The sequence below is a fragment of the Tyto alba genome, unplaced genomic scaffold (genome assembly GCF_018691265.1).
Source record: "Tyto alba isolate M040663 unplaced genomic scaffold, T.alba_DEE_v4.0 Super-Scaffold_1000006, whole genome shotgun sequence".
Classification (NCBI taxonomy): domain Eukaryota; kingdom Metazoa; phylum Chordata; class Aves; order Strigiformes; family Tytonidae; genus Tyto; species Tyto alba.
The window spans coordinates 28,761,748-29,022,449 of NW_024881272.1; the positions used below are offsets into that span (position 1 = coordinate 28,761,748).

A 260,702-nucleotide genomic window follows, 5' to 3' on the forward strand; every position below is an offset into this window, starting at 1 on the left:
ATGACACCATATTCACTGCCATATGTAGGAAGTTAATGGAGAAGCCTAACCTGCTGAAAAGCGATAGCCTGCAAGTGCGAAGACCTGATAAGTGGGAATGGCAGCGCAACTGCATTAGCAGCCACCACATTCGCCTTTCCCTCCCTCCTAGAGGTGACATGACGCTCCGCCACGGCTGAGGAGGCCGGAGCGCCGTCCGAAGGTGAGGGGACGGCGGCTCTTCCCCCTCCTCTCTTCCCTCGGCGCGGGGGAAGCCGTTTCTGAGGGGGAGCCGAGGCGGCGGGGCTCCTGAGGCGATGAGCCCCTGAGGCGATGAGCGCCGGCGCGGGAAGGGTGAGGCCGCAGGCGCGCGGGGCGCTGCCCTCCGCCCGGCAGGGGGCGGCTGTGCGCGCTGGAGCGGTGCGGGCCGGCCGCCTCTCCCCGCCGCTCGCCCGCTCGCCCCCGGTGCCGCGCCGCAAGCCACAGGCGGGGAGTGTCTGGAGGCCACGCGGGGAAAGGTGTCCCGCTCCCGGCATGGGCGCCGCCGTGGCCGCCTCCTCTCAGAGAGAGAATGGGTGAGGCCCCGGGCGCGTAGTTATGGTGTGGCATAACCTGACAGTTTGCTATCGCAGCTCTGAGGCTGTTTCTGTGAGGAACCAGCATGTTTGTGTTGGTTTTTTTTTTTTTTTTTTTTTTTTTTTTTCTTTTGTTTCGGAATCCTGCTTTGCTGAAGAGTTAACATGTCTTAGAGCGGATGGCTCCGTGTCTGCGCACCCCTCAGGGGCGGCTGCGGGTGTCCCGCTGGCCAGGGTGTCCCCGATCCTGAGGGTACTCCCTGTGAAATGGCGAAATCCGAATGGCTCCCCTCCGCCAACTCCTTCTGCCCACCGCGCGTAGCCGCGGCTGCAGCCGGCGGCGGGGGTAGCCCTCCCGGCCGAGGGCGCATCAACGCGGTCGCGCAGCTCCTCCGGCCACCGATGGGTGCCTTCCCGCGGCGTGGGCAACCCCACCCCATCCCATCCCTCCCCGGTTTGCGGCTCCCCACGCGTGTGCGGGGGCCCACGGCCCGCAGGCTTGGCGGGACCCGGCGGGCGGTGGTGAGCGGGGCCGGCCCCCCTCCGCGGCGTCCTCCCCGCTCGCCACACACACCCGGCGGCCGGTTGAGACTCCTCCCGCTCCCCGCCCCGTGACGCCCGGGCCGGAGGTGGCGGCGCGGCCCGCCCGGCCCCCCGCGCCGCGGGGCGGGGGCGCGGCAGGCTCCGCACAGCCTCCCCGGCGGTGCCGCAGTGCCGTGCGCTGCCGCTGGGGCCGGCCAGGGGGCGCTGGCTGCCGGCAGCTGCGGCGGCCTCGGCCGCGGAGCCCAGCGAGCAGCGAGCCCGCCCGGCTGGCAGGCGCTGAGGGCGGGCACCGGCCTCTCCGGCGCTCGCGGGGTCTGCGGGGCCCGCCCGGCAGCGAGCGGCGGCGGCTGGAGCGCGGCCCCGGGGGATTCCCCCCCCCGCTTCGCCATGCAGACCCGGCGGCGCCTGCTGCCTCTCGAGGTGAGTGAGCGGCGCCCGGCCATCCGCCCCCCCACCTCCAAGGCCCGGGTATCCCGCTCCCCAGGCCCCCGCTGACCGCAGCGAGGCCCCGCGGGCGGGCGGGGAGGGCTCCGACGCTTCAGCGGAGCCGCCGTATCGCCGACACCGCCCCAGCCTGGGGGGCCCCGCGTGCCCCCCTCACCCCACCGCCCTTGTCCTCCCGCACGCCGCCAAGGGGAGAGGCGCCTCGCCGCCCTGGGGGGGGGGGGGGGGGGGGCGGGAAGGCAGCGATCGCCCCTCAGCCCTCACCGGCGGTCCTCCGAGCCCCCTCCCCGCCGTTCCCCTCCGTCCCCGGGTGCCTGGGACTGGGTGACCTACTCGCCCTGCGCGGCCGGGGCACCGTCCTCCCCGCGCCGGCGATCCTGGAGAAGGAGAAAGAGCTCTTGCCGTCCTCCATCGGGGCTCCCCCGCCGGGACCCGCCGGTGCCGGTGCGGGGCGAGGCGAGGCTGTTCCCGGGCCGCGCCGTGCGCGGGGGACCCGCGGGCAGCCTCGGCTCCTGGCCCGGGGAGGGGAGGATCCTTGTTTGCATTTCGTGCCCTTTTTATGGCCTGATCTCCGCTCTCTCCCCGGGCAGGGGAATGTTACTTGCTCATCGCGATGTGTAACAAGTCACTCCTGCAATGGTGGTAGTGGTGGAGGGGGATGGGGCGAGCGAGCGGGCGGGATGCGTTTTATAACATCTCTAATTACGTGAAACTGTGGTCATGTCTCACTCTAAGAATAACTGACACTCTTGGCGTGTCAGACTTTTTGCAGAGGTGGGTTAGTTACTTGCTCATAAATGTTACGATTAAATAGGTGCATATGATGGAGGGTGGCTGAAGAACTGTTTTTGTCTTGTTAACCAGACTCAGAAACAAGTAGCAGATGGGAATTGATTGACTTTATGTTTTTGTGTTATCTATCTTGTTTATTTATAGACAAGATATTCCTGACTATTTTGTGACACAGGGTTCAGAGGGTTTAATTTTTACACATATTTTCATTCAGTTAAAATATTAGAAGTTGACTGAGTTCCAGCAATCTTTTTTTTAAGTATGGTTGTATTAACTAGAATTTCTGAATAACACTGCCCTCAATATTTTGGTCCAGGCTGAATTCAAAACTTGAAGGGGCCCTGTATAAATAATAATGAAAAAAGATGCTTTACTTGAATAAAAGCTTTTATTTTCTTTGGTCAGCATTTTTACTGACTAGGCAATGTTTTAAAACATTTCAATTACCTTTTATTAGCAAATAATTTTTGATTGCATGAAAGAAATCCAGATTTTAGATACACCTTCAGTGGTTGAAACAACACTGAAATCCTTTGTTATTGCCTGAACCCAGTAGTGCACTTCTTTTTATAAAGTTACGGCATGTGATACAAAATGAGAACAGTCTCCTTGACCCAAGAGAGACAAAATTAAAAACCTCTTCAGAGGTCTGGGGAATCTGAAATGGAAGCTGAACAAGAGCCCAAAATTTCAAACAAGCTTCCTTCTAATTCAAGCCCTGGTCTACACCTAACAAGTTACCATGTTCTGACACATTGTGATTGATTCTCTAATTGTCCATTGCTTTATGGTGTCTTCTTTAGAGTGTGAAAAAGGAAGAAAAACACCCCTAAACTGCAGTGCTGAGTCCTGATATTGGGTGTTATTTTTGTGTGTTAGCTTTGAGTCAGTTATTAGGCTGGGGATTAAATACTTTCAAACACACATTTCAGGATCTGAGGCCTGAGGCTAAGACTGAGATGAAATACAGTTTTTTTACTTTGGCATAAAGTCTGACTGTGATTGTCTCAGGGAACAAAGGTAGAGACTGAACAAAGATGTAGTATTAAAACTTGTGGCCAAAGAATGAGAAGCTTTTAATGTCTGTTGTCGCCTGTCCACTAGCTATTCCAGCTTTAGCAGAAAATAGCTTGCTAGCGTTCCAGTTTACGGGCTGTCTATAAAAAAATTACCTGGAAATTATTTTGCAAAAGGATTGGAGCAAAGTTTTGCTTCTGAATAAAAGTTGGAAAAAAATAAAGAGATTCTGGGACTAAGTTGTGTAGTCATGTTTTATTGGTCAGAAACATATTTTGATTCACTAAGCTGAGAATTTTCCAAATGGAAGTGAGTTTCTTGACAGAAAATCAGATGAGGGATAATAGTTTCAGTGCGTGGTTAGTCTGTATGCGGATGGGTCGGGGATCTTTTCCAGAACATTGTTGGAAGACACCGGTATATTCATAGACTACTTTGAAAGTTTTATATAAAGACTACTTTTTTTTTTTTTTTTATAATGTGATTGAGATTAAAAGTCTCTAAAGAAATTGAAAGGCGGCCTGTTTTAGAGCTCTATTTGTGATTCTTTATGAGACTCAAACTTTGAAATGAACAGAAATGTGAACTAACATGCTCAGTTTTCCCTCCAGTTGTTTTTGTGAATCATTCAGATATGTGTCCATACAATGATACTAGAAGTTTACAAAGCTTTTTGTATTGATAAGAAATATATAGTCAAGAGTAAATGTCTGAAAGTAAGTTAAAGCATTGAGTTGTAGGTGATAGAGACAGCTTTTACTTCTGTGTTGGCTTTAAGTGTTGGCTACGTCTTGCAACACTGGGAAAATTACATCAATTAATGTAAATGGGTGGAAAGTTTTAAAAGATATATCAAGGATCCTTTGTTGACATAGTAGTTTCTACTTAAATTAGAATTCAGGGTACATATTTGTACAAATTTATTTGACTAGTGACTAGAACAAAACACACTATATAGTTATCAAAAGAATAGCATGCTTTGAAAAATCATTCTTAAAAGTGTGGCAAAAGTAAATGACCATTGTTGTAATACATAAAAATTATATACATAAATATTTTTTATTATTTATTTGATAGATATAAATGATTCTATGTCTGCAGACAAGTAAAGTACTTTCCTACTTACTCTTTGGTTGGCTGGGTTTCACTTAATTGAAACTAAAGCATAACACAATTTCTTTTTTCTAGTTTGGCTGGTAAGACTCTTTTTAGACATCGAACATCTGTAGATTTTAAGGTGCCCTGTTAAATCTTAATGAGTGTAATTCTCGGCTAGAATTTGTGGGAAGGAATGAGCACGAATGTCATACCTAGGGTATTAAACTGTGTCGTTCCTTCAAATGTTGTTTTCTAGAGAAAATTACAAGACATTGCAGATCCCAGGACCTTTTTGTTGGGATTAATGGAATGCTGCATTCAGTGCTTTGGTCTTTGACAGCGCTTTGTTTCCTGAATGTGCTTTATGATGTTTTCTCCCTTTTGTGTCAGACACATGCGGAGTTTGGGATATTTAGGAATGCTGCTACTCCGGCTGCCGTAGCAGACAGGTAGAATAGGAAAAATTCTTTTAAGGCAAGATTGTATGTGTTCTTTCACTGAATCTTTCCAGTATTGTTTATTACTGGAATATTACAACAGTAATTATATCACTGTTGTATTGCTAGAAGAGATAAGCAGAAATATGTAATATTCATACTTGTTTTTCAGAAGTAACAGCCCTCCAACTAGTACATCAGCATCAAATAGTCTAAAGGTGAATGATAGAGGAAATCTACAAAGGGTCATTTCAACTATTTTAAAGGTCATTACTAGAGAAATCTAATTCATTTAAAAACATAGGTTAAAGACAAACAGTGCATGGCCAGGAACTTATGGGTGACAACACTGGGTAGATTGTTCCTTCTGCATTCTTTCATCCAGATCTGCTGCAGTGGCAGTTGACTTAAAGAAACAAATCCAGTCAGCTGAATTTTACACAGGCATAGTTCTGTTACAGTAAAAAAAAAAAAAAATGGAGGTGGGGGGGTAAAGAAGAGTGAGAAACTATGTGAAAAACAGGTGTGGAGTCACAATCTGTATATTTTCTCTGTTCTAGAAAGCATGGAGCAAGAGTGCTCTCTGAATAGCTTGCGTGATATCTTCAGTCTAAGTATAAACTAAGGCAATAGTTGCCTTAGTTGTGAAGGCCACTGAGGAGGGAGCTTAAAGAAACTTTAACATTGTTTTGCTTCCATATAAAATTTGATAATTTGGAAATGTCAATATGTGGCAATCTGACCATATGTTATGTTTTGAAGTTTTGGTGTCCATATATTGAAGTTTTCACATATTCGATCCCCAGTGTCCAGTGTACGCTGGGCAAATGAAAACATGGACTTCAGTGTTGGATTTCCACTTATATTAGTTTTTAATTTGTCTTTATATTCTTGAGTAACAATTATTACCCTTCATATTGAATTGTTTGCAGATAATGCTAATGACTGTACCCTATATATTTTGTCTCTAGGTTGTATATAGAATATAGAAATATCTTTGTCTTGTTGCTGTATGTGTTAATAATACTCATATCTGATATTTTGATAGCAACAGAAGCTACAAATCTGCCTTATGAGTCAGTGGGGTCACCATAGTATCAGTTGTTTAAGGGAATACACTGAAGGTCCAGAAGCATTCTGGTGGGCTATGCTAGGATTGTCTAGATTTTTCTATCAAAAATTGTATTTCATGCAATTAGTATACATTTTGTTTCTGTTTTCTATGCTTTTCCCTTCTCCTTTAATATCAACAGATAGCTTGATGAATTTTTTTAAGAGATTGTGTAATGAAGTTGGGTAGGACTTTACAGTTGGAAATGATTTTGCCAGTTAATAATTTTTCTTAAAATTGTTTTGTTGGATTTCTGTTACTGGTTTGGTTCCAACATAGTAACAAAGGTAGAAAGCTTTCTAGTGGAGGCTTGAGGCATCAACTGATACTTTAGACAGTGATGCTGAACCCTGGTTTAGAGTATGGCTTTGTATATAAAATAATGCAGTAGCGTGTCTTTGCTAGTGTCTTCCTGTTCTTTTTGGCCTGGTTTGAGCTGAACTGATGTTCACAGTAAGAAAAAAAGCACTAAAGCCTAATGTAGACAAAGCTGGAATGTTTTTTTGGTTGGTTGGTTGGTTGGTTGATTTTTTTTTTGTTTGTTTGTTTTGTTTTGTTTTTCCTGCTATTATATATCTATGAAAATACTTGTGTTGTAGATTTTAGTTTGGTAACTATTTTAAGACTGTTCCCCCGCTATTCTTCATTAGTGACAGAGGAATTGGGCATGATCAGAGATGCTGCAAATGTTTTGATCTTTTGCTTGTGTTGAGAAAATTGCTTGTCCAGTTAAGAGTTAGAAAAGAAATGCTAGCTACCAAATTATGACCAGTCTTACTGGTAATGTTTCATTTTTAGTCTTACTTATTGGCTTCTTGTACTTCAGTTTTGCTAAAGAGCAGTTTTGGCTGCATAAAAAGGCAAAATGTTTAGTATATGACTGAAGTTCAGTGCCTTTTTTTTTTTTTTTTTTTTTTTTTGTCTGGTTAGTGAAGTGGTAGCTGAGAGGAACCTGTTCTTCCCTCATCCCAGTGTACAAAGAATCCAGGGGTCGTTTCCTATCAGGTGATAATTTGAAATTAAGCCAAACTTACGTCAGAGATTCATGTGTGCTCTATCAATTACAGAAGTGCTGTAGCTGCCCTGGTAATACTTATCAGCCGTACTTCTGGATTCTTACAATTTTTAAAATTGCCGTAATAGGAAAGTTTTTGTTTACTTCTGTGATATACTGAAACCTTTGTTTTTATAAACAACGGATCTCAATCTTTATACATGTGCTCTGAGTACAACATTCGTATTTCTCTTTAATTTAAGAATTTTATTTGGGGAAGTAATATGGGTGAAATACGTTAGAAAATTTGTAGATTATCATCAATGCAGGAACATACACTGGTGCATTTTTCTAAAAACTAGTATGATGAACTTGAAAGAAGCTGATAATTTTCAGTGTAAGAAGCAGATCAAAGAACTTTCTAAATCGTGTAATAGCTTCTTTATCTGTGAATGGCACTATTAGAGGAACTTTTCTGTTCCAGATTCAGTTTTGTAGTGTCAAAACTCTGCTTTGAACTCAGTGTACATGTTGACTTACCTGTTTGTACTCCAAGTGTGATCTAGAAGATTGATTTAGGATCACTAAAATAAAGGCCAAGCCATTGGAAACTGAATTTATAGTGCATACAGTTGTTACAAATTCAAGAATTGGCAATCATGTGACTATACATAAAATTTGTTGCTTGATTGGTTGGCTAGTCAGATTATTGGAAGTTTGGGAGATACTACAGGGCAAAAATTGCAGATATTTTCAGATCTCTTAGTTTTTTGTTTCTTAGTTACTATTTACTGTACTTATCTTACATGTCTTCTAACCCAGACAATGAAAATGTTCTCTCATATGTTTCCTTTTCTTCTTCAACAGCTTTTAATTTTTTTTTTCTTCTCTCGTTTTTTTGAATTGTTGGATTTTAAGAGGAAGGTTTAAGAATGGTGTCATTAGCAGTAAAATATGGGGCCCGGTTTCCGGTGATGTAGATTCTTCTGGTCTGTGTTGTGCTCCGACCTCATTCTGAGCCTGGGTGTGCCTCACATCCAGTATCTCTGAGGTGGACTTGGGTGATCGGTGGGGGAGTGACTTGGGTAATCCCTGTTCCAGTTGTCTGCTGAAGATGCCTGGCAGAATTAAATTTGTATTCCCTCTTCAAGTTTTACAGGTCTGAGCTTTGCATATCAATTTAAACAAAATCAAATTAATTTTGTTTCTACACCAGATTGTGAAGTGCAGCAACTGAAGAGGTAGCACCTTGGCTTTTTCTGCAGGTGGTATAGAGAAGGAAAGGCAAGTGTGCCTCAGTGAGCTATCACAGAAGAGAAGTGGATATCTGGTGCTGGTGGTTTCTTAAATAAGCATGGTAGGAAAGAGGAGAGTGGATATCTTGCATCTATATGTGTGTCACTTCCACTGTTGAACAAGGATAATGTTTGCCTGTCTTTTTAGGACATCACAGATCCAAGGAGCATGCCGATGTAATATTTTATTCCCTATCTGCACAGTAATGCAGATAAAAGAATATTTAATATGAGTTGAGATCACGTAAGAAGAAGGTTCCCTCCTTGACTATTTTTTTTTTCAATTTATATAGCAGTCTTTGAAATTTCATGTTCTTCTACGATACTGGAGAAATAAATGCTGTAGTTTGCTTCTGAGACTTGTGTTTTCTAGAGGAAGGTACAGGTATATGATTTACACCCCTGTGGGCATTTATACTTCAGTATATAGCTACTGTTTCTGTTTGCTGGCAGGTTTGATAGTAGAGCCTATTGGTTGCCATCATGTTACAAAGTAACATTGAAAGTGCTCTATTGGTTAACTCAATGGGAGTATTTTAATGATCTCTGGTGACCTTGAAAGTATGTGCAAAGCCCACTTCTTAGAGTATATTATTAACAGATTTCTTTAAATAATATATATATTGAAATAGCCTCTTAACCGAAACATCAAACTGTAGGAATTTCATACTGTGTTTTTTGTATAAATGATGAAGGCTGAATAGAACCCTAGTATACTTCATTTATTTCAAAGTCCTTTCTTGATTCTTTTTTAAAAAAATGTAACTTTAAGAAGTCATTACGTAAGTTTAAGCATCAGTCTACCTATATACTTTTGTGCTTTCAAGTAATTATATTAGTTTGCTGGCATTATAGCCTCTATATTATATTTACCTTAGTATTAGATAATAAGTCACCTGTAAAATTCATTTTAACATATCACTGGAATTTGCGCATGGATTTTTTTTTTTTTTGTATACTCCTGTAGAATGAACATGGGTTTTATTATGATGAGAATTAGAAATTGTTTTTCGAGGCTTATGGGCAACAGATATGTGTATGTGTCGTGGGCTTGTTTCCTTACTCTTTTCCTGTAATGCCCTTTGTGGTTATTTTTGCTCTCTTTTTTTTTTTTTTTGTTGTTGTAGTTGTTGGGTTTTTTGTTGTTGTTTTTTTTTTGCTATTAAACTTAATTTCTGTACAGATGGCTTGTAGATGCAGTTGTACCTTCTACTTTGAGGAAATGTATAAATAGTGGCTCCTATGTAGTTAATAAAACTTGTCTTAACTAAAGGTTTCAAATACATAGATGCTTGAGGGAAGCAGGTAGCAATGCTGATCCTGGATGTTGAATACCCAGTGTGTGTATGTGTCAAAAATTGTATTTTTATAGTCTAAAAGGATGAGGGTTTAAATGTAGTAATGAAGAAGCTATGATGACAGTAAACAATGGTGATGATAAATAGAAGGCAGGTTGACAGTTACGATGATTTGACTGTTATTTTGGCTACATGCATGTTGTTTTTTTTTTTTTTTCTTTTTTGATAAAGACTTCTTTTGTCTAAAGACTTTCATTTATGTTTGCAAGGTAGACGCATCACCATTGCTATCAGGTTTGTTCCCACCATTCCTAGAAGTGAGGAGTAATACCAAGTGATTAATAAGGTTGTTTACAACTGGTTTATACTAGTGGATCTGAACAGTGATGTTGAAACATACGGGGTTTCTCATTTTTTTTTTTTGTTTGAGAAGGAAGGAAGCATGGGTAGGAAGAAAGAAAACGGACAGAACGGAAAGAAGTGAGTGAGGAAGGCATGTGTTTGAGAGGGGAAAAGAAGACTAACATGAAGAAAACAGAACACAAGATTATACTGCAGTCAGAGAAGGAGAGGTAAAGAAAAGAGGTAGGGAATCATGGCTGAGCAGAATCAGCCACCATATTGATAGACAAAAGAAGTGGCAGAGGTTTCTCAGTTTTGGACTGTGAGAAATCTTGCATCTGAGTTTAGGAGGATTTGGTGTTCCTAGAGCTCTGTAAGATTTCTGAAAAGTATATTTTGACTCATTAACAAGGAATGCTTTTTTTTTTTTTTTTTGATCTATTAAGCCTTTATTTCCTGTGACTTCCAACAGTGATAGAGAATTACAGGCACTTAGTTTTATAACTAAAACTTTCCTGAGTCTTGCATAAATTTTAAGTAAATGTCCTGATTGGTCTGTTGCACCACTGGAGCAATGGAGAAGAAGCCTTTATGGTGAATCTGAATGTAAGTTACTCACCATTTCTGTTGGTTAGTACTTATTCCCTTCAGCACTGTTAAAAGCATGTTAATGTGCTGCAGCATAAATTAGAATCATACTCGGAAATAGCAGTTTCAGTACACACTGTTGCCATGGATGTATTGCGTTGTATTGAGTGAGTTACTAGTTACAGATGACTTGAGACATAATGCACCGTGAACATCAGCAGTGTAGTTAGATTGTGATCACAAATGTGGGAGTGAACTTTGCTACATTTGACAAGACAACAATGTTTTATAATGTGTTGGTATTGTGTATGTATATAAGTCTAATCTTGGCATGGTATGAATAGAAAGGCCAACACAACACAAAATGTGAATTAAAAGTTACTTGCTTTGAGATAATTTGAGGTTGAAGGGAGTATGAGATAAAATTTGTAGATCTCTGAATTGGTTTCAGGGATGCATGGTAATCCAGATCTACATAACATAGGATTTGAGAATTAGTAGCTGTTTGCTGTCTATAATGATGATATATCTTAAAAATGTGTGTGTGAGAGATTTTGGAACACTGTTATGTTACATAGGTATCAAATGAGCAAAAATGACCATAGCAGTGTTGGAAAGAGGGTGTATCCAAGGGTGTTGATAAGGATAGTGTTAGTAGCTGATTGACTGCTCTTCAGTAGAAAGTGACTGTAGACTTTCAGACTTTTTTTCTGTACAGATTGTCCTTTCTCTAAAGAGCAGCTGAGTGCATAAATTGTGTCGCTTCTAGCAGCTTCTCTCCCCGGTGGGTACAATTCAGAATTGATGGGCTAGTAAATGGTAGCAAAGCGGTTTCCCTCTTTGCCCGTTGTCCTTTTCATCTGTCCCATTCTGGTTGCATGGCAGTTCTGGCTTTTATTACCAGGTACAGATTTTGGTCACAGCACCTGCACGTATCAGCCCCTCGTGGGTTTTATAAAAAGGACAGTTCCTTGGCAGTTGAAGGCATTTAATTAGTGATTCTAGGGGACCTTAGTCAGTTTTTCCCTTATTGCCCAAATCTAAGAAACACTGAAACAGTGATCAGTGTATTTGGGATTCACTCTTGTTTCTACCCCACATTAGAAATAATAACAACTCATAAAGTATTAGAATACAGGATTAATACACCCTGAGATATATAGTGTGTGACTTTAAATAATTCTGTTCTTCAAATCTGTTAAACATTAACTCCTAATAGTCAAATCCTTTTTTCTCAAATATAGAAACATAAAAAGTCATCTCATAAACCTATTTATTCTATGTTTTACTTTAGTTTGTATTTGAGTAAAGTTAAATAACAGCTTCAATTCAGTATGTTAGATATATTTATTTTTTTAAAATGCACATTGTTACATTGGTGACATTACATGGAACTTATGCACAAATTAAGAAGCATGATTTAATATTAAATTTATGTTTAATACAAAGTGTTATTGTGTGTGTGTGTGATTTACAATATTTTTAACTTGGGAGTTGTATGAAACAAAGTGTTGTGAAACATTAGATTTATAAAACACTAAAATTTGAAGTGAGCTCTGTAAGCATAAGAGTAAGCTCAGGAAAGGATTTTCTCAGGAAAGGATTTTCTCTTTTTTTTTTTTTCCCAGCTGTATTCCTCTGGAAAAACTTGCGTTGAAGGCAGCACTGCGGTGTAAACCTCTCTATTTGTTCTTCCAAAGAGCCTGGGATGGATACTTTTCAGGGCAGTCAGAAGTGGTTATACAAGAGGGCCGTGTGGTTCCCGCCTCCAGGTGCTGAGGGTTCTGCCTCTGCGGTGTACTGAGGAAGTATGGGCTTTTTGGCAAGGCTGGTTTTTGTCTCAAGAAAATAAATCAATTTATTTCCTCTTGAAATAGTAAAAAGGGTAGGAAGTGGAATTTGTTTTCTACTGTTATAAAGCAGGTGTCCTTTTCAGTTGAGATGCTTATTCTTATTTGCTGGAGGACAAGGGTTGATAACAGTGCTATAATTTTTCTTGCCTCCCTGTTACTTTTGACTGTGATACTTTCTATAAAGCTTCTTTGAAGTTGCTGCTCTTTTGACTGCCTTACTACTGCTCTGGCATGTGTGAATGTCTCCTTATGGAAACTTGGCTGGAGACAAAAGTGAAAATAATAGCTTTAAAATGGCACGGGGAAAAGTCAAGGGAAAAGATGCAAATATTAGTGAAATAATTAGAGACTGTATTTTACTTTAGGCATTGTCCATCTCTATTTGTTCAGTTGATTGGAAAAAAAGACAAACCAATGCAACATTGAGATAGTTTATCTTTTGTCAGCATTCATGGGTAGCGAGCTGGTACGAAGTGTTGTATTACACAGAAATAGGCTGCCATGCCCCAGTCTACTCTTTGGTTAATTTACATTGAGTAGTAGGAACATCAGTGAATTACGGGAAATAAAACCGAAGGATACTTGATTGTCTTGAGCTTTTGGTGCAGGAAGAGGATTAGCGGTGACTGTATCTTGTTTATCTTTGTTACATTTAATCTCTTGCTGCTGCTTTTAATATTTCTTAAGTGGATTTATGGCGAGTTTTAGTGGGGTTTTTTAATACTGAACTGTTTCTTAGACAAGGTATTTTTGAAAAATTCTGTTGTTACTTGCTGAGTTTCCATTAATAAATTAGAATTTTAAAAACTTATTTTTGGGGAGGAGGGGTTGCATTTTATGGTTGATAGTTTAGTTTATTAATAGAAAAATTCATGATGAAATGTTTAATTTGGTGCCTAATCTGAAGTCCTTGCCATTGCAGGCATTTTCATGTGTGTGACAGATACTGCTACAGCTGTGTCACAATCATTTTATGATGCCTCCCCTTTCTTTTATTTGGCACACGCTAGGTAGAAAGAACCCTATACTTGGTCTTTGTACAGAATGAATAGCTGTTTGAGAGTCAGTGTAGTGTTTGGGAAAAGTAACAGCAATGGAGGATGAAGCTTGCTTTCGTTCAGTTAGTATGGACATACACTGTCCATATAGACTGTGGGTGCTGCTGTGACAGCGTATCCTGAGACAGGTCTGGATGACTGCCTTGGCAGGAGGAGCATTCCTGTGTACTATCTAGTCTTTCTACTTACAATAAATCTTAAAAAGATAATACAAAGACATGTTCATATGAAACTTGACTGAAAGTTGCTGCTTCATTTGAGAGAGGCCAAGAACAAACCATTCTGAAGTGACAGAATTTTTGGGCACATGGTAAATTATCATTATTCCAAGATTTAATCACTTGAGTGAAGAACCCCCACCTTTTCCATTTCTGAAGATTCAGCTTTCAGATGAACTGATCAGATAAAATAATTCATATTGTATAACTGATGTGTGTCCTGAAACTTTCTACCTGTTTCCCCTCTTGTTTAAGTACACTGTTTTCCTGTTAATGTAACCCCCTGCTATAGTATTTCTTCTTTTAGTTTTTAATCTTGCAAAGTTGGGACCTGAATACATCCCCTGTCTGTAGTGTCTTTGAATCTCCCATCTGATAGTTCCAGAGTGTAGACAAGCTAGGAAGCTAGGAATTTAAGATACCAGTGTTGAAATCTGGGTTTACATTTAAGATAATGTCTAGTTGAACTAATCTAGCAATAATAAAGTGCCTTAAAATGGCTGCAAATGTATTCCCGCCTACTCAAAGACATCTTCTCACTGGTAGCACATTATAGAGGATCTGTAGTGTAGTTAAGAGTTGGATCCTTGCCAGTAGATGGAAGCATTTTTTAGCATCTCTTCATGCTTTGAGCTTTTTCTGCATTTTTTTAACATAGTATCCAAATTGCTTCTTTTTCAGTCTCTTTCCATTTATTATAAGCTATTCCAATTTGTGCTAGTTCAGATTACTTCCATTTGATGTTGTAAACATTTTTTACATTCTTTTTTTGTGGAAGATATTCCTAATTTTATATTTTTAGAGCTCTTATATTCTTTATCCTCTCTTTATTCTGGGCACGTCTCTGCTTGTCAAATTTCTCTTCAATTTCTGTTTTGCTTTTGCAGTAATTGGCAGTCACCCTCTTGGAGCTCCTGAGGGAAATCATACATGTAGGGTATAACCAAAGCAACACCTGAGTAATACCACTGTAAGGCAGGAGACAGAAGAGTTCAGCCAACCATCCGCAGAAGAGATAAGAAGCTGTGAAATGCTCAAAGTAAGCAAACTGGAACAGCAGAGACACTGGGCCTCGTTCATTTGTAATGATCTTAGGTCTCAGTAGGCACATAATTTTTAGGTGGAAATGTATGTATGTATTTTTTTCAAATGTGATGAAACTCTTTTTTAGCAGTGTATATGATTTGTGAAAAACATAATAATCACTAGGTTATACATTGTTGTGAACATTCTTGACTCTCCTTTGTCTTTTTGTCCTTGATTTTTATTTGAATATAGTTCTCTTACATTAACTTCTTATTGGAAAAAGAATTTGACTCTGTTGTCAACTTGTTATTTTTTTCAGGAAATCCAAACCTTATAATTTAGTTTTTTAAAATTGCTTTTTGTTTAAATGTCTTACATTCATATCTGTAAGCATGCTTTGATTTTTGCATTGATCTTTGTGAAGGGAAATGGCTGCCAAGAATAAATGTTGAATTGTAAACAAAAAGCACTAGGACCTCCAGGTAATACCTCCTCAGAGCTTTCTTTGGAGACTGGTAGCGATTGATTGGATCTGTGTTCTCCTCTGTTGAATGGTTACAGACAAAAAAGTTATTACCTGGGAAGAATGGACCAAGGAAAGTGCATCAGAATGAAAACAATGAATAATAAAGTTGTACTGTTGCCCTGAATATTGCTTGCCTAGAAGGCTTGTTGGCTTACAGCACTGGTAACAGCACAGCCTGTTTCAGCTGTAGGTTGCTACATCTGATCCATTTCTGATTGGTAAAGATTGAACTTTGTGGTTAATGTATGACCGACTGGTTCACGTGAAATGTTTGATGTTCATGATGTAGTTGACAGGCGTTGTCATAAATCACAGAATTGTCATTAATGGATCCATCTTTTCAAAGGGGTCATGAAAATGGAATCATTTTTCTTCACCTACAGACCAGGAAGGGACGTAGTGGTGGTATACATAACCTTGCTCCGCTGCCACATGTACTTCGCATCTCTTTGAAAAAGCTTATCATTCTGAAGCCTTTCAGTGGAATTAAATTTCCCTCACCTCCATTTTTGCGTGCATATCAAGCCTATCTGAAGAACTTTGTAATGTAATAATTTCTACTGTTTCCCAAATATCCCAAATTCACCTTAGCTTATAAAGGTAGAAATACACATGGCATCAGAAATTTTACTTGCATACAGGAACAGTTCTGTTGGCATAGAAAGCTGTGGGGTATTATTCTGAGTTTGGAAACAGCACTACTACAAGTGCTGCTGTTCAGTTCATTAGTTTCCTGGAATTATTACTGTAGTTTATTTCTGAAGAGAATAATAAACAACCCTGGGAAAATTGTAGTATAACACTGAATATCGTTTTCATGCATGGAGAACTGATTTTTTTTTTTTTTTAGCTCTATTTATTTTGCTGGAGTTTTGAGATTTTTTTTCTAACATATGCTTCTGCTTCTTCAGAGCACTAATAAATATTTCAACTACGTAACAGGTCAAATACCAGCATCAGCAAATCTTAAAACATGAATGTAACTTATCTCACTCCATGTTCTTGTTGGACTGTTTGTCATAAGCTAGTCTCTTTTCTTTGCTCATGTCTGTTGGATTTTTGAGCTATGTTGATTGTTAGGATGCAGCCTGTAAAAATGAGCACCTGACCTACAGAAATGCTGTAGTTAGGAGAACAAGACAGTTTCTTCTGAAGACTTTTTTTTTTTTTTTTTTTTGCTTAGGTCCCTGCTATTGAAGGTTGATGCCATTGTGGTTTTTGAGAGAAGAAGCCTTTAGGAAATGAAGGGAGCCTAAGATTGTAGGGGGAATAATTAGAAGAAAAACAGTTGTTTAGCTGTAACAAAATCAGTGGGAAGCTGATGAATACAGTTTACAGGGCTGTGAATTTTTGTTTAGTATCAAAGCTACTAGCTCTTTATATTTGGAAGGCCTATTGTGTAATTAACTTCAGAGGCTAGTTTTATAAATTAAATGTTACAGTCAAGGTCATCAGGAATACAAGGACAATTGGAGTTGCTGTCTCACTCTGTGGGTTTACAGTTAAATGAAGAATAATAGTAGGTAGGTAGCAATGTGGTTTTTACTAGTATCTTTTTTCACCAGAATGTTGGAGTCCAATAGTGGCATAGTGCATAGGTGCCTGAATTTAAAGCTGCAAGTGTAATCCAAATCATTTGAAGGCTTGCAGTTTTGCCAAATTTGCAGTCATGTGTTGAAAAAACATGGTTTGTGGCAGAATTACCAATCATAAAATACATGTTTATATTTTCTTTCTAGGATCAAGTAGAACACACTGATTCAGCAGAACTGGCTGGTTGTGCTGCAGTCATCATGAGTAGGCACAGGGTCATTCGTTTCTTAACATATGTATAAGAGGAAAAGGTAAGAGGCGAGTTCTGCTTTAGAATATAATGATTCAGGGGTATGTACTTGAAATGCCTGTATTTCTATGTATGCTTATGAATATATATTTATATATGTGCACCTCTATATATGGATATATATCTTATAGGAGATGATGGAGTATGTTTAGCATTTTGTTGTTTTGTTTTTTATTGAGAGCAATTGCCTTGTTTCAGAGCAAAGATGTGACTTATTTTGTTTGGGGGAGGGGGGAACTGGGCAAAGTCGTTTTTCCTCAATCTATGCTCTAGGCAGATCTCATCAGTTAATACAGCTGTTGCTGAACTCTCTGAACAGCTGCTCATTACAGAAAAGGTGCTTGACTTCCTCCTAAAGGCAACTAATACAAAGGTCACTGAAGGGAGCTGGAGCAATATGTGGACTTGACCATTGTTTCTTGGGGTTGAAGGAAGTCCTCAGGATAATAATTTGTCCAGTTGATATGTAATTCCATGTTGTAATTCCATTCTGTGGGAAAATGGCATTTTCTGGATGTCTGATTTTTATCAGGATGAATGAATAATGTCTGGTTTCAGTTTGATCATGCCCCTTGTGACTTTCATTTTAGGACTCTCATACATATTTTTGGTGAAGACTATAAGAAACTACTTGAGTATTTTGTTTAATAAGAGTTTACTGAAACGTGTATGCTCAGAGTGTAATATTGAAAGAGTAGTCTACACAGGACAGCATGATAGAAAGTCCTAAGATTCTGCTTCTTTATGTACTTTATGATTTTTAGGCCTTTTCTATGAGATCAATAGTATGTTGGTATTGTTTTCTTTTGGTGCATTTTTTATTGTAGTGTTTTAATGTGATTGTGTGCTGGTCATCCGCTGTCAAGAAAATTTGAGAGACTTAAGGCTGTCAGTTCCAGTGGTGAAAAAAAATCTTGAGGGTAATTTGGAATGTGCAGTGTAGAAGTTCACAGGTTACATAATTCCTTATTGTAGAGAACAAAACAAATACCAGTCTTCCTGCTTTGCAGGTATAACACAAGGCCTATCTTTTTGTACAGTTCATTTCCCAGGAAGAAGCTGACATGTGAGATATCTGAGCTGTCTTGAGAGGCAGTCTCCAAGGTTAAGCCTGTTCAGAATATCATTTGATTTTAAGGAAGGTTTTTCTGTCCTTTACCTCTGTGTCCTTCCATCCCCACTAACGAATTAAAGTTTGTCTTATGTCTAAATGCTATGATGACTGGGATAGTAATTCTGGATACATGACACAGGCATTCTGGTACATGCACCTTTATATTTAGATATTAGAGGAGAGTAGAGCATGTAAGCTTGATAAAACATAAGTTTTTAAGTTTTAGAGATGAAGATAAGTCCATGCTATTGTATGAAGAAATTGCCAAGTAAAACACACAGTTTCTAAATTAAGCTGTGATCCAACAGGAGCTTGAAAATAAGCTGATTGACAGACTGTATGTTTTCATTGGATTTTTGCCATGAAATACAGGAGATGACTCTGCAATGGGTAACAAGTGATCTTGGGTTCTGGATTTACTGTACCAGTGGATGGTAGCCATTATACTCTATTTTTTTGGATGCAGAATTTAAAAAAAAATTATTTGCCTTTTATTTTTTTTTTTTTCATAAAATTAATCTTTTCTGCCAAATCTTTGCATAGAGGACTGTATTTTTTAAAAAAAATCTTATGCTTTTCACGAAATTGATGATTTATGTTTCCTTTTCCTTGCACTGGCACAATATCCTCCTCTTCATATTGTTCATCCCAATATATACTACATTAGGAAGTGTCTCCTTTTGGCAGCATACAGCTACAATTGCCATTGAAATTTCTTCCTGATTTGCTCATGTTTTTATTCTCACTTTTCCAGAGTTTAAGTCATATGTTTGCTGGTCAGCTTCTCTCAATGTCATGGCTTGAAATAGTTGAGCAATACTAAAGAGTTTCACAACTATCAAGGATACTTTAAAAATGTGCTTTCAACCTTTGTACTAGGAGGAAGTGTGGGGCTAGAATAATACTAAAACTGTTCCAAACTTTCATTGTGACACCTGTGAGTTACAGTTAAAGTTTCCAAAGACCTGTAAAGGAATGTTTCTATTTACGTTGGATCTTTAATAAAAATATTAAAAAAAGAAATTAAATTCTAAACCATGGGGAAAACATCTACCTGATTACAACATGCTGTGTTAGAGCATATTGTGTTTTCTGTTTTGATCTTGAGTTGCTGACTATGTAGAATTGAGGTATTAGACCTTGAACTGTCAAAAATACGAGTTGCTGACAATGTATTGGTCAAGAAGCATTGATGGTAACTGTTAGGAGCATAAGTACTTGTCCTTCTTTTCTGTCAGGAAGAGGGCAGTAAGGGCATTTGTGGGTTTGGCAGTGTGTTTTGTCCTTGGACAAAAACTTCTGGAAAAGCTTCATGGGATTGTTGTGTTCTTTTATATAATAATAATAATAATTATTTTAGTATTAGACCTGAAGATTTGCAGCTGACCTTTGTGAGCAATACCTACTTGCATAGACAATGAGATCTTATTTAGAGTGGCTGTCAGTTTACCGATTGTGAGTTTAAAAAGAAAAGATTCTCCATATATCCTGGTACATCAGTAAGTGAAATAACATTATGATATAAAAGGTCTTTTCTCTGTTCAATTTGGACTGTGAGCGTCCATCAGTCTGGATTTTTGCTGATTGCACAGTTGTGTACCAGTATTTGAGCTTCAGAATTCATATGATTACATATATTTGTTTATACATCGTTCTCTCTACTTCGAATTTTTAAAAATATAGAAAAAATTCTTCTGTCATATTGGACCAAGTTTAAACTCACAAATATTAGATATTTAGTATTAAGTAATACAGATGTTAATAAAATAATAATTTCACAGAGATGCTATGAAGTATTAACCACACTGGAATTGTAAGGGAGTGGGAGCAAAGTTCCAAGTTGTCTTCATATGCTCTTGTTATTGTTAAACATGTGGTCTCCTAAGTCTGAATATTTGTATTTTTCTAATGTTATAAAATCACTTATATAAACACTTAGTATAAAACTTACAAGCCAAGCCCTGACTAAAGTCAATGAAAATTATTATATTTTTTATGAACTTCAAACACTGCTGTTTTTGCTTAGGCATACCTTGTTCCTGATTTGTATGACATTGAAAAAACAGCTAATACAGGACTAAATTTAGGAAATGTTAGGGGCAGATGTGGCTTATGTTCTACTTACTCCAATGTGCATAAACTTGAGTTAAGAAGTAATTTTGTCAGGCTTTCAGTCCGGTGTTGAAGTTGTAGGAATGGTCAGGTCTGAATGCTTGTAAACATTTGAAAGTTACACAGAATCAAAATGAAGTTGTCCAAAGTTACTTGAAAACATGTTTTCAGCAACTATATAATCAGCATGGCATTCCTTCTCCATCAACTTGCTTGTCAGTAATCATAATCTTCTCTAAAATAAGCAAAACAAATAAAAAAAAATCAATGCTTGTAGTCTGTTTCTTTGGGGTCACTCATATTGCAGTTTGTGTTTATGTCCTAGCAAATACCTTGACTGGATGTCCTTTTTCGCTGTGGAAGTGCATGGACGTCTGAGTTCGGTGCCTTCAGGCAGTGTCACAGTTTAACTCTTGAACACAAAAATTTTGTATGACACTTTTCAGTCTTGCAGTGTTTCACTGACAAATACTCTTTGCATCGTTGATCTTAGTAGTAGGACTTTGCCTAGCAATAATTATTCACATCTTCATCAGTTGTTTGCTAGGCTGGAATGTTATCATTATGATGTAAATAAAATATATTATAAATGGATGTGAAATTATGTGGTATTTTGTACAAAATAGTCTTACAATAGGGAGTGTTAATGTTGGCTGATGCTCAGAACTCTGAATGGAAAAAAAAATTTCAAGCAGATTATTCATTGGGACAGATGCTAATTAAATTTTCAATATTTGATATTTACAGAGTTGGTAAAGATGCTTTCTGTTAAGGAATTGAAATGAGGTGGAGAGAAAGGTGCAAGAAAGTCTCCACACTCTCACAGTTTGAATGTAGTTTGAGTGAATTTATTATTTGTATGTCTAAGGAGAAAGCATCTGCTCTTTAAAATTATGTTGTTTTAATTGAAATGTGTGCAGTAAATGTAATTATTTCAGTTAGAATGGTATGAAAGTTTTTTAATACAGTGACCTGCTGGGGCAGATTGGATAACTCAGGAAGACCTCACAGTGGGTATCCAAGGGATCAGAGAGTACCCTCTGTCACAGTTAGAGATCAGAATTTAGCTTTTGGTAGAGAATGTAAGATGTTGAGCTTTTTTAGACTTCTGAAATGCAAGCTTTGATCAAGGTGGCCAGATTTTCCATTGCTTATGTTGTAATCTGTGCATCTCTGTACAGTAAATGATATGGCAAATCATCTATTTTCCTTGCAGGAGTTAATCTAAAATCCCAGAACAAAGGACAGGGAGTTTGTAAGGTGACAAGTCTAGTTTATCTCTGAATTTCTTTGCAAAATGGTTTTTTTTTTTGGGTGGTGCTCGGTGCAGTTTCTAAGTTGCTGTTATACTTATTGTCTTTTGTATAAATCTTTAAAACATAATTTAATCTGATTATATTAAACAGCAGTGTATTGATGTTGTAACATGATCATCTTTTAAAAACACCATATGTCAAATCTGAAGTCAATCTTAAAAACTTGAACTCTGCATTTTGTCATATTTTAATGCATGATCTTTTTGTACTAATAACCTAATCGTAGCTGTTGCCCACAATAAATACAAAACCCTCTATTTATTATTGTAATAATTGAAATAAAACTGGTTGATGTTTTCCTCAAATCCAGATACTATGGGGGCAATGTTAAAGTAAAGTATAATTTTAAATTGGAAACTTCCTTTGATGTGTTTGTATCTGTTGTATCTCTAGTGTAAAAGAGCAGGTTTTTAATTGAGCTGGAGACTAGTTGTCAGGTCTAACACTGTTTCTTATTGAAAAACAAGGTTCTCACCCTTTCCTCCTCCATTTCCTTAATTCACAACATTGAAAGACAACTCTAAAGAGAATAAGGCTGTTTTGGATGTTGTTCACAGAACAGATCAAATCAAGGTCTCTATGGTATATAGGTTATGGCACACATGTCTCAGTGAAAATGTCTTAGCTGGTAGTGAGATTTTTTAAAAAATGAAATAGGGTGTCTTGTTGCTACAAGTCTTTGGTAGCAAGAAAAGATATTCATACTGTTAGGGTAAAAAGGTTATGTATTATGCAAAGTTGTAGAAAGTTATTTAATGACTTAGGGTTGGGTCTTTTTTTCATTGCTCCCTTGTCATCTTCCTTTCTAGCCTGAGAGTATTATCTTTTGATGAGGCTATTTACTTCCATGCATTTTGCTAGGTTTCCAGTGCCTGCCTTTCAGGGAAACAAGGCTTATTAAAGCAGGCATTTTAAGAGCTAGCACAATTTAAGTAACACCCATTAAGTCCTTTAACAACTTTTACAAGTATGAGTCTTTGAAGCATTTCTGGGAAATGAGGAGTGACATAGAATACTGGTAGCCTAGTATACATTAAAAAATCAGAAGCATGGTGAGTTTAAACTACTTGTTCAAAGCCACATGAGCTAATTGGTGGTAGCATGGAACTGAAAGCCAGATCTTCAGATTGTTAGTTGGCCTTCTGATTCTCTAGACTGTTATTTTCTGACTGATGTTGGAGCAGTTTTGCTCTTACCATTATGCTGATGCTGATGGTTAAACATAGGAGACTGGAGGTAATAAAATCCAAAGCAAGTTTGAGGAGGTTCTTAATCTGAATTAAGAAAATTTAAGCACACAAATAATTTTTATTCCTGTAAAATACTTTTTATTTATGCATGTAATGTATGTACAATTTGATTTACAAAGGACTTCTTTCCCCTTAAATCACAGCAATATGTGGTGGAACACTGCTGACTGAAGGTTAAATATCTGTAATTTGTTCTCTGGCAGGTTCAGACAAGAATCTGGTGGTCTTTCTCTGACAAATGGAGAACTATTTCCAAGCAGAGGCATATAACCTCGATAAGGTTTTAGATGAATTTGAGCAAAACGAAGGTGAGTCATTTTGAACAAGATCATAGATACACCTTAGGTGTATTGTACAGAGAACACCACTGAAGAGGGAAGGATCTGTGATACCCTTTTTGCTTTTGAGTTGCAAATTAATCTCAGAACTTGCAAAAACCATCTGTCTCTCCAGTATTTTTTAGTAGTATTCTCTTCTGTTTCCATGCATCTTGTTTACTTTTCCAAAATTTCTCACTCTTTTAATAGCAAATTTTCCATATGGTTTTTAAAGTAAGGTTTTGTGAAGCTTAATCTCAGTGGCAATATTTTAATAATGTATTTTAGACAAATCAGGCAAAATTTATTTTAAGCTTCTTTTGCAGTTTTGAGACACTCGAACATAGAAATGTTTTATTAGGTCACATAAATCATATAATGGAAAGTTATATTTAAAGTATTAAATTTTTTGCTTAGTCTAATTGCTACTTCTGTGCTGTCAAGGAAGTTGAACATTTTATGGGAGTGGGAATCTTTCTAAGCATTTCTAGCTGTCTAAAGTGTATTAATCAGTACTTTAAGGTTGCTTGTGGAAATTCAACTTGATACTAATTGGTGTAGCTCTAAACTTCTTCAGTTCCAGAAACATGCAATTATACTACTAACGATTGATCAAGGATGTTAGTTATGGCAGATGTGTTGTACTGTTGTGCCCATATTTGAACATCTCTACATTTATATTCAGGTCATTCTAATGCAACAGAGTTAATAGAACCTGTAGCTTTAATAGGACAGTAAGTTCTTTTATTTAAACACTTTTTCAGATGCCGCTGTTTCACCTACACTATTGGGTGCAAAGTGGAATCAGATTCTAGATCCGCCTTCTCGTCGTCTGTCATTTAACCCGACTGTGGCCAATGTGAATGAAGCTACAACTCCTAATGAACGTCAACAGAGATTAAAGTCTTTTTCCTTGTCTCATTTAGTGACTACACCAACAGGAGGAGGGGATCACTGTGCTAATGGAAAGGATTTTAGCATAAGCCCAGAGACCCCAGTCATGTGGATTGATGATCAGGCAGCAGCAGACGATCAGTTGATTAAAAGAAACAGTAATCGGGATGATCAGTGTAACACTGTGGAAACAGGAGAAAAGAAATGTGGAAATACAGCTTGCTTGCCAGAGGAGAAAAATGTACTAGTGGTGGCAGTCATGCATAACTGTGACAGAAGAACACTACAAAGTGGCGATTTGCTGGATTGTAAAAATTACAACAGTCAGTCCCTAATGGACACTATTAGCTTTACACTGGATAATGAAAACCGACAGAGTGATCAGTTTAGTGTTACTGTAAACGGATCCACGGAAAAAGATATAGATACAGAAAAGCAAGTAAATAGGCTGTGCACTGAAGATGACTCTATAAGTCATTTGATTAATGCTTCATCTGAAAGCCTGACTGTTGCATGTCCCTCCTCTCGATTAAAGGATGATTTTAATATGAGTAAAGATTCACTGTTTTCAGAAGCTACAACTGCAGTGACTCGCTTACAGAGACCAGTTGATGGTACTGTTAAAATGCAAGAAAATTGTGTATCAGTTGAAAATTTTACTAGTAAAGCCATTTCTCAGAGAACAGATCTAGAAGCTAAAAACTCTTCTGGTTCAAGTAATGGAAGCTTAATTGTAGAACAGGAAACAACCCAACAGTTACAGTCTAGGCTATCTGGGCTCACTGAAACTTGTCAACCCAATGTGTCTGGAAGTGGCAATTACAAGGAACATGTTGCAGAACATTTTGCCCCTGAGGATGTTAGTGCCACTGAAAGCAAAGTCACTGAATATGATAAAAATCTTGGCACGACGGAATTGCTCAGCATGGCAGAGTGTTACCCTGAACCTCAGGAGATGACTAATTGGGAACTAACAAAGTTGAATGAGACGAATAATAAGCAAACTCTGGGAGAGAATGAAAGACTTTTGCAGACGAAACAGCCTGATGAGGCATGTAGTAATAGTAAAGAAGGTGGAGATGGCGTGATGGAGGCAGGCATAGACTTAAAAGGGACTGGTATAGATGAGCTTGAAGGGTCCAGTCTCTCTGATGTGGTGGCTACATCAGCAGCAAGCTCACTGTCTAATGGTTGTGATTCCTATGGAATGCAGAACCCAGTTGTTGCTCATGTTCCAAAGACTTTACCCTCCAAGGAAGACTCGGTAACAGAGGAAAAGGAGATAGAGGAGAGCAAGTCAGAATGTTATGCTAATGTTTATGAACAGAGAGGAAATGAGACCACAGAAGGAAGCAGTCTTATTTTAAACAGCACTGGTGACCACATAAAGAAAAATTATTTACATAATCTTTGTAGTCAGGTTTCATCCATGCAAGGGCAAACTTCACCAAAACCAGTGACTAATCTGCAATCTATCAGTGTTCCTTTTGGTGGTGCAAGACCTAAACAACCTACAAATCTTAAACTGCAAATTCCGCAGCCATTATCGGACCACTTACAAAATGATCTTGTTCCCCCAAATTGTGGAGGTAATAGTAAAAACAAAAATATCTTTGGTAAGACACAATTAGGGAATACGGGAGACACATTTCCTGGTGAAACATCTTCAAATGCCTCTGTTACTGATACTAATGGGGAACATTTGGAAGAGTATGAATCTGGAGTCTCCAGTAGTCCGTGCCTTGCAGTAGCCCCAGATAGTCCAGATAATGATCTCAGAGCTGGTCAGTTTGGAGCTCCAGCCAGAAAGCCTTTTACGACTTTGGGTGAGGTGGCTCCAGTTTGGGTTCCAGATTCTCAAGCACCAAACTGTATGAAATGCGAGGCCAGATTTACATTCACCAAAAGAAGGCATCATTGCAGAGCTTGTGGGAAGGTAAGTTTGTATTTTGTGAGTATGCTCAAAGCACACTTTTTTTTCTGGTACTGCACAAAATCAAAGCAGGTGACTTTCTAAGCCACTGGCTGTAGTTACGTGTGACATCTCTTCCTAAAAAGCCATGTCTGATTTGTGAAGGAAAAAAAAGGAGTTTCTAAGCTCTAACCTATTTAGGGTTCTAATAGAGAGTAACTAATTGTTATTTATAACTGAAAGAATTATAAGCCTTTATGAGCAGTGTATTTGTTGATTGCAACAAACAATGTCATTGGATTAATGTTGAACCGCTATAAAATGGCTTAGTGCAGGAAAGTAGATCGCAGAAATTACTTCATCAACAATCCCATTAAAGATATTGAAACACATTGATGTGAATTGGAAATCTGTTGAATTGCTGGCATTCCTGCTGGTTGAGATGGCTGATCAACTCTGTTCTTTTAAGTGTTCTTTACTAACTTTTCTCATATTGCATATATTATTTTAATATACATTTGCTTCTGGGAAAAAATGTAGTAAATTATCTGTAACCTGATGTATGTACATATGGTGAGAAATTTTGTAGTGAAGACAACTAAAACATAATTTCTGTATCATTTTGCATTGTGTAAGAAATATCTTATTGTTGACTTTTTTTTTTTTAGTTTTATATATGTGCCATCTAGGTCAACATAAATTCTTATGTGGCAAGTTTATGGTAAATGATTAGCTTGTAAAGCATTTCCAAGTATCTTGTTACTGAAATACAAGTCAGTGGCACATGGGAAGTAGGAATTTAGGAAAAAAAGATTATTATTCAAAAGCGGTAACTAACACTCTTGTCAAGTACATATTGAAGAATATTTTTAAGATTAAAAGAAATACTAAAACCCTCTAAAAATTAGACTAAAAGTAACTGGTTCATTTAGGCCCCATCCAAAGGTTTCTGAAGTTGATTGAATGACCTCTTGGCTGCTATGGATGCCATCTTTTGCTGCCAGGAGAGTGCAGGGGAGCAGAATGACCTGAACAAAGGACCTAATAGAAGCAAATATATCTGGAAAACTCAAACCTTTATGCTGTCTGTTTCTGGAAGCAGCCTAGCAGAAAACCCAGGCTTGCTTCTCTGTAATGGACTACATATGTGTCCCATTTGTCCTTTCAGTAACCAAAACGCATAGCATTCAGTCTCTTCACTGCAACACCAGATAAGTAGATTGTATTCAAATTTGATTTTGAGCCATGCTGAAAAATCTTTTTCAGGACACTTTTAAAAGCTAAGCAGGCAGTCATCGTGCACTGGTCCAGGACTTCCAGTTGTTTGCTTCTGCCCATCCTCTTGCAGGTTGGTTGCAGTGGAAGTCCTGATGTGGAGCTAGTAATCACAGGCGATCAGTAAGCATCAGATGAGGTACATGCCCACCTTTTGGTTAATATCAAAGGGCTCAATCTTTTTCTTATTGCAGTTAAGGAGAATCTGTAAGGCGTATAAGCTAAAGGAATGTCCATCATTTTAGCTTTGATATGTTAACTTATACTGTCAGTTATTTAGGTCATTCTTTTGGGTTTTATGAGTTTAACAAATATGACTACAATTTTCATTTACAATAATGTTTTCTATTGTGTTTTGAACAAATTCATTACTTGGATTTAATTACTTCCCTGTAACAACTGAAGCCTGGAATTGCACAAATGAGAAGCAGAAAATGAAAATATCTGTAAACAAAATGAATAAAACATGCACAGACAGAGCAAGGCCAAAAAACGTAGTGTGGGTTTTGTTTGTTTGTTTGTTTTTTGTGGATTTGGTTTTTTATTTGTTTGTTTTCATTTTTTTTTTTTTTTTAAACTACTAAAGACAAGCCATGAGAATAACAACCAGCATTGTTTTGGATGATTTGTGGGGAATGGCCAAAATAAAAGGTCCCATTGCTCTGTAGACAAACTTGTTTCTCACATGTGAAAAATGCATCATATATTAATATTTAATATTCTCAAGAGTGTTAGAATAATCCTCAGAATGGCTTGTTTCTAGAAGCTTTTGTTAGCTAATGTTGTCTGGGCCAAATTTGCACAAGTGCAGTCAAAAGATGTGGCAGAAAATGCTGGTATTTCATGGCTTCATATGTTATTTTCTCTAGAAGCAGCACTCTACTAATAAATGCTAAGAATTGATATAGGTCAAATAACACTTCATAGTTACTGCATATTGCTTTACAACACTTTAATTCCTGTGTGATTCGGGGAGGAAAGAGACCAAAAGCTCTGAGGGGCAAGCTCTGATAAATCTAGCTGTAGTGGCTTGGGACAGAGCTATCCTCAGCTCTGTGCTCTTGCTTTCTGGTTAAGATTACCATCCCAAAGCAAGTGACAATGACCATGTGCCTGGGGTATAGGTAACTACCGAATCAGTGATGCTTCCACTCTTTCTATTAAATGTATGAATCTCACTTAAAGAATTGGGGAGGTAGTGTCTTCGGATCTTGCAGTTCATTGTTTCTAGGGGAAGTCATGGGACTAAATATTTTTGAACACAAGCTTTAGCACAACAGTTTCTTTTTAAGATTTTTTAGCATCATGAGAAATCATTGTAGTAGGGGTGAATGTATCTGTTTCATTTGGGAATGAAAATTGCATTTAGAAATAGTTGAGTGGCACCTGGGAAGTCTGTCTCAGTTTTTAATTTCACGATAGTAATTGCAGAATTAATGGAAGATATGAACCTCAGGGGAATGGTAGAAAGTAATACACTTACAGTAAATTTGGAATTAAAATTAAGAATCTGAAGAATGTGTGTGAACACATTCATAAATTTTACCTTATGTATTTATGTATTTTCTATTGTCAGATGAAACAGTCATCCTTGATAGGAAAAATGGAAAATTTGTATGTCATCTTTTTACTGACAACCAAAACTATATTTTTTCCACTATAATATAAAAAAATCACCAAGCCCCCTAGCAACTAATGCCTTAACAACTCCTAGTGAACCTGAAAACCCTAATAACATAAAAAACTTGCTTTGACACTGCTACATTACTGTTTTCATAAGATGATATACTGAGATAGTGACTCGGTGATTGTTAATAATAAGACTGAATTGACAGTTGTGCTGGATTGTGTTCTTCCTCTGCGTTAGTACTGTTAGAAGGCTGATGCAGCCTAAGAGAAGAGGTGTAGAAGTTCTGTCATTGCTTCTATTTCCCTTTTTAATATTTAGATCATTGCACTTGGGAGCTTTGTTGAATGCACAATGTGTTGTTTGATAAAGGGTCCTAAATTAGATGTTAATTTGTGTTGAACTTTCAACTGGAAGCTTCTCCCAGAGAACTAAAAGGATGTCAAATGTCTCTAAAACATGCTGTGATGTTGTTATTAATATTCCCTAGAATGCTTGTAAGTTGGATTGAGGTGTAAAGCAGAAATCAGATTTTTAAAGTACATTTGCTTTTTTTTTTTTCCTAAAGGTTTTCACATATGCAAAAGAGTTTTTTATTTTTGCATGACAATGCCAGTGTATGCACACTTAAATTTTGTTTCTGAAATGTTTAAGTTAACATAATTAGGAAACATTAAAACTGGTTGAAATGAGACAAGGTGAGCTCTTTTTTTTTCACATTTGGTTTTCAACTCTCATGGTGAACTGAGAACTTATTTTATGTATGATTATTTTAAACATTTGCCACTAAAAGACTGCAAAGGTAACAGGCTGCAAAGTGGTTGTAATTTGGTGTGATCTTTAACTTGGTTGAAATGTAGTTACATTTATATATATTTATATGTGAAAATCTTATGTAGTTCCTTGTCTAGATTACAGAAATACTGTTACTGAAGTGATGATGCAGTAGGTTTTTGGATTAAGACAGCATTACAGAACATAATAACACATAGTGAATTTTAGATATAATAATCCACCTATAATTAAAATGTGAACGTCTCTCTTGATATCTGAACTCATTTGTTAGGTAGCCACTGCTGTTTCTAGATTTCCTGAGTGTGACATTACCTTTCTGCATGAAATGGATGTTCATCAGTATCTTCATACCACCTGAACAATAACCCTGAGGAAATACTGTGTTTTTTTTTTTTTTAATAAAGAAAATATTATTATTTAAAACAAATAAGAAATCATGAGGACACACTGATTTGTATGTTCTGCAGGATTTTGAGATTGCAATTGCTATTGTAGGATCATATCTGCATGCAGGTGTTTGTTTTGGTACACAAGCCATGCTCATGTTTTATGGTTTTGCTTGTCTGGAGGAAGCCCAAGACTGTTTCCTGCCCAGGACTGGGGAGTTGTTAGAGCTGGTTCAGGTGAGAAGCGCTAGCAGTGCGACTGCATCTCCGCAGCAGGTTGTCCTCCTGGTTCCCCTGTTAGCAGCCAGTGTGCATAAAATGCAGTTCCTGATTTCTCTCTAGTGTTGTGATGCTGTAGTGTTTGTAATCATGTAAATACGAGCTTGGAGTTTTTTAATGTACATATAAATGGAGCAAGATTTTCCTGCAGTACCAGTGTCATTCAGCTTTTTTAAGTGTCTTGTTTTAGATGTTGAACGCTTAATACATATTGATACATCACTTTTCACTTAAGTCTCAACTGAGGAATAGCTTGTTATATATGAACAGATTAAATAGCTAGAGTTGCTAATATAGATGAATTGTCCTTCTGCAAATAAAAATGACCAGTTTGAATTAATCTGTGCTATAGCAATCTCTTACGTAGAGGAAACTTGTGCATTTAAACATAGTTGATTCTAGAAAGTATTCATGCTTTTTCTAAGACTGACATTAATTCCCAAATTGTTAATTATGTGAGAGATTAGAAAGTGTTATGAATTTATTAACCCATTGTCATTTATGCCAAATACATATTTCAAAAACACCACAGTGCAGTGTCAGGACAACATGCATTTATGTGTTCCACGTTCATCAGCATTAGTAGGAAAGGCACCCTGGGCAGGTATTAGTCACTGGGGCTTTAATAGGAAAATACTAATAATTTACCTCCATATTTTGCATGTCTAGAGCTTTACAGATACTCTCTTGTCTGAATTAACCAGTTCATCACATATTTTTGAACAACACTTAAGTTATTTCCCCTTTGGTTCCAGGTTTTTTGCGCAGCATGCTGTAGCCTGAAGTGCAAGTTGCTGTATATGGATCGAAAGGAAGCTAGAGTGTGTGTAATCTGCCATTCAGTGCTAATGAATGGTAAGTGGAAAGAGAATCCGAGATGCAGCACTTCAATGGCTTTGTGTTGAGCTGCAGTGATGCTATTTTAAAAAAATAAAAATAAAAATACTTTAATTGTATGGGTAAGTATTCAAAAATGGCAAAGGCCTTCGAGAGATCAGCGTGGAATCCCTGTGGAGAGTGGGAATTCCTAAAATAATTACGATTAAAAAAAGGCAAAAACTGGTAAGGTTGTAATAAGTTTGAAAACTTTCATTTGTGAGTGCTATACCAGGATTGCAGAAACTGTGATTTTTTTGGTGGTGTTTTTTGTTTTTAATTCAGGAGCCTACTCCCTGTCCTTTGATGCTGGACTAGATAACCTGTTACACTTTAGTATGGGATGCCAAAGAGAAGAGTAATGCAGTTGTGCCTCTTCTTGATTATGCACTATAGGAAATCGGGAAATAGTGTTTATCCCCAAATTAATCCAACTCTTCTTCCTCCTTAACTCCTTGGTGCTAGAGTAGGAGGTCTTGTTTAAAAATCTGTCCAGAAATGTGGGAAGTTGAGTTTGAATTATCGCTTGGGGCACATTACTGGAGAGTCTGTCAAACCCAGGATGGTGCTGTGGCTAAAAGCCTGATGTGAACATGGGACATATGAGAGAAGTCACAAGTAGTTATGAAGTTAACAAGTAGAACAAACAAGAAGTATGTTACCTCTGCTTGGTGTAAGGAATGAGTGTGTGTGGTTTTGACCAAAGGGCCATGGAATCTATTCTGTATTTTGTCCTTTACAGTATTAAGTATTACCACTTCCGATACGTGGTAAAAATATGGGCAGACACGGAGTATCCTTCCCACTGTATCTTGAAGCCTCTGAAAATTTCAAGAACTTCCTACTCTGGCAGTTACAATTGGGTGATTATGCTGTCCAGTTGACTTATGTCCATGACACTGAGACAGCTGTTGCTGAAAAACTCAATGTTCATTTTTTATGTCTTGAATTGAGAAGGTAGAAAAAGTGGATTAGGTTGAGAGAGAATCCAAGTGAGTGCTTAAATCATGAGAAAACCTGTTTCATCATGAGCAGTTCCAGGTGCACTGTCTTTGGTTTATTAATGGAAAGGTGAATAGGTGACTTGATCTCGGGGTATAAATATAAATCTGGATAACTGAAACTTGATAACAGAAGTTACTTCAATTGTAGAGGAAGGTCTGACAGGTGCATTTTAACATGAGGTAGGTAGAAAGAGAAGTCAGACAAACTCGGGTTCTAAATGCAAACTTTTATCCAGTAGGATAACTAACTATCCTGATAATTACTGAACAGTTATTATGGAATCTCCATTGCTGCAAATGTTTAGTTAAACTTTGGAGACTTTTGATAGAAGGCTGCTGCTGTAATTTTAACCAAGAATTAGTTAGTCAAATTCTGTTTTATGTCAGCATTCAGACAAGGTGATTTTGATGGTATTTTTACATGTTGCTGTATAGTAGATTATTTGGGCTGCTGTTTTCAGAAGCAGCTGTTCATTTGTTGAGCATCTAACTTAATTTAGAAGTTCATAGCTTTATTTTTTCTCCAAAGAATTTCAGTATTATGTAGGTTTGGTTGAAAGTGACAGAGTGCTTAGTCTTGAGATAAGCATCCAAAATTAGTAGCCGGTTTCAGTTATTGAACAGGAATAATTTTTTTCTGTTTCAAAAAGATTAAAGATTAATCAGTGTGCAGTGGTAGGTTTTACTTATTAGTAATTCTTTACTGTAGGGCAAATGTGTAAGGTGACAGGAAATTTTAGGTTGTAACATCTAGGAATTAAAACCGAGTCCTGATGATGACATTAAAGGGGTGCTAAAATACTGCATTTTGAGATGGAGAAAATAGCACATCTCAAGGTGTACAAGAACAAGGAATTGCACATACAGCTGGCAAATGACAGTTGGCTCCTTTTGAGGGTGAGTAGGATTTGCTTTCATCAGGGGGAAGGGAAGAATCTGAAAATATTTCAGTTGAAACCAGAAGTGTTCTTGTAAAAAGGCATAATAAAATTGATTATATTATAATGATTTCCTTTTAAAAGCCTTTCTGTCCTGCTGCCAGGATGGATACACATTAATGGCTGTGAACAGTGACACCACTGCTTGGTTTATTATAGGGAGAGTGCTGCCTACAGACTTAGGTGTACTTGCCCTGGTCTACCTCTCTGTTTCTATCCCTGCTGCAGTGCTTTGTAATGATGCTGTTGGTTACTGGCTAGTTAGCCTGTAGCCTGATTGTATCTGATCCCTGCAGTTTCTTTGTTGTTTTTTTTTCCAATCACTGCAGCAAGTTAAGCATTAATATTTGCACAGTCTTGGAACTGGGGGTAGGAATCACACTTTAAAAGTAGTTATGTCATTTGATTGCTTGGTGTCTGGTTTGTGTTTCACTGGGGTGGGGGGGGAGAGCTGTATGTTTTCTGGCACTTTTCCATGGCCAGGCTATGTGTTTAATAAGTTTTCAATGCTTTTTTTACTGTATTTTCAATTGATAGATATGCTGAGTTGGCACTTTACTTGATTTAGGGAGGGCTTTAAAAATGTTCTTTTCCCATATCATGACTTTTCTAATAAAGGGGTCCTAGAGATGTGACTTTTCTTTGTGCATTTTTAACACTTCCTTCTTTCAGGACTTAGACTCTAAATGAATACAGAATTGCTATTAAAAAAATACTTCAATTTAGTTAATATTCTCAAACGGAAGTGTCAATACCTTTTCCATTGGCAGGCATTTCACTATATTGGTTTTGCAGGTTGATGGGGGGAGGGAGCAGGAGGAGTTTATGTTTTATTGTGTTCTGTTTGGGTTTTTTTTGTCTTGTTATTTTCACCTGTTTTTTTCTGACAATTCATAGCCAAAGGAACCCAAAGATGTATATGATTTATTGAGGCTTTATAGCAGCTCCGAGAGCTTAAGTGACGTGATACTTACACCTGACTAGAGGAGTGCATTTATTTGTAATATACCGAAGTAGTTGAAGGTACAAGCACACATACGAATTTTCTGGTACCTTGCATAGCTACAAGCCTTCCTTACAGGTGAAAAAGTAGTAGTACTGTGAAGATACAGTCTGTCTCACTAGCTAGAGGAGAGATTTCCCTGTGATGGATGTTTTTGACAAAGAAGTTTTATACGTTACTGTTTGGGAAATTGAATTAAGGCCCAAGTCATACCCTCAGAATTAATAGCATAAAGGGTGTTTTATAGTTAAGAATACAAGTTGTTGATCTGTACTGATCTGCCCTGGATATAAAGAAATGAAAGGTCCTTTTTCTCATACACAAAAGGTAAATCTGCTCCAGTGTCCTGTAGGTTATAAAACATTTGTAATAGGAATGTCCATCTGTCCATACAGTGTGATAAATACACATATATATAAGAATTGAGTATTTTCAGTTACATCTTTGAAGAGGAAACAAAACGAAGCATGAGGAACTAAGCATCTCTCAGGACAAAGTGTATTGTTGTAATTTTCAGAAAATATTTCTATGTGAAGTGGGTTTTTTATTGCACAGGACCAGTGCTGTTTCTCCTCCTGCTATGGATTTTCTTGTTTAATTACAGTCTCCTGGGCTTTTAAATAAAGGAAGAGAGATGGTCTTGGGCAGGTGGCAGGGTCCATACCTACTGCAGCTGAGAATTAACACAGTGTTTTGGACTGCTAGATACCTTCCTCTGTGTTCATGTTTCTTGTTCTCTGTTTGCTTTAGCTCAAGCCTGGGAGAACATGATGAGTGCCTCAAGCCAGAGTCCTAACCCTAACAATCCCGCTGAATACTGTTCTACTATCCCTCCTTTGCAGCAGGCTCAGGCCTCAGGCGCCCTGAGCTCTCCGCCTCCCACTGTCATGGTACCTGTGGGAGTTTTAAAGCATCCTGGAGCAGAAGGTAAGAGTACTTCTTTTTTCTTTCAATTTACCTGTAATAAGAATTCCGAAAGAATATCTGCACTTCATCCTTTTTAAATACTCTAGCTAATGCCCGTTGTGATATTCCTGCCCTTAGTAAGGACATCAGATTTTTAAGGACAAGCAAGCTGTTCTTAGCAGATGTGTTTAAACATGATGCTGCCATAGGGAATGCGCTAGATCATGTCTGAAGTCCCTTCCAGTCCATATTTCTCTATTTATTAATTTTTTCCATTTTGCTCTTCTGTACTCAAATTTTCCAGTTGTTGTTGCTGTGAGATCTTAAATCCTATTTTTTTACGTTCTCTCTAGTGGCTCAGCCTAGGGAACAAAGGCGTGTTTGGTTTGCTGATGGGATATTACCCAATGGAGAAGTTGCCGATGCAGCAAAACTGACAGTGGCTGGGACAACTTCCACAGGAACCTTAGCAGTGTCGCATGATCCATCAAAGCCCATGACCAACAACACTTTATCAGCGGAAGTAAGGAAGTGTTATGCTATTCACTGCTCAAAATACCATGCTTGTTTTGGTTGTGAATAGTGTATTAGCTTCCATGGTAAGACTGATCTAGGGAATCTGCTGAGGCTTGTCTTAGTGTGTTGTATAGCAAGTGTCCTCACTTATTTTAATGTTCGCAGAGTGTTGAAACAGCCATCTATTTTGAACTGAAATGAACTATTATGAGGCAGAGCACTAAGTAATGTTTAAAGTCGGTGTGCTAGGTGGCTTTCAAGTGTTTGGCTGTACAGCCTGTGTATGAAGGATATTTGTGTAATACATGTTTTAAAAAAGCTGAGTCATGGTCAGTGAGGACTTTGAAACAATAAGATTGTCGCAGCACAAAGCAGAAAACTGTTTTGTTTGGCACTTCTCATAAAATGATGTATGCAGCAAAGTGCAGATATAATTTAATAATGTTAAGTCCACCATACCCCATGTCAGTGGAATTGAGACTTTGCAAAAAGTTCAGATGGGGATAGGGTACATTTAAGTTTTGTAAAGAAATGGTATGTGTGGTGCTAGAGAAGGGAGGTGCAGTCTCTGTTTAAGCAGGCTTTTTAGTAATAGTTCACATACAGGAGTCATCACATGATCATCTGTTATTAAAGAGCCAAATCGCTTGGTGCTTCTGGTTCTCCAGCAGACACAGACTCCTCCACCTACATCTAGTAATCTAGTCAGCCTGCTCTTACATTTTTATTATTATTACTTTTGTAATGTTGTCCTTTCTTATTGTTTGTTTCTTGTAGACTGATAATGCTTCTGTATTCTCGGGAAATATAACTCAGGTTGGCAGTCCTGTTGGCAGTGCAATGAATCTAATTCCTGAAGATGGTCTTCCTCCAATTCTCATCTCCACTGGAGTAAAAGGAGGTGAGGGTATAATTTGGCAGCTAGCTTTTACACTTACCAGTTGCAATTGACCTAATAGTTGCTGTGTTTATTTTAAAAATAAAATGCTGGCAATATACTGAATATTTGACATCATTTACCATAAGTACTCATGGCTAGATGCTGTGACACTCATTTGCACCATTGATCCTTATTAGCATCCAGGAAGAACCCCATCTTGCAATGAAATTACTGTAAGAAGTAAAACACAAAGCAAAAAAGAAAATTAACTTCAGTCCAGAAATATGTGCTAATTTCTTCGCTAATCGGACTGTGGGGAATGTTTCACACAGAGATACATTTTAATTAGCCTTATGAATATTCATGCTTCCCTTCTGAAATTCTCTTGGAACATCCGCTCTGTCTGAGGCATCCCCGAGCACTGTATTCAATGACACTATTGCACATCTTGGCCCACAGTGAAGCTTTTAGTAATTGCGATGTCCCTTTCTAGAGTTCCCAATGGAGGAGGATTCAGAAAATTAAAAACTAATTTTTAAAACATGAAAAAAATGTATGTATTTGTTTATCTGACAGTTGCTTTCCACAGTCTGATTTGTGACATCCTTTAATACTTTCCTGAGATTTAATTTATTATTTCATCTTTGATTTTTTTTTTATTCCTATTAAATATTTTGCTGATACAGTACATTTCTAATGTTAAGCTGGAAGTAACCTTTTTATTGCAGGGTAGTGTAAAAACCAAAATGTGAGCAGCATTTAGTGTCAAAACAAATCTGTTCCATCCTGTTTTAGCTGTTCATATGGGTACCTGATTATTCAGTGTCTTCCATAAAAAAGGAATGAAATTACAGTATATTTATCAGTTTTTATATAGATAACCTTACATAAATTGTATTTTGTATGCTAAATTGATGTTGTTTTATATACTGTCCCATACAGGATTTTTTTTTTTGCAGCATTTTACTTCTAATATTCTAATTCTATTTAAAAAGATTCCAAAAACATTTTTCTCATCAGAAAGCAAAATTACCCTTCTTTCTAGATAATTTTAGCTGGAAAGGTAATACATTTATTTCAAAATATGTTTTCATCAGTGTAACTCTTTTTTGTTAAAGTTTAAATGCAGGCTAGATTATAATCACATGGATGAAAAATTTGCTAGTCATCTGGGTCTGATCAGAGAGGGACACTACAGATATCTTTGAAGTTTCATGTTGGGAACCATCTTACACTGGATTTAGACCTTTACAAAAAATATTTTATGTTGCATTCCCCTCTTTGTTACCTTCCTAGTAGCTAATGCACAGAAAGTCTGAGTTATATGACATAGGGATAGACCATGTGTTGGTGTTTTCGTAGCCGAGGACTGATGCTCTTGTGCTTTACTGTGATATAAATAACAATTATTAAATTATTTGTCATTTGGGATTTCAGTTGACACCATGACATATTTCTCAATTTGATTTCCATTTTCTTCTCCAGTTGATACTGAAAAAAAGTTGATTTATGAAACAAGCTGCACTTTTCTAAAGGATTTGCAGGGGTTGTGCACATAAATGCTATTAAAGTTTGAAAATACCAGCCTAGGAATTAATCAAACCAGCAATACTTAACTAAGGGTTGAGGGGTTTTTTAAAGGTTAAAAAATCAAAAAGCATCAGAATCAGGGTTATTTGATTATCATGTAGAGTACTGTAAGTTAAGAACTTCACTCTATGTTTACTTGTTTCTTCCATAGACTATGCTGTAGAAGAGAGACCTTCTCAGATCTCTGTCATGCAGCAGCTGGAGGATGGTGGCCCTGACCCTCTTGTGTTTGTTTTAAATGCTAATTTGCTGTCCATGGTAAAAATTGTAAATTGTAAGTTTTTATTATTAAATAAGTCTTGTGGTATAAGAGGGGAAATGTCATGTATGTTATTAATAGGAACAGCAGCATTTTTTATTTGGTAGGATAGTCTCTGAAAATGTGCATGGATTGAAAACTTTGTACTTATCCATATTAAGTTAAATTACAAAAGGCTCTTTTTTGGGGATTTAAACATTGATACACATAATTTTGTGTGGAAAATATAAAATAAACTGATAGAGCCTCCAGTCTCAGGTTTGGGGATCCGTGTCTCCTGTCCAGCTTAGTAGGACAAGGTATTTTATCACTCATTCTTCCTTTGGTTGCTTAACTCATTTCCCTGTCATTTCATTCTGGAAAGAGCAGATAGGATCCCATAGTAATACGCAGGTTCCGTTCCACTGTGCACCTCTTCTTTTCTATACAATGTGTGTGTGTACATGTGCCGAGGGAGGGAGGAATGAATGGGGAGGCACACAGATGGTTTCTCATGTCAGTGCCTCAGCTGATCTCTGCTGATTAGGAAAACATTATTTGAGGAATTGAGAAGGATAGTTTTGCAGTAAAATGTTTTGGTTCTGTGAAAAGTTCATACAATAAATTAGGATGATGTTTATAAATCTTTCAGCATCTAATTAGATAGCAGGACAATTTTTTACATAGATATAAAAATGTCATTAGTATGCACATGTATATTAGACATATTAGACAAAAGATTTTTTTCAATAACTTTGTATTTTCAGCAAATTAATTGTGAGGCTTAGAGTGTGTGTCATCACTGACATTCATGTGAAGCAGAACACCACAGTGATGTCTCACGAAAACACCTGACATCCAGCTGTCCATCTTGATAGAGATACCACTCCTAAACTGGTTTAGCTGTCAGGATCATGATATGCACAGCCACCACCCTGGCCTTTTTCCAGGTTCTTTCATATCCATTTAAATCCCATCCTTTGATTTGGATACAGAAACTGCTAAAAGTCTGCTCCATGGTGTTAATCCCAAGATCTGACTGGGAGCTGTAATGCTTTGGCTCTTCCTTAGCTGTAAACTGGGAATTATTGAGCTGCTTTTGTTGTGGATGTGCTTGCTTGCAAAGTAACAGATTTAGAACATAATTTGTCTGTGACATATATTGCAACAAAAGATGCTGTAAAACTGGTTCTTGAAAGAGCTATCTTCCTGTAGTGAAATTTAGGCATATTTTATGAAATTCTAATCTTCTGTTCTGATACATGTTTTCCTCTCTGCAGATGTGAACAGGAAGTGCTGGTGTTTCACTACAAAAGGCATGCATGCAGTGGGGCAGTCGGAGATCGTCATTCTCTTGCAGTGTTTGCCTGATGAGAAATGTTTGCCTAAGGATATCTTTAACCATTTTGTGCAACTTTACCGGGATGCCTTAGCAGGTAGGAATATGCTCTCTATTCAAAATGGTTTGAATAGATGATTGTACTGAGTCAGGTACATTTTTGTCATTTAGCAAATGGCTATTTTTGTATAAAAGAATATGAAAAGGTAATAAGGATCAAAGCTGATAGGAGGCTGAGTTGTTATTGGTTATTAGTATCCAGTGTTATATTCATCTCACGAAATAAAAGTATTAATAAGGTGCTGGTAACCTGGAGAACTGCTCCAAAGATCTTCCAGTCTTCCTCTGGGTGCCAGAAGAACAAAGTTTGGGCTATAAAGGTCATGTATAGGCTATTACAGCAGTGGAGCAGGAGGACTCTGCCTGTGACTTTGTGTTCAGCAGCCATTGCTGAATGTCTGCACTGGCTGCTTCTGCAGGTGTTGGGGTAAGAATTTGAATACAGCTGATGTATCTGAAATTAGTACTGTACTTTGTTTTGTATTAAGTGTAGTAGGATATTCAGCAAGGCTCATGAGTACACTAATGACATTACTTCTAATAGGGTAGCTTTTTTAAAGATACAGGAAGAAAATTTTGAGAATCCTTTTGTATAGTATGTTAATTATCCCCAAACCAGGTAGTGCAGAAATTTGGTTCCCATGGTGTATGTGTCTATTGCCACATTATGGAGATACTATTTATGTTACAAAGCAATACAAATATATATGTATATGTGTGCCTGGAATGTATTGTAGGGCATTGCATAAATTATCCCTGAATTTTGAATTTTAGTATCTCAATTGCAAGATTGTATTATGTAAATGGGCTTCTACTTTTAGCTACTGTTGGACTTTAGAATTCAAAAATTACTGCATAAGAAAAAATGCAAGTATCTGGTTCCACTGATTGGAAAATAAAGCTAGTTTTCCAGAGGTGAAATTGGATCACATTAAGGTTATATACTGAAAATACATTTACGAAGGGTTCTGCATATCATTTGCAATGCCTTTGGAGTGACTGAATCCAACACTTCAATAAAATAATGAAAAAGATCTTTGTTTCCTAAAATATCTTGATACAACAAAGGTCAGCTTGTCCAGAAAGGTTGCCAGGTTCAGAATGTACTATTATCAAATGTCATAATGGATCTCGTGTACACTGGAAACAAATACCTTTCCAAACCTCACTTCATTTGCAATGCTTTATCTTCTAATTATGATGTTATTCAGAGGGAGAGAGATATGAAAAATTGTGTGTGTGTGTGTGTGTATATATATATTGCAGATATAAATTTGGTTTGGTATGTATATTTCAATGAAGTTCTGTATAATTACACTACAGGAATACATAATTTATAACTCCTACATAATGTATTTGGAATTCTTTATTTAGTGCTCTAGTGGTAGTAATTTGATATCCTACAATTGCATTGGTACAAAGAGCTGCCTACTATTGTACGAGTCTTAATCAGAAACCAAATTTCACTGTTGAAGAATTCCACTGTGCAATGTTCCTTCATTAGGATTTGCTCTGTGTTGTATTTCAGACATGTAGTAAAAGTAGGTAGATGTGTTGAGTTGCTATATAATACCAAACCACACTGAAGTTTTTGTAGAACACGGCAGCTTGATAAATTCCCACAACATTTTGTAATGCACTCTCTCAATATCCAGCCTTTTTTCTTTCCAAGTCGTGTGTTTGAGAGGAAGAAATATATATTAATATATTTGCAACTCTGGCTGTTTTAAATGTTATTCAGCCAGAGAGACATGATATCGTGCTGTAGAGGTTTCAGTTTGGTGGTTGTGATACCTTGGAAGTGGTTAGCAGTTTGCATGCTGTTGTGGATGGAGCCATGCTTCCAGAGTTGTTCATTTCAGAGGTGCTACACCTCTCCTGGCAATTAGATGATACTCATTTAGAGTAAATGAGAATTCCCATTAGAAGTTAAAGACTATTTAAAACCCTGCCTCACAATTTAATTTTTCATTATATAATATATTGGTTTAAATTTATTTTTCCATCAAGAAACTGAAATAAATTCTGTGGATATTTTTTATTTATCTCCTTTAGTAAGTGTTTTCTTAAAAATAGTCATAAAAAAACCTACACATATAGTATTTTTTATTGGAGTGGAAACAAAAATTACTTTTAGTGATGTTAATTTTGTTTTGGAGTGATTTTGGGTTTCTTGGTTTTGTTTTCAGCTGAATAATACAGCACTCCCCTTTTATTTATTTAATTAAAGCCCATATCTATAGTGATATATTTTTTTCATGAGTCACATTTATTTACTAGCCCTCCTTGCTCAAGTTTGAATTCCGCGTTCAAGCCTAGAAGCACAAACTTGTATGTACTCCTGCCTTTTCCTAGATGTTTCTGCTTTCATCAGGGGATGACTTGTTTCCTGAGGCTGAGTCCTGTGCTGTGCTAGGTGCTGCTCTCAGCCATTTGCAGAGTATGGCTCTAGCATGGGCAAGGAGTGGCAGTGGAGCCCAGGCCTCAGACCGGCAGGCAGGAACACTTAGTCTGTACACTCAGTGCTTTGCAGTTTGTCCTTCAGATTCATCTCCTGTTTCAGCATGGATAAGATGTCAGTCTGGTGCAGCACCGCCCTGAGCCTTCATTAGTTTTGTTACAGGAAGTTCTCGACTTCAAGCTATGGTCTGGTGTTAGGACTTTATAATTGTGAAACAACGGAGAGATTTTGAAGGAAGAACGGAAGGTTATATGCCTGTGAGTTGTAATAAATTGTAAAGTTGTTCATTAAGGCAAGTATTAATTGCTGTTCACTTTCCATCACTTTATTTTTTCTCTGACCCCTCTGTCGTCAAGCTCCCTGCTGTGTTGCTTTTCTTGTTTTGAAATTGAAAGCTAATGATTTCTGTTGTGGTTGTAGTAGTTGTACTGTTGCAGTAGTAATCCCATGATTATCCTTGTCTGTTGGCTATAAGCCTGGCAGGAGGTCTAGTGAATGGAAAAATGAGAACTTCTGTCTGTCTGAATGGGTACTTTGAAGCAGTTGGATGTGTTAATATAGAGCTGCCAGATATGCCCTAGTGCATCAACTCTTTGGTAGAATACAATAAATGCTACTGTTACTTTTGTAGTGAAAATGCAGATCTTGTAACTGCTTGCAATGACTTTGTGATTGCCCTGGTTTTGGGGATATTCTGGGTGAGGGTGGATCTATCCCAGTCACAGTTTTGTGTATTTTTTACTCAGCCTGGTTTTAATTAAATAAGGTGGTAGCTAATGCGGAGTAGACCTATAAAAAAACCCATGTAGATGTTCTGAACAGAGAACAGGTTAGCTGAGTGAATAATACACCCCTGCAACTGTAATGTGGAAAGCTGGATACAAAATCAAACACCGTATAAGGTGTGAGAGTGTTTGGAAGACTGCCACAGACTAGTCTGAGAAAGTTTCAAATGCTGGTAACTGGTAGTCACAGTGATAATAAGTGAAGCATTATGTCCCTTGCCAATACGAAGAAGTTCTTTCCAAATTACTTGCTGATGTGTTTCAATAAAAAGATGCTGAGTATGGTCAGAACTTTGAATGTTGAGTTTCATATGTTTTTTTTCCCAGTGTTGGCATCTGCTACAGATGTGTTGTGCTATCAAGTTGCATTCACGGTCTTGTCTCTTCTGTGTCTCTTTGTGGCTCTTGATGTGGTAGTGACTGGGTTTGTATTGCTTTTCCAAAGAGTATGTGCTCATTTGCTTTTGAAGAAAATCCATCTGGCTGGATTGTTCCCAGGTGAATATCGCTTTGCATCTCTTGCTATAGAACTGGAATGCTTGGATTTTCAGGATGCTGGGATGGTGTTTGATACTTGGCAGTTCATGGTTCTTACTGATGACAGTGGACTGAAGCTGGACAGATGCAGCTAACTTCTCCAAACCACATATGTATCCCTCCCCTGAGACTGGATGCTGATATCAGGTTTTTGGTTTGGGATTAACCAAAAGATATGAGGTATACAGTAGAAATTTAACCTCACTGTTTTTGGTCAAAGCACCTAACTGGCTTCACCACATATTGAGGCCAGTAAACAAATGCAGGAGTTTTTTTTTTTTTCTTTACCTTTCCTGGTAAAAACTATTTTATTTGAGTCCAGAAGGGATTGGTAAACTGATAATGCAAAGTACATTGTTCATCAGAGGTAGAGGCCTAAGTGAAGGATTCAAACTAGCATGGATCATGACTGAAGAGGAGGTCACATCAGTGGATAAAAGCATGTTGTTTTAGAGGACTTCATAGAGCTGCCTAGGATTTAAAGTCAAGGGTAACCCAATATAATTGAGAAGAGAGTAAGTACTGACCTCCTGCAGAGCTGCTTTAGATGCATCATGTACACTCTGGCATGTCAATAATGTACACTCAGTAATGTCAGTTGTCTGATGTCAGGCGCTGGAACTTAATACAAGGAAAGGCACCTTTCCATTCACTCTGAGATTACCTCTTTAGAAAGGAAGTTATGATATTTTGCAAATTAAGTTACTTGCTTTTGAGAAAGATAGCTTTTTTGAAGGTTTTTCTGACAGCAACACTTTCTCTATTAGCTTCTGAAAAACAGTTCTATGTTTAAAATGTGTAATGGTGCAGTGGGTTGGATTTGTCCATGTCAGGTTGGTAATGGCAATTTATCAGTGGGGCCTTGACTTGGAGCCGCCTTCAAAGACATGGCAGGAAAGGCTGATAGTCCCTGGTCAGTGCAGAAATGTTTGTGAGACAAGCCCAAAGCAGCTTTCTGGTTTGTGTTTGCTGGTTAAAAGGGCACTAGAGAGGTGTCTAGGAAAAGGCTTGATTCTTCCCATGCTCTCCACAGAGCAGGCCTTTGCATACTCTTACAAATAATGAATTGAAGCAGAACTACCTAATCCCAATAGTTTGCCCTCTTATTAGTGGTGAGCTAGTGAAGCTTGCACTGTACGGGCTGCTTGTGTCAAAAGGAGTAATTTATAATGCTGTGGCTCATGGCAGCAAAGTGCTGAACAGCTGAGTTGCAGATTCCACTCTGAGGATTTTTTTTTCATGTTTCTGTTGGCTGAAAAAATTCCTGTTAAGGCATCCCAAGCGTGTGAGTCTTGAAGCTCCATCTCTTGAAACGGAAAAAATAAGTGGTCGTCCCCTTCTGCTGCAGCACTTGGCATCAGTCACAAGTGGATTGCTTTGTCATCCCAGTGGGCAGTACCACACGTCTCAGAACTGTATGGTATTGTACAGCTTCACTCTGCCTAGCCTCTTTCACACAGAAAATAATTCAGAAAAGGATGCAGAATTCAATTCAGTTTAGCAGTTCATACGCTTCATACATTTTCAGGTTAGAAAGGATAATTATGGTCACGTTATTGGAACCAAGAAGCTCACCGAGTAATTTTAATATCAGGCCTGTAGTTTCTATTTGGGTAAGAACAGATGGGAAGGGAAAAAGGAAGTATAAATGAAGAAGAGGAGATTAGTGAGGGTAGGTGGGAGCTGCAAAAGCAAATGAGTGGAGTTGAGATAGAAAGGTTCCAGCAGCTATTTTAGATAAGATAAAATCTTCTTGAACACCAATAGATACGCTGGTTTGCGATCGCTAGCAAGATGCCTGAGTTTGTGTGTTAGCAGTGTATTCACTGAGCAGGCGATAGTGTCACAGCACAGGCTGACAGAGAAATGCATTTGCAGATGGGCAGGATCGATGCTTTTGAGCAGCTGACAACATTTGATGTGGCTCTATTAATCATGTTAGTCCTTCGGTTTGAGGAGTAGCTACTTTTCATCAAGTATGCTCAGTTGAGCATTACAGAAATTGTAGCCACTATAAGAGTTCTGGAATTTGATCTGGGTTGATGGTGTCAGCTCTGGCTTGCGTGTGTCTGTAAAATTACAAATCAGCTTCACAGGATAGTGTCAAGCTATGAATGAGCCGCACACTGCCATGGGGTGCCTGAGCTGCTGAAGCCTGTCACCTTTTAACAGAGAACTTGAGAACTTAGTTTGTGCAGCATCTTGTGGGTCTAGAAAAAAATAAATTCCTCTAAGGTGCCCACAAATTTGAGCAGCAAGGAAACCCCTGAATTTATTTGTCAATTGGAGTATAAAAGGAGCCTTTTGTTTTCAGACCTGCCAGCAACTGTATTTAAAGCTGGAGGTCCCAAGGTCATATGAAAGAAGCAATTCTTGGTGGTGATTGTGCCAAGGTGGTCTGGAGGGATGCAAAGTAGCATGGCCACATCTCCGGAGTGAGGGCAGGATTATCTGTATTATTTTCACACCAGTGCTGGCTTCATGGAGAGTTACTATGACTTGGGACTTTCATAGGGGTTCAGTGTAGAAGTCAGACTTGAAAGGCCTCATTGGTTAACCTTTCCTTTGCTGGCCAAAACTGTACCTACTGTATTTATTTTTATTGCATTTGTAAATGCTTATGTATAGTTTTTAGGCTGTTTTGCAGAATGAAAATAGAGAGGACTTAATTTGGAAGTCATACTAGTATCACTGAAGATGTCAGTTGCACTTTCATGACTCACGTTTTTACTTACTTAAAACCTAGTGTTTGTGAGTCTTGTGTGTGTCTCTTTTGTGTAAAAGGGAGAAGCCTCCAGTTACTGTCCAGTTGATGTGCATGTCTCCAACATGCAGATCACTGCCTTGAGTTCAAATACAAACACGCCATTCTGAGGTGATGGAGAAGGAGCAGAAACTCCTGCTTAGCTGTCTCTCTGTTGGCCGGTGGGAAGGCCAGGTATTACTGCAGAAGCCCAGGAGGTCTGCATAAGTACCTCAAACCCATGTGATTTCTCATGAGTGGTGTGATCAGCCACACCACAGTCTCTGAAATTACTTGTGTTTTTCTTTGAGAGCAAATCAGCACTATTAATATTCGTATCTTCCTATGGAGAATTGTGATCAGCTGTTCTGTATGTTATTTGCATGCTGTTGTTGTCATTTGATAAAAGGAATCACACCATGGTTCTTTGCTTCAATGTTAAATGCTGCGTTGGATGCTGTAATAATCTAATCAACATTCAGATTCATTCAGCCATTCCAGTATAAACATTTTTGGAAATTAAGAGCACCAAAGACTAAAAATGTGAGTGAAAATTAGTGATGTTTCTCCCCTGTGTCTCTCTGTTGTGTTTTACCTTAAGTATACTAATTAAATAAACACTCTTGTGTAATTCTTAAAATGACCCAGATCTTCAATATGTCTCTGAGCAGGCACCCCAGTGCTTTGCCTAAATGAGAGGACAACCAGTGGGCATTAATTGTTTGACCAGGTGCACATCTCTCCTTTAATCGCAGCCAGATCTAAAAGTTTAGTTCAGTCAACAGCAGCTTCTGCAGTGGAAACCCCTTGAGTATCTGGAAGACACTGAAAATGGGCTTTCTTTGGGTGCTTCTGTAGTGCTAGGGGGAGGTTGCAGGTACCACTTCCTTAGCAGCAATACTGGCCTGAGCTCTCTGTCCTGCTCCCTGGCTGTGCCTGGGATGCATCATCCCTCCGTTACCCTGCCTCTGCTACTTGAAACAGGCAGATCTCCATGAAACAAGCAGATCAGAGAAATGATTGAGGCTAGCCTCCCTCCCTGCTGCCCCAGAAGAGGCGGGGTATGTCTGTGGTTGTACGTATTGTCCTGGCAACACTTGCAGGCATGGCTCAGTCAGGTGCAGAAATTAAGATACGTGTTCATGTTCCTACAAAATTGACTTTCTACCAGTGACAGTCACTGAGTACATGTGTCGCCAAAGCTGGATCAACCGGAGGTACCATGGGTTTGGTGGCTCTAGTCCACAGCAGTTACTCCATTACAGATCACAGGCTTTTGCACAGGAGGTAGCCTGAGTCCCCGTGTGCAGCAAATCATTGTTTCTTGTGTGATTAATAGACATTAGCGCTTCAGGAAGCAGAGTGAGTTTAATACGGATTTTTTGTTCCCTTCTGAAAAACTCTTTAAATTCTTCACTAAATTCTCAATCTAGTGAAGTAATGAGCATTTTTCTTCATAGGTAACGTCGTTGGCAACCTGGGACACTCCTTCTTCAGCCAGAGCTTCCTTGGAAGCAAAGAACATGGAGGGTTCTTGTACGTTGCAGCTACGTATCAGTCCCTGCAAGACCTGGTGCTCCCAACCCCACCGTACTTGTTTGGCATCCTCATTCAGAAATGGGAGACTCCCTGGGCTAAAGTGTTCCCCATTCGGCTGATGTTGAGACTGGGAGCTGAATACAGACGTAAGTAACGTTCATTCTTTTAGCTGCAATTATTTCTGCAGGAGAATATATTCCGGTTCAGAGCACACACACCCAGCCCTAAAGTTTACCTGTCAAAGTCACACAAGTTTAAGCAGGAAAGTAAAAATTATGTTTTGTACCCTCATTGCTTCCAACTAACAGCATGGCAATACTGAGGTTGTGCTATGACCTACAGCCTTTTTACAACTGTCCTAATTGATCAGGGAGATTTTTGTCGAGACAAATCTAGTTCTGAGCAGCTGTTTGTAGTTCACTTAGAGACCTGAAATAGTTACAGGCAGAACAAGCCTGATTTAGCTGGTGTAGTTAGGACATGGGAGAGCCTTTGAAATGTTAAGCTCTTTCCATGCTGAAGTGAAAGAGAATTTTCTTTTAGGTTTTAAAAACCACACTATTTTTCCAGAGGATAACAATATGTGTGCAGGGGCAACTGATGTGGCAATTTGTTGAAAAAATTCTCTGGCAACTAGTAACAAACAAGCTGGAGAGAGTGTTTCAGCTGAACAAAATCTTAGCAGTTAGCATGAAATTAGCATAAAGTTAGAATAAAATATTTTGAAAAAGATGCTTGCCATTGCTGGAGCAAAGAGATTATTGGAAGTCTGTCCATCATGATGGGCCAAAAACTTGCTGTCTTGCTCATCTGCTGTTCTAATTGGCAAATTGGTCTGTCGTTAATCTTTTTCAAAACTTTTTAACAAAATAAGCTTTAGAATATGCTTTATGGGGATTTGTAAATTTAACTTGCGGTGTTTAGGGGACACTGGGGATTTTTCATAAAATAACTACGTTACTGGAGAGGAAAAAGAAAATCTTCAAAATATGCTTTCTGAGGATGAGGATTGCAGGTTAAACGTGTCCAAAAAACATTAGTATTAAAGGTGTGTGAGTTTTTGTATGTATTAATGAGGTTTTATAGTAGTGTATTTGTTCCCATCAACATTTAGAAAAACAAAGATGCTCATATTTTGGATGTGACATCTGGTTTTGAGCACAGAAACAAATGTTTTGATACTCACAAACAGAAGTACCTACACGGAGTATGTTGGGAAGCTGGGGTTTGAATCACTTCTATGGCTGTGGTTTGGATTTAGGCATATTCACTTGTGCTGTGACAGTTGTGACTGCACATCACTTCCTCAGTTGCCTCTTGGAAGGGGCTGCATTTGTGTCCCAGGTTTCCTTGGATACATCCTCTTTTCTGGTGGAATTGGCAGATTTCAGCCATTTGTCCAGTACTGCTGGATGTGCAGCAGATCAGATGCAGGAGCCACTCTGGGTTGCTAGATATCCAGAAAACATCTGCTGAGCATCTGCAGATCAACTGTACAGCTCAAGCTCAGGGAATTCAGTGCATCTGGGACGTAGCTGAGCTGCTGTATGCAGCCAGGGCAGCAGACATGGGAAATTCAGTGCTTCTCGGTGCCTCAGGACACTGGGCACGAGTTGGTCAGCTATGTGGTACGTGTGTAGGAGCTGCGATGCTTTCCAGATATTGTATCAGTGTGATGCTTTCCAGATATTGTATCAGTGTGCAGAAGCTGGAGCTTATTTCTGTCAGGAAATCCTGATGATGTTATTCAAACCTGCTGAGCATTTTGCAGCCCCTCTTGACTACGTTGGGAACTTTGAAGCTGTGTGGCATTTGGGGAAATCAGGCTGTGTTTGCCTGAGGATAGCTTAGGAACCTTCCTTCAAACATGCATTTAGAAAACCTTGGCATTACATATTACTGCATGAGTCATGTTTCAAGCAGTTATGGCTTCTGCTGCAACATAATGTAATGCAGCCAGATCCATGCACTGCACTTTCAGTTGCATCATCGATATTTTACATACATGGCTAAGTCAGCCAAGGAACGCAGATATTTTTCATTGCTGACATACTGTAAATGTCCTTTTAATTGCTTTTGACATACTCCGGTAGAGAATTTGCCATGTTTTTATGAAATCATGAAAACAGAAAATTAAATAATCTAAATTATCACTTGAATGTCATGTATGTCAACAACAGAAGCTAAAGGCTTATGATGCTGTAGTGGCAAGAAGCAGGATGTTAATAGAGAAGAAGAAGCCATTTCCAAGAAGCAGCCTGAGAAAAGCATTTAGGAAGGTCATCTTTGCCATCAGAGTCCAGATTGCTAGGTTCAGTCTTGCAGTGTGGCACTTGTAAGCATTGCATATAATTCCTTTTATTGTTTCTAGCATGGTGGGCAAGGAGCCTTGACACATGTGAAGGTACATTATAATGTTAAACCCTTCTTCCCTTTTGCTTTTTAAACTCTGGTCTTCTTTCCAGTCTCTTCTTTTGCTGCTGTTTACCATATTCAACTGAGCAGATTGTATTTGAGTCTGGTTTTGCAGAATCTAAGTATGTAAATTTTAATCTGACCTTTTCTGTTTTGTTTTGTCCTAGTTTATCCATGCCCACTTTTTAGTGTCAGATTTCGTAAGCCTTTGTTTGGAGAGACTGGACACACGATTATGAACCTTCTTGCAGTAAGTGCTGAGGCTGAAGTTTGCACGTTCCATCGATCTGAATAGATCAGTGCGGGGAGAACGGCACTCCTGTTGCACATAGTAGCTGGCAGGATTAGGAGATGATAAGAGGAAACAGTGGGCATTTGGGTGAATTTACCTGTTGTTACTGATACTGGATGTTAGCTTTCAACAACACAGGGAATTGTAACAAGGTACCCAAATCAACATCCAAAACCTGGCCACCTGAGAATGTTTGGATCTTGAAACAAGTGCATTAGTTGCTCAGGTTCCTTCCTCAGAAGCGCTAGGTCATCACAGTGTGCAGTCACAGCTCTCTGATTAGACAGTGCTTCAACTGAAGTCAAGTTATTAGCTCTTCCTACTTTGCTAATGTTTTCAATAAAGAAAATTCTCATCGATGTGTGACTTAATCTCACTGCTAGAAAAACTAATAACTCTAATCCCATAATGTAACAGAACACAGAGAGCAGATTTTCTTACATACAGTGACGATGTTCAAGGCTGGAAAATATTAATGTTGATGTAAGAAAATCAGTGGAATGACTAAAAGTCATGATGATGTTTTTTCATTTGTGTACTTTAATTGTGTAGGTTACAAACTGTGATGTCTTCATCCCTCCCTGCCTTTCAGTCACTGATTACAATTATTTTAATGGGCTAACTAGCAGTCACTAGGATAGTCACGAAACCTACAGTATTAATGCTGATGATCGTGCCTAACTTTTAAAAACTTCTTTTAATTACCAGGACTTCAGAAATTACCAGTACACACTGCCTGTGGTCCAAGGTCTAGTGGTTGATATGGAAGTCAGAAAAACCAGCATCAAAATTCCTAGTAACAGATATAATGAGGTAATGCTTCTAAGAAATATATTTATGTACAGTTTCTTTGTGGTTGGAGAACCTGGGATGTAAAGTAGTTTTATTTTATTCACTACCACTAGGGAATACTCCCTCAAAAGCAAATGATAAATGTATAATGCACACATTTTCTAAAAGTGAGTGAGGGTGGCTCCACAAGACAAATGCAATTCAATTCAGTATTAGTTAAACTCTTAAACTCTTTTTCTTCTGGTTTTATAACTCTTTACATATAAAATGTAATACTGGTTTGTTTTGAGCAAATAAGTTGACAAACTTTACACCTGAGGTAAACTAGGAGGAAAAAGTGCATTAGCTCTTCTCTTCTATATTGTGTGTGCACACTCAAAGCATTTATTAGTATTTGTTGGATTGCTGTTTATTTTATGTAAAATTTCTCTTAACATCTGAATTTTATACTTGATTTCTGGTGTGAGAAAATCAGTCAGTGTCTTTAGGATTTAGTGCTGTTGAGAAAGCTGGGAGATAAGGTATTTGGACAATAATGAGAGCAAGGGAGAAGGTGATTGATTTCGTGTTCTTTCTGAAGAGGAGGGGGTAAGTTGGCATTCTGACACCAATCAGCAGTTGTGGTGAGAACAAAGCTCCTGGGGAAAATGGTATTTGTAAAAGTTCTTGTAATATCAGAGCAGAATACAGCTTTATCTCAAGAGAGAATTTCCTTGCAAGAAGCATTTGATTAAAATAACAGTGAGAATAAAGAAATAAATGGAAAAAAAGGAAAAAGTATTCCAGTGTGAAGTTTGAAAAAGATGAAACTGATGAAGCAAGAGGATAAAGGGTCTGTTAAAAGGTTTATTAATTTTTGATGCAGTTGTGAGAAAACGGAAAAGGTCAGTAAAGTTTGCATTAATTAAATACAGATTGGCACGTGAGGTGCAGTTTAGTGTTAGCTGTGCTTCGTGTCTGCAAGTGTGTTAGCTTCAGTTCTGTGTTGGACATGGTGCTAAGCTGGACTCAGAGTATTCCTGTGTTGTGCAGTTTAGCAAAATGTCTGCATCATGCTTGGGTTCTCTTTCCAGTGGGAAGCAAGGATTCAACTTTTTAAATGGAGGAAGTGTTATTCATTTAACATTATTGCTTGCAATCCAGTTGAAAGGTTGAATTACTAGAAATTTTTCATCTGAGTTTCGTTTGAATCAAAATTAATTAAACCACAAGACCTTTACTTTTTTTCCCCATGTAAAGCAGTATTTAATTAGAAAAGAGTGTCACTCAATCTAGAAAGTAGAAAACTCATTTTAAATCTCATGCACGGATGAAATGTGGAGAATTCAGGCAGTAATTAACAAATTAAACATTAATATATAGTTATTCTATTAAATACATATTTTTATCTTCAAAATTATTTAAATTTTCTACAACTTGCAGTGATACTTAGTTGCCTGTTTATTCCCTCAGCAAAGGTGACTGTCTTTTTTTTTAATCAGTTGCCTTGTTACAAAGCACAGTTGCCATGTCCAATTGTTTCTTGTTATGCTGAAGGCAACTACTGGGCTCCATAAAGATGGCTGCTGTTGAGCTAAAATCTCGTTTCTGGAGCATGACATGATAAACTAGATAATGAAATACACGGCTGTCTGATGCAAAATCTTAATTAAGTTTCCTCCCCAAACATTATACCTGTGCACATTTGTCATTAGTGAGCATCAGCTAATGTTCTTGACACTATAATTAAGGTTTTATGTTAGACTGAGAGAGACAAATGTGTTGTGTGTAGTGTTAATGCTTATCAGCTACAGGAAGCAGAGGATGGGAGTATGAGTGCTGTTAAGAGATGTCAAATAATTCAGCATTTTCCTTCTCATCAGGGTTTTCACTGAGGGGGGTGTGTGTAATTTAATTTGCCCTTTTTTCTTTTAAGCAAACATATAATTTTTGGTTTTGAAACAAATTCCAGAGATAGATGACTCCCTCATTTTTCTTTTGGATCAAAAATCTCATAATCTGAGCTTCCATGGAGAGAGGAGAAAAAGAAGGAAGCTATATAATTTACAATTTTGTCAAGGCATGTAACTAGGTATATGTTAGATGATAATTGGCAAACCTGAAGTGCAGATATATTACAAACTTTCTTGGATTCTTTCTGGAGGCTTCCTTTGCAGAGAATTAAAGTTATTTCTGGGTGTCTGTGACTCAGATCTTCTTTAAAAGTCTTCAGATTGGGAACACTGATCCAAATTTCACCAATTCATGCAGGTGAAGCACAGTGACACAAAAGCTTTGGTGTCTGGACATGGCAGGACCAGGATTAAAAGTTACTGAACTGTGGAGGCAACATTTACGATTTACGTCATAAGCAACTGTAGTTGTGTAAAGAAGCCAGATGTTTCCTACCAATGTTTTTCTAATGCGTTTTCCCTGTGAATTTATTTTTTAAAACCAGATAGAGATAATTGCTTTTACAACCTATATAGCTCAGCTATCCCTTACACCATTCAGCTTAATTACATAAAAGGTGGCACTTTGAAGCATCTGGATGGTATAAGACCTGAACCCTCTTTTCAAAAGCAGTTTATGGTTCTGAGTGCTAAAATCTGACATGAGAATATGAGCACTCTTGAGCAGCCTGCTTTGTCTGATTAAACTCTTACAAGAATCACCTATTTATGGTAGTGCTTGACGAACGGGGTAGAAACGATAAACCTTTTTGTTTGCAGATGATGAAAGCCATGAACAAATCCAACGAGCACGTTCTAGCGGGGGGAGCGTGCTTCAATGAGAAAGCAGACTCGCATCTGGTGTGTGTTCAGAATGACGACGGGAATTACCAGACACAGGCCATCAGCATCCATAATCAGCCGAGGAAGGGTGAGGAGGGGGGTCACGAGGAGGCCGTTCCCTCCCGGCGTGACTTCTTTGCCATTTGTGTTACCGTTCCACGTGTGGCTTTGTGAATCGGTCAGAACTGGGTTTGTCTGCATTTCACTGAGTTTCTGTTAGATGTTCAGAGCAAATTCTGACTGCTGGCTTTGCTGAATGGGCAGCTTTGTGAGTTAGACATGCAACACAAGGAATAGTAACACGTTGCTCTATCTGCCCTTCACCCCCTTGGTGTTTTATTCCCCTTGCAGAATCCACTATCTCGGATGTCAGGGAGCACACTGTGCTGTTTGCATCCTGTGTACAGTCCACATCACGCTTCTCTAGGTCAATGGTGCTGTTCAGAATTTGTCCCGAGGTGATCTGGCAACTTCGTAGGTGAAGCAGACATAAAATAAAGCACATAACAGCTTGCTCCCTCGTAAATATGGTAATACTGCTTGCCCAAAACAGCTCAGGACTGTGGTGCTCCAGAGGCTGCAGTGCTGTAGCTGGCTTAGACAACATCGCTTCGTTCATAACAAGAGCTGTATTTGGCTTTACTGGAGACTACAGGTGAGGTTGTGGGTGCCTGTGCTTGACCTATACTGTGTGGAAGGAGGAAGATCAGATATAGCGTGAGAGAAAAGTAAATAGGAATAACCAACAGCAGCACCATTTTAATAATGCATCTTCAAGAAATGCCTTGTGTTCACCTCAATTTGACCATCTAATTTCCAGGCTTTATTTTTATAAGAGTAGGCTGAAAGGCTGCAGCAGCAGTGTGCTGAGAATTTAAATGTTGTGGGTTTGGGGAAGATTTCTGGCAAAGACATTTATACTATTTCCGAATGAGAACAAGCAAGACAGAGGCCAGCTTTTGTTTCGCAAGTATCCCCAGTCACTCCAGTGAATATACTGGCATGGGATGTCACTCAGGACTGATGGTCTTACCTGACTTCTATTCATTTTATATATGGGATAAAAAGAGGGATTTCCATCAGGAATTTCATGATGCTTAGTGGTAGTTTAAGAGAATTTTACTTTAAATCAGGTGGCTTTGAGCTGTGGCCTTGCCTGTGGGTTGGTGTTACAGTGTGATCCATAAACAGCTCACTCACAATCTTTGCCAGCTGTGTGGGAGCATTTGGAAGTTAATTATGTACTTGGTTATCCTAAATTAGTAGTTCTGAAACTTAGAGGTGTGTATGGGGAGAGGGAGAGTGATGAAATATGAGCATTCATTAAGGTTGACAAAAACTGTTGTCCAGTTTAGAAAATAACTGGGTGATCTGCCCTTCCAGATCCAAGCCTGTGATGTGCATTAAAATCACCATAATTCTGAGCAGCATTTGTCCTGATTTAGATTAATCACCTCTCTGGATGACAGAGCTGTGATACCTGATTCTTGTAAAGGCATTGTTTTGCTGAAAGCCTTGCTAAATCATGCCTCTTGTTGTTGTTGCAGTGACTGGTGCCAGCTTCTTTGTGTTCAGTGGAGCTTTAAAATCCTCTTCAGGCTACCTTGCCAAATCCAGTATAGTAGAAGGTAAGAACTGAACTGATTGCTTAAAACACATTGCTCCCCTCTTAACACGGCCCAGCTCTGTAGTTACCAGGGCTCTGCTGTTATGCCTTGGGCATCTGAATTATGCTGCTGCTTCAGCTTTATCCTACTTTTAGCCAAAAAAACCCAGTTTGCTTTAATGAGGAGGAACTCGTCCAGATGCTGTAGAACAGGGACACAAGAAAATGAGGGTAAGAGATGAAATACCTGGCTTGTGAGCCTGTGATCAGTTTACTGGTTTGGGTTGAGTGAGGAAATTGTGAGCCTAAGAAATATGGAATGTGTAATCCACCGACCAGGAGAGGAAGCCCTGCTAAACTTGCTCTGTTCCCAAATAGCTCTGCATTATGCAAGATATTAATGTGCCTTGTTTATATGCTTGTATGTGGGCAGATGAGAACATGACAAGTTGAGATAGTTGAGCTGGTACCTCTTTGATTTGGTTTGTGCTTCGTTTACTGTGTACGCTGGATTGAAAGCCGTTATGGCTTGTTAGCTGAGCTACGGGATTTTGTAGTCTGAGCTCACCGCAGATGTGACAGTGCAGACAGCTGTGTTCTCAGTGTGCTTCTTACCGACGGTGAGCGAGGTTTGCAGGAAGCCTGTGTGTGCAGTTTGCACAGCTCCAGAGGAGCAGGAGCTCCTTCAGCTGCGCCAGCATGAGAGCTTGCAGCTGAGTGAGCGTGCAGTCCAGGGGTGAGCGGTCAGCCAGCGCTGACGAGCAGCCATCTCACTGTAGGTCAGTATGTGGAGGGCATTATTCCATTTTCTGTGTCTAAACTGATGGTTTAGTGCAAGACAGGGGTATGGGTGGGTTCAGGCAAGGAGTCTGTATGCTGGGGAAGGGGATCATTCCTAAATAATTTCTGCAGTAATTTAGACGGATCCAATCCAAATTCTGTCTTTTGCCACTGTCAGGCAAATTGACTTCTCAAAAACTCTGTCAGCACTGGAGTGCTGCTTCCAGTGCCAACAGAGGTGATGGCTGAATGGAGGGGGGTCACGCGGGGTCCCTGAGCGCTGCCTAGAGCAGGTGTCATGTTTTGAGGCAAACAAATAAGGCTGGTGCTGTAGCTGACTTGACCTGGCAGATGGACTTCACACTGTCCTTGTGTTTCCCCTCATCAGCGCTCATCAGTGCTCCGTTTTAGCAATCTGAGAGTTCAGGAGTGGTCTTAGGTAGTATTGCTGCCAGTGACTCTTAAACTAGATGTTTAACCATTCTGTTGTAAAAGAGGAAGGATGTTTCTTTTTTTCCATAGAGGCTCTGTTCAGTGTGGCTTAGCTTGGCTTATGAGGATTTCTTGGTTCCCTAGATGGAGTAATGGTCCAGATAACTGCTGAGAACATGGACTCTTTGAGGCAGGCCTTGAGAGAGATGAAAGACTTCACCATCACTTGTGGCAAAGTAGATGCTGAAGATCCTCAGGAACACGTTCATATTCAGTGGGTAGAAGATGATAAAAACTTTAGTAAGGGGTAAGTAGAGGAGCAATCGCTTGTCAATGAATGGTGACTGTTTGACTGATGTTGTTAAAAATTTTAATAGATCTTATAAGGTGCATGAGTCTTCAAATCAATAGGAATTACAAGTATGTGCCTCTGTTTTGACTGATAAGATGCAATTAAGTGTAATGAAAATGGAATTGAGATAGCAGAGCTTTGGGGCATCAATTTAGAAGGTTGTCAATGCTATGGATTTTTTGCCATTGCTAATATCCAGTTATTGGAAACCACTAATCTGTCTCCAACAGTCAGTGCTGAACCTTGCGTATTGTGGTCACTTTGCTCTCTTGGTGCTTAGTTTGCAATAAGTGGCGCTGCAAATAAAATTGCTGAACATCAACACTGTATCTGGACTCTTGATAGTTAAGCCAAAAGAAAGGTGTATATGGCAGCTTAAGTATTTATGGCAATAAAGTGCTGTTGTGATGGGTACAGTGTTTAAGGACTCAGCATCTAGAAAAGCTATTTCCGTAGTTTCAGGCTCTCTGGGTCAGTCTTAGGTTCTGTAATTAAATTCTGGGCTGTGTTTCAGGTATTGCTGGCCTACACTGAGGTTACAAATGAAAAACAATCAACTCTGTATGAAAGGCCTCATTGCTGTGTTAGCACCTTACGAGCTCTCGGCTCTGGTGCGAAGCTGTGCTGAAAACCTTCAGGAAGGTCCTTCCTGCACCTGGGCTGTGCGCGTTGACGGGGCGGGTGTGAGGGCTGGGAGCTGCAGGGGACAGCAGGGACCAGCTGCCTCTCCGCTCGTCCCTCCTGCTCAGCCCATTCCAGCCCGGCAGCTCCCTGTGACGCTCCAGGCCCAGCACCATCGTCTCAGGTAGCAGCTGCGTTCAAGATCACTGGGTCTGGCACCCTGAGAGAAGCCCTTGGGTTCCCTTCTGAGGCTAATTTTGGTCTATGCCCCAGTGAGCTGAGGTGGTAAGTTGCTGCGTAGGCGCAGGTCGAATTGCAGAATGCTCAATTATAAAGAAACCTGCAGCAAGGCAGTTGGAGGCTTCAGGTGTAGCAGAGGAGCTGCCCCGTGAGCCCACGCAGTTCTCTTTTGCCACAGTCTCAGTTCATGTCTTCTGCTAAGTCAGAACTTTCCTTTTTCCCTCCCTTTCAGTGTTGTAAGCCCTATTGATGGCAAATCAATGGAGTCTATAACAAGCGTGAAGATATTTCATGGCTCAGAGTACAAGGCAAACGGAAAGGTCATTCGGTGGACAGAGGTAAGGCAGTCAGATTGCGCTGCGGAGAACCCAACACTTGGCACTTGGGGATTTCAGCCACCGCCTGCTCTTCTTTCAAACCACTCTCCCTGCTTGCCAAAACTAAAGCAGCAAATTCTTCAGAACAAACCTGCGTTACTGTTCCCACCTGCCAGGAGGGATTCGGTGCGGCATCGTGCAGAATAAAATACCCAATCAGTGACGGGCGGCTCAGGCCGCTGTCGCAGCCGGCCTCTGCAGCCCCCTCTGCACTGGCCACCTCTTCTCACACATGGGGGAACCAGAAAAATACTTGCTTCCTGTTACCCAAGGTAACAGTTGGTTTCATCTGCATTTGTGGTAAAAACCTACCTTTTTAAGTGGAGACAAACCTTAATAATTATTTTTAAAAAATTTTGAGCCACCTTCTCTAAAATGTTGCAAGTTAAAAAGAAAGTGCTGTGACATCAGTCACTTGCAGAAACTTCTTGCATAGCTGATGGTACCTGGGGCTCTGCCAGCACGCAAATGCTGATGTTCAAAGATTTTTCCAAGTGTTTCATTTAACCTGCCCAGGAGGAACCGAGTTACTCACGCAGCAGCTTGTCACCTCCGTATTCTTTTTGCTTAGGTCAACCAGGCTCAACAGAGACAAGTTCAGTAACAGTAGTACAGATCTTCAGGCTGGGATGGCTTCTACTAAAAATGTGAATTTTCTGAAATTAGCATCTGTTCAAAAGCAGGTTTTTGTTAAAACCGAGGTGCAATACCTAGTGAATTTCCATAACGAGGCTTTTGACCAGAACTGAAAGGTGTTTGAGAACGGGACTATTTAAATCTTTCTTATGAAGGTTTTTTTATTTTCCCCGACTAAGGTGGCTTGTCTCCAGGGTCTTTTGCTGGACTTCCCTGAGCAGCTCTTCTTCAAGTCTTCATTTGTAAAATATTTAAATGGCATCTCAGTAATGTTATTTTCTAGAAAAGCCAAGTGCTATGATGTCTTGTGTTAACTCTTTCAGGTGTTTTTCCTGGAAAATGATGAGCAACATAATGGCCTGAGTGACCCAGCTGACCACAGCAGATTGACTGAAAACGTGGCAAAGGCTTTCTGTTTAGCGCTCTGTCCTCATCTTAAATTGTTGAAAGAAGATGGAATGACTAAGCTAGGTCTGCGTGTTACACTTGACTCAGATCAAGTAAGTCTTGAACAGTTTTGGTTTAATGGGGGGGTTGTTCCTTTGTTCATTCCCCAAGAAGGGAATACACCATTTACACCATTCTCTTGGTTAAAGAAGTACCAATCTCAGATGCTCAGCTGGTGCTGCTGGCCGTTGTTTGGTGTTTTGGGCCATCTGTTAAAATTGGAAAGCATGTGCCGAGCGTGAACGGGCACCAGGCTGGACCCCCCGTGCCCAGCAGCACCCGCCCTCCAGTCGGAGAGCGGGGAGCAGCCCTGTGTGGTGCAGCCCTGCCACGTGCTCGGGGAGACTCTAAATTGGCCCCAGATAAAGACAGGAGTGTATTAAATGTATTCTTGGGTGAGCATAAGACAGCGTCCTCGAGCATGGCGGTTTGTAAAAGATCACACTGCGTATGAGGCAGAGAAACTGACGGAAGGTGCCCCTGAGAGCGCTCTACAGCCAAAGCTACAGGCAGAGAGAAGGGGCTCCTGGTAAGACAGCTGGCCTTGCCGGGGAGTGGACGTGCTCTTAGTATCAACCAGCTCCTAAATACTGCCTGGCTTAATGTGATAATGCAGGGTGCGGTTCCTGCTGATATGAATGATCTACTTTGACAAATTAGTAGAAAAAAAGAGGCTACTTTTGTCTAGGCAGCCATTGGGAACACAGAGAAGAACAAAAACAAGCGTAAAAGCTGCCTGAGTGCCTGCTCGGTCCTGTTCGAGTGCCCGACCTCCCCGGGCAGAGGCCCCAGCCCCCCACACAGCTCGTCCTCCTGCGCAGCACCTCCCTTACTGCCCACTGAATCACAGCCCTGTGTCCTGTTCTCTGTAAAACCTGCTCTTACTTTGTATTTTTTAGGTTGGTTATCAAGCTGGGAGTAATGGACAGCCCCTGCCCTCTCAATACATGAATGACCTGGACAGTGCCTTAGTTCCAGTGATTCATGGAGGGGCCTGTCAGTTGAGTGAGGGGCCAGTCATAATGGAGCTCATCTTTTATATTCTGGAAAACATCTCATAAGAGGACTTCATTTTCTGTTCAGACCTGTTCCAGCAGCAGTTGTATCTGAATCATTTGCACTTTAAAACTGGAAAATTAAGCTTTTGTTAACACTATTGGGGGAGGGGGGGGGGGGAGGAGGGAGGGACAGTTGTTCCATAATTCTAAATCTTCTATGCATTGTCAACAAACAGAGGATCAGGGCAGCTTCTATACTACAACATGGCTATGCTATCCTTGCAGCTAATACACTTCTGTTACTGTTTAGAAAAATGCTCATGTTTAAAGACTTACAGTCATGTACTCTAAATGCTCAAACGGGTGCAAAGATCACTGGGGCGTAAATAAAAAGTGAAACTCCAACCTTGTACTGTTTGTAGATGGACACGTAAGAAACAACAATCAAGACCTCCATTCGGACCTCATCATAATGCCGTTCGTGGTTATTCTGTAGACATTATAAAGTAACGTTTACATTATTTTGACCAGATTATTGGTTGAAATACATTTGGAGTAGCCCGTGAGAGAGAGGGGAAGATTACCTAGCCATAACTACATTTGTATGTGCGTCCAAGTGAGCAGAAGGGCAGGCATCTCGCTGAAAGCGGTATTGTGTAGACTGCAGTTTTGTGTGTGTAATAGGCTAGTTTACCTTTTTCTTCTATCTACTCTAAAGACCCATCACCTTGGCAGATTTCTGTAATCTCCTAGAACAACTCTGCTATTCTGTACTTTGTTTACAAATCTGTATGAAGCAGAGGAAATATTAGCCCTAAAGTGCAGTTATATCTCATTCCTCTTCCCCAGTAGGTCCTGCTTTTTCAAGAAAAGTAACACCCAGGGCAGCTTTAAGTGTCCTCCTTGCTGTATGCTGTAGTGTAACGCCAGTGTCATGTAATACCAAACAGCTTGCACTTCATATTAGCAGCACCATGTAAAAGCTTACCTGTGATAAAAGTCTAGAGCGGCTGTTTCTGCATGTTCTGCTGAAAAAGGCTTTCTGGTCAGCTCTGAACACTCGCCCTTGGCCCAGCGCTCCTGGTCTCACCTGAGAAGGCTTTAGTGAGGAAAGCAGCTGCTCCCATCTGCCACGACGCTGTGGTGCTGGAATTGAGAATCAGCCCGAGGAAATGTGGTTCCACGTCGTTATTGTCTCCATGGAAAGCTGCTAACCAGCAGGAAGCAGGAGCAGGGGGTCGGTTTGTTTAGCCACAGCCACGCCAAGCAGCTGCTTTGAGTCCCTCCCAGCAAGGGGGGACAAAGGTTTCTCCTCCTGTCTATATAGAAAAGTAATTTGGGAAGAGAGGAGCTACTTTATGGTAAACACAGTATCTCAGACCTTGCATCATCCCTCCTCACAGTCAGTTCTGGTGGATGCAGTGGGAATTATTTTCGTTTTACTGTACGTGAGTAACAGGCGTCCTTTTAAATATAAAGGGAATTGCAAGGCTACTGTGAGACTGATGCCATATTTTTAAAACAAATATACAGCATTAGCTGGGCAAAGGAAAAGGTAACTGTACACGTAGCAATGTATTTTATGTAAAGACAGCACAGTATCTGTACAGAGCGCATTTGTGAATAAATGGCTACTGCTTTTTAAAAAAAGCAAAGTCTGACAAATCCAATATTGCAAGTTACAGCTGTCACCACCCAACCCCTGGAGAAGGCAGGCCAGAGAACTGGGGTCCAACTCCAGAAATAAAAGCTGGCCAGCAAGAGGTAGCACACTGCTACAGGTAACAGGGTACATGTTACATCCGAGTGAAACCTTACCTCTGGCAGTTGGGAAGAGGTGGCTGGCCCAATGCGGCTTACTTAATGTTTCATTAGGGACTAAACCTTAAGCTATACACAATCACTAGCCTTCTGAAGTATCTGTGCAGCAGAGCAGGACTAAGGTTACTTTCGGACTCCCCTCTGCACGCTGTTTTTGCACCCTTTGGGACACAGTGCAGCACTACACGGTGCAGGCAAGATGCAGTATCTGGAAGAGCGTTCCATAAACCAAGTAATAATCTTCCTTCTAGAGCCTGCACTCCAGCTTTGCCACAGCAGCGGCTTTCCAGTTACTTTAGTTGCATTGTTATGCTTAATAATGCAGTAAAAGAGGTGAAAAATCTTTTATCTTCTCTTCCTTTGCCCCAAAAGTCTTTTAGGTTTGGATTATGTTTGTGCAAAACACTATCAACTGGTGACTGACATGTTTGCTTCAACCATAGCCTTTTAAATGACCTTAATTACCATGTTGTTAAGAAATGAGTACTTGTTTTAGAAGAAAATTGTACTTTTAAAATTCAGTTAGTTAACACTGCAAAAAACTGCATATTATATTTTTATTTTCAACATGTAGTTTTGTATATTAAATTTATTGAAATTAAAAACTAAACACTGTATTGTCTTCATCTGCTCAGGAAGACAGAGGCAGCGCTGCCTGACTTGTCTGGACTCTTTTCTGCCTACAACCTTGCCCTACCTAAACAGCTGGTGCCAGAGCGCTCCGGCTCCCCCGTGCAGGCACGTCCTCTCCTCTGAGATCAGTTGTTTCTGTTAGCCCGCAGAGATTTAAAAACACAGATGTATTTGGTACCATTTTTCGTATGCTGCTCATCAAAAGCATTCCTGAAAATAGTCGTCATCCAGTTTTCTACGTGACAAAGAGTGGCTATTTTCCCCATCACCTGGAATAACTGTAAAAGCTTCTTTTTGTAAAAATACAAGGAAAGTTTGAGAAGCAGCAGTCTAGTGTACTTTTTTTTTTTCCTCCTTTTTTAAATTTAAGGAAAAAAAAACAACAACAACAACAAAAAAAAAAAAAAAAAAAACAAACAACAAACCAAAAAGGCTGAAGGCACAGTCCTGGGGCTGCACTGAACATGCAGTGCAGCAAGCATGGCAGACAGCTGGTAGCCAGAACAAAAATGCAGATCTGTGAACACCTGCTGCTAAGAAGTCTTGCATTCTTTTCTTCTGAAAGGCAACATCCCATTGAACTTTGTGTTGCGATGGCATGTGCAGAGGAGGGACACACTGCTGCTAGGTTGCTGCCAAGTTCTCTCTCCTCTATTTTAGGAAACAAAAAAAAAAACCCCACCCCAAACAGGCCTTGGTAAGAGAGAACAGAAAAAGCAGTCGCGGACTGTGCACTGTACCACGCTGGCAGCTCACACACTTGAAGAAATGAATTCTAGTAAAGGTCTTACCTGTGACTTGGCTGAAAAGTTTTTGCACTGCCTCAGGGAACTTTTAAGGGGCTAAACTTTTCACACACCGCTATGCATAGTTAATGTAACATTCATCCTGGTGCTACGTTAGTAGTCCCACATTAAGGCAATTCTGTCTATTTTGTGTAGACTAGTAACAATCCCCTGCAGCAGCAAACTTCCAGAGCCTTACATCTGCCGTGAAGTTATTAATAAGCACTATGGCTGTTATCAAAATAGACATTAGGTTCAGTAGTGCATTCATTTAACATCTTTGGTGCTTGCAGCTAGCAGCATCTTTCTACATATGTTCATCCCACTTCTTTCAACATTCCAATGGATCTGGGGAGACAAAAAAAAAAACAAAGCCCAACAAAATTACTCGATGCAGTACTTAACATATCTTCACAATTCAAGGTCACCTTATATATTAAATGCTGACATGAATTTTCTGGATGGTCAACTAGAAAAATCAATGGAACAAAATTATTAAGTTGTAGTGACTGAAAGTGCTCAGGTGTCCAGTCACAGCACAAGGCCAAGTTGTTACTTCAGCAATGGCCATCGAACGTGTCCCTCAAGCCTGACTGTGAAGCTCACAGGCAGCTTACTGACCTCCCGGGCTGTGAGGAAGAAACCACTAAACAAACAGTCCCTTTGGTGCTACAAATTCAGGCTTGTGTATTGAAACAAGACCTCCCAATAATCTGTAACATTAACACAATTTGGAAGCAAAGGTGTGGCAAACGGGTGATGTTGCCATGAAGCTGATGAGCATCAGCTTCACTGTTTCCCATGAGAAAAGGTGAGGTTTGTTCCGTGCCCGTGGAGCGGGGTCCTGGTCCCAGAGGAGGCTCTGCTGGCCATCACGGGGCAGCGAGGACCTGCTCAGGGGGGACCAACATGGTCACGGCCCCCCGGGCAGTGACGCCCTGGGACCACTGGGAATTTGCACATGCGCCGAGGGGCAAGTGACTGTCCCTAGTGAGTCCGTGTCCTCTCCGTGGCTTTATCAACAGCAGCTGTGGGAGAAGCGAGGACCTAAGTTTCAGGAGAGTGGTGATTGTGTTCAACTAACCTGAATTTCTTTCAAACATCAGACACATACATTAAAAAAAAGGCTGAGCTAGGGATTCTACGGGCAGATGGACTTCTGGTATTTATCTTGCAGTAACTTTATGTAGAAAAATCACTGTAGAAAAAGACACAGGATTTTTCTGGTATTTAATTGGTCTTGGATTTTTAAGAAGGAAGAATTTGTGATAGCTAAAAATCAGAGTATGAGAAAGGAAGACAAGCTCCAAACCCAAGCAGTTTCCACAGAAGCTGGTGAGAAGAGGAGGCCTACCTCTTTTTCATCCGTCTGATATACAGCCACTTTGGCAGCATGCAGCTCCTCTTCTGTACTTGGTGTAAGCAAAGTGGGCACCAGGCACAGTTCTTCAGGTAGCCTGTATTCAACTGTTCTGTTTCTCCCTGCCCAGAAGTCTCAAGTATCCAGAAGAGAGCCCATCTCTAATAGTTTCCCTTTCAGATGAAGTCAAGCAGACTTTCATGGGACAAGCGCATGCCCTCGCCTAGCCACTGGCAGGGGAAGAAGGGTCCCTGCGAACTCTGAAAGGGTTTTTTGCTAACAAGGATGCACAGAGAGCACCCTACCTCCTAGAAAGGACTCATCAATTTTATTTTCTAAATATTATTCTAAACGAAGGTTACGCTACAAGCTCTCCCTGTATTTCAAGTGAATTTGAAATAGCATCTTTGATATACAAACCAGTCAGAGCTTCTGTAACCCCAATTCTGAAATTATGTCAACTCACTGTTACAAATATAAAATGAATGGGATCAAAGCCAGAGCTGTCTAATTAGGTCAATGTCAACAAAAGACATTGTTCAAGCAGAGTTTATCTGTAGCCCTGTCAGGTTCTGCCCAGACCGTCTTTAGACGCAGTATTCATACCTCAGACAGAACTAATGTTCAAGGACCAGCCAATTTTCTGTAATTGTTTGAAGATCTTGACCACTGAGGGGCTCCCTGAGTCTCACTTTTACCTCCAGTTTCCCTCCAGTGGGCTTTCTGCCATCAAAAATCTGAAAGAACCACAAAAAGAAGAGCAGTTAGTGCACATACAAATGATAATGTCAAACTGTAGTTGCCTCAGGCAACCGGTGACTTTATTTCCGGATGACAGCGATCACTGCAGGTGCTGTGCCCACCAGCTCCGCCTGCCGCGCCCCAGGCCCACGCAGGACAAACGGACACCACAGGCAGCTGGGAGACGCGAAGGGAAGCTGAGTGTGTCTGTGACTCAGCCCCAGGGATTATTTTTTTTTTTAAGGTTCTTCTTGGTGATTTCCTACTGGATCTTATGGCAGCCCTCTACCCACTGAACCTTTTGATCTGTTAGCTACCAATACAAATATTTTTGGGAATCACTGGAATTTCTGGTCCTGACAAAGAAAACTATCTTGATACAGAAAATTTGCAGAAGAGAGTCCCCAGGAAGTTCCCAGTACCAGAACGGTCACAGCTGAGACAAGCTTCAAGAGATGGTAAAACAAAGAACAGCCCATTGTTTATCCAACTCACCCAGTAGAAAACTCACCAGTATACAAACACATTTATGCAATGTAAATATTCATTTTCCCTTTGTGTTCAAACACCACGTACTAGAAGAACACACCTCACCCAGAAAACGTACCTCGATGATCTCTCTAACTTCACATTCCGATTCCAGCTTTTCCAGTTTTAAGTGTGCTGTCCCCACCTGCTTGTCACTTCTGAAAAAGGACCTGTTTCAAAGAAATCTTCCTTAAGTGAATGGGTGAGGTTTTTCAAAACGTTCAAGAGAAAGCAAGCTAAGAGGTGATCGCTATTTGTGCCATCACCACATCCAGGAGGGCTGGTCAAGACATGCTACTAGAACCCTACAAACCAGGGCGCACAGGGCAAACCCTTAGTGAGCAGGACTACAAGGACAAGACAGGGAAGTACTAATTTTTTAATTATTCTCTAGCAACCAATTTAAAGATGAGGACAGTAGTGAAGAAAAACAATCAACTAGCACTTGGAACGGCAGCAGCTTTTGTCCCTACACAGGCGACAGGGAAGAATGGCCTAACAGCCAGCACAGCCAGCAATCTTCTGCAACCAGCTGCTTAATAGAACAGGCTGAAAAACTTCCCAAGGAAGTTGCATCTCTCATTAAAACAAACATTTCACAGGCACATGCTGGTTTTGGCAAACTATTTATTAGGAAAAAGTCACATGAAACATTGTTTCATTTTGATAAATCAAAACACTCCATCAAGAAAGAACATCTCATTCCAGCTATTGTGCTGATTCACCTTCATACTGGTAGTTTTAACAGTCAAGAACTATCATTTTAATTTAAGCGGACTAGAAATTCTAAACACATTCCTTGCATTTTTATCCTGCAAGGAAAACGGTCAACTTTTCTCTGCTACAGTCACTCCTGTTTAATAGCTTTATCAGCAAGAGATCCATCTTTACCTCAACAGAGACAGGTGGTACAATCCTTATCCTGACAAACTCCTCCAAAAGGCAACAACTAAGACTGAACCACACCAATGCCATGGAAGTGCTCAGCTCCAGGCACTGCATTTCTTTGCCTGCATCCAAGCATTTCCCTGAATCAGTCTCCAAAAGGTTTGATAACAAATCTACAGGGGCTGGAGGTAGGAAAGCCAACCAGCCACGTCTGTCATATTTTAGACAGGAAATCTGCCCAGAATTCAGAAGCTTCCTTTTTTATGCCATTCAAATTAGTTAAAAAACAAGCAAGCAAACCAACAAACATACAAAACCAAGCAAAACGCCAAACATCCACCCTTCTTCCTATTATCAGTAAGAGATATTAAGGTATTGTATCAAGCAAGACTTGACATACGTGATGAAAACTCTGAAGATTATTATATGGAGCCTCATGATGATGTCATCTGTGGCAACCGCAACCGGAATACTAATACACAGACCTGATGCTGCCGTCGGTACCTACAATTTCCATGTGAGTATCTGTGAACCCAATTGTCCAAAATCTCTTGACTGGAAAAGGAGTGAGGTTGTTTCTTCACATCCACCACCTCAACGACTGCTTCATCCATATATTCTCCAAATAGCTCATGCCAACCACAGCGTAAGGAACCTGTCACCCAGACTGTAACCTCACTTTCTGCCTTGTGTGTTCAGAAATAGTGTCAGGGATGCTATGGCTCATATAGCACCTAAGTCTCTATAGATGAGGAGGACAATGGTCTGGTACCATCAGCCCAGGCTGCAGCAAGCTCACAGGAGAAGCTCAGACACTTGCAGAAGGGATAAAGAGCACAAGACCACTACTACTCTGAATGCACTGGAACATGCAGCGAGTCCCTGCTAGGAAGTACATCTCTTCCAAGAACTGGTTGCTGAAGGACTAGAACACCTCCAGCTCAGTTGTTCAGATTGCTTCTTATTTGTCAGTTTGTCCATCTCAACACAAATTGCTGTAGTAAAGCAAAACAATGTCACAAGTACCTCAAGGGCTGATGGCGTTGCCCCCAAACACAATGCCTATGAATTTTGTTGACAGAGAGCCTTCCAAGGATGAGACTCCCATCTTTGTATTCTCCATTGATAAGACTACAGTAGACTCACAAAATCATTTAGAAAAGTTCAGAATTTATTAGCTTACATGCTAGAATACTTCACAAGCACCTTAAAATGAAGGATTACATAATTGTACTGCACTACATTGGACACTTTGTTCATAAACTTAAAATGAGAATCAGCAATTCTTCTAGCTGATTTTTTTTAAAGCATTTTTGCATTTTATAATTCAAGAAACAGTAAAGACTAGCTCATCCCTGCTCAGTTCTACAGGGTTTGCAGTGAAGAATGTGAACTTGCTCTAGGCCACGGCTTCAGAAACAGCTCTGGGGAAATCATTTATCTCAGAAGCTTTTAGGAGAGGTTTAAGGAGAGACTTTTCTTTTGGAAAAATACATTGCTGAGTTTTTACTTGGAAGTGTTTTTTAAACTGAAGTTTAATATATATGACCTGAAACAAGTCTCCTTTGCTCACTGAGAGAGAATAATTCTCGGGAGATGGTCAAAGAGCTATCAGAGACCTCAAAACTACATCATCTACAAGCATTTCTGAAAATATTATTAATTTACAGTCTTGAAGAAAGACCGGGAGCAGAGAATCTTTAGAAAAGAGCCTGTATCACTTAACCCTCTCCTTTCTCCCGAGAAGATGGCCAAGGAAAGGTGATCAGTGGGGGGATTTCTTCTTCTTCTCCTTCCCTGTTGCTATTTGCTCAGGGAAACTGCCACCCCTCCACCCTGGTCCAGATACCAGCATATTTTTAACTTGTTAGATTCCTCTTCTAAAAACACACAAAAAAAAAAAAAAATTCTCAGAACCAGAAGAGAGATCACCCACACAGATTTTTTTGCTAATCTTCAAAAAGTCTTTCAAAGGACAATCTGGAGCTGGCATACAACTCATGAATCATTGAAGAGTGCTCCCCAATGGGTGAACGAAAGCCTGAACTCAGACCTTAAAAACAAGCAGGTTCAGCTGGAAGAGAACAGGATATGACCCATATGCACAACGATATGCAAAAGATAGGCAAAAGATCTGGAATAAAAACAATGGGATTTTAGCTTATAAATTAGCATCTACAACTTGAAAACCACCTTGGAGAACCTATAGATCATTTCTGCATGTCCCGGTAACAGAAACAAAGAAGAGCGCAAAGAGCCACGGCAACAAAAACAGGTTATCCGACATCCCATCCAAGTCACGGGTCACAACCAACTCGGGGATTAGTGAATATAGGCCGTTCTGGTTTTGAATAAATCAGTACTGAGACTAGATGTAGGATGATTTCCCTGAACGTTACTAATTGTTAACATCCATCTCGTCATCTTGATCTCTGAGATGAGGGGAGTCTGTCTCTCATGGCAGTCTAACAGTTTGCTAGCAGCATTCGGTAAATATTTTAAGATCCTCATAATGAAGATAAGTACAAAAACATACCACCATTTCTGCCATCATCTGTCATCTGCTTTACTGCTGTTAATGTTTTGCTGCTACTTGTACCTCATTATTCTACGAAGTTATCCCATGTAACATTTAAATCTTCTAGTCCTGATGACTAAAACCAAATTGGATATGAATCAAAACAATCTGAAGCTGATTCACTACCTTCTCAGGCTCATCAATTTCTCTTAACTCACTAATCCTCAACTGATTTGCCAGTTATGAATCAATTTCAATCAACTTCTGCCTTTTTTTCACCCCACAGGGGAAGATACAAGCTCAGGCACATTCTGAAAGGAGTTCTCAGACATGAGAACTAGGCAATTCTTTACTTCTAGCTTAAAGATTGTGCTTCATACATTTCAGATACAACACTCTTTTCAACTGTTATTACAGAATCAACGAGAGGAGAGCAAACTGTGGACTTACCCTTTATGAAATACTTCAAATTTAATTCCTTTGGACCGAATTGCTCGTCGAAAACCTCTGTGATTTCGGTTGATGTTCAGTTTAAACAACTGGTTATATTCTGCAGTTAAGATACAGAAAAATTTTAGAAAGCTGTGAAAGTCAAACTATGTGCGATGCTCTATTGCATGCAAGTACTCAGACCTCTGTTTATCTCTGTTTGGCCCACTTGTGAAAGACACTTCACATCCGTATGAACCTCCTTCTCAGGAGGTTATTTCAGTCATTAACAAGTTAGTGTCCCTATGCAACAGTTCATCCATCATCCCCACTTTACAGGGACAGAAATCAAACTGCAGAAAAAACAAGTCATCATGAGGAGGTGGCAGCAAGTTACTAGAGAGCCAAAACTGGATATGTAGGTCTTTCAGCAATTAAACAGAGTGTCTGTGGCTAAGAAAAATGTACAGAATAATAAGGAAAAAGCATAGGAAGGTTGGAATGACTGGGAAGGGCTGTTCTGATAATGTAATTAATACTGTTTCAACACCAGTTTCATTAATGAGCATGACAAGAACTATGTCACAAGATACCTTTTTATCAGAAAGCTTCACAACATTGTACAACTAATGTTCAAAGACTTATCTGCTGTGTTACATGGGAACACTCATCTCTGCCTGTCAGCCTGGGAACCCAAAATACTAAAGCTAAGCGGCTGCTCAGCAAGTGCAGATCAAGTTCCTGGAAGACTTGGAACACAGCTCTCAGTGTCAGAGCTTCAGGACTTCTACTCTTAACAGAAAATATATATAAACTTAAAAAATATAGATGTGTATATATCTCGAGATAAATTCACAATCAGTAATTTGGACACTGAATTCAAAGTTGTTATGATACCAGATGGCTGCCTACTGCAAGAATTGAAAAAAGTAATACAGCAATAAGGCAAACTCAGCATGCATGATGAGTTTAATACCAGTATTTAATGGTTAGGTACAATGGGGTATTTTTCAGAAGGTACAAAGAAAATATTTTAGCTGGTTTCAAGACACACTGCCTTAACAAAAAAAATAATCTATTTCCGCAATGATGCTTTGTCAGGTTTAGAAATGTCAGCTGAGTAGCAAAAATTGTGACAGAATTGGCCATCTCACAGGACACAAAATCTGACTGAAAAAAGATCTGATCTATGGAGATATTAAAATTAATACTTTAACTTATTTAATAAAGAAAATTTATCTATCTGGACCATCTCCCAGCAGGGAGTTGGGATGAGCATGACAGCAACAGCTGGAGCACGACTGGTAACTCGATTTCACTACTTCATAACACAATAACTACTACTAATATTGGGATGAGGGTGAAGAAATTGCCAACACAGAAGGAACTCACCCTCCAACAAGCCCTTTCGTAACAAAGAAGGAAAAAGGTGGTGGGAGGCCCTCTGGCCTGATTCACAATGTGGGACTAGCCTGTGCTCTCCAGTGATTCCTAATGTACAACACCTTTCCCTCCACCCCAGAAAAAATACTAACCTGGAGAATTGTTGTTGTTAATTACAGGCGTTTTACTCTTTTGAGGTTGCTCCTATTAAGAGACACATATTACATAAAACCATCAGATATTGTTTCAAAATACAAAGTAGTAACCATTTTTATTACCAGCTCTTTTTTATACCTATACAAGAAACATGAGGTTTAGGGGGTTATCTGAATGATAAGAAGAGTCATGGTACATTCAAGACTAAAATATTTGGACTTAATTGTGGTAACAAGTATAATACTAGATAAAGAATAAGTCAAAACATTACATTAAATATAAGAGCCGCAGATAAGCTGCATAGTCACACTCAATTCAATCCAATCATCATAAAGTTACTGACTGTGGCTGTTAAACTACATGATAAACTGTGCACATTCCACAACACAGTAATTCTGTTCCTTCTGCATTAGTTGGAATAATAAGCTACACAAGGAATTCATCACAAATCATTCAGGGAATTGCCCTACTATTATTTTGCCTGACAATCAATCTGCCACCAAAATGAATTAACTTTTAACCTAAAGCGGAGTACAAACTAAATCTCTGGGGACTGAACAAGGACAACGTGACCTAATTATTGCAACTACTTTGCAAAACTGATTTCAGCTATGAAGGAGAAAGGTGATGTGTTTGACTGTTGGCTAAGCAGGCGAGATCTGGCTTTTTTTAAAACAAAGAAAAATAGATTAAAAGCAACTACGCTGATTCTTACTTACTCCCCAGAAAATTATTCATACAGACCAAATCTGTTTTCAGCCATCCTAATGGGGGAGGACAAGGGGTCTCCTCCATTGAGGCCTCATGTAGCTCAAACCTGAACACAAACCGGATTTGAGCATCACCAATTCCCCACAGATAATTTTATTTTAGTGGAATTGCTGCAGAATTTATTAGGAAGTAAAAATCTAGGCTCTGTGCTCTCACAGGGATAAGTATGAGTCCTGTAAGAGCAAAGATCGGTTCTGCCCTACAGAGAAAGCAGCAGAAGCCCCAGCACTTCTACTGACAGTAAGACTAAACAGCCCTCAGAAGCCCTCCTCGCTCAATGGTTTCAGTATTTTTCAGCCTAGAGACTGACTTTAAAGGTGAGGGAAACAGGATGACACTGGGGAGTTTCAAGGAAAGAAGCAATAGGTATATGTGTATATATATATTTTATATACATACACATATATGCACATACATACATGCACATACACATAAGTATTAATCAGTAAGATCAAGAAACTTGTATGGCCTAAGTCCTTTCTCCTGATATGCACATATGTATGTGCTAATTAAATCACCAAGAGTCACGTGCATTTATTTGATGACAAAATTAACTTTTCAATCCATCTCTATAATTAAAGAGATGCTCAAAGCCAATGCCTTTAAAAGCTTGTTTTCTGAAAGGAATGGGACTTAGAGGAAGTTCACATCTAAGGTGGTCCCGCTCCCCTGGTGACAACTTTCCATGCCCCTGTGTTTGGTTGAAGTTACCAATGCATTTGCACCCCTGAAAGAAATTAACTTCTACAAATTTTTCAAACACTGGAAATAGTCTGATTAGTGTCTTCAGAGGGGAAAGTGGGCACGGCTTAGCACTGTGAATGCTGTGCAGCAGTAAGCTGGTGGTCAGCCAGCCACAGAACATGTCGGTCTGAAGCACACGCCACACCGCTAACTGTGAGGTGTGGAGAGCACCAAGAGAAAGGTGCAGCAAAGCTCAAATCTGCAGGAAACAGATTCAGCAGTTCTGTTTCTCAGAAAAATGTTTCTGTTTTAAAAATAAATTCAGGCAGTATGCCTAGAAGTGTTTTCCTTTTCTAGAAGAAAATCTACACTTCCTCCTCAAAGCCCTCACAAGCTAATACAGTGGCAAGGGTCACAGACTGAGGAACAGAAGAGCCAGAACATGCACTCACCGCACTCGGGTACTGAAATTCAAACTTCACAAACGCATCCAAATCTCTTGGTGATACACCTGAACGAGACAACAACCAGCCAATCCAGATATTTTCATTGCACCTCTAATGTTGAGCAGGATTTTCAAGAGCACCTAACTAATTTTCAATAGGACTCATGACCTAACTCTTGACAACTGAAAAACCCATGCATCAAACCAAAATCCACAGAAAGCTGGAATCCAAAGGAAAACATCTACTTTTCTTAATGCTGCTGTTAGTCCTGAGACAGTCTGGCACAGATTACAAGCTCCCAGAAACAAGGGAAAACAAGCAGTAACACTGGCAGAAGCAACTCCTACCTACTGAAGGGTCAATAAACATTAAGGTGGAGCTGCTAAGGCAGGCACTCATAATGAAAATAGGAGATAAACATGAAACAAACTATGACCCAATTGTGAGTGAATCCAGGACAATTTAAAGCTCTTTCCTCTGTCCAGATGGAACCCAGACTCTGTTCTTCTGGGTGGGGGGTGTGTGTGTTTGGTTTTTTAAATACTGCTTAAAGGTTTTGGGGGGGGGTTGAGCCTGAAACCTGGTTATTTTGTTTTGAGTGCTGGCTACAAAGGTCTTGACTCCTGAAGAGGTCTTCAAGGTAGAAAAATCTTATTCCCACTACTTTCCTTGCCCACTCAGAGGAAAAAGCCCATACACCCTGTTGAGTACATACCTGGTGGAGCTGGTAGATTTATTCCTCTGACAATAAGAAGGTGCATTTCTGTGCTGTTGAGCTCAGAAAATATCCTGTGAAAAAATAAAGACAAAAAAGTGTATTTATCTCAGTAGCCAACCACCAGCTGATCCACTGCCAAACCAGGATGCCACTGCTATTTGTGAGACCTTTTTCAGCAGTGCACTCCTACATAGATCATCTTCACAAAGCATGAAAGAGCAAGGAAAGAGCGAAAACCAAGATGAAAACGTCTCTGAGGTATAGCGAAAAATGCCACGAAGGAAGCCCCAAGGCAACAGGATTGAGGGAGAAATACAGAGCATGGAAGAGTGGCTGAAGTAGCAAAATATAAGAGATAAGGCTGAAGATATTTTGGAAACAAAAGTGCACAGAAGAGAAGTTAGAGAACAACTTTTTTGTATTTAAGTTGTCACAAGTGTCCTTTCAGGAATGCTGAGCCTAACCCTAGGTGCCACCCGTGTTTGCTGAAGACCACAATTCCCTAAACAAGAGCTAGAAACAACAAAGCTCATTCCAGCCTGCCTGAGAAATCCCTTTGTTTTTCCACACCTTATCATTTTAAAGGTTCTTTCCTCAAAGTGATGGCTTGGAGGATCCATTCCTTGTGCTCGTGCAAGCTGTAGGATGTCCATGTCCTTTTTACAACCTTGTGCCAGTTTCTCAAACCTACAGAACAGGCAAAGCAACAATAGAAAAGCTACACAAACACTGGAACATCAAACAGAACATTCTGCCAGATACAAGCCACAGAGTAAGTCTCAGACCAGAGGACTGAGAGCAACTTGGAGATGCAGGCCTCATAGTTACTGACCCTTCCACATAATGAGTTTACCAACCTGAATCCCGATCATTTTTAGGGGGGTCAGGCAGACTCAAGCCTGAAATGACCACATTGTGGGATGATTAACAGCAGGCAGTGGGTCTTACCGAGTCGTTTCTGCTACATTTCCCAGATGCATGAATTGCTTGGAATACTGCAAGCACCTCTGTCAACAAAAACAAAGCCAAACAAATACAGATGCAGTCAGTGATCCTTACACACAAATTCATGACTTGCAGAGAGTTCTGAAGCTGATGACAATCTAACAACAGCCAAGTTTTCCCAAGTCACCCAAAAACATGCACCTCCCCAGTCCTTTAAACCCAAAGCTGAGCACAGCATTTGTTTGAGCTGTTCTGCCCTATTAGGTTTTAATCACTTAATTTCTAGATATGAGGTTCACACAAGGGCTAGTCTTAATCATTTGGGTACTGTTTTCAAACGTGAGTGCTCATATTTAATAGCAATAGTTTGACAGTCCCAAGCCTCTAAGCACACCCTCTGATTTCAACGAGTAGAGAATCCAACTCTGAACATTTTCCACTTTAGGACACAGAAAATCAAAAGTATTTTAAAAGAAAAACAAAAGAACCCACAGAAACAATTATGGGATTATAACAGTACTAAAACCCAGAGAAATGTAAAAAAATCCCCAACATATTTCTAAAAAAGATAAAATGGTCACCTCATGTTGGTCCTTCAGCAATTTTATGAGCTGTGCATACACTTCCTCTGCCTTCTGAGACAGTCTAACATCTTCATGGTGTATGAAGATAAAATCACCCTCATCGTCTGTAGGGGGTGACGGCAGCTGCAACACAAGAACACCACATTTCAGAGCCCTTATAGGAAAAAATGAAGTAGACAAAAAGCAGTCAGAATGCATGGAAAGGTCAGTAAAGGCAGATGGGTTGTTTTCCTTCTCAAGGCAATTCCAACCCAACCACTACTTACACCACTGCTTAAGTCATAAAACCCTGCAAAATGTCTTACAGGCCTAGTTCTCTGATTATTCAGGTCACAAGAGCTATTACAGTGAAGTTTGGTTTCCCTATCCACCCAAATACCAAGAGAGACCATGGCATCACTGTATCACATGCACCCAATCCTCACCCCAAAATGGAGTTAGGACACAGCTAAGAGATGTAGTCACACCCTAAGCCCAGGGAACACTTCCAAGCTGCGTGGTTTAGGTGTGCCTTTGGAAATCACGGAGCAAACGGTTCATGGAGACCAAATTTTCCTCAAACTCTGGCACACAGAAGGAGCAGCATAGGAAACAAAATGAATCAAAACCTAAAATATAGGGGAATTTCAGGGCTCAGTATCATCCAGATTGTCACTTGAGCAAACCAACTTGTGTCAAGAAATATGTATTAAATCATTCACTGTTTGAAGTAAGCATTTAGATGTCCAAGAATATGAAGCAAAGCAGAATAGTAACAGTCCTACTAACCTTGGAAATATCAACGGGTTTGCCACATTTTGCTTGCTCAATCTTTACGTCAAAGCTCTTAGCTGTTCTGAGATACATCTTAGCCTGTTCAAGGTTATTTTCCTTCTTTGCTTTGACGGCTGCCTTCATGTATTGCTTCTTTCTGTTCTCCAGAAACTCCAGCTGTTCCCTAGCTGAAAAACAAGTGCATAAAAACCCTCATTCATCTGACACTGCCATGCCCCTGGAACAGGTTTATCATGTTCAGTTTACAGCCAGTAAAAAGGTCAGGAAAAGTACAGATATCAAATAAGGACACTTCTTTACTGCATTTAATTATTACTTGGCTAGTTTCAGTTTAAAGTATCAGAAAAAATACCAGACTTCCTTCTCTTGTGGCATCCTTCATCAAAAAACCTCACAGCACTTCACAAGTGTCACAACAGTAATAACAGGCCCTTATATGCAAGCAGGAGACAGACTCCAATACAGCTGATCAGTCCAAAGCAGAAGCTGAATTCAAACGTTCAGCCTGACATATTAACTTCTAAAAGACAGCAAATATTATGAGCATCTTCTGTATTCATTTCTTCCTTCTCCCCTTATCTGTCAGGAAAAAACCCACATGAACCAATGTGCAAGCACATTCAGACATATCACCTCTGCTTATTTGTAATTCCCTGTAATTCATCTTAGTTCATTATTAATTCTTGGGTCTCCTCTTTCCTTCTGAAAACAGTAAGGACAGCTACATCAGCCAGAGGAGATTGCTTTATGTTGTACCAGGTCAGCACATCCTGCCTCTTCTTATACCTCGCCTAGGAAATGGTACAGAATGAGCTGATTACAGCCATTTCCAAAGATACTCGTACTGTATTCACCACTGCACTCTATTCATGATTACACAAGCTGAACATTTGCAAGAGGTGCCTGTCCCAGCAAATAAATATACCAATGACTCTCACACTAGGTTCACTGCTGTCAGATGATGATCGACTTATTCCCATCCTTGCAAAAGAGCCCACTGTCCAGCTCCTGTGAGCAATTTGCCCAATCAGCCAAAACCAAGCTAATTATACAAGGTAGCTACCCCACATTCCACTGAGACACAACCCACAGCGTGCTCTGTGAGGCTCACACACAGCACAGGTATTTTCAAAGAAAATCTGTGGAGAGTGGACTAAGGAAAGCCATTAATCAAACTGATGTCGGCTCCTTGACTTTCCCAGTATAGGCCTTAAGTGCAACTGGTCCACTTCACTCCCACACCTCCCTATGCCTTGCGCTCTCCAACAAGAAAAATACAGGTTTTTACAGTTGATTTATCAGCTACGGGCATGTAATCTGAACTTCCTAATTCTGGGGGGAAGGAGGTAACATTTCAATCATAGCAAAGAATGCACTTTGGCTAGTGAAATATAGCTTTACAGTAGTGAAGTACCGACATTTTGTTTTGAAAATCATGTCAGTATGAATCTGTCCAGGTTCTTTTTGTACCTATTGGTCTTATTTTAAAATAACTGAAATACCCAGGAGAGATTACTGTAACACTAGAGACCAGGCATTATCAATTCCTTCACAGCATAAGTCTAGTGCAATTCACTCAAGAGATTAACGTGTCAGCTAAAATTGCAAAAAAAAACACCTGAGGATTCATAGATTTTTCAAAGCCAAAATGGACAACTACTATGGTTTAGCGGTCTTTATAAAACAAGTCATGGAATTTTCTAGAGAGAAGTTATAAGCTAATCAGAGTAGCACCGTGAAATGCCTTTGCACTCTGCAAAAGAACTTGCATCAGCCAACTAGGCAGTTCTGCTTTGTCCTGTGGGAACTACCCAGGGCAGAATGGAAGAAGGAGGATGGGATTACAGTCAAGGCATAACAACGGAATCAGCCAGAGCATGAACACTGCTGGTACATGCCCAAATCATACTGTGAGGTGGTCACTGTCCCCTACAGTCTGTACAATTAATCTTGTACATAACTACTGTTTAGTGACCTTAGCAACTGGAGAACTAGATATTGAGGAACTACTGTCTATACACCAGTTTGAGATCCTTGGATGAAGCACTAGGCAGAAACCACTGTTTGATGTAGGGAGCTGCACTAGATCAATGAATAATTCACACTGGCAAGCCATTCACTTTAATGAGAGTATATGTAGAGTTCAACTGTGAGCAGAGTTAAACATCATGAATTGATACACTTGTTACATCAAAATTAATTAAAAACCCAATCACCCTTATAATTACACATGCTGCCTCTGTGAAATAGAGCTGCATGGTTGGTCTGGATCTGCCCTCCAGCAAACACATAAATTGAGGTTCCTGTCAGAGGAAATCTATGTCACACATTCACAGGCTCATATCTAAAATATAACGAAAAGAAGTCTTCACCAAGGTATTAAACCAAACTAGTGCAAATGACTTGAACATGGATCACTGGGAATGATGATCCCTTCACTTTACCAGCTGGAGGGAGATGATCCACTGACTCTGCCTTGTCCAGGGCGGAGGGTGATGTAGCTCGTTTCACATGCTCAAGAGAGCTCTCCTCCTCAGCTACAGCAGATGGCACTGTAATTGGCTTTACAACTTGAGTTGGCTTTCCAGGCAGCTGAGCAGGCTTCTTGGCTACTGGAGCCTGTGTCAGAGGTTCATTCTAGCATAACAAAAAGAATTTCACATTAAATGCATACAAAAAAAAAAAAAATTCATTCCAGAGTTGAGGACAGCCTCTCAAGCATCATCAACCATGGTTATCACTGTATCAGCCTTCTGGTATCACTTTTGAGGGGAGCATAACATTCCAGACAGAAAATTTTAACTTCTGGAGGTTTATGAGCCATGCCATGCCAGTAGGTAGTTGACCTATGCAAGCATGAAACCCCCACTACAGAAGGGACAAAAGGAATGTTCAACACGGCAGTGATTTCAAAAAATGCAGATGCATGCAGAAAAACCATCATCCAGGATTCTCTCCATTAAAAGCCACTCCAGTTGAAAGCACAAATATTCAGCAACCAAATCCAGAGAGATAAAGAAATCAAACCAAAGTCTAAAGGCTGGTGTTGCATTATGTGTTGAACATAAAACCACAAACAGCACTGTGTGTTGAACATCGTGGGAAAGCACAAACATAGGAGCTACTGAGATGCATGATGAAAGTACAGATTTAAGTACTTTAGAACAATGCAAAGGGGTGGCCAGGATCTGAAGTGTTTGCTTTGAAAATAAAACCCACATACAAGACAGTTACAAAAGAGCCAAACTCTGGACTCACAGACTCTGTAGGTGCTGACTGTAATAACACCTCATCTCTCTCCCCTACACTATAGTGCAAACTGAAATCACTACTGAGATTCTGGACTTTTCAGACTTCTGGGAAATGTACTTCGTCTCAGTAACCTTGTTTGACTGGAAATCCAAGGGCCTCACCTCTGCATACCACAAGAGATAGTATTTTAACCCTTATACATCCTACTAAGAAATACTAACCTCCTCCTCTTCATCATTCTCCTCCATGTTTGCCAGCTTGCTGGCACTTTCCAGAACAGCAGCGATTGTGCTGTCACCATCCGTTGCTGCAACACCAGGAAGAGGGGGAAATCCTGAGGAGGAAAGGAATATAGAAGTGAAGAGCTGCATAAAACCTATGTTCTGTCTTCCATATTTCTTCTTTTCTGTAAAGCTATTTCTATCCCAGTATCTATTATCTAATGAATCTCAGAATTCAGAATAACTAGACTGAGGCCAAGGCCGCAAAGCCTTGCTAGATAAAGTCTGACTGGTAGGCTTAAGATCAGATCTCTCACAGATATCCAGGCTTAAAGGGATAATCCTAAAATGATGCAATAACTGAGTATAGTTTTCTAAGCTGAGCAACTGGCAGGCAGCCAAGGAACCTCACAAACTCCAGACTTTGGTAACAGTGATGCTCCCAAAACCAGCAAAGAATTTAGTTTCTCTCCTTTACAAAAAAGGACAGCAAATTGTACAAAAAGTTGCTGCCTCACCTTAGTTGGTACACAGTCCAGCAAAAAAGCCATGCTACCCCATAGAGTAATAAACAATAGATCACTGACATCTGGATAACACAGCAAGTCTCTGCTGAAAATCTACTGCAATGCAGAAGTTGCAAATTAAGGCAGAATTGCAGTAGTTAAACATGAAGTATATGAATAATAGTATTTTTAATTATTTTATTATTCTTTTAAGGATTGGAGACAGGCTTGGTGATGGAAGGTAGACTCTCACTTCCACACTACCAGTTCAGTGTCAGCTTCAACCAACAGAGATCCAGAACCACTATATTATAAAAAGTCTGTTAGTAAGATTTATCTCATTAATATGTAGCAAGTATTCCTGTTGCCAGTCTCATTAGAAGTGCCAAGAAATAATGAGTAAACTGTTTCTAAACCTAGAGATGGCTGCTGCAGGGACAGAACAAGTTTAAGGTATGCAGGTAAGCAGAACACAGAATCCTATGCTGCTGCCCCCGCATGACATTTGATCCATTATTCAGCAGCATTTCTGTCTCCAAGGAGGTCAAGGCTGGTACTTATCATCCAGATGCAATGAAGCTCACTGCCAGTCCATTATAATCTCATTGCTGGTTTCAGTGACTTCAGATGATTGTCTTCAGTGTAAACCATATGGCCTCTAAATGATGGTTGAAAACCATGCAGCTAGCATGTAAGGAAATTAAGTAGTTATCTGTATTTTCTGAGGTGTAAATATGGAGTGCCTCACTCTTACAGAAACTGATATTTACCAAGAAATAGATCACATTCTAGAACAAGGGATGCTAATCTGACTGCTTTTCAGGGACAGTGTCAAAGCAAGGAACCTACAAAGCAGTACACGACCTGATAGAGCTGGCACTGACTACTTCTACTACTAACTACAGTGCTTGCTGTTGCCACATTTGAGAGTAACAAAAAAACCACAAGGTCCGTGTCCCTTTCTAATTTAAAAAATCTAATCTAGGCACCACTTTGCAATGCTAAGTGTATCTTTTCAGAAGAACATGTCAGGCACAAGATAAAGGGAATGATGCTTCCTAGAGGAGAAACAGTATCATGCAAACCAGAGGTGGAACATTCATAGATGACCTTGCCCAAACTTTTACAGACGCAGCACTATACATTCTGAAGAACCAAAAAGGACACAAGAGTTTCTCAAGAAGCAGGTACCATTTATGTCTCTGTCACTGTTCCAGTGTGACCATGGGCATGATTTGCTTTGTCTCTGTAGGCTACTTTTACTAGCCTACATGAGCACTGCAATACTGATCTGACTTGTCAGGTGTTACAAGAGGATGACTAAATAAATATAGAGTTCTGAGGCTCCTGCTGGGAATCAACAGAATGGGGGACATCAGGCTAATTTTTTCCATTTCAAAAATCTCCTTTCAGTAAACTAGGAAGCCAATATATCCCAAGTTTACCCTTTCCTAAAAGGGCTGGCACAAAGGACAGACAGGTAACATTTTCAGCACATGCCAATGGTTAAGTTGTTTAACTTTTCAAATAGCAACAGTTTTAAGTTTCTATGCTGTCAAACAGGCCGTCAATAGTCAGGAATATTCACCAACATGAAAGTCTGGGCATATTAACAGGCAGTTTCACAATATAGTCAAACAGCAAGGCCAGCCTACTCAGGAAGAAAAGAGGAGCTGTTCCACAGGATGAGGAAGCAGTATCTGGACACTTCCTTCAGAGTCCAGTAGATATACAAAAGTTGGTATTAGGAAATTTTATATTAACACTTACCAGGAGGAACAGGTAGCTCAGAAAAATTAACTTTTCTCCCTGCTTTATGGGCTCTTATGGCATCCTGGTATTGCTGTAATCAAAGGCACTCAGTAAGACATAAAATGGAGTTGACTATAAATCAGCAATCATCTGTATTTAACCAGCATAAAAGTTGCAGAATACACAGTATTTTGCTATAGTATGTGCATTGTCTTTATTTCCCAGTGCTTTAGAGCTTCCCTACTGGAGCTTTTTTCCAACAGATGAACAAAACACAAATTATTTCAGCCTTTAAATGCCAGTAGCAAGAGAACTAATTCAAATTGCTTTGCTGGATGCAAGCAGGTTGCTACCCTTTTGTTTTACCTTGGCTATCCTCTCATGCATCCTGCCTTTCCGGTCATCCCCACTCGCTTTAGCCTGTGCTGCTGCTGACTTGTATTTCTCAAGCCTTTGCTGCAACGCTTCCAGCACTGTTTTTGGATGCTGCAGGGGAGCTTGAAATAAGAGAGACAATGAAAATGCCATATGATTCATATTTCAAAACATATGAGCTGCCTTTTTGCTTCCTTACCTTCTATAGAGACAAAAACATCATTGCAAAGTCTTATTATGAAGATAGTTCTTCCAAAGGAAGTTATTAACTTTTACTTCCATTACTGATTCAGAACAAAAGTACAGATGGGATCAGCAGTAAAGAGTATTCAGTAACATTAGCTAGGTTTACTCAATCTTGCTGCAGTTCAGTGGGATAAGGCAGACCTTAAAGTGCCTTCCAGCAGTGCTATTTTTATGGCTTGGTAGAGAAATCCAAAAGTCCTACCTGAAGTTTCTTGAGTCTGAGGTTCAGGTGCTGTAAGATCCTGGGAACTTCCCACTGGAACTGGCACCTTCTGCTTGGATGCATCTTGTACATTTCCTAGGCTGTCAAGATCTGCAAAGCAAGGAAAGTAGAAATTTCACAGCAAATTCCATAAACAGCAAATCAACTCATGCTACTCAGAAGACCATCAATTTGATCACATCATATTCCTGAAAACTTCTGGCTTCAAAACAGTATCTGCATGGCTAGATAAGTCTAAGGTTCCTGTTATTCAGAGAAAATGCTTTATAATAGAAAATCTCAAATGATGATTTAATTTAGGTTAGTGCTGCTTGAGGGGGATAAAAAAAAAAAAGAAAAAAAACAAGTAAAACCAGTTCAAGTATTCTAAGAATTCTCTCCCCAAAATATAACTTGGTATCTTGGCAGATGGAAAGAGTGAACAAGCTTGCTAATTGACTAAAATATCCTAGTAACAAAAGATGTGCTGAAAAAGGGAAGCAAGTAATACCATCTATTCAGTCACCCAAGTTTCTGGCATTGTATAACAGTGGTTATTTCAGAGAACTACAAAAATATCTGCTGCAAAAATCTTGCACTTTTTAAGGCAATATTATATCATGGGTGAAGTTTCTCTCTAATGCCATTTGGTGATCAGCTTATAAATTAAGAAGTCATAAATCTCATGGTTTATTGAAATAAATGTAGTCATTTTGTTTCTAAGAATAAAATTATCTACTAAAGTAAATTGTTTAAAACACTGAGTTGCACAGACCATATATTAATTGTTGTTGGTGATACTAGATCTATTTTCTTAAAAAAAATCTCTCTTACAAGGATAGAAGTATCTTTACTACTGGTAACTTGTTTTAAGCTTTAGACTTTACTGCACTGCAATCTGTCTGTTAATCTCTTAAACTGAATGTTGTGAACTTGAGTTGAAACACCATCAAACATTGCAGTAAACTTTAAGAAAATGCCATTACCCTTCTTTCCCTTCCCCTTCAAATACTTGCTGCTATTATCTAAATTTATAAAAATAGGAATATTAGACATCAATACCTACTAGAACTTGTAATTCAGAGAGTAACTTCAATATAAATAATGATGCATCATTTTTCTCCATTGGTCTTGATTAGAATTTGAATATGCAGTAAGGCTCAGACCTAAGTGATCTTCAGTTCTTCTTGTAGTTTTATAATGAAATGCAACATTCATTCCATTACAGCACAGAGAGACTTCTACAAGGGTTTGTGTAAGACCAGCCTTACCCTGAGGAGATGGAGGCATATTCTGGAGGTCTATTGGCTGCCCACTCTCTAAAGCTTCCAAGACCACATTAAATTTCTAATGCAGAAAAAAAAAAAAAAAAAAAAAAAAAAGAAGAAAACAGAAGCTTAATTTTATTACATCCTAGACTTGCTAGCTGCCACAATGAATATTTGGCACTCAATGCCTGTGGGTACAGCATAGGGGATGTTTAGCATCCAGGAATTCTGGTGCACATACCTTGCCTGCTTTCATGTATTCCTTTGCTTTCTCCAGGTCCCCTTGCTGCTTGGCTTTTAGAGCAGCTAATTTATACTCCTTCTGTCTCATAAGTAGTATTGCTCTTGTGCTGCTGTTCTGGAGATCTGTAAGAATGAAACGATGCTGAGACTTACACAGAGCATGCAAGATGTGCATCCCTTGCTATGTCTACCTATCCAAACCTGCATTTTTCCTCTTTTGCTTTGAATCACACAGCCATCTTACAAAATTCCTTTTTCATCCAGTCTCTAGAAGTCTTACCAGACATAACAATCCCACATTTCCCAATTTAAAAAAAAAAAAAATTGTTTTAGTCATTATCTCAAAACTCTTTAAAACTTGGAATTCCACATGTCACAATGCTAAAGAAACTGAGGTACAGGAAAAGTTGAAAGATACTGATATAGTGCATATAAGAGCTTGTAACAATAACTGATTCTACTGACAACTGTCTGAAACATTCAGCAGGGAAGTTCCAACATAAGTAGTGCTTTGCAATACAGTACAAGTATCAAGAAAAATGTAGCATTAAAATAGTGTTGCAACTGCTTATCCTCTCAGATCATGGTACCTGTTTCCACAGTAGGGTTAGAAGCAGCATGACCCTGCAGAGACTCTAATTCCAGATGCTGCACTGCCTCATGAGCGGTCTTCTGCTCATCATCTGCAGCAGACTTAGCTTTATTTTCTGGTAGGACACTGACTGAATCTCCTGAATTCTCTAGCTCCGCTTCTGTGGCTTGAGATAATTGAGAAGAACTCTTTCCTGTTGCAACAGGAGGTGGCATTTCTTCCTCATTGATTTTTTTGCCTTCCTTCACTGCAGCCAGCATGGTCTCCAGTGTCTGTCAGAGATGGAACAGCAAAGTCAACTGGCATTTTCATCAAACATATTAGTAGCATAAAATCATTAACATACAAATTCATTCTCTTATACGTGATGGGATCTATTACACACACCACTACAGACTGCTGCCCTTTAGCTCCCTATTTTTCTGCAAGGCCAACTTTGGCACTAGTGAAAGGTATCCAATTATCAGAGTAACACAACGCAAAGGACTTGTTACCCAAACTACATAATTGCAAGTACTTCAACACCTAGAATTATTGGATAGCTGATATGGTCCACTCAGCTTTGTCACAGAAAGTCACCAAGCAAGTCATTTATACCAACAGTACACAGATTTTATGTCTAAAACAAAGTAAAATACCCTACTCTGAAATGTCACTGCCTACGTGGATTTAGGGAAAGAAGGATCTGCATACCTATTTTATGTGATGAGAAAAACCATTAAGTACTAACAAAGGAAATGGAGCTTCAGCTGGTGAACTATGGCAAGAAGCTCTCACCATCTGTAACATGGGTTAACTGCTGCTCATTTTTTAAAAACCCTTCCTCCACCACAAATATTACTTTCTTTAGCAATTTTAGGGTTTTTTAAATTCAAAGTTGAGACAAAAGACCACCATGCACTTTAAGCCAAAACAGAAGTTTTACTTCTTTCATCTTCCACAGAAACTGAAATGGAAGCACAGAAAAACAACCACCACCAAATCTCATCACTACCAGAATCATTGCTATTTTTGGTCAGCCATGGCACTGAGTTATCAAGCAACAGAGGTAGAGATACTTTGGACTGACTGCATATGAGATTGGGGTTCAGACCAGTACAGCAACCCACACACAGCTCTCTCTTCTCCATGTGTGGGATGACAGACTGCCTGGAAATGGAATTAAGCACTGAGATTAAAGTTCACAGTTCCGAGAACTAAGTACAAGAGATAACTGTACACCATTTGTTGGCATATCATTTTGCTAATTAAGGAACTGTGAGCTGTTAAGTGAGATCTAGTCTATTATCCTTAGTTACACTGCTTAGACACAGGGAAACTTCCTACCTTGACAAATAAAGGAAATGGCAAACAGTACACTAAACTTTGTTATTGGATGAAATTAGCTGGTTTGTCTGCCCTTCCTGCTCTCTGAAAGGTCAGGTGGTTTCATGTACACTCCTTTCCGAGCTAGGAGGCAGTGAACACATACAGACATCTCCATTCTTGTGCATTTCCTCCCCTGGGTTTGGCCTCAGTTGTTCCCTTTGTACCCTACGATACCTGGTAGGTACTGAGACATGACTTTCTTCCCTCAGCGGACAGTGCTGATCTATAAAGCTTTGCTCAACAAGGCAGAGCTGGCTGCTGTCTGAGGTGATGCAGGAGACCAGATGAAAGCAAATGGAAATAAAGGCACTCTGTACAGCAGTAATCACCGAGCACTACCAACTAACTACAAGCACGCCACCTGGCTGAAAAGATGCAAAGCTGACGAAACCACTCCTTGCTGCAATTTTTAATTGCCTTCATGAAAAATCCTCTTCTATTCCTTTTCAAGCACAGCCAACACACTCAGGGAGAGGTATCGCCTTCCTTTGTCTCACAGAACTCAGTGGAAGGTTAGTACCTAAGGGAAGGCATTAGTGATGAACTGGAAGGTATATGTGCTAGGAAAGCTCCAAAACTTTGCTTTAAGGTAACGCTGAACAATCATCACAGGTCAAATTCAGACCCAGATGAGTGGATTTAACATCAGCATTTACAACAAACCCTGCCTCCAGCTACCACTAGCCACACTGAACAGAAACAAAGCTGATGCACAAAAGGGATTTGAAGTCACACTTTATCTGTGTATTTTGCTACATCAGATTGGTAGTAAGTAACAAGAAGTGTTTTTAAAGTAACTCAAGGCGGCATGTTAAAATTTCTCTCCCCTTTCAACAAATTCACACATCTGGAAAGACTTTGAACTACACCTTAGAGAATTGTCTTTGCCTCCCCCTCATTCGCATACTTGATGAATCCAACTTACCTTAAGGCCTCTTCCGTATCGGCGTATTTTGGCACTCTCACCTGACTCCTTTGCGTTAGAAATTGCTGCCCTGTAGTTAGCAATTCTCTTCTCTATTGTCTGTTGCAGCTCACTGGTAACAGCAGGAAGTGAGGTGGTCTCAGAAAAGATAATAAAACAAATCAAGAAAACTTATTTCATCCAACTACACAAGTTTTCCCACAGCACTGAAAAACAAATACTCCTCTTCTACACACATGCCTGTTAATCAAGAGCGCAAGGACGAAACTGTCTGTAAAACAGAGGAGTGCTTGTACTACGCTAACGGTCCCTGGATCCACCTCTGGGCTTTCTCTCAAAGGCGTAATAGAGAAAAATGGGTGGAGACATTTAGAAAACTCACAGTCACAGGGTAATTGGAGCCATGTGGTTAGGAAGTAGGTGAAGAAAACAGTGAAGCCTCTCAAACGCCACAAAACAGAGAGTGTGAATAAGTATTTTGGCACAAATCTTGACTTCTTATTTTTAAAACATGCTAGTTTACTCCCTTCCAGGCTTGTTCAGCTTGGTTTTACTACAAGAGATCTTTTTACTCCTCCTACAGCCTGGAATTAGTTCAGTGACAAAAGCAGCCTAAGCAAAGTTATGAGTAGCTGCTTACAAACACTCCGCAGCTACAGAAGCCTTTCAGATGGCTACTGATGTAATTATTGCCATTATCTCTATAGAAACACTCTCAGAACCATTTATTAATGGGACCAACGCACAAGGGCCCTGGAAACTGTAGCACACAACAGAAACATGGCAGTAACTGAATAAAGGATTTAACCGCATGAGGATTGACAAATTAAGCAGAGAAAGTCAATGCTACTGAGAAAAATTCCACAAAGATGTCAAAGATGCTGAGTTATAACAAATTCACAATTTCGGCGCATTGCTCAATACTCTGAGGGGGAAGATATGAACTCTGGAAGCCTGAACTGCTGTCTGCATGCTCCTATGTATAATAAGGGACAAGGCATGCTTGATTCCAACTGTCTACCTCCTCAATTCTATGCTAACATTAAAAGTCATTCTCTGAACAAAGCAAAAAAATTCATCTACATCACTACTGCATTGGTTTCCACAGAGAAAACAGCAATAGTGTAGTTTTTCCTTCCTTGGAAGACAGGAAGACCTCTCTAGATCCTTGTCTGTGACCCCCATGTAAGCTGCATGACAACAGAGATTCAGCAAAACTGTCAGGAACACGAAGCTCTTTCCTACCTGTGGTTGCAGTTCAGGTTGCTCATTCTCTGGTTCAGCTGTGGATGGCTCCATTGCTATTGTTTCATCCTCACAGCTTTCTGTCTCATCTTCCACCCCCAGAACTTCTTGCAATTCTGCCTAAAGTAAAAGTAAAAGCCAACAAAAGGTTTTTCCTCAAAAGACAAAATAAAATCAAGTCTCAAGCTCCAAAACCTTTGGATGGACCCTGAACCAATCAGAGAGTCTAAAACATCTTATATTCTGGTTATTTTTATTTTAAAATTAAACCGGTTCCACTTGTATTCACAACAAGAGACCAGATACCACCCAAGAGTCACGCTGCAGCTCCAGGATCACCACACAAGTTTGTGGTTAGAGATATGAAGCTGGAGAAGTTCAGAGAAGTACTTCTACAAAGATCATTCAAACTCACATTTGAAATTTCAAAAAAAGCATCTACTAACAATGGCAGTTAAAAACACTGCTTAACACTCCTTCCCTAAACCCTGTCAGCTAGATCACCCACTGAAATGACAAAGAATTTCTTGGGAAATGTTCTCTCAGGATAAGCACTATTCGAAGTAGTAGCAAAATGGTGACAGACATCACCTTAAGGAGAATGTCCCTGGCTGTATTTCACCAGACATGGAATGAAATTCCTGCTGTTCCTCCCACTTATCTAAGACCCTCACACATATAAATGTTAGTTAAGAAACTCTCTTACTCTGGTGTGCAGGGGGTTACATCCTGCGAAGTCTTGTATCTAATGGAATACTTTTGCAATATTTTAGCTTCTCACCACAAAGTTAACAAATATTTTTGCTAAATGCAGTTCCATTTAAAAAAAAAACAACAAAGACATACTAAAACTTTTTGCTAACGTTATGCTTACCAACAGGTCTGTATCTTTCTCCAAGTCTTCATCGTCTGCTTCTTCCTCCTCATCTTCATTCAGGTCCTTCATACACTCTGCAGCCATCTTTTCAATATGATCCATGGGCAGAGGAGCTGTAAATAGAAACCAAAAGGAGCCATAAACCCTGAGTAACAGTTATGCAGTCACTGGATATCAATTCTAAAGGAGTTGCTACCTGCTGAAATAGAGCAGTGACTTCTCTTGCTTCCTCTTCATCAGACAGTGTCACAAGTAAATGATAGTATATTCATGGATAAAGGGCAAAGACTGGGGAACTGAACATCCAGGGAAAAAGCAATACTAGTGTTTCGGAGTGACAAGGCAGGTAATAAGACAAGGAAAATTACTTGAAATGCAATAACCTAGCTCAGAAATTACATCTCAGGAAGAAATAATGTCTGTTTACTAATACAGGGAGCCTGAATGGCAAAACCATAAGCACTGGGATAGACAAGCAGGTATGGTGGGACACAACAGTGCTCAGAAAGCACAGACACAAAACAGCAAAATACTGCAGTACGTTTGCACAGTAATGGCATTTAAGACTGTGTAAGAAAGACAAGTAAGACTGGATTAAACAACTGCTTCAGGGAAAAATTACTAGAGGTCACCTCAAGCTCCTAGGCTGATTTAAGATATAGGTAAGTACTTCTGTGACACTGTTTACAAAAATAGTAGTAACAGAAACTTTGTCATTATGGAAGAGTTAAATTTTCCAAGGAAAAACACGAGAATACTACTGTTCTCAGATGTTAAAACTGTATTGCTCGGTTAAGATAAAAATCAATGATGGTACAAGAGAAAATGAATATAAACTGTTGATGAATAAATCTGATTGTAACTTCCTATCCATGAAAGGGAATTACTGGAGCAGCCTCTGTCCCCAGTAGGAATTAAGCTGATGCTAGATATTTATGAAAGGTATTTATGACATGATTGTTCACAATAACAAGGTCTGGACTCAGCATCCTTGTCAGGTCTTTCTGTTCAGCATTCTTTATCTCATGTCAGTTTACCCTAACAAAATGTGATTCACCCCTGCAGTAGCCCCTGATGGACAGAATAAAATTCTGACTCCACATGGAACAGAAGTGGTCCACATCCATCCAACCCTAAGTGCCAACAAACTATTTCTTTTTCCCAGTTCTATTCCCTTTCCTTCTCTCCCTCATGTTGAACTAATTTGAGTTAAAAGTACTCTAGTTTCCAAAGATCTGAATGTATGAACATAACCAAATTAGCCCAACAGTTAAATGCATGAGATGCAAACACTTGTGTTAAAACATCCCAGCACATCTGCCAGTAAAACTTTTGTTCACATTTTCTTTCAAAGCCAAAAATATGTTGTTGTGTGTATTACAACAGCACGTACATCCGTAAATCAGAACAAAGTTCAAGGCGTTTACCATAAGTAATGCTGAGCTGAAAGAGTTCCCAATCAAACTACAACTAACTAAATTACTGGGGTTTTGTATAGTCTACATTACACTTGAGGCTCCAACAGTTGATCCAGTTTCTCAGTCTACAGTCTTAAGCACAAGAATGTCTGTCTCTCTCCATCTCATGTTAAACTAGGTACATATTTATCCTTTGAATCTGATGATGCACATTAACATCAATTTTAGAGACATACTGAACAACACAAGCTTTAAGCCAAACTGTGAACATGACAAGCACGGAGGCACAGCAAACTATCCATATGTTTGAAGACAGCAAGAAAAGAAGACAAGAAAATCTTTCTACCTTGAGAAACTATTTGTTTTATACATCAAACACCACTGCAAAGTCACACTTGGCATACAAAAATAGTATGCTCCATATCAAGGCACCATACTTTTCCTGAGCCCAAAAGCAGGAGCAGAACACTGGCACAAAAAAACTGCTAAGCAAATCAGAAAAAGTGCTGTTTCTTCTGCCTCTCTAACTACACTTCTATATTTTCTACATTGTTGTTTCATGCCCATGAGATCTTCCCTTTTTCAAATCTTTCTTGACTACTTTGTCTTGCAATTTCTCTTCAAGCTTCTGGTCTTCACCCTGAAAACTCTATTTGACTCCTTGCTGAGTTCTTATCTATACTTCATGCTGTGCCAAGCACATCTTCCTTGACTCTCAACTTCCTCCATGCACTCTCAAAGGTGAAGCTATTTGCACACAAATCCCAACTGTCCACATAAATACCTCTGATACTTCCCTATGCAGACATATGACTGTGACTCATCAGTGTCAGTAAATGTTGCATAAAATATGCATCTTCAGGACGATGTGTTAAAGTCAAATTAAATGGATCTAAATGGGATCTCATCCACCCCTGCATTTCCAAATCAGCTGAAAATTAACCAAAGTAAAAAGCCATTTCTCTTCAAGTAGTCTAATTTACCGTATCAGTGCTTCAGTACCTATATCAAACAATGTTGCTCGTATATTTGACCCTTAGCAATACTCTTCAGCTAGGACAACAGGCCATATCCAAAGGCAAGTGGCTGTAGTTCAAGGGTCTGAGCATTCCTTACAGGATGCCCCACTAGAGGCAAAAAAGCCAACCAAGCCTCCTCGGATGGTTGGTTCAGCTCCAGCCAGTCTGGCAAGTTGACGTTACAATTTCAAACACCCAAGTGGCTAACCAACTGCATTTATCAGTCACAGATAGCAGAGATCTTGTACTTATGATGTTGCAACAGTACAGCTGCCTGCATCTGCAAGCTAGAGGGAGAGATCACTTCCTGACAACCCCCCATCAGAGCTCTACACTTTAAATCCAGGAGTGATTTATTGCACCTTGTCCTCAGTCAAGAACTGAGCACTAGTATGTGTTGTACTGGTTCCCTTTTTTCTGTCCTTCTCTAGACAGCACCTGTTTCTTCCCTGTCCTTAGTGTACCCTCCCCCTTCCCAGGCACCAGCCTGCATCCTGTCCTCACCCTGCACCATGTTGCCATCACTACACTGTACCAGGTCTCCTGAGTCACCAGTGCCAGCTGTCCAGTAGTTCATCTTCCCTGTAATTCTAATCTATATACTCCAAATTCTACTAGAAAAACAGAACAGCCGTAAATTATTTTGGAGAATAATTTAATGAACCATAACACATACCTTTAGAAGGCATATAAATGTTAATTTTGCGCTGCCTGAAGTTTCATTTCCCTCTTACGATTAAAGAGACTGAAAAAACACATTAAGTGATATGATCAGGGAGAAAAGTCAGCACTTGAAAAGCTGACAGTTCAAGAGCTCCTGGCACACAGATTCATCCTCAGAACACTATCCTGCGTGTTTTAACTATGACTAACCTACATCCAATGGCAGTTCTGCTATTGTGCTTATCAGCGCAATTATGTTTATTAGCTGCAAGGGTTTATTACGAGCTTGAAATCTGGAGTGGAAATGATTTATAAATCAGTTTTAGATATAAACACCTCCTCTGTCTCTCATCAATTATAGTGTTTAGACAGTCATCTTCTCTAAATATTTTAACATTCCTCATTTCTCTGCTGTTCTCTGTAAAGTCCTTTCAAATGTTTACCTTCTCCTTGTCTCATCTCAACCATTTGCTGTCACCCCTCCCTTACAGCTACAGCAGCACTGAAACAGGCAGGTAGCAAACCAGATCAAGGAACTGATACAGTTGAAAGCCTAGCACAACAACCAAAGTTTATTTTTACAGATCAGTTTCCTGAAGCAGATCACCCTGCAGCTCCATAACTATGTGTACCAGCTAAGAGGCAGAGCACGCTCACAAGACACTGCCCCTCTCAGCAGCAGCCTTGATTTACAGCAGATTAACAACAATCCTGTAAAACACTGCATAGCTGCATGCAAACACTATCAGACAAAATTAACAGATGATTAAAATATTAAGAATAGTAACGATCCATTCTAAGAGACACTCTAACTTCCTGCGTAACACAAGCTACAGGATTCTCCCTATAATTCCATCAGTTCCAAGAGTTCCCTTTTAAAAGGGTATTCAATTTTGATTACAGACTCCAAGTAGCTAAAAATATAATGCTCAGCCTTTAAACAAAAACGGAAGAACAACCAAACGACAAAGAACCCACCCTCTACAGGAAACACAATTTCTATCTTTAATTCATCTAGCATCTACTATACCTTTTTATGATTTCGTATGCTAAACAAGCATGTATCAATTTAATCATTAAGTTGGCTAGCCATCATGTATCTTTTTCCTATGTCCACAAGAGCAGAGACAAAAAAACCTTCTACCCTTTTTGGGGAACAACTTAAACCTTTCAAAGGAAAGAGTAGTTGCAATTTCAGCTTCTATCAGTGATGAAGAAACATTTCAGATAAATCAGTGATTTGTAAATAGCTATCTTTAATAAATTATTCAGGTTGTCAATAAATTAAATCCAGACACTTTTAACTTACTTTTCCCTTTTGGTTTTGATTTCCCTTCTTTCACCTTTCCTCCTGTGATAGCAGCAAGCTCTGCTTCCAGGTCCCCATCATCCCCACCTTCCTCCGCACCCAGCAGCATCTCTTCAGGATTAAAATCTACAAACAGCCCCAGCTGGAGCCAAGGAAAAATTAAAAAAAAAAAAAAAAAAAAAAAATACTACAGTTAGAACAGAGATGACGCTCAAAAACAACACACTGCATGGATTATCTAAGCATTTTCATGCATTCTGGATTCTGTTATTTTTTTTTTAAGTCTACTATCATATCACTTCTATTACTAAACCAATGCATATCAGGCACCCATAACTGATGTAAGGTACATAAATCTTAAACCACAAATGCTCCCTCTAAAATTCTACGCAATCAATGATTTCTTAAAATCAAGCCCACCCAATAGTCTGACACAGCAAGGCAAAATAAATGATGTCTGTTATACTGAAGCAGATATCATCAGGGAAGTTCAGGGCAGTTCCTGTAACAGCTAAGCTCAAAAATATTCATGTTCACACAACACAGGTCTGACATGCGTATATGGCAGAGATTTCACCCTTATCTCTCAGAAGAAGCTATATTTAAATATACGGAACTGTTCTGTACCTCTCATTACCTCAGTTTATAAATCATAAACACATGGGAAGCATATGCACACACACAGAGAAACATAGCCATTACAAAGCCAGCAATGCCGACACTGCACTGGAGAAAACAACCAACTGTCTGGAACAGATCATCAGCTAAGTGACAGCATCTCCAGTAATATTATTAATAACAATAACCAGAATTTGACAAAGCAGTGGGGGTTATCACTCAATTGATGTAAAACATGCCAAAGGACATAAGTATAAGAGAAATCTCTAAGGTCGTCTTCTATGTATTCTTCTAAGATGTCATTTTATCACAATTCTTACATTGCTGGTTAAAATACTGACCCAGAAACAACAACATTTTTTTTCTAAGTATGCTAAGCTCTAAACATAAATTGAGTTAGATTCACCCTGTGAGGTAGGCAGAGTAGCTTTCCGCAGACTTTCAAAGACCTTGTTGATATATTGGTCTTCACATGGCCAAGTAGGCAGCAGTTCAGCTTCTCTCAAGCAAAGGAATAAAAATCAGTTGTCATTATTACAAGGGTCAACAATCTCCTTCTGCCTCTGAGGATGTGAAGTGTTGGAGAAGCTGAACCTGCCTGTCAGTTTATAAACTGATGTGAATAAGTAATAACATCCTTTTTTTTTTTAACCTTGTAGAAATCAAGATGCTGGTAGGTACTGACGAGTTATTTTGTGTCCCTCTTTGAACCCTTTTACAATCCCAATGGAGAACGTGAAACATAGCTAAGAAACACTGATTCCAAGGACCAGGAACAGTATTCAAAATCAGCAGCTATTAGTTTACTAGCCCTGATCCTACCCTTGACATTCTATAAGGCACCGGGCAGATCAGTTAGCCACCCTCTGCCTTACCCATTTCCCTTCCATAAAAAAAAATACATTTGCAGTCTTGGATAGAATAGAAAGAAGGTCAAGACAAGATTTAATGGAAGTATTTATAACGGTGATGTAAAGAATCATGTTCTACGATATATATATATATATATATATACACACACCTTTTATCAATGTGCAAAATGCATCAGGAGCACATGTGATCTGTTCATTACTACACTGCAAGTATAGAACGTGAAGCAAGTGTAATAATGAAGTCAAGAATAGAATTGAGCAGTTCTACCTCTACATATTCAATCTGTTCAGTAAGGTACATTTCCAATTAAATTAAGAGTATTAAAGAAATGTTTAATAAAACATAAAAAAAAGGTTATTAAAAACTTGCAGTTAATACACTACACAGCACAAAACCAGTTTCAAATGCATTAATTTGCAAGTGATCGAGCCATTTAGTGTATGTTTCAAGAAACAATCCTCCATGTTGTGAGACAGGCTAAATAACTAACTAGATTGAATTTGAAATTAGTAAAATATGTTAACTGGATCCTTTATTTACTTTTTTATCTTTTTAAAGTGTGATTTCTTTTTTTTGGAAGTGAAAAAAATATTGCCACCTTTTACCTTCTCCCTTGTTCAGACAAACTAAATTACTTACTACTTCTTCAACTAAGAAAGTCAAACTTTCATATGGAAGCAACGGCAACATTATGGATCTCCAAGCAAGCTATTCTCCTTCCAGTATGAGAATAGTAGTTCTTAAGAAATCACCAAAAGAGAGTATCTTTGCTATTTTCTCTATTCTAATATCCTATTTTGATCTATTTTCATGTTTCCCTATATTCTTATTAGTTATTCCTCCTCTGTATGTTACTCGCCTCTATTCTACCTTCAAAGGTTTCTTAAGTTCTATTCTGGGTCTAGCATATTCTTCACCTCTAACTTTACTCTGTTTTTCTTCCACTATTCTACCCAGAATTTTGCCTTGGCTGTATTTCTAATTTTGACACTGTTGCCTGACTTCCTACACCTGCCAACCATGACTAAATAATGTTTCTCTCCTCAAGGCTTCTGAAACTACATTCAAAGATAAAGAACATGAAAAACACCCCAATGTATGGATACATCCAAGCTCATTTTTAGCTACAGGAGAGGTACGTAGGCTTATCAGTCTATCTGTTGCAAAAAATTACTATACACAGGGAAATGAAAATTAACTGTCTCTGGTGTAGCACCTTACTGTTCTCTGATATGGGCCCCTGAATTTATTATTTGATATTCCAATCTTATTTCAGTTTTCTTAGAAGTGTAAGAAAAACCTCCACGTAGTTATTGAAGTTATTATTAAATCTCAATATATCCGGTATAGGAAACTACTATAAGCATAAGCCATCAAGTCTCATGTAAAGACTACAGCATTACAACATTGTGGCTTCCCTGGAAGACCTCCACTGCTGCATATCAGATATTTAAGCAAGGAGAAAGCAGGAAAACAGGCACCACACAAATTAAATTTTTACATGGTCCTGCAATATCTTATTAACACATGAGAGATTCGAGGTGGAAAACAGCAGCAAGAGGTCTGCACGAGACTACTCTCAAAGAGCAGTAGGAGGTTTTCCTACCTGCTTTGCAACCACATCTCCCTGGCCCTTTGCCTTCCTTACCTGCTTTGCAACTGCAGCTCCCTGGCCCTTTGCCTGAGGGCTTTTTTTAGGTCTTCTGCCAAGCATGCTGGTTCATGAATTTCAGAGGACTGCGTATCTAATGGACTGAGAGCACATGAAATTGAACATCAGTATCCTCGCCTGGCTCAACCCGCTGCGAACTGGGCGAACGCAGGCACCACAGAGCAGGCTCTGCGCAAACCCGCAGCTTTTACAGGCACCCCCAAACAGTGAGCAACGCCAGGAGGGAAGAGAGGGGGGGACACACCCGAGGTACCACGCTCCCCAAGGCCCAGGCCCAGGCCCGCCGGCACCGCCTGCCCCACAGCCGCCGGGCGCGGGGAGCCCAGCCCGGCCGCGCCCCGTTCCCCGCCTGAGGGGACTCACACCCGGCGCCCCTCCCGCAGCCCGGGACGGCCGGACAAGGCGCGGCCGCTCACCCCCGCAGACAGCCCCCCCCCCTCCTTCCCCGCCGGACCCAGCGCCCCGTGAGGGCGGGGCAGGCCCGGCCCGCCCCGTGCCCCCGCGGAGCCCTCCCCGCCCCGGCGCAGGGAGGAGCCATGGAAGGCGATAGGCTGAGCACCGTGTAAATAACCGGCCGCCTGCCACCGACGGCACCGCGACGGACCGGCCCAGCCCCGGCTCACCTCGGCCTCCCGCCGCCCGCGCCGAGGCGCCCGGTGAAGCTGCGCCCGCCCGTCCCGGAGACGCCACGGCCGCGACTCCGCGGGGGCAGCGCGCCTGCGCGGAGGGACGGCGGGGGCGGGATCTCGCCGCGGGGCGGGGCGGGAGGGGAGCGCGGGAACGGCCGTTTCGCGAGCCGCCCCCACAGCCGCGGCGTCCGTTGAACGGCCCATCGCCCTCTCAGTAGGGGAGCTGGGGGAACAGGTCGGTTCGGAAAGCAGATTTCAACAGAGCTGCAGTACCTGTGGCAAGTTCTGTGAAGCAATCCTTGATATCAGTCAAAAAAAAAAAAAAAAAAAAAAAAAAGTTCGTTTCTCGAATAACGACTGTCTTCTGGTATTTTCACTTTCCTGGTAGCAAAGTCTCCTTAATTCAGAGATTCAGCCTTGACTGCAAACTGAAAGTTCTTTTTCATTAGATCAGTCATCTAAGTTAAATCGTATTTTAACGATTATGTCTTCTACACTCAACTGAAGAAACACTACATAAACTGCAATGCTGCAGATACCGCTAGTCTTAAAAAAACCCCAAACCTCCTCAGCTTTACTAGTGACACAAGTATTCAGTCTCAAGTTTCATACACCTCAGCTGAAAGGGGATGAATTACCAGCACATAAAAATATTTTAAAAACAAATAGATTGCTTTCCAAAGTTTAAAATGCTTTGAAGCAAATTCTTTATTATACAAAAAGTGCTTTAATACACCAAACATTTAAGTAGTTAAAATACATTTAATTATTTCCATTTTATCAATTAAAAAAATAAAAATAGACAATATTTAAAATACTTATACATATTAAAATCAAATAAAATCTCTGTTGCCTTATTCATCCTTGAGTGCATACATGACATCGTCCTGGCTGATATTCAGTCGCACCTGCATGTGAAGATATTTATTACTGGACTCCACCAGCAAGAGCCTGCAGGCCCCAAGTCTTGAACAAATTGCCATAATTTCTGATATTGTAGGACTCTGCATGCCTTCAATTCTACACAATGCTACATGTTGATGATATACCTATTAAGAAAAGAACAGGACTCGGGTCAGGTCCTCCTGCTGCAGTTGAGTAAGTCAAGGTGAAAGAGAGAAGATTCCTTCCTCATCTATGGGAGGGAAGGAAAAACTCACTCCAGTCCATTCAGATGAAATGCACACGTGCTGCTGTTTCAGCACAAACTGTTAGGACGTTATCAAGGAAGTGTCAATTCCAAGCTATAGTTTCCTTTTTTATACAGCCAAAAAGCAAAACAATTAGCAACCTACCTTGACTGCAATTTTTTAACTAGATCATTTTATCTGTTACTACACCTGTTCTCCCCTGTGGATTAAATCTTACCTATAAGATCAAGAGCTCACTTACAATTAATTATATATCAATTCACTCAGAAGTGATATTCAGGCCTAGTGACTAGTGACTAGTAAACATAAGTCACACTGACTACAAACGCAAAAGATCATAGCTTAGAAAAGCACAGGAGAATGCACTGTCATAAATCACGCAGACTAGTCAATCTATAGCAAGAATCAACTGGAGGTTCTATTTACAAAAATCAGAAGACAACCCTTTTTGTGTTAGACAAAAAATAAGGGGAAAACATAACAGTCTAACAAAATATTATTTGAATTTCAAGAACCTAGCACCCAGTGTATCTATGCAATCAACTGATGCAGATGCTCAGGAGTCAGTAACGAAAATGCAATTAAAATGCTTACTTACAAACCTGTAGAATCAGATAAAAATAGCAGTTTCTCTATAAATATAGTCATAACCATTTTTATAAGTATTAACATTTAGCTTTCATACTGTAAATCATAAAATGGACTCTGTGCAGAGTCTCCACTGCTCTGCTGGTGCCAAGTACCTTATGAGTCTACTAAAAAATTCAAGCTACTAGCAATATATCTGCCTCTATTGAGAGAAACAGTGATACAAAAGGTGGAATCCACTTTCAGTTTTCCTCTTTGAACTGTGTTGCTTGGTATTTTCAGGTTATCTTATTTTTCCTGTTCTAAAGCATGTTAGGTGGAAGCATACAATATTTTCAGATACAGTCCAAAAAAAAAAAAAAAACAATCACCACAATCCAGATCACTGGTAACATTAATACAACAACAGGTGTTTCCAATTATAAGTATTTAGGCCCATTGAAAAACAGGTGGTAGCATTCCATTAGGCTTTACATCTGGCCTGGACAGCCATGCCCCAGTTTACCTTGCCATCATATTGTCTTGCATCAAATTTCAAGAATGAAAACCCCAAACATTTAAATATTTACACTTTTGTCTGATAACTTTGCCAGTGCCTCCTTCTCTAAGAAGGGGAAAAAAAAAAAAAAGTCCCCAAAACACAAACATACCTGTTGAATTGTTGCCTCCTCAACTCCCGCCCTGCGAAACTCTGCTAAAATTGCTTTCAGAAAGATTTGTTCATGCAACGAGGCATTCCTGCATACCAGAACAAAACAGAAAAATCAATCTGTGAAGTTCAGAACTTATGAACATCAGAAAGAAATCTGGAAGGGAAATTGCTTGGTAACCATGTATTTAAATGCAGGGTAATTTTTTATCTGAGAGGGGTAGCTTATGTCAACTAGGCATTATATTGCAGCCTGCAACTCTGGCACCACTATACACTGCATTTCACTTCACCTCACCTCTCTTTCAATGTATCCAAACACAACAATTAACATCATACATGTTCTGTAATGTGTTATGGTCAACTTACATTTGTGAATTAACATTGAGGTTTTCAGGCCCAAGCAGCACTTACATATCCAACTAAATATTGTATTTGCACCCCTTGATCCCCCCTTCCCTGCTGAAACAGATTCTCTTCCTTTTGACTAGAAAGGAAGAGCACTTTACCAGTTACAGCTTTCGCAGACCACTGAAGGGCAACAAAATTCCTCACACTTACTCTCTCAGGAAACCTTTTGAAAGTCCGAACAGAATCTACTTATGTTAAAGAGACCAATCAGTTCAAATGGGAAATTCTTGCATTCTGCTCAGACCTCTGTGACTGCAGCTAAGCAAGCAAAGACAGGGGTACAATACAAGCAGATGTGAAGAGAGGAATATTTGACTCTTGTGGACCTGGTGCCTACACTAGGCACATCTGAGTGGTTTTTCCTTCAGTCTAGCTCAAAGTCTGGTCCAGTACACTAACTAACCAGTAGTGTTTGTGGGCTTCTGAGTGTATCTTCCAGATTTAGTTCCAAGTGGAAGGAATTCAAATATATGTCCGTGGAAACTACCATTCAGTGAAATCAATGAACAGTAAGCATGGACAATCAGGAAATTTCAAAATCCCCCTCTCCTGAACTGAGTCAACACACTAACATGGCAACATCTTGTATAAACTTGAACAAGTCATGTCTATGCCTTTGTTTCCCTTGCCTTTAATTCCTATTTTGTACCCCTCTCTTCTACCTGTGCTGCAAGGTTTGTTTTGTATCATACTTCAACAAAGCACAATGCATGACCTATGGTCCCAAAGGGAGGGGAGGACAGACTGAACGTTTTTGAAAAAACAGCCCAGTGAGCAAGTCACAAAAGCAAAGAAATTCCTCTGAGAATTGTTTTTACCTGATTGCATTTATATATGGCGATGAAAACATTTCATCTATGGCTTCTGTTACATGGGCCATCCTGACTATTTCAGGGGTTCTGTTTTGGCTAGAAAACTCACAGATCTCAGTGGCCCTTCTGCAGATGTCAAGGCAGCGCCTTGCATCACCAGACAGTGCTGCAACCTGAAAGTAAAAATGACATGTTTGTAGCAATATTTCCTACAAGCTGAGAAAAGAATTTAGCAAGAATCAATAGACAACCCTCCCCTACCCCTCGAAACAGAAGATCAATGCTACTGTGAACTATGTTACTAGAATCCCAGGTTTTAAATAACAATCTTATTGACCAAAACCAACAGAAGCAGCCCTCCCACACCCCCATCACAAATTTAAGACTGAACTTTTTTCTATAACCACAGAAGTCAGATGTTATAAGAAAAAAGCTCAAGGAAATTCAGTGTGAACAGTTCAGTTCTACACCAAAAGTTTTCAGACATGTTATCTAAGACCCTACCACAATCCAGGCTTACGCAGAGGGGGGAGGAAAAAAAAAAAAATTGGTTTTGGGACCCAAAAAAGTCAGTTTTTCCATACTCAAGAGAATACTGGTTTTAAGAGGACACTAACATTTTTTAGGTCTCAAAGAAACATCTGGGGTAGTGAATTTACATTTACAAGTGCCTGAAAATTTGTAGGTGTCTGAAATGAAATATACTTTTTAAAAAGCCCACTTGTGGTTTACAGTTTTAATAAAGCCATGAACATTCACTAGATACAGTACTGGCCTAGTTTTCCCCGTAGATGCTGATAACACATGAAAGCCCTAGAACCCAGCTGGAGCCAAGAATGAAAAACCCTTTAGAAAACCTAATTGCGAGTTATTTTTCTACATTTTTCTGAAGAAAAATTATACTAGAGAAACACTGAAGATTATTCAGTCTGCAAAATCTTCACTATTATTCTTACAAAAAAGGTGGTTCCTTCATAACAAAATAAATGCTTATGTTTACTTCTGACATTTACAAGTATTCCTTTTAATCCTACAATGATGCTTTGCAGAAGTTTAAGCATATACTGGTTGACAGATGTTTTAACAGTTTTAATAGATTCTTTTAATGCATAATTGCTAACATAAGATGTTAAACAATGCATACATCTTAATTTGAGAAGCTACTAATCTCTAATGCATTATTTTTTGTACAACTTACTATTAAGATGCAACAGAATAGGTACTATCTCTTATGCCAAGGCTTTAAACATCTTGAAGAAAATGAATATGGATATTTCCATTGCCACTGGCATACTAGTTTTTTTTCATGATTATCCAATGACTCACGTTATGCCAAACACTGGAGAAGGCTGACATATTATTCATTATCACAACTCTTGTTGTCATGCCTCCAACTCTTGGAATATACTGATGCCTTCTCAAAGGAGATGGAAAAAGCAAGGACACTGCTTTAGCAATGTTTCCTGTGAAAATACCCTGTATCCCTTACGAACAGAATAATGTATGATCTGTTACTTGTGCCCCACTTGTCTCCAATACAGAACACACAACACAGAACCAAGTCTGATAACTGTCACAAAATTCTCCCTTGCTCCCACCCACACTATTTACCTAGCACAACACAAATGACATACATCTGAACCATGCTTACCTTTCTGGAAACCAGCTGAATTGCATCCTCTTCAAATGCCCTCATGCCATTCAGTCTGGATGAAATAATTTGCTGTAATTGTTTGTAGGTGTAGGGCTGAAAGGACATTCTGGTAAGGCCCTATAGTAAATAATACAATACAGTGAGAAGTGTTTGTAGTGTTTGAAAACTCTCAACTGCTCAAGCATAGCCTTTACAGTTAGTTTTATTTCCTCTAGTAGAAGCAATCTCTTTCACATCCTTACCCACCAACTGATACACTTTAATCAATTCTTCCACTACATATTTGTGAAATAAACACACAAATCTACAAAACTGTGACAAAGTGAGAACCACTGGTTGGACGTCCCCACTGGAAGGCCTGAGGAGCAAGCTTTGCTGCTATCAGAATTCAAGTTTCTCTTACAAAATTTGTAAAGAAAACAGAGCTATCTAATACAAAAATCTTTTTATTACAACTGTTTGTACTTTATTTTTTAATACAGTAGCAGCAGCCATTATGAAAAATATTAATCTCTCCTTTAGCAAATCTGTATATAGTTATACCATTGACTTCATGTTACCAATCAGCCAAGAATTAAAAATCCTCTTCTAGCTCAAGCTGATAAAAACTGCTTTCAGCTGAGAAGGACAATCTATGTTATAGATGGTACACTGCCTTTCGTATTCTACAGGAGGCCTGAGTTTTGCATTTCTTATGCAAAATTCTTCTCTCTTGTGACTACATGGACTCAGCTGATCTGCAGGTTTAGCGGGCGGGGGGAAGCAATTCACACACTGTGGAACTATTTTTGAGTCACAGAAGGATGGAGGCAGAGCACTGTTTCTGCAAATCACTTTTCAGCAGTGATGAAGAGATGACCTAGGAAAATGTATTCAATACAGATGTAGAGTGCATCCAACTTTCTGTCCAAAGGTATCCAACAAAATCTATCAGCTGATGATGACAGAGAAGTAACTAGGTGCCTGGAATGAAAGGGGAAAGAGGAAGGGAAACCAGAAGAGAATTCTTCTGAACTCTAGAGTAAGCAGCCTAACCATGAAGCACAGCATTTGATTATCCAAATCTTAATGTTTAAAAATACACCTGTCATCTTAATTCATTCTTACATAGTGTACTTACACAGCAGCATAACATCTGGCTCCTAAACTTACTTTGCTCGGATTTATGTGTTCATTATCGGCCCTCTGGAGAAGCATCGTTTAACCTCTAACATAATCAATCCTACCTTTCTCCTGGATTACTTTTGATTGAATACAGTATTGAATCTGCTCTCATCTTATAGCATAGCAACAAAACTGCTAGGACATACCAGCCTGCTAGCTACTCTGTTCATCATTATTCTTTCTGGCAAGTCCATGGTGTTAGCAATGGCCAAAATTATTAACTTGGAGTGCTTCTGAGTTGGCCAGTCAAATAAGTTGTACATCACATTCTGTTTCCGGGTCCACAGAAGATCAAGCTGCAGAGGTAGAAGGAGAAGAATTAGACTGAAAAAGAATGGCCTTGTATTTCCAATACCTCATGGGGGTTTGAGAGCTACCTCTGCCACAGAAAACTTCTTACATGATTCTAAACAAACTGTCTCTGTTGTGTTTCCTTTATCCATCTACTAATAGGACTACATTTTCTGAATTAAAGCTCTAATCTCTTTTGGAAAAGCACAGTCCTACTACATGCTTGAACAGTATTAATCACTGTAGAGTGATTAAACAGCTGGAGTTTTTAAACACTAATGTGATATTAATACACTACATCTAACAAGAATAAAAGACCCTCCATGTGAGAGCTTGAATTAGCCTACAGCAAAACAAATCAGTGTGCATTTATTACTGAACACAGACCATTCAAGGAGTTTCAAAAAACTGGGTATGATTTATTTCACTCTGCGTTTTCTCACTGGAAAAGCAGCAGTTTCCAGACAAAAAAAATACAGTTGAGTTCCAAGTCCTATAATGCCATAATTTCATGACTTGGACCAAATCAAAACATAAAACCAACATGAAACTCAAGGCAGAGAACAATATTGTAACAGGATACTCAACCTTATTAGGAAACTGAATTTAAATGGGCAAGAGGAACTCTTTGTGTGTCTTCTCTCCTAAGTCTATTCCTTTTAGGTCACATACGATATACTCTAAGCATGTATAATTTGTCTTTTTCCATCCTCCAAAAACTAATTTCTTACAATACTTCAAGGAAAGGGAACAAAGGAATCTTTGTCTCACCTCATCCACTACCATCACCGTGGTCTTCCTCTTTGGTCCAGGTGTACTGAACAGTTTTGCCAACAGTACTGCAGCATGGGTTGCTGTCACCTTCTGACCTGTCAGTAACTGATCAAGGATTAAATCATGTTGCAGGTTAAACCAAACCCCTGGAAATAGGAAGTTTAACTCCTATTCAGTTTTAGCTTTTCCTCTAACAATCAACACCAGGCATGTGGATTTTTTTTTCCCCGAGGGAAAAAAAAAAAAAAAAAGGTATCTCATAAGACACTTGGGACTTCTATGTCCATAAAGGAGAACAGAAAAGAATACATAGAAAAGAATATATAGAAAGGCCATTAGAATTTCCTGCAATTTGTCTTAAATATAGATTCATTAAGAAATCCCAAACCCAGTCCCAGGAGGACTCTAAACCTAGCATACCTCAAGGGCGTCTCAATGCAGAGCACTTACTGAAAACCTACGGCAGTTGATTACTGAAGTCAGCCTGACTTCAGTAATCTTGCACTCCCACTAAAACATTAATGAATCATCAGCAGGATCTAGAACTAAATAATTTATTCAACTCTAAGCTAAAAAAATACCTTCAGCAAGAACTGCTTCTGCAGTAATCTCTGTGGCAAAACAGATGAGCTGACTGTATGTACATTACCTCTTCCCTTTCAAGTCTAAAGATATACAGAAATTAAAGCATGACATTTCAAAATTACACTATATATGCCGAATCAATTGTTCAACATAGTTCAGAGTCAAGCGGTAAAGTAAAATGGAGATTGCATTTGAAAATAGTATTTGTTCTCCAGAGTTCCTTAAAAACTGACCTGAGATTTCATAATGATTAAACAAGCTAGAACATAACAATGTGTAATCTATACTTGTTTCATGTTTCCAATTCAGTCAGGACAGTCTGAATCAGTCATACAAAGCAGTTGGATCCCAGAGGATCCTGATTCTACAGTTCTGGAACTGGGCATCCAACATACCACAGACATCAGTTTGTTGTGGTGGGATTAGCACACTTACTGTACCCAGGTATTTACCCTTATCTCTTGCACCTGTCCAGGCCTTCCTGTCCCTGTTCTTTCTCTATAAATTTTCCTATGACAGTGAAATAACTGCCGTAATGAACACTCCAGAATTTGCTTCAGTCATGCAAAGAAACATAATCAAACCAGAGCCTTGAGACTGACCTGCAGCAAGAGATGCAGCAATCAGAAAAGTAGCAGCAGCCTACCTAGGGTACTTGGATCACAGCTGGGGCAGAAGGAATCACAGAAATAAGTGGTTTATTTAACTACATGTTCCCCTGGAGGATATTTAACTGAGCTAGCTTAGAGCTCCATGCCCATGGGGGGCAACAAATTTTACTTCCGAATGCCTGTTCTTTATTAATTTTAAAATTTTATGCTGAACTGAATAGCAACAAAGAGTGTTAAAACACATTACATTACCATGAAATATGGTAATTGTCATGAAGCCTTTCACTATGCTAAAGAAACACAGTGACCTGACTACAACATATCCCTTGGCAAGACACTGTCTATGCTGGTTTGAAGGAAGAATGCAAATATGTAAATTTAACTCCCTACCATGAAGATAGGGATATGAGAATGTATGCCGCTTCCTGCTCAGGTAGAAGACGTCAAACTTAAATGGAGAAGAAGTTTATAAGAAAATGGAATTTTCTTCAGGAAGATATAATTTCTTTTCCAGGTCACTGGCTTAAAGTTAGCCTAGACTGACAAAAGTCTTGCACAGTTACTGTCTAATGTCTACTGGGTGATCTTAATCCAGTTCTCAGGTTAATTCATACCCATATAAATGCAAACACAGTCAGTAGCCCCAGATGAGATACTACACACTAGTTTGTCATGGGAATCTGAAATATAGTATTGACAGAAACGGTCCCCCTTTAGCTGGATTGCTATGACGACAGACCAGTTAACCATTAAGACTCCCTTAGTAATTATTCTACTGCTACGCTGACTTCCTGAGTTGTCATCTCAGTAACTTTGGAAGCATACATGTGCAGAAAACGTTATAGAAGGGGAAAATATAAAAATATTCTGGTTTAGATTTTTTTTAAACCAGAATGGATGTAATAAATCAGGCTATCTTCCAGCCACTGCCCTTATGCAGCTGAAAGCAAAATGGTTCAAGAAGCTGGCCGTGGCCTTAAGTTTATTTTTTAACTTGCTCTAAGATATTAGCATACAGTCTCTCAGAGGAACTACTTAGAAGTATTGATGTGTTAGATGCCTTGAATACTGTAACACATCAAGGATCTGATGGTTAACCATAAGATCATCTTTCAAACCAGAGCACCACTGAAGAGGCTTTACTTACCTCTAGTATCTGCACATAAGCTTGGTGAGGGTCAGTCAGCTTCATGCCATTGATCTCTACAAACTGGAATGATGGTAGGTCATCATTTTCTGCAGCTTGCTGAAGACTGCTAATTACTTCATGAACAGTTGCAGTTTTACCTGTTCCAGGCACTCCAGAAATGTACATGCACCTACAGAAGGGGAACAACTTTTCAGCAGTCTGAGCAAAATAACAGTTTTAGGATTAATGAGCTGGAATTCCTGGGCTCTGAGACCAGCCTTCAATACTACTCCTCTGTCACTTCAGGCAATTTCCTATATTTCAATTACTTTATTTGCAAACTGGCACACAAAACATGGGAGGTTCATGACGACTTTTATTATTACTGAAGGAATTAACAACCTAAAATACTTTATAAATGTAATTTAATTCTAAAAAAAACAGGTTTCCCAGACATCTAAAATTGACTAGTTGGTCTTTAATTTCAATCTATACAATAAAGAAGCCCACGTTATTTCGATGCGCAGCCCTTCCTAAAGGAATTAAAATACCAGGAAAATTCAGCTAGGAACTTTAGGAACTTTAATTCAGCCAAATGATAACTGGTGTTATGCCATAGGTAGATGTGATCTCTTATAGTCTCAGCAACAAACTTACCCTCCTGTACCATCAATAAGTTTGCTTTCCACAAAGTTATAGATATCCTGGAATTCTTCCTCACGACAAGGCAGAGACTCTGGGACAGCAGAAACATGCAGCCTTTTGATTAAAAAGAAAGAAGTAAATTGAAATAGGAGGCCCAAGGTTTGCATTTTTTCAGTTCTTCCTGAAGGGCCTATAGAGGAAAAATAGCCAGACGCTCCACCTTTCACAGTTGTGCATAGTTTTTTAAATGTCTCTTACATACTTCAAGTCTGAACACCAATGTGAAGTATCCCAACAGAAATAGCCCAGTCTCCCTATATGTGCTTTTAAGAGTGCTGAACGGTCATCTTCATAATCAAACAGCATGAATATACAGCAATAGAGATCTAGCCATTTTAATTCACAAAAAAAAAAAAACTGTAAGTCAGTGTAGAGGTAGATAAAAGAGGAGACCACTTACAGGAAACTGAAAAAAATAAAACTCAGTTTAAAAGATAGTCAGCCCTGAATGCCTTTTTTTTTCCCCCACATGAAGATCTACAACAATACCCACAAAGCTTTTTCACACACTGAGAGGAGACCGATATTGTACCCTTACAATCTAGAGCTAATAAGAGAGGATATTTATTTGGTGCAACATTAGAAAAACAAAGACAGACACCTAATTCTGAAGAACTTAGCATGGACTGGTCATAATAATTTGAAATTGTAAAAGTAGCATTGTAAATACAACTAGTATTTGTAAATATATTATTGCACTGTAAACTCATAAATGCTCTTCTAGTATTAAAACACCGTGCATTTTTACCAAATTTATTCAATATGGTAAAGATAACATCTCCCTGTTTCAGCATAGCCTACTGCTATGCATACCTGATCCTATTTTTTTTTGTATCTCCTCCCCATAGCACATATTACCTTAATCTGGCTTCTTCTAGTATACTGGCTGGTTTCTGTGCCACATGGCTGCGCTTGGGAATTTCAGGAGTTGCGTTCCGGGGTGTCTTAGGTGTTCCTGGTAAAGGCTGCAAAGAAAAATTACAACCTTAAACAGAGTTCCTGCATACAGCAGTTTCTTCTACTGGAGACTGCTCATACAAGTTTCCCAAACATTACTTATGCACAAAGACTACTCAGGGATGCCAGAATACAAGATGAGCAGAGAAACAGTCTTTACAAAGGGAATTACCAAACAAGCCTCATGGTCTTTTCTTCCTGAGGGAAGAAACTGGAAAAGGTGTGGTGACATGGACAATTATACCTTTTAACTGTCTTGAAGAATTTTTACATTGTTAATGCTTTTCTGAAGTGCTGGATTACACAGTGATTGGGTTCTTAAGAAACAGCAAGCGATTAGAAATTGATCTATCCACATTCATTGTCCAAACAAAAAACCCTTATGTTATTTTTGTTGTGCTTACAAGTTCTAGTTACACTAGGATTTCTGTGTTAGTTATTTCATAAACAGAGTAAAATTCACCATTGACAGTATGTACCTGGCTATGGTGCTGAATACAGTCCTAATGAATTAGGCCTAAAATCCATGTAGCCTGGTATCCCATCTCCATCAGCTGCCAGGGCACTATGCAAAACTGCCAGCCACATTCTTTGGTGCAGCCATGAACGCTGTAGAGCATCCCTTCAGGTTTTGTAACCACCTGTATACTGGTAAGCTTTCAAGAATCAGGACAACTCTACTGCCAAGCACAGAGCTGGTCTTACGGCTTTCTGCTATATATACATAGACTGCACTCAGTAAAAACTATACAGAAATAGAACTAAAATGTCTCACTGAACAGCTTATAATAAAAGTAAAAACGGTGGCCATAAATGGATGCACCAGTTTGTTCCGCTCCAGCCAATCCAACACAACATTTTTCCTGTTTAGGCTAGAGTTTTCCAATCAACATTGTTACAACATTCACAATACACAAGTGTTTTATACATTTGCATAACCTACTCATATCAACGTTCATATGAATCAAGATAATGTTTCATTAAAAGCTAAGGGGTTCAGATACTTTGGTACACAGGCATCAAGCATTCAAATAATTGGCTCAGAAATAATAAATACAGTTATTTTATGCGAAACCTTACAGTTTTCTTCAGGGTCTTAGCAGGAGTGTGAACTGAAGACCTCCTTGAAGATTTTGGGGTGCTGAATGTTCCACTCGATTTAGTTTTCTTTTCTGGTGTACAGAGAGCATCATCATCATCCTCTTCCTCACTACTTGAAGAGTAAGAGCTGTCTGAGCTAGACAGAAAATCCTCTTCCTCGTCCAACTGCAGTGCATTTAATATGCTACGAGAAACAAAAATTAAATGAGTTTTAAAAAAATACACACAATTCTACACACTTGTCTTAGTTTGGGCTGAAATAGAGTTAATATTCCTTTTCAGGGACTACATGAGTGCTGTGTTTTGGATTTAGCTTTGGGTTTGGTATGGGAAGAATGCTGATAGTACACTGATGTTTTCAGCTGCTGCCGAGACTTCAAGGACTCTCCGACTCTCCATGTCCTGCCCATGCGCAAGGGCACAGGGAGCAGGGAGGGAGCACGGCCACAGCACCTGACCCTAACTGGCCAGTGAAATATTCCATATCATGGAACGTCATGCTCACTATATAAAGGAGGGGTGGTCGGGAAGGAGCTCTCTCGCTTCCGGGATTGTGATTGTGGGATCTTGGTATCTCGGGGTTGCTACCCAGGAACGGGCTGGATATTGGTTAGTGGGTGGTGAGCAATTACGCTGTACATCACCTGTTTATATATCTCTTTTTGTTTTCCCCATCATCGTTATTGTTCTTATTTTATTGCCATTATTAAACTGTTCTTATCTCAGCCTGCAAGTCTCCCTTCACCCCTCTAATCCCTCCCCCATTCCCAGGTGGGGAGGGGGAAGGGAGGGTGATTAGCTGCAGTGGTTGGTTGCCGATCAGGCCCAAACCACAACAACACTACAAAGTATCATTGTACATTTTCAGCTTTTTCCGTAGTTATTGTAATCAACAAGACATTTTCTACCCGAGCTGTTAATTTTCCATGGCTATTTAACAGACTGGTTTAAAGGAAGTCAGTTTTCTGATGAACACCATGAGTTGGCTTCATGTTTCTGAACAGAAGACAGTTTTCACTCACACTGCAATTAAGCTGTGCTTCTACAACCAAACTCATTTCAATATTAAGCTAGACAAACTCTCAAGTCTTCAGGCTATCAATAGCAATCTGAATAAGATATCATGAATGCAAAAGTTTACCTGACTTGCTCTGCAATGCGAGCGTTTGTTTTCTGTGCACAGATTCTACGGGAACAAGGGGTCAATATGGGGCTCAGTCTACACAGTTCCTGATGCCCAATTAAACTGTAAAGAAAGAACACAGTTATTTGTATTTCCTTTCTAAATCACACTTGTAAAGATGGAGAGAAGGCCTTTCAAACTTCAGGCTCAATTGTTATGGCTGTCAATCCAGCGTGAATTCTTGTTTACAGTTATTTACAGATTGCCTATGGCATGGATACTGGCAGCACAATTTCCCCTCGTGCACTCTCTATTCAATATATCTTTGCCAAGAACACAAAACCCACAGAATATTTACTATAGTCCATTCAAGATCTGTATCGTGAAGATTTTTATAGTACAATGTCAGTATTTCCATAAAGCTTTCTGAATGAGCTGAGGAAAGCTGCTAAGTCTAAGGAGAGACCCTCAGCCCATACAAGTCAGAGCTGACCTGTGATGCTGTGACAATAGTGACTGCACTAGCGTTAGTTCAAAACAGACATGTCTGACTCGGGCCCTACCAACATGACAGCACTGCTTCCCCACGCACCCTCAGCTGGCAACAGCCATTATTTCACATTGACTGAGAGCTGCTGCATGCTTACAGCCTTCCCTCCCTTCCCCAGCTAAGACACATATATATGTCCACGAAGAGCACTCAATGGATGCTGATATAGTAGAATTTGCAGCGAAATTATTTTGCAAATATAACACTGTCAAACTGAAGGAAGAAGGGCTCAAACCAGTAGTGGGTTTTTGTTTGCTTGCGGGTTTTTGGTGTTCTGGGGTTTCTTTTTGTTTGTTTTATGTTTTTTTTTGGTTGGTTGTTTGGTTTTTTTTCCCCCTAGAGAAAGAAAAAACAATCTGATTTTCATTGGGCATCATTTTGATCTGCCCTTTGGAGTAGATTTTTCTATTTGTGTTTTGAGATTCCTTGGTTGTCATCCCTACCACTGAAACACTATTAATACAACTTTCCTATTATTTCAAAGGACACAATAAGATTAATTATTTGTAGACAGTTCTCAGAATTGGACTAGATCTATAAATATCACTGAAATGCCACCACCTTAACAATGAAAAGTAAATTTCTTTTTGCTGTACAGTAAGTAACAAAAATGGGGTGCAGATGCACCAAACGTTGCAACCACATTTTTAATCTTTGAAAGGAAGGAAGGAGGACCATGATTGGCTTTTGGCTTCTTGCAACATTTTATACAAGAGTCTGATCCATTCTCCTCCTGCCCCAGCTTAATGCCATTTTTAAAGGCTGTGTGAAGATACACTTAAACAACTACGCTTTTTGAGTTTTGAATTTCTACATAAAAATTATCATGAAAGTATACATACGATTATCATGAGAACTCTCATGAGGCCAATTGCATGCCTTTCTATAGCTCAGTGTATCTCAGTAGCTGTCAAAAGCAGGGCACATTTGAGCCTGTATGACATACATACAGTGTCTGCAGGGAGACAGATTTTTATCCATGTTGGAGTACAAACCATAACAATAAATATAGCTTCAATTCCCTTTCATATCATCCTACAATTCCCATTTCTAACCTCTTCTCTCTGTTTTTGTAACCACGAACTGCTTGTGTCCATCTTTGAAGTCAACTCCTCCTACAACATCCCCAATCATTCATTCACCTCCAAGTAACACACTTTCTAGAGCTTTACCATGGGGCACCTCTAACTACTTAGACTGTTTCCCCCCTTCTCTCGGTGATCTCAATACGCAAAACATGATATAAAGAAACTTCACATGCTTTACTTTCTAGAAGTCTTTCATAAACATGCTTTAAGAGAACTACGTACAAATAGAAATCCCATACACAAATGATTATAAAAAGGCTATCACTTACGATGTAGTGCCATCTTTCCTGTTAAGATTCTTGGCTTTCTCACTGGAGTCTTTGACCTTAATATAGGGGGATAATCGTATTCTATCACTAAATCTCTCACAGCATTCTGCAGTATCTGACTTTGACTTATCATTGGTGCAAGGTATTTTTGGTGGTGAGCCTAAAATACCAGTGAATGTCACTTTTCTTTTAGTAGCTGATGGTTCTAATGGTGCTACAGCATCACAGTCATCATCCAAAAGTTCCAAAACTTCGCATCCCAGGAACTTGTTTTTAGGAGATCTTGTGGGACCTAGGAATCAAAAGTAAAATTAACTTTTCTCAGGCTTTAATAGGGCTGATTTGGTTAACTTTCAGAAAACATGGTACAACTGGCTTGGTGGCTGTTTTTAAATGAAAGGAGACAGCATTACAATCCAGAAACAAGGAACTCAATCACTAGAAGGCATACACTTCCTCTAAAAAGACAACTAAGTAGAACACTAACTGTTTTTTTTCAGTTTTCTAACCTGCCTCCATCACTTACAACTTTACTGAAGCTCCAGTTTGAAAACATTGTATGTTATATACGATCAAATGTGCTTATTTGACCAGCCCAATGTAAGTATTCTAGTGCACCATTAGTGAGAAGATTTAACTGAGATGCTCTGAGGTCCAGTTAGGCTGATTGGTAGCATTTCAGTCAACAAGCACTTTAATTTAGACTTACCAGTTACAAATAAAATATTTGCAACAGCAACTGGATATAAGCAGTAAGTTGCTTGAAAAAACAGACATAAGATAAACAACTGATGCACCCAGAAGGCTTGGGCTAGCCCCAAAGCCTAAATAACATCGCTAAGAATACTGATGTTGAATATTACCATTGTTTGAACTACCCAAAATGAAGAGGCACAAAAACATACTACGTTCAAAACTACTAAATGGACAGACTATTGCTGTATACATACTGTTTAGCTGTAACTTCTTCCTTGCTGTTGGAGTTTTGATGCCATTAGCCACTCTTTGTGAATGTCTCTCCTTAGCGAGGGAGGACTTGGAAGCAGAATGTTTTGATTCTATTTCCAACTCAACATTTTTTGGTTTCGTGACACTCCAAACAACTTTCTCTGTCTCTTTTTTCAAGGGGGAAACCATGTCCGAAGGAATAAATGAGTCTGAAGAGTTTGGGATGCCACCTCCTTTCTTCTTAGCTTCTTTCAGCTTAGAGAAAGTGTCAGGGGACAAAGCCTTAAAGCATTTCCCATCCCAAGACTGTTTCACATAGAAAGTTTGTTCCTTGTTTAAGGTAATAGGTAGTTCCTCCCCAAGCTGTAGTGGTATTACCTGTAAAAACAGAAAACACCAAAACACACATACCTTAACATTTACTGCTAATTTAGCATTCGACTATTTTCTATTCACAGATCTTGTTATTGGAACTCATGCAATCCCATTATTATAGAGGGCAACACCTTCAACCTACATTTACACTAGTATAAGTTTATTGCACTAGAGGACTCCGGTTCACATTACTTCTTTCGATGCAAACCTCTAAATGAGCTGGCTGCCGACAACCAAAAGCATTCTGGGGTGGAGGAAAGACAAAATATCAAGTTTTCAACTATCCTATCCTATGTTAACTGCATTAACAAATACACATCACACGTTTGGTTTGGGAGGGAATAAAGTAGTTGTACTGTTCTATTACGCTTTTCAAGTTGTTTCTATTCCTTTTATGTGTAGAAGAGGTGCAGTACATACCATGATGCTTTTAATAATGGTCTCCACAGCTATATCAGTGTCATAGCCAGGTACTTGATCAAAAAACACCTCTTGGGGAGAAATCTCTCTTTTAAGCAGTTTCCGTTTATTCGGAGGTATCTCTGTAATATGAGAGAACCACTGTACAACTGCATGTTTCTGCTGAGCACCTGTAACAACGAAAAGAAGTCAGTGAACATTAAGAATTTCATTGTATCACAAATAGTTATTACCAGTCTTCAATATGACTTTGGCTGAATTGCAACCAAGGATAGAAATCCTCCCTGGACCCAGGTGAGAAAGCATCTGTTAAGAGATTACAGTTCCCATTTTCTAAGCTGAATTAAAATGTTTAAGTTGAGACTTCTGAGGACTAAGAGGACACCTACATAGGGTCTCAATCACAAAATACCTGGAGACCAGCTCCAGGCCACCAGCTCACTGTCACAAATGAAGAGGTATCCTTATTTGCCTAGACAGGATCTAATGGAAACTCACTAACCAAAAGCAGAGACATAAAAGGACAACTGAGAAATTTCAGAACACTATTTGTAATGTCAATGTTATCTTAGAAGTAAGCCAGAAACATATTTATTCACTGCTTAACAAACCAGAGAATCCTGCTGTTGAAATATTTAGGAGAAAATCTGACTGAACACTACAAATAAATTAAGTGTAGAGAGAGTTAAAGGAAATATTTGGAACATATTGCAATTGAATATTGAGTTACTCTCTACATTTCAGGGTGTTCCTCTTTGAATGAAAACAAAACCACATATCTTTAACAAATTTGTCAAAGATATATAACAAAAGGAAAATCTTGTTTTCAAGGAAATTTCATGGGTTTCATTCCAGCATGAAAAGAATATTCAGTTGTGTTACAATAAACATGCGTTAGTAAATAAATAAGATAGAGTGATAATTATTTTATGTTTTTAAAAAGCAAAGAAATTAAAAAGCCCTCAAAACATTATTATGGTGGCCCAAAACAAGCAACAAAAGCTGTTCAAAGAAATAAGACATAGCTAATGAGTAGCTTCTATCTCAAACTCAGACATAGTCTTCATATCGCTCACCTTCCACTATTTATCTTTTCATAGCTATCTCTATCTATAAACAATAGTTCTACAAGGGACAGAAGTAATGAGCCCCATTTATTCAGCCTTGTACCTTATTGCTAAATTATAGAATCGTAGAATGGTTTGTGTTGGAAGGGACCTTAAAAACCAGCTAGTTTCAACCACCTGCCATGGGCAAGGACACCTTCCACTAGATCAAGTTGCTCAAAATTATCTCATGTCTAATAAGATGCAAGTTCCAGGGCTGGAGTTCTCTTGCTCCATTTGGATTCTCCAACTTCTAAATAAAGCATGAGCTGACACTGTCCTCCTCAAGGACCATTTCTTTTAAGTTAGACAACTACACAGAAAAATTCTAAGAATTTAATGTCTTTAAGCTCTCCATGTCTCTATTGAATTTAGTTGAAATTAGCCATCAGCCCCAATATCTGGGCAGCATGTGAATACAAATCCAGTGATTACCAACACTTAATTTCCTTAATAAATTAGGCTAGTGATATAATATTAATGCTAACTACATCCCCATGAAATAGGTAACTTTAAAACATTTTAAGATTTCTCAGATAGGAAGTAAATTTTTACTTCTCTTACCATCTTCATATAAATCCAAGAGTTGTGCCACAAAAGGTCGATCTGCATTCTCCCCTTCTACTAAAATAAAGCTGCCGAGTTGTACACAGGTTTCTGTTCTGCTTCTTTCTGATGTAATAAGGATTCCCCTAGGAAGTGAAACGCACATGCAGATTAACAAGATTTCACATTCTTCATAATTCACATACCATTAAAGCTGATGGCCTATCAATTTTACAGATAGTTACACCCCTTCTTGCAAAGCTTACAATTCAGTTTCCTGATTAAAAGCTTTCATATATATTTAAATTATACAGTTAAAACTTATTCACAGATTTAGTTAAACTTTCATGTTTATACATCATAAAATTTGTAATTCTAGAGCTCTGTCACAAAGTTTTTGTTATGAACATACAGTGACACAACACAATACTCAGAACCTTACTCATACTCTGACTGACCGCCACATTACGTTTCTGACATAGTTTAGGTCAAAGAAACCTTCATTAATTAAGTTTCCCCAAGCAAGCCATAAATAAATGTTATTTACTTGTACTGGAATGTCCTCAGTTTTCTGTCTGAGCTCACAGGTTTTCCATACCAGGAGTAGATAACCTTGCTTTGCTGCCGGGTATTCATGATTCCCAAGGAAAAGCTAAAACAAATAAAGGTGGGTTTTTTGGGTACTTCTTAAAAATAAAAGCAGGTAATTATTCCACATGTCCAGACACACAGAAATGCCAAGGGTGTATGAAGAATGTAGCATGCATCTGTTGATTCAGGGAAGCCTACCATCCCCAAAGCCTCCAGACACCTCTCTGCTGAGGTGGGGGGAGAAAAAAGAGAAGTTGTTTAGCGGTGGATTTCTTCAATTCCTTTTCTTCGCGTCCAGTGCTTGACTAACACACCAAACAAACATGCGACTCGCTGGTTACAGGCTACTTTGCTTATTCACAGAGAAGGTTATCAGCTACTCTCCCCTTATTACCGAGCCTCCCGGCCCTCCCGCGCTGCCTTGGGGGTCGCCCGCCCGCCGCCATAGCCGCTGCACACCGCCACGAACGCGTCGCTTGCCCTCAGTTTTTATGTTTGTTTGTTGCTGTGGGTTGGTTTTGCGCCTTTGTTTGTTTGCTAGTTTTTCCCCTAATTAAGAATTTTCTCTCAGGACACAGGCCGCAGAGTTCAGGAGAAGGCCACCCCCCCGCCCCCAAAGAGCCGTTCCCCTCTTGCCCACCTCAGCCCGGCGGTTTAGGACGGGGCAGCGAAGAGCTCAGGCGAGGCTCTGCCTTGGGGAGGCCGCTCCCAGGATCCTCGGACAGGCAGAGAGACCCCTCAGGCCCCGCCGCCTCCCTCACTCACCGCAGCGGCTCGGCGACCCCCGCACGCGGCAGCGACCGCGGGCAACCCGCAGATAGAATTTCGCGCCAAAGCCCGCGCGCAGCCCCGCCTCCTCAGCCGCGCGCACGCGTGAGAGGGCGGGAGGCGGCCGCGCAGGAACGGCGCCATGTTTGTGCCTGGCGCCCCGAAGGGATGCGCTAGCCCAGAGATAAGATGGCGGCCGGCGGCCGCGCGCACGCGTAAGAGGGCGGGAGGCGGCCGCGCAGGAACGGCGCCATGTTTGTGCCTGGCGCCCCGAAGGGATGCGCTAGCCCAGAGATAAGATGGCGGCCGGCGGCCGCGCCCCGGAAGCGGCTGCAGCCTCCTCCGGGAAGAGGGGGGGAGAGGGGGAGCGGCCGCCATGGCGAATAGGACGGTGAAGGATGCGCACAGCATCCACGGCACCAACCCGCAGTACCTGGTGGAGAAGATTATCCGCACCCGCATCTACGAGTCCAAGTACTGGAAGGAGGAGTGCTTCGGCTTGACGGGTATGGCGGGGCGGGCCGGGGCGGGGGCGCGGCGGGGAGCCCGCGCTGACGGCCCGTCCCTCTCCTAGCTGAGCTGGTGGTGGACAAGGCCATGGAGCTCAAGTACGTGGGGGGCGTCTACGGCGGGAACATTAAGCCCACGCCGTTCTTGTGCTTGACGTTGAAGATGCTGCAGATCCAGCCCGAGAAGGACATCATCGTGGAGTTCATAAAAAACGAGGACTTCAAGTAAGTTGGTAGTTTGTTTTTTTTGCTCTTCCGGTTGCCGTACTGAATGCAACTGTCCAAAGCAGCCAGAAAACCTCAGCGCAGGGTTTAGCTTTTAACGGGCCTTCTCGCTAGAAAGCATGTCCTTCCTCTTAAGACTGCTCGCCTTGTCACTAGGGCTGCTGGAATGGCTTGCCTTTGTGCATGCGCTCTCTGTGATAATACACCTCCGCCTGAACGATTTAGAACGAGCTATTAAGGGAGCAATATGAATCTACTTTTTCCTTAGTATTTCTTTTGTCTCTGTGAGTGATAATGCAGTTCCGGCATGCATGAACAACTCATACAGAAACTATACATGTATACTTGAGTATATATAGATACTTGAGCACTTGAGAGGAAGTCTAAACAGCAGTATATTCTATTTATTTCAGTGCTCTGATTTTCCTCAGTAACTTAAGGGAAAAACTTCTTTTATCTAAACTTCCAACTATGCAAAAAGTTCAGATACATGAAACGGTTTACTTTTCAGGTATGTCCGAATGCTTGGTGCATTGTACATGAGATTGACAGGCACTGCCATTGACTGCTACAAGTATCTTGAGCCGTTGTACAATGACTATCGAAAAATAAAAAGTCAGAACAGAAATGGGGGTAAGCACTCTTACTTAGTTGTGGTTTCTTAGCACCTCATAGATGACCTTTTGTTTAAAAAAAATATTTTGCTAGATAAAAGTAAATATTCTGTTTAGTAATAGAAGCCTAAAAAATTGTGGCATAACCGTCTTTTTTTAAACCTTACTTTTACTTACTCATCCTGTGGATAGTCTGTTGCTGGTCTTGCTGACTTGTACAAATGAGAACTGCCTTGCTTATTTTGGTTTCCCCAAGTGCTGTGTTTTCTGTTGGGCACTGAAACACAGTTCTATAAGTACTGAAGAAACGCTGTTTGCATGCTGGTTTAAGCACTGTCAAGCTGCTTAATCCTAGCTGTGCAGTAATTTCCTTTTTGCAAGATAGGCCTCGTGATTTTCCTCATCTTTGAGAATGATTTTAGAACCATTGTTTGTACAGCCCACTTGACATACACTGTCTGAAGCATTTTATCTTTAGCAACTAGTGTTAATCTTACTTTGTCTTTTAAATGCTGCTTTCCACCCCTCCCCAGAATTTGAACTGATGCATGTGGATGAATTCATTGATGAACTACTCCATGAGGAACGTGTATGCGATATCATTCTGCCTCGATTACAGGTTTGGAAAAGTAGATGATTATAGAATTGTTAACTGCCTCAGATTCAGTAGTTGTATCGCTTACTGGCCCTTTTGGCACATGAGATGCCTCCTTAGGCGTTTGTTCTTACTTGGGTCACGTAAGATAAAGTTGTAATGTAATTTCTCTTAGAAACGGTATGTTCTGGAAGAAGCTGAGCAACTCGAGCCTCGTGTTAGCGCTTTGGAAGAAGACATGGATGATGTAGAATCTAGTGAGGAGGAAGAAGAGGAAGATGAAAAGGTTGGTGAACTGTTTTGGAGAGGGATGGTTAAAGCTGGTGCTGAACCACTGCAGAATACTTTATGGCCTGTGAGAAATATTTGAGAGGAGGCTGCTTGCAACTCTTACCTCCCCCCTTTACGTATTTTCATATAAGCTGCTTCTGAGAACATTAGACGCCAAAGCAGTTCTCAAGTGCTCTGTTAAGCTTTTGTGTCTCCTGAAATTCCCAAATCTGGGTCTGTTCTGTGCTTAAACATACTTCAGATAAATTGTTTTACATACATACAATTTCCAGTTGGCAAGCTTAGGCAGTACCACTCGCTTCTGAATGCAAAATACTTGAGGATGGGGAAGCTGGGTTGCATCACTTCTGTAATTTGTATTAATTGTTCAGAAATGTTTATGGATAAAAACCTTGATGAAACAAGACTTACAGAACTTTCCCCTGCCATTGTTTCCAGCTGGAACGAGCACCCTCTCCTGATCACCGCAGAAGAGGCTATAGAGACCTTGATAAACCTCGCAGATCTCCAGCTGTGCGATACAGGCGGAGCAGAAGCAGATCTCCAAGAAGGTAATGTGGCTCTTCTTGAGCAATATTTTAACCTATTGTACTGCAGCTGGCCGGAGCAAAACAAGGAAGCGAAGATGACAATTCAGCCAGTATCTCCACCTCCCAGTTTCTTTAGCCACTTTCTGAAATAAGGAGTTGCAGTGCACAGCCACAGTCAACCCGTCTGCTTGTTTCTGTAGTCATTAAATAACTCTTGAACTTGCTGGCCAACTTCAGCTAAATTTGACAATACAATGAAGATATTAAGGAGAACCAAGGGCTTTGTTTCTGGGTAAACCAGAGGCTGCAGAGAAAATCCTGTTAATTGTTCTTACTGATAATAAGCCAGGGAAAATTCATCACTAACCTCATTTGCTCACTGTATGGACCAGTCCAAAAACCCTACTGCTTCTTGTGCAGGTGGCCAAACACACACTAACTAGTGACATGGGGGAGTGCTGTTGCTGGAAAATACGGGAAATTAAACATCTGGTTCTGCTTATGATTTTTAGTGACTTTTTTCTTTTCTCCTCCCATTACAGGCGAAGCCGCTCTCCAAAGAGAAGAAGGTAGCCTTTTATTCTATCATTTAATCTTCGAATGTGTGCATTTTTAGTATGGCTGTCTTAAAAGCTTCCTTTCTTTCAGTCCATCACCACGCCGGGAGAGGCATCGTAGCAAAAGCCCAAGACGACACCGGAGCAGATCCAGGGAGAGGCGCCACCGATCAAGATCTAAATCTCCAGGTATTTCTGTCATTTAGAAATTAACTCCAGCAAGTCTTTATCAGGAGAACATCCACTGTTAATAAAAATCTGCATCACGGTATCAAGAAGGTAGTGTAGGTGCTTAATCTGGCTAATAAAACTGCTAGTTCTATGAAAGCACCGCTGGACAACTCTAATACATGCAAAATGGCTCTGAGTATGTTTTTCAGATATTTGCCAGGATGTTAATTCACGTACCTAATTAAGGCTAGGGTTGTTCTGGCATTATCTAGGACACTTGGTCACTAGAAGCAGATTGCATTAGCAAACGAAAAATAATTCCAGGGTATATGGAAATAACTGTTAACATTTTATCTCCTAGGGCATCATCGTAGTCACAGACACAGAAGTCATTCCAAATCACCTGAAAGGTAAAGGCTTGGCCTATTTCTTAAGAGTGTCTGTACTACTGTAGGAGCTCTTACTTGTCATTTAATGTTGGGGATTTAAGGTCCTCTTACAAGGTTGGAGATCAAATATTTGAGACAGTATCTCCCTCAGTGTTGTAGTCAAGTGATACTATCTGTATTTGACCATAGAAAACAGTATTTACTGCTATGAATCAGCATGGTCTTTCAAAACAATAACTAGTGCTGTATCATACTGGGGCTTTTTTAATTTATTTTTCTGTTTCAGGTCTAAGAAAAGTCACAAGAAGAGTCGGCGAGGGAATGAGTAACAAACTAAATCCAGCACAGAGTTTAAGGACCTTGAACTGCAGCCTAATACTGTCCTATTTGCTTTACAGGACAGCTGGATATGTACTGGCTGCTTTAGCAGTCCATTTCTTTAATTGTCCTCTTGTACAAGTCTTGGGTTTTTTAATTAAAAGAAAGTTAAGGATACTTTTTCTGTAGTTTGTTAATCATCCTTGTGATAGAGTTTGAGGATTGTTTTTAAATTGTTTTTCTCAAGGCCTGTAAAAAATAGTGAAGAGCAATAAACCTAAGGGGGGGGGTTATTTGTCTTTAAAGGCTCCTTGCTTTTTCTTTCATAATACTTTGTTTAGATGGCTGCCAGCTGAAGCTGGCTTCATTCTCAAACCAGGGCATTGTTTTGATAAAGAACCACTGCATTCAGTTGCCAAAGTGACAGTATGTTCAAGTTATGGACATGGACAACCTACCAGCCTGAAGTATCTCAAACCTCCAGTACAGGAAAGGAATTACGACTCTCATAATCCAGTGTGTTTACCAGAAGCAAAAGTTAACTTAAAACAACTCTCCAACACAGCTGTTACTGGTTCCTTTGTAAGAATCATCCTTAAGTCTAATGATCTACTCCATCTGATGCTACTATCAGACAGTATAGAAGCTTCAAGTAGTACGAAGTACCACTTAATTACTTTCAGGCAAGAAGTTAATTCAGTATATTTAAAGACAGTAAACACTACTTTGAGCATAGTTCATGGCCTACCTCTGACTGGGGCCAGAATATGACACATAAATGCTCAGCACTACCTTCTCTGAAAGAAATTGCCATTCAGCAAGTCTGTTTTTCAAATTCAGAATAATTAAGCTCTTACGCAAGTTACAGTTCTCATCCCAGGACATTTAACTATATATCCCAGGAAATCGGCTGTGTTAAACCGCTTGTGTACCATGCCTTTCTTCATAGTCTTGCTTCAGCAGAGACTGACAGGTTTATCTCCTGAACACTGCATTTATGGCTTAAGTATTTTCAGATACTGCCCCACGAGTGTAGACAACACAAAAAATAGTATGCCAAGTGAATTTAGGGAAAGTCCTCTTTAAAATTACTTCATAGTACAGCCTGATTCTTCTGAAGTACTTTCATATTATTTTTAAAGTTTATGAACAGAAAAGCACGTGTGCTCTTCCCTCAAATCAAGTACTCTACAAGACGGACATGCAATGACACCAGCCTCGTTAAAGGTGCTGATCTTTCATCTCTTTTAAGATACGTAAATTAAAGTTGTTGACACTATTGTTGTTTCCTAATTACAGGTAAATGCAAGCATGCATACAAATAGGGAAGAGGAAAAAGTCTTATGTCCTTTTTTTTCAGTTTTATTTTTCTTTTAAAAAGTTTTTTGGCACTACATAGTTCTGTAAAGAATAGAAGTGACAAATTTTTAAACACATGAAATCCCCTTCTAATTTTATTTTTTTTAGAACAATATATATAAAGTCTGAAGCAACCAAAGTATGAATACAGCTAATAGAAAATAAAGAACTTAATTTTAGAAATTCTCTCTCTTTACAGTTTATCAAGATAAAACAAAACACAATTCCCCTTAAAAATAGGGTAATAAAATAGATGAAATTTGTATCACTCAGTTTTGTGATACTAGTAAAAACTATAGTTCATATCTATGTACAAATGATACAGTTTAAAAACAGTCTTAAATAATCTTGTATCTAAACATGTTGCATTAAGATTTTAAATCAGAACCTGAATTTTTTTTCCTTCCCTCCCCCCCACCCCCCTCCCAGCCTGTTAAATTTCACTTTTTCTGTTGAATGTAATTCAGATTCAAGTGTGGGTGTCCTTGAGACAGAAGCGAGAACCGCTGGTTATTCTGCATCAGTGGACCAGCTAAAAGAAAATGGATTACAATTACTTCAGCAAATTAAATATATTTAACAGTGCTTGGCTATATTCAATGTATTAATCTTAGAAATAAAGCCATTTACTAGACTGACATAAATGCTATCTCCAAAATTCCCTCACAATCATCAATACATCATTCTGTTGCGTTACTTCAGTTAAGAAAAATAATTTCAGGATCTTTAAATATGGTTCTCACTTGGGAACCTTGCTACAGCAAATAGATTGGATTTTTGAAAAAGGATATGGTGCCAGCATCTCTCATTTTATACTAATGACCCAGCAACATGGTAATTGCAAAGCCTCCAAGTAAAATTTGGGCATAGTTTCCCTTAATGGAGCCAAAGGTCCTTCTCCTACAGCCTTTCCCAATCCTGCCAGATGCTGAACACCTTTCACCACTCACTAGCATCAGAGAGAGTTGAGATAGTCCTTCAAAGTACCCTGAATAACAACCTGATCTAACTTTGAAGTTAGTGCTGCCTTGACTGCAGATGGGTTGGACTAAATAACCACCAGAAGCCCTTTCCAACCTAACCTAGTCTGTGGTCTTGCCAGTTTTAAGCCTATATAAGTCATTCCACAAGGCAAGGTACAAAAACTAAATAAAATCAATTAGGACAAAAATTTATTCCTATTCTTAACATGTTCGTGGGCAAATCATTTCAACCTCTATTGAAGCAGAGGTGGTTCTACAGTGAGACAGCAGCAGCGAAGGAGAAAGAGGCTAGCAGTGCAAGAGACTGCAAATTGACTGATTTCAGAATTTAATTTAAACCCCTTCCCTCCCACAAAGATTTTCATCCATCCATAAAGGAAGCCGAAGCGTTGATTTGACTCTTGGGTTCAATATGGTTCCAGGGAGCCTAGCAAGTGAAACATGATTCATTGGCTTTTAAAGCCTTTGAGACAGTAAAGAGACATGTTGCATGAGCTGTTGATTCATATACTAGATCTAGTACCTTGAGGGTAGAAAGGTTTGTTCGGTGGATAGCTGGCATTTCCCTGCTGCATGTAGTTCTGAGGCATATTGTAAGGCCACGCTCCTCGGAGGAGAGGAAAATGGGTAGGGGTCCCATGGTCCCAAGGGACAGAAGGAGGGTTCATTTTACCAAACTGTCCTTGGAAACCCTGATCTATTTTTCAATTGAAAGGGAAAAGCACATTGCAAGTTGAAATAATTAAACAGTAAGCCACAAATACAATTTACATCTTAAATAACAGTTTGCAGGGGGCTTAATGTGATTAGTCTGATGTGCTACTTTTTTATTTTTTTTTAAATATACATCAATAAAAATTACCACCTAAATTACTTCATTATTCACTACAATAAAATTTATTGGGGAGGAAGACAGAGGATGAATCGGTATTAAAAATCAAGACCTACAATTTCACTATTCTGTTCTCATGATGAAAAATACAGGGTCTGAACAATGTTACTAATATCTGATCCCACACAGATACTCGCTATCACTGACATAGCTGTGACATGAAAGCCATCCTACTACAAGAAATAATTCTCAGATGTACACTGGAATTCCACTAATACTTGTATGCTTAAGAAACTTGATATCTAGACCAGTGAACCAACTTAAAATTAATTTTTAGAGAGAAAAATAAAAACTTTTGAAATAAGTACACAAACTGTAAGCTATTCCATTTACAAATCCAGTATTAACGCAGCATTAAGGATGAGAAATCAAGCATCCAAGGAGGCAGGACACACAACAGTTGATGCCAAATGCTGTATTAATAATCCTGCTCTTTTTGTTCATAGCTCCCAATTTTATAAGACTCAGTAATGCCTGCTAATTTAAAAACTTGAACAATACACATTTAATAATAAATAAATAAATTTAAGTAACTATCATTCTCAGTATATCAGTTTCCCTTCAGGCTCATCATAAAAAAAAAAAAAAAAAAACAAACCCAAACTTGTAGACAGACTTTCATTAAATAAAAGCAAGCTCTGCATTTAAAAAGAACAGTAACTTTTATACAATAAAACATGAAGCACAGCTCTGAAGAATGCATGAAAAAAAGTTGTCTGCCTGAAATTGTTCACTGCAAAGAAAGTAAAGCTGCTCCTTCCAAGTCAAGGTTATGTGAGCCAAGACGAAGTTTCAACGAAATTCCCGTTCTCAGATCGTCCTGAGCAAGTAAGAAAGCAGGCTTCAAGTAGAGAACAGACAGCTCATCTCCACTGTGCGCCTACCCAGTGACCCCACCTTAGTGGTGTCTAAGTCAAAAAGGAAACAGAACTGATTAAAATACCAAGAGGAAAAATACTAGGACTGGGAACTAGGAAAAGGAGTGTGATGAGATTGGAAACAGATGGAAGTTGAGGGAAGGGAAAAAAATACTGTGACTGACAGCACAAGAAAACTGCGAAACCTTCTGTGCAGGCACAATGAGAGTGGAAGCAAACAGAGAGCAAAAGGAAAAAGACTGAAGATGGGGACTGACTTACTACACGATGAGAAATGGGACTCGTTAAGGGAGGATGGAGCAGCAACTAGGATTTGGAGAGCTTGTCTGAAAGAAAGCAGCTACCTGGGTAAGAAGACTTGGATTGAAAGGAGCTGCTTGAGAAAGTCAGAGCTGGGGTGGACATCAAGAGGGGAAAGACAAACATGGACAAAGAATTAAGATCAGAAATGGAGAGGTAGGGACAAAGCACACTGAAGGCACAGAAAACACACTGGTAGCAGTTTCTGTATCCTCTAAAATATATTCCCCACAAAGCTCTGAATAGAAAAACATGCATGTCCATCATCTCAACAAATACCTGAAGCTCACTGGCCAATTATACATCATCCAACAGTGTTGACTCAGCTGAAAAATCTACTGTTGCTATCCATCACCTTACTAGTGCAGAGAAAGGCTGTGCAGGAGATTCAGAATTTCCATCTTCTGATGAACAACTGCATCAGTATACTGTATGATGGATATAGTTTTTAAATGTAGCAGTAAACTCAGAATAAATCAAAGACCATTATCATGATCTAAAGATCACAGTGAAAATTTAGGGGCTGCTATGGTTTATGTTGCACAGAAAACTGTATGGCCTTTAATTACTATATACTGCTTTTCTCAGCCTCAAACACACAAATGGATTTGGCTTTAGTATGAGGCAAAAGGCTGTTGCCCACTTGTTGCAGGAAAAACCTGTATGAACAATTTTCAGGAAACTACATCAAGATTATGGAAGTTAAGTGTGGCAGGATAAACTGTAGGAAAAAAGAATGCATGCGATCGTGTTATATTGCACTAAACGCAAGAATAATCAACTTGCACAACCATAGTTCTGACAGTCTCTAAGTTAGTAATTGCAGTCTCAGCGTTCATCTAATAAGCTACATAACAACATGAATGAAAACTGTGCTTGTAAGCATATTCACAGAAATATGCTTTGGACTCAAACAATTATTAGAACATTTCTCAGTTGAATGCATGATTTCTCATGTGTTGCATAGCTGCTAATAGCAGATAGAACCAGTGCCTAAAAGTTATAATGATCCGACTTGCCTAATTTTTTTCCTATGAAAATGTTGACAATTAAGGTAATGACTTCGTTTCTTAAGCATCGTATTTTTAATATAAAACAAGCTGAAAGAGTTAGCTGTTTCTGTAACACTTAACACTTGTACACAAAGTGCGAGAGGTTTGATACAACAGAGAAGAGTTACCTGAATTCCCCACAGTGCCATTGTTCACCAGTGAGTTTGGAGTCACAGGATTGTGCCAGTGTCCCTCATGAGAAGTGCTGGGGATTCCCATGGGCCTGGCAGCAGGCTGTGCAAAGATGATACTGGGATCATTCAAGCTTACACTGCTCTGGTTATTTGTGGTGCTACTGCTGCCAGATCTCATAGAAAATGGAACATTTGTAGAATGAGGAGGGTTACCCGGTGCAGAGTGAATAACGGGCCCATGAATAGGCCAAGAAGTGTTGGGAAGCTGAATTTGGTGGTGATGGTGCATCTGAAGTAGTCCCAGGTTATGCAAGGTGGAATACTGACCTGGGGGAGATTGGGGAAAGTTAAACAAAGGCAGCTGGACCTGATGGGGTGGCTGTGCACCCTGCTGTGGTTGCGGAACGTGCTTAGACTGGGATATTGGTTGTGGCTGAGTCTGGTTAATGGAGGCTGGCTGAGAGGAATTCTGTGTAAATTGTTGAGGTTGTGGAGAGTAAGATGACTGATGCGAATCAGACTGGAGGGGAAAAAAAAGGATGTATTTCTGATTAGTTCACTAGCTATTTAATGGTGGTTTTCTTTAATAAGCACCTACTATATTAGACTATTCATAAAAAAGGCAGAACACTCCCCAGCAACACCCCAAATACTGCACCCAAGTTCCTGATGGTTTAAATAAGTGCAGTTTGACTGACACTAATTTTCACCAGCAGCTTTTTTTGATCTGTTGAAGTGGCACATCCCACCATCAGAAATATTCTGAGCTAACATTAGCCCCAAGCTCTTCATTAGACTCCTCAGACATCTGTTTCTGATTTTTAATCAGTGTCTTCCCCACCCTACTTATTTACAGCCCAGAATCTCATTAACTAATTATCTCGCTCTTAAGTAGAGTGGTTCTTATTACTACAGATACTTTTTTTTAAGCAATTCCAAAGTAAGCTCCTAGTATTTCTTTATTTTTTATTTGATCTGTTAAACAAGAAATCAAAACTCCAAAACCCCAGTTTCAGCCTCCATATCCTGATGTTAAGCCATGGCTAATGACTCAGAAATAGCAATTATCACAGCCTTTGCACAAGTCTTACAAAGCTTTTCCTTCCACCAGCCACAGAAACAGGCATGAACCTATTTCCTCTATTTGGTACTGCAACTAAGCAGAGCAGCACTTCAAGAACTGGGGTGACTGGGAGAAGAATTCCCCCGTTTATCTGCCAAAATCTATTACCAACGTCTGGATTAACCAAATCTGGTTTAAAGCACTAAAGTGAGATAGTGATGTCATAAGATTGGTGCCTCCAAAGAGAAATTAAAATGACAGACAGATCCCTAAACCAGAGATGATTACTCCCCCTGGAGGTGCTTGTCTCCCTCCTTAGACTATAGCAGACAGCTAAGCTCCAAGTAACTCAGCTGCTGTTGAACATCTAAAGTTAAAGGTCTCTGCAGCTTGTCACTATCCATGACTGCTCACCTGTCTGTTTAAATTGGCAGTCACTTTTCTTCAATAACCAGAGGTCTGCAGGACTTCCCTGTGCCAGCCTGTCACACCATTCCTTAAAGCAGCATGCTGTGTGTCTTTGCCTGGGCAAAAGTTGAAGCCCAGAAGCTGGGACTGCTCCCTGCTGCTATTCCAACTGTTCCTATATAAGTGCTTCCTATGCCTTTCTATCAAACCAGGAAGATAAGGTAAAACCTGGGACTTGAAAGGCAACAACTAGTCTAACAGTTTAAATGTTACAAAAATAGAGCACATGCACTGACTAGAGCCCTCCTGAAAACATTAAACCACCACAAGCATGCACTGGGCATGCCAGCACCAGGAAAGGAGAAATGTTAAGCTTCAGCCTCTTGGGTCTGCTTCCACACTCCTGCTTTCCCTTTTCTCTACCTCTTGCTCCAGTAACATTCTCCTTTCCTATTCTCCTCAATCTTCAAAAGGCATCCTACCTTAAAGCTCAAAGATAGCCTGCAATTCTGAAAGGCCAGCCTTGCTATCTCATATGAAATTTGACTATGTAGTTTCCATACTGAAAGACCATAAATGCTCTCCAAGAGACACTACTTTATAAATCAAAGTTTCATTAACTGTCATTGTTCAATGATGTCATTATAAAGTCCAGAATCTGTTGAGAAAAAACTGTGCAAACCTGTTCCTAGAATGGCCCAGCATCTCTGGTTTGCTACAGTTTGCTTACTTCAATACTACAGCTAATTGTAACTTACACATTCTGATGACTGTCTAGTGCGCAAGGGTCGTTCCACTTGATGCTGACTCACAGCCACTAGCTGCGAATTTACCATGCTTCGGACCAACTGGGTGCCTAATCAGGGAACAAAAATGTTAGTAAAAACTACAAGGTTACAGATGACAGAATAATGAACACAGAACTGGGAGTCAGCAATACCTTAACTCTCATGTGACAGAGTACGTAAATCACTTTAATCTCTTCTCTTCTTTAAACAGAAAGCTTTCCCTCTACTGGCAACAGCTGACATTAATAGGTGTACCAGCTAAACCCAAAATCTAATTCTGAGTAATACAGATTCTAGCATGAACAAAGCACTTTGCTATCAGGCAGGAGTGCTACTTTATACAGGTTTCCATGCTATTGCTGTAAGCAGTGGAATTTTCAATAGCAATAGCAACAGCAGAAACTTTTGGGCAAAGAAGGAAGGAAAAAAAAAGGGAGGGGAGGGAAGAGAGAGTAAGGGGTACCAGAATACAGAAAAGCAGCAAGGTTCTCTCTGAAGTTCATTTATGATTGCTTTCTCTACTTTTTCAAGTACTGCAGGCACCTGAGGGCCTAATTTGAATGGGTTTGCAATTAGACTTGTCTCTAATTAGCAGGAGTAATTTGAAAGCTGGATCTAGCTTCCTAATGCATCTGTATACTTTTGGAAGTGTTACTTTAAGACCACTGATTTTTGGTGAAAATATATTTACTCACCTCGCACAGATGATGGAGGCTTAGCTAACATTTGAGAAATATTTGGAAGAGGAAATGCATTCAATTATTACTATTATTACTACTCCTAAATGCACCCATTGTGAGTGGAAGACAAATAATGCAATACACTAAAGTACACTATACTTACTGCTGAGTACATTTTTACCACCCATGCAAAGAGTGTACTTCAGGACGCATTGCTCCCCCTGAAGAAAAGCAACACTTAAACTGAAAGCTGTATTTGCAAGGACTGAAACTATTAGTTGCAGAAATTGTTGTTTAAGATAATTACCAAGTCTGTATAGAAACCTAGAGAGAAGGGATCTCAGAACATTCAAATTATACTAACAACACAAACTAACTGACCTGGCACGCTATTATTTCTCTGACGGGTTTGTTTGAATTCAGGACAATCTCTTCTAACATGACCCACATCCCCACAGATGAAACACCTTTTCTCTCTTGTTTCTCTATCATCTTCTTTCACTTCTTTTTCATCATCTTTCTCATTCTCTTTCTTCTTCAACCTGCATAACAATTTTTATTAGCAATTAGTCATCTTTAACATATTTGTTGGCAACATGGACAGTGTAATTGAACAAGTTTGCTGAAAACACCAAGCTGTGTTGTGCGGTCGACACGCTGGAGGGAAGGGATGCCATCCAGAGGGACCTGGACTGGCTGGGCTGGAAAGGTGGGCCTGTGTGAACCTCATGAAGTTCAGCAAGGCAAAGTGCAAGGTCCTGCCCATGGGTCAGGGCGATCCCATGCACAAATACAGGCTGGGCAATGAGTAGGTTGAGAGCAGCCCTGAGGAGAAGGACCTGGGCGGATTAGTGGATGGCAAACTGACTGTGAGCCAGCAATGTGTGCTCGCAGCCCAGAAAGCCAACTGTGCCCTGGGCTGCATCCAGAGCAGTGTGGGCAGCAGGGAGAGGGAGGAGATTCTTCCCCTCTGCTCTCGTGAGACCCCCCTGCTGTGCTGGGTCCAGCTCTGGGGTCCCAGCATCAGAAGGACACAGAGCTGCTCGAGCGGAGCCAGAGGAGGCCACAAAGATGATCAGGGAGCTGGAGCAGCTCCCCTGGGAGGCCAGGCTGAGAAAGTTGGGGGGGTTCAGCCTGGAGAAGAGCAGGCTCCGGGGAGACCTTCGAGCGGCCTCCCAGTGCTTAAAGGGGGGACAGGAAAGGTGGGGAGGAACTCTTTATTGGGGGGTGTAGGGATAGGATGAGAGGTAATGGTTTTAAAAAAAGAAGGCAGATTTAGATTAGATACAAGGAAGAAATTCTTTACTGTGAGGGTGATGAGGCACTGGCCCAGGGTGCCCAGAGAAGCTGTGGCTGCCCCCTCCCTGGAAGGGTTCAAGGCCAGGTTGGACGGGGCTTTGAACAACCTGGGCTGGTGGAAGGTGTCCCTGCCCATGGCAGGGGAGTTGGAGCTAGGTGACCTTTAAGGTCCCTTCCAACCCAAACCACATTCTATGAATATCACAAAACCACAAAAAAATAAAAAAATCTGTAAAGTTGTAATATTGGTATTTTCAAAAGAAATGGTTACATAACCAACAGGTGTAACAGAGTACAAATATCTTAGAAATCCTAGAAAAACACTTTCAGAATCTGGGCTGGTTAACAAACTGTTTGTATAAACTTAACAATCTTAGAAGCTTCCTAGAATTGTCCAGAAGCTATCTGACTGTATTAGTGCAGAACTATATCTGCAGTTAAATACGCTTAGCCTGCCAGTTAGTTTGGGAGTAGTTCTATGGAACAATCCCACTGAGTCAGAATATACATAAAACAAGTTAGCTGTATCTTGTAGATATAACCTCCCCCCTGACTGGAGATGGCATCTTTCCCTATATGAGTATATTAGCACCCTGAGTCTAGACAGGATGTGGAAGAAAGCACTGAGGCTCTTTCAAACACTCTACTAACACAACAAAGAAGAACCAGTGATCAGGAACCAAGACAAGAAATAAAGGTCTTTTCCCACATGGTATCTGTAGGATTGTTAAATATTAATACTATTTTGTAAGTTGTATATACACTCAGAGAGATTCCCTGTGGCTGTGCTGTAGTAGCGATTTGTGTGAAGAGCAGATCACAACTTCTTTTCCTGAGGCAGATGTAGGGAAAGAAGTGATGCAATTCAATGTGCTAGCACTTGTGAAGAGTATGTTAAGGGAATGGCTGAACGAAATAGTTAAACTGTGACCTTAGGGTTCCAGTCCAGTTTCATGTCTCTTGAAATCTGTTGACTGAATAACAGGCTGTAAACAAGGACTTTGTAGCAGGAAGAGACCAAGAATCTTTTGGAGAATTATGGAGTACGCAACTGAACATAAGGAGTAAATGAAAAAACCCAGACTTTAATCTGCATTCTAAGGGCTTCAGTAGGCTTTAGGAGTCAGATAACCTACGCTGAATGGGTCATTAAACATTCAAAGATGTAAAAATGCGAGGAGTGCACATTCTCCGTCAATGCCTGCTAAACTGTCTTTGGAGACATTGACCTGCATGTACTAGGGACTCCTTTTGCTCATACTAGATCCAAAACTCTGAAGTGCAATTAATGTACAAATGCAAGATCACTAAGCAACCGACACTAGTATGGTGTTACAGAAATTCACCTTAATTATGTACATTTTAACTATTCCTAGATTTTAATAGATGAACTTTTACCTGTCCTGCAGAGGTACGTTATTGGATCTGTGGAACAATAAAAATTCAACACTGTCTGCTGAACAATTTTAATACATTAGAAATTGTGCCGTTATGTAGTATGGTCTCCAGCTGAATGTTTACACTATAAAAAGATAATTTAGTGATCTAAACTTTAAGGTAAGCTGTAGCTACAGATAGATCATGAAGCAAAAGTATAAGCATACTGCAGACCGCTGATTTTACTCTGTGGGTGCTTGCATAAACTAAGGTTTAAAAAAATGACCAGAAATAGTCTTAAGAAAAGCAAAAATAGGATGGAAAGTTGAGGATCAGATATGAAGCTATGATTTTCTCTGTAATTCAGCATATTCTTCATTTCCATTAAAATTTCAAATATCCAAATCTCTCCTCATTTCACCTCAAAGATCTTATGTTAGCTTTGTATATTACTTACCTCCTCCTCTTTGGACAGTCTTTCATGTAGTGACCAATTTTTCCACAGACACGACAACATCTGTCATTGGGTGCCAATTCCCCATCTGTCAGCACTTTTGAGTCAAAAAAGTATTCCTATCAAAACACATCAGACATACAATATATAAACCATTCTCTTACAAGACTGAGAAATTAAAGCAAAATGGATTAATCTCTTACTTTTCCCTAAATTTTATTACTACTTAGATTATACCTCGTCCTTTTCTTCCCCTAGATAACGACATCTTCTTCAGAAATGTGGAGCAGTTTGGGCTAAAAAGGGGTATTTAGTCTTAGAGGCTGAATTTGCAGAGCAGCTTATCCACACTGCAGCTTGCTGCCTACCTTCTGCCTCCCAAAGGCTCTTCAGAGCACAATTTTCTGCATATGATCTATTTTTGTATCTGAGTCACTGATTATATGCTTTCCAAAGCAGCCTATGTCCCTTCCCAAATGACACGAATATATCCCTCTAGATAGAAAAAAGCTCAGGTGAGAAACAGATGGAGCATCCACACACTGACCTACATCACTCCCCTCCCCTGGAATTTGCCAAGGAGAACGGCAGCTCTGATGTGTGTCAGTGCAAAGGCCACAGATTACAGCCTCTGAGCAACATAAACGTTGTGAAAATACTATCTTGCCTGAAAGACTGAAATAGAGGTACAAATAGAAATGTCCTAACCCCAGCTCAGGAACAAAGTCCCACAATAGACAGAATTTACTGCACCTTTTTGCTACAGTTTCCTCTCTGTATCACTAAGCTGCAATACAGGGCATTAGCTTAGGAAGATGATCAAGAACTCCTCCTTTGTTGGCCACTCTGAAGAAATAAAATGCTATGTAATACTATTGGCATTATTTCCTTCACATAAGAAGACAGTTCATTTGCATGCCAAGGCTGCTTTCTGTCTTGCCTTTTATCCTTATGTAAAATGCTCACTGAAAATATTAATGAGGCAGAACACCACAAATAACCACATATACAAACACACGGTATATGCTTCCCAGAAGCACTATAGCCTTGTGTGGAACACATATGCAAACAATTTTTAAAAACCCCAACTAATTAGCAATAATATTTATTACATACACGTGCATATTTATCCGTTACAGATAACTATATCCACACTGTAATTCATTATTTTTTATATCACAGTAGTACTCAAAAGCCCCAATAACAACAGGTCCTATTTTATTAGGCACAGCACTAAACAAAACACAGTCACTGCATCAAAGAACATGTAATACAAACTCAGAAAGAACACAGATAAAGTAAGTGAATGGAAAAGAGATGGTAAGGAAGGATGAGAGCAAACAAAAGATTTCAGAAGATTTACAAAATTCCTCAGAAACACAAACTCTGTTGAAAGTCATGGGGAAAACAGTCCCCTAAACTGTCTTAGAGTAGATATTAAAAATGCCTTTCTAAATAGGTGTTAAAATATTAATTCCAGCTGATTTATTTGCTCATCTAAAAAAAAAAAAAAAACAAACCACCAAAGTTCTCTATAACACATCCATGTCTGGATTCTGTAGCACAGAGGAATGCTTTCTTTAATATGATGTTGCATGAACACATTCCTGACACTGACTCACTATGCAAATTTTGAAGGTCTGCTGATTGAAAAAAAAAAAAAAAGTTGATCATCATCCTTTTCCTTCCTTAAGCAGCAACCTTTACTTTTTCCACCAACTGGAAAAGTAAGTAGAACGTAACATCTTCTGAATCTGTTTTCTTTAGCCACATGAATAGCTAGTAAAGTTTCTAAAGCTGTTTCTGGGTTTTATGGTCAATTTAGAGTTTTCCGCAATACTTAACATCGCACAATGAAAAGTTTTATTAAAAAAATGAAAACCAAAATAACCTTATTTTCCCCAAACCTGTCAAAAATACCCATCGCCCATCCAGCTACTCCTGTGTATTGCAGGAGCCTAATATTAAGCTGTACATTTTATGCAGATGATGTGTTATTACATATATTGTTCATACTAAAGTGATAAATATGTGTAAGAGATTCATTTTGGATGCATCAATTCAGTGGACAATGAAAAGTAAAAGTGTTTTTACTAAAAACTACAAAAACTTACAGCTTCTCTTCCAACAGTTGGGTAGAATGGAGTACCAAATAATTTTCTCCCATTGATAAATGCCTTCATTATGAAATTGGTCACTATTAAAGAAAGACAAAGTAATTGGAAAACAACAGAAAATTCACAACAATTTAGAAATTAGTGAACATTAATCATTAGTAGCCATTAATAACTTACTTTTCCTAGAGACTCCAGCACCGAGATTATGATTCAAGTCAAAAGGATCTGAGCAAAGAAGGGAGTAAAACAAATCCGAGTTGGAAAAAATATACTGCAACAAAATTTTTTTTAACACAGACAATTCCATTTTAATTGCACTCAAAGAGTAGATAGTAGCAAAGCGATGCTGAGTGTTTTAAAAATATGTGATTAACTGTAATAAACTAAGAGCAATTTACCGACATATAGTAAAAGTTTGGAGTCTAATCTCGTATTGTAAGGTGTAGGACTTGCAAACAATGCTTTTTTTAAACACTGATTGTAGTTTCCTCACATAAAAATCCTGTGCAATAAGGAGAACAGACCCTCAAGGAACGGTGTTTATCACTCCCTCATTAATGGAATGAAAATTCAGCAGGTAAATACCTTCGATGGCAATACATTTGGATGTCCACTGTTTCTCAAATGTAGTTAACAGCTTCTTCTGACGGATGCTGATCACATATTCCTTGAAGTCAAATTCCTCAGTGTAGAATCGCAGCAACCCTAGCCAGAGTTCTCCAAGTGATTCAGTGTTCTTTCCAAGCGAAGGCAGACGCTTCTTCTGCATGCAGTTGAAGACACAATTTTTTCAGCTACAGTTGCTGAAGTGCCTCTCCTCCTCCTGAACTACCTCTCTAATTATGAGTTTTGCCTGCCATGAACAGTTTCACTTGGTTAAAGTAAGATTAAATCACTACAGTTAACACTACCTCAATCCTGGACTGTTTATTAAGAAAGAGTAAAAAGTATTTTTCCCAATTTATGTTATATACAAACCAAGAAAAAGCAGACATTTTAGAAAAAACTCATTTTGGAATTTATAATACGGATATGGAAGTTTAACTACTCTTTTATATATTACACTGTTAAAAATTTATTACTTTCCTATAAAAACAAGCTTTAAATTTTAGTGACTCTTCTGGAATTAAAATGTTACCAATTCTTCCATGTCATCAAAGAAAAAGGCATTCCATCCATCCACCATTCTTTGTGGTATCTGTTTTCCATCAAATATCTGCCAAAATAGAAAGGGACACAGTTACCACTCTAATTCAAAGTCACTATAAAAGACTTGTAGTTTTGCTGGTAAGAAATAATACAAAAATACAAAACTTTTAATTTTAACACTTATTTCTTATATAGTCAGAATTTCTCATTGGTAAAAAGTTTGAGAGTCTTTTTGCGTTATTGCTATACCTCTCTCAAATTATTTGGATATTTTATTTTTACTTGTTCTTCGCAACTAAGAAAACATGACTGAATTACCTCATCAAGATTCCAACATCCCTCTTGCCCACAAAATCTCTAAGGAGACTTTAAATGACTCCTATTACATTCTGACTTTAGTAAAGCCAAGGGGAAATTCCACTGCTATTTAAATGCACTCTCAGGGTAGCTATAAAATAACAACCCCCAACCACTACTGATGTATCAGCAAGAAAGTCTGAGTCTCAACCGCAGTGCTTAAGCCAATTTTCCTCTTGCACACAGACAACAAAAAAGTCAGAAAGGGATAATTTCCAGAAGTGCTTGGGAGTTCCAAAGTGTGTCCAGGAAGAGGTAGGTAGCTGACTAATTATATTCTCCCCACCCATGCAATGGAGATACAGAACATTATTTGCTTAATAACGTTTCCTGGCACATGTAAAATAGTATCTTTAAAGTTGTAACCAAAGGATTAGTTATCTTTTTTTTTCCCCTCATCAAATCATAAAATAAACTTTTTTGCTTACAGATAAGGTGTTGAGCAATAAATATTGCCTCTGACAGTAACTGATGGAAGAGCTGGACTCACATCTCAAAAACATCTGGCACAGTCTCATAATTACAATTCCCTTCTCTCCATAACACCTGCCATTTTTTTTTTTCTATCCTGTTCAGCATATAAATATCATCATAAGACCAAAACCCCCAAAGTAAATTTAGGTCCAACAGATTCCCAATTTTGTTGTAATTTTCTTGGTAAGTTTTACCCACTAAAACCAAGCAGGAGTTAGGAACCTACTAATGCAGAAGGGCCCCATATTTAATTCATCCCCCTGATCTTAGAAGCCCAAACTTCTCATATTTGGCTTGAAGAAACAGTGCACCTATTTTCATAGCCTCTTCTTCTGAAAACCCACCTCCTGAAGAACTGGAATAACTGGTGGATTTCTTTGCTGTAGGAAGTACAACACCATAAGAATATAGGCATATGAAGACAGACTACCACGGGAAGCATCACCAATATCGCAGCGCTGAAAAAAATACATTTTAAACAAAATACATAATTTACATCTTATTATTCAAGACTAATGACTATGTCAGACAGCAAACAGAAACCCCACCAGTAACAGAAAATACATTAATCTCATAACTAAAAGTTGTTTTATGAAGCCTGAAAAATAAATGTCCCTTAGAGTCAAGTGCCATCTGTAAAATCCACAGCATAATTTGACTAAAATAAAAACAGAAAAGCTTCTCATAGCCAACAAATTTTTTTAGTTTATGTGACAAATTGAAAAAATACAAATCAAAACCCTGAAAACAGATATCCCAACAAATCTCCACATTTGATGTCCAAGTTTCAATACTGTAAAGTTTAATTTGCCTAAACTCATGTTACTAGAACTGTTTCTATGATTCCTTATTGTTTTATTTTCCCCTTTTTTTTATAAATAATTCATTAATAGACCAGCGTTTCCATGTTGTACTAGCAATTTAGGCAATACCTGGCATTTTGCTAGCATACATACACATACCTAACTAAACCATGGTCCAGCCTGCACAACAGAGTATAGAAAAAACGTCAGTGAATTACCTTACTATACTCGAAAATCTTATTACAGTATAACCTTTCTATAGCACCTGCTTCTAAGCTACCATTCGCTTCAAGCATGTGTTGTAACAAACAACACGTTTTTAACCTCCTAGGTCTGGAAAAAAAAGGGATTCACAAAATACTTTCACATTAGCAGCAGTGACAGCTGTTCCTGGTTTTTCAGCCAATGTAAACAGAGGAGGAAGCATTTTACTTAAATGTAGAGTATTTGTATAGCTATGAAGTCACCTTCATACACACATTCAAGAGTATATATCCAACAACTTGGAAACTGTCTTTACAGTAAGATTTTTAGAATGTATACAGTAGTATGCAATACTATATAAAAAAAAATTCTAAGTTTCATTATTTTCAACAGTAGGCATATTTAATCTGGACACACAAGAGACATGGCAACATTCTGCACTTCTGTAGCAACACCAAAAAAAAAATCATTTGTAGTCTTGGTGAGAACATAATGAACATGTACGTTCCATTCTGGAACAAAGTTATTTTACTCATCTTGATACATTTTATTACATTATAATCTGGCAGCATGACATACTCTCTATAACCTGTTTTGTATTTGCTCCTGTTTCACTAAGCTTTCTTTGTATGTGCTTGGGGAATGTATTTAATAATGCAGCTTGAATAAAAAGAAACATCATGTTTCAACTATCAAAAGCTGTATAGTATAACAGTTTGTTAGACTATCTTAAGAAAAAAAGATACAGGAAATTTGGTATTTGATATTTCCAAACTCTTAAAGTCAAGTGTATATCCACACCAAGTAGATACTTACGGATTCATTCACCAACCCATACCTACTCCTGACTTTTTTAGTAAGTAAAATAAGGCATCTAGGCCAGAAGGAGGCTGCCGTAATGTCTGGGCTGGTCCAAGATATGGAAACTTGGGAACCCCATGCACAGCCACATGCCCCTACATCTTACAGTTACCATTTTTCCAGTTTTGTTTGGCTTTTTTTTTGGTTTGGGTTTGTTTTTTTTTTTCACTGTAGTTAGTTTGAAATTTAAAAAAAATAGGAAGTTTTCTTTTTATCAGCCTCCTCTTAGACAGAAATCTTTCAACAGATAGCAGGACTGAAGAACTTGATTCCGACACACACAATCAGATTGAGCACAGCCAGCTTAGTAAATCACTTCATATTAATAGCATTCTACTGTCTCCTTTCCAGTTGATATTAGCAAAAGGTAAACTCAGCAGCTATATCAGAAAATACTCTATTATACAAATAAGTACCTTCTTTTTACATTACCTTTGCAAAAACTTTCATTGTGTAGCCCAGATATTGCACTCGAGGATCAATAGCTGCATATGTAGCCAGCATTCTTGTGTTATGCTGCGCCTGGGGTGGAGAGGAATCAAACAGGTCTTTGAATTTTTGGTTAATTATAGTATAGTCTGCAGTTCAAGCACAAGTGATGAATAATACAATTGGAGAGCAAAAAACCACAACACTATTCTGTAAAATTCATGCAACGTTTCCTGTACAAACATAACTGAAAGGTATAATCAGAACAGTATTAATGCAGTAACAAGAAGAACCTTTGAAAACACCAGCAAAGAAGTAAATCCATAAGATGACCCACACTGGAAAAAATTCCAAATTGCATCTTCTTCAGAGGTGAAGGTGAGCGCATTACGTAAGAAATTGTGCAGTATCATTGTGTTAGATGTAAGCTGGGATGAGATGTACATGACAGCATAAAAGCCACCGTGAATGTGGCACTAACATCTTTTGAGAGGCATTCACAAAAATGCTTCGTGTGCCATGACACTGCTCTGCCATCAGGTTATACAGCTACTTGCGTTGGGCTGAGGGTGTGGACTGCTGAATTTAAATAATATAGAAAAAAAAAAAAAAAAAAAAAGATGCAGAAAAGCATTTTAATTATGGTTTCAAAATTATTCCCTAATATGACATCTGAATGAGTTACAATTAATTAAAATGTTTTCTTTGAACACAAATCCAAATACAAATGGATGCTTACCAGTGTGTTGTATAAACTGATATCTCCTTCTAAGCCACTTCGTCTGTGTTCAAATTTTACTATAGGCACTTTGGCTGTTGTTATAGGCAAGATGTTTCTCAAACCTGGGGAAGTAACACTTTAGTACATAAAACATTTCCATTAACTACATATACAGTAAAAGTAAACACAAAAAAAATAATAATTTAACACACCTACCTGGATGCTTCTTAAGTACTTTTGCCAAACCTTCTATTATTTCTTTACAGTTTAATTTCTAAGAAAAACAAATATCACAGCTTCAGACGTTAAAACATGGATCCTATCCCAACAAGCACATTTACTATCAAATATGTATTTCATAGAGGAAAAAAAAAAAAATCTATGTACAAAAAGAAGTAAGCAATAAGTCACACTAATTTATGTGAACTGGTGATATGTATTCTCTATGTGGACAGCTACAATACACTAAATGTGTGTCTATGGGACATTAAAAGTAAAATTAGCTCTACCTTGCTTCAGTTGTGCAGAGTGCAACAAATCAATCTACTACTAGCAAAATCCTACCTTTTCTGCATACAGAAACCTTAAACAAATTAAAATACCTTAAAGAATTCTTGGATTTAAAATAGTAAATTTTATCAATTTCAAAACTCTTACCTCTGCATTTTCATGGCCTTCCAATGTCATGCAGATATCTAGGTCACTGTCCCGAAATCCAAATCCATTCTTTGAAGATCCAAACAAGCAAAGTCTGGCTTTGTCTGATCAAAAGAGTAGGATCCCGCCCCCGCCCCCCCCACCCAAAAAAAAAATTATTTTACAGTTGAATGGTAAGTGCTTACTATGGCATATTGCTTAATTGAGATGGGTAGGTACCCATAAAAAATGAGCTTTAAGAGAGAACTTAAAATGTCACTTCTAAGACCTGATCTTTGATACAGGAGGAAGCACAATAATTTAAAAATTATTTGCAGAAAGTAAGGCAGGATAAAGCCCGTGCAATTTTTATCAGTGAGGTATGTTACAGAGTTAGTTATATCCATTAAATGTATCTCTAAATGTCATGCAATGTTTTGTGGTATGTGACTGCATTTCCCTGTTTTAAATAAATCAATACACTCTGCAAACCCAGACACCAGTACAGCTTTACCCCACAGATGAGACAGGGCTACTCTTAAGGCAGTCAAACCAATATTTCTGGTTCCACTCATACTTTATCTAGGTTGAATATTTTTCCTGTGACTAGATAAATTTGGTCAATCAGTAAGTTTCTGTAACCATAACATACTGTTCAAAAAGATACAAGCAATAAGATTAATATACTTTATGGAACATTCTTTCCCAATTATTTTGTTTACATTTTTGTTTGAAACACACTTTGTAACGCATTTTCATTCTTGTAAAGGAAAGCAAAATTATGTAACAGAGGAAGCAATTTCTTCCTAATTGAAGATAATACATTTATCTGTTCAACTGAAATCAATGCTAGGAAAATGTATTTAACACCTATTCACACGTTTTTCCTAACCTTTAATAGATTTGGAAATGTTAAGTCTTTCAAGATACTGTAACAGCTATTGCCAGTAAGTGAAGGGCAGAGTCAGTGGATGGAAGTGCAATTCACAGTTCCTTGATCACAGGCCAGCTACAGCAGAACGGATGGCCTTTTGTGTAAAGCAATGGACTGGAATTCAGGAGACCTGGGTTTGGGACCTTGCTCTACCACTGCTTTACAACATCTCCGAAAAAAAAAAAAATCACTTTGCATCTCTGTGCCTCGACTTCCATCACTGTAATAAGATACTATTGCCTATTTTATAAAGGGGATGTGAAGATAACAAATCCATTAAGATTTCCAAGATACTTAAAGGCTGGTGACTAGGCAACAAGAGTACTTGGCCCATGACCCAGGTAACACTAAGCCCAACTGGCCAGGGCCCATTCAAACTTTCTTTTTGTCCTGATTGCAATAGTCCTGTGTCTGCATTATTACTCTTGCAGCTCTTCCTCCACTCCAGGGACATTTCCATGCAATAGCATTGAGGGATGGTCACTTTAGAAGTCTGCAAGATAGCTTTACATACTGAGGGAAAATAGATGCCACTGCTTTAAACAAGGAAAATGAGCAATAATGAGACAAATTACATCTTCATGCTCTGGACAACATGAATGAAGAAAGCATTAAGCATTATCAAGAATCACTACCTACTGTTACATACCATTATACTCTTTTCGAATAAATCTTTCCAAACTTGCTAGAATTTGTTCTCTGTTTTGTTGCTCAGATAAAGGAGGGGATAATTCATCTAAGTAAAAACAAGTTAAAACACAGTCAGATGTGACATTCAGCTACCTCAAAAATCCTTTTCAGCTAATGAAAAGTACTGGATACCTTTTTTCTGTTACATTTACTTTCCTTGAATATGAGTTAAAATGTTTTTCTTTTTTATTATTATCATTGGAGTTGTTAGGATTTTATTTCAGATGTCTCACTTTTCTACAATTATTCAAACACAGAGCAGCTTGGTGGACACCTGTCGCCCAGCCAAGGTTGACCCACCACAGCATCCAAAAGGGGCTTTTTTCCAAAAGAAGCCATAGAATTTGACAAACACAAAAACTACCTTTGCTCAGAGCCTAATTTCTGGGAACACTAGTAACTTTTTACAAACCCAGAGAAAAATCATGTATAGTATTAGTTTCTCAAAACTGTTATAAGAATTTGATTATCACAACCATGAGTGACACGAAAATCAAAATATAGGTCAATTTGTAGCCTAGGGTACCTGGAACAGTTTCTTTCCATTGAATTTACTGGAGTAAGTCATTTAACCCTAAAGTTTTTTGAATTCCACTGTGAACTGTAATCTGGAAAAAAATAAACACTTTTCACTTACCAAAGCATCTTTTGCACACTATATCAAGTATTTCCCGAAATCTGTCTGTCATTGGTGGTAGTGGTTTTAGATCAATTTTCTTGAAATCCTCTGGGCAGTCATTTTTGGAATGTCCATCCCGTTTGCAGATGCTGCATACTATAGTTGGTGGCTTTTGGAGAAAGAAATAAAAATTTAAAAAAAAAAAAAAAAAAAAAAGGTGCACAAATATGATTTTACTTCTAAGATAGCTCAACAGACCTAACATTTCCACGTAAGTCAAACAACCAAGAACATTCAACATCTGAACAGCAACAGAGTCTCTACAAAGAACAGAAGAACACCATTCAACAGGCTGCATTTAGTTCTCACAGTGCATAAGAGCACCTGGAAATTCTACAAGAAAGTCTGAGAGGAAGAGGGGAAAAGAAAACCCACTTTTGTGGGAATCAGAAAGCTTTGCATTAGATCAGAGCAACAGACCGTCTTGTCCAAATGGCATACGCATTCGGCGTTTTCCAGTCCTGAATAACGGGTACTCTAAAAAGGCTACAGGTACCATTCGTAACAGAGTCTGAAACAACCACTGGGAGAATCTCGTCATCCATCCACCCTCAGTTTTAGTGATTTAAAAGTAATAGCCCACTAATCCATGACCAGCACTGCTTAAATACATAGCTCACCTTTCCTGAAGTCAAAATAAACTTATCAAACACATAATGCATTTCTTCGGTAGAGAGTCTGCCTTCATCTTTGAGATCGTGAGCTTCCACCATTGCTTTGCAATTGGGCGAGGTAGCTGGTGTGCCAGTGCACTTATTCTTCTGAGAAGACTCTGTTACCAAATTCTGTCTACTTTCAGCATCAGCAAATTCACTACTAGAATTTGTGTCATAGGGCTGATGTTCACTGCAGTTACAACTGTGGCTTAGCTCACCTTCAGTTATACAAACTACAGTTTCTAAATCATCCCTTTCTTTAAGTGATTTTTGTTTTAATTCACAGCATTCATTAGAAATAAGGGATAAAGCTTCTTCTCTGTCTTCATCATAACTAGAGTCCAATGTTGAAAGTAGCAAAGAGTCTATGTTCTTGGAAGTACATCTTTTGGCTACAGCTTGTACCACTTCATTACATTCAAGTTCATTCTCTGGTATGTTACATCCACTTCCTATATTTTGTTTATCTACAACTTTTTCCCCTTGTGGAAGGCAACAGTTGGCTACAGGCTCTTCAGATCTCGTGGATTTCTTATTATTTATTTTCCCTCTTTCTTTTTTCTTGGTATCTGGCTTGGATTTAATCCCATCTTTACTTTGTGGACATGCAAAATATTTATATGCTGTCCTAAATCGCTCCAGGATGTACTCAAATACCATCTGGCTGTTTAGACTCCGTGCAACATTCCTCTTTAGTGCAAAAGGATCTAGGAAGAAAAATAGATAATTAGTAATCTTTACTTTCTACATTTCACGAAAGCAGCTGAAATACCTAAGTTACGATACGGCAGTTAAAAAGAGATTCTTATAATATAATTGGCAATTGTATTTGGATATACTTAGAGAACACAGGGCCCACAATGTTTTTTGGACTTCTTCCATACAAAACAACACACATGTGTCCATGAATGGTTGGCTATCATAAACCATTCTAAATAGTGTTATTTAAAAAGAAAACCACTGGTATATTGTACCAATATATTACGGTCAGTTTCTAAATTAGAAATGAAAATAAACATACAAAGGCAAAATACATGTAGGCCTGCCTGAACTTTTTTCCTTCACTGAAAAAGGATTTGCATTTCCCTTAAGAAATTAATTTCTCTAAGAGTAACATTAAGGTTATAAGTATTATATGAACCAATCTCACCAGGTTTCATTCTTAGTCCTTCCTAGCAATTTCTAGATCAAATATGTTTTCCAAGTAAAAAGAGCACTTGCATAGTTTCTATAAGTTTGCCTGGGAAGATAGTATCAAACTGAGATTCTGTTACTTCATCATTTCAGTTACAAACTTAACATTTAAAAAAACCAAAGCAAAAATTAAAAACCAAACCAAAACAAAACATAAGCCAAACAAAAATGACACAAGATGACCAACAATAGCAGATATCAGAACCAAAATGCAATCTGCTTTTTGAAATTAATTCCTGTTTCTTCCTCAATAATTTGTCCTTTCATCTTACAGGTTTTAGTTTCCCACATGCTGAATAAACACTAGTTTTAAAACTCTCTAGATACAAGTGATTGAAGAAAAGAATTGAGAGAGGAAATTGAAGCCACAGGAGTGATCTCAAGGCCCACTCAACATGTGCCTCAACAACTCATTGCTTGTTTTTCTCCTTTTACTTTTCCTTCTTGCACCTGATTTGTCCTTCAATATACATTTAGTAACTCGTTCTCTGTCTTTATGATTCTCTCAGACCTATTTCTTGTTGTTCTCTCCATCACCTCATGTCTGTTACAGAAAAGTTACTTCATCAACATCTCTAGAAACTGTCCAAAATTGATTATTTATGCTTTTATAAAAATATCACTTGAAATGGTTTCTTAATGTTCCTCAAATACCCAATTTCTCTATTCTTAAGGCCAATTCAGAAAGCCATGCATTGCACTGGGACTCTCCATGTTACATCTTCTTTACACATTTTTCTGAGTTGAGAAACAGAAATAAATATGTCTTCCAGTTATAAAGAAGTAATAGACAAAATAATTTTCTTTCTTTCTCTCCCCAACATATATAACTCAGGGTAGATATTATCATCAAATTCATATGGTCTCATTCCCTGAAAAAAGCACCTCCCTTAGCAGGATATTCAGAGCCTGAAGCATTAGCCTATGACATGACATTGAGTTTCACAGTATGGAAAAACTACCAACAGAGAAAGGGACAAAGGAGGGTGCTGGGGGGGCGTGTGGGGTCTTGTGTGTGTGTCACTGATGGGTTTGCTCCAGTTCAGTCTGATCAGAGCTAACCTCTATGATCAGTCTGCACTAGAGTCCGAGGAAACAAACTGAAAGCTGATAACACTCAAAATACATTGTGGCTTTTGGAAACGTAGCTAGAGGTGCTAAAAATTCCCAATATAAGGATCATTGAAAAAGAATAAATAATGACATATAGAAAGAATTAAACAGATAGAGATAAGAACATAATGGTAAGAACAGTGAGAGAAATCTACACTGTTTATTTCAAGGACCAGATTTGCAAGAAGTACCAACTGAACAGAAAATTTGTCTTTAAACAGATTAAATAGCTCAAAAAATATACAAAAATGTATTATTTTCTCTTCCAATTATTGATTTAATTTATTGGCCAGACTTCTTGTGACAAACCTGTAATTATTAGGTAAATAAAGATAATAATGCAGGATGACTACAGAACTAGAAAAGGGTATTATCCTACCTTCAATGGCTATTCGCCTTTTAGGCCAGTTTTTATTCTCTCTGGTTAAGAGTTCTTGTACCCGTATGCTGATGACATACTCCTCCAAAGCAAATTCCAGTGTGTAAAACTTCAACAGTTCTAACCACAGTTGCCCCAGTGAAACTTGGTGAGGGGTTTTGAATGCTAAGAGAGACTGAAACACATGGACAAGAATGCTCAACTGCAACAAGGAATTAAAATTCCCATTTTTTTTCCTGGTTCCATTAAATATTAATGTTTAAAGATAAAAAAAAGTGGTGAGAGATAGAATACAGTTTTCAATGAAATAAAGCCATGACTTACATTGCCGTGTTTCTCCTTTGCGTTACTTTGGTTCTCCACTTCTGAGCTTGTTAACTTCTTGCCACCACCCTTTTGCTCAACTTTAGTTTTACCTTCTGCTCCAACTGAGTTTTTTGCTGCACCATTTGTTGGTGGTTTGTACTCCCACCGTATAAACTCCTCTTCTTCTATACCCTTCAGCTGATGGTCATCTGGCCTCTTTGAATCAAAGCCTTCAATCTAACAACAATTAAAGTAGCTCTGAAATAAGACTGGGTATAATATATACAAGCAAAAGTTTTCACCAAAGGTAATACTGACAATTGTGATATTTATCTCCCTCAAGAATAACTGATGTCAGAGAAATAAATTCAGAGAATTGAAGAACAAAATATTTGCCGTTTCTTCAAAATATAGCATGACACAATTGCACAGGCTCTAGCACCTGCATTTAAGTCATCAGAATCATCAGGCATCACCTGTGCGAGGACTAAGTACCAATGCGTTTTATTTATGGATTTCTTAGGCAATCAAATTCTGCACATTTTATGACCTTGCTGAAGACAGAAATAATTTCAATAATTTAACAATAAGGTTACTATGTTACCAAATCACTTACCCAATTGCCCAAATAGGATGGTAAAATACGTGGTTTTCTTTGTTGAAGAAAAAATATCACCATTAAGGCAAAGGAATATGAGGGAATCCCACCTTCAGCCTGACAGTCAATGTGACACAGCTGTAAGAGAATAGATAATGACTTTTCTGATGTAACATCAACATTTTAATTTAAAATGTATTATAAAAGGACAAATACTAAAGAAATGTAAGATACCTACTACAGTGAAACATAAAATCTTTTATCTCAGAAACTGTGGTTGTCATGCCATGCCACATATAAACAAAATGCAAATTATAGTAATTCATACAGTGCCTCAAGTTACATTATTTTGGTACATTATTCTCTTCAGTTTCATCACATTTTGTGATTGGGCACTATGTTCCTATCTAGAATGTCAGTCAAGTATCAGGTATTTGTTATTGTGTGATCTCTCATGTATGGACATGGGCATTCTATGCATCTGGCTGTAATCTGATACTGATCTCTTCCATGGGAACACAAGAGAGATGTAATAAATGTGTTAGACTTTTAACAGTTCTCTGTAGTTTCTGCTACTGCTACTTGTATGTTGTAAAAAAGGAATTTTTGTAAAAACACCTTGCTAAATCAAACAACAATAATAATGCCATGCAACTGATTCTTCAAATAAAGCCAAGACAGTAAGTCAAGTATGGCTTGGCGGCAATTTCAGGAATGAATTACAAAACGTTGAATGCTGGCTGTGAACATTATAACTTGGTTCCTGTGATCACTGTTCACATCTGTAAAAAGTACAGCAGGATGCGATGACAGACCCTTTTTCGAGCAAGGTAACTTTTTTCAGTGTGACCTCAATAGCAGAAAGTTTGCAAGACCCGATCACTCTGTTGAGCTGGTTTTCAAGAATCAATTAACTAGTTTTAAGGAACTAGCATAATAGCTTGCTAACAGAACAGTGGAAGCTTCATATATATATTTACAGTTTCACACCAAAATCTTCAGTCTCATTCTGGCCTGTTAATGTAAGAGGTGAACTAGTGGCATGAAGTTCTTGTCTATGGCCATACTCATGGTATATTATACATTATATTGTATACAGTACTTAAAAAGAGGAAATAAACATATTCAATTATCCTCAATATTTGTAAACTTACTCTAGCCCAGTAGCGGAAAGCCAAAACCAAGGGAATAAGGACAGGCTCCAGTTTACCAAGTGCAGCCAGCAGATCAGTTGTAAGGCAAGCCACATCATTTCTAGCACTTACTTTACATGTCAAACCACTGTAATTACAAATGTAAAACAGGTAAGAGTTATCACCTTGTGTATATAGATAATGCTTGGGGCAGGGGGGAGGTGAGGCATCATATCCACCACAATAAAAACATGAATCAGTGTCTCCCTATGTAAGAACTCTAACTTTTTAAACAAAAGTTACAGAATACAATCACATTTGCTTTACTATTAATTCATCAGTTGGTTCTAGAACTTACAGAAGTTCATTACAGCTAAAAATATAAAACTGCATTAAGAATTTGCTCTAGGTTCTGCCATTACTTAATTATGCAATCTTACAGAAATCAAATTCCACATACCAAATAAGTAAATAAATACTCCAGGCCTGATGCATATTAAGAGGTGGTAATTCCACAAAATAGCTTCTCTAAAAATTTTTTGTTTGCTTCTCAGAATAATTATTTCTAGTCTCTTCATACTTACAAGGCTTTTGCATAGTCTACAAATACAGGAAAAGATACGCCCACCTTGTTGCATTTACTTCCCCAGAGTTTCAATCACGTACCTCTAGCCAGTCAAAACAACATGGACATCATACAGCAATCATGTTTCACTTTGGAGGTTGCTACTTCTTAGGAATTTACTGAAATTGTCAGATGATATGTCTTTTTTGGCAATGTGTATCTTATAAAATGTTTTTAAAACCTTGGATTAAATTGCTGGCAGAAATTTTAAGTATCAACTGAAAACCATTCCACTATTCTCCTATTCAACTAGAAGTAGAACTGTCATTTTCAGACTCCTACAACTAATTGAGCACAAAACCAAAGTTAAGCTTTCTTTCTAGATTGTATTTTTGTGTATGAGCAATTTCCCTTTAGTATGAATGTTAGCTAAATGTTACAGTAACACTTCTTGCCGGAAGTGCAGGCAAGCAGCTGCTATGAACAAGTATAGTAGAAATTGGTATCTCATTATAAATCCTTTTCAATTACATGTACCTTTTAACATCTTTGCAAAAGACAACTGGAACTTTGGCATGGAAATCTGACTCCACATCTGAGTAGACAGCTAAGCAAGGAGAAAAAAAACATTATTTTTTTAAGTCTTTTACAGTTTTCCCAATTGTGTCTTTAAAACTATTACATTTATACCACACATTTACAGAACAAGTCAAATTAAGTGCTGTGTAGCTAACCAGTAAGCAGTATTTTCCGATTACTTTTGATCATTACCACGAGTATTACAGAGACAGCAGGAAAAATTAAAAAGAAAAACCCTTGTCAGGCAACTGGACTGGTATATCTTCTAGGACCTTTTTGTCTTTACAACATTTGAAAGACATAAGGTTCAATCTCTGACAAACCATCAGGATAGTTTGAGAAGCACTCACAGAGCTGATCAGTCAAAACTTCCTGAAGGATCAAAAATGTAATGCTCCTTGTGTCATTTGGTTCAAGATGTGTGGACTACATGGCTGGATGACTTCCTGACAGAACAAGGAGGCTACGAGTTTCAGAAGTCTTGTAGTTCTCACTGATGTTTGCATGCAAGTGGAAAGTAGCTTTTGAGTTTATTGCTTAGAATTTCTCCTAAAAAGTTAATTATTTTTTGACCTGGCATCTTAACACTATTACCATAAATTCTGGCAATCTGAGCTGGACTACCTGGGCGGCCATTCTCCTGCTGCAGGTTTTCATCTCTCACTTACACAAGCACTGATATTCATAAAAATCCCATTCATGAAAACAGCTCAGACACAAAGATGAATTAGTTTTCAACCAAAGTAAGTTTACAGGAAAATTAATCATAAAAAGCAACTGAAGTTGGAATGTTAATTAATTATAAATGAGATGCAACTAAAACTCACTGCTGTTCTTCAAGATATCAAGCACCTGTATCAGAACATCTGGTTGACTCATCTAAAACAACAAAATTAGAGCAGGTTACATTATTCAGACTAACTTATTTTACTTTACACTTTGTTTAAGACTACTGAGGTTGCACAACTAGTAACACTACGTTGTTTCACAAAAGTGAAATCATGTGTCAGTATTAATGAAAAAGCTAGCATGTCCACACCATGAAAACGGGTACTAGTAAACATATTAGCCAGCTTTCTTTTAGTCTACAGCTTTTTTAGTTAATACTTCTGTATTAACAGACTCCGTAAATTTAAAACAAAATAGTTGCCACATATTCAACAATTTCAATGTCAACATATCACACTAGAAATCCACAACAGTAAAGAATTTAATGTCTGTACTTTCCCAAGGGTTTTTAAAGGTTATAATTTCTAAATGTGTTTTATTTCACCCCAGAAATCAACTTAAGTGATGTTTCAAAGATAAGCTGTAAACAGTTCAAAGAAAAGCTAAAAATCAGCACCACCTTTGAGCCTTTGTGGAAAAGTGACATGGTACACTCCACGTGCAACCGTTTGAACATGGGCTCAGTTTTGCTTTCTAACTGCAGTATCATTCCCAAATGCTACATGTATGTACCCAAAACAGGTATCCTGAATTCCACTGCAACATATACAGTCAAAAAAAAGTGTAAATTCAGCAGTTGTGCCTCTAACAAGCTGCTAATATCACGTTCTAAATATGAACCAACAACTTCAATGTTTAAAGGCAAGTTATACTGCTCTGCACAAATTCTGCACCACAGTAATCTGTAAACAGTGACATCTACTTGCAAGTGACTAAAATATAAAAGGAAAACTGTCACTTTTACCCCCACCTTTGAAAGGAGGGGGGGAAATGAAGACCTACAAGATTTTACTGTCTGAATCACAAGCACATACAAACAAACTTATCCTGAGACAACTATTTTCATACTGTTTCAATGCTGACTCAAAAAATAATTAAAAAAAAGGCTAGCTTAAGATTGTCCAAAAATACAGAATTCAAGTTATCTAATAAGCAATGAAAACTTTATCCACTTGATTCATAGCACACCTGAGACCAAATCAAGATTATATGCTTTGTTCTACTCTAACACCATATGCTCCAACAGAAGAGGAAGGCAATGGAGTAGAAATAAATGTTGATGGCCTTGATTAAAAAAACAATCTTAGTTAATACAAGATAATATCTACGCACCTTAGGGGGGAATTTGATATCAATGTTAACATCGCTGGTCTTAAAAGCAAATCTTGTTAAACAGGAGCCATACATCCTCAGTGAACAGTCTGGAAGAGAAAGAAACATAATTACTTAACAGCTAGTAAATAAATTATTATTTAATGGATGACGCATACCTTGCTTTAGATACTGTACCTCCCAAGTGGTACTCCCAGATTAAACAATATTGAACCACTTTCTCACTCCTGTGAAGGTTAGTCACTTCCATAACACAGCATCACAGGAAAATGGGTAATTCAAACAGTGTAATTACCATATGTCCAAAATTTTTCAAGCTGTTTTAAAGTATAAAGATTAATTAATTTTTAAATTAAATGTAATTTTAAAATAAAATAAATTTTAAGTTAATGAAAATATTTTTAAATATTAATTTTAAATTATAAAGATTTAAAGTATAAAGATTAAATTCTCCAAGGATTGAGAGTCCACAACCTCTCTATGCAAAATGTGCCAATGGTCAACCAGTCTCACAGTGAAGAGGGTTTTTTTTGTATTTTTTCTTAGTGCCTTTATTTGTGTTCTGACCAAACTGTCTCAAACAGAACCACAACAAAGTAACTCTTAGAAGAAAAAATAAATCTTACATATACACAGCTTCAAACAAACCTTTCTCTGTTTTTCACTACTTAGAAACATTTTCCCTCTCAAAAGGAATTTCTGTATGATAAATAATAATAATGATAATACATTGTAACTACTTCCAATAGCTTTTCATAGTAGTAAGAGTTTTTGCACAGTTCTAATGTGAGCTCAATAGAAAATCATGCCAGAACAACTCATGTTTTCTACATTGTACATAAATTGTTTTTTTCCTAATTTACAACTTAGGAAATCATATTCACTAAAACACAGTGGGCTTTGAAAAGAGGCATAACAAATTGTCATTTACTACTACAGACTCCCCCTCCAATACAACTACACCTCCACATCAGCTCATCAGTCCAAACAAGTCAGCCAGACGAGTAACGCTAACAGTCATCTTCATGAGTATTTATGTAAAAGTAGTAATTGCCTTTGCTTTGTCTTATGCTAATGTACTATCACTGGAAAACTCAATAGCATGTCAGAACAGAAGTTTGCACAAGGAGCCACATACAGCAACACAATAGAGCACACAGATTAGCAAACCTCCACCCTACAAGCCCCTGCTTTATTCAGCACCTTATGTTTAAGCATATATTTAATATAGCTCCTAAAACTAAAGCTGATTACCCTGCAGAAAAAAAAAAAAAAAAAAAAAAAAAAATCTTTCTTACTACTGTATTTTTATAGAGCAAAGGGAAGGTATTTTTAAAATAAAACAACAGGATGGAATATCCATCCAGTTTCAATGTAGATGAAACAAAGAGTTTGAAGGCTGATATTTTGTCAGTGAGATTAACGCTTTCTGTTCAGATTCACTGAAAAACAAACCATTGTTAACATAATGTCAACATTCCTGTACCTCCAAAAACCAGGTCTCAAACTCCCAATGTTTTAACTATAGGAGATAATGGGAAATCAATGCAAAGAAGCAAATGTCTAAGATTTTTTTGTTGTTATACTATTTATATTATTTTCCAACAGTTGTATAAGCGGATTTTAATGTTTAACATATCCTAATGAAATAACAAACTGTACTTCTGAAGAGGGAGGAGGGATAAGACTACCATTCAGCTTTTATCAGACAATTTTGGCGAACTTTATTAATGTACTGAATGTTATCAACCCACTGAAGCAAAAAAATGGGACCAAGCATTTAACCTACTCAGACTTTTTTTTTTTGGTAAATTATTCTTCTTTTTAATCAACATAAAGCACTCAATGAAAAAAAATACAGATGAGGTATGATATTTATATGCGGTTAAGTAATTGCAATATTTTGACCCATTTAAGACAATTCCAGAGACTTTGGAAGATATAGTTGATCTCATAGTTTGCCTCTACTCATTTTATGACCCATTAACCATAAATATACATAAGAAGAAATACCTGTTAAACAATAACCCTTGTTGATTTAAATTACTTGTTTTAATGAACAGTTACTGATTAGTACCTGCAGATATTTCAGATCACAATTAAGTACTGAAAATGTCCCATATGCTTACCAAAATCACTCATAGCTGAGCTCTAATTTTTTTTTTCCTAAAACAGTGCTTTACAAAAAAAATTGTCTTATGCAACTTTTATCTGCCCTGAAAGATGTTATAAACAAATGAAGGACTGGCAGGGGAAAAATACATTTTAAACTCCTTCTCATTTTCCCCTCATGCTACATTTATATTAGTTTAATTAAGTGCACTTGGAAAAAAAAAACCTCTACTGTAACAGCCACAGATATTCAGTAATGCTAAGTAAGATATAGGTGGAAAGGTTTGTAGGATCAGAGCCTGATGGAGATGATCAGTGGCTGAGGATTTAAACACAACCAGGAATGAAGTATTTTGTGCACTGGAAATTTCCAATGTCATCAGAAATCATCACTTTGAAGGAGACCAATAGCTTCTATAAACTCATACTAGAAAGCAGCAAAAATAAGCACAATCATATTTTCCTTTTTTTTCTAGGTTTGTTAGCTCCTTTTAAATCAACTGCTAGTCTGAATTGAAATGCCCATCTATATTAATACTATATAATACAAAAATAATTATGCATTAATATGCATAATTTACCACTACCAAATGCATTAACTTACCACTAATGAAGGTATCAAAATCTGTATAAAAATAAAGAAAATTAAACATTTTCACCTAAAGAAAATGGAGAATACTATGAATACCTGGTAAAGGCTGTTGAATAATTTTCTCCATCTCGTTTACAATTTCTTGACGAATTCTGAAGTCATCATCTGATATGCCTTGTTCATTTGCTGCCTCAATGAGTGTAAAACTCAGAGCAGCCAACTGTGCAGAAGAGGGGGGTGGGAGGGCACGCAGCTCATTTTCTTCTTGTTTTTCCTGAATAATTTTTGGATGATAAAAGTAAAAACTGGTATTTTAAGAGAAAAAGGTTATCTCATACTGCATGATAGTCGAACATACTGTTTGCTGTTTGTATTCCTCTATTTACATGGTGTCCTGACCAAACACTTTCAAAGGTAGGAACTCTGCCCGGCCTAACTGGCAAATGTCATTTAGTGTGGCTCACAGAAATGACAGTAAGATGCTCAGTGTTTAAAAGAGAGCATGTTGTTTCACAGCTGGCAACTGAGGAGGAAATCTGCTGTGTTACATTCCTGAGCCACATTTTCTGACAGTTCTGAAACAGAATTCATCCAAGGAAATTAAAAGCTGTAATTGTTCCTACATAATAAATGTAACTGAGCTGAGAAAGTTTTTCTAGAGTCACACAGATTTTTTTCAGAGTGGATTGTACTTGAAGGAAAGATATCTAAGGCAGAAAGTATTTCTAACTCCAAGAAATTTTGTTAACTAGGGTCTCATTGCTGCCTACACAGCTGGTGCTAGAAAATGCTATTTTTAGTGCATCAAATTACAATCAATTTCAGTATGTCAGATACATCAAGTCATTTGGGAGTAAATACAACAATCACTTGTTTCACAAATTCATCAATTAAATGAAATACGTGACAAACAACAGAAACAAATAATAACCAGAAAATAATTATTTACTAAGAAAACACCAGCCAGTATGAAAGTATTAGTTCTAGGCTGCACCTCTCAACTTTTCTGTTCCTATTTGAACAAATTTAGCGTAAGAAAGAATATGCACATTTTTAATGGGCTGTATTTTTTTTAATGTCACTGCTTTAGGGTCTTTCTTAAGTGGGGAAGCCACAGCTGCTGATAAGCTTATTTGATAGTCATGTATCTCATAGATAGAGCTGTAAATCGGTGTATTTTATGAAGTACCATTTAGATAGTTATATATCACTTACCACTGTAACGTGACACACAACACAAAGCTATCTGAAGACAAGTGTTAAAACCAGAAACTGCTCCCTATCCTCTAGCATTTCCATTCAGTGGTAAAGAAACCTCATTCCTCAATTCTTATCTCCCTGCCCAGATGAAAAGCATGGTATGAAAGTGTTTCCCAATCAAATGCGGGGCTGGTTTGTTGTCTTTTTTTCTTTGGTTTTGGGTGTTTTTTTGTTTGTGGTTTTTTTTGTTTGTTTGTTTGGGGGTTTCTTGGTGGGTTTTTTTTTTTTGTTTTTTGTTTTTTCATGATGCAATTTAGCAGACAGCAAGAGAACCAGAATCCTTTACAAATAATAACACAAAAATGTTACTTTCTGAGATGTAATGGATTTACGGCATTCAGAGTTTTCCAGGTGCTGGTTTGCATATATGATAGAATTAGAACATTAATTACAAACAGAAGTATGGTAAGAAATACATGGAATAGAAGTAATTGGCTGAATTTTGGGGAATAGTTGTAGGAAGAGTAATTTTAACCATCTGAATCACAAAACCATACATACTTGGAGATGTGTATCTCTTCATCAGCATTTACAAAAATGGCTTGGCAAGAAAATATGTGCACCTTTTACTGCATTTCATGCATGTAACAGTTCTTTAAAGAAAAGAAAAAAGTAAAACCATACTATCTGATAAGGAAACTGTTTTTCTCTTTCAAAGCCTCAGAACTGTGTTTCATATTAAACACGTACATAAACCCAGGGAAGATGGTGAGTGAGACAGGAACTGAATTCCTTCCTACTTCAACTTTTTTTTCAGTCTAGACATACTATCTACTCCACTTACCTGTCACAGAAAGGATGTAGATGAAAACTTCACAAGTCAGACAAAAGAATAAAAAAGAAGGGGGAAAAAAAAAAAAAAAAAAAAAAAAAAAACCAAAAACACAAACAACATCCCCATCCCCAACCCCACCTTCAGTCCTTGGAGGTCTTGCTACAATTATATTATATTTGGAAGAAACTAAGTATGTTTCTCACCTAAGTTACCTTCCATTCTGCTACTAAAAGTATGATGAACTGCCCACTACTCAGAGACACTAATTCAGAAGTAATGACCAAAAATGCTCTTTCTTCTCTGCCTGGACAGATCATCAAGCCCTTCCTCTCATACAGAAAACACGCATCTGAAATTTGTGGATCTCTGCTCAGCACACAAACTTTCACCTAAATGAAGATAATCAAAGAAAACATACCACATAACAGAAACATATTTAAAAAGAATAAAACAAAAAATCAGTCAAAATTTTATTTGTTAACTTACCATTATATTTTTCTTATGACGTTTTTCTTTAATATGCTTGTGAGCTCCCTGGATATTTTCAATGTGAACTAGGCAGAGCTTGCATAGATACTGACAGTTGGTGTATTCTGGGGAGCGCTGAGGAAAAATGGCCATAGATTAAAAGAAAATGTTTTTGCCAATAGTGTCTGAAAAACTCAGTTCTCTGAATAATAAAACGTATTTAACAATTATGTAACACTTGTAATGTCAAGGTGCTTTGCAAATATTAAGTAATCTTGAAAAAACACAGTGGAAATATATTTTTACCTGTATGACAAATGGGGAAAGTGAGGAAAGGAAGTGTGATGACTTGAATATTACACTTTTCAGTAAATTTTAGTGAGGCAAGAATATGTCTGAAGAGTTTATGCCTCCTAATGCTGACCTAAGGGCCAGTAAGCTATTCCCTTGTCAGTTCAAGCTTTTAATAACTATGGATTTATTAAATCTCCGCATCTATCCTCCTTTCTCTGATGAGAAAATGGGAAGTACTCATCATATTATCTACTATACATGTTATGACAGATGGTGTTGTTGTTTGGCTAGCATACGCACAGCGTCTTCTGCAAGTACTGCATTTTTTGTTCTACTAAAAAGGGTGTGGCTGGCCAACAAGGAGGAAGATCACCAGTTTCTGACTATACTCTGGATAAGGTGGGATCCTCTGACAAGGGGTAAGATTATTCCATTTTGATGGATAACTTGGGATGCTCAGAATTGGAGAAACATGCAGAACAAGCAACTTTTTTTTTTTACAGACAGACCAGATGAGATAAAGTACACAAATGAAGAGGTGTCACCTGGGGGACCCCCTGAGAGTCTGCAAGCAGCAGCTAAGCCTCAGGAGATGATGGGTGGGCAGAGGAACATCACTGTTTTCCAAGGGTCCAAGAGGGGATACTGTGGAGTTTATTCAACCAGGAAACCACAGAGAACTACTAAACTAAAAGGGAGAAAGGAACAACTCTGCCAAAATGAGGGGTTGTCTGCAAATATTCCACTTTAATCTGTCTCGTCCTGCAGTTGTATTTTCTTGCTCTAATACAGCCACACAGACTGGAAACTTTTTGATACGCTCACAGCAAAGACAAAAGGGCCCCAAGACAAAGCCTTAGTTTTCCTCCAGACCTGTTAGCATTTTTCCAATAACTGCTATCAGTTATAACTGGGAGAGAAAAAACCCTACCTAACATTTTCATCCTAATTCTAATACATCTATATTAACTAAAACTGAAAGTATACTGAAAACACCAGATGTTTAAACAGTGACATAACAATGAATGAACAGAGAACACCATTTTAAGACACTAAGGTGGACTGTAGATCAGTTAAACAAATTTGACTTACACGGAAACCTAAAAGACTGCTAAATTTGGGCAACTTTTTCCACTTACTGAGTCTGATCTTTTGCATTTGGGGAAGACAAAAAAAAAAAAAGTCTGATACCCTCCAAATGCAGGGTAAATATCACTTTAATTTAACATTGCCATTATGCTTTTATCACTAATTCTCTTCATCCTTATTTCCTATGAGACATGTACCTAAAGAAGATGGAATCAAACATTCATTTGGAAAACAACTTATAGACAGTTACACTTGGCTAGCTTGGAAGATTCAAGTATTCAAAACCTGATGACTGAATTAGATCAAAAATATTTTACCACTCTTCTAAAACTGAATACCAGCAATAATAATGTATTTTAAAATTGGGAATTTCTTTACAATACAGATATGCAGTATTATGTCAACAGATGTTGCCAGAAAGGTTGAGTCATGTAAAGCCTTTTATTTTGCCTTTATTTTAAAGTCTTTTTTAATCATCTAGTTGCGCTTAACACCAATGAAAAGAGCAAGAACTCGAAATAGCAAGACAAAAAAAGCTACAGACTAGTACATGAGTAAGATAGATGAATCCAAACAAGCCAGGCCTCATGAAATTTGTGCTTGGATATTCAGGAAGCTAATCCATCTCAGAGCCAGTTGTATTTTAAAGAACACACAGAGAATGGGAAGGTTCCAGATCGCTAGTAAAGAGAAACTTCAGAATATCTTTAAAAGACTAAAGAGGATGATGCAAGGATTTAGTGAGCAGTCAGAATAAGCACCCAGAAAAATACTGTAATAAATTGTTATTAATAAGCAAATAAAAAATAGGTCATAGGTGACAAACTGATATGCTATAAACAAATAACACTAAGCCAATTTTAGGGTTGCTTTTTTGAAGATAAAAATCACAAGGCTTGAAGCAGCAGCAGCAGATGTTGCATCTTGAATTTTACTAAGGTTTTGTCACTTGCTGAGTATCAGTCTCAAAAGGAGACCATAAATACTATCTAAAGAACAGTAAGGTGGAAGCAAAACTGTTCACAAAACTGTCCTCAGAGCTCACATACCCAGACCAGTTTAAATGCAGGTGCCGAGTATTTTTCAACAGGGGTCCTTCTGGGGTCTGAAACATTTCTATTTTTGTTGAAGACTTAGAAAATGCAAAAGAGGGTATGCTGTCTACAAATGCAAAAGATACAAAGTTGGGAGAGATTACAGAAGACATAAGGTGATAAAAATAATATAAAAGTAAAGTATCATTCCTCCTTAGTTATTATCAACTGCAAAAAATACAGGGCTGGGTACACCTGATTTGGCATTTCTTAAGAAAAGGACATGGGGATTATTGCTGGTCAGACTACAAGCCAACATCCTATTGATGCTAAAAAAGCAGATATCCTAAACACAGATGCTGTATTTCAGACAGATGAAGTCAGCTTTACTCTTTGTATGCAAGACCTCAGTTTAAATTGCGCGTCCAACTTTGGATACCAGTTACATGGTGGATGCCTACAGAAAATCAACAAGAATGAAGCAGTAACTAAAAACCCCCTAGAACCGAAGAATAAAGAGTAAGTATAAAGAAGATAAGACTGCAGGAATGGTAATGATCTTCAAATGTGTAGAAAGATGCTGAAACAAAGTAATAAACTTATGTTTATTTTCCTAGGACAACGTATGAGGGATTAAAATGCTGCAAGTGACACTTACGTTAGACACTAAGAAAAACTTCCGGGTTACCTATACTGACTTTGAAATTTGTTTCAATGGAAATAATGTTAAGAACAGTTTAGATGGACATTTTTAAGGAATCATCTTCAATACAGGTGACTCGAACTGGTGGAAAGCCAATATACTGAAGACAGCACAAGGTTCCTTTCAATCCTGTATTCTGAAGTCTCCAGGTAACCAGACTTTCTAGAAAATCTTAGGTTCATGAAACTGTAAACCTTTAGGTCTGTAAAATTAACTGTTCTACAAAGGCTACATATGCCACAAAAGGAACACTAGGTTCTCAATCCACATGATTTGCCATGATGAATGACTAGTCAACTACTAGGCATAATATCTTAGATCACTAAAGTGATTCTTTATAAAGAAGAAACAAACAGAGGCAACAGGCTTTAGTATAAATAACACCCAACCAGAAATACGGTGATGATAATGAAAGAAGACATCCATTTTCTTTTTTATCTAATAAATAACTCAACCTACTTTTTCAAGTCGGGAGATATAATCTCTTTCCAGACGTTCTTCAGCTTGTTTCAATCCTAGTTGCTGTTCAACTGTCAGATTAGATTCATCAATAACAGTGGTGTTTTCTAAATAATCAGCTTCCAAAGTATGTTCTTTAGTTGATTCAGAATTCTTTATTTTACCTAGAGAAAGAAATAGCTATTTTCTTCAGAGTAACTCAAGGTAAGGAGAAGTGAAAATTAGAGTACAGAGCAGTTAAGAGCATCTCACTAAGGAACCAGACATGAATTACAGCTACATTCCAGTTTTTTTGTCCAGATGCTGGCCCAAATCACCTTAGATGTTAGAATCTTTCCAGTATGTTAACCAGTATTTTGGAGAGACTTCAGAGACTAGTCTGCTAGCAAAAGTGTTATCAAAAAGAGGGGAAAAAAAAAAAGAAAAAAAAAAAGGTAGATTCGTTTTCTGTTTCAGTCATAACTTCACAGTCTCTATTAAGTTCTTCAAGACAATAAAGGGGGTTTTTTGTTATGTAGAACAGAGTATGCAAGATCCTGATGCTCTATCTACTACAACAGAAATAAGAAATACTAGGTTTAAAATTTTTTTACACAACATATTTTGTTAATGAAACAGTCATAGAACTGCCTTAAAGACATTCACCCAAACGACCTTACAGAGCCAGTCACCACGCATTTCAGCCTCACAATTTAGAAGGCTGCTAGTGTTACATCTGAACACCCTGCAGACACCTTGCCGCCCACGGCCAGCAACCACAGCGCCCTGGAACGCTGCTACTCACAAACACACAGGTCGGTTCTGAAAGGCCAGTTCCTCCAGATGCCTATGAATTGTTCATAGTCCACTAATCTGTACAAACGTCTACACCTTAAATTAATACAGTAGTTTTTACATCAGCAACAGTGAGGGCTATCTGTGTTTTGTTTTGTTTTTCTTTCCTTTCAGATGAGATCTGTGCCCCCAGACTAGCTAGGAATCAAAACTGAGCAAGTTTTCAAGTCCTGGTTTCTCAGTGACAGATGGTCCCTACAGTACACGATGGTGGTCTACAAAGAGCTGACTGATCACAGGATGCTGCCATTTCAACTTGTTTTCCCTGTTAAATTTTATTAAGATAGCTAAAAAAATATGCACTTTAATATTTTCCTAGTATTTCCATATAAGCAACTGCTGTAGCTGTTGAAATAGTGGGAAATACTTCAAATAGGTCTGCACTAGCATGCTGTCTTAAAACAGCGTTTTTTTTAAAAAAAACCCCTGCATTCTGAAAAAGCGTGACAAATCCTGAACTAAGGAGTGAACCTGAAGTGAGACAAAGCCTGACCCATATATTCAATTCTGAAATTGAAAAATGTGTGAGAATTGAATACTCATAAGAGTAACTAACCACTGATGGATTCCAGAGCTTCCTAAATCAAAAAGCCACCTGCCAAAACATATTTTAAATGTCTAGTAATAAAAAGAGCACAACAATCACATGGAAAAAAAGGTAAATATTTTCCCCCTACCTATAAAAAAAACCAAAACATTTTTCTTGCAGATGCTCTCCCCCAATCTTTCTGAAAAGCAGTAATAGCTGGCATTTCTGTAAGTGGCAATGATATTATGAAGGGCTTCCTCACTCCCAAGACACTATATTCACAAAACTGTCTGAAACGCACATACACTAAGTATCTTGCAAAGATGTTTAGGTCTTAAGCACGAGAAAAAAAAACACAGCTAATATCATAATCTCTTATTCTCTGAGTAATATGCTTGTATTAACAGTATGCTCTCTATAAATGCAATCAGCAACTTACTATACATGAAAAAAAATGTGCAGATAGAAACATTTCAAAGCCCATTTCAGACTGTTAACAATTTTACCAGAAGAAAATTTAATAAAGTAGTGTTGAATAATACTCACTGAAGTCATCAGGCTTATGTTCCATTTTTCTTTGATCTGAAGCAGTCTTACCAGGATCACCAGTTTGATCAACATTAGTCTTCAAAGCATGAACTCCCAGCGGATTTTCCAACACCAGTTTCCCTTTCTGTGCAGCTGTTAAGCTTTCTGTACTGACCCCATTCCCTGAAACAGGGGAACCTGGAAAGTTTTCTCCCACTGGTTGAACTTTTGTCTGTTTCAGGTTTTCCACTGCTGATGATATATTAGAAAATTTTTTTGCTTTTCCATTACTACGATCCTGAACGTTCGACACCATATCTTTAGTTCCAGGAATACAACTATTTACTTTGCATGATTTATTTTCTCCTTGTTTTTCAGAACAAACATCATTTTGTTTACTTTTTTTGCTGCTATTCCCACTTGGAGAACTTCTCCCAACATCCTTCACAGATTTGTCATTTCTATTATGTTTATAATTTTGATTATTTGTAACTTTGACTGCTTTGCCTTCCTCACAGACAAGACGGACAGACTTCCTTGGGTCATGATTTCCATTCTTTGAGCTCTTGGCCTCTTCCATTATAGTGAAGACCTGCTTCTCCTGCCTCTTGAGACCACTTGAAGTGCAATTCTTCAGCAATTTGCAGTTGATTTTAAAACCACTGCGCAGGCGAGGATCGTAGCTGATTGTCTACTGAAGAAATAATGATAGGCATTTTTAAACTGAAGGAAAAATATCAAAGCTCTATGTAGACAACGCATTAAAATAAACCTCTCTAAAGAAAAGTGTAACTACAAATTATTTTAGGAAGCATGTTCCCCCCACAGGCATAAATGAATTTTCATAATACATTCCGTATTGAAGTAAAACTCATGAAAATTTTGATCATCTTCACTTCTATATAAAGAGGAGGGGATATGAAGAGACGAAAAATGGCAGAACATGGTAAAAAACACTCAGTGATAAACCTGCCAACAGCTTGCTTTTTTCTTTCCTTCCTATTTTTGGCTTTATGAAAAAAAACAAGAATCAAGATGTCTGCAACTACACTGGGGAAAAAAAAAAAAATTTAACACATCTAAAAAATACCACTCAATAAACATACAGCTTAAATTAGCCACTACAGAAAATTAATTCAGTTTCTTTCCAGAAAGCAAGTTCCATTTTATTAAATGATTTAAAGGGAAAAAAAAAAGTATTTAAAGACACAGCTCGAAGTATTAATAATAAACCTAACCTATCACCTGTATCCACAGATAGTTAAGCAAATTTCTGACACATACAATTCTCATGTAAGTTAACTGCCATCAATTAAATAAGATTTTGCTTAGCCAAAACCCCCACAAATAGTAAATATCTTGTTGAGCTGTAGATTAACTTTATTTATCTAACCTCAGTCCTTTAGGTGGTATGTCATCTGAGCTTTATGTGGGAAACAACTCAAAGATTATTTTTCCAATGGTAAACTGAGCATGAATAAGTGAGTCTGTTTGTAAGGAATTACTAATATAAAAAATGAAGACAGAACCTATAACAAGAACTTGGATTTTTTAAAAAATAATTTTTTATTGCCATTCCAGGGTTATGAGAATGAAGTATTAGACATAGAAGAAAATAAATTTTATAAAATCATAGCAAGATATGAAGTTCGGAGTTTCTCTCTTTCCTGTCCAGCTACGTATTTGGTAGGTAAAAGCATGACCTGTGGAAATTCCTGGGTCTTAGAGAACTCATCAAAATAAGTAGCTTATGATTTGGTGAAGAAAAAGAATACTAGCAAAGTCAATTAATTACAACTATTAAAAGTATCACAACGTACTTTTGTATTTAAATCATAAGAAGTAGAAGGAAGGATAAGATTAAAATGTCTGGTTAAAAAAACCCAAAACTTTCTGAACATTACCAGCATAAAGGACAGTAGGGTTTTTTTCAGGCTATAGAACATAGTTACTATCTCTTTCTCACTTTATAGAGACATAAATCGGAAAGTACTTCAGGACACAAAGCATGTACTAAAAATTGTTATCTTAAGCCTCTATTGACATAATTGAAAATACATATTATCTTTCAAAAATGAAAATCAAACAAACAAAACCCACAAGAATTTTCATGAAGTTAATGTTAACATCACAGATATTAGTAAAATATAAAACTTGAAAGAGGAAGAAAAAAACATTCTGTGTTCCTAAATTCATTCCAACAGCTAAGCATTTTATCTCACAAATACATTTAGTTAATATTACAACTATGTTCTATTAAACAGTGATTATACCTGGCTCTTACCTCTAGACCAAAAGTCAAAGACCACAAAACAAAAAGATTAAATAGTATTTGCCTTTGGATTGTAGTCATCCCCACAGCAATTCTTATTAGCTTGGCACCAGGAACTACTGCCCACCTTTACCAGTGCTGCTCAAGTGTCAATGTGGTAGTAAGAGCCCAGGGATCCCACAGGTTGGCTAAATTATTCTAGTCTCTGACCATCAGTATAAAGCATTGCTCTGTAGGCTGGTGAGATGTTATATCTACATGCAGGATGTCAATACCTTTAAACTGTACTGTGATTTTTTTTTATGTAATCAAAAGAGAAATAATAGAATTTTTAAAATTCTAAACTATTCCTTATGTTTTAGTTGCTCAACCTGAAGAGGGGGGGAAAAACCCAAAACCCCACACATCAATTCCACTTTAATTTCTGGTTCACTTCTGACATCCACATGACCCTTCAATTCTGGACTGGAGCACATCGAGGCTACACTTCCACGTTCACTGAAAAGCAGCGTAGGTCAGCACCAACTCTGACAGGAGCAGTAACACCCTTCTCCAACCCCAGCTACTTACTCCCACTCCTCGGGCTGCTCCCTCCCTTGTGCAGTTCTGCAGTGACCAAAACCCGAAAACCAATCCAGTTCAACATAAAGCTGGCACAAGGGAGGAGGAGAAGGAGGAGCAGGAGCTGGTAATAACAAACAACTAGTAGGGTGGGGACAACTTTGCTTGGCATCACTTCCAGCTTAAAGCTACCATGAAACTCCAGCGTTGGAGGAAATGTAGGGCTTCATTTTGCTCTGCTTTTTATAAGTGCCAAATTGTTAGATTCATATTTTACAAGAAGGGTTCAAAAAAAAATCCAGAAAAATTCTACTGTAGGCTCAAATTATTTGATCTCATCCATTCAATAAAATAGTTAGATATTCAAAAAATATATATAAGCTTTAATCAAATGAACAAATGTAACAGGAAAAAACAACGAAGGAAACTGCTAGTAAAAACTATAACCTAGTTAATAAATTGAGTACTGTGACAACGTTACATATTAAGGGAGTGAGTGTAATCAAATGCAGGTAGTTAAGGTTAGAAAGCACAGATATATTCTTTATTCCTGAGAAATATGAATAAAGATTGGTCATGAAATTTCATAAGACAAGAATATTTTGGAAGGGAAAAAAGAAAAAAAAAGTAAAGAGTTCCACAATAAAATTCAAAATCTCAAATGCAAGTGTAATCACACTGTTGTACTTTGGAATTTTTTTTATTTTTTGCCTTTTTTTTTTCTTTTGCTCTTTCACACTGAAATGACTTAGCAAACAAAAAATAATCTAAACTGCTGTAACACACTCAATAGTAACCACATTACCATCTCACAAAGATCTGCAAAGTAAAACAACGAATGAAACTTAACATGAAAAACAAAAAAAAAAAGAGACCACTACTAAACCCAAGACAGTCTCCAAAAAATCCTTCCTCCTCTGTCAGTTATCAGCCATGGACATATGAGAGAGGGGAGACTGGGAAATGGGAGGAGGGAAAGGAGTGCCTCTGAAAAGAGTAGCTTGGTTGGAAACAAAACACTAGAGTAGAGTGAATCAGTGCTGAGGTGGCATCTTTCTAGAAACCTGGATGGCACATCTTATTCACAAGCTCAGGCTCATACCAAACTGCCAGACCTCAAATCAAAGAAGAATTTTCTCCCAGGCAGGCTGGCAGCAAAAACAGAGATTTTCACCTGCGTCTGCAAAGCCAGGTATGATTAACCTCTTGAAATCATTTCAGCGTATTTTATTTACTCAATATCCTGGTGTTAGAAGGGACTCAGTTTCCCCTGCTTTCTGAATGTACAGTGCCAGGTACCCCTCCGAAATTTAGCTCAACTCACGGCTCTTGGTAGAAAAATAATCTGGCTGAAATACAACAGTTTGAGTTCAGACAAGATACCATCTGACCTCAAATTCTAGAAGATTATTAAGCCTATACACACCTACAATGATAAAATTAAAAATGTTTAAAATCAGCTTCAATTTCATTGCTGTAGAATTAATTTAGGCTCATGAAATGAAGGAACGAGATTGTTTCACTTTCATTTCTGCCAGTTTCTTTTGTTTCCTCTTTCTCTCAGGCTAGCATTAGAAAAGTCTGCATTTGAATTGCAAAAACACAGGGTAACACTCCCTTCCAAAAAGGATAAAAACCTCCCACTTTCAAGACGACACTTCTACCCATTTGTCTTTCCACTCCTTCCTCTCAAATTGTTCAAGTGTCTTTAATTTCTTCAAAAGCATGCATTTTGGGTCTGACTTCGCCATAACAGGGCCTCTTCAAAGCTGAAGACCAAGTTAAACTGCGAGCTTTTGCATTCTGAGTTGCTCTTCTGCAAAGCATTTCTTTGTTAATCATTTCATTAGGAGCAGAACTAAATATACCTTATTTCCTAGACATTCATTTTGTCACACTCTCCATCACAGCCCCTTGGGCAAGCAGAGGAGGCATGCTGTAGCTGGAGGAACATACATGCTGTAGGTAGTACGTAGCTACTCCCTAAGAGGAAAAATCTAACTTCCTCTTGCTTTCCCCTCAGCAGAGACACCACCTCTACCGAGGCATGATTTTTCCAGAAAACATACAGAAACTCAACGATCTTTTGACATTACTCCAAAAGTGTTCTAACATTTGGTCCCAACTGCTTGAAATGTCCGAAAGTAATGACAAGAGTGTAGAGCAACTAAAACTTATGAGACTGTTCTCTTCCCCTTTGTTTCTTCCAGGAGTACTAGATTAAATATAAACAGGGAAAGTACTACAAACACAACTGTTATCACCCTCTAAAGCACTCCCTCCCTTGAGATAGAGACCTGTATTTTATCTGAGATCTGCTTTTAGCTGTCCCATTATGATTGTCCCTTAAACTCAAACCTCCTCAGCCAGCCTTCCAACAGTAAGTGGGGTGATTAGCCTCAGTCCCATCCCCCATCCCCTGCCCCGCCACCCAATTACCAATACAGCCCAGCTGAACTTCCTCAACAAAAATAAAAGGAAATTCAGCAAACAAAGATTACAGCCACAGACAGGAACAAAAGGAAAGGTTGTCTTCTATGCTCTGCTCAGATTGCAGCACAGGTAATGTCTACAGACAGCCCTAACGTGCTGGGGGGGTGGGGTGGTGTGTGTGTGTCTCTCTCTTCTGGACTGTTTACAGCCTTAGGCCCCTTTTTGTGTCTGAGAACTTCTACAAATCACTCAGGCTTCTGCTGTTCTCCGTGTCAACTGTTTAAAAAAAGGTTATCACAAATTTATGTTTGTTTTATGATGACCTACACATAACTTAGTACAAACCATTACCAATCCCTGATGTTTTTCCAAGTCACTTAGAACTATCAGAGATTACTGACCACTAGAACTCCTCAGCAATAAACCTACCCATATTCTTAGTAAAAACCATAAGTGCTATACAGTGTTTCAGATCTTCCCGTTTCTACAGGCTATAGATTTTAGGTTATTAAGTATAACACTACCAAAATCTATGTAGAAGGAAGCCAGTGCAGTGCACACAAAATTTAACACAAAAAACAGGGATGCAAAAAAAGTAACGCTTTGGGTTTAGTGAAGATATGTAACTCAGCAGGAAGCTCTAATATTGTATTTACTATGTGGAGGATTGAAAACTTCTCTAAGGAGTGATCGTTAGATAAACAAGTATATGTAACTGTAACAGGATTATATCCAAATAGCAAAAGTACTGCTGAATAACTGAAGTAACAGGAAAGGCTTTGTTTGATACAAAACTTAGTAATGTATGTAGGTGCAAATATCTTACAATTACATTCTTAAATGAGCAGAATATGCAGGATAGAAAATCTGTACAAGATGTGCTTTGTTATAGGTTATTTTCTCTCTGCATTGACACCCGCTGTCTTTTCTACAATATGGTATGACTCACTGAGAAGGTAAGAAAGAGGCAGATCACCAAACGCCAAGAACTACCACTTTCTGAAGCTACTCCTGCTGATGACTCCCATTCCAACCTCCAGAACACCATCCTCTCTGTCACACCAGCTGCGTAACTAAGTTACAACTGCTTCCCTTACCTCCGTATTTCACGTAAAGATTCCTAATGCTTTAGTTTTGGTTCTGATCCTAGGTTTTACCCTCATAGTCCTTTAAACATTTCACAATCAACTTAAGCAAGCACTGAATCCAGGAGTACCACCTGCCTCAAATGTTGCTGCATGATGTAACCAGATCAGGCAACTGATCCAAGGTAGCTCTAACTTTTTTTTTAAAAAAAAACCACAACATTTGTACCAATAGAGATGAGGAGGCTGGAAAAACACAGTACAGCACTGCATAGGTTTCAGAGTTAGCCTTTCAGAGGCTAAACTACCTTCCAGAGGCCTGAACTGATTGGCAAACTGGCTTAAATGGCAGCTATGCATTTGAACTCAATTTATCCACCTTATTCTTAAACCTCCGTTCGTATTTGGCGTTTATGCTAAATAAAACTTCTATGTCACAAATACATACTGCTGTATTTTATCTGGATCTTGTATTTAAGCAATAGTCATCCCTTCACCCAAACTCTAATCCTTGAGGAAGGGACAGCCTTTGAACTACTTCATACTGTTCAAACTACAGCTAAAGCAAATGGATCTTCCAGCAGTATCTTTACCTCTGTTTTACCAGAATCCAGCACTTTCACTAATGAAAGAAATATGCTGAAAACCACTACTTTAGAAAAGCTGTCAAGAATACTTCCATATAGTTGGTACATAGAGCGAGTCACAACAGTTTGCAACACAAAACTGATTTCAGGCTCCCAAGTAAAGCTTTGCTGACACCAGAAACTGAAATCTGAAAGTTACTTCTCGCTGGAAATAGTATTTCATACATCAGCAGAAATAAAAAAATAAAATCTGAGAACATATTTTTTTTTTCAAACATTTGATAAAACATTAGAACCAAAATCATGAACCAAGGATACAGTATGAATACATATACATGTATGCATGCATCTCTGGTGTAAAAAAAAAAAAAAAAAAAGGTAAAAATTAGATAAGTAAGCATTGTTACTAAATTTAGGTATTAAGTTTTTACTGCTTCTAAGTCAAAAGAGTTACTAATCTATCATTAATGTGAAATTAAACAACCTATCAAACAATATAGTCTTAATGTGCCAAAAGCATCAGAAATATTGACTTCCTTCTGGATTGCTTCTGTGCTGCAAATTAATCCACTAAGCAAATTGGAGAGTCCTTCCTTCTATGAGCCCTCAGTACAAGTAGTACTGTTATTACATTAGTTCATTAAGATAGGGACACAAAGTAAATTTAGTAGAAATGCTTTGTAAAATTTCAAAAGCAAGCATTATGACTAGAAAACAGGATATACCCTCAGCTGGGCAAAATTCTGAACTGCTTTATGGTATCAACATGAATACACAATCCAAAACCATCACTCAGATGCAGATCTACAAGACATTTAAGAGGAGCTTCCCAGGGGTATCTTGCTTTCAGGTAGGACACAGGGAAATCCTGCTCCCCATTTTTTTTTTTTTTCCTCTTTCTCCTTGTAGCAGCAATCCCCTTTAGAGGAAGAACCAGGTAAGTGCCCCACACAGTGCGGGTGCCTCATGGTATTCGGCAGTTTCTTTTCCTCTGCTAGTTGAGGTATGACTGAAGTCCCAGCTGTCTTCTGTACAAGAACAGAACATAGAAGGAACTTTCTGATCCCTCTGTATGTATCTTCTGGGAACATATCCCAATACATATGTTCTGAGAAATTGTAATTTCATCCTCAAATTAATTTTATCAAGGTATTTTCACTAAAGTTAAGTAGAAAAAATTATTTTAAACAGATGTTTGTAAAGGAGACCTCCAACTCCTAACATAGCATCTTCTGTCAGATACTGTAATTATCATACTTCCACCACTGGTTTACTTTTTTTGTCACATAGTTATTTCATAACTATCTGAGGTCAGACTATCCAAAAAGCACCTACTGAAACTGTAAGCACAAGTCAAACAAAACCAGAAACAACGCATATCCTGTATTTTCAATCAAATGCAATGACTCTAAAATTCAAGGTATAGTGCTCAGGAAGCCAAGTGATGTGGAGATGGCATGAATATAAAAATAATTATTAGATTCATACTTAGATACAACTATCTTTTTTATGTACTAATCCCTTCCTTAGCCTAAACCTGATTATATTGTTTCTCTGCATGTTATGAACTCATCCTCCTTTGATATACCCAGAAACAATCTTAAAAGCAAGAAGGCCTCAGGTAATATGACACATTCAGCCAACTGACAAATTGCAACATACTGCAAAAGCAGCGAAGTCGTCCAGCTGTATTTGTATACAAGATAAGCCAACAAAAGAGCACCAACACAGCGGCGAAAGGATGCCTGTGTGTCATTTCGAGCACATCATAACCACAAGAAAGCCCCTCTCGCTTTAGCAAGAAGAGGCAGAGGGGTGCACAGCTCGCAAAGACTGCCCGGGACAGGAAGGCATTTCCCTGGGGGGGCTTCACCGACGCCATGGTCTCCCCCCCCACCCACTCCCAGTATTTAATTCCACCGGGCGGGAGAACAACAAGCTGCACGTACCCAGCTCCAGCCTGGCAGAGCCCCGAGGGCGCGCAGCCGGGCACTGCCCTCAGGGCGGCCCCCAGCTTGGATGCGGCCGCGGGACCGACCCCTCTTCCCCGCTGACCTTGGAGCCGCCCCCCCCCGCCCCTCACCCGGGGCCGTGACCGGCGCCCTCGGGGAGCCCCGGCACCGCCACCCTGCCCGGGACGCGGGGGTCGAGCAGCACCGCCGGGCTGCCCAGGCGGGGCGCAGGGCAGGGCTGAGGCGGGGGGCGCCGGCCCACCCCCCTTCTCCCCGGAGCCCGCCTCCCCCCCGCCCCGCTCGGAAGGGAGAGAGCAGAGCGCGCCCAGCCGCCCCCACCCCTCGGGGGAGGCCCACGGAGCTGGGCGTGTCCCCCCGGGGCCCGGTACCTGGCTGTGGCGCTAGGGGTGCCGGGGCTGCGCCCCCGCCATGCCCCGGCTCCAGGTGCTGGAGGCCCCGACGCCAGCGGCTCAGTCCGGCCCGGCCGCCATGTCAGCCGCGCCGCGCGATGCATTGTGGGGCGAGGGCGGGAGGGAGAGCCTGGAGGGCGGGCGGCGCTGCCGGGAGGGCGCGGGGCAGACGGACGGACGGACGGACGGACGGGCATGCCCGGCTCGACCCGATCCCGGCTGCTGGGGGGGTACTCCCCCCGCGCCTCACAACTCCTCGGTGGGGGGCCGCGCCCCCCCTTCCCATCTCCTCCGGCGTTCAGGGCCTTCCCCCCCCCCCCCCCGGTGCCACAGCAGGAAACGAGGATGTGGGAATAAGCAGCTCAGTTTTTTCCTTAATCCCCCGCACCCCAGTTACCCAGATGTTTTTGTTCCATTTACTCCCCTTTTTTCATCCCAGCCCTCTCCCCACGTACGCTAGGCCCCAGGCCCTGTGGCTCAGGGTTAGGGCCCGCTTGCAGAGCTGGCCCTGCCCTTCAGCCTGGGTCCTGCTCCCCCCCCTCCCTCAGGGCTTCCCCCTCCTCCCTCGGTTCCCGACGCTGCCTTTTGGCGGAGGAGGGCTCGTGTGCTCTACACAAAGCAGACAGTGGTAAACAGGGACTCTAAGGGAAATGGCTCCCTGACCTTGGCCATGAAGCTGGCCCTGGCTACAGCCAGGGACGGCGTCCCGGACAGCGTGTCTACAGGCAGTTTCAAGGGTCTTGAGGGAGAAGAGCCAGTCCGCCTGGCTCTGGGCAGTGCTGGGGGGTGACCTAAAGAAATTGGGCGGTGTTCGTGTAAGACAAACCTGTCTGTGATCCAGTATGGTACTACCCCTTCTTGGCAGTGAAATGTCATGTTGTTGGCACTTCCTAGCCCAGGCTAAGGAGACCTTTCCAGAAAAGGCACATAAAAGATCATTGACCTACTAAAGGGGTTCAAAGGAAAGTATTAAAAAAAATGTGAATAGTTGTGCTGGAAACACCACCTCAGAGAGTCAATGGAGGTAAACAAAAGTTGCAAAATCTGTAATACAGGACTCCATAAAAATACTGGCAAGTCGTACTTCTGAATGTATTGTGAAGTCAGTGCGATCCTTAGAGCTCATCTGCTTTTTTTGTAGTTCACTTGCAGTTCACATTTTACAAAATGAGGATTGGGTAGCTCAGGGTATTGCTAATGGGATGGAAAGCAGCGCTTTCACCTTTAGGAACACGGGCCAATCCAGTCCCAGTCAGCAGTGCCAGAAATGGCAGTGCTGCAATGCTGTCTGGGGACAGCTGGGGTTAGGTGGGTGGTGGTTTCAGTCCAATCCTATTTGACAAAGATTTTTATTAGGTTTCGTAGACCAAAGAGTAAATTGCAAAAGTAACTAAATTATACTTGCTACTGGATACAGTCCTCCTAGATCAACATTTAAACATGCTAGCAAGCAAACACACACCAGTTTGCAAACCTGACTGGCATTTTTCCTGCAAGTTGAAATTTATTAGAATATATCACATTTAGTTCAAATAGTTGGATAGACTTGAATATGAAATGTTAGTGCAGTTTGGCTCTGAAAACTTGAATCATTATAAAGCCAGCAGTCTCTCTCTGAGTATTCAGACACAATTCTTCTTTCTTTGCCGATGTTAAAGAATGTTTTATTGCAGGGAGCAATATAGAAACATGGCAGTAAAAGAGGAAGCTGAATTCTACTGCCAGCTGGCCATTATTTAAAGAATTCCCAATTCAGTGGCAGTGATCAAAAACTTTCAGATACTGGGCTCAGCTTGTAGGAGAAAATACAATTCTGAAAGCCACTAAATTTTATCTAGAAATCAGAGACAAAAATCATAGAGTTGTAGGAAGCAGATTTTATGAAGTCCCTTTCCACAGCAAAACCTTGCTTGACTCATGTTGCAGGATGATGCCTCATTTTTAGTCCCATGCCCAAACTACTATAATATTATGACTCAAAAAATGTAAAAGTGTATTGTAGATTTCTGTTTCATTTTCTGGCCAAATATATGCTTATGTTGAATTATTCTCATCATTAGAATGATTTTTTATCATTTTTAGGATTTACTGCTTTTTTAAGATTTATTTAAAAGTATTTACTATATTAAAGCCCGATTCTCTGTTTCCAGCTGGGTCTGAAGAAACTCTAAAACTTCTTAGATAATTTATTTATAAAATGAGGAAATCATACTTGACTGTCCTCTAAGGGAAAGGTTCTTGGTCAGTACTACAACCAGGAAAGTATACAGAAGGAGAGCACTTATCTGTGAAGATGAGAACTTCAGATTTGTAGCACAGTGTACCTTCCCCATAAACAGCATGGCATAAGATTTTCCATCTATATATTTTTGTGGCATATTGCATTATTTCTTGATGCTGGGCATCTACTTAAGCGAAATACATAAAATCATGAAAAATCTGAAATGTTTAAAAAATATAATTAAAATTTTCAACTAGTTATACATGGCTTCTTCACTTACAGTAATGCCACTTATGCTTTAATTACCTAACCAAACTTAATCAAGATGTCAAAGATATACCAACAATCAGTTTAAAAAAAATAAAATCACTAAGTGAGATTACAAAATGTAATTTGCTCTTCAAAAGATAAATTTCCAATATGCCCTGGATGTGCTACTTGTTTTCTGTAAATCACTACATTTTGCTTTTCTTTGCCAAGAATTATCAAAATTGTAGGCATAGAGGACCAGTTTCTCAGTCCAAGAAGAAATCAATGACCATCAAATGCTTTCTATTGTTACTTTATACAAATCATTTTCTTCCAGCAGACGTAGTAGCAAACTGTATAAATGGTAATTTTTTCTTGCAGATAACCCAAGAATGGCACCAGTGCACTGAAGCAGTGGTTTGGCACTGTCTATCTGAGAGGTTTGCTACCAAATTCAGTTCCTGATGCTTAATGCCTCTTTTTTGCTTAAAAACCCTTTGATAATGTGGTTTCTCCCAGATCACACTGAAGACCAGTGGTCTGGCCACTCATTTCCCACCGACCGGGTACATGCAGAGACAAATTTCCCAAAGGCCTGGGTAATGGTGCTCTGTTTCACATGATCCTGTGCTCGGCACGTTTGTAATTCTGCTTCTGCTGACTGTATGCAGCAACTCTTGTTCAGAGCACTTGCATCAGTAACCACTAGCAACCAAGCCACTGGTATCCTTTGACATTACACCATAGTTACTAGGTGCTATAGTCAGTATATTAAAAAAAGAGACTTGCAGATCCATCAGAAATCACAATAACTCTATCCCTTATTTTCCTAGGGCATAGTTGAAGCAAATCTCTGACTGGTACCCCACAGACACATACAGTATTACTGTTCTTGAGCCAACTAGCACTTTCATTCATCTTGTACCATAAATGGCCTTATTTAAGACACCACTACCACCACAAAACACTAAATTTTAGAGTATTTTAATCATCCATAAATACATCTTCCTGCGGTCTGCGATGGACACAGCTCCTACAGCTCTGCAGAAGCCAGACTGTTGCAAAAGCTCGGTTTGCAGCAGTCCCTTCTTTGCGGCAGCGCTTTCCTATCGTGGCAAGTGTCTCTGCAGCGCGGCCGTGCAGCATGCTAGATCCTGAGGGCAGTGTGGAGCACAAGCCTTCCTCTTCCTTCCCCAAAGTTTTCCTCATCCCTCTAGCCATGCTCCTTGCAATTGCAGCACTCCTGCTCTTAGCATTTTCCGCTACGCAGCAGAAAGAGCCTGATTTTTACACTTTCAAAGTTGTAAACATCAGGGGCAAACTAGTCTCTCTGGAGAAGTACAGGGGCTCGGTAAGTCTGCACGGAGGCGGGCAGCTCTCGCCCAGACTCACTAACCAGCCAGTCCTTGCATGCCTGCAGAAACCAAGTGGGGGTGGAGAGATTGTACATTAACTTGGTGCACGTATGCAGATAGACCTGGGTTTACGACTCGTCTCTAATTGATCTGGAGTGTTGCCTGCATGCTTCCTTTGATAGCGCTCCGTAGGTCTTTGCACTCTTTAAATAAAACGTTTGCAGACTAACCTCTGTGTGTGGCCGCGTCTTTTCCTTGTGCAGGCTGCAGCCCTGTAGACGTGGCAGGCGGGGAATGCCTGCCTGCCTTTGCTTCAGCAGGATGAATTGCACAGGGTTCTGGCTATTCAGTTTGGAGCTCAGGAAGTTTGTACCCTTCTGTAACTTACTTTTGGAGCTTATTTCTGCCTTTTAACTGCATGAATTTTAATAAATTATTTTTGCCTAAATCCCATTCCTTTTTAATGTTCTGCATTAAAAAAAAAAAAAAGATTTAATCAGTCGCTAATGGAGTTAACAGATTTACTAACATAATTAGTAAAAAAGTGAGAGCCATGTTAAAGTAATGATTTTAATACCAGTGTATAGGGAAATTGTAGCAACATCATGCTATTCCCCTTGTCACTTTCTAGTCTGACAGAGCAATACAAAGCAAGGCATGTAGACACACATATACTTTTATGATGTCTTTTAAATTTCATTTACATATTATATTAAGGAGTTCTAGTCGGAGCTTTCCTTCCCATTTTAAGAACAATTTCCTTGAATGTAACCTGATTATTTTCTTTTTTAGTGGTTTGACCATCTAGGAAAGATAGTACCTGTAGAAGAGTGAAAAGGGAAGTTAGCACACAGAGTACATAATACTATAAGCTCTCGTACCTACATGCACAAATTACAGAAGCTAAAATCAACATAAAGCCTTAGTGCTCAAGTGACACATCCATCTTCTGTGGTAGTGCCGGGCAGTGCAGTAGCTTAGCTGCTGCACAAGAAGGCAGGCACTACTTCTTGCCTTCACCCTTAGTCTCCAGTGTTTCCACCTTCCTTTTCCCTCTCCTCAGGTACTTCACTGAGGTGTCTGAGCTCACTAGTCCACAGCAGTAGGTCACTAAAACATTGGCAGGAAGACAGAGAAGGCATATGGGAGGAGATGTACATTTTCTTGAGCTCAGTAGAAAGGGATACTGGTGGATTTGGACCAAATGAGAGGTCTGAATATTACCTGGTCAAAGTCCTCTTCCTCCTCTGTTCACAATTCAGATAGAGCAGAACTGGTCCAATGCACACTCAAATATCTATATTGGAAACATCATGGAACCTATTTAATATTAAGCAATATTTGCTTTTTTTTAGGAGTTCCTTCCAAAAGCTCTGTCAATAAATCCTGTTACTGGGGCATGTTCTGTCTGCAGGTCACCTGCAAATCTGTCTGAATAAGCAAATACCATTTGTAGCTTCTCTACCTCAGGGCCAGAACCCACATGGAAAGGAGTAAAGGGGAAACAGAGGAATTCTTTACGGCCACTCTGCAAAGAGCTGCGGGTGTTCATCCCCTCCAGAACATGCTGCAGAGCCTGCCCTGGTATCTCATCAACACACCAGCATGGGGGGGTGTGTCTGTATGTCCAGTGGTGCTCTGATACCAGGCCATCCTCAAGGTGTGACTGGTTTCATAAGGGAGAGCTCTAGAGCCGTACCTTGGAAAAGGTAATGCCATCAGTGAATGGTACTCCTTGATCTCTGCTAGACCATACAGAATAGTTTATTCCAAAAAAAGTGATAACTAGCTTCTGTATGGAACAAAAAGATTTGCATTCAGAGAACCTATTCATGTTCAGACTAGCTGCTCTTTGATAATGTATGTGCACATTTTTAAAGAAAATTATAGCAATAAAACTCAACCCTTTCTGTCATGTTGTCAGAACTCAGTATCAAGGTAGACAAAGGTTAATTAAAATTCCCATTGATTTCTTAAAATAAACCTGCAGTTAGATAAGTAATCTTAAAATGTAGGTTTATCATAGTATTTTAATGCTACTAAAAGAAAGCAAATAGTATATAAGTACTACATATGTGCTGCTGGTGTTTTAAAGAAGGTGAGTCACTAGTTAGCCCCTGGAACAATAGTCTGCTAATTGCTAAACCAGCTTTTAACAGCCTTAAGCTTTGTGGCAGATGTAGAGAAGACGTTTTCTTCAATTCCGTCACTCAACTAATTTAGTTAAGTAACTTCTTAATTGATAGTTAAGAAACTAACTGGGAATTGAAAAAATCTAAAAGGTTCCAGAGTATTAAAAAAAAAAAAATTTGCTAATTCTAAGAACACAAGAGCCATACTAAGTATAAACAATCAGTGCAATTCATGACTTGCAGAATCCTTTCTTCAGTAACTCATTATTAATATATTGTGTATTCAGATAACTGAAACAATTTTTCTTGGTAAGAAAAAAGTAAGACTGATTGGTATTAATTCAAATTACACTCAAGTGCATCTTGATACAAATCACAAGTACCCTCCGTTATATAGTAAATAAGAAATGTACTAACAATTCTGAAATAACAAAAATTTAAAAAAATTAGGAAACTATTTCCTTAAATGAATGTGCACAGACATAAGCTACCCTCCACTTCAACAAAAATGAAAAATACGTGAGGGAGTACAATTTGGCATACATACTACAAAATCAGGTATCATATTACAACTACCTGAAAGCAAAGAAAGGGAGGAGTATTACGACTAAAAAAAAAGAATACCACAAGCAAAAGAGATTAAAAAGCTGTCTGCTTTACTGTATTGTGCAGGGCGGCTGTACTCCTATGATTTTTCTAGGCTACCATGCTGATGTTGACCCATCTACATTAAAAATGAAGGGCAGTGATGCATCGTTGTAAAAGAATCACTAGGATCGAAATAAGATTAGTTTTCTATCTATCTACCTATCTAATTCAAGAAAGTTTATATTTTATTTTATGATCTCTATCAGATATGCCATGAGAGGCAGTATTCTTACCAAAAATAGTATCTATTTAGGAGTCAGAACTCCCAAGCATCAACAGTTCCCTGCTGTATTTATACCTATCTAGATATAATAGTAGCTACCTACCTGCCTGCTTACCTACCACACAGCTAAGTACAGTGTGCTGAGGTGTAATTAAGCGGTGTTAGTGCACTGCTTTGGAAATCTTGAACCAAAGGTACTATAATAATGTAAAAGCATTAGGCACTATAACAACGTAAAGTATTATTTTACTATTGAAAGTAATGCTAGGCACTTTGCATCACAGATCTCTGCAATCTGAGAATGCAAAATTACTGAATGTGTATAAATACAGAATATAGTTACTTAATTACTATACAAAGTATTGCTATTTTTTCCCATTAAAGTAACAGCTCTGTGAGTCGGTGTAATCTGACACTTGTGGCTGGTTCTTCCATCAGTCAGATGGAACCAGTTAAGAATCTCCAGGTCTAAAAGCCCGAGTATCTACTGTCTCTGCTAAAAGATCCACAAAGGGTTACTTGAAGCTGATATCAGATTCATAAATCCTTCCAGGGATATGTTTCTCAAGGAGGTACAATAGTTTAAACATTAAGTAAACCAAAAACTGTTTTTGCAATGCTAAATAAATCAGTTCACTACTGGAATGCATGGGCTTTCTAAGCAAAGGGAAGAGTAGTATTAAGAGGTCAGACAACAGTTAATATAGAATTCAGCTTAAATCATTTTTGTAAGGTCCAGGATGAATTGTTTTCACTGCACACTAGGTGGTGTACTTGACTTGCACTCTCAGAGCCTAAAGTCAGTCAAGAGGCATACTGAACTTAATTTAAATCATTAAGAGTTGTAAGAAGTCAAAGCAGACTCTTCATGAGAACAAAAATAGTGACTGTTTTTTATTAAAAACAAAATACAGACTAGAAAAATATCATCAGATTTAATCAGTTCTGATACCAGACACTTGAAAGATAACTCAGTAAAGATTTTTAAACAATCATTTTAAACATTCCTTATGAAATTCTAATAAATCCTGAAAGCTTTTTTTAATACGTGTTAGTTATACTTTCAGGAGGTTTGCACTGTTAAATTATGGAGTTCAGTAATAGGATGCATTTTTCTAAGGAAAAAAGAGAAGTAGAATGTGTCTGCCATTCTAAGAAATGCTGCATGTAGTTTCCTCCTATTTTATGGGAGAATATTTGGACGTTTGCATCATTTGCAGTGTGAGTTCTCATGCCTTGCACCACCATGCCAAATAATCACTGGTTTTAGACAGCTGTGATTTAAAATTGTTTCTTTTTGAATTAATTATTTCAAACCCTCCTAACTTCAAAATCAAGTAAAAGTTATAAAAGCTTGTTTTTGTTGGCAAGTCATTTTTCAAATCTGCTATAATATGAACATAATACCTACACAACCTTATCTCCCCCAAAACTCCTACAACAGATTCTTACATTACCATTGTATTTGGGATAAAGTACCAATAGATATGAATACAGTAAGGTGTATGAATACAGCTGCATCATGAGAATGCTGAGTCTTAAACTATTTAAAAAGGCCTCTAGAATTTCACATGAAAGAACTACATGTGACCTCAACTCTTAGTGTTACAATTTATCTTTACTTCAATCATACTAAACTACAGTTGTCACTATGCTTGGTAAATACAGATTATTTTTAAAGAACAGAACTGCCGATAGTTATTTTTTACATCCAATGTATAAATTCTATTTGAAATGCAGACAGTGTAACAGGAATGCATCATAATATTATTACCTCTTCTCTGTAAAAAAAAAAAAAAAGCAAAAATTGTAAGTCATATCTTTAGATGTTTTAAGAGACTGAGTTTAAAATTTCAGGTAGAGCTTGTAAATGTAGTCTGAATGAATGTGATGCTTTGGAAGTTAGCTAGATGGCTCCAGATGATATTTCATATGCAAGTGTATGGGGTTACTTAGATTGTATTCTGCTGACACACAACACCACAAAGAAGATTACATCAACTTCTGCTTTATAAAATTACCTGTCTTCCAGGGAAAACAGTGCCACTCTGAAATCACTTTAAATATAGCCATATACCTATAGAAAGTACAAAATACACAAAGTAAGTGCTAATGTTTAATGTAAGAAATTCTAAACACCAGCATCCCATTAGCTTCTTCTTTACTCATTCCTACCCATCTTATTATCCCATACCTTACCCCAATTGTGGGCTTTTATTGCCAGTTTGTTTTCTGGCCTTAAACCACTATACACGTGTAGTTACTTATTTTTCATATATTATAAATTATTTGATGCACTCTATTCATATGTCCTCTATACTTTTGTATAAAAACATGCACATAGGAATATGGAACAATAGTAACATTAGAATCCAAAGTTTAAATTGAGCAAAGCCAGTGGTCACAGACACATGTATAAGACATGGAGTCAGGATTTTTTACTTCCTTTTTTTTACCCTACAGCTACTTGCTGCGTAATTTGATCAGTTAATGTGTCCAAGCTTCCGGCTTTTCTCTTGCAGCACTGGGTCCTTCAACACCGCTGTCTCACACTGATAATAATAATAACCAACATGCCAGCTTCTATGAAACTTCCAAACCCTTCTAGAAAGATCCAATGTGTATAGCTACAGTTATTGTACTAGCACTGGGGAATGAGTTGGCTACTTCGAATTCAAAGGTTTTTTGCAATTTGAGAATGAAGGACTAGATTCTGGGCTGATGTATAATCTGTAGAAACCCACCAGATTCAGTGTAAACCAGGTAGAATTTCAGTTCCCAAATCATAATGCTTTTTCTGCAATATGCCTGATTTTAATCTAGGTTGATAGAAACATTTTTAATATTATAATATTTATATTGCCTTATGACTCTTACAAATCAGTCTGGATAAAGAAGTAGAATATGATTACATGTAAAAGAAACATCACTATAAAGTATACAATAAATTTATATTGTATCTAAAGGATCTGTGACAATCAGCTCTAATCCACTCTCAAGAAAACATTAGAATGGGCTCAATTTATGTAGAACAAGTGGCAACTCACACTTACAAAATTCATAAGAATAATAAAGTCTAAAAGTAAATTCTAGAGGTTATTTAAGGATAAAATATCTCAAAAACCAGTGGAAAGCTCTTTGTGACTTTGAAAAACTGTGTAATATGTTTCATCTCAGGGTTAGGTCACTTATGTTCCTCAACAAATTCTTGGCAGAATCGGTTCCACCATGTATTCTCCCTACATATGCCTTTATTTTCCTGTCGTGTTCATCTGTGTTTGGCATCTTCCTCTCTGCTGGATCTGCGCAGGCAGATACATGCCTGGTGGCAATGTCCAAATGACACAAAGCACACAACATCAAAGATGATCAACTACAGGAATAACTTTAAAGGATAACGGGCACAGCCTTCACTTCTAGGAATCTCTAATTGAGACAGTAAGCCTTTACGCAAAATCTGTTGTCATTTTGTCACAACTAAGTAGACTTACTCGAGACATGATGGGGGGGGGGGGGGGTAGAATTTCACAGTCCAGACTGCACAGACCAACCCCAAATCCTGTAATTGCTTCTATTAATTTCTAGATCAAGACATCTACACCAGCAATGGTAAGTGGATCAGGCAGTTCTGTATGAGTGCTGAATTCTGTACAAGGAAAGATGCTGCAGAACAGATGCCTTACTACAGATAAGTGGACTACCAAAATTACATTTATTTGCAGTCTTCTTTCAAACAACTTGGTATACCTTAGTTTCATTTCTTAAATATGCTTAGGAACTATACAAAAGGCAGAACAGAAAAACATAGATTCTCTGTCAACTGAGAATTAAGATTACTTAGCAGTTTATTGATTATATTCATGGTTGCCAAATGGGAATACATAAACGAAGTATTAAATCTGCCTGTTGTGAACAGAACTTGGTGTAGTTTCAAACATAAGTGTTCAGTCACAGTTTTCTAGACATCCTCATTTTTTGAAAATAAACTGCATCCCAGCCTACCTGTTGGAAAACTGACATGTGCAGCACATTTTTAAATCTCTCTTGTTCTTCAGGTATCCCTTGTTGTCAACGTTGCGAGTGAGTGTGGGTATACAGATAGCCACTACAAGGCCTTACAACAATTACAGAGAGACCTCGGGCCCTATCATTTCAATGTGCTGGCATTCCCATGCAATCAATTTGGGCAGCAAGAACCAGACACTAACAAAGAAATTGAGAGTTTTGCACGAAAGACTTATGGTGCCTCGTTTCCTATGTTCAGCAAAATTGCAGTCAGCGGAGCTGGTGCAATTCCTGCCTTCAAGTACTTAATTGGTGAGTAATTTGGAACACTGGAGAGTTGTTTCCCCAGTGTAGAATTCCTCTGACACGAAATACCATCTGACAGAAAAAACAGTATCTATGACTGTGTTCACAGAATCATAGCACATAATTGTGAGACTCAAAGAGGTCAGAAGTCATGTAGTCCATCCTTCTGCACGAGGCACCCCTGACATCTTTGTCTAACCTTCTAAAAACATCTCCAGGGATGATGATACTATGATAACAAATGCCTTGTAAAAGCTAATCTAATAAACCTCTACATGAGATACAGGTTTTGAGATACTGTCCTGTATGTATATGACACCTGATCTTCCTTTTTCCACTTTGCAGTCTTTTAAGTGCTTCTCCCGTGACATGACTGCTGCAGGTTAGATGTATAAGATTCATCTCAAGAGCTGTAGGATAAGTGGAAACAAAGTGCCTACATAATTTACTTCAACAATCAAAAAGCGAAACCAGGCACTATGTCCTTGAATACCCCCTTCCTCATTCCTTGCCAAGCATTGGAATAGCCATGCTGTACAGTTCCTCCAGTTCTAATCTGCATTATAACTAGCACTGAGACCCGAAGAGGTTTTGCTGGTTCTTAGCAGACAGCTGGCAAAATATGCTGCAAAGTAGGATATTCTCTATCAAGGCACTACTCTTCTTGCACTGAACAAATGCAATAAATGCTATTTAAATGCTAAACTAAAATGTCAGTTTTTATCCAATGTGAAGGAAATGTCTTTCAGCATTAATATATAATAAATCCCAATATGACATAATATCACCTGAGCTGCATTCTGCAAGGACCATATCGTTGCTGCTTTTCTCCAGCACCACAGTGTTCTCCTACATACTACTGAATTTAAAGGAGTGTTGGGAGTATTATTTTTGACTACCCCAAGCGCACCTCCTTCCAGGTGTTGTAATGGATCTTTCTGCTAGCCAAACTTCCCTTCCATACTCTTCACATCCTTCCATTTCTGTTTTGCCCAGCCAGCTTGGTACTGCAGACATGTCACATGAAACTTCCAAAGCTTCTGTCTCCCTGTTGGTCCACACACAAAGGGAGGCTGCTGGAGGCAGTATATTTATACAGCATAATGACAAGATAGTCAGCAGTGTGGGTCTGGCTGTGTCTTGATGATATTTTGAAATATCTTCTGATTTCTTAGGAGATTTTGCCCAATGTATAACGAATGGAAAAAGGTGATAATTTGTCTGTAGCATCTGTACTGGTGCTATTAGTGGGATGAGGCTCCTGGTCTGATTGAAAATCCTGAAAACTCTGTTAGTAATGTAGCAGAATAGTAAAGGATAAGAATGCAACTCATGTAAAATGAGTATGTGGTCACAGAAGGAAAAACTGTAGTAGATGAGGATTAGGAGGAAACCTCCTGGAACAATTTACTTTGTTATTTCTTCATGTAGCATTTCTTGAAACATTCTTCTGAAGCACATGATACTGGTTGGTTTTGGAGGAAAAATTCTGGATAAATAAGCAAATAATCAGTCCTGATACAGCTATATTGTTATGCCAAATTCCATTTTCCTATCAATGTTCAACTATTTCAGATTTATCTATATAGCACAGACACACACACACACATGCATGTATACACTTTAACGCCAATTATAGTGCTTTTTTCCTCTGTCTCAAGCTTAACTGTTTCCATCACTCTCCAGGGGACTGCTGTCTAGTTAAAGCTCCCTGTCTGTCAGAAAACTTATCTTATTATTCAGTTTGAACTCCCTCTTAATTTTACATTCCTTCTTCCTCTGAGAGGGTAATCATCAAATTGACATGAATAAATGTCAGGAATTGGCTAATGCAGTTTTCTTTTTTAAGTTTCCACTGGTTTTTTGCTTGTAGATTCTACAGGAGAAGAACCAACCTGGAACTTCTGGAAATATCTGGTGGACCCCAATGGGAAAGTAGTAAAGGCCTGGGACTCTACTGTCTCTGTTGAAGAAATAAGACCTCATGTTACAGAACTTGTAAGGAAAATCATCCTGAAGAAGAAAGATGAATTATGACTTTCAAAAATCCCAGCATGCCAATTATATCTTTAATGAGAACTAGGGCTGGACTTTGTCTTTTCACATTCCAAAAGAGAGTATATGGGGAGGGGAAATTATGACTAGTGGAATCTATATGTACCATCCTAAGAATGTAGAAAACAGCAAGTTAGCATGGTTAAAGTAATTTACATTTTTTCTCAGTTTGTCATTTCTGGAAAAGAACAACTCATCAGCAATTGTTTCTTTCCCAACTGAAATTATTAATTGTTGGTAAGACTATAGGAAGTCAGTTCTTGTACCTGTAGGAAAAAGGCTCAGAATAATGAGCATTTCCTGATTGGGAACTTATTGATATGTACAATTCTGATGTCATATTTTGATTGTGAATTGAATGAAAAAATTAAGAGTAAAAAGTGCATAATTTAAGGCATGTGTTAGGAAGAGGGCCAAAACAGATACCCTCAAGCGAGGTAGACTTACATAGATGTGTCTTTCTAGTTACCAAGGCCAAACATTTAATTTAATTTGTCTAGAAAGTCAGTTAAGAAGGACATGGGAAAAATACATCTATAAAACTTAAATGAAAGAAATACAAAGATAAAGTCTCTGTAAAAACTCTCCAAAAGCTATGAGAAGCATTTCTGCATTTTTTCACCCAGTAAAGATTATCAGGTGATATTTAAACAGCCATTTGAACACCTGTAGGACCAGAGACTATATGAAATGTTTACTCTTTCTTCTGTTAGCATTTTGCCCTAGAATTACTCTCACCTCATACAACTGATGTTAAATTTATTTTTCAGTTTATAACACCATCCAGTTTTGCTACATGTACAGACAAACATTAGGGAATCAACATTTTTCCATGGAAATAATTTTTCAAATGTTTAATTGTTCCATAATGTTACACTGTTCAATATCACATTAATGTTACAAATGTTTAATGGCACCTTTTTCAAATGTAGAACTCTGGCATCTGCTCAGACTTCAGACTGCAGAACTTCTCAGCTCATGCTAAAATAATAACACTAACAATTATAGCCTCATTGTTCTCTGACAGAAACCCTTTGAAAATCTTGTCAGCAAGAACTCTTTTTATCTCAACGAAAACACAACGCACAGGTCCCCTGCTCTTAACCCTGGGATGCTTTAAGAAGAATCTCATCTTGTCCAATTGCAGTATTATTGATGAGTGAAAGCTTTTTTGTGATTTATAATGCTTTTTAAAGTAACACAAACAATATTTGTCCATATAGTTGTCAGGATCCAAGTGTACAAATAAGCCTTAATTGATCTGACCACAGTAAGGACTTTTTCCAACTGATCACTACCATTAGCTCTTCAGTATCCAACAGGCTGTAATTGAAATCAAAGGCAAGTATGGCTTGCAGAACAAGAGGGGAAAGAAGAGTACTGATGAACTATTGATAATAAAAGTGTTGATCGTAAAGTCCATTATAGTTCCCAAGCTTGAACAGCTGCTGTTTCCTGAGGTTTTGGACTCATTCTTGGGAGTGGTCTAAGGAAGTAAGAGCTAGAGGTACACAGGATTTGCAGGAAGACCCTGAAAGGCAGAGACTGTACTGCACAAAGCAAACTCAATTTTCCTGAAAGAAGCCGAGAACAAGGTTTTTTAGTTTTTGGTGGAAAAAAAAAAGGGGCGGTGGAAGAGAGAATAAAAGGAAGAAGTAACAGAATTACAGAAGCAAAAAGAGAGATCAAGTAAGAAGGGAGAAATGAGAAGAAAATGAAAAGACAGTTTGAAGCCAAAGAATCTTTGGGACAAACAGGGCATGGAAATGTTCAGGTCATATTGATACTAATGAGTATGCATATTCCAAGATACATCAGCTACTTCTCACTTAGAATGCAACTTAGAAGTGCAGGAAATTGGTGCTCGTGGCAGTGAATATGCCTGTATTTTCCTCTGATGATGATGAGAAAAGCGAACTCTACGGTCCATTCAGTCATTTAGTCTATTCTTGTATGAATCGCTCTAAGACAATTGTCATGAAGGATATCACAAAGAAAGGAAAATGAGGCCCAGCTGATACTGTGCTGGCTCAGAGGACGCAACGACCAGGAAAAGAGGTCTTTTATCACTCTATAGACTGGTTTTCTGTTCTCTATCCATTGATACTAGTGCAATATCCCAGCATGCTCTTAACAAGTGCTGCAGGGCTTAAAATTTTCTTCTTAGAAAGTATGTTCCTGTTTTATAACTCAAGCCTGGATGACCGGAGGCCATGCTTTGAAAGACATTTTAAGCCCTCTCTATTTCAATTTTGGATGTCCAAGTTCAAATGGAACTCTGGATTTACATAGATACGATCTTGCATTCTCTATTAGACACATTCTAGAAGTCTAAGGGGATATAATGGCAATGTTGAGTTGGGAAGGGTTCATACTATATGGACAAGTATTGTTTGCGCTGCTTTTACAGACATGAAGCACAAAAAAGCTTTCATTCATCAATAATGCTGCAACTGGACAAGACAAGATTCTTAAAGCATCCCAGTGTTAAGAGCAGGGGACCTGTGCACTGTGTTTTTGTTGAGATAAAAAGAGTTCTTGCTGACAAGATTTTCAAATGGTTTCTGTCAAAGAACAATGAGGCTGTAATTGCTAGTGTTATTATTTTAGCATGAGCTGAGAAGTTCTGCAGTCTGAAGTCTGAGCAGATGCCCGAGTGCTATGAGTAACTTAATACTGATGACTATTAGAGTTGGTGTTCTTACCAGTTTGGCAATTTAAAAAGAACTAAGGTAAGTATTACATGTGCAAGCTTTGAAACAACAGCAAATTTAAACAGGCACATGATTTTAAGCACATAACTAGTCTCTCTGAAGTTAACAGAAACATTTTCAGGATTAAATTAAGCATGTGGTATATATTCCATCCTTCGTTGTGTTGGAATCAGTTTGCAGAACAAATGCTTTGGTCTTTTAATCAAAGTTACAGAGTAAAAGTAAATATTCTAGGTTGTAGATTAATTCATGTCTAGTCATGCTATAAGTACTTCACGACCAGAAGAATCGCAAAGCAAATTGCACTGAGTTGAATTGGTCTGTCAAGACTACAGAGAGGGCATGCAGAGATCAGAAATTACTTTTTTGGCTCCTGTGTTCCAACACTGTTTTAATCTGACAGAGATCTTCCCTGCAGCAAGTCCTGAAAACTGTAAAAAGCTCTGAATATATAACATGAGGCTATTTTATTTGCAGCTCGTCTACTTTGCAGAGAAAAGATTAGTGTGCATTAACAGATGAGCACATTTATGCATGGAGAGTGATTATCTTGATCATCTAAGACTTGATCTCTTACAGTTTCCAACTTTGACTGTGTAAACTCTTGGCTAAACTAAGCACCTAGACACATGATTTGATGGAGTCATGTGCCCCTGTGGCATGCTAGAGGGAAAAGAAATAATTTTAAAACCTAACTATAAGTTTTAAATTAGACAAGACACACTTAATCTTTCAAACTTTTGCCTCATAAAGAATGTAAAATCAGACTTATATATATCCAAAGCTCGGTTTTGAAATTTAATATGCTACATTGAAATAGAAAAATTGAATGGAGCAATAGAGAGTGGTTTAACCCCCTTTTTTTTGGCATTGTAGGGAGAACAAAACCCAGTATCCTACTTATCCTTACTGCCGCGTCTGGTATTTTAGTTATATGCTAAGGACATTTCACTCAAGTTTCTCATGTGATTCTGGTCTGAAATCTCAGTAGCAAACCAGACACAATTTCTCTCTACTGGACGGTACCCGTTGTATTGTTTCAAACACATCAGCGTCTGGTTCAATAAATGGCTGACCATAGTCAGTACTTTTGGAGGACTGGACATCCCTTTGATTCAGCAAAACAAATGTTATGCTACCTTCAGTTAATACATCAAGCAGATACATCCTATACCCATGTAAACTTATACTGCAGCTACTTGAAGAGCCAAATGAAATCTAACAAGCTTACCTCTTGCTCATTCACAGAAAGAGCCAAGTAAACAAAGAAATCAGGTATTCTCTGTGACATGATTAACAGATCCTGGAGTAAAAACATCACTGACAAAACACAAAGGAGTTTACAAACCTTTTGATGTTTGTTCAGCTACTGAAAGTACCAAGGGATTTGAGAACTAATTCTGAACCATTTTAAAGCTCCATAGCAGAGACAAACACAGAGCAGAAGGCAATAACTGAGCTGTACCTGAACATCACCACAGAGGTGACTCTGTGATCTAATGCTACACAGCTAACTCATCTACATAACCAGCTCACAAACACAGCGGTGCTCACAATACAGGATGAAAAACCAAAATTCAAGAGTTTTATGCCAACTCTGTAGCACCTAGGATGGGCAACAGTGGGGGCCTGTCTAGTGATAATGGCTGACCTTTTCCAGCTGTCTCTACACAGGAGATGAAGTCAGCCCTGGGTAACTTTCCATTCTTATCCTAGAAAACCTGATCCAAGTCATCAATCTACAGGCCTGAGATAAGGCATGCTGTTTTATATCAAAGCATTGCAAGACACCTGCTCAACAAGAAGATCTAAACTAATTCAGTTGAAGATCATTGCATTTTAAGAAGCAGACTTGTGTTCTGGAAGGTAAGCACTGACAAAGTTTTTGAGGCAATTCTGATGATGTAGATTCTTTTCACCCTCTCAAAAAGAAATAACAGCATACACACAGTCAGTGACAGATTCTGTCCTAAGCGCTCACTGATGGAACAACAATAGTAAAAGTAAATAATAGTGTTCTAGAACAATAGAAAATACTGAAGTACAATTTATTGAAGAAAAAACTTATGTAACACCTGTTCTATAAATGCAATTCAGTGGAACACTTCTCCATCAGACAGAAATTACAGAAATGCTAGCTTCAGGGAACTTAAGTGAAAGACACGGTAAGAAAGCTATTATTGTATTACATAAAATAGTCCTCTGTCTTTTTTGTCCCCCTTTCCCTAAAGGCATTGCTGTTTCATCATAATTAGTGCTCTCATCTGAATTATATGACAAACCATTATATTTTTATTTAGCAAGCAAGTAAATCTGACAATGATAAATAAAGAACAGCTGATGAGGAAAATGCCCATAGCCCACAGATTGTTCACCCATCCTTTAAAAAAAGGCACAATAGTCAAACTGTTCTTGTAATCAAAGAGCTTACTGAATTCCCAGTTTAAATTATATACCAGCTTCTCTAACCCTTAATTAATCACACCACTCATTCTGATTTGTCATTACTTCTATATACAAAATAATATTTACTATTTATTTTATTACTGGTGCTTTGCTGTCCTCTGGAGAGACCACTAACCACTAGAGATATGTAGGGAAATGTTCTACTGTCATATGGGCATTTTACATTTGAAGTCTCCTCTTCCAAATGCAGAGTAAAAGTATTTTAAGTTTTCCAGCAAAAGTAACCCCCAAACCATCAGTTTGGTTAAGTTGAAACGTTTTGTTTGGACATAATTTATGAGAAATGTTTCAAAGTTGATATTCACATTTTTGAAGTTTTAAAATAGAAACAAAATATTAAAAGTGAAGATAACTTCATACCAAGAAATAGAATCTAAATGCCAATATAGAAAGCTTTGATGGTTTTAAAACTTTAAAAATTATACTGCGATTTTTGTCAAAACATATATTTTTCTGCAAGTTTCAGCTTAGGGAACAGTTTGGTTAACAAAAGTTTACAATTCCTAATAACAAACCATCCTTTTGAAAAAGTCTTGCTAGCTTCAGAGGCTGACAATCTTTTCAGCACATAACTATACTGAAGTCAACAGAAATATATCACTGAGTAAAACTGCAAGATCAAGTCTCTGAATTATATGAAACATTTAGTCTTGCTGAATACTGGGAATTACAGGACACCATTTCTAGTTGTTAACTGCATGCACAGTAAATGTGAAGCCCAAGCTTAAGAAACTGGGAACCAAGAGTTCATTGAAAAAGTTTCAGTAAACAAAAAAATATTCAAAGAACTGACTTAAAAATTAGTGTAATGTGAATAATCCATGCAATAAACATGTAATCAATATAATTTTAATACCTTACATTGAAAAAAGAACATAATACAGATTTTTTTTTAAGATTTAAGAAGTGAAGAGAACACTAATAGACAGCCAGCTGATTAAGAATAAACCTTTTCCAAGTTTCAGGTGTGAAGTTGTATGCAATGAAAAGGTATCTTTTCATGTACAGATGGCAAGTTCAGGGTAAATGATTTCAATGTGAGAGGAAGAATACAGGGCAGAGGCATTTTTCTGTTGTCAATCACTAGTAAAAAGCTGTATTACTGAAAGTATGGCAAGTGGATGTATATTAATTTGTCATCAGGAAATTTCTCTGCCCTGTGCCTACTTAATCTGGTCTGATATAGTTCTCTGTCAATTCTACCTATCAATTTTAAAAGCTCATTGCTTTTCTAGCCTTTTGACCTCTGACCATTTCTTGCGATTCTTTTCCTGATGTCTCTTTCTGACATAACTTGAAAGCCTCACTCCACAGAGTATCACCACACCTATTAAAATGTATTCTTAAAACACCTGTTAGTAGGTCAAAACACACAGGATTAAAGGACAAAAAAGGGTCCAATGAACAGTGTAATAATTTCAAGCCGTTTCTGTTTTCTCTTTCTTCTAGTTTAGTTCATATTCAGTATTGATTTTCTCCCTTTCTCTATTAACAGCAGGACAACAGAGGTTAAAGAGATGTTTAAGACACTTCTGTTGGCAATGTTTTGATGGGTGAATCCTGTCTTCATGCAGGATGGAAGAGGATCATTCTAGTTTGGTTCCAGGAGTAGCGGTACTTAGATTTTAGCATAATGGACTACTCTCACTTGGTGGAATCATTCTGACTTGGCTCTGAAAGAATGCTCTGGCCATGCATTTGTGCTGTAAAACTCAGGTGATGAGCCTCACCCTCCTCCTCTGCTTCTCCTAGAAAAAACATTCCACTGATGTAGCTGAAACTCAGTTGGCCAGGATCAAGGTAAAAAAATTTCTCATGAGTCTGTCCTAAGGTACACTCTTTCTTAAGTTCTGTACCAGATACACAAGCTCCATAACTGCTACTGATGATAATACCAATGAAAAAAATGACCTGAGTTTACTGTGCATCCTAATTTGATAGTGAATACTTGTCTCTATTTTATATCCTTCAAAAGATCATTTCTAAGCACTTTAATATTTATTGAAAATCCCCCTGAAGAATCCTTGTTTAAAATAATATCTACTAGGTGAAATGCACCTGCTCCTTCCAAATAAGCTATACTCTGAACTTCTTGTTGGAGACTTGGTACTTTGACAAAGACACACATAATTTTCTTCTTCCTTCTGAAAGCATTATGTACACACTAAAGCACTGCATGTGAAAAAGCTGTTGCAGATTTCTGCATCATGTGATGTCCAGACAGGGTACTATCAGTGTTGGACTTCTTTTATTGTAAATGTCTCCTTTCTGATACTAAGCATATGAATTAATCAATCTATAATCTTATTTTTTCTCATTTAGTAGACTTGATAATATTACACAATATATTTGTGAGTTAATGAGTGCATGAAATAACAACATATATGGAGGCTGGTGCTCAAGAAATACCATATATATATATGATATATATATATATATAAAATATGAACAGAAGTCATAAACCAAGAAACAAAGCTGCATACTAGCTATAGCTACACAGATGTTTTGGAAGGCCTGAGTGCCTTGCAGCTATAAAGATTTGGCCTTTTTTGTGTATTATATCACCAACAGCCAGTTATAAACTCACTTTCTTGCAGCTCTCTATCAGCTTGAATGGCAGAAATGCAGGCAATCAGCTGTTCTCAGGAACCAAAATCATCTTGCGCCATAGCAACTGGGGAATAACGACGTAAAAAAACATTTGAAAAAAACAGTCAGTTGTGCTTCTTGCACCTCTCTATCAATATACTTTGGTTAGCAATCTTAGTTCATATACTTTAGTAGCTTCCAAAATAAGTTTAAAAAACTTCAATATATGCACAAATTGTTATAATTGGTATTCCACTTACTGCTCCCCCTTTCCTGTTTGCATTAATTACCTGTTGGAATAGCAGGATGACATGTCTGGGAATACATGGTGACTCATCAAAAAGCAACTTCATGGTGGGGGACTGACTTTGTTACAACTATCCTGAATAAAGTTCAGCCCTTGATTTATGAGCTGAATGGTTTACTTTCTAAAAGGAATGGACTGGCAGCAGTAAAACATCCAGTATTCCCAGAAAAGTAATGAATACTCAGTACCCTCCTACCTGTCAGGCCATATTCACTTTTAGCATAGGCTTGCAGCAGTGAACCAGTACACTTGTCATTTCTCTTCCTTTTACATTCTCATGTGGAAGATGACTGCTTTTGAAGTTATAAAATTGGTAAAAGACTTAAATACAAGCAATGAGACAACACAGCATTATTTTGTGATAAAGCCCTCAAAGTTCTTTAACACTTAGAGGCATATATTTCCATATTGCTGGTATGATCTCATTCGCATTCTGCCCTAAAACCTGGAGAATTTCCAGAGATAAGGACTACTTTTGTAGTAGAGTTAAGGCTTTCAAAATTTCTGTGCCCAAGAGATAATGTGCAAAGCCTTAAAGTTTAGGAGGATTACCATTTATGTTTGGACCTATATAAGATTCTGGCTTTGTTTATACAACCACAATTCTTGCACGTCTCTTTTTTTTTTTTTTTTTTTTTTTTTTAACAAGATCTCAGACCTCCTGAGAACAAATTGGAGTAATATAAAAACATTACAGGTTTCCTGTAGGCATTATTCTGAAGCAGAAAAGAAATTGGAATTTAGAGTGGGAGCTTCTGATGTAAAAATGTCTAGTGTGATAAGAATTCTGAATTTTAGACCTATAATGAGATAAAAATTCAAATTTCCTTTGGAATAGGCAGATCAGTGCTTGTGTCTCAGTCTGAATATTTTGAATGTGAAATTTAAAATGCAATTCAATTATAAAAGAGCAATCAGGGGAGCAAATAAAAATAAAATTGAAATTCCATCTTCTTTTATTCTTAATCTTTCTATACTTTGCTGCAAATGCTGATTTAAAGTCAATAGTAAAAAGAAGCATACAGAATCACCCAAACTGCATGATTTCATCAGGTTCATATATGTGTACTCACAGCTAACAGTCACTGCACTGCCTCTGAAGTGAAGAGGCTTAATGTCACACATATGTTTACAAAGCTGTGTATATGCAAGATGCTAGCATTCCCCAATAACTAAACCAAATTATTTGGAAAAAACATCTGTGTACTGCTTTAAAAAACCTATTAATATGAAGTGGATCAAGTGCTAGCAAACATCCATGATCAAAAGTGATATGGTGACCTCAGTCTTTTTTGTAGCCTTTTTCCACTGGCTATACGACTTAATTAGCTATACACAACTGTTCAGAGGCTCTAGCTTTTATGAATCAATCCAGAATTCAGAGCTGAAAAAAAGTCTTGCAGTCCTGTCCTCACTTGAGGATCCCTTGTTCTTTACAATTCAGATTATGTAATTATTCTTTAACACCAACAAGGCCTTGGCTGCCTTGCCTTCATAATTTTACACTATTTGGACAGTTATTCTGTGAACAATTGAGACTTGACTCAGTCCAGTAGGACATATTCTTACTTATGCCTACAGAAAAGCAATTTCTCAGCAGATCTTTTTGTTAACCTTGAAATCCATCCTTAGTTATGGCAAACAAAAAACAACAAAAAAAACCTCAAACAGTTGTCCTCTTTTTAAATTAGAACAGTTTTTTTATTTTTGAGAAATGGTATGTGCTATGTTCTACATTTAATCCATACTGATTGTAATGAGGTTCAAACCATTAATAGTTTTATGGAGATGAAAAACAGTAAGAATGTTTGTTACTGATGGAGGAACTATAGTAATAATAAGGAATAGTAAAGTGCAACATTTTTAGTCAAGGATGATAATGACTGTATTCTGATATTGAGATTCATAGAAACCTCACAGCATCGTGAAAAAGGGCTTGATATTGATCTTAGAGATGAAGCAACTAAGCATGTGGGTGACACCATTTTCCCAAAAGCATGTAACAAGTGAATGAAAGCAAATAACACAACTTAATCTTCTGCTTCCAAGTTTGTATGGATGTATATATCACCTTTAGTTAATCCAGAAAGAGAAAGAAAGTTATATTATGTAAAAGCTGATTGATTTGGCAGCAGTTAAAGTGACAAATAGATGGCGACAGACAAATGAAGTAATTACATTCCCTTCCCTAAAACAAACAGCAATGCTACCGTAAATTAAGATAATTTAGCTTGATTCTGCTTTGACTACTTCTGTTGAGGTATTCGTCAAGTCTGTGACAGTGAGCTGCACTGATATATTCCACTTCAGTAGCAATACAGAAACAATTTCTGTCTCATTCCCTGATGCAAATTCCAGGTATGGAAGAATAATGAATGTCATAGGCTTCATTAAAGGTGTATTGGCTTCGTCTTGGCTGGAAGAAAAACTCATCTAATATCGTATTAGTGAACACACTAAACTGTATCTTACTCCTTGCTAATGGATAACACATCTTCTGTGATGACTAATTCCAGTGAAAGAGTTATAAAGATATACCCTACATTCCTTTCAGGCTTTGGACCTTTCAGTATGGAACTTTCCCAAACTATACAGCTTCTCATGTCCTCTCAAACAGAAGCATTTAAGTGTCTTTTTTTCCTCAAGTCAAGAAACACTTCCTGTGAAAATACTGGTGGTATGTACTGCTAAAATTTTTGAATTCCAGGAAAGCAGACAAGACCTCACGTGGAAGATCCCTATCCCTTTGATATCTCAGGCTGGCAAGGAAAGAATATGGGCAACTAAAGGCAGAGGTGTTTGCTGGAATTTGGCACTTGCTCATTAACTTCTTCCAGACGCTGACCAGAATGGGTGCCAAACAGATAGGTGATAAAATTTTATTAAGAAGTGTTCTGTTGAAAAGCCAATTTCTTATCTCTTCTTGAGCCACACATCTGCCATAGGCGAGATACATGAAGCAGACAATCAGGAATGAAATAGGGGAGCACGAGATACAAAATAAAAGGTCTGTGTGAAGGAAGGCATTGGAGAACCTATTTCTCCACAAGAAATGGAAAAAGTAGACAGAAGTACTTTAGTTGGGAGCAAATAGAGAAATCTCCCCCCCAAGTTTCCAATAAATTCTCTGTCAAATCTTTTCTTCTTAGATTGAGAGGAAGTGCTGGAGAAAAGTTGATAAACGGGATATCACCCTGTTTGTACTCTGTGTGGCTACACTAGACTTACTGAGGGCAACGAGATTATCTTTCAACCCTAGAGGCAGGGCATAGAGCCCAGAAGCAAAACATTTGTCAGGGGAGAGAGGGAGGAAAAAGAAAAATAAAAAAACACAAATAAGATTGATGGTCAACTGTTCAAATCAAGGAAGCCACTTGAAGATGACAAGTAGAGGACACCAGAAGACAGCCAAAGATTCCAGCGAGTGCCTAGATCCCCAGAGGACCTCTGCCAGGTGTGCAAGACAGAAATCAGGACTGGCTTCTCACATGCACAATGCTTCTGAGTAAGTGGTGGTGTCTGCACTGTGGATGTTCATTTTAATCAGTGCCTTGAAAAATCTGACAAGGAAGTACCAACCTAAAAGCCTGGAAAGCTGAAGTTTGATGTACCCTCAGAGAAGGATAGTATGAATGGTTCCTCCCAATGATCCTGCCAACAGACCTCGGTCAAGACTTGGAGTAAATGAAATAAGGTGAGTTTTAAGATTTTGGCACATGACATTTTTGATCTCTATATACAAACACTCCCAGAAGAACCAAAACGGGTAATGGCTCCCAGACAACTAGTGAAAGACTAAAAACAATTCATTTAGGAAGCATCTGATGAGACTGAATAAATCATCTACGAAGCTCTAATATTTACTGCTCATTCTTTGTCACCAATTTTTTTCTTTATTGATTTAGTGTGGTTAGGCAGCAAATATGAATCAAACTGGAGAAGTTTAAGAAGTTGTTGCGCTTATTTATTTTCTTCCACAGAAAAAGCACTCCATATAAAGGCATGTGAGCATTCCTCATCCAAGCCAACACAAAGCCACCTGACATTTTAAAAAGCCTAATTCAGCTACCTGAATTAAGAGGGCAAGTGGTGTACTGAGACAGTGCTGAAGCATGCTCAGACTGTTCTGTCAATTCTTTTAAGTGGACAGTAGTATCTAGAAGATGGTTATGATGAACAGATACAATAGATCTTATTGCTTCATCCAATTTCTAAGAGAACATCTGACTACTGATGAACACAGATCAAATGAATCATTCATCTGAGCTGTAACTGGTGACTATTTCACCAAACCAAGACTGACGAGGTAGAGACCCAGCCAATAGCTCACCTGGCGCAGCTTCAAAAGGCCTAACCTATCACTAGGAGTAATCCCATCCATTACAGACTGTGTGGTAATCAGGTGCTCTGATAATGAGGGACATATAAGATTAAGAGATAACAATCATATGCTTCAATTGCATTTTAATAACTATTGTGCAAACATAATTGTGGTGAAAGACCTGTAGTGTCTCGAAGACATACAAAACCATTTAAGCACTAGTTATTATTAGTAGTCTATATTTGTTTAATGTTATGAACCATCTTGTCAAATCATAGGCTATGTTAAGTGTTTATAAGAAGAATATACTTTTTATCTTTACTTTGGAGTATCACGTTTATGCTGGACAACTGCTCCTTGTCTCCACTGCTGAAGTGAAAAGGGATTTGAAACTGAATAAGGCTTTCTAACTTCAGCCAAAGGCAGAAGGGCTATGGAAATTGATTCATTTACAACACCCCCAAATCAAGTAGTGTTCCAAAGATGGAAAACAAACTCACCTTAAGCACCAGAAAAGAAGAATAAAAATGAGCTTTTGCAGCTAGAAAATAAAACTGAAGGTCTGTCAGGAAAACAGTTGTTAAGAAAGGCATGCCATTGCTTGTGACAAACACAATATCGGGAGTGAAAGGTCCAAATTCCCATCTTCCTGTAAATACCTGTAATACGTGAACCAAGAAGAACCACACTATGTAACTTCTTCCCCATCAAGTTTAGAGCACTGGTATCAATAACAAAGTTGAACCGACACTTCTATTATGATTCTGATTGCTTATGGGATTTTGCAGTATGTTGACTTTTTTTTTTTTTTTTTTTAATGACAACACTTTCAAAATGTAATTTTAAATGCAGAGGAAAAATGCATTCCAGATGTCAATCGAGTGAGACAGAGAAGTCCCCTTTCCAGGGTTAGTAATAATATTTTTGCATGCTAATAAAATGTTGTTGTAGTAATTAGAAGCAATACTTTGAACTTTTCTATAATTTTCTGCTCAAGGACTTCATGCATTTTACAAATCATAAGTATGTCTCCCCAGCTTTCCTACCAGAAGAAAAACTATTGAGACATGCCATTCCTGACTTATCAGGAGTTACTCCCCCACCTCAGCCTTCAGACCTCCCTTCCATTTCTTTGTTTTCAGCTCCCTTGCATCAGGCCACTTACTGGTGTCTCTGTTTCTCTTTTTGGACTTCTCATTCAGTCTGTCTCCTTTCCATGACTTCTAGCCACACAACATACTCCTGCGTGAAACTTAAAAAAAAAAAAACAAAAAACCCCCAAAACATTAGTGGGAGACAGAAACACAGGATACAAAACTTCAGCCCCAACAGTGAACTTTGGTAAGATAAGAAGTAATTGTAAATAGGTTCTGGTAAAAGGCCTCGCTTTTGCTGCAGAACTTAACAATAGATAATGTTTCCCCCTACACTCAAAATATAAAGACAGTTGTGTGGGTGGGTTAAAGAGGGAAGATCTATTGCTACTATTAATATCTGAATGTCTTTGAATTATAAACTAGAATGACAGATCTCTATGATGGCCAAGTGAGAGAAAAGATTCTGAGCCAAAGTATACAAAAATATGTAAAAAGCTTCAGTTCAAGTTTACAGTGAAAATGATGGGAAGATTATCCATCTTATTATTCTTGCTTAAGTGATCTATTATTCTGAAATATTTGCCAATAAAAGCATATAAAAAACTGTATGTACTGAGGCCATTATACATACAAACACAAACTATCAGAGCTTCATCCTCACCTCAAAATTGCCAGTTAAAATAAATCTTCCTACTTCACTCTGTTTCATTGATTCTCCCTCTTTCTTTAAATTTTGACTGAAACCTTTTTTTTACTTCCTGATGCTCAGAATTGCTTTCTCCTTTATTATTTAGCTCTGTAAAGCAAAGAAGAGACAGTATAAAGGCAAAATCTATACTCTATATTGACTGGTGGAATTCAATTAAAGAATAATGTGTATGAAAGACAGTTAAAATAACTAGAAAAATTGGTAGGCTCTAGAGTGACATGGAAAAATCATAATGGTACTGTATACATGTGTTCACTTTCACAGAGAGGATCTCAAAACAAACACTTTTGCAAACAAGTGTCAAGACAACTCCATCATTGTCACAAATTTAGAGAGTTAAACTGAAGCACACACTGGGAAAGCAATTTGCTTACAGCTGTACATCAGCTGAATTGAGAGGAGAACCCAAGATGTATCATATCCTTTTGACAGAGTTCAGTCCTTCACACAAGAGTCAAGTAACATAGTGCCAAAGCAGATACTCCTCTTTGTAGTGCTCCTGGCACCAGTCCCCCTTTTTTAGCCCTTTGAGTTACTTATCATTGTACTGCAAGCATGCACCCCTTAAACTTCTGTTTCCCTTTCAGTTTTGAACCTTATGCTGTCATCTGACTTCCTGAAGTGCCTACTATTCGTGTGATAAAGCATGTTGTCTATACTAACCCTGATGTCAGTTTTACTGTTACTCCTAATCAGGGCTAGTTACACCATCTTGGCTTGACAGTTTTATTTAATTGCATAATTTGCCACCAAATTACTTTTGAAGTTAATTTTGCAGCTGTTTGCCTATTAATAATTAGATTATGCTCTTAAGGAAAAACATTCCATGAAGGTCTGAGGATTGATGCTGATCCAGACATCTCTAATGGCAGTTCATAATTAATTTTCTGTTTCTTAGAAGCTTGGCTGGTAGAAATGTGTCCCATTACTGTTAGTATGAATGTTTGTTCTCAGCTCTTAAGTAGTGGTCAGTGCAGAGATACAATTCACCTTGAGTTATCTCTTCCCCAAGTCCCCTTTGCTCTAAGCTGTAGTCAGAGGACTTTAATTTGCTGGAAAATTAAACCAGCCCAGTTCTGCTGGCTGGTATATTGCAGAGTCAGCATAAATCAATAAAAAACTGAATGCTTTTCACATTAATTGTAGTTTTGATGAAGATTACAATTACTTTTAATGATTAAAAGAATTGCTACTGTTCTAATTATTGCGTAGTACAGCATACACATATTTATGCTTATGACTTCATTGAGAAGGCTTGAAAACAATTATAAGAAGTAGAAAGCCAAAGATGCACTTCCATGGCAGCAAATATTTTGAAAAGGGGCTTTAAGTACAGCCAAAACAATCTCTTGGAAACCAGTATAAGTACCAGTAAGTCAGCTAAATATTTGCAGAAGAGTCTTGGTCGCAGGCATCTGAGAAAGTTGGCAGGTTTATACCAGACTTGGTAGAACTAGAGCTTCACTGCAGAAGAGACTCACGTTCACAAGGATGATAGTCCAGCACTCAGAGAATGAAGTATTCTGCTTTGGATACAGTTCTGAAAGCTGCTGCTGAATTACCTACATAATTTGTCTGTTACTTATGCATGTCCTGCAAAGGCCTTTGATCTGTGTTCGTTTCTCTGAAAGCTGAATGATCTCATTGTCAGATTGAAACACAGTCAGCAGAGAGAGCTGTTGCAGGCATCAGTGTAGTAACAAACTGATACTGGAAATAATGGAGAGAGAGAGAGAGCGCAACCTATTTTATGAGGTCCAAACCACTAGGTCTTACTGGAAGAAGAAGTCTGTGTTTTGTAATTGGAATGGGAAAACAAGTTGATATGGTTTTCTTCTAATATAAAGACTATGCACATGATCCACTGGTCAGTGAAAAGCCTTCCACTCCCACTTCAAGTCCTGTTCCTGAATGTCTCATCAAATGTCTCATCAAAAGAGATGATGATGATGATGATTATTATTATTATTATTATTATTTCAATCCTCCAGCAATTACATAGTTAATTCAGCCACTCAGGTAGATAACAGAAAGTTAATTTATAATGTTTCACAGAAATCATTCCAAATATTTGGAACAACAGAGCATGCTAATTATCACCAAAGAATCATGGCAACTACAAAACAATTGCATGATATAAACAAGTTTACTGATTGATAAAAAAGATTTTACTATTTCATTACATTTCAGCCTTCTTCGAAGGCAAACTTCATTATGTTTGGAGAAGGAATCCACCTTCACTCCAAATCCAACTAAAATCTGCCCTATGTTCAGTAAGTATGAATGGAAGATCGTGTAAGACAGCATAAAACCATGATAAATAATTTTGTTTGTTTAAAGCTGTGTAGTAATATTTCTGAATAGAAAATTGTTATCTGAGTTCTGAATAATAATAGAAAAATCTCCAAAGTTAAAATAACAATATGAAATAGAAAAATAACTGAGGTGGTTCTATATTCCTAAATGTCTCTTGAACACTTAATTTGGGAATACTCAGTTGAAAAGTTGAATTGAACCACTCCTGGATTTGAATCTCTGGTACATCTCTTTTTGCCATGGTTGTTGAATTCTGATATGAACAGAACCCCAGTGGAAACAGACAGGGAAAGGATAAGATGGGAAAAATAAACCAAACAGAGGGATAAAGATAGTCAGAAAGAAAAATGAGGATGGGAATTCAGGTTTTGGAAGAAAATAGCTATTAGCAACTGAACAAGGTCCATAAAGACAATTCAAAAGACAAATGCCTATTAGACTAGAACTAGGCGTTTCTACATCCTGGGAACTTGTAAGACTTGCATGAGGTCTCCCTTTTGAACACAATATTGACAACCTCACAAAAGTCTTGAATCAGTCTCCAAAACCATGACATTTACCACTGTGGTTTGTTTTTTTTTTTTTCCCTTGGATGTCTTCTGCCTAAATCTAGCTTAGAGAACAAGGTCTATACAGCTAAAACGTCTGTGGGTCTGTCAGTCCTTCAGTAACAAATTCTGAATGCACTGCTTGGTTTCCACCATGTCACAGCTGACTGATGCATACACACTATCTGGCCAACCAACTGATGGCTTTTGATTCACCCATCTTTCCCTCACTAGAGACTCTCCTCAATCACAGAAACGCAGTCCCCATGTGTTTGAAAGACTAAGTTACTGTATTAAAATGAAACTCGCTCTGAATCAAATGACCTGGATAGGTCTCTAAAAAAGACCTCAAGTATCACAAATGTCATGATAGATCCTAACATGTAGTGACACTGTTGACATAACTGAGGTAGAAAGGTTGCCTTCTGGTCTTTGGTGGACCGTTGTCCTGTATACACTCCAAATAAGTTAATCCTCAATTTTATCATCAATTAATTGATATGATTAAAGCAGGTATGATGTGAACAACACAAGTGATGAAATTACAACTCTCACAAAATCTCATAGTAATTTAGCCTTTTCTTTGCTAATCTTCAGTACTCATTGATTTTTCCTGTCTCCCTTTTTACAGAGGCTTTGCCCCAGCCACATCACTGTCTTCTCACTTTGTGTAGTATAATATCAAGTGTTGAGCCTGTTTTTGAGGTCCCTAAAGTAAAATTCTCAAATTGCTCAAGCTTAAGGCACCCAAAAGTTGAATAATTTTAATATTCCCTGGCTATTCACATATACATCTAAATATCAGGAAGGCAAATCTGTAATTCAGCAGACAGACTCTGACTGAATTTATGCACTCATTTCAATTGGTGCTAAGTCAGGGTTGATTTCACAAAATAAAATCAACCAAGCAACTGAAGAATGTTTATACTTTTTAGCAAGTACAGTCAAACACCCTAATGTGTTTGGGGGACGGTATGTAGTACTAGAAGATATCAGTGTCAGGACTCTAGGTGACCACTAACAGGCTCTGATGAGCATCACCTGGGTCCTCACCACACCTACACCTTCTGCTCATTGGTCCAGGAGCCACATTTAAGCTCATGCGAGGGTAGTGTGACCTTCCCTTGAATGGGTCAGAGGTGTGCTTGTGCTCAGTCCTATGTCCTGCTGGCCCGGATTGCTTGCTGGTCCTCCTGGATGAACTTTAGACCTGTCCTGTAGGTATCTTGTCTCCTACATAGAGCCTGAACTTGAGTCAGTATCTTACCTTGCTTGGAATTGATGATGATGCCTGTCACTCTCACCGGCCTAGCTGTGTTCAGGTCCTGCAGGCTGTGCTCTGGGTGGTGAGGACAGGGTCCTTCCCTAAGCTGCCATCATGCCTGTCGCTTGCTGTTGCCTGACAGCTAGAAGATACAAAACTCCCATTTGCCTGGAGTTCATCTCAGAGCAAGACCTGAAATGAAAATTTAAAACGTTAGTTGAATTAATGTGGTCTTATTAATTCAGGTCAAGCTCTGTTGATACTGCACAACTTCCCTTTCTCTCTAAAACCTGAACTTTTCATGTGGCAAAACACTTGATCCAAACTCTTGTAATCTAGAGAGGAGATTGACTGAGGACCAGGTCCTTGGAGCAGGGTAGAATCTACCTATTGCTCTTCTGGAGCCTTTTTATTCTTCTTTCCATGAGCCAAATGACATGCAGAAGTGCACATGACATGCATGTGTGTTACCTTGAGCTGAGATCTACCCACCTTTCCCTCAGCAGAGGCTCTTTCATACAGATAATGGAATGATTGCATAGGCTTCACCTTTTTTTTTAAAAAAAGGAGTCTAAAAATACTAAAACAAAATGTCCTCTGAAAAGAGTAGGAGACTGGTGTCTCAGAAACGTTAAATATTATGTGGAGGTTTTAAAGCCAAGGGGTCCTGAGCCCAACTGTGGTGTGATCTCTCTCAATTACTTCCTTGCTTTGGTTGTCCTGAGGCCCCAATCATGCTTACGGGTGAGGGCGGACCCCCGAAGTCTCTCCTCGACGTGGGACCGAACACTGAGGGAAAACCCAAGCCCCAGCGAGAGGCACTGTGCCTCTGCCTTTGAGGTGAGCACCCGCGGAGGTTGTCCGTCCCCCACGGCCCTCTCCCTCCTCCGCAACGAGCGGGAGGCGCTCCCCGCTCTCCCTCACCTCAGGGCGCGGGCGGTTCCCGCCGCTCCCCGCCCGGCGGCGACCCCGGGGCGGGGGGAGCTCGGCGGTTCCCGCCCGCAGCCAGCCTCGCCCGCCACCAGTGCAGCCCCTTGCCCGCCCCAGCTCCGCCCGTCCGCCGCCACACCTCCCGCCCGGCGGCCGCCGGTGCCGAGGGGCCGGGCAGCCCGGCGGGCGGGCGGCCGCCGCACCATGAGCGCCGAGTGCAGCAGCTACCTCAGCGCCGACAAGGTGCTGGTGAGCGGGTTCAGCTGCCCGCAGACGGGCGGCGACGCCCGAGCCGTGTACTGCTGTGGCTTCCAGGACGTCAAGTACTGCTGTGATGACCCCCACAGCTTCTTCCCCTACGAGCACAGCTACATGTGGTGGCTCAGGTAGGGGAGCGGCGGTGGGGAGGCTCCGGGCGGGCGAGGCTCGGCGGCCCTGGGGAGCGGGAGACCCGTTTTCGCCCGAGCTTGCCTGCGGGTTGGCGTTTCTGAGGTACTTGTAGCCGGGCACTTTCAGGCTGCCTTTGTCCCGCTGAGAGTAGCGGTAGAGCTGCAGCTGCTGCCCAGAGAGACTTCTGCTTGTGCCGGGGTGGTTTTTCAGAGATAACTCGTGATCTTTGTAAGGAAGCGCTGGGAAACGCTCAGTGCCTGCAGGCAGAGCTGCCCTCGGTCCTTTTGGTGTGAGGAGAACGGCTATCTCGGGGCCTGAGCATTTAAGACGCTGCGTGCATAAAGTTCCCGATGACTTTAGCTACTTTTCTGCATGTAGTAAGGTCATGCACTACATAACTTTCTACATGGAAGATGGCAGATAATCAGACTTGTGTGTTCTGGGTCAGTGTGAGGGTCCATTTAGCTCTGTCCGATGGGATCTCCAGCAGTGGCAGTGAGAGCTGCAGCCAGCCAGCCTGGCTGCTTGCTATGCCTGACTCCCCTCAGGCTCTCCCACACCTGCACTGGCTGTGTCAGGGTGTTGGTACACCTCTGTATGGTGCTTTTGCAGTCTTTTTATGGACTTGTTATCCCTGATTTCGTTTAATCCCTTTCTGGACTTACTTCTAGTGTCTGCTTCTGCAGCCCTGATGGCAGCTGTCACTACCTGCTGTTTGCAGATACATCCTTTTATCTGTTTTATACTGTTTCCTACTAGTTTTCTGGAGTGCCCTCTAATATTGCTATTGTGAGATTTAGTGAACAGCAATGCATGTTCAGTTTATGCACAATGTTCAAAATTTTCTAAGAGTTTGGTGCATCAGTTCTCAGCTTTCACCTCTTCAAACTGAACAGTCTTAGTAGTTTTGGATTATCAAGGCAGATGCTATGTCCCACTGATCATTTTATTTGCCTTTCATCCATACTGTTTTTCACTCCACAGTGCTGCTCTTAAGAGGTGCATAATCTGGAGCTGCGCACTCAGGGTGTGTGTATGGCAAGGTTTTACACAGTGGCAAAATGCTGCCTTCAGTCTTGTTCTCAAAATCCTTCCTGCTGGTGGCCAACGTTTTGTTGATGTCTTTGGCTGCCAGTGCTCATTGACTCCGTGATTTCAGTCAGCTGTCACTGATGATTCCAAAACTCTTCTTGAGTGCAGAACTGCCAGTTCTGAGTTCATTATCATGTAGGTTTGGTTTTGTTTGTTTATACATTACATTAGGTACACTAAAGCTTATCTGCATCACTTGTGCGTGCTCACTGAGTTTTCCGCAATGTATTCTAGCATTCCTTGCCCTCATAGCATTTGATTGCTTGTAGGGGCTTAGGTTCATCAGAAACTCAGATGTAATTCTTCTCCAGATCATAGATGAAGACACTGAATAAAATGTCTCAGCACTGATCTCTGGTGACATTTCTTTATACTGAAAAGAGACCCTGTGCTTTGCTCCTTTATTCTTTTGATCAGTCTTGAATCTGTAACAGAACCTTTTCCCTAATCCTGTGTCAGTTCAGTCTTTTTAGTCCCACCTTCAGTGTGGGGCTTCGTCAAAGGCTTTTTGAAAAATCTAACTCTGTCCACTGGGTCCCTTTATCCATCTGCTTACTGACACTTCATAGACTCCAGCAGGTTAACCAGGCAGTGTTTTCCTCTCATAGTAATGCTGACTCTTTAATGAAACATGTCAGGAAGCAGCCAGTGCCATCAGCTTCCTGAGGGCAGAGCATGGTATAACAAGGTGGATGCGGGTAGTGGCTTCACCATCAAAGGACCTGTACCTTGTATCCAGGTAAGGTGAGTGGGACAGGTCTGGGCATCATGGCTTGGGGATAATAGCCAGGGTCAGATGCAACCCTATGCAACCCAGATGCACTCAGTGCCCTGACATTGTGTTTATCTCTTGGCTTAGTGATATTATTCTTTTTTTTTACAGACCTTTCTGTCTTTCTAGGGAGAGAAGTCAATTTAGTAGTCTAGCTGCTGGGCTCCCCGCTAGAGCCCAGTTTTGGGTTGGAATTACACTCCCAGGCCTACCAGTCTTCTGGCAGAGTGGCCTTATGTAATGATGGTTGCACGCACGCCTTGGCCAGCAGTTTCCCATATGAATTCCTTCAGGGCTCTTGGGTGAATGCTATCCAGTACTGTGGTCTTATTTATCTTGCCTGATATTTAGTGTATAGTTATTTAAAATCTAATTTGGTACAAATAGGTTGAATGTGGGAATCTCCCAGCCATCCGCAGCTGTGACCGACACAGAATTACTCAGCTTCTCTGATGTGAAAAGTCATCCCCAAGTGTGCTTTTTTTTACACTTTTCTCATCAAATACCCATGCTGTTTTAATGTTACGATTTTTTTTTTGCATAGTCTTTGACAGTTTTGGTGGCAGGAGGCCTTTTCAGGATGGCAGAACTACTGAAAGATTAAGATAAAAATGTTCTTCTCTTGCATCTAGATGAAATGTTGTAGTGAAGACTGTTAAAGCTTGATCTTTTCAGACAGCACCTCAAAGAACTGGATTCCATGAGAGGCTTTAATGAAGCATCTCGCTGAAGGATCTTCCTTTACAGAGATTTTATAGGATCTGAGAAGTTTGATGGCTTAGCCTCCACCTAGGTCAGAAATTTGGGCCAAAACTTTGAAACTTCGGGATTTGTTCTTCTTTTCTTTCTTTTCTCTTTATGCTGGCCCTAAACTGCTGAAAGGATCTGAGGAAACTGCAATTGGTGGGGTTTTGGTTGTGTTTAACTTATGCCTTAACTGTCTGTATTCATTGTAGAGAATAGGTGAGTAAAAGCAATTTACCTCTCTAAGCAAAGTTACTGAATGGTTAGAATGGAAATTTCTGTTTTCAGAAGTTTTCCAGGAACAAATCATATCACAGTTTTTAGTTACTAACACACTAGAAGCCCTACAGTATTACAGCACTTTGAAAACTGTATACATTTGTACATGATAGTTCCATTCAGAGTTTAAGGAAAACATAAAAATAACATTTTCTGGTCTCTTAGAATGTTTTGATGATCACTGCCTTGCTTGTCTTAGTCTCAGACTGTTATTTGTATCAGTATGTAACAACCATATGTTAAAATAATCTTTCAACTGCTTCTCACAGCTTTTGAGGACATACTTTTAAGACTTGAAGCCCTTAAGACTTAAAACTCTTTAAGAGTTAGCCGAACCAGCCAAGGTGAATCTGGAGATTGAAAGTACTGAGGAAGGGAAAGGAGTTGGAAGCTCTGATGGGGGAATTGTTGCCGGTTTTGCTTTACTCTAGAGCTTTGAGTTTCTCATCCTAAATCTTCATTTGCTTGACTCCCCCCATTAATTTAAAATCAGTGACTGAATGCACCACCAAGTGATGTAGGTGGTATTTTAGGGATTACTTTGGTTTGGTGACTTACCAGGTAAAATTTCAGAAAGCTATTGCATATTTATCTTATGTTTTTCCTACTGTGGGAGACGCGTTGCCAGACCACTTGGCAGCCAGCTCTGACAGAAGCAGTTCATGGAGAAATCAGCACCCTAGGCAACCTGAAGCAATAGCCCCATTGTAGGCCTATGATCTTCTTTTTGCCAAATCATTACTGCCTGTACTATGTTTAGAGCTATATACTGCACTGCCCCGTAGCAAAGTAGAGCTATCTTTTTCCCTCCCACTCCTGCAAATCTGCGATCTTTGACAAGTGCATCCTAACACCTGCTGTACTAAGGAGCTGCTGGACAATCATAAATAATTGAGCTTTGAGCAACTCTGACACATTTCATACTTTCCCTCGAATTTATTATCTGCAATTAATTTTATTAATTTCTCAATTATCCTTTTTTTTTTTTTGCTGGTACTTAAATAGTATAGTATCTTTTTTTGTTAGAGCAGCCTAAGTTCCTTTTCCACATTTCTTGAAAAGCTGACCTCAGCAAAGAAGAGTGAAGGATGTGTTTTTTCTATCTCTTACAACAGTCAGGAGCCCATGGAACAGGGAAGGGAACATTAGTAAAAGGCACGGGTGTACAAAATTCACCAGAAAGTTATGCAGCTTTTGAAACTGTGAAACAAGATGTTATAAAACATTAGTGAGCAAAACACTGAACAGCTCATTCTTCAGAGCCATGTGCTGTGCATGTATGTTCAGTTACGATGACATCTACTTTACCTCCAAAGCTGAATGGAGGGGGAGACGTGCTGACCATGTAGCATTTGTACGGAACTGTGATGCAGTTAACAGTTAGCACCTTTTTGTTTCTGTTTTAAAATATTTTAGAATTATTTTTGTCACTGTTCAACTAAGTTATATTTTGCAAATTTAACAGCTTCTCTCAGTGTCTAATAGAATTACAGTATGCATTCCAAATCTGAACCTTCTGTAAGTTTCATGTAATATTGCGTATTTGATTAAGACTCTGGCAGGTCAAGTATGGATTTTATTCAAAATGCTTTATTAATTAATACCCATAGAACCATGGTGACCTAATTCTGTAGCCAAGTTTTGCTTAGTTGTACAGATTTCCAGGAGTCTGTTTTGGCTTTCCAAAATAGAAAATATTTTGCTCCTGTATGCCCATTCTTCCAATCTCCTGGGAGTATTTATCTGTTTGCTTTGAAAATACTATATATACAGCACATCCCTGCAGCAATGGCATTAGGAACATTTGATTCACTCAGATCCAGATGACTCATGAGCTCTCTTTTAATCTATCAGTGGACATACTGCATCTGCTTAGCCAATATTTAAAATTTCCCTAGCTGTTATTGGTGTGGACAGACTAATTTTATGGACTAAATATAGCTGTATGTGTGTGATGCTGAGCATTCACCAACAGAAATGTCGACGACCTGCTTAAGCAGCTCTCTGGACAGCAGTTTGGGGAGTCTCTCTGCTCAGTAAAGCCTTTGGCTGTGCAGAGGTATGTGGTACTTGGTGTAATAGCAGTATGAACATCAGTGGAATGTGTGGTATGGCTGTATCTTTATTGCATGGAGAAAGTAACTTGGAAGAATTATGTTTGGTCTGTGGATCTTCTACCAAACTTAGCATTGCTCGTGTTCGAAGAATTGTGTAAATGCTGCCAGGATTACCCACAAGCCTTCATTGCTGTTTTTATGCCAGGTTTTGGGGATGGGTGGGTTGTTAATGGGTAGATTCTTGCTTGCCAATGAGGCCACAGCTGTGGGCAAGAGTAACTTTTTAGTTTGCTTGTTTAATGTCAGTGCTGTCAGAAGACTGATTGTGTAGACACACCCTGAAGCCAGTAGACTGTTACATTGACTGCTGGGTGGACTATAAACACCTAGTGTTTAAGGTAAAGATGGGAAGATGGCAAAATATTTTTAGCAAGGGCTTATCTAGGTGGATATGCAGCACCACAATAATTGTTGTAGAATCTAGGGGATATGCTGAAGGGCTGTCTTTATATTCAGAGGAGGGTGATCATTAAAATGGTCAGTGATCACAGAATCACAGAATGGTTTGGGTTGGAAGGGACCTTAGAGATCATCTAGTTTCCAACCTACCCTGCTGTGGGCAGGGACACCTTCCACTAGGTCAAGTTGCTTTCAGTGTTTTGTTTCTCATAACAGTTTTAACTATTAAAAAAAAAAAAATAAAAGGTTGTGTTCTGGTCGAACTTGATTGTTCAGAGCTGTGGAAGGCATACTAAATTCCTCTGATTTAATTCAGTAAATTAAGAAACAACCCCCCAACCCATAACTTTAACCCAAAATTAACCTTAAAGAAATTAATCAAGTGATCTGAGAAGGTTGATGGCTTCAACACGTTGAGAACAATCTGGTATTGAAACATTATGTTTAAAAAGAGTAAGTACAAATGGAATCTTAATTTCTGGTTGATTTAGGTAGTATAATCCAGGATGTCTAGTTTTGTGATGCTGATCTCCATGTTTTGGGTGAGATCTTTTCACACTGTTGATGGATCATGGCAAAAACTTTTAGTAGCATATAACCTGTGATAAGTCTTTGACCTGCAGTAGAAAATACTAGAAAGTTCCCCAGGAACTGCTTTTCTTACCTTTGCCATTTGTAACTCACAAAGCATCTTACACAAGTTATGTAGTGACACTGATGATGCACTGGGCTGTACAATACATAGCTGTATTGTTAATGTAATTTTCTACAGCTGCATGGAGGAGAGCTACAACTGAGAAATAATAGATTCCTGAATAGAAAAAAAAAAATATCATTAATATGTACTTGATCTATTCAGCTTTAAGACAGCTGACTGTGCTTAATGTTTGGATAATGGTGAGCAACCTGTTTTGTCCTGCACTGTAGGCTGTTATTTAAAAGGAAACTTAAAATAGGTCTAATACTGACATGACAAAAAAGCACAAATACTTGTTTTTGAAGAGCTTTTGGGTTTGTATTACTTCCTCAAATAGATTCAGCTGTGGAGATTGTTCTTGATTTGATGGCTGCTCACCTCAGCCTCCTGTAGTGTCTTTCTTCTGTTTTGTCCATTTGGGTCAAGGTGTTTCAAGTGGAAATGCAAAAATGAGGCCAGAACCCAGGTGAGACCTCTGACTGTAAGACATATTCAGATGCCATATTAAGCAGAATATTGCTTGCCTCTAAGTTTTGTTTGAGCCAAAAAAAATGATAAGGAAAAAATTGCTGCATATATACACAAACATATAAGGACACTCTAGTTCATGCAGATGATAAATACCATGAAAAAATCTTCATCGGGGTAAAGCCAATCATTTCGCTGATAATAAATTATTTTAGTTGTGCATGGAGTTAAACGTTGCACAAGCTTCATTAATGGATCTGACCAACGACTAATGAGAGCTGCATGTTAAAGTCATACCGATACCTGCTGGTTTTATCCTGCTGATCTTAAGAGTTTCTCCTATGGACCTGTCTGTCTACCAGTGTTATGAGAGCTTGTAGAGAAGCTTTACAGTAGCTTGAATGTCAAATTCATAAAAACATCCTGAGGCACAATTCTTCTCATCTCCCTGCAAGGCCACAGTAGAAGTGACTTATCACTGATAGTGATGATATATAAAGGCATTTTTATCACTAGAGGATGGAGTTCATAGAATTGAAGACATCTATCTCTCTTCTGTCTTTTTTACATCTGTCAAAATTGTAAATATACCAGAGTAGTAATATAAGGATTTTCATCCTCAGACTCTCCTCATCTGTGACCAAAAGGCTGCTGTTTAATTTCACCAGAAGTCAGTGTCTTTGGCTTGGTCTGTAGAATAGAGAACTGGAACACAGAAGGCATCAAATGGCCCAGGAGAGGATAGTAAATGACAGCTAGACTGTATTGCAGTCAGTCCTTTATTTCATCCTGAGAATTTTACATTAGGAAAAGACTTGAAAAGAAGGGGGGAAATAAGGAAACTATGAAAGAGATTTCTGTATATACATATACTGTCTCACTGAATGTCTGTGGAAGAAGTATAAAGTAGCTTCTACGCTGCAGGGGTGGTATCCTGATAAAATCTGCATTTACTACTGTATGTTTGGCCTCCTGAATATTCTGTCTCTCTGATACCTTTGATATTGTGTGTAAATTCATCTTTTTTTTTTTTTTTACCCTGACAAAGATCATAGATCTCCAATCTTGATTTGAGATTTTATTGCAATAACACAAAGGCACAACAGTGACCACGTTACTCCACCCTGCTCTACCAAGCTGCTAAGAGAATTGAATAACGTGGCTCGCACGTTTATTTATCTCATTTTTTACAGACATGTTATCCTTGATGAGAAGTCTGTGACAAACATGTACTTTGCTTAAAGTACTCTAACAGTCTCTTCTTGCAATTAAATGGCATTTCAGACTGAAAATATAGCTTTTAATAGTCATGTTGTTTGAGAAAAAGGAGTTTGCATGGGCCATATGAAACTCTGGAATAGTTCTTTGTGCATGTGATATTTATGTAGTTTTATGCTTATCTGGGAATATGCACTGTGTTGGAGAATTTTTTGATCTTGCTGCCAATTACTGCAGTAAGTTACTTCTGATTTTCATAAACACAGTTTCAGTCAATCGGACTTGGAAGTAGTATGCATAGGTAACATGAAATGTCATGAGATGTTTAACGTCTGTGTAATGACACTGACCCTTCTGAGGGCAATGAAATAATGCCAGTTTATGTGACCTGGGTATTGAGATTCAAACTTTTGTGTGTAGTAAAAATACAGTCACTCCCCTGCCTGAGTAAACGTAATCTCCAGACATCATCCTGACCGTTGTTTTAATGGGTGTCCCAGGCTATAGTACGCTTAACTTCTTTGTTTTTCTCTCTTCTTAGTGTTGGAGCACTCGTGGGCCTGTCGATAGCAGCAGTGGTGCTCTTTGCTTTTATCATCACCGTGTGTGTTCTCTGTTATCTGTTTATCAGCACGAAGCCACGCAGCAAGCTGGATACTGGTTTAAGCTTACAGATGGCAGGTAGGACCAGTTGTTATTGATATATATTATCTCCTGCAGAGGAGAAGTCTTGTTCTGTCTTTAAATGGATGTAGAGAAATCCAACAGTGTGTATTTGCTTTCTGATGAGGACCTCAAGGTGTAGTCAAGCTATCCTGCTGGTTTACCTTTTGTCATGGTTTAAGCCCAGAGGGCAACTGAGCACCACACAGCCACTTGCATCAGGGATGGGGAAGAAAAAATAAAACAAAGGACATGGGGATAGAGATAAGGACAGGGAGGGATGACGCACCAACCAAGTTCACAACCAAAAGACAGACCCGACTGGGGAAGAACAAAAAAACATCAATCTGATTTGAACACCACCAACACCAATCCACTGATCAAACATAGCAGGACAGTGAGAAACACAACCACATCCCCAAAACACCTTCCCCTCATGTCTACCTTCTTCCTGGGCTCAGCTTTGCTCCCAATTTCTCTACCTTTTCCCCCTCTGCAACGCAGGGGGACAGGGGATGGGGGCTGTGGTCAGTTCATTACCTGTTGTTTCCACCACTCCATCTTCCTCAGGGGGAGGACTTCTCGCACTCTTCCCCTGCTGCAGCCTGGGGTCCCCCTCACAAGAGACAGTCCTCCACGAACTTCTCCAATGCAGGTCCTTCCCACAGGCTGCAGCTCTTCACAAACTGCTCCAGCGTGGGTCTCTTCCATGGGTTACAGTCCTCTCAGCAACAGATTGCTCCAGTGTGGGCTTCCCACAGAGTTCCAGCCTTCTTCGGGTGCAGCCACCTTCTCCAGCGTGAGGTCCTCCACAGGCTGCAGGTGGGCTTCTGCTCCATTGTGGACCTCCATGGGCTGCAGGGGGACAGCCTGCCCTTTCACTAAAGGCTGCAGGGGAGTCTCTGCTCTGGTGTACCTTCCCTCCCCGCCCCGCATTACTTCCACTGACCTCAGTGTTTGCACAGGTATCTCCCTCACAACTCCTTCTCCTCTCAGGTTCCCCTTCTTAAATATGCTATCACAGAGGTGCAACCACTGTTGCTAATTGGCTCGGTCTCAGACAGAAGCTGGTCTGAGTTGGAACTGAGGGAGCTTCTAGAAACTCCTCACAGGAGCTGCCTCTGTAGTCCCTCTCCCACTACCAAAACCCCACCACACCTGAATGAAATCTGTACCAAGCTCAAATGAAAAATTTAATGCAAGCTCCGTATATTTATTTAGTAGTAGGAAGATTGTAAAACTTTGCAATACTGAGTAAGGGTGCAGGAAATAAGTCACTTTATCAGGCAGAGGCTTAATGAGTTACTTGCTCTGGATTTCCTGTCAAGAGTACATAAAAAGATAGTAGTGATTTCATTCTAGCAATAAGAATCTCAAAAGAGATTTTAGGTGTATTTCTTGGGACAGGGAGGGAACATTCTTTTCTTCTTTCTTACTGACATAGGATCCAGTCTTTGAAACCTAAATTTCTTTGCTTCAGACTCAGTAGTCCATACCTTTGTGCCCAAACTCTTTTGGCAGATGGCTGCGGGACCAGTGCATGTAGCTAGTGATAGCCCACTGGCATGGGAAAACCTGTTGCTGCTGCTACATTTTGCTGCATTTGTGAAATCTGACTGCAAGTTTTGATGGTGGGATGGGGTGTGATAAGTTTTGTCCTTTGTCTTGGACTTCCTAAATATTTAAATATGGCTTCAGTAGTTCATCCAGCAAAGTTGTAGGAAGTAAAGGGAACGTTGTACTTATTTAGGGCTTGGAAGTTGAACAAGTTAAAAAAGGGGAATAATTACTGGGAAAAAGTCCCCACACCTCAAATTCTTTTTTTTATTTGCTAGTTTTGAAAATGCTTCCACACCTGCATGGCAATAAATGACCAATGACTTACTGTAATTACAGCCTATTATACATCAGTAAGCCCCCTTCTGAGTGCCGAGCTAACACAGTCCACTTCATGCCAAACTTCCTATGTCTTGTTTTGTTCTCCAGAGAATGCAGGCTTTGGTTTAAGAGTGGTTTATAGGGCTGTCGGGTAATGGAAAGCCTCCCTTTGGAGCTATATAAACTGAGCAAGCTGCTGAAGTGAAAGTCACACATTCAACAAACTGCTACTAATCTGCAAATTGAAAACTTCACACCTGTGCTGGAGAGAGTGGAAATAAGACCTGCTACCTAGAACAGCCTAAATAAACTCTTGGGTGGGATGAACAAAATGCCTAGTGATCTTTTACAAGATGGTTGTGTTCTAATTATAAACTGGCATTATGCTTTTGAACATGTTGCTGTTTAACTTGTTCTCTCAGGTTTTCCTGCTATGGCATCAGCTCTTAATCCATTGCCAGGACAGTAGTGTTGTTTTTCTCATGCTTTACTTTTTTGCGCCAGGCATGTTTGGCATGTAGGGAGCTGGGAAGGAGGCAAGTGCTATTGTACTGCGGCTGCCAAGTGATTCCATCTTTCTCTGTAGACTCGAACCCTGCTGCAAAACCACACCCTGCTTTGGCATTGGAGATTGTTCCTCTCTCCCTGTCATGAGGTGAACAGCATCCCAGCTCCCTCACTGATGGCCCAGCAGGGTTCACATAAGCATCCTGTTTCTCATGATTCCGGGTGATACGACTCCAGAAAGCAGAGAGAACTTTGCTTTTCCTAACCATCTCCTGTGTTGTTTGGAACTTTATTTGGACTGCATTGCTTTGTATTTAAACACTGTTTTGACTTTGCTCTCATCCTGTGTTTTTCATTTCTATTATTCTGCTGCTTTGGCTGCTCTGAATGACAATTATTTCACATCTAACTTCTGATGACTTTAGCTGTTGATGGCGTGGGTTGCCAGAAATTGAAAGGCAGTTGCTTTGCCAAGGTTGAAAGATCTTTGAAAATGTTGAAGGATTTCATTGACAAGCCTGAGTGCTTATCTTCATCATACTTGGGTTTCTTTTGCGTGGAAGTTGTGCAAGGTCTGAGTATCTTATGACATGACTGGTTAGCTGCTTTCAGGCCTGTGAAGAATAAAAGCACCTTTTTCCTCCTCTTTCAGTTCTGAGATTTGAGCATAATCATATATAGGCAATAAAAGTGAATTTAAAAAATTAAAATGGTTTTTAGAAGCTTCAGAAAGAAAGTTTTAGGCCTGAGGACCATGAGTTTTAACTGTGAACTCAGTTCAGCCCTGCTTTTTCTAAACTAGCATAATCTTGCCTTTAGATGAAGGCTGTGTCACACAGGTGGTGTGCAACATCTGTAGCCCTGGAGCATTCAGAGAGCACTCATTTATGAAAGCAGTATTTTTAAATTCTATATTCTGTATTATATTATTCTATATTATATTATATTTCACCCATAATATATATGTTCAGTTGGAGTTTTGTATTTAATTAAACATACAATTGATTGGTGTATAGCTTGTTCTTCCCTGTGTAATAGTCAAAGTTGGCCCCTGTTATGTGGACACATCTGAGACCTAAATATAGTAGTGGAATTATTGAATTTTTACTGAAATAATTTAAAGATTGATCATAAATCTAACAATAAACTGGATGTGTGGCCTTTGTTAAAGTTTCTGATTCTGCAAAAGGCAGATCAGCTGGACTTTACTTCTATTTAGCCTTGAACAAATGGTCTTCAATAACGTCAACGCAGATATTACGTTTGTCATTCCTGAGTTGGCTAAGCACGTTGTTAGTCCTAGCAAAATTTAGAATTTTAGTCTGAGAACTGAATTTCAGGAAAGATAAGCTCAGTCACTGGTGTAGACCAGGAGTATCTACTTAAATGTTAGTGGAGTTATACTAATTTCTATTTGTAGTATCATAGTGTAGATCCCTTATGCAAGACAGTGTGTACAGGCAAACAAGAAGATCCCATATCTCAAGGAGTTTATAGTCTAGTTTCTTATCAGATCTAGTATTTCTCAGTAAAAATCAGCAACATGCTGTATTTACCTCTTTCAATGAAATGGAGAGGAATCCTTTTCTTTTACAGGCAAAATCTCAGCTCTTTATACATTATTTTCTTAGTGTTTGCACCCTGCCTCAGTATGCGAGGTTCACCAAGGATTTGGCTTGTGGGTTAATGGTCTGCCTTACTGAAGTGTCAAAAGTGCTTCACAGATTTTCCTCTATTTATCCTCATAGCTACCTTTCTGAAGTATGAAGATGCTATTAGCCTATCTCACAAGGAGACAGAACTGAAGGGAAGTGTCATATTTTTAATGATTCGTGTGTCAGTGGAATTTTGAAAGGACATCACTAACCAGAAGACCTTTGTCCTTTTGCTTATGATACCTCTAAAAATGTGCCTCGAAGGCTAGCTTGACACAGGACTTCCGTGGTGCAGAGAATTGAGCCATACTTTTTGAGACCAAGGTGAATATTCAAATCATTGGAGCATACTTTTTCTTAGCACAGTGAACTTGCTTTTTAATTATACAAGTTGCTCAGTAAACTCTTTCTGAGAGACAGGATTTTTCATTGAATGCACTGTAGGTGTTTCTGTTTCTCTCATTTGAAGGCTGGAGAACTATAAAAGTGTTTCTTCTTGGTAAACAAAGGCCCCAAACATTATGGATTTCCCCAAGATGAAAGGGAATTGGGTCATATGGTTTGTTCTCCTTCTAACAGAAAACCTGCTCTTCGTGCAAAAGGTTTATCCCCTTCAAAACGTAAGGAACTAGGGAGTTGCAAAATTGCAAGTGTTTTGTTCAGGCTGACTGAACAATGCTGGAGCATTTAGGGAAGATAGAGAGGACTGAGTAAAAATTGCATAATTGTCAGGAGAGGAGTGGTAATTGGGCAGAAAAGGAGGAATCTAGAGGCATATCTGCTGCTCAGCTCAGGAGAAGGTGCACATATACTTCCCTTGACCAAGCAGCTGATGGGAGAGGAGTGGTCATCACTGCTGGCCCTTTAGAGTGGGTTTTGCCATCAGAGGGAAAAACACAGATAGAGACTCTCCACCTTGGTGACCCAAACAGTTTGTAAACACATTTTTGGAGTTGCCCCTATGTTTCTACTAGTGTTAGTCTGGGAAGACCTTTGGTGTGAGGTGGCCTATACAGCTGCAAAGTGAGAATAGTAAATTACATTTTATGATGGTAACTAACATTTTCCTTTAAAACTAGCACAAGAAGACATCTGTAAAGCATTCCTAGTCAGACAGCAGGGACCTTTGGGATGGAGTGTGAAGAGCACTGTGGACTTGTAAATTACTCATAAGAGCTGGGGAAAATGTGCTTTAATAGAAGAGATTAATTCCTTGTTCTTACAAAGCAGTGACATCATAGTATGCAAAAGTTCATGGTTTCATTTCTTAATAAGGAAAAATTCAGTTCAAAAAATATCCAGATGACCTTTCTGTCCCTGTTTCTCTCCTTAATTAAGATTCCTCATGGGGCACTATTCAAATATAGGAAACGTTCATATATTTTGATGAAAAAGCACCAAACTCTCACACTTCTCCTTAGCTCAGTAGAATTATGTGACTATATTGATTCTGAAACAAGACAATGCTGTCTGAATTCAGAGACGCTGTGCTTGGGTTTTGGAGTATGCATTGATAGCTTTCTTCTCTGAGTTTATCAGTAATTTCCACTGTATGGTCTTTCTGCAGCTAGCCTTAAATTTTCCACAGTTAGGTGTCTTTCCTCTTTGCCAACTGCCTGCCTCGGATATTTGTATATGGGAAAAATCAGCCAAATGAAAAAAACACTTTTCTTCATTTCCTAAAGAAAAAAAAAATCCTATTTTGGAGCTGAGAATTCAAATTTAGTGGAAGGGTAGCATTACCTCAAAATTACATCACTGGGAAAGATTAAATTTGGAAATGTTTAAATTGGACTCTTTACCTTTTAAATTTTGCATACTTTCTTGTAGCAGTGAGTTTTTGGTACTTCATTAGGAGTCAGGTTTTTTACAGCAAAGATACCCATAGATGATGTAAATTGGTTTAGATATGAAATCTAGATAGGCTTCAAAAACAGGGTGCCTTCCTCTATAACTGATGAGGAATTTTTTTTTTTTACTTTTTGGGTTTGTTGTTTTTTTTTGATCACAGCTGAAATAACTTACAGAAAAGACTTGTTTTCAACTCATGTTTTGGCTTAAATATTATTGTACAGATTTTTTTAAATGTCAAATTATCAAATCCCATTTTGATATTTTGAAACCAAACTGCAGGATTTTCAACTCAAAATAAAATGCAACTTTCAGAACACTTGAAAAGCAAATAATTGCCCAATTTTCTTTGTTTCAGTTTTTAAAAATGAAAATATTAGAATTCTCAACATTTCATCCTCTAAAAATTGTAGAGGGAGAAGATTCCAGGAACTGTGTTTTTTCTGGTGCAGTGGGCACATCTATGTATTGCTGCTTGCAACTAAAGGAAGAATAATGCCTTTAGTTTTAATAAAACCACTTTTGTTTTACAGACAGTGAGACTAGAGGGAGTTCGGTATGTTAAAAACCAGAGGCACTGGATGGATTCTACCAACGCTGTAATGAAAATAGGTACAGTGAGAACATTTATTTTCATATCACTCTATTGTATTTGTATACCCTCTACTCTCTTTTATGTGGTGATGCAGATATGATAAGCATTTTTCAAAACGCCATGTTTCTTTATGTGGGTTTTTAGCTTTCTGAAAAACACCAGCAAACTGTCTTTTGATTTACTTATACATTGCCCTGATGCTATTCTTGCACAGGGACCTCCCTGCAGAGACTTGAGCAGAGTCCTTCCACAGAGAAATTCTTGGTTTACTTGTACATGAATACTCCATCATGGTTGTGTGCCAGAGAAGATTACACGCCCCTTACACTGTCTTTGTCCTTTCCCTGTTGCTGTCCCAGATGCACCAGAGCTTACTAAGGAGGCAGCCATTCTAACTTACCATTCAAAATAAGTTCTTCATCAGTGAACTGCTAGAAAGGCTCCTGTGTGACAAAGGGTAGGAGCAGTGACGTATCTGGTGGGTAGTTTAGACATACACTGCTTCTTGGGATGCTAGCTACAAGTGCTGAGTCAAACCTGGTAGAGAACTGAAGAGGGTTGTCTTGCAAGGAATGAGGTTTGGTGCGCTGACTTGATCTTAATATTGAAATCATGTTTAAAGGTCAAACTGCCTATGGCATTGACCATGCAAAATATTGTTTAAAATGTACGCTAGTACAGATGAATTGTACTTCAGACTTCAGAGGAATTTATGAATAATGCAAAAGACTTCAGATGGCATGACACTTGCATTTTACTTTCTGCAGGGGGTGAAAGCTCATGGTTAAACAGCTACAGAATGTGAGAACAGCCTTAGGTCAGCAATGTCCGTTCCAGAAAAAAAAAGGGGGCCTGTTTACTCAGCAGTTGTTCTTAGATGAGCAGGAAAGTAAATGTGTCAGAGTTCCCTGCTTCGTGTATTATCTCTTGTACCCATAAAAAAAAGCCGCCCTGTACATTGTAAGTGCAAATGCATCTTTCTCAGTGCTCTTTATTATCACCATAACAGGTTGGTTTGGGCTGCTTGTCCTCCTGAAAATACTTAAGAGTAACAGAACTCATTTTGAAACTCCTAACCACCTCCACACATTTTTTTTCTGCTGTTGCAAATGAAATGGCTTGTGGGAGAAAAATGCCATGGGAAGACTAAAAAGGATCGTGCAGTCAGAAAGCCGTCTGTAGTGAGAAAATCCAAAAATATCTGATGCAGGCACTAAGTACTGAGATAAGACCTTAGTTCAGGTCTGTGAATGTGACGTTGCTTTCTGAAGGCCACAAGCCTCTTATTTCCTCATGCTGCAGTTTGCCTGCCTTCCACCGTGTCATAGAGGCTAATATTTATGAAGTGCTCTGAAGTGTAGCCTGCTGACCGCTATTTCTTACAGGAAGAAAGAAATGGAGTGAGTTGAAAGGCTGGCTGCAAAAGACTTTTTTGTAGGGTTTGAATGCATGCGTTATGTAAAGATCAAAAAATTGACAAGCTTTTTTTGTGGATGAATTATCTAATTCTTTTTTGTTGACAAAATAAGGCTGGCATTATCATGAAGACTCAAAATACTTAAGACTTCTTTTTGGCTAAAACCAGAAAAACTTTGCCCTTAGACTGTGAGCCTTTTTGCTTCCAGATCCAGAATGGAGCAGCTGTGAAAATGAAAAGGGAGGCAAGGATCTTTTCTGAACTTCAACAGATAATCTGGTTCGGTGTCAGTAGAAATTCCAGGTCTCTAATTGTTTTCTGTCCTCTTCTTTTCATCTTGTCTGCTTGTTGCAGATTTCATTCCCTCACCTGTTATGGGGAGCCACTTCACAGTGCAGTGATAAGCCATCAGTGGCAGCAAACCTTCCACTGCTGTAGGAAAGCTACATGTGGCAATTAGATTTGATTTAGCATTCAGACTTCCTCTGCCAAATTCACTGGGTTTTAATTTGGAACAGGACCCCCCACGCCCCTGCAACTGATGTAGTTCAGCATACAATTCAAGCTTGTTTGTATGCTCTTTTCCAGAAAAAGGGCAAACACAGCTCTAAGCTTTTAAAAGGGAAATGAGAGGAACTAGGCAGTGGAGGCATTGCTTCTAACTTGGAGTGATAATCTATCAAATTATTAAACAATCCAGTTACACACAAGAAAAGTCTACTACAGATTTCATGAAGACAAATCATGACAAGCCAATCTAATTTCTGTCTTTGTCAAGGTAATTTTGCCTGTCGGATAAGTGGGAAAAAGTGGATATGACTACAGGTCTTTATGAAAATGCAGTCAAAGAGAAGTTTTCAGCAGCTCCTTCTCAAACACATTTTTAGAGGGAAGGATGTCTTGGGACTCCATCCCAGTTGAGTAGTATGAGGTTGGCTGAAGGACTAAAAGGCATATATATAAAAGTTATGGATGACACCACCCTGGGAAGGGTTGCAAGACTCTGGGGATTTTCTGGCCAGACTTCAGTGCACGTCCATTGCTTTTTGCATATCCGGACAAACATATGCTTCCAAACCCAGCTGTACCAACAGGTGTTGTGCTTCACCTCAGAAGCAATCCTGTTTTAATGAGCAGTAGAGTATTTTCTTTGTATAGGTATTCTTCAGGTGTACTTTGGAACATATTTTGGTATCCTTCAGGATTAAAGGCACACATTGTGAGTATGTCTCTCATAAGAAAAATATGAAATGTGCAGTTTAATGTAGATATTGGTGGTGCATTTTCCAAGAAGAAGTAGAATGCATAGAAATATTGGATGAATGACTCCGTCTTTATCTGCTATGCCTATATTGTTTTGTTTTAGCACCATTGTGCCTTGAACCTTTATCACATGCAAGGTGAAATCCTCACTTGCACATCAGAGGAGCAACAGCAGATCTACCCATCCACATACATTCCCAGAGGAAGCATTTAGTGTTTCATAGCTGTAGTGCTGCCCTTCAGAGGTGTAATTCTTCACATGATAAAGGTTAGGTGTATGATGAGATGTTTGGAAAGAAGTAATGCCAGCGAAATGGATTGAGCTGTGTGGTTTGTTCTGGATTTTTTGTATGATCTCCTTATCAACTCTGCTGTACAGCAGAGGAAAAAAATTTTCCCCTGTTCAGTCTAATTCTTAACTGTGATTGGTGTTTTGCAGATACAGAGCTGCATCCTTCACAAGGCCCCTACCAAAACAAGCTGTCAACAAAGCCAAGTGGCTTCAAGTGGTTTCCTGAGCCACAAGGATGGACTGTGACTGTAAGCACAAGAATCCAACTCACTCTTCCAGAGGTGTTTCCTGGCTATTACAACCACTGTTGATAACTGGAGTCCAACCTGAAGCTGTGCCAGGATATGTATTTGTGTATGGTTACTGTACTGAGAAGTAGTATATTGTGATTTGCACATACCAGCTACTGCTGCTAGTCATTTTCATGCAAATTGTTGTCTTTATCCTGTGCAATTCTAATGAGAACACAGTTGTCAAACAGAGCGGAATTTGGCACACCATGTTGACCAAGCTTTATTTTAAGCTTTCCCCATGTGCCATCTTAATGTGATGTCTTCATGTCATGAATATGGTTGTCTTTAGCTAAATGTGATTGTTAGGTGCACGGACATGTGTGAACACAGTACCTCAATAAAATCTGGCATTTCTGTTGTATTTTTCTTAATTTATCATTTTCCCCCACCTGTGTTTTCTCAGAAGATTCTCATGGATCTTAAAATTATTTTGATGGGAGCATTTTGCAACAAAAAAGTGAGGTTACTAAAAAAGTGAATTTTTATAGGGAAGTTTTGATTTCAATAACTGTTTTCATAGGAAACAGTAAACACTGGGATAAATTGAAATAAACATCCACAAATGTTTTGCAGATTCTGCATCAAAATATGTTGGAATGTTTATTTTGAAGCAAACTTTAAAGTTTTTCTATCAGTGTTCCAGTATGGAGCACTAATTTGTGTTGAACTTCAGCTAATTGAAGAGCTCCAATTGCACATTTTGTTTCCCCAGAAGTCTTAGGAACAACAAACATAGTCTTAACTGTCATATTTGAGCTTTCAAGATTTCAGCTTTGAAATCATGAACGTTAAGGATAATTTCTTTTTATCTTGTTGAGGGTTCTTCAAGATCAGTGATCAAAAGAATTTCTAAAATATTTAACCATGCTGTTTATCTTAAGGCAGTAGACAGATTATATCTTCTGTTTGCAGATGAAGCCTAAAATATTTACCTACCATGTCAGTTTTGTCTCTGGTTATACTTCAACTTTTTAAGACCAGATCCTTGTCTGCTGTTTGGGAGTGACATCTCTGTGCGTGATAGTGCTTGAAATTTAAATGTCTTTACAGCTATCCGGTATTACGCATTAAAAAACCCCAAGCGTTTCCAGTCTAAGCTACTCTTAAGTCACATTACTTGTGTGAAATAATATACCAGTGCCTCCAAAAGAAATAAAGAATGTGGTATATGGTCTTTATATAACTGCATATACTATCTCACTAAACTGGCATTTGTTACAGTGGACTTCTAGAAAATTAAAACCACATTGGATGCAAAAAGTAAATATTTTTATAACATTAGAACATAAACCTGATCTTCCAGCCTCATAACTTTCTTGATTGGGACCGTCAAAGCGCAGAAGAGAAAGATTTGTGAGTTTTGCCATCTGGTTTCCTTTGAGGATCCCAGCCCTGAGATGCACATTCTGCAAGTGTTATTAGATTTTAAATCACTGAAAAAAGACTTCTAGACCATGGAAAAAAAAGAGAATTTAAGTTATTTCAACTGCATGCAAACATGAACCAGCACTTTTGTAAGTTTTAAATTTTAGAGTATTCTGTTTTGAATGTTGCAGATGAAAATATCATTGATTTTTGTCTCTTGGGCAATTTCTACATGTTTGATTCATCAAGTGGCAAGGTCTTTTTCCCTCGGATATTGGGCTTTTTATTCTTTTTGAGTATCTTAAGACATCAAAGCAAAACCAGAATGAAAAAAAAAGGCTTCCAGTTCTTTGCCTATGTCCAGTGCCTGTTTATGTTTTGTGGTACTGTTAGGAAAATCCATTTCTTGCCCTTTTAGCTAGTTATTTTGTAATTGAGGGTTTCTAAATGTCATAAAAAAGTACCTCCCACGCTGGTTTGATTAGGGAATTCAGTATGCTGCCCATAACAGCTTTCAAACATAATGTGCAGTCACAATAAGGGTGGCTCCCCGTGCTTAATAGACATAATAAGGCTTAATGTAGTTGTTAGGCATAGCCCTAATTTTTGCCCTGGGAACATTTTATGCTTAAGTTGTTTAAATGACCATAGTAAAGCAAAGTGAGGGCTCTTCTGCCAGCATCAGCCATACAGAAGCTAATAAAACTCACAGGAGTTGCTATGAGCATTTTTTATTGTTTTTCAAAGTTGAGGAATTCTTTGAATCATAAGGGTAAAATAAAAATGGGAGAAGAATTGTGTAACAGTATGCAATAGGCCACACAGACTGAGGGATATAGAAAGGCAACTTTGTCTCTGCACATTTATAGATACAAGCAGCAGCCCCTGATGGGTTTCACTGGGACCAGGCTGCCTGGGTCCCAGTCATAGTTCTGGGACTGGCTGCGTCTTTTCTTGGAGTCACACTGGCAGAAGTGGCAGCTCACTCCAAAGTGATCCTTTCTCATCCCTACCATTCTCTAGATAATTTCAATATTAATAACTGGCTATTCGCTTGTAATCTTTAATCTGACTTTGAGTCTAAGAAGAAAATACCTAATCAATGGTCCCACAGTATCAATCAAATACTTAATGACTTTCATAAGTAATTGCCTTATTTAAGTGTAATTCCTGAAAGCTTTAGCCTTTGCAATTTCTAAATTATGGAAGAAAGACCAAAGGAAAATCACAGTTCTACTGAATGAAAGCAATGTCTGTTTTAATTGTTTTCCTAACATGACAAATGCTGGAGATCCTCAGGATTGTTCCATCCTTCAAATTTTGGAAAACATAAGGCAGGAAAAGCATAAAGATTCAGCTGGTCCCTAGGAATACAAATGAGAAGCTTTTAAATTTTCATCTGTTAGCCTGAAGCTCACAGAAGTCCTGTCTCTTAATTTGAGGTAAGAAATTTAAAATGTTGAATAGATGTAGAAGTAATTATAGCAATAAGGTCAGAGGAGTGGTCAATTAGTAGGTGTCTATGGAAGATCTACTTGTTCTTACGCATTTGCCTAGAAGTTTAGAAAGTTAAGAAAAAAATATAAATAGACTTCATATTTTAACAATTATTGAATAGTTGGATAAAGATCCATTAATACCTTGCATTAAAAGCAGAGGATGAGAGAGTTCTGCATTGGACAAGTTTTTGGAGAGAAAATTCCTATCCATATGAAGCTATTTTTGGTTCAAAAAAGAGACCGCTGCTAAACTGAGAAACTGAAAAATCTGAAAACCTGATCTGAACCACTAACACCAGGATCTGTCCAAGTTCCCAACAACTGGAGTAGATCTTTGGAAACAGGGTGCTGGTTTCTAGTGGTCAACAGGATTATTGCATTTAGTTTCCCTTTTCTGTCATTCTGTTGCTCCTTAGTGACCATGAGTGTGGTCTATAGGTAGACATAATTGATTTTTATATATGTGTGTGTGTGTGTCTATATAGCACATTTGTATCAAATGCCTTTGGGAAGCATCTATCCAGGTACCTCTGACTCCATAAGTCTCTGACCAATATACTAAGATTTAGATTTTAGGTATGTTATACACTCGTTACTTAAAAACATCTTTTTAGTCTTCTCCATTATTCCTATGCTTTTTCCAATCCACGTCCTTTAGAAAAACTGTTGAAGAGCCTTGCTTTATATGCAGAGGGGTACATTTTGTTATCAACAGCAACATAAAGTGTTGAAATTGTTTAGTGGAAAGGGCATAAGTACAAAGCTGCATATAAGCACCTTTTTTGCAACTAATGTTTCAGGATACTCTAGCTGAAGAGTATCTTATGAAACCAGAGCTTTCCTCTTTCCCCCTTGTTAAAAAGAAGCTGATGGCAATAGGATGTTTAAGACCTTATTTTCTCTGCTCCATCAGCTGTGCTGAGCATTACACCAGCTGGGTCAAGCAGCATCACCTAAAGGTTTTGGGAGAAAATGGGTTGTTAAGGCTTTTATTGGTTGTGAATGGACTTCTGCACAGGGTCATGGAGGTGTTGATGGGACAGAATCCTGAGCCCTCATTCAGGCAAAATCTGTATCAATTCCCAAAAGGGTGTGCTGAAGCAAAGCCCAGAGTTTGCCCCCAGCGTTAGAGGGAAGCAGCAGGGGAGAGCGGGAAGCTGGCTGGTGAACATTGTATGTTGTCAGTTCTCATATTTGCTATGATAATCTGGATTCCATAGATAACACCTTGCAATGACATGCTCCTTTGCCATTATTTCTGCCTCTGTGTTCTCCCTCTTTTTTCACACAGTGTGTAGCAGATGGAAACCCTTCATATGTTCATGTAGGGTCAAGAGAATATCAAAATGGCTCTGCAGATGGCTTTCAGATAGCCATGGGACTGGACTCCATCTGGGAAACCAGAAAAACCTTGTGAAAACCGGGCCTAAGGTCAGAACCGTCCCTGCTCAAAGTTGTGACTTACCCCAGGGAGGAGAGCAAAATGTTCCTCTTCGTCCTGATGAGTGACTACTCAGTTCTGCAAACAAATGTAAGGTAAGTATGTTTCCCTTAATGAATGCACTGCAAAATTGGATCAGTATTTTTTCCTAAATGCATCAACCATAGAAATTTCAGTAAATTGAGTCTTCTCTTTTTACAATGCTGAATCAAAATGTCAAACCAGCATAACTCAATTATAGGAGAGGAAATAAAGCAACATGCTGAATACCATCAAGTTATTTATGAAATACTTCAAATTGCCATTGCTGTAGCTACCTGTGGGAAATTAGACCAGAGAAGAGCATAGTTTCAGCTGTGGGAAAATTGACTCAGAGCAACTTGTTTGCAAAGTTTCAGAATTAGATTTTTCACCCCATCTGAGCTTTATAGACTGGTTGCACCCTTTGGTCTGTTACTGGTTTTCTAAAGAGATTTTTTAGGTGCAAAGAAACAAGGGGAAAGGAAGAATCAGAATTAATGCATCTGGATTTTAAAAAAGTTAAAGGAACTTGTTATTTTTTCAGTGCAATTTTGCCATTCATAAAAAAGATTGGTCACCCCTAAATCCTTTCTACAGAGCGGACACTATTGCAGCTGAATCATTTTTCTTTGCATTTTTAAGCAGAGATGAGTACCTTATTCCATATTTTAATGATGCTGAGAGATAAGATGCAGTGACTTTAATGTCACATGAGGTTGTCTGTGAATGCTTCATGTTGAATGAAAAGCCAGATATTTCCAGTGAAATAAATAGCTTTATTTATAATGAAGGTAACAAATTAAGAATCTCTCCACAATTAATGGGAGACATTAAGTACCTCCAAGAAATGCATTGGTATTCATTGTTTTTAAAAGTAATAATAACAGTTTGAGCCACCATTGAGAAATCAGTTACTAAAGATATTGGCTCTAATGACTACAGATCACCTTTGTAATATGATTCTTTTAAAGGGCAAGTTATTAGATCCTGTAATTTGTGAATATTTCCTGTTTCTTATTTTCTCCATTGCCATGGGAAGGCAGGAGCAGGAAGGCATGGGAAAGCAAAGGTCGTGAAATCTTTTGGTTAAATCTTTTGAAGAGCTGGGTAAAGTGGTACACATGTCCTACCGATCCTGACCTCTGCACCTGGGGATGAACGTACTGAGCCTGAGCACAAGCTGGTGGAAAAGCTGATACAACAGTACTGTGGTAGGACTGTGATTTTAAAGATACATCTACTATCATGATACTAATCTCATGCTCCATGGGGGGCTGTTGATGTGATTTGACTTGGTCTTGCTGTGCCTTGGCTTTCATTCTTCTCTCCCTGGGGCTGTAATGGTGCCCTGTATGGCACCTCCACTCCAGCAGAAGGGCTGATGGCGAACAGCACTTTCTTTCTCTTCCCCATCACATCCCTCTCTTCCCAGAAAAGTAACAGAGCAGAATTGGCTGCATCCTTTGCAGTTGTTGGGTCCCAGGAGAGAGCTGTGCTCAAAAAGGGAATTGTGTATGCTAAAAAGTAACTGCAAGACAGAGAAAGTCTCAGCAAGCACATTGTCTCCCTGTGGCTTTGGGGGTTTATCATGGATGATCCCAGTCCTCCAGTGGGATTGGCTAGGAAGAAAGAAGCAAAATAAAAAAGAAACTTACAGTCCTCTGGATTTCTTCAAAAGCTGTAATAGTACTGCAGAAGATGGGAGCAGTTGACATTTGTTTGGTATCAGCATTGTGAAAAATTCAGCCCAGTCCACCTGTCCACCGTTCTAAGTCCCAGAGCCTGACAAGCGCACACCATGGCCGTGTTGATGAAAACAGTGTAAGTGAGTCTGTGAGGGGCACAAAGGGAAAGGAGGTGCCTGGGTTTGTGCTACAACTGAGGGAATAGACATAACCACTGCTGGGAGTACCCACTTCTTATCCCACAAGAGCCAGGCTCTGAACTCAGCCCCTGGCAGGATAAGACCCACCCAAACTCCTTTCTGGCAGCTCTCGAGTTTCAATCATATCCTGGCAATGTTTTCTCATATTGGTTATTTGGAGGAAAAATGCCAGAATTCACTTGGGGTGATTTTACAGCAGACAGAGTTTGTAAGATACAGTCTATAATGTATTAAGTGACATTCTCATTGACTAGCTGGAGACTTGAGAGCACTCAGCCCTTTGCAGGATGGAAATCTGAAGAGCAGTCAGCAAGAAATAGCATGCTACCTCCTGCGTAGCATTGCCTGTATCTAAGCTGCGTTCATGCTGAGAAAATGTGGAGGTAAATGCACCTAAGCCAGCACATTAGGGATGTTTATTTTGTGTTAGAGACAAAAATTATGTGCACAAATTGCATTTGTCATCTCATTTCTTTCCAAGTGAGAAATCTGAGAGTTTAGTCTGAGAATGTGAAAACTTCATTCCTAAAAATCCCCACCATATTTAATTTTTCAACATGTAATTTACTTTATTTGATTAGTAATTGCTCATAATGCAGACCAAAGCATGTCTGTCCCTTTCAGTAGCAGTAAACCTGAGACTGGAAGAAATATACTCACTGTAAACCAAATCCTCCCTCAAAGCTTAACCTTCCACCTATGAGGAGTTAAACTACCACTTCAGATACAGGAGCTTGTCCCTCTCAGATGTGAATATGAATCCCAAACTTGCAGCACAGCCCCACCTTCAGTGTTAAGGCAGTAAGTAGAAAGGATGGGACTATCGTGAAAATAAGTAGCTGTAAACCTCCAAGTGACCAGGAGTCTAAGTGGCGTGACCTAGTGTTGGACACGCTGCCTTGGCAGACTTGGAGCTTGGAAAAAGGCAGATATTTGGGAATGCATCCAGCCTACAAGGGCCTGTAGGGAGGGATGATGCTGGCATGCTGTGTGTAGCAGATGATCACGGACTATTTTCAGGTCAGTTGAGTTCATTTTTTGAAGATGGAGTGATCAGATCATTTGTGGGGGGGTGGGTGGGGAGTCTAGATCATTCATGGGAAAGCGGAGTGAAAGTTTGGGTTAATTATTGACAGCAATTTGGCCTGGGCAGAGGGGAGGAAGGTGAAAGGGAGGTGGAAGAGGATGGGGCTGTCATTCTGGGACTGCAGGAGAAATCTCTAATTCTTATACCCCCTTCCCCTCTGTCTCCACTTTTCATTCATGAATGGTGATTCACCATTGTCTCTTATTCTTTCTTCTGTGTATGGATTTAAAGCACCCAGTCAGTATGGAAAATACCTCTCACGTAAATGTCATCTGCTCCGTGGAGGAAAAAAACCTGAAAATTCATAAAGTTATAGCAAATCTATGCCAGCCGTACTGGTGTGTAACGTGCAAGTGATTTCCTTCAAGTTTTGACAAGTTTTTGGGTTTGTGGTTTTGGCTCTGACTCTTCAGTTTGCTGCTGATTAGCACGTTAATGGGTGGCAGTTGGAGTAAAGATCCCTCCAATACATCACAACTGGAGAGTTTGTGCCACTTGAGGAAAATACCTTGTTCCCTTGCAGATTATCAGTGAGTGATAGTTCATATTTATCAGCTTGGCAACAGTAAGTGATATGAGGAGCTGAAGGGACCTTAGTGATAACGGTAACATTTCAATAAAGTAATTTTCTAACTTAGAATACCACAGCATCTTAAATAACAATAAAAAAGAAGTGGTAAAGTGGTTGCACTGAGCAGTCATTCTGTAGTGTTAGACAGGGGATGTGGAATAATACTCTAACCCACCAGGTAACTGTTAATTATGAGCCAGGCAAAAATAAAACCATCACAAAACATGCTTTGTGCAGCTGCTTGCATGTCTTTTTGGAATAGCATGAGGAAGCATAAAATCTCGCAGGACAGAGAATAATGAAAGTGCAGAACTCTGTTTCAGTGGTATAATGGAATTAAATTAAATCTGGAAGTTACACTTGGGGAATTCAAACACCCGTAGAAGAAATTTGCTAGCAGATAATTGGGTTGTATCCGAATGGTGCTCAGCACCCATTGCTAAACCCACCCAGTGACATACAGGAAAAGGGAAATAGAGGAGCACGGTAGGGAAGGATGGAGTTAGGAGGGACTCTTTCTACAGCATATATCAGATAACAGCCTGTGGGAGGCATTGGTCTTTCTGGTCATTTACACCATCTGTAAAATTGTGTTGATATGTCCTGTCAAGGACACTGGGCAATAGACAGCCAGGTCCAGTTTTATCATAATCTGCAAAAAATTCTGTGGTTCAGGCTCGTTTGGGACAAAGTTGTGAGGTGTAATGCCAGGGGTGCACCACCTGTTTTGTTGTACTATTTGGAAAGCGCATAAGGAAAGAGGAAAAGAAGGGCCAGGTGAGACAAAAAGATTCTCCACCCAGGGCTTATTGATCCAGAGGAGATGCAGATGTGCCGCTGTAGCAAAAGAATTCAGTGCAGGTTGCTTTCATGTTATCCTTCTGCAACTGCCAAAGCTCATGCTATCGTACTCAGCAATGCTTACATGACAGTCACCCTTGTGACTTGCTTTTAATGGCAGATTACACGACAGCATGACACATTGTCAAGTGTTCATATCCAAACGTTCACACACTTCTGTACTTTTTCTAGTGTCTAACATGGCAACAGAAATGCGAGAGAAAGATTTTTGGGAAAGTTATTTTCAGCATTACAGATTTCAAATTCTTCCTTGTTTCTGCCTCAGGAGGGAACAGCGTTTGTGCAGATTCCAAGTCTCACAGCATAAGATGATTCAGGGAAAAGTATTCGGAGTTTTGGCTTCTGGCTCATACCTCCCCTAACATTTACACTCTTCCAATTTGTCCTTCTCTTTCAGGAACACTATGTTTAGTTCAGTACCCAAAACTCTGGGGTTTGACTAGAAAATATTAGACTAATCCCTGGTAACTTTCAGAATCTAAGCTCTTCTGAGTTTTTTTTAAGGTACATCTTGAAACCAATTTGGAATATGACTGTTTTAACAAATGTTTGGGTAACACATAGGATTTCCAGTCTAATGACTAGGAAGAATAGGATCCCACAGTATCAAAGACACATAACAGTCTTTTGTAGAACAAGATTTCCTCCTCTACAAGGAGGCAGGAATGCTGCACATGCTTAAGAAAGGAACTGGAAGGAAACACCCAGGAGCCCACGTTTTTCTGGCAGTTAAGGAGCAGACTTAACATATTGTTAAGCATAAATTGAGCCTGAGAATTAGATCACTGGTTACCTATTATTTTGTGCTAATAAGGAGCATAAGTTTAAAAGGAACAGTACCTCTTAATAAAACAAAAATATCACCACAATCATTGTTTCTTATTTTAGCGTAAGGAAATGTAGTAGTTTCATGGTGCAATTACATCATTAGAAGCAATTTAAATGTCACCTTATTTCTCTGTAGAACATAATTAATACATGTCTAATATACCAAGAATGCTGTTGGATATTGTACTAATTTAATCTTCAAAACACAAGAACTTTAGATATAGAAACTTTGAAACCCTAAGTAGCCACTAGCTCTCAGAGTTGGCAGTTTTAGAGAGTATGTTTTTTTTACATTGAAATGATCACTTCTCACCTCATGGCTTCTGCTGTGACTACACTTTCCAAGAGCTCTGAACATCATGTTCTGAAGCCTAAGAGTGCCATTAGACAGGACTGTAAGCATTTCTTAGACTTCTGCTGTATGTTGATTCTGTGCCCTTTCCCGCACTTCAAAATTCTTTGCTCTATAAGGAGACACTGAGCTTCATGGCTAATGGAAGTGCACTGGTCTCTCAGGGAGGAGAAGGATCCCCAGCAGCCCAGGGCAGCTTGGTACCGTAGCTGTGGATGGGTGGTAAAGAAGAAAAATTCAAGATGCACGTAGCTGGTATGTAACCAGGAACTTGGCTGGACAGAGGGTTAGAGGTGGTGCAATGAGGGATTCAAGTAAATGTAGACTTCTGTGATATTGCTATCACAATGGAAGGAATCTGGCTTTTCTTGTGGGTCACTTCTGCTTACTGCTTTGAGCTTTGTTGAGGGGAGGCAATTGCTCTTCAGCTGCCGCGGCCCCATAGCTGCAGGTTCCACTTCGTATCTGTTGACTCCCTTTCTGGTGCCTACCTGTGTCCCTGGCAGATGATGTTTGTAAAGCTGGACCTGTGGGGAATGATCAACAAGCAGGTCACTGGTACCAGAGATTAGGCAAGGTGGTGTGGCAAGAGAGAGCTGCTCTTCCCCAAACAGCAGCCAGTCACGGATTTGTTGCCTAGTGTGACAAGCAGAGAATTGAACCCTTATATATCCAGGCATTTTTATTTTCTATGTACTGGGGCTGAACAAAATACTTAAGGACTACCAGGCAAGCATCACATGCCCCAGCCAAATTAATTTCCTCCCTTTTCCAAAGCATTTTTCAGCAGCAAAAAGTAATAAGAAATACATGGCTACTGGTATTTTCAGCTACATCTATTCAGTCTTCCTGGACTGAACGGTTTAGCTGGATGCTAGAATATCAGAGCAAAAGCCTCCTCATCTGTTAGTGCTCTGAGACTGGCCACACTGGGCTTCTGCTTCCATTGGGCGCTCCTGTAATATCTGTCAAACAGTTTTCAAGTCCGCATCTAAACTCCTAGGCAAATACAGTCTTGACTCAGTCTTGGATGATGCTGCGTGGCCCTGAGCCTCCTGCTCTGCATCTGTGATTCAGGAGTGCTTTTGTCAGTCACAGCTATATGCAGAAGGGGCCTGATGCTGCCCTCATATGCACCAGTGGAAGCTGATTCTTTCAGAGTCCCTGGTATGAATGGCTCTAAACAATATTAGAATTAGGCCTTGAGTCTTAAGTAAGTATTGTGATCCTTCTCAATTAGTCACTTTTCTGTCTTCTATGCTTTATTTTCTCAAATAACTCTTAGCACATGTTTATTCGCACTGTGGATATGGATCAAGATCTGGGCCAGAGTGCCCACGCTGCTGTGCTTGGTGCTACATAGTACCTTTCCCCACACTCCTTTCCCCAGCCCTTCCAGCATGTTACAAGAATAGACAGATAAAGGCTGTGTGGTTTTCATAAACCCACGGAGTTAGGCTCTTTAGGGAGAGGGAAAAAGGAGTTACCTGAAGTACTTTTGTACAAAGGAATAATATTTTTGTCACCAATGTTTGATGCATCTACCACGTTCGAAGTACCAAAGTCCTATAATTTACAGGAAATGTAGAATTACAGTAATAATCTTTTCATTCAGAACTTCTTATTCATCCAAGGACATCCTAAGTACCTCCTTGTAGCTTGAAAGCACCTAAGTGCTACATATGAACATATGGAAGGACAACTGCAGTATGTAGGTGTTTCACTGCAGTTGACTTTGGTGGCAGTAGCATCTAGGTGCCTTGAGACAGCCTTAGGTGCTTACCTGTGTCCTTTCTGTCTCAAACATTTCTTCAGAAACTCATCTGTATGGGTGATGGGATGGTGGGAAATAAGGGGAAGATAAAGCTCCTCTAGTAGCTTGAAAACTGGAATGTGAACACTTTTTAAAGGTACTTTGATTGTTTTTCTGTGTCCCAGTCTCCCCATTTTTAAACAGAAGTGGTCCTAGGTATGCTGCAGTGGTAATGTTTAGTAGGCAAGTATTGTCTGTTCCAAAGTGCTTTGCTCCTGAACCCAGTTATGGTTGCTAAGTGACAACCACCTAATTATCTCTCATAACTTTGACCAAGCCAAGCATTTAAAAGCAAGAAGGTGAAGTGCTAAAGACAATGCAGCTCTCCTGCTGTCCATATAACAAACCAGGTTTGGTACTAATTTGTTTTCTAGAGCCGACAAAGGTATTTGTTTGCTATTCTTCTCCACTAATTTTATTATTCCCAAGAGAATTGTAGAAAATTACATTAATTGCTGTGGTAATCACAACAGGAAGCAATTACTTTCAGCAAATAACAATTACTTCATCTTCCCACATTTGTTTGTGGCCACACCTGGCCTTAATGCCAGATTTATAACAAACATTTTTCTCAAAACTGAAAAAGAACAGATATTGCTTGCTCTTTGGTGGTGCAAATCTGCATGCTAGGGTCTTATCCCCTGCCAAGCCCCACGGACATGAACAGTGACTTAAAAATCTCATGATTTTTCTAAGCATCTCATTGTATTGTCAGAGGTGTCTTAGGACTGCTTTTTATTTGTGATTGGTAGCTTGGTGTACACAAAAATGCAGAATACCTGGGAAAAGGCTTGAATCCATGTAAAAAGTGGGACCAGCTTGGTTTCACTTGAGATAATCCACTATGTTGCTATTACTTTCCCATCTAAGGACTTTAAAGAAGGTACCTATGTGAATATAGATTTAGGAGAAAATCTTAGGAGAAAATATTACAGAGCAAAACTGTTTGCTGTGTTAATATGTGATTGTTACTATGCAAACTAATCAAATACTGGGGCATTAACAGTACTAAAATGTTATAGGATGCCTCACAAAGTCATTAAATGATGCTTAAAGATCTAATTCTTTAAGTAAATATTGTGTATAATAGCTTTCCCCTGTATTCCTTTTGTTTTTAAGCAAGACTTGTATTTTACCCAGTACTGCTCCATAAACTGTTCTTTTTAAACCACCGTGCCTGACCTAGATTGAAAATTTTTGTTGATAAACAACTACAGCAGTGTTTGGCTGTTCACAGCAGTATTCCTCAACATTGCTAATATTAATTAAACCTGGCAGAATGAGAAATCCCCAAACTACTAATTACCAAGGTGCTGTGCTGCTCACATAAGTAAACTGAAAAACATTTTGTCCTTGTTTTGTACTAGGAAAGATGGATGGAATTTTCTGCTCTGTTTGTGCTTTCCTGCACAAGAGCAGCACTGGAAAATGCCCAAGGGTACTGCTAGCAAGGGATACTTTCATCTAACCAGAATGAAAGTAGAGATGAAGGATCGATAAGAATTGATGGTCTGTTTCCCACCAAGCTTCCACTTTCAGAAGTGTTCTTCAGGGACTCCAGAGAAGTACAATCCATAGATGGAGGCTGGAGTCAGCACAGCAGGCTGGAAAAATAACAGGGAGCTCCCACTAAGTTGACTCACTAAAATCTTCTGTATGTACTTGGTAGCCCAGGTTCAGTTTGCCATTGACACAAATACATCCCAAATCCATAAGCTGCGTTTCATCCCTATAGCAACTGTATTTTCTTTGGAGAAAGAGTTCTACAATTTAAATAATATTGATGTTTTTCACTGCTACTTATTTCTAGTACAATGATTTATGGTCCTGGGCCTGATAGCCAAACTAAGTAGGTTCCCCGTGGGTTTGCTGGCTGAGAACATTTGCTGAGCCCTGAACAGCACAACGCATAAAGACCATAAAGGACAGATTTGCTTTTAAACTGCTTTTCTCTGTGTACCAGCAATTTGGAGGAATAATTGATGTTACCTTGATATCTGATGGTCTGCCTACACGTTTTTATGAGCAGACATGATCTCACTCTGCTTGCTAGGAAAGTACTATCTCCAAACAATGGGTTAGCAAAGCCCTGACTCTGTGCTGGTATCTGCATTTGCTCAGCTTCGGGACTGTGCTGTCATAGTCATATGGCTCACAGCCAGCCTGAAACACGAGCTGGGAGAACTGAGGAGGGAGTTGGAGAAGAGAAAAGATAGATGGGCCAGTCTTAAGGAAGTTGAAGCAAGGTTTATAAACCAGATTGTAGCCTACTTCTCCAGCAAACCATGTGAATTAAGCACTTTACCACATCTCCAGATACTCGAATGTAATTAAAAGTCTTGCTTAATGTGAATTAATGTGATTGGAGTCAGAATTCATCTTGCTAGGTGCTTTCTTTAAATGAAATATAACCTAATGATAAATACCAGTTATCAGAGAAACTGTATCATAACTCCCTCGGCACAATTCCAGAATGTGATCTTAATGATTTGTTGTTTTGGACAGTATAATGCTGCAAGTTTGGGCATCATGTGATTTTTAAATGATACAAAAAGTATGTGATCTGCCATTGTGTGCATGTTGTCTTCCAATACCCATTTTTCAAATAGTTCAGTTTTACAGGGTTTTTTTATGTGGCTCAGAAGGGGAAAAGACTGAAATAAACCAGCTTTTCCAATGAAGCCATGTAATTAAAACCTCACACTGAGACACTAAAGAATTCCCCAGTGGCCAAATGAAAACTGAAAAGTGTTGAGGGATATTAGTGATGTGCTAAATCAACTCTAGCTTCCAAATTAGAAACAGAATTAGTTGAGAAAAAAATTGCTTCATTCAAGTAAAATTTTAAAAGATACTGAATTATTAGAGTGAGCTAAATTTATGGGGAATATGAAGGACAACTGGGAATGTGAATTAATTAGCAATATGGATATGTAGATCACAGAAACCAAATTGTTCAACAAAATTGTACCAATGTTGGTTTTTTTCTTCTTTCCAGACAATTAACAAATCAGATCTTCTCTTCATTTTACCACTGATGAAAAAAACCTTGCAAGAGAAGGGATCTGGCCGTAAAGCCCAGGTACTGCCATCGCCTCATGCACACCTGCCACTGACGACTGCTCTCCAGTTACCTCCCTGAATACCAGGCCACTGGCTCTTGGTACCTAAATTCTCTGGGTTTGCTGGGATTTCTGATCACCATTGTGGTCTTCATCACCAGGATGATATAAAGAACTTGAAGCGCAAATGATGGGTAAGATACTGTACCTAGTATTGCAGGGCTAGTCAGAGAGAAGGCTACTTTATTTCTGAATTTATAAAATTAATTCTAATTAACAAGATTTTAATGCACCTGCTAGATTATGTAAAGGACCGTGCACACTCCTCCAGTGGGACCCTACAAAGATAAAGACTGAGTTGATGCAAGTTATGCTAAAAAAAGTGATCATCTTTGGGCAATGTTGGGCATAAAATTCTTATCCTCTGGGGAAAGGCACCAGAAAGTTTATAAACTGGATGACTAGTGAGTTACATCCATAGGAACAAACATCTGACTACGATCCTTTCAGATTACCCAGAATCTGACTGGAAGATCATATAATTTCAGTAGCCAAACAGTATAAATAATAATGAAGTAAATTATCCTTTGAGGAAACTACTGATTCTCAATATATACATATACAAATGTATATATACATTTTGGGAATATGGGAATTTTTTTAATGCTTATTAAGTGTGTATTAAGACTCCACAAAAGTGCTTTCCTCTGTTTTATGCAATGCAAATGTAATTCACTTTTGCTATTCACATTCCCTGTTCAAGTGAATAAAACCAACAGCTTAGACTTTTAAAAATTACAGTTTTAGCATGAAGAACAATAGGCATCTTTCTTTTGGCACAGTGAGAAAGCTGCAGTAACCATTTCTTTAAAGAAAAAACATAAATGTCATCAATCTAAATTATCAGGGAGCAGATGAGGAGGCTAGCTAACAAATAATTTATTGTTATAAAATAAAACCATCCTTTTATACATATGCACATTAGTGATACTGGGATACTTAAGAACACATTAAGAAGCTTAAGAACCAAGTTTACTATTCCAGTTTCTTTATCATTATCTCAGTGACGTTTAATTATTCCATCATGTCCATGTGGTAACTTCATTATACAATCCTGCTCCTAGTCTTTTCTGGGACTCCTCTTCTTACCACCTTCTTACAGTTGGCGCTAGTCTTGTGCCAGTCACAGCACTTAAACTGTGTGTTCTCCCTCCCTTCCACCACAACCCATTGGTTTCTAGCACCATTTACCTGCAGTGCTCCACCTGGATCTTAAAGCACATTGGACTGTTTATCACGTTAGTAACGATATTGGGTAAGGTGATTACTCAGTGCTTTGCCATGGTTTGTCTCCCAGGAGCTTGCACAGATCTGGAAGTCGACTTCTCTCTACAAGAACCACACTGACAGTCAGTCTCCTGCTCAACCATGTTTATCCATGGAATTGTTGATTCAGATTTTTGTAATAATTTCCACAAGCTGGCCTGGTGAAGCTGGCAGCTTTGGTGGTCTCCTGTAGTTCCTCTTGGAATACTTTTAAAATCACACTATTCATCGAGGAACCAGTAAAACACTTGAACAGTTTTGACTGTCACTTGTCCCCAGCAGAGAACAGCCCTGGCATACACAGGTGCTGCCCCTCTCCCTGTGTGCTCCCCAGCTTCCTTCACTGGCCTTCCACCAGAAAGAAGTAAATACAAGTGAGAAAATAAGATGGAATCATACAATGTTCTAGGTTTAAAAAAAAAAAAAAAAAAAAAATCCAAAAAAACCAACCAAACAACAACTAAAAAAACCTAGGCTAATTTTAAGTTTACATTAGCAAAAAAACCACCACGCAAACCACTCCCCCCAACCCAAACCCTGCTGTACAAGCAAATAGTTACAGCACAGCGAAGATGTGTAAAAGGCAGTGTGTCTTCCAGCATCAGGTGTGGGCTATAACATATGAATTGCCATTATGGATTCCTCTGAGTCCTGTAAATTAGTTCAGTTAACAACTACTGCTACAATTAGTCTCTTATTTTTAAAAGACTAGCATTTTTCTCCTTCATTACATAATTGATAGCAATGATGTTAATTGATTAGGGCCCCCTTTCAGTTCACAGTTCTTGTTAAGAATTGCTATGGATTGTCACATAAATAGAGTACTAGATAGGAGTAGGCTTTTGTGTATGTATCTCTTACTAAAAGCCAAAGTCAGTCAAGGCCAAAAACAGCCCAATACAAGTTTTATACTGGCTCCCTGCAGCGTAGACTGGTGGAACAGATGTTCTTTCAAACTAGTAGTTGAGGAAGGGCAAGGAATAGACAAATGGAAACTTTTCAGCAGTGTGCCTGTGTATGAATCAGTATTAATTTCAAACATCAGAATCACTGAATTCAGAATTCCTGAATTTCCATCTTGAACTGGTGCGAAGGTTCATTTCAATCCAGCAGCTACCTCAGAGTGCCCAGTGCCAGGTGTTTTGCAGGAAAGAGGTTAAAAAAAAACAGTAGTAGATGGCTAGGCAAGAATAACAGTGTGCCAATGGGGGGAGGAAGTTTCTTTAATCTTCCTGGCTTTGACCTGAAAGCAAGAATCTTGCTTATGTTTGTAAAACCAAGCAAATCTTTTAAAAGCAAAGCAAAACAGATGCAGCTGCAAAGGGTAGATTTGTCTCACCTTATTTTAACTATCTAAAAATTAGTTGGTTTCAGCTATTTGTCCACACTTCTCCTGTAACCAATAGAGATAATAGACAGCAATCACAGCTTAGCAATTCATCTTGGCCCAGGAGAGATATTTCACCCTGTAGCAACATGTGTTCCTGCCATTTGTTGTTGGAAGGGACCCAGGTGGCTGTCTTGGAGCAGAGGCCTGTCTTTCAGATATTTATAGGCAGGTGAGATGAATCCCAAGCAGCAAGACTGCAATGTGCTTATCGTTAACCATAGTTAAACACCAAAAAGCAGAGATACAGGAAGATTTTGTCCATCTCTCACAGTTCCCACAAATGTTTATGGAAGGTATCAAATGCAGATCAACTCACACTTTGATAAATATACTATATTGATCCTACATCACAGAAATCAGCAGAAGACCAAGCATCCATTGGAACTGATACGAGTAAGCAAGGATCTAAAACTACTGATTGTGAGAGCTGCTGGTAACTTTGCCTCATGATGTTCTCCTTGCTCCTACTGTTCCCCAACAAAGCCATCAAACATTTGCAGTGTCAGGAGGGAGGTGGCCCTGGTACATGGGTGCATCTCTAACTGAGAGTAGCAGTGGGGAAACATTTAACATTTAAACCACAAGCAGTGTGTGACATCCTCGCAGAGCTGTAGCATCACTGCATGTTGGAGTATAATGAAAGTCTGTTATAGATGGAGGTGCTTAAGGTTCAGAAGGGTTGAAACCATACAAACTGTAGATGGCTATTGTAGTGGAATATGATTCAGACATTGCATTGATTAAATGTATTTTGCCTAGTCTGAATGGAAGAAATGCACTAAACTATTTATTCATTACTACAACATGTACTAAAAAAAAAAAAAAAAAAAAAGAAAACCAGTTAATTTACTAGGAGCATGAAAAGTCAAGACAAACCTGCTATTTAAGACTTGCCATTATCCTTTACCTGTGAAGTGTCTCTCTTATCTGGAAATGTTTTGGACACCCCAGAAGTTTATGCTGCTTTGAGGAGTGGTTCTAAAATGCAAAGAGCATGTAAAAAGCAATGTAATGTTCTGCTTGAAGAAAGAACATTTTGTCTTCTGACAGTCAGGTTCTGACTACGTTAATCAGAGCAAAGCCTTTGAGCAAAACTGGCCTGTTTCACTGAGTTCCTTTTACTACATCTTGTCCATGGCAAATGGACATTTTGTTTTTTAGATGCACATTATACTTATCCTTATATGCCACCTGCAGTTTTCAGTGCTTCTCACAGGTGATTATTCCTCTTGAAAGGAAAAGATCAGGCAAATTAATGGACAGCATTCACCACGAATCCTTCCTCCTTTTTCTCTAGGACGTTCTTGAAATGCAAATTATGAGAACAAGAAATGGTTCAATACTCTTTATGACAGCTGTCTGTGTCAGGGTTAATTAGACTCCATCAGGTAGCCAGATACTCCTAGAGAGAAAAATCTTTGTTATTAATAAGCACATCTGGCTTGGATTTTTTAGCACACACTCCAGTAATATCACAGAATAAAAGACTGGTAGCTGGTGTGGGCTTTCTTCCCAGCCAGATTTGACTCTTGCATTTAAAATGCAGAGAGATTTTTTCTGAAGGTTGAATTCTGACTTGAAGCACAACCTGTGAGCCAGATTCAGAGACTGGATTTGGGTGAGATGAGGGGGATCAGCATGCACTGATCAATTTATGGACCCTTACTTAAACTATCAATTTGTCTTCAATAATTCAAAATACCAAGCATGCAAATTATTTTCTAAAGCCCCATAATGAAAAGCCGAATCTAAAACAGGCAACACTTCATGAGCAAGGGTAATCATGTTGTGATAAAATCTGAGTTAATGGAACAGGTTATCACTGTAAAACCTTATTGCTCTGAAGGGCTTGTCCTCTTCTGCTTTGCAGTCCAGCATCTCCTCCTCCCAGACGATGCAATTCCATCATAATCCTAAATGCTGGTGTTGTGTAACAGGACAGTGCATACAGGAGGAAGCAGTGGGGGTGTCAGTTTGAGGCAGAAAGTGGTTAATGCAGTGCTGCCCAAGGGACTCAAGCAAGAGCAGACCTGGGAAAGCACCTTGGTTGTTCTCAGCCCCGCTCAACCTTCTCTTCTCTACTGTGAGAGAAGAAGGTACATTTTCCATGTAGGACAGGAGATAAAACAGAGATACAGAGAAAGGAAACACATAGTACCTGTAGCAGATGTGGGAAACAAAACCAGATTTCCTGTCAGGCCTCTGCAAACATGAAAAGCTCCTATTTCCCTTGGTACACTTTAAAACAATTTACAATCTGAAGGGTGTTTTTCTTCCACCAGGATTCCAGTGGCTTGCACCCTGCCTATGAGGACTGCTTACTCACCAGTGCTGGCTTGCAGCAGGCAGGTTTTCAGCAGTTCAGCCACTCACAGCTGCCATCTGACAGCTCCACAGAGCACTCGGAGGAGAGACAAAGCCAAACTTCTCCAAACTTAAGATGTTCATAATTTTTAAAAAGTGAAGAATTACTACACCATGGTGCTGTAGCAGAGGGCTTGCCATTACTTCTTCTCAGCAGGGACACGGGAGTTGCTGTGCTCTCTGAGATCAGTACTTCATACGGTCCAGAGGCCTGGCTCTGGAAGCAGGTGGGATTAGTTCCATCTAACAGGACTTCTACAGAGAAGAGTCCTGGAAGACTCAGAGTAAGTTATCACCTTTCAGGAACTGATTTATGCCAGAAAACACAGTCTTTTGTACCCCTTTCATGTTTCTCTTACCTAAGGTAATGACCATTCTTATTATCTGTGATGATGGACAAAAGGGACTTTTTGTTGGAGAATGTTGTACATGAGAAGCAGTATTATTTAAAGCCTTCCTGGATAGCTGGTGTATGCATGTACAGGCACATTGCATTTCAAGCATTCTCTTACTGACATATCCTTCCTTAGCACTGAGGTATCCCAGCTTGGCATGGCCAAAGGGCAAACATTTTATGTAGGACAAGCTCTTCACTGAGTCTCTGCAGTACGCGGAACCATAGGTTCAGGGTGAGTGAGAAGGAGTCTTAGGCTTTACTACAATAATAAGTTAAATACTGTAACTTAGTAAAACAGGGCCTCAGTCTGGCCAATGGAAGACCAAATCTCTAAATTCCAGGTGCTGTGAGAGGTTGTTTTTCTTCCATAATCTTCATTCCTTTGCTGGTTGCACACTTTCAATTGGTTTGTTTGGGAGATGCTCCTTGATGAAGAAAACTCCACAGAATTGGTACATCTTAACATCCTTCAGTGACACAAATTGCCATTTTGCAAGTCATCCACCCTGGGAGACAGCAGCTTTAGCTGGAGGTTGGAAGAGGGGGACAGAAGGCTGTTGTGATGTAGAGGGATGCAGAGAAGAGCTGCTTGTGCAGCGGGCTCAGCCACTCCAGCCCATGGCTATGGGGTTTCCATGGAAGGTGCTTCAAGTCCCCATCTGCATAAGCAGGAATAAAAGTCACCTTCCCTCAAGTGAAGGCCGTGTCCAGCAAAATACTATTATTAAGTTGTTATTCCTGGAAAAGAAAATAAAATTGGGCTTCACAGCCTGATTTTAGTCCCATCTGTGCTTTTAATTACCCAAACTAGGGATTTAAATTTCAAGAACCTCTGCACAAAGTTCTCTTTTTCCCCTTGGACCTTTGCTGACATACCCAGCTAGGCGCTGATGCACGGTTGAGCAGGCAGCAGCTATGATTATGGCCCTGCAACATTTTGATAAGAGAAGTGAGGTAATTTTCTATGACAGACTGTGATGCAGTATAAAAAGCCTATTTCTGTTAGACTGTTTCAGTTTAACTACTTGTGCACGGTTGATGCCAGTGTCAGCTAGAAAAAAACACTGTTCTGCATCATGAAAAATTTCTAAGTGAAGGCAAGCTGTTCCAAAAGCAAAAGCCAAGGTATTCTGGACAGGTGTAAAAACACAACCACCAGCTCTGCTTTGAGATGGACCAGATGAAAAGACTTTGAGATGGACAGATGAGAAGTCCCAGTGATATTGGGACTAATCTAAATGCCTACATCAAAAACCTGTGGAAACGAGGATTAGTTACTATAGTAGTTGCAAAGATGGAGCCAGTTGCAAACCGCAGGGCTGGGCTGCACCTGCCACTGCTGCAACATGCTCCAGTTTAGCTGGAGCAGGGTGCGTGGCTCTCCCTCGGCTGTTGCAGGGAGCAAGGATTTCTGCTCACAAATCGGGCTCAGAGTTTTGCAGCTGAGGACAAAACTCCTCCAAGACAGAGTATGTCTTTAAGCCGAGAAAGACAGTTTGCACTGTATCACCTTTGTGTGCTCCAGTGTAAAATAATGCCAGATCAGGATGCTGCATTTTACAGAACCATGGTGAAGAGGTAAACAGTCATGGGGTGGGTAGAGCTTGGGGAAGTGAAGGGTTGTTTAGTTGGTAATGGAGAAAAAAGCAGGGGAGGGAATCAGCATTTAAGTGAAGGCGGGGTAGAGAGAGGCTATTCTAATGCAGGGGGCTGCTGGGCCCCCCTCTTGTTGCTGGGAGCTGTGGGCCAAGGGGATCCCCATGCTGTGGGTTCTGTGTGCCCTGGGCACTGTACACCTCGGCTCCTTGCTGGTGTGGGCCCGGGAGGTGGAGGCTCACCCCAGTGAAAAGGATGTGTTGCTGCTCGCCTCTGCTCTTCCATCCACAGCCACAATGCAATCCGCTGGGTTTCTTCTCTGGAATTTGTCTTTGTTCTGATCTTAATTTTTCTGGTTTTCCTCCTCCAGCCCAGGGTGTTTCCCAATGCAGATCATCAGAGCAGAGCTGTCCCTCCACTCTTCCATGGCTGTCCCCTCCCACAGCAACTGTTTCTTGAACAGGAATCCAACTGAAGTAGCAAGTAGGTTTTGCATTCTGAAATCTGGATTCTTTGCAGATCTCATTTATTTACTGCGTTCATTACTGTATGTGTGGTTTCCAAAGCACAACTCGCATAGAAACATGCAACAGCATATTTAATTTGGACATACTCTCAGCGCTTCTTTGCTGCAGACAGAACTTGCTCAAATGAATAAAGAAATGTATTTAATTGTTTAAACTTTAGTGGGTTGTTTTGTTAGACACAGACATCACCCACAGCAAACATTTTTAATTAGTGGCTCTCTACCAGTCATTACCTTTCTCACTTGCCTTACATTGAGGACAGTTAATTTCTGTGATTATCTGGTCTACTTGGGGTGTACATCATGTGCTAATGAAGAGAGAGAGAGCAATAATGATGTTTAGCACTTACACAGCACTTATTCCATTTTGCTGCATAAATATTAACTGATGAATCTTCATAAGAGCCCCGAGGAATAGATTAATACTATTATCTTTCTATTTAGGGAAATAGAAGCAGAGAGGTAAAAGACAATATGAAAAGGAAACAGAAGTGCACAGATGTACTTTTCTATCCCTTTTATAGCATATGACAGAGGTCTGTAGGTGTTGTATATAATTCTGCTTACAGTTTACATTTAGGTGTACCAGGAATATTAACTTTTGCCTTTCTCTGGCTTTACTGGGAACTTGACAAATGAGAAGCAGAAACATCCTTAGAATTTAACCAAATGATGAGAAAGTTAATCCATCAGGGAGGATTTTTATTCCAAATGTTTTATTTCAACAGGCATTAAATATAGTAAAGGCTTGGAAACAGAATGAATAAAAATCATTTATCTCAGTTAGGCACTGCTTCCTTGCTATTCTGCTTTCTTCAGAAGTAATCATCCTGCTCCTCCATGCACAGCCCTGCTTCAGTACTTTCGGGGCTGCTTTTTTTGTCAGGTGCAGGTCCCCACACCACAGTCCTTGGACCTGTGTTTTAAACTTAAACTGAGCAAGAAAAAAAGGACCCATTTTTGGACAGATGACAGGCACTGGCTGTTCTATCATCCAACCTTTGAAAAACTCTCCAGTACTTCTTTATTGACTTAGAATATATTTAGTTCCAAAGAGCAGAAATTAATCCCTTCAACAATTAAGATACTTCATTCTCTAATAGCATTACTATCCTTGAAGAAACACAATACATAAATGAATTTTATATCTTATATTCTTTGAAAAATGCATTTGTCCTTTCAAAACAGAGACATTATATTGTTAGAATAAATTTTTAATTGAAAAGCCTTCCACTGCCTACATACAGATGTGGGTGTTTTCTGATTACTGCTAATCAAACTTAAGGTTTGGTGCGTTTCCCATTCAAGGAAGAGCAGGATAAACTCATGTTAATAAAAGGAGGGAAGCAACATTAGTCTCAGGAGTTAAAACAGATGGGCTTATCTTGACTTCCATTGAGTTTGCAGAAAGGGACTAAAAATTGGTTTTAGATAGAGCATGTTGAATTAGATGCAATGTTTTAATATAAAGAGTATATAGTGAAAAATGTGTTTACATACTTGGTGATGTCTACTCTGCAAGTTGCTGTATGAGTGTAACCATGCCAGTTTGCCTCCTCTCTGTACGAGGAGTGGTGCTGCAGCATCTTGTGGTTCAGTTTATGAACAGCACAGCTCCACTCGGGGCCAAACACGCAGCAAGGATGACACCACAGCAGATTTGCCAAGACAGCATTTACTAGTTGGTGAAAGGAGAGACCCAGATGATAGTTTTGGGGCAGTAACGCTAAAATGGAAAGTGCTTCAGCAGAGCAGTGGAGGTAGATAAATTCTCAGAAGTACAAGTCTGGCTCCTGGGCAGGCTGCTTGCCATGAGCGTCCCCGTATTGGCACCACACGTGGTCCTGCTCTTGAGGACTGTCTGGCGTGTGCCAAACAGGAGAAACTTTGTGAGTCTTGGCCTGGCACAACCAGCCAGCGCACACCTCACAGTTCTCCAGTTGCTTTGTCAGCACACCAGTGTAAGGGTGAGTCTGGTGTGTCTTGTCAAAGTACAGGGTTAAACATTTCCTTGGCATATAGGAACCAAAGCTAAAGACAGATGAAAAAAAAAAAAAAAAAACAAAGCTCATCATCTGTAGTTAGTTATTCCTGGTTTTAACAAGTTTTTCAGGACTTTTTTCCAAAGTACCGCAAGCTGTAACTTGGAGTTGAAGGCAGATTCTAGTAACCATTTCCAAAGCTGAAAGCGGTGCTGAGGACCCTGCCCTCTGCTGTGATCATCAATCTGTGTTTGTACTCCAGGTTCATTGGAGTAGCTACCTGAGTACAGAAAATTTTCCTCCCCAGAGTCTTTTCTCTGAGATATTAACAAATGTACAAATATTACTTTGACATTGTAGGTAGACCTGCCTTCTTCAAGCCTTCCCATAATGTACACCTTGCATTCCTTAGTTAACACATTCCTACTTCTTTTCTTTCCAGGGCTGCCATGGTACTTTATAGATCATGTATCATGAGAAACAGCAGTTGTGCTTACAACTCTGTAGAATTGTGGCTTCCAGCTCGTTGTGAACTTGACAGTGAGTCTCTGCTGGGCATTTTGCTGCCTGTATTAGGGAAGTGCATTTTCTCAGTTAACGTTCCTCTCTCCACCACACTTACTATAAGTCCTGCTGCCGCAGCCATTTAAGGTGCAAAATGCAATGTGTGACCAGAGCCACTCTGACAGTTCCTTGTTTTCAGTAAGAAGATACACCATTTTCTCATGTAGCTGTTGCAGCAAGTGCTGCAGTTCACTTCTTTTAGTGGATTTTGCCATAGAAAAAGGCTCTGCACTCACTGGCCTGCTAGAGCCAGGGTAGTGCATGCCACTCGTGGATTCCTGTGATGTCTGAGGCCTTCTTTGGTGGAGTTTTTGCTCACACCCATTTAATGCTTCATAATTTTTTGGTTCCAGAAGGAAAATGGTGAAATTACTTGCAGTGATGTCCCAATAAATTTTCATTTCAGTAAAATAAACCACAAGTGATCACAAGACAAAGAGGCTGTTAATGACTCACAGTTTCTTTTGATTTTATTTTTTTTTTTTAACAGGGACACCTGCACAAAGCGCTGCACTTAAAATTGTTCATTTGAGCTGAACTGGCCCCATTCAATCTCCTGGCAATCAGAGGAACCACAAACCCCATCAATGTAATTTTATTTTCTTAAGTGAGCAAATGCAAGCATGTACTGTGTCGGTATGGTCAAATTGAATCTTGCTGTACCTTCTAGTAACTCTGGACCATTCACAGGCAAAAATCCTTCTAAATCCTTCCTTGCAGCTCCTCCAGGTACTTTTGGGGAAGATGCCTCCCCAGAAAGGTCTGGTAAGTGGCTGTGGAGTTCCAGGGGTCAGTAAAGGCAGGTGGATGGGGCTGATATCCTATATGAGCTCATTGGCTTTTAAGAGAGAGGCTTAGGGCAGAGACTAAAACATGTTAAAAGCCATGGGATCCTAGGAGTTATGAAGAACATAGTTGTCTCATCCCTTTGCTTTTTAATGGAGATTGCTCCCTCTAATATATACGTATGTATTGATTTCTCTTTTGAGTCAATGGCAAAATGTGGTTCTGCAGCTTTTTGTTACGCTGCGTTGGTTACTGGCCTCAATAAATCATGATGTTGAGCTAAATGGAAACTATGGCCTGTTAGCCCTGGCGCTCTGACTGGGGCCATCGGTCTGTTATGTCCGAGGGGAGCAGCCCGCGGTCAGATGCTCTCTGGGAGCACCACTGTACCTGGGAGGCCCACAGCAAGGGGGGTTAGGAGCTACCAATATTCTGGCAATCCTTCCCAGTGTTTGCTGGAGCTACCAAGCTAGTACTTAGGATTTTAAATTGTGGACTCAGACATGAGGGATGAAGTGAATATTAGTGCAGTTACATACATGACCAAAGCCCTTCTGGAGAGGGTGATAAGGCAGCACTGACCTGACAAGAGCAGCTCAGAGTTTTAATGCAAAGAGGAAACGTCAGGATGTGCTAATGGGGTCTGGTGTTTTATCCCTTGGAAATGTAAGAGAATTCTGTCAGTGAAAGGGGTTTGAGGGCTTCTGCTAAATGAGGTGCTTGAAAAGAAATGGGCTGAGTCCTCGGGTCACACCAAGAGCCTTTTTACTGAGCTGGGTGAGTGGGTGAGTTCTGTTTTCATATGGTACTCACTGGGCTGCTTCCGATTTCCTTTGTCTGAAATGATAGGTTTTGGCTGAAAAAATGATTTATTAAGCCATCTCTGCAAAGGACGACGTATTCTTCTCTATTCCATCTCATCAAACAAACCTTTAGAGGCACATTTACTAGATTAGGGCTGGAAAACCATCTCAGGCTGCTTAGTCAGATCAGTGGCTGTGGCCTCTCAGCTCTGCGTCCCAGGGAGGTGACAGAGCAGGGTGTCTGTGTCAGCAGTGGACACTGCCATGGGCCCTCTTTTCTGGGGAACTGGACCATTGGAGAGCTTTCATTTTCAATTAAAAGTATTTTAAATAAAATCAGGATGTAAAGCACTTTATAGCAGCAGGTTCCCACTATTTGCCTTTCCTCTAATTCCAGATATTAGTCAGATGGCTGGGGTTTCTGATGCAATCTTTGTACTGGCATGAAAATAGCAGCATATCACATGGCAGGTAAATCTATTTTCTTACTAATAAATAAATAAAGCAGTTAATTTCTAGCATGATATTGCAATGACAGCACTAGCAATAAAAATAAAGAGCAGTTACTTTTTGACACAGTTGAAAAATAAATCTGGGTCAATCCTTATCACTAGTATAAAAGGCTATTCTCATTTATTCTGCCCTTCTTTTTCATTGCAATGAACTGCATTTTTACATTGACCCTTTGCTAGTTATCTTTACTGATGCTGAGGAATCATATCTTGTCTGCACTTTCCAGCATGCCGAAAGGACAGTTGTTCATCACCTGGTTGTGCACAATACCCTGCTGTAGTCAACTTGAACTAAATAAACGCTCGACCCAAGTAGGGCTTCACTTAAACTGCCAGGACTCCTGCATCTATGCTGCTGGGTTATTCTTGCTTGCTTGCACATTGTCCTTTTACTACGTTCATTCATTGTATTCGTGACGGTTGAGGAAATCATGAGCTTTCTACTGGAAAGATCAGTAAACACAAAATTGCCTGCAGCAATTTTGAAGCCTCCAGTAGAGGTTAGACGGGGCAGATAGCTGTCAGATATGATAAATACAGTTAATTCTGGCATGGGACAGAGAAATAGATTGCATAACCTCAAGGCCCCTTCTAGCTCAATTTGCCCAGGTTTCTATATAGCACATATGTTATTAATATGCATATTAGTGTCCCAGTGTGGTGCGTTTTAATATCACTCATACTGCAATAAAATTTGATTTCCCCAGGAGAACATTTATACAAAATTACCTTGTGCCATCTGCAAGAATGAAAGGAGTATGACTCTTGCATCCAAATGCAGTGATGTTTTCATGACAGAAGACTGGTGAGCAGTGGCAGAAGTGCTGGAGAGCAGTGCCTGGTGTGAGTATGCATTGCTGTGTATGGGCCACACAAGGCTGGGGCATGCTGGAAAGTGGTGCCTCTTGGACAAACCTGGGAAAGCAGAGCCCCAGATCATGGTGTGATTACAAAGGATTGGACCACTGGGAAATAGCTACATTTGCAATACAGACAAAGAGGCTTTGGAGAAATAAAATGGAGAGGTCAATTTGTTTAGTAGGAAGATGTGAGCTGTCACAGTCTGGGCTGGTTGCCTAGCTCGATGGACCCACTCACTGGATTCAGGGCAGTTCGTTGGTTACAGCTCCTGAATGACAAAGTGAAAGAGAATTCTTAATATTTGTTGTGCAACAAGACCCTACAGTTTAACCTCTTTGGCCTCTGAAACGAGTGGTTTTGGCCAACACACCTTCCCAACAAGAAATACAAAGCAGGTTGTGGTGGTGTGCTTGCCCCCACCCCCAACCTGACCTGTATTTCCTGTAACACTATGATCATAATGGATGTGTCTGGTTGTGATGGCTGCATCCAATTCAGAGTGGATTTGGGGGAGACAGATAACAACACAATAGCCAAGGGCTGATTTGAACAATGCACCCACCTCACCATGGTGCTGGTCAATGTCTGACTGAAGCCAAATTTGGAAGAAACTAACTTCTGTAGTCAGTATGTACATATGACTCTGAGTCAATCATCTCACTCCATAAATAGTGGACAGCCCAGGGCCCATTGGGCTCTCCTGCATGGCAGTGGACTGCACGCCAGGACCTCCTCTTGAATAGGGACGCCTCTCAAGGTTACTCCTCAAGGTTGGGAGAGTCCTTGCCACAACAGATACTCAGTAAGTACTTAAAGCATGCCAGACTCTGAAATCTTACCTAAGTGATACAAAGGATTGATTGTGCAGCTATAATAGTTTAGACATAAACCATTGACCAGTGTGGGACTAGGAGTGGATCCAGTTTCATTCAGACTCCTGTCTGAGGAGTTTAGAAAGCAAGGGGGTCCATTTTAAACCTCGTGACTCAACAAGAGGGTCTCCCTGACAGTTTTATCTGAGCCTGTCCTCTATGCAGTAAATATGAAGTGAACCTTGCCATCAACTTGTTAAACCACTGTTGCATTTACTATCAAACTTTGTTAAATCACTAGTTTTTATCAATAAAAAATTGCTATTTCTCTCTTACGAGTGAAGTGTGTCACTCCATCTATGACACAGGTCACGCAGGCTCAGCAAACCAGCCTGCTCATCACCTTCCCTCTATTCTTGAGCTAGGCAGGAATGGTACAAATTCCTGGAAAACAGCTAAACCCTGAATGCAGCTGCTGCACCAATGGCTCCCATGTTTCTCCTCTCCAAGCTGCCTTCTCTATCCTCTGAGCCTTTCTGGTGGGCAAAGGCAGCAGCCCTGCTTGCAAAGATGGGACTGATCAGCGTGTGCAACGGGCATGTCCCTGAATTATCAGATTTGCTCATATTTTCATCTGGTATAGCCACAATAGAAAACATGGGGGAAAAAAATACAAAAGCAGTATAGCCTTTCTGTATTTGTGACTTTTTGTCTTTTTCTCCCAGTACAGATTAGTGGTGTCAGTATTTGCTTTTGCTCTGCCACAGGATTTGGTGATTACAAATCACAAGTCCTTACCAGGTTCCCAGCTACCTAGTGTACAACTCTTCATCCACTCTCCACATTTATTGCCTTGTTTTCTCAACTTTTGTCTGAGATTTGATGGTTTCTGTTCAGCTGATGGACCTGTGTTCTTGCTTCCTCTTCTGCTCTGTCATTAGACTGGTCTCCAGTTTCCATAGAGATTGCAAGCCTCACCTTGCCCTCTGAATCACAGTCATTTCATGACTGCAGAGGGACGTTAGTTTGCTCCAGGCACTTAAGTAGAGAAAAAGATGTATTTGATTCCCTCAGCATAACAGTAATTTGAATGAATGCAGCCTCCGACTATGGAGGGACTACAGAAACCAGGTTATTGTGCAAAGGTCACTGTGTGGAGGCTTTAATGAAATGGAGTTTCATGGAGCACTTGATGGCAAATGAAGGCAGGAGCCTGAGGTCTCGAGAGGAGACAAGACTATCTCACTCCCTAATGCAAAAGCAACAATGTCCTTAATACAAAAAGCCAGGAAGATTAAGAGACACTGATTATAGCTCCCAGGCATTAGCTGTGCCTGCTGCGACCTGCCCCTCCTGTTAGCATGAGACTGGCTGTGCATATTGTGCCTCATGATGTACTGCAGCTGCTGATGCAGGAGGCTAAAATACATCTGGCTGGAGCCGCTGAAGGTAGTGTGTGCTATCTCCTGTGCAGGAGGGCAGAGAAACAAGCCCCAAACCTCACCCTCCATTAGCACTTCTCTGACAAGGCAATGGCCAGCAGAAACACAGAGATCTTCCAGAGTAGCAACTGGAAGGGAAGGGTGCAGCAGGGCAAAATCATGTAAATCGATGCAGTGGTATCACCTGGAGCTGTTGCCTACCAGAAACCTGTCCAGTTGTGTTCCCTGTGCTCCTACATGAATGAAAGAAAAACAGAGCAATATTTTCATCCTGTTAGCTCTGAATGCCCAACTGCCAACTATTAGAGACCGGCACTGGTAGCCAAGGGAACAGTCCTCCCACAGGAAAATAAGAAAAACACAGCTGAACAGCATGTAGAGAGGACAGCACACAAAAGGCTTGTCAGATCATGAGAACATTTGGGTTTTGTTGTGGGGTCAGGGTGGGGGTTTCTTAATATAGATAGCTAGCTCTAATCTTTTATCCATTCTGAGTGCTTTGACCGCCTGCAATCTGAAGTGCAGGGGCCCTCTTCACCCTTTAATTGGTTCTGGGAATGCTTCAAACAGCAATTGCAATCCCAACAAATAAATGCACAGCTGCACCTGAACTAAAAAACTTGCTCGATTTCAAAAAATCAGACCTCTTTGTGGATGTGCACCTACCCACTGGTTCAGCCCTGGCTACAGATAGAAATTGAAAAAACCTGTGATAAAGTACTATGTTTCTGTCCCAGCCCTCACCTCCTCTGCCCCACAGGGGGTTTAAACTCTATGCAGGCCCTTATTTGATAAATGCGCATTAACAGCCACGTATTGGTGCCATGGGGGCATATTCCTGTTGGGAGTGTCACCCTGTATGGATTGTAGAGGAAATAACAGAGTAGATTGTGAACTTGTGAATTATTTGTTTCAGGTTGTCCAGACACTTTGCAGGTATCTGAGAGCTAATTTGATCTAATTTGGGATTGTATTCCAGGAAAGACCTGGTCTGAATAAGTCATGATCTGTTTCTGGTTCCTTTGTTAAATTAGCAAAAAAGGCTTTGGGTTGTGCTGATTTCCTTTAGGATCACACATACCTGGGACCAAGCTCTGGAAATTGTCACCTGTTTAACTCCAGAGCTGGATAAGGCAGTCTAGCATCTATAAGGAGTCCTAGCAGGCTTTGTGTTGCACACAGTGTCACTGTAGCTCTTGCTGCACTCTGGAGACATCAGGGAAAAAAGCAGTTTGATGTGACGGGTTCCTGGGATCAGGAGACGCTTCAAGGGCCAACTTGAATTACTTGTCCTTTTACTGATAGAGCAATGAGAAGAAATGTAATTAACTCTGAATTAATTAATCAGTTGATCTCATTTTGTGTAAAGAGAGGTAAGTTCTAGCTAGAAATACTTCCTCTGCTATGAAATTTATTCTGGCTCATTTTTTTGTGAACCCACCCTTCTTTTCAGACTCTCTAGTATTTTGATCCTCTTTTTCTTCAAGAGCTCTGCTATGAACTATCTTCTTGGAGTGTTTGGGTCAAGCTAAGCTACACTCCAGCAAGTCCTTTAAAACAATCACATAGGTCCCAGTTGAGGGAAGCTGCTGCCTGATGTGCTGCAGAAAGTGTGCAGAGTCCCTTTGGTTTTAACTATATTCATAGGCTGAGCGGTATTGCACACAGCAATTTCTAACAAGAAACAGCATTTATGTTTGTTACTTATTAGTTCAAACCTCCAGGCACAGAAAGCACTCAATCAATTCCTCTCCACACATTCATCTGATCAATTCGTAGTGTCATGACAAAAGCAGAGAAATATCCCATACCCCAGATTGCACAAGGACCTTTCTGAAAGAAAATTTTCCAGTGTTAAGTTTCAACGCAATTAGTTTTCAAGGTTGTATCTGTTTGCCAGTCTCACAATATCTCTGATTCAGCTTAGTGAACAGGAACTGAATCAAAAAAGCTTTGTTCCTTCATACTTAAACATCAGAAGATGTTACTAACTTTCTTATGTATATCCCCAGGCATGCTAATGCCTTTCAAAAGTACTAAGCGAATTGCAAGCAGCCTGGAGCTTGCTGCTCTTCAGCAGCGTTAGCAGTAAGCTCTTGAGCACCAGGTGTCTTCGCTTGCCTCTGTATGCCATTTTCCCAGGTTGTGTGTGTGATGCTGGCACTGCAGTCTGGCAAAGGACCTCACCTTCTGCTCTCCAGAGGGCAACGTTTCAACCGGTGCTTCTAGGATATAAAACTTCTCCACAATTTAGCTCAAAGTTCTCATCAGTTGTTGCAATGTATCTGCTTGTGGGATGACAGCAAGTATTCTGGCTCAGTACTGCAAAATGCTGAGGGAAAATATGCACTGAAATCAAGCAGAGGTTATTTATTTATTCAACTCATAGACCAAAACCCTTTCTTGAAATAGTTCCCCAAAGATTATAATGAGGAAAATAGTATATATAAAATGTTTCCAGCGCTCTGCTATGGTATAAACGTAGCCTTAGTTTGCAATTTGTAACTGCACAATGTTTAAGGCAAAATCATCCTGCATCACTAGGGACACTTACAGGTACTGCGTAAGAAAATATATTCTGACCATAGACTGTAGTTTAACACATACGTTAGGATGGCATTAGATTAGGAAAGAGAGTTCACAGAGAATTAGAACTGATGACTAGGGATCTCCTGTCATTTATAGAGCTATATTAACTAGCTTTTAATTTGTGTTGCGGCTGCTGAACCATCAATGGATCAGCACTGTCACTACAGTGGGATGGCATGGTCTGGAAATGTCCATAGTCTGTTGTGGGAGCAGTGAACAGAACAGTCAGCAAACATCACACTTAGGTGTTTCATGCTGTAATACACAGAAGACAGAAATTACAAAGCCAAGTACACTGCAGACATTTTGGTTAACTGTTAAATGGTGTGGGAAGTTTTTACTGTTTGATGTAACAAAACCTTTGTGCTGCCCCTACAGAAACCATCACTTACATTGAATTTGTTCACACGTTCTGTGGCTTTTGTAACTATATCAGTCCCTGGCATCCTGTGGTATCAGCCCCTGGTGTCTGAGGAACCTGTGAAACTCACAAAACCCAGCAGAAAATAACTTAGAATAAGCTTGGAGGTTCAAAATGATTGAAAGCATTTTACCTTAAATTATGTATAATCTCTCTGAGGGTCAGTGTATGTTCATCATAAATACCATGGTGTGTGAACTGCCAGTCTGAGGCAGGCTTGGGTCCCTGGGATAGCTAAAGTTGCTATCTCGGCCTACCTGGTAAGTAAGATAGATACTACAGAGTTCCTTTGTACCAACTGCAGAACAAAGAAGCAGAACAATGCTGTAGAGAAAATGTTTCACTTCAGAAGACACACAAAATAACTTCCCTGAAGGTAACACAGCAAGACTGTTTGCAGTGTTGACGGTGTCACAACTTCTTATTTTCTCTTCAGCAGTTATTAATAACACTTGTGCTGAGGTGGCTATTGCATCTTTCCAGCATAATACTCCACAAATATTATCAGCATAACACTCAAAGGCCAGTTTCCCATCTTAGTGTTTCTTGGCTTGTAAAGAATTGACAAGTCCTTGCCATGATAAATATTGTTTGGAGAATAATCAGTTTGAGCCCCAACTGACATCGTGTGACCTGAAATAAGTCAATAGTCATTCAGTGCCTCGTCTGCCTTTCCTGTACTATAGAGATAATACGGGTTTCCTTCTCAGGAGTTTGCAGAAAAGTTTGTTGCAAAGCAATGAGAGTTTCCTGGGAAGGAAGTTCTATAGTAAAATGTGCTTTGAGTCACAGGAGAGCTGGAAGGAAACGAGCTCACCTCATTCCAGTGTTTTTTGTGAGACAATGACATGCTCAGAGTGGGCCATTAAGTGTCAAATGAGGACTGTCAGAATAAGGAACTTTGAAAATAAATTCAGGTTAGCTTCATCTTCAAGTTATGAAATTACATCATGGCCGAACAATTAACATTTTTCCCTTGATGCCTCTCTTACCCCAACTCCGTATGTAAGGCTCTGAGAGCTGAAAAGCAACTCTTGTGTTTCTTGTGACTCACTGGGTGAAGTGCACTTGAGTGCTGCGAGTGGCAATTGCTGTGTAAACATGCGGGGGTTTCATCTTCCTTCTTTCTTCTGTTTTACCAGAAGCCTCTCAGTTGCTAAGACAAACTCTCCAGACTATGTTTAAAGCACCATATTTCAGTTTTGCATAGACAGAATGAGATCTTCTAGAGAACTCCCACCATACTCACGGAGTGTATGTATGCATTACAGTTATGCTGTTCACAAATCCCATCTGAAATGACCACTCCAAAGTGGCCCTAATTTGATAATTCCATGTTATACAAAGTTCCTAGTAGCTGATCTAGGGGAAAAGAGGATGACAAAAAGACTATGTTACAAAATCATACTGCAAACAAGACTGTAAAACAAAGTGCATATGTAAGGAGTATAAAACATCATATTTGGAATGAATATACCATTGGTAATTGTAACTACTGTTAGAGTAGAAGGCAATAACAACAAATTGTAAATATGTGATATAGTCTGAAATTAGTGCAATTAGTGGTTATTGTGTTTGCTTCAAAAGTGGATACTGAAAAACAAAGGTACTGGGAGGCTATGGATATGGCATACAAAATCAGACACGGAAAATTTGGCACAAAATTGATCATTAAAGTCTCAAGAGTCTCGCAGAAATCAGTTCTGTGTGGATTCTGGGCCATATTGTTGATAAATTGTCTGGAGAATCAGAGCAGGATACTAGTGTTTGATACTGAAATATGTACTAGGGACTCTGTACAATCCTGTTGTCTCTGGATCAGGGGTGTCATCACAGGTGCACACAGATGGCCTAATATCAGGACCTGAATTGAACCCCTGGGTGTTACTCCAGCACAAGTTATTGCAATAACAGTACAACTGGATATATTGCTTATTTTCTAATCTGTTTCTTGCTGTGCCATGACTCCTTTTCCTACCTCTGCCTTTTGCTTCATGCCCAGAAAAGCCCAGGCCTGAGCAGAACCGTGTCATTCTGAGGTCTAGTGGATGAGATGCTGGGAAGCACATGGGAAAGAGGAATTCTTCCTTCTCCATCTGCCAAAGAAGAGCTACCTGGGCGAGTTCTCTCTCACATGATGAAGTGAAAACTTGCCAACAGAGTGAATTTCTTTCCGCACTGAACAAAACGTTGGTACTGTAACAAGGAACACTATTATTTTGCTTTCTTGGTGTGGCAATTACACATACAAGAACTACCTTCGCACATACATTGCAGAGAGTTGTCACTGACAGCTGAATAAAAGGTAAGCCAGCTGCAAACCTGCCTTTACTACAGTGTAACACAGAAACTGTGGCTGTGAAGCCAGTATAAACTCATTTATTTCTTAGACATCCACTGATCCTGAAGAGACCAACAGGTCTTCCGTATTTCCAAGTATGCTATTATGATCACATATCTATCACTCTTGCTTTATGACCTCAGAGGCTTTGTAGGAACAGTTTTCTTCCCAAGAGGACATAAAATTTAGCCCTTGTAACACCAGGTAAAAAAGAAAGAGCAGGAAGATAGCGGCCTTTTGGTAATACCCTCATAGTATCAGAGCAAGATGGTTATAAACCAAGATTTGCAGTATAATTTTTACCTCTTAATGGATTTTGATTACTCTCCTGAACATAATCTCTAGGTTAAGAACAGACTGCTATTAATAGAGTCTATAGTCTCTGCTATAGACTGTATTAACCACATATACTTTATAATATGCTGAAATGAGACTGGCTTTTTTTTTTTTAAATGCTTTGTCACTTTAGAGGGAAAATAATCAAAGAGGAGGGGGCCTTACCCACTGAATATATCTGTTACAGCATCATTGATATTTGTGTAAAAAAAAAATACAGGTGTGTCCAGAACAGGCAGCAAACTAACTGTTCAGAGACAGCCTAAAAACACTTCAAAATGGTTTTGGTGGTGCTTTAGTTTAACAAAAGAGCCTTCCTCAATTTGGGTTTGCCTTTTCAACCGGTGGTACAAATTTGGATGATACTTCATAAACTTCTCTGTACTAACACACTTGACAGCTTTTATGAAAATAGTTCATTTTATAATATTTAAACTCTGCAAGTCTCTGAGTTCTTAAGTGCTATGAAAAAATCTCCCCGCAACATGCACTTTACACGTGGCTTTAATTATCCGCACTGTGTGTCACTTTTATTGAGGACATTCCCTGGGGCTGTTTGCTGTGTTGACTGGCAGTTCCCAGGGGGGGTCACTGACAGCCTTGGTCCTGGTGGAAAGCGGCCTGCTCTAGCACAGCAGGTTCGTTCAGACTGGGGATCTGAACAAGCCACTTGGAGGCAGTCAGCATTACAAGCTCAAACTGTCACCCAATTCTCCAACGTCTTGAGCCACCTATAATTGCTTTCTTCCAAACACATGGCTTCCAAAGAGTTTTATTACTAGAATGTTACACTCTGCAGAGGTAGCATTTACTTACCTTTCCCCAAGTGAAACAAGTGGCCAGAGTAGTACCTAGCAAAGAATCAGGCCAAGTGAGTTCCTCAAAAAGAGCTTTACCTTCTTGAACTGCCATAAAGTATTAACTATGTTAACAGAAAAATTCATCTGCTTTTGTCACCGTTGCTATTTTTCATTTTCCAGCCTGCTGAAAACAACAGCCATAGCCCTTATACCCACGGTATGCAAGAATGTTTTTCATATACTGCCATC

The 260,702-nt window shown here is 39.3% G+C and overlaps 7 protein-coding genes across 16 annotated transcripts; 4 read left to right on the plus strand and 3 right to left on the minus strand.

Annotated features, from left to right (window-relative positions):
• Window positions 1-471: 471 nt before the first annotated feature.
• Window positions 472-60,896, plus strand: ZFYVE9 (zinc finger FYVE-type containing 9). 5 transcript variants are annotated; one of them, XM_042786378.1, is made up of 20 exons: window positions 1,279-1,517; window positions 14,530-14,681; window positions 16,934-17,038; window positions 23,033-23,137; window positions 23,911-25,976; window positions 31,070-31,169; window positions 34,886-35,062; window positions 35,395-35,564; window positions 36,335-36,458; window positions 38,179-38,301; window positions 39,546-39,701; window positions 47,651-47,875; window positions 50,312-50,394; window positions 51,145-51,249; window positions 53,940-54,090; window positions 55,550-55,630; window positions 56,965-57,127; window positions 58,266-58,371; window positions 59,370-59,546; window positions 60,393-60,896. In XM_042786378.1, exons 4-20 carry the CDS (start codon window positions 23,068-23,070, stop codon window positions 60,552-60,554), a joined length of 4,239 nt encoding a protein of 1,412 aa, XP_042642312.1. In that variant the 5' UTR covers window positions 1,279-1,517; window positions 14,530-14,681; window positions 16,934-17,038; window positions 23,033-23,067; the 3' UTR covers window positions 60,555-60,896. The 5 variants fall into 5 exon arrangements, with proteins under 5 accessions (XP_032864630.1, XP_042642312.1, XP_042642311.1 ...); XM_033008738.2 differs by lacking the exon at window positions 1,279-1,517 and adding an exon at window positions 12,306-12,321; XM_033008739.2 differs by lacking the exons at window positions 1,279-1,517; window positions 14,530-14,681 and adding an exon at window positions 472-554.
• Window positions 60,897-62,855: 1,959 nt separating this feature from the next.
• Window positions 62,856-98,027, minus strand: CC2D1B (coiled-coil and C2 domain containing 1B). Of its 2 annotated transcripts, none has more exons than XM_042786382.1 (25): window positions 97,923-98,027; window positions 97,276-97,380; window positions 94,137-94,278; window positions 89,725-89,840; window positions 88,851-88,970; window positions 87,606-87,743; window positions 85,311-85,584; window positions 84,719-84,843; window positions 84,481-84,556; window positions 83,210-83,320; window positions 82,753-82,883; window positions 82,405-82,477; window positions 80,129-80,241; window positions 79,100-79,292; window positions 76,650-76,822; window positions 75,879-76,004; window positions 75,301-75,359; window positions 74,923-75,039; window positions 74,350-74,423; window positions 73,641-73,699; window positions 71,730-71,781; window positions 70,216-70,315; window positions 66,439-66,529; window positions 65,697-65,827; window positions 62,856-64,078 (listed from the first exon to the last, which is right to left on the minus strand). In XM_042786382.1, the coding sequence occupies exons 2-24, from the start codon at window positions 97,339-97,341 to the stop codon at window positions 65,708-65,710; spliced, it is 2,649 nt and encodes an 882-aa protein (XP_042642316.1). In that variant the 5' UTR covers window positions 97,342-97,380; window positions 97,923-98,027; the 3' UTR covers window positions 62,856-64,078; window positions 65,697-65,707. The 2 variants fall into 2 exon arrangements, with proteins under 2 accessions (XP_042642316.1, XP_042642315.1); XM_042786381.1 differs by lacking the exon at window positions 97,923-98,027 and adding an exon at window positions 97,544-97,696.
• A 622-nt stretch (window positions 98,028-98,649) lies between these two features.
• On the minus strand, window positions 98,650-118,344 carry ORC1 (origin recognition complex subunit 1). 2 transcript variants are annotated; one of them, XM_033008861.2, is made up of 17 exons: window positions 118,167-118,344; window positions 117,483-117,587; window positions 116,954-117,081; window positions 115,284-115,453; window positions 114,491-114,866; window positions 113,541-113,832; window positions 111,652-111,756; window positions 110,490-110,694; window positions 109,311-109,417; window positions 108,405-108,506; window positions 107,766-107,937; window positions 105,420-105,527; window positions 104,504-104,653; window positions 103,191-103,310; window positions 101,546-101,712; window positions 100,318-100,405; window positions 98,650-98,836 (listed from the first exon to the last, which is right to left on the minus strand). In XM_033008861.2, exons 2-17 carry the CDS (start codon window positions 117,569-117,571, stop codon window positions 98,783-98,785), a joined length of 2,433 nt encoding a protein of 810 aa, XP_032864752.1. In that variant the 5' UTR covers window positions 117,572-117,587; window positions 118,167-118,344; the 3' UTR covers window positions 98,650-98,782. The 2 variants fall into 2 exon arrangements, with proteins under 2 accessions (XP_032864752.1, XP_032864751.1); XM_033008860.2 differs by having other exon boundaries at window positions 98,650-98,977.
• A 281-nt stretch (window positions 118,345-118,625) lies between these two features.
• PRPF38A (pre-mRNA processing factor 38A) lies at window positions 118,626-122,798 on the plus strand. Its single transcript, XM_033008862.2, has 10 exons — window positions 118,626-118,800; window positions 118,869-119,028; window positions 119,540-119,661; window positions 120,176-120,261; window positions 120,413-120,523; window positions 120,967-121,079; window positions 121,601-121,627; window positions 121,707-121,804; window positions 122,148-122,196; window positions 122,462-122,798. Exons 1-10 carry the CDS (start codon window positions 118,671-118,673, stop codon window positions 122,502-122,504), a joined length of 939 nt encoding a protein of 312 aa, XP_032864753.1. The 5' UTR covers window positions 118,626-118,670; the 3' UTR covers window positions 122,505-122,798.
• Window positions 122,799-123,627: 829 nt separating this feature from the next.
• Window positions 123,628-172,865, minus strand: TUT4 (terminal uridylyl transferase 4). Of its 4 annotated transcripts, none has more exons than XM_033008792.2 (31): window positions 172,755-172,865; window positions 163,494-164,166; window positions 161,585-161,748; window positions 158,024-158,140; window positions 155,599-155,776; window positions 152,799-152,887; window positions 151,565-151,616; window positions 150,696-150,765; window positions 149,615-149,741; window positions 148,479-148,598; window positions 147,881-148,099; window positions 147,557-147,731; window positions 144,835-145,577; window positions 144,173-144,323; window positions 143,495-143,581; window positions 141,933-142,036; window positions 141,492-141,549; window positions 141,294-141,397; window positions 140,558-140,647; window positions 138,602-138,715; window positions 137,416-137,493; window positions 136,863-137,040; window positions 136,455-136,502; window positions 136,275-136,357; window positions 134,164-134,279; window positions 131,412-131,572; window positions 131,046-131,069; window positions 130,321-130,418; window positions 128,086-128,611; window positions 125,359-125,532; window positions 123,630-124,384 (listed from the first exon to the last, which is right to left on the minus strand). In XM_033008792.2, exons 2-31 carry the CDS (start codon window positions 164,053-164,055, stop codon window positions 124,293-124,295), a joined length of 4,902 nt encoding a protein of 1,633 aa, XP_032864683.1. In that variant the 5' UTR covers window positions 164,056-164,166; window positions 172,755-172,865; the 3' UTR covers window positions 123,630-124,292. The 4 variants fall into 4 exon arrangements, with proteins under 4 accessions (XP_032864685.1, XP_032864683.1, XP_032864682.1 ...); XM_033008791.2 differs by having other exon boundaries at window positions 163,494-164,169; XM_033008794.2 differs by lacking the exon at window positions 125,359-125,532 and having other exon boundaries at window positions 123,628-124,384; window positions 163,494-164,169.
• A 3,524-nt stretch (window positions 172,866-176,389) lies between these two features.
• GPX7 (glutathione peroxidase 7) lies at window positions 176,390-189,770 on the plus strand. The gene is made up of 3 exons (XM_009970762.3): window positions 176,390-176,596; window positions 183,659-183,920; window positions 185,788-189,770. The coding sequence occupies exons 1-3, from the start codon at window positions 176,390-176,392 to the stop codon at window positions 185,949-185,951; spliced, it is 633 nt and encodes a 210-aa protein (XP_009969064.3). The 3' UTR covers window positions 185,952-189,770.
• A 15,543-nt stretch (window positions 189,771-205,313) lies between these two features.
• SHISAL2A (shisa like 2A) lies at window positions 205,314-224,181 on the plus strand. Its single transcript, XM_033008811.2, is given in 4 exon segments — window positions 205,314-205,616; window positions 213,948-214,087; window positions 223,675-223,741; window positions 223,743-224,181. Coding segments are annotated over 4 exon segments (420 nt in total). The 5' UTR covers window positions 205,314-205,434; the 3' UTR covers window positions 223,774-224,181.
• The last annotated feature ends 36,521 nt before the right edge of the window (window positions 224,182-260,702 follow it).

Coding starts and splice junctions, on each gene's coding strand:
- ZFYVE9 (XM_033008739.2), top strand. CDS start 23,068: ATGGAGAACTATTTCCAAGCAGAGGCATATAACCTCGATAAGGTTTTA. Junction 35,565..36,334: donor ACAACACTTTATCAGCGGAA/GTAAGGAAGTGT, acceptor TGTTTCTTGTAG/ACTGATAATGCTTCTGTATT. Junction 36,459..38,178: donor CTCCACTGGAGTAAAAGGAG/GTGAGGGTATAA, acceptor TTTCTTCCATAG/ACTATGCTGTAGAAGAGAGA.
- CC2D1B (XM_042786382.1), bottom strand. CDS start 97,341: ATGCTTGGCAGAAGACCTAAAAAAAGCCCTCAGGCAAAGGGCCAGGGA. Junction 73,700..74,349: donor AAATCTACCAGCTCCACCAG/GTATGTACTCAA, acceptor TGTCTCGTTCAG/GTGTATCACCAAGAGATTTG. Junction 71,782..73,640: donor AATTTCAGTACCCGAGTGCG/GTGAGTGCATGT, acceptor GTCTCTTAATAG/GAGCAACCTCAAAAGAGTAA.
- ORC1 (XM_033008860.2), bottom strand. CDS start 117,571: ATGAATACCCGGCAGCAAAGCAAGGTTATCTACTCCTGGTATGGAAAA. Junction 115,454..116,953: donor CTTGGATTTATATGAAGATG/GTAAGAGAAGTA, acceptor TCGTTGTTACAG/GTGCTCAGCAGAAACATGCA. Junction 114,867..115,283: donor CCATTATTAAAAGCATCATG/GTATGTACTGCA, acceptor CTGTTTTTACAG/GTAATACCACTACAGCTTGG.
- PRPF38A (XM_033008862.2), top strand. CDS start 118,671: ATGGCGAATAGGACGGTGAAGGATGCGCACAGCATCCACGGCACCAAC. Junction 121,628..121,706: donor CGCTCTCCAAAGAGAAGAAG/GTAGCCTTTTAT, acceptor CCTTTCTTTCAG/TCCATCACCACGCCGGGAGA. Junction 121,805..122,147: donor ATCAAGATCTAAATCTCCAG/GTATTTCTGTCA, acceptor TTTATCTCCTAG/GGCATCATCGTAGTCACAGA.
- TUT4 (XM_033008792.2), bottom strand. CDS start 164,055: ATGGAAGAGGCCAAGAGCTCAAAGAATGGAAATCATGACCCAAGGAAG. Junction 151,617..152,798: donor ATATCAAATTCCCCCCTAAG/GTGCGTAGATAT, acceptor TTGTTGTTTTAG/ATGAGTCAACCAGATGTTCT. Junction 138,716..140,557: donor CAATGAAAGTTTTTGCAAAG/GTAATGTAAAAA, acceptor TATTTTTTTCAG/CGCTGCGATATTGGTGATGC.
- GPX7 (XM_009970762.3), top strand. CDS start 176,390: ATGCTAGATCCTGAGGGCAGTGTGGAGCACAAGCCTTCCTCTTCCTTC. Junction 176,597..183,658: donor TGGAGAAGTACAGGGGCTCG/GTAAGTCTGCAC, acceptor CTTGTTCTTCAG/GTATCCCTTGTTGTCAACGT. Junction 183,921..185,787: donor TGCCTTCAAGTACTTAATTG/GTGAGTAATTTG, acceptor TTTTGCTTGTAG/ATTCTACAGGAGAAGAACCA.